The 208673-nt window shown below is 46.6% G+C and overlaps 3 protein-coding genes, 2 long non-coding RNA genes, 2 other non-coding genes and 2 pseudogenes across 8 annotated transcripts; 2 read left to right on the forward strand and 7 right to left on the reverse strand.

The window, feature by feature from the left end:
* Window positions 1-12016: 12016 nt before the first annotated feature.
* BSX (brain specific homeobox) lies at window positions 12017-16000 on the reverse strand. The gene is made up of 3 exons (XM_045483218.1): window positions 15491-16000; window positions 13305-13501; window positions 12017-12256 (listed from the first exon to the last, which is right to left on the reverse strand). The coding sequence occupies exons 1-3, from the start codon at window positions 15750-15752 to the stop codon at window positions 12017-12019; spliced, it is 699 nt and encodes a 232-aa protein (XP_045339174.1). The 5' UTR covers window positions 15753-16000.
* On the forward strand, window positions 12667-14698 carry LOC123600825. Its single transcript, XR_006713840.1, has 2 exons — window positions 12667-12806; window positions 13100-14698. It is a non-coding gene; the product is annotated as an uncharacterized LOC123600825 (long non-coding RNA).
* A 17078-nt stretch (window positions 16001-33078) lies between the features above and the next one.
* LOC123600826 lies at window positions 33079-33275 on the forward strand (annotated as a pseudogene).
* Window positions 33276-90415: 57140 nt separating this feature from the next.
* Window positions 90416-95359, reverse strand: HSPA8 (heat shock protein family A (Hsp70) member 8). Of its 2 annotated transcripts, none has more exons than XM_045483220.1 (9): window positions 95236-95359; window positions 94022-94231; window positions 93484-93689; window positions 93085-93237; window positions 92442-92997; window positions 92019-92221; window positions 91581-91779; window positions 91143-91375; window positions 90416-90836 (listed from the first exon to the last, which is right to left on the reverse strand). In XM_045483220.1, the coding sequence occupies exons 1-9, from the start codon at window positions 95255-95257 to the stop codon at window positions 90651-90653; spliced, it is 1968 nt and encodes a 655-aa protein (XP_045339176.1). In that variant the 5' UTR covers window positions 95258-95359; the 3' UTR covers window positions 90416-90650. The 2 variants fall into 2 exon arrangements, with proteins under 2 accessions (XP_045339176.1, XP_045339177.1); XM_045483221.1 differs by lacking the exon at window positions 95236-95359 and adding an exon at window positions 94961-95091.
* Window positions 91864-91949, reverse strand: LOC123602868. Its single transcript, XR_006714623.1, has one exon. It is a non-coding gene; the product is annotated as a small nucleolar RNA SNORD14 (small nucleolar RNA).
* On the reverse strand, window positions 92291-92378 carry LOC123602867. Its single transcript, XR_006714622.1, has one exon. It is a non-coding gene; the product is annotated as a small nucleolar RNA SNORD14 (small nucleolar RNA).
* Window positions 95360-98092: 2733 nt separating the features above from the next.
* LOC123600828 (CXADR like membrane protein) lies at window positions 98093-199242 on the reverse strand. The gene is given in 9 exon segments (XM_045483222.1): window positions 98093-101100; window positions 101103-101347; window positions 101926-102067; window positions 103066-103188; window positions 103652-103819; window positions 104786-104987; window positions 122013-122170; window positions 198312-198628; window positions 199025-199242. Coding segments are annotated over 8 exon segments (1122 nt in total). The 5' UTR covers window positions 198343-198628; window positions 199025-199242; the 3' UTR covers window positions 98093-101047.
* LOC123600829 lies at window positions 115915-117049 on the reverse strand (annotated as a pseudogene).
* LOC123600830 lies at window positions 137126-142934 on the reverse strand. Its single transcript, XR_006713841.1, has 2 exons — window positions 142235-142934; window positions 137126-142106 (listed from the first exon to the last, which is right to left on the reverse strand). It is a non-coding gene; the product is annotated as an uncharacterized LOC123600830 (long non-coding RNA).
* Window positions 199243-208673: the final 9431 nt, after the last annotated feature.

Here is a 208673-nt window from a genome sequence, read left to right on the forward strand (position 1 = left end):
TGTCAATTAATTGGAGAGCAAGGAAGTTGGAACAACCCATTTCCTCCCCTTGAAATAAATGTCTGAGAAGATCCCGTAAAACTGTTTGGACCTTTCACAGACCAAGATTCTCAAGGACTGACTTCCAAAGCTCCCCGACTGGCGATCCCGCACCACTGGTACCGAATAGGAGGCAGGAGGGAAGAGCTATTATGCGTTTGGGCGACGAAGTCAGCCTTTTCGTCTGTTCTAATGAGAACAGAAGTCTCCCGAGCCTCTGTGAACACAGGTGCATAAAAGAAACGTCCGGTGAAAGATCAACACCTCCATCGCTCACTGTAAAAGCCAGAGTAAAACAACATGAAGTTCAGACGACAAGGCTTCTAGGTAAATACCTTGGACGGGACACACGAACACACGTACATCTCTGCACCGTTGGCAAACCCATGCTAAAATCACAGTAAAAGTGTTTAGAAGGTATAAGCATACAAGAACAGGACGAGAGACCATAGTAATAAAAGTTGGAAAGCAGGAAAGCCGATAAAAGAGTTGGGGGAAAAAAAAATTCTAAGCTAGCAAATGGGAAACCCAAGAATCAGTCTGATCTACGCTCCAGAATATCCAAAATGCTCAGGAACGGATGGCATGGATTACCTCTTAAAGCAGAGAATACGGGTGCGGCGGGGAGGCTAAGTGAAGGACTACTGCCCCTTCGCTACCCCCCAAAAAGATGGCTCTCCTCTCCCCAGAGGGTAGCGCAGTACCTCCAAAGGGAGGGACGAGTGGCTCTGCCGGGAGACACAGGAAGGAAAGCCGAGTCGATGGTGAACTTCTTCTCAACTCAGAGACCTCTGGTCTTCTTCTGCCGCCTGGCTCCCAGAACACTGAGCCCTCATCCTACGAGCAGGAGTTTGGAAAAATCCTTCCCTGATTGGGGTGTTTGGGTGGCTCAGTCTGTTGAGCATCCAACTCTTGACCTTGGCTCAGGTCATGATCCCAGGATCGTGGGATCGAGCCCCACGTCAGGCTCTAGCATGGACCCCACGTGAGATTCTCTCTCTCTTCTCTCCCTCTGCCCCTCTTCCCCACTCTCACGCTCTCTAAAATAATAAGAAAAGGAGGGCCACCTGGGTGGCTCAGTCAGTTGAGTGTCCGACTTCAGCTCAGGTCATGATCTCGTGATTCAGGAGTTCAAGCCTTGCATCGGGCTCTGTGCTGACAGTGCAGAGCCTGCTTGGGATTCTCTCTCTGCCCCTACCCTGTTTGCTCACTTGCTCGCTCTCTCAAAATAAACAAACTTAAAATTTAAAATTTAAAAAAAAAAAAAAGGAAAAGGAAAAGAAAAAGAAAAGAAAATCCTTCCCTGGAGAATCTGACCACCCTAAAGAGACTTCAAAACTCTGACTTCAGGGGCGCCTGGGTGGCGCAGTCGGTTGAGTGTCCAACTCGATTTCGGCTCCGGTCATGGTCTCACGGTTCGTGAATTCAAGCCCCCATGTCGGGCTCTGTGCTGACAGCTCAGAGCCTGGAGCCTGCTTCGGATTCTGCATCTCCCTTTCTCTCTGTTCCTCCCCTGCTTGTGCTCAGTCTCTGTCTCTCAAAAATAAATAAATGTCGGGGCGCCTGGGTGGCGCAGTCGGTTGGGCGTCCGACTTCAGCCAGGTCACGATCTCGTGGTCCGTTGAGTTCGAGCCCCGCGTCGGGCTCTGGGCTGATGGCTCAGAGCCTGGAGCCTGCTTCGGATTCTGCATCTCCCTTTCTCTCTGTTCCTCCCCTGCTTGTGCTCAGTCTCTGTCTCTCAAAAATAAATAAATGTCGGGGCGCCTGGGTGGCGCAGTCGGTTGGGCGTCCGACTTCAGCCAGGTCACCAGCTCGCGGTCCGTGAGTTCGAGCCCCGCGTCGGGCTCTGGGCTGATGGCTCAGAGCCTGGAGCCTGTTTCCAATTCTGTGTCTCCCTCTCTCTCTCTGCCCCTCCCCCGTTCATGCTCTGTCTCTCTCTGTCCCAAAAATAAATAAACGTTGAAAAAAAAAATTAAAAAAAAAAAAATAAATAAATGTTAAAAAAAATTTTTTTTTAAGTTCTGACTTCAGAGGCTCTGCAGCTGAAGAATTCAACCACATTATCGGAAAGCTCATAGTCAAAAGCATACCCCACTCCCCACAACATCCCACTGTGTATTCATTGCTTCCTATTAGCCTTTTTCTCATATTTAAACATGAGCAGAAAACTGACCATCTCTACATGTCTGAGGATACCATACAGGAAAGCCAATAGAAAGGCAAAGAAGGAAATTAAGAGATCTTGGAAGTTAGAAATAGGATAGCAGAAATTTAACATTTTAACAGTTAGAACATTGAAGAATTTTCCCAGAAAGCAGAGCAAAAAGATAAAAATAGAGAAAATGGGAGAGAAAAACAACAAATTTAGAGCATAAATCCAGGAGGCAAAAAAAAAAAAAAAAAAAAAAAAAAATCCACATAATAGGAGTTCCATAAAAAACACAAAGAAGAGAAATTCTCTTAGAGTTAATTCCAGAAAGTTTCCTGTAACTGAAGGAGTTTTCAGGCTGAAAGGACCTACTGAGGATCCAGAACAACAGGTGGAAACAGACCTCCAGCCAAGGCACACATCTGTAAGATTTCAGTCCATTGGCTACAAAGAAAAGTGTCCCAGAAGCTCCCAAAAAGGAAAACAAATGAATCAACAGGACAAAGAATCAACAATCGAAATGGCTTTCCACGTATACAGCAGCAACTGGAAGTTAATGAAAAAGAAATCAAATGCTGCTTTTAAAATTACTCAAAAGTATTCAAAAATAATTTCCAACATAGAATTCTACGCTGAGTCAAAATACTAATAAAGCCTGTGACTAGAATATTCTTTAGAGGAGGAGGAGCTCAACACATTTACCTTCCACCCATCGATCAGGAAACTACAGGAGACTGTGTTCCCCCAAAATGAGAGAATAAACCAAGAAAAAGGAAAACACTGGATACAAGAGTAAACTGAAAGGAATCCCAGAATGAAGGGGAAGAGAGACACATCGACATAAAATCCAGAGGGGAGCTCTGGGAGAGATTTGTTCAGGAAATTGAAATCTTCCCAAGACTATCTTGAGAATCAGGTATGGACAAGCAGTCAAGAGTCTGGAGTTAAACCGGTCACAAGTACATTAAAGATTAACAAGGCAGGGGCGCCTGGGTGGCGCAGTCGGGTTAAGCGTCCGACTTCAGCCAGGTCACGATCTCGCGGTCCGTGAGTTCGAGCCCCGCGTCGGGCTCTGGGCTGATGGCTCAGAGCCTGGAGCCTGTTTCCGATTCTGTGTCTCCCTCTCTCTCTGCCCCTCCCCCGTTCATGCTCTGTCTCTCTCTGTCCCAAAAATAAATAAACGTTGAAAAAAAAAATTAAAAAAAAAAAAAGATTAACAAGGCAAATATTAAGTCCAAGAAACAACAAAGTCTCGCGCAAAAAAAAAAAAAAAAAAAAAAAATCCGAGTTGATTACCTGGCTTAGCTGAGAGTCAGATATGCATATCCTAGAAAGCACCTAACCAGGGGCACCTGGGTGGCTCAGTTGGTTAAGCATCCAACTTCCGCTCAGGTCATGATCTCACGGTTCATGGGTTTGAGCCCTGCATCGGGCTCTGTACTAACTGCTCAGAGCCTGGAGCCCGCTTCAGATTCTGTACCTCTCTCTGCCCCTCCCCCACTCAAGCCGTGTGTGTGTGTGTGTGTGTGTGTGTGTGTGTGTGTGTGTGTGTGTGTGTGTCTTTCAAAAATAAACATTAAAAATATTTTTAAAAAAATCAAAATTAAAAAAAAAAAAAAAAGGACCTAACCAAAATCAAAACCCAGAGAGAAGGGACGAACAGGGTGCACAGATAGGGTGGGAACAGGGAAGAAAGAACTCAATTTTCATCTTTTATAGCAGGAAATACTAGATAGTGCCTAAAGGGAAAATACCTAGAAAGCGGTGGTGCAGCAGGAACTTAGAAACACGAAGAGAAATACAAAAAGACTCACCCAGTACTAGAAATTGATTGCCTCTGTAGTAAAGAAAACAGGGAAGGGGTCAGGGGACTGCTGCTTCTTTAAACAATCCTTGTAGAACCATTTGACTCTAGAAACAATGTGCATGGGTAAATGATGAAACTCAAATCTTTAATAAATTCGGAGAACTTGGGAATTGAAAAAGAAAAATACCCGGGGAAAAGAGAACAAGCTTAAAGTACCAGTACTTTGTCTTTAGCTTATAAATTATCTCCATTTGAAATTCAGGATAAAAAGCCACCCTTCTACCCTTGTTTCCATTGCTTTCTACAGTCTATTTCCCATTCAATGTCAAGCTCGGAGGAAGAATAAAGACTATTTGGCCATTCGTTAACTTCTGGCTAGAATATTGACAAATGCACCAGAGTTATACCATTATCTGCAGCCATGGAGGCAGGGAGCGAATGGATGTTACAAATATTCAGATAATACCCAAGAATTTCACTAGTCAACATTTTTAAGCAACTCTTATTCTTGTCACAGAGATACATTCATAAGGCAGGTCTTTTTTAAACTAAAAAAGAGAACAGGTCTTAAAGGCTTTGGGGGGAAAAAAAAAAGCTTGGATTTCCCTGGTATATAGCTTTTACTGGAAACAGGCAACTCAATCTCTTACCAGGGCTCCCACAGATTTGAATTATACCGTCCTTCTCTCCCTATATAGCATTTATGTCTGCCAGGAAGAATAGAAACCCTGGGGCGGGATGGGGGTGGGATAGGAAAGGGGGAGAGAAGGAACATTCTAAATGAAGGATCCTCAGTGCAACTGAGTGGCCCTGTGTGGCCCTATTTCATCCAGGGCAACCATGTCCTCTCTTAGTTCACACATGACAAAGAAATAAGTGATTTTAAAAATTCCTTAGAAATGGACAGAATAACTCCTCATAATGATAGTGATGGCACACACCTTTTAATTAACCATGTCACTACTGCAGTTTTTAAGTTTTTTTTTAATGTTTATTTATTTTTGAGAGAGAGAGAGAGAGAGAGAGAGAGAGAGAGAGAGAAAGCGAGCATGAGCAGGGAAGGGGCAGAAAGAAAGAGGAGAAACAGAGAATTGGAAGCAGCTCCAGGCTCTGAGCTGTCAGTACAGAGCCCGACGCGGGGCTCAAGCCCATAAACCGTGAGATCATCACCTGAGCCAAAGTCGGTCGCTTGACCGACTGAGCCACCCAGGGGCCCCATTACTACTGCAGTCTTATACAGACCTACCTACAGTGTGATATCGAGAACCAACCTGGTATGTTCAGATCCGTACTGTAATTCATTGTCTTCCCCTAGCACTTTTCATCCAAGATCTCACAGTAGGTACTTTAATTTTTTAAATATTTATTTTTGAGAAAGAGAGAGAGAGCGAGCAGGGGAGGTGCAGAGAGCGAGGAAGACACAGGATCCGAAGCAGGCTCCAGGCTCTGAGCTGTCAGCACAGAGCCCGACGCGGGGCTCGAACCCACGAATCATGAAATCATGACCTGAGCTGAAGTTGGACACTCAACTGACTGAGTCACCCAGGCACCCCTCAGAGGAGTAGTTTCATACGTCTTAGATCACATCTTCTCGCCATTTGTAACTTGTAAGACACTCTCGTGTTTCTGAGGTCACGTGAGGGAAGTAACGTAATTCTTGCAAGAGGAAGATTAGAATTTAAGTCTCCAAGCCAAGCCGTCTAGCCAGTGGCCATGATGCCAAATCCAAACGCAGCTACACAATATTGTAAAGAGGGTAAGAAGAGAAGGCCCACAGAATTATAAATGAAATCGTGGAGGAAAGGTTAACTGGCATATAGAGAATTCTGAGCGGGAAGGAGTAAATAAAAAAGAAAGGAATCTTCGGGAGGGGGAATTAAAACCAGAAAATACAAGCGAGAGAATCTGGACAGAAAACAGAAGCCTCATACCCATTTTTTTTTTTTTTTACCTCACTCTACATATTTATTGGACTGCTCTCTGAACTCTACATGTCTTAATTCTGTAACCTGCCAGATTAATCGGCTATAAGACACTGAACACGTCAATCTCTTTCTCAGTCACCTTATCCATAAGGATTAGGGCAAAATTTTTAGTTTCATCTTTCATCCTACTCGATGTGTCAACCTCTCCAAAAACATTCCAGCAAGTTGTTATTCAACTTTGGCTTGAATGTAAAGGGCTAAGGAGGGCAGTACCTCCTCGGAAAGCCAAACTTAAATTTCAGATTGCCCTTAATCAAATATTTTCCATACATTGATCGAAGATCTTACTAGATAATGCCCAGCTCATTTTTTTTAATTTTTTAATTAAAAACTTTTTAATTTTTGAGTTTTTAATTTTTAAAATTTTTTAAATTTTTTAAAAATCTAATGTGCCTGGGTGGCACAGCTGGTTAAGCATCTGGCTTCGGCCCAGGTCATGATGTTGAAGTTTGTGGGTTTGAGCCCTGCATCGGGCTCTGTGCTGACAGCTCAGAGCCTGGAGCCTGGTTGGGATTCTGTGTCTCCCTTCCTCTCTGACCCTCCCCTGCTCACGCTCTCTCAAAAATAAACAAACATTAAAAAATTAAATATAATTAAATATAATTTTTACATCCAAAATCACTATGGGAGATCCTTCTACATAATGCAATGACACCAACCCCCTGACACTTTAAAGTGGGATCATTAAAACTGGCTTCTAGTCTTAATTCTGCCGTCTACTTAACATTGACAATACATTCATTATAGCTGGATCCCAATTTCCTCACTTCTAAAATGAAGGCCTTAGATTTTGTCAGATGTCTCTAACGCGGACAGTTCTTTCCTGAATATACATTTGTCCTTAATTGCATGGATCATCACCTTATTTTTGCTTCCTTTCTCAAATGAGGTGTTGGGGACTTCTTCAATGAATAAAAGACCTTTTCCTTCTTTTTCCTGTTTCTTTTAATTCTTCTAATTGTTATGGATATATTTAGAGTACGTGAACTGAAATCTTAATGAGAGGACAATAACTTTAATAAGCTGGAATTTATACTTCCTTGCCTACAAAAAAAAAAAAAAAAAAAAAAAAAAAAAAAAAAGACAGGATACTAGGTCCTTAAGCGTTAGAAAGAACCAACCGAGGGGCACCTGGGTGGCGCAGTCGGTTAAGCGTCCGACTTCAGCCAGGTCACGATCTCGCGGTCCGTGAGTTCGAGCCCCGCGTCAGGCTCTGGGCTGAGGGCTCAGAGCCTGGAGCCTGTTTCCGATTCTGTGTCCCCCTCTCTCTCTGCCCCTCCCCCGTTCATGCTCTGTCTGTCCCCCAAAAAAATAAACGTTGAAAAAAAAAATTAAAAAAAAAAAAGAAAGAACCAACCGAGTTTGACTTCCCACTAACAAAGAATCAAAACAGAGCCTTCCAGCTTCTGCTCCGACCGACTTTTCTAGAGAAAGGTGCTTAGTGTCTTCTGGACTTAGCCTGTCCTGTTAACGGACAGCACAGTACCTGGCCCACAGGAGGTACGCAAATGCTGTTCCCAAATCTGTTTCCCTGGAAATCACCCATTGGTTCTGGTTCTGCCTTCTTTAGCATAGCCCCATAGATATACCCCTTGATACGAGGAGCCCTACAACCATCCAAACTACCATAGCTAATCCCCTCTCCTGCCCCCCTCCACGACTCTGCTCCTCCAAGCCCTAAAGCTCACACTCCTTTATTCGTTGTTTTCCACACCTTGACTATCCACGTTGCTGTATACCGGATGGATTTTAGCTTGTCAACACCCTCTTTAAAATGTGACGCTAAGGGGGCGCCTGGGTGGCGCAGTCGGTTAAGCGTCCGACTTCAGCCAGGTCACGATCTCGCGGTCCGTGAGTTCGAGCCCCGCGTCAGGCTCTGGGCTGATGGCTCAGAGCCTGGAGCCTGTTTCCGATTCTGTGTCTCCCTCTCTCTCTGCCCCTCCCCCGTTCATGCTCTGTCTCTCTCTGTCCCAAAAATAAATAAACGTTGAAAAAAAAAATTAAAAAAAAAAAAAAAGATTGGTTTAAAAAAAAATGTGACGCTAAGAACATAAATATTGCAGTCACCTCATTAGGTCTGCACCAAGCCAGCTCAAGACGACCAGAGAGTTACTGCTTCGACTAAACAAGTTTATTGCAGGATTCTCCTAGCACCAAGAAGCATTCTGCTTGCTCTGTGCCCTCACAGATCTTTATCTCTAGTCATCAAACACTCGGAGCCCATCTTCTACCTTCTGAAGTGGGATCATGAGTTCCAACTAATTCTTAGTGGAGTACTCTCAGCTAGTACTGGGCAGAATGGGGTGTTGTCCATTTCTTGTGTCACGTGAGCAGAAATAGCGTCAAGAGTCCATCTCTGAGAATCTACGAAGTCCGTCGCCAACAGCATCGAGAACAAACCCGGAACAAAGTATTTACTACACTTGGGATTCCCGGTAGGCCACCTCGGCTAGTTTAAGATGTTTTTTGCCCCTTCAGAACCAGCCCTGGGTCTTTAATCCATCCTAATGAATGCGGTTTTGTCAGATCTTCACCACCAAGGGAAACGGCGTCGAGGCAAAAGCCTAGGTAATTCAGACAAAGTACCTCTTCAGCCTACGGAGGCTTTGATCGGTCTTGAAAGCCAAAACCAGTGCCATCGTGTTACATTAAACTGAAACTTAACTGGGTCTGTCCTCTACTATCATCGCCCCTGTGTGTGGAAAAAGAAAAGAAAAACCAGGAGAACTGTGCTGTTGGATTGTTTGCCAACAATTTCAGGGAACGCTGCCTGATGAGAAAACCGTGCCTCAGTCAGTGTGGCAGGTGCTACAGGGGTGAGCTCTTCCCTTCCCACTTACTCTAGGCAGAAAACAGCCACATAAGGCGGCCACGATAAGGCAGAACAAACTTCTTTCCGCATGTAATGCTCATGAATCAAAGACAAGGCCACTCCCTGGCTCCGGGATTCACTCTTCCTCTGATCAGGCAGAACGGTGCCCACACTAACAATGTTTCCTATCTACTCGCCTTTTCAAAAGTTCAGGAGACATGCCTCACCTGCTTCTGTCAGAGCCAAAATAGACCCTAGCATCTTCCTGTGAAGACAGGAGGAGAAAGATCTAAATGTCTGGGGCTTTGGGGTTTGTGTTAACCATCCGATTCAAAATTTTTTAAATGTCTTTCCAAAACATAGTATTTCTGGGTGCCTGGGTGGCTCAGTCTTTTAAGCATCCGACTCTTGGTTTCAGCTCAGGTCATGATCTCCCTGTTCTGGAGATGGGGCCTCACACTGGGCTCTGCACTGACAGCACAGAGCCTTGCTTGGGATTCTCTCCCCACCCTCTGCCCCTCCCTGGCTCATGCTCTCGCTTTCAAAATAAAATTAAAAAAAAAAAAAAAAAAAGTATTTCTACTCACTTTAAAGATTCTTCCCAAATTCCTTTTGGTAGCTCTTCTTTCTAGTATTCAAAGAATCTGATATTCTCCGGAATGCCTGGGTGGTTCAGTCCGTTAACGTCCGTCTTCGGCTCAGGTCATGATCTTGTGGTTCATGGGTTCAAGCCCAGCATCAGGCTCTGTGCTGACAGCTCAGAGCCTGGAGCCTGCTTTGGATTCTGTGTCTCCCTCTCCCCCTCTTGTGCTCTGTCTGTCTGTCTCTCTCTCGCTCGCTCTCAAAAATAAACATTAAAAAAGAAGAAGAATCTGAGATTCTCCCCGTGGTGGAATAGTATCTACTTTACCTTCCAAGTTACTGGGAACATTCTTATTCACAAATCACTTCCCCTCCCCACCCCACCCCCATAACCAAGCCTTTTGTCTTTAATTGTAGAGCACCTGCCAAAACACCCCCCCCACCCCGCCTTAAGAAGGTATTGTCATCATCTGAACAGGGAGAGAGGAGAAATCTGAGTGTAAATTTGTTTTTAATAGCGCACATCCACACATTCTAACTCAAGCAGAGAGGTGTTCACATAAAGTGATAGAGGCAAAACGCCAACCGGTACGTTGTTACAAGAAAACAATGTACTGAACAAAGACATGAACAAGGAATCAGAAGATTTTTTGGGTCCTGCTTTGGCTGTTAGCTAGTCCTGATTTCATGGGTAGATCCTTCCTCCAAGCCTCAATTTTGTTAACTAAGGAAGGGAAAACTAATCCTTGTCATGACTCACAAGTTCTCGATTGGTAAATAGCACTTTGGGAAATCCAAACACCTATACAACCCTTACGTTTTTAAAGCAATAGCTTTGCATCCTAAATGATGCAGATTGGATAGAGGTCTCACCCTGACACTTATCTTTGCTTAAATTGAGGTTTCCTGGAACAAACCTGTTAGAGAGAAGAGAAAGGGAAAAGAAAGAAAAGAATTCCTATGGCTACATTCACAGAATCATAGAACTTAGACCTACAAGGATATTTAGTATTTAGGATTGGCCTCTTATTAGCGAAACACGGAAACAAAAAGATTAAATGTAACCCAAGCTCACACCGCCATGGCGTATAGAATTATTATTCATCCTTAGAACCCAAGGGTCAGGATTCCACGTAGCCACACGCCCTTTTGCAGCCTTTCTGGGCTCCCTACCTAACTACACAGCCAGGGCCAAAGGAAGATCGCAAGCTGAGGTCGCCTCTAGCTGGCCGCTGCATTTCTAAGTGTACTGGGGGCGTAGCATCGACATACCATTTGGTAGTAGAATTTCAAACTCCAAATACCGAGTAATCTCTGTCCCTTCGGTATTTCAGAGTCAAAAAAAACTCCATCTGCGGTGACCTTTTCCGTGTAGGTGAAACTCACGACTATACCAAACGAGTAAAAACAGGAAACTCGGGGTGGCTGTGAGGGGGTCGGCCACGGAAAGCTTTTTAGCCCCGTTCACTCCGGTCGAGCACAGGAAACCACCCAGAGCCGAGGGGAGGGGGCGTGCTCGGAGGAGGACGCGGTAACAAAACGATTCCCGGAAACTCGTGTTCGTTCCCAGTTTTGCCCGGCGAGCCCTTTATTATCTAAAGAGACTGCAAGCCCGGGGAGAGAATAGGAGACCTCGTAGGGGAAAAGGAGAGGGGAGAGGGGCGACGCGCTGGGCCGGACTCCCGCCCCACCTCAATAGTCCACAAACAGGTGCCCGCCCCCCAGGAGATGCGTCTCCCCCTTGAGCTTTCATCTCGCTAAAACTCCGCATCCCTAAAACGCAAGGAGAATGGGCATTTCCACCCGCAAGCCAAGGAACGCTCCTTTTCAAAGTATCTGGAGCCCATGGGACGTGTAAGCGTTGCAGGACAGGTGCGGCAAGGTCAGGAGGCAGACGTCGCCCGGGGGTGTTTTCTCTGCCCAAGTTTCTCGCCGCGGGTGGGCGCGCCGCTCAGGACGGGGGCGAGGCGGCGTCAAGAGCAGGGGTACCCGGGGGCCACAAACCAGGGGTGCCAGGGTTGCGAACCGCAAGCTCGGGAGGGAACCGCGACGGGAGAGGATGGGAAGCGCCGCCCGGAGGAGGGGGCGTCGCTTTCGCTTTTGAGTTAGAGACGGGGGACCCGAGGGCGAGGTCAGTGGCAAGCAGCGCGCGAGTCGGTCGGGCACCGGCGTCTTGAGCATCTGGTTGTGGCTCAACCTGGCTCCCCGCAGAGCGGAAGGCGCCCACCCGGTCCCTTACCTGCGGCCAATCGGTCTACCCAAGGAAGGGCAAAGGGTCCCGGTGGAGAGGTCGCGGAGCCTGCACAACGGAGCTGGGGGCAGGTGGCGGAGAGGTGAGGGCCGAGAGGGTCTGCGATCGCGGCGGAGTTAAGAGAACCGCCAGCCCGGGGTCCAGCTTGCGCCACTTAAGACGCGGGGCGCGGGAATGAGCTAACGCAGGTGAGCGCTCGCCCGGCAGGGCCTCGGCGGGCCGCAGGGGGAGGAGGGCGCGAGCACGGGGCCCCCGCACGGCTTCGAGGGTTGACAGGTGTGTCTTGTTTGTCTCCGAGGCCCGCCCCCGGCCCCGAGTCCGAGTGTTCCGGATCCCGGAGGGCCCCGCGCCCCGCCCCGCCGCGTCCTCCCCGCCTCCCCCGCCACGCGGCTCAGAGCACGTGCGGCCCCGAGCCGAGCTCCCCCTCGTCCCCGATGTCCACCTCGTCCTCGGGCTCGGTCAGCACGAAGGGGCCGGCGGGCAGGCCCAGCCGAGCCTCGGCGGATGCGGCCTCTGGGCCGCGAGGGCTGCCCTCGGGGCTCTCGAGCCCATCGGGCGCTTTGGGCTCATCCTGACTTTTCCTCAGCTGCTTTTTATGCTTCATCCGCCGGTTCTGGAACCACGTTTTCACCTGATTGCAGGGAGGAAAAAAAAAAAAAAATGTACAACCGCGTCATCCCTTCAGACCCATAGTTACTAAGATCTCAGAGGCTGCTGGGGGCTAGGAAAATGGACCGCGACCCATTCACGAATTAGCCAGGAGCTGTGACCATCTCTTCCTTGGGTTAAGTCACACCTGAACTGCTCGCAAGTTACCGTCTTAGGCTGAATGAGAACCAGACATCCTAAGGCTCCTGGAAGTCATTATCCAAAACAATAGTAAAGGTCAAACGGGTGTGGTTAGTTAATACTGGTTAATACTAATATCTAATTCATGTTATTAATTAGAATGGCCAGTAGTAAGTGCTACGTGGGCGAATCTCCTTCGTGTTTACCTTACGTTCTCCTGATTATGACCTCTAAACACCCGGTCCAGCAAGACTCCCGGACGGGAGGGGGAGAATCAACCTTGCTGGTTCTCATCAGAAAGAAAAACCATTGGCGCCTGGCGGGGCTCCCGGGTACAGAGAATAGGAGAGAGAGAGAGAGGGGCAGTGGAGGAAGGAGTTTGAAGGTTGCAGGTGAACAGCATCTGGGAGATGGAAAAAAACGGTTCTTCCACTCAGGACAGGGCAGTAAGGAGGAGGGGAGTGGGGAGGCTGGATTCGCAGGCGGGAGAGAGATTAAAATAGTAAGGAAAGAATTTTCCTCCGTGCGCGCTTCTCTCGGGGCAAGAGCCGGCCTAGTCTCTGATTTTTACGTCCGACCAGGGTTACCGCCCGGCTCGGAGAGGAGTGGGGGCGGCACAGGAATGAGCGGTCCTCGGACACACAGACAGTGGACATCAGGATCACCAAAGGTGTTTCTCTTCCAGGTCTAGCGCTCGAGAGAGAGAGATGAGATCAGGTCTCGGGAAGTCTGACCCGAGGTTGGAGGTGTCGGTACCTTTACTAGGGTGGTAAAGGAGAAGCCTAGAATAACGGGGAGAGGGGCCACTCCCGCTCCAGAACTCCGCGGCGGCGGGAGCTACCGGGAGAGGAAAGCGGGGCGGGGATCGGATCTGCCCCTCCCCGGCCCACCTGCGTCTCGGACAGGCTGAGGGCCGTGGCCAGCTCCACCCGCTCTGGCGTGGACAGGTAGCGCTGGATCTCGAATCTCTTCTCCAGGCCGGAAAGCTGCGAGTCCGAGAAAACCGTGCGAGCTTTGCGGCGGCGGCAGTGCTTCCCCGGCAGCTCGCTGTGCTGGGGATGCGGGAACAGCGCCGGCACCGGCACCCCTGCAAGAGACGAAAGCAACCGAGTGGGTCGAGCCCTGACACCCGGGAGCCGCCGCCGCCGCGCTCCCCTGGTCCCCAGCGCCTCCCGCCGCCTCGTGCGTGCCTCCGCTGGTCCCCTCGCCGCCCCAGACCTTCTCCAGCCCTTCTCCCAGGAACCTCAGGGCAGGGGAAAGAACACATCACAAGAATAGAGCTGGAAGGTCTTTATCGGGAAGGCCGTCTAGACACGCAAACAATCAACGGTGAAGTAAAACGGGAAAGAAATTGTTTTTAATCGGGGCCTTAAAAAATGTCTCTTGAAAGACTTCCATAACGCCTGCCAGCTCCCAGTCCTCTGTGGCGCCTCCCGAAGTTTTCTTGCGATCGCCCGCTGGTCCAGTAGCTGTTCTGACCACCCGCCGCCCTTCTACACCCCTGACGACATTCAGCATTGCTCTTGGGCTACTAGAGGCGCGACTGTGGCCTCGCCTCCCCACCTCACTAAAAAAAAACACCTTTCTCTTTCCCGAGCTGCCCCCATTCTCCCGCCTGCGGCCAAGGAAACAGATAAAAACTCATCGGGAGAAGCTCAAGGGCCAGAAGGGAGGGGCAGTGCCCGCCTTGCACGTTCCGGAAGGAGGAGGCCCGCTGGGGACCCAGACCTGTAATCCGGCCCTCATTCTTTTTCTCGGACCCTAGGCAGAAGGACTGAAGTGCTTTCCCCACGCCCTCCACGTCTGGGGAGACTTATCTTGTCTTTCCTGACCTTCACAGGCATTACAGGGTCTGAGATGCCCCCAAGTAAACCGCCACAGACATCCGTTTCTGCCAATCCCAGGGAAAAACCAAAAACAAAACAAGCAGTTCTGTCATCACGGGCTTTGGCCACTGCTGTTTGGGGGGAACCCAGAAGAGACTGTCATTGGCCAGGCAGTGAAGACAATACCAAAATGCAGGCTTCCACATAGCTTTTGTAATTGCCCTTCCCACCTCGTGCCTCAGAATCGGGGTTTTACCGCGTCACAAAAACTTCTAGCTCTCGCCGTAGATCCCAGAGCCCACATTTCGCAAACTGCCTCATGTGTTTCCACGGCTCTCCCCCAGACCAGGGTTGTTTTTTCGGCCGTGCTCTGCACCTGCGTGCAGTGAACTATTATGTTTTAACTGGAATGAAAATGCCAGAGAAGAAAGCGTGAATGTGGCCTTTCAGAGAGCAGGGAAAAAAAAAAAAAAAAAAAAAAATCTGGGTATTTCCTCACCTCTCCCTGTCCCAACCACACTTTGCTGCCCCTCCCCCCAGTCCTGGTCATTCACGGAAAATCAAGATACTTTGGCGTAGGGCTCCAGCTCAGCCAGCAACCAGGGCAGAGGAGGGCAGCCAAGCCCAAGATTGTGAGTTAGACTTCTGGAGTAAGGAGAGTTCAAGAGGAGCAGCGTCCCTCCTCCTGTGCCCCGGTTCATTATTCCCCTATTCCGGCCACGTCAAACCTTCAGTCCTCCGAATATCCCAAACCTTCTTTCACTTCTAAGCCCTTTCAGCATCCGTGAATGCTCAGTGCCTGAGAGGAGAGAGCTGGCCCGCCCGGAGCCTTTGGAACTAATGAGCTGGAAAGTTGAGCTGTGTTCCATGGGGTGGTCAGGAGTCTCCTTTAGAATGAGGAGAGGCAGAGAATCAGGATTGAGAGCTGGACCAAAGTGGCCAGGCAGACCACAAGGAAGGAGACCGAGCATGGTCTACCAAGACTATCATCAAAACCCTCCAGTCGCCTCTTGGATAGGAACGTTTCCTCCATTGTAAAGAATGCAGAGTGACCATGAGTGCTCCCCATGGGTTGGCATGCCTCAAGGGAGCTCAGCCATATCCCCAACCTTCCACTGTCACTTAGGGAAGGAAGCCGCCAAGCCAGGCCGAACCAGCTCTGGCCTTTCCTCAGCTCCATCACAGACTTAGGGCTGGTAGTGGGAGGCCTGCTCTTCCGCTCCCCAAACCTTGAGGCCCCTGTTACTTACCCGAGGTGGTGAGGAAATAAGGGTGGTGGTGGTCTCCCTTATGCAGAGGGTGATGAGGGTGAGGAGCCAGGAGGGTGGGTGTGGGCATGAGGGGGTAGCCATAGTCTAGGAGAGGCACCCGGGAGGCCAGAGAGCTGGCGAAGTGATCAGGGGCCATCTCCCTTAGCGGCTTGGGCTTGTGCAGCAGGATGTCCTCAATGAAGAAGGACGTGGGCCTCTGAGAAGACGCCGGGTGCAGAGGGGAGGTGAAGTTGAGATTCATCTTGAGCCAAGCGCCTGCCACAGGGCGAGGGCCGGAGACGAAGTGTAGGAAGCAGGCAGCGACTCAGCAAGCCTAGTTGAGAGCCGACAACCACCCTCCGAGGCTCAGAAACCCTCGAGGCTCTCTCCCTGGCCTGGGCTACCCTGGGCGCTGGAGAGGCGAGAAGACAAGCTCCTGGGTAGGTTGGGTCTATGTGTAGAATCGGCAGCTTCGAGAAGGGGAGGTGGGAGAGCCAATGGCAAAGCTGCCAGCCGCGGAGGGGAGGGTGCGGTGGGCTCGGGGCGGGGCGGGGAGCTGTCCGCGGTGCTGAATACAACCGGCCAGGCCCGGGGGGAGCGGAGCGGACAGGGTTCTCGCTTCTCTACCAGGTTGGTTTCTCGATCTCAATTTGAGCTGCTTTGCTTTCAGCCATTTAAAAAGAAAGCTATAAATAAAAAGTCTCTGTCTTTCGACAGACTCCTCTTTAGAGAGCAAAAGGCATTTAAACGACCCCAAAGCAATAGGGATAAGGCACTTATTTTGGCAGTTGGGCCTAGGTTTTAAAACTTTAGAGAGATGATAGCCAAGGAGAAAGGGAGACGTGAGGAGAAAAAGTCCATATCCGCTACACCGAACTTAAACTGATGGCTGAGGCGTGGAAGGACTGTCGAGGTAAATAAATAAAATGTTGATGATCATAACATTCTTTCCCTCAGTTATGGAGAGTGGTGTGACTTTTATCTACATTAGTCAAGTAATTTGTTCTGTGTGAGTATGTCCAGACCTACTTCTTAATGCCAGTCTCCATCTCTTCTCAGATTTCCATTACTTCCTCCTCATTCCACTCACACAGCTTCCTAGTTCTGCTATTCTACCCCTTTCCATGCTAGCCGCCCTCCCCCCCCCCCAAATAATTGTCCTCGGTTTTTGTGTCCTGTTCTATTTCCCAGCCTTTCTTTTCACTTCCCTCACTCCCAATCCTTCTGGTTTGGGTTTTTTAAATTTTTTGTTTTGTTTTGTTTTGTTTTTCTGTTTGTCTCTTTCTAATCTGTCCCATTTATTTCCCTGGAGTCAATTTGCTAAAATTAAGGTGATCATCTACAGCACAGCAGGGGTAATTTCAGCTCGCATCTCCGAAAATTGCTCTAATTATTGATGTTAAACTCGGGGAAATTAAAAGAAGCCACTTCTCTTCCATCTCCCCATTTTTAAGCTCTAATTTGTTGAAATATAGTCGTCCTCACAATTCCAATCACCACCGCTAATAGTAAAAGTGTTTTAATAGAGACTGAGTCCTCACAACCCATGCTATTAGATAATTAGAGGAGGTGTTAGAAAGCCAAGTGCTAATCCTTGGGCGCGCGGGTAGGATTTCCATCTGATCCAGCAGGTAGAACAAATTAATTACCAGAATCAATTAGGCCCCAAACTACGGTGCTCCACAAAGTGGGAGCGTCGTATTCCATACGGATGAACTGGTAAATGGTAAATAGATGAGGAGTGAGATGAAGGGGGGAAGAGGGGGAGAAATAACTTTAAGATAAGATCTCGGCAAGTAGGCCATCCAAACAAAATCAGAATGCTTTGTCCTGGAGTCTGAACTGTGATTCATTTTCTTTCTTTCTTTCTTCTTTCTTTCAACTGATTATAATGATAACTGAAAACTCGAGAGCAGGCATCCACAGAGAAGGAAAAGAGTGGACTTTCAGGAGTCCTTCCTCATATGTAGCCCTGGTCTGTTTATCTTCCGCAGGGCTAGAGGGAAACCGAAACCGAGGAGACTTGGGGAGTGGCGCTGAGGGTGACAGTCCACACTTTACCCATGCTCACTTCTCTCAGTGAGACCCTACACAGCAAGTGAAAGCCAAGCCATCCTGTCTCCTAAGACCCTAAAGGCTAAGTTGAGTGGCTACTGAAGGCGTGGCGGGTGTACAACCAGACACTGGCCTCAGTAAAGACCCTGAACGCACCCTGCACTCCATCCCTACGTATTTGCACCCAGCCTTGCGGGGGCGGGGGGGGGGTGGTATTTCAGCCTCATTTCTGGGCTTGGAGACTAACTTGAGCCTGGGAAACAGAAATAAGGAGACTAGTGAATGTCCCTTTGGGAGCAGGAGCACTTAAAAATGTGTTTAGGTGACAGTTACTTTTGAGTCAAGGCACTGCAACCCTTTGTCAGAATTTAGCCTTACTCAAGAACCAGGGTGTTCTGGGGGCGGGACGGGGAGGGGGGGAGGGATCCGAGAAGGGGAGGGGAGGGATAGGCTGCCTGCTGGATCCTTACCCTCCCCCTTGTTCCACATCAGCAGGACTCAGCTCCCCGCTCTCCCCCAGAACTCTCCAGGCCCCCCCTCCCCCCCCCCCCCCCCCCCCCCCCCCGCTCTCTGGCAGACACGCTCCCCTTTTTCTAGTTCTGCTCAAGTTGGGACTCGCTTTCTTGAGCCAAGCGCTGAGCGCCACCGAGGGAGAGTTGAAGGCATTTCCCTGGGGAATCCAGTTATACTGCCTTTGCCTAGGCCCCAGCAGGAACCTACCACGACTAAAGAGGAAGGGAGGAAACTGGATAGCTATGGAAAGAAGTAGGACCTCGAAGACTGCGGGAGTTTTCCTTCCTCCTTCGCCTCCGCCTCCGCCTCCGCCTCCCCTTTCTGTACCGAAAGGAAACAAAGCTCTGTAGCTGAGAGTGCCAGCAGCCCACTCCAAAGCAGGCCCGGGACGCCGAGGCGGAACTAGGATCGGAAGTGGAGGCGGAGACAGGGATTCCTCGGTCACCACCCTTTTCCATGAGGGCGAACCCCCCCTCCCAGGGTGCTCCAATAATCACAGCTGGGGCTTATCTTGAGAGCTCTAGGGGGTGAGCCCTGCCTGCCAATAGGCAGGCCGTGCAGGGAAACCTTGTGCTGGAAACGTGCCTGTTGAGTCCTGGCCTCAGACTCCTTCTAGAGCTGTGGCCCACACCCTTGGGGGAAATTGAAAAGTCAAGAAAGCTGGGAAGTTTCTGTTTGGTGGTGGGGCTACTGAGCAGAAGCTGAGTTTCTAGTGTATTCTAGTGTAGAAGTGCTAGGGTTACCAGAACCCATTCCCTACCTTCCCCCCAAGGCTCTGGCCTGGCCCATCCTACTTCTGCTTTGGGGTGAAGGAGGCCCCCAAGATGTCCAGCCTCCTTTTGACGTTCCATTCTGGTCTGTCCTACCAAAGGAGGAAGAGACACTCCAGAGCTTATAGGCCTTCCCCTGCCACCTGGCCTGATCCTTTTAGGGCCAATCTACCTAAAGGGTAAAAGTTATATATTTATTTATTTTTTAAAAACTTATTTATTGGGGCACTTGGGTGGCTCAGTCAGTTAAGCGTAGGACTTCGGCTCAGGTCATGATCTCTCCGCTAGTGAGTTTGAGCCCCCCATCGGGCTCTGTGCTGACAGCTCAGGTCCTGGAGCCTGCTTCAGTTTCTGTGTCTCCCTCTCTCTGCCCCTGTCCCACTCGCGCTCTGTCTCTCAAAAAATAAATTCAACAATGTTAAATTTTTTAAAGCTTATTTATTTGTTTTGAGAGAAGGGGGGGGGAGGGCACAGAGAGACGGAGAGAGAGCGAGAATCCCAAGCAGGCTCTGCGCTGTCAGCACAGAGCCAGACGCACTCGATCCCACAAACCGTGAGATCATGACCTAAGGCAAAATCAAGAGCCACAGGCTTAACCAACTGGGCCACCCAGGTGCCCCAAAGTTATATTTTTAGGTAGTTTATAAACAATTCGCCCCTTAAAAGCAGAGATGTTTCATTGCCTGGATTATCTCTAAAGGATAGCCCAGCACTGTCCAATAATGTGAGCCACATAGGTAGTTTTAAATTTTCTACTAGTCACCTGTAAAAAGTAGGAAGAAACGGGTGAAACATTAATGTATTTCATTTAGCCCCAATATACCAAGAATACCATTCAACATCCAATCAATATAAATAGATTAATTTCTTCGTGTTTTTTAATACTAAATCTCCAAAATCCAGCGTGTATTTTATAGTAACTGCACATCTCAGCTTTTACTAGCCATATTTCAAGTGCTCAGTAACCACATGCACGTGGCTACTGGTTAAACTATTAGTTACCTATTGGGAAGCACATGGCTAGTTCATTGTCATAATCCCTTTTACCCCTTTCCAGTGTAGGTAGACATACACAGAAAAACGGGAAGCAGTGGCTGAAGCCACCCTAGCACTTTCGTAGGCCTGCCTTTTACCCAGGCATTATATACGGTTATTGTGAGTATTCACCAAACATAGACTATATGCCAGGCTACTCAGTACACACCTTCCCGAGCTTTCCCCAAGGTTTAGGGCATTAGATAAATGGACTCACATTTATTGATTCTCGTTTGACTAAAATCTGTCACCCAGATCCAGCAGGCTGGAGCTATATGATAGGCTGACATATAAACAGGATTGCACACTGCCCTGAGCAAAAAATAAATAAAGATCAAATGCATTTCCCCCCACCCAACCCACAAGAGCTGATAGAGCTCCCGCTTATGGTTTCAACTGAAGAATTACGAATTCCAAGAGAGAAAAGACATATTTTTCGGGGAGCAAATAATTAAACAATCCTTCTCTCTTTCATGTCTGCCTCATCTAAAACTGTCATCTGAGCTGGGACTTGGTTTCCCAAAAAGATAATTCTATTGATGATCAAAGGAAGAGACTGGTGCCATTAGCCACGTTGCCTATACAGTGGCCTTCAAAATAAGGGGGGAAATGTATTTTAGAAGGATCCAAGTAACACGCTTTACTCATAACATTTTGTCTTATATTGCTTTTTGTCGGGTTCAGCTCACTTTCTGAGTACTTTATTTTAAGCACTATCAAAGTGGATGATATGTCTAGAGAAAGAACAGGAGTCACTGAATGCTTCCTGCAAATGCATCTTCAAATAATGCCCTTACCCCCAGAAATTAGGATGTGAACTCCCATGAGAACACATTCAAGATATTCAAATGACAGTATTCCTCAGGTAAGGACCATCCAGTTTGCTCATTCAGGACAATGTCAGTCTATAGGGTCAAAACCTTTCATTTCTCAGGGCACGTGGGTGGCTCAGCCGGTTGAGCATCCAACTTCGGCTCGGGTCATGAACTAATGGTCCACTCTCTTAGTGCAGAGCCTGCTTGGGATTCTCTCTCTCTCTCTCTCTCTCTCTCTCTCTCTGCCCCTCCCCCACTCATGCTTTTTATTTCTCTGTCTCAAAATAAATAAATAAACTTTAAAAAAGACTCTCATTTCCCAAAAATAAATAAAAAATAAAATCAAATTTAAAAAACGTTCATTTCTCTTTCAAAGTTTTCTGTGCTGCCCTTAACACCTTGATTTAAAACATGCTTCATAAAGCGATAGAAAGACCTGGAGTTTGACATACTTAATCCTCTAAAAGATCTATAGTGAAATGAGAATATCCCCACCATTTTCCTCATCAAGTCCCAAAAAAGTAACCAAACGTATTACCGGAGAAAAAGCAATAAGCTAATCAAAATGCCTTGTAAATATCCTTTTCTTCCATTCTAAACCATCCAAATTCTATTCGCAGATTTAAAATTTGGTACCTATTGATACAATGTACTTCAAACAAGAACACCAAATTAGTATGCATAGCTTTGAAAATTATGGGGCAGAAAATGCTACCATTATGAACTGCGAATTTCTGATGTTAGAGATTGTAAAACCTTTTCAAACGCTATTAGGAGGCATAGAGATGAGTTTGTAAACATTTCCCAAGAGGACTTTGTGCATGGAACTAAATACTTGGTATATTTTTGTGAAAATGGTGGATCGGCTCTATTTGTTTGGGAATACTGTTCTCAAAGACGAATTGATTTTTGCTCTTCCGACTTTCGTTGATAATGCAATCAAGTTAGTGGACCAACAGAAATAGAAAGTACAAATGTTTGCACTACAAGAGGACAGCATTGAAGTGGTTTTAACAATGACCAAGATGGTAGTTAATCTTAAAAGGAAACAGCAGAAAAACTATTGGGGAGGTTGTTGTTTTTTTTAATGTTTATTTATTTTGAGAGAGAGAAAAAGAGCAAGACCATGCGTGGGGGGAGGGACAGAGAGAGAGAGGAGGAGGGGGAGAGAGAGAATCCCAAGCTGACGGTGCAGAGCCGGATGCGGGGCTTGATCTCAGAAACCATGAGATCATGACCTGAACCAAAATAAAGAGCCTAACCGGCTGAGACACCCAGGTGTCCCTGAGAGGTTTTCTTGAATAAACAGAAAATAAGAAAAGTCATTCTATGTATAACTTAAAACCTGGGAGCCAAAGAAGAAAATGCTGATAAAATTAACTGTATTAACTTTCCACAATTCTGTATGCCAAAAATTATCAAAAGCAAAGGAAAACGACAAACAACAAAACGGATAGAAAGTATTTGTGACTCATATCCCAGACACAGGGATAATTTGTTATATATAAAAAGTTCCTACAAATCAATAAGGAAAAAGGCCAAGAGAACAATTTAAAAATCAGCAAAAGATACGAAGAAACAGTTCACAAAAAAAGAAAATATAAATGGTTATTAAACATTTTATTTTTTTTAATGTTTATTTATTTTTGAGAGAGAGAGAGAGAGAGAGAAAGAGCATGAGTGGGGGAGGGGTAGAGAGAGAGGGAAATACAGAATCTGAAGCAGGCTCCAGGCTCTGAGCTGTCAGCACAGAGCCTGATGCAGGGCTCGAACTCACAAGCCACGAGATCGTGACCTGAGCTGAAGTCAGTCACCCAACTGACCGAGCCACCCATGCACCCGTGGCTATTAAACATTTTAAAGAGGCTAATCATAATGCTAAAAAGAAGCCTAATGAAAGATCAGCTACACTGAGACAGCATCATTAATATATGGAATTAAGAAATAAAAAAATCTAATTGCCCACTCCTGTTGGCAAAACTGTGGGGGAAATAATCAGTCTCACACTTTGATGCAATTCCTACATGCCCTTTTGCACCTTTTGAATGGGAATCATATGAATGTGGTGTTATTAAAAACTCAATCGTGGGGGCGCCTGGGTGGCGCAGTCGGTTAAGCGTCCGACTTCAGCCAGGTCACGATCTCGTGGTCCGTGAGTTTGAGCCCCGCGTCGGGCTCTGGGCTGATGGCTCAGAGCCTGGAGCCTGTTTCCGATTCTGTGTCTCCCTCTCTCTCTGCCCCTCCCCCGTTCATGCTCTGTCTCTCTCTGTCCCCAAAATAAATAAACGTTGAAAAAAAAAAAATTAAAAAAAAAAAAAAAAAAACTCAATCGTGTTAAAATTAAAACCTAAAGGAAAAAGGAATTCTTTCACTTCAACCCCAAAATGTCCAAATCAGAATTCACTACATTACATTATGATTTTAGCCCTTTTCCCTAAGTTACTGAACCCAAATTAGTATAAAGTTGTGTTTCACAGACATTTGCCTATAAAGGACATTAAAGTTTTATTCCTTAGTAAAGGTCCTGCAATGCTTTTTCCTATATTTATGATTTTCAAAAAGTTGATCACACACCCCACTCTCATCCAGAAATTAGGGATAATACCTATGTAATCACTTAAAGAAAGGGCTTTGAAGAATACTTTTTGACTATTTCAATGATGGTGATATGGACATTTCTCGTATTTACATTATATATCACATGCTTTGTGCTGCTTTCTGACTTGAAGATCGCACCTCTTTTGTTTTTACATATAAAGACATGGAGTACCCCTTCGGTAGAGTCATGAACTCGAGATCACTCGGCTCTGTATGTCAGGATATGAACTCAGATTTCTCTGACCCCAGCGTCCATAGTCTGTTCATTTCAACCACATTATCTTTGTAAAATAAACAAGTAAAGCTATCACAGATGCTGTTTATTTCTCATCTGGAGGAAAACCTAAAACGATAGCCCTTGATTTAAGACACCCATCTTCCCAGTCCTCCTTGGAGGATTTATAAATTCATACCTTCGATACCTAGAATCTCAAATACCAGAAAGGATATTTCAAGGTTTTAACTTTGGAATATGAATACACACACACACACACACACACACACACACACTTCTCATCATCACTTCAAGGTGAACGTTGCTAATGGTAAACAGAAAAGGGCTTGGAGGTTACAATCTGGCTCCGTCATCGCTGCATGCTAGCTCTAAGAACTTGGAATGTTATTTAACCCCTCTAAGCCCTACTTCATAGGACAGCTTAGGGGAGTAATTCAGAGAATGTATACACCCTCAACATAGCCAATGTTTTAGGTCAATTATACCTCAATTTTTAAAAGGTAATATATGTAAAGCATTTTGCTCGGTGCCTGGCATACAGCTAGATCTCAATAAGTAATCCTATGACCACTGCTCATGCTGTTGGTGATGGTGATCTCAGGGATAGTGGAGACTGATGGTGGCCTGACCAATATAAGCAAGACCATAGGATCGATTCTGGAACCCTGGGACTACTATTGACATGGGTGATTAACACATCCAACATCGTATCATTATATAAAAGGAGCTTATATAACCCCAGAAAGAGTTTCTTGTCAACAACAAAAAGGAAGGTATTGGGAAGGAGACAGTGCCTAAATAGTACTCTCCTGCATACAAATGGGAACAAGTGGGGGAATATCTATTTAGTTCTAGAAGACACCTTGAAGAAGATTTTAAGGAAAAAGGCAGCCTCTGGGGCTCCTGGGGGCTTAGTCCGTTGAACATCCAACTCTTGACTTTTGGCTGAGGTCACGATCCCAGGGTCATGGGACCAAGCCCTGCGTCAGGCTCCATGCTGAGTGTGGAGCCTGCTTGGGACTCTCTCCTTCTCTCTCTCTCTCTCCCTCTCCCTCTGCCCCTCTCCCCCTCTTGTGCTCTCTAAAACAAAAATTTAAAAAAAAAGATTTATGAAAAAAATTGAAGATGGCATCATCTAACTTTCCCCCGCCAGAGTTCAAAAACATTAAACTAGAAAATACTGTAAGATCAACACCAAGTCTGGTGGTGTTCTCTACCAGAAGAGAACAATCTGGCAAAGAGCATTTATTGTCTACCAAGTATCCTAGCTTTGCTAGGCTCTGTATGATGTAGTTTGGAGAGATAGGGTAGTGAAGTACAGGAAACAAAGAAAAGTAGAAGGCTTACGTCTGCTTCAAATACACACACACACACACACACACACACACACACACACACAACACATGTAACTCGAAACATGCAAAACAAACAAAACTAACCAAGAGCTTCTGTGTGTATTTTGCTTCATTAGGAAAACATCACTAAGATGATATAGACTCAATTGTAATTAGAATAAAAAATAATAGTGAGAGACAGTAAGGCCAAAAACTCTGTGATTTATTCAGTTTTCATCTGCAAACATTTATTGAACATGTACCTTGGAAAAAGGTGGGTATGCATTTGGAGACTTTTTCTCATAGGTGTATATTTTGCTTCCACTTTTAAGCCAAGGATTTAATTTTATCTACTATGTCTTTAATATTTTCCACTGCACAGGGGACTTTCCCAAAATTGACACGAAAATACTTCTATGATTGATTGCAGTATTATTTGACAGTTGCCAGGTAAAATAATTGAGTCCTGGTTACCAGATCCCTCCCCATTGAATGAAAGGCAGGCAGCTCCTTAAGGTGTGGTGACGCCATATCTTTTTTTTTTTTTTTTAATGCCATATGGTTTGGTGGGGGGAAGAGATATGGACTGGTGAATTTGGGGAAGTCTCTTCAAACCGAACTAAAATAGAACCTCTGGGGTGCCTGGGTGGCTCAGTCGGTTAAGTGCCCGACTTCGGCTCAGGTCATAATCTCAGAGCTTGTGAGTTTGAGCCCCGCGTTGGGCTCTGTGTTGACAGCTCAGAGCTTGGAGCCTGCTTTGGTTTCTGTGTTTCCCTCTCTCTCTGCCTCTCCCCCACTCATGCTCCGTCTCTGTCCCTCAAAAATAAATAAGCATTTAAAAAAATTTTTTTAATAGAACCTCTGCTTTGCACGCTGAGGTCTTAGCCTCACCTAACTCAATTAGTAAAAATTGCTTTCGTCTGTCTTTCTGGAAGGATCATCCTTCTCAGCTCCCATCTACATAGGTAATTTCCATCCAAATCTACACCTAGATCATTCCCTTCTCCATCAGAAAACCACTCCTCCTTGGTATTGAATCACCATAGTATTGGCAGACATGCCCCTCACTTTTGAAATAGGCTAAATATTATATTGACGCGGTTTATCTCTTTTCATTGCCATGTTCTGTCTTCCAACTAGATCATTTTTTATAGGCTGTCTATTCGAATAATTCCAAAGTCAAAAATTAGAAAAAGTTATGCATTGAAACATCTCCCCTTTACCTCTCTTGGCCAATTCTCTCTTTGGAGCCCATTGCTGTTACTGCTTTCTAAGTATCCTTCCAGACATATTTTAAGCGTATACAGATTATATATGTACATACACACACACGTATATATGAACAAACATATCTGTGAATAAATAAATGTATGGGTGAAATCTATATGTATATACATTCCTCACACAGACATACCCCGTCTCCCTCTTTTTAAACAAAGGGAGAAGGATAGCCTCCTACATACTTTCTACACCTTGATTTTTTACTTAACTCTTTTTTGGTTGCACGTTATAACATGTACGGATGTGCCACGGTTATTTAACCGGTTTCTTTCTATGAGACCCAGGATGATTCCTTAAGATATTTAGGATGTTTTAAATCTTGTGCTGTTACAAACAATGCTGCACTAAATACATGCAATAAATAACCATATACACATATTATTTTACACATGGGCATTCATAGACGATGAATTGCTGGATTGGGTGTGTAATTGTTTTTTCAATTTTATTTATTTTTGAGAGAGAGAGAGAGAGAGAGAGAAAAGCATGTGTGGGGGAGGGGCAGAGAGAGCGGGAAAGAGAGAAAATCCCAAACAGGCTCCACACTGTGAACACGGAGCCCGATGTGGGGCTCGAACCCACAAACCGTGAGACCATGACCTGAGCCAAAGTCAGACGCTTAACCGACCGGGCCATTGAGGCGCCCCTCGAGTTTGTAATTTTGACTCTCTTTGCCAAACTGTACTCCATAAATGGAGTACCAATTTATATTCTCATCCGTGGCACATGAAAGAAGCCCAGGTGATTCACGTGCAAATGATGTCAGGTACAAAACCCTGGTTTTTAGGTCACTTAACCCTTGAGAGCTTCAGTTATCCTACCCGCCAAGTGGGTACAATGCCACCTACCTCAGAGACCTATTGTAGGGACTATTTTGTGAGGAAAATTGGCAAAAGAGCTTTAAAAACTGTCCAGCAAGAGGAAAATGTTAATTACTATTAAGGGTAACAGCTTCTAGCGCTTAAACCATGATAGGCATTGTATTACATGCTTAAATATATTCTCTCTATACTGCAAAGTGAGCATAATTGCTTTGGACTTCTATTTCAAGAAACTGAAGCTCAGAGACAGGACTTAGACTTAACAGGCCACACATCTGGTAAGGACAGAAGAGGGATTGAAACCCAGGTCTGCACGGGTTCAAAGACTGGGCTCTTTCCACTGGGCTTCACTTTGACTCATAATTTGTTTCCATTCAATTACTATCTATTTATTTATTTATTTTCATCCAGTGTAATTAACATACAGTGTTGTATCAATTTCAGGTACACCATATAATGATTGGGCATTTGACTTATGATTTAAATAAATACAGTATTACTGCTTTAATTTTTATAAAATGTCATTTAAATCTATCAAACATAATGAAAGAGTAAGGGTCTCATGCAAGACACAACCAGGGACCGTGAAGAATTGGCAGAATTTGGGGGGAAGGAGGTGAGGACACTGTTCCCATAGAGGAGAATAGCAAATACGAGTATTCAGAGGGAGAGGGTAGAACCAAGTGTATTTTCGGGATCCTGAGACCATCATAACTGGAGTGGAGACTGGGAGCGGGATTTGGAAATGTGGTTTGGGCCTTATTAATGGGTACTTTGGAAGATAGTTCAGAAGACTTTATTCTTAATTTGGAGGGCGGTGGGGTGAGGGTAGTGGCCAATAAAGATTTTCCGAAAAGAGCTGTAACTGTGGATGATAACGTGGTAGGACATTTTATGTCAAGTCTTTATGCGTGAGGAGTTAGAGGAGAGGCACTCAGAAGTGCGAAAAGTATCGATGTTTCCAGACGGGTCCATGCAGCCATTCAGTCAAAAAACAACCATCCGTTCATTCAACAGATATTTATTAGGCCCTTTCTCTGGATGTCAGACATGGTAAGAGTAGCTCAGAAGATATAAATACAGGGGCGCCTGGGGGGCTCAGTCGGTTAAGCCTCTGACTTCTGCTCAGGTCATGATCTCACGGGTTGGTGGGTTCAAGCCCCACATCAGGCTCCGTGCTGACAGTGTGGACAGCCTGCTTGGGATTCTCTCTCTCCTTCTCTGTCTCTGCCCCTCCCCTGCTGGCACATGTGCTCACTCTCGCTCTCGCTCTCACAATAAATAAACTTAAAAAAAAAAAAAAAGAAAATATAACTATAAATACCACATGGTCTCTGCTATTCAGACTTTCAAACCTCATGATAATGGCACGATCTTAATTGCTAACAGCTTTCATCGCTCCTTCTAATCCTTTCTTCGGGAGCCAGAATGTTGATTCAAAAGTGCAAATCTGATTATATTAGTCCATAGTCCGCACTTAAAATCCTTTGGTAGCATGTTTTGTTACCTTCCCCGCCAGCAACATGTGTTGCTGTAACCATCTCTCCAACCCTGGCTTTCACTCCTCGACAGGTCTCAGAACAAATCGCTTCCTCCCAGGGGTGCCTGGGGGGCTCAGTCGGTTAAGCCTCTGACTTCCGCCCAGGTCATGATCTTGCGGTCCCTGAGTTTGAGCCCTGGGTCGGGCTCTGTGCTGACAGCTCAGAGCCTGGAGCCCGTTTCAGATTCTGTGTCTCCCTCTCTCTCTGACCCTCCCCCGTTCATGCTCTGTCTCTCCCTGTCTCAAAAATAAATAAACGTTAAAAAAAAAATTCTTTTTAAAAAAAAAAAAAAAAAAATTGCTTCCTCCCAGAAGTCTTCCCGGATGCCCCCAGGGTGTGAGGGGTGCCCTGCCCCGTGTGCTACCACGCACTTCTGATATCATCATATTTTTCTCACTGTATCACAACTGCCTCTTCAGTCGTTTATCTCCTTCCCTGAACTGTAATGTGAATAACTAAATAAGCACATAGGTGAAGGCCCCTCGGATGATCCAGCCGGAGAGATTCGACTTTACATGGGAAAGAAGCAAGTGTTTTCTGTTGTTCACAGAGTGGCACGAAGGCTAATCCTCCCTGGTCACCTCTCTGATTCAGTAGCAAATGGGGCCGAGATTGTAGGTGGCGGTGGAGTTGGAATGGCTGGTTAGCAGATAACAAGTCAGGAGGAGGGTGGTTGCTATGACAACCTGTAAGCTTATCAAATACCACAAGCCCGTCGTGCCCTGGAAAAACCCAGATTCGAATGGGTGTAAGATCTGCAGGTCCCAACTACCTGGCCCAAATAGTTCTTTGTGTTTTTTTGTTTTTTGTTTTTTTAGAACTCTAGAATGCTAAGGCTGGTAGAACTTTAGAGATTTTTTTTCCTTTTTGCACTCCTTGTTGTACAAATAAATTCCAGAGAAGGTCAGTGGTCTGTCCAGTCACACATAGCAAATTATTGGAAGAGCCGAGGTAGGAAAAAAAAAAAAAGAGTCTTTCTACACCCCCTGAAGTGTTACCATTTCGTGATTCCAAAAGATGTTGGATTCTTTCACCGATACGTCAGTCACCGTGGGTTTGCACACTTTCTCAGTATGTTCAATTTTTCATTCTACTCCCTCAAAACCTCACGCATCCATCCACTCATCCATTCACTCCTTCAACCAGTCGGTCTCGGGGAATGTTACTCCATATCTCATCCTCCTAAGCGGTACAGAAAATAGGAAACTCTCTAAAGCTGCGTTCTTTGGCCCTCATTTGATTTTGCTATGAAATGGGGAAAATTGGATTTTTTGCCGGTACCAAAGTATCCCCCTACAGGTTACTTGCTGTTTACAAACAGGCAAGTGTAACTGTATGTGATGTGATCAGGCTGTCACTACGTCGACCCAGGGATCAATCTGACCAGCCGTCACAGTGGGACAACCAGACATGCATCGCAGGTGCCCTGTGATGATGCTAAATGATAAATAAATTTATGATCATTAAATACACCATCACCTACAAAATATTCCTGCCAAATATTTTAACCTGAGCCCAATCAGGTTTAGACCCTGCCTGAAGCTATGGAAAGTACAGAGGATAGAAGACAAGCTACACTATACCATGTGGAAGCATTCAGAAATACCCAGGAGGTCCAACATTGTATGGACTGCTCCCCATTTCCTTCGGCAAAGGCAATGCCCTGAGGAAAATAAGAATAAAGTGAGGACTGAAGACTTAAGACATACCGTGCGCGGTCCTTGACTGGATGCTGCTCTGAACATACCAACCATAAAAAAAAAAAAAAAAAAAAATACTTTTAGAGAAATAGAGACATTTGAATATAGACGAGGTATTCAAATATTAAGGAATTGTTAATTTTGTTAGAGGTGATTATGGCATTGTGGTTATATAGGAAAATATCTTTTTAAATTTTTTTAATGTTTCTTTATTTTGAGAGAGAGAGAGAGAGAGAGAGGGAGGGAGAGAGAGAGACAGAGTGCGAGCAGGCTCCAGCCTCTGAACTGTCAGCACAGAGCCCGATGCAGGGCTTGAACCCACGAACCGTGAGATCATGCCCTGAGCCAAAGTGGGAGGTTTAACTGACTGAGCCACCCTGGCCGCCCCTCCTTCTAATTTTTTTAAAGGTGTATTTTTAAGTAATTTAGGTGAAACATATTGTCTGAATATATTTTAAGAAAACTTCAGGGGTGGGGTAGAGATGAAATGAATATGACAATACGTTAATAACTGCTACGTTTTCGGGGTGCCTGGGTGGCTCAGTCGGTTAAGCGCCCGACTTTAGCTCGGGTCACCATCTCACAGCTCGCCAAGAGTTCGAGCCCTGCGTTGGGCTTGCTGCTATCAGCGAGGAGCCCGCTGGGATCCTCTGGCCCCCCCTCTCTCTGCCCCTCCCCTGCTCAAGCTCTCTCTCTCTCCCTCAAAAATAAACAAACATTAAAAAAAATAAATTTTAGTGATCAGTACACGGAAGTTCCTTATACTATTTTGTGTATCTGTCAGAAATTTTCCATAATAAAAAGAAAAAGCAAAAATATTATTCAACCATTAAAAAAAGGTCAGACGTGGTGTGTTAAGTCAGGGTACGCTCAGTACCCAGCGTCCAGAAGGCAGCCCAGGAACAGACCAACAGCTTTCTAGGAGTCTGGAGAAGAAAGCGGTCTTGGCCTGGGGAGGGACTTGGTGAACGCAACAGAAAGGTGCATGGGCAGAAAGAACGGAGGGTCTGAGCAGAGCCTGGACAATTGTCAGTTTAAAGGCACACTCACCTCCACGCTTCTCCCACGTGGGCTGCAGGAGAGATGCTGGTGAGTCTGACACTCAAAGGTGCCCGAGCCTCATTGCCTAATTTGATATTAAAAGTCCACTCCCAGTTGGTCCAGAGAGTGAACCCAGAGCCTGACCTCCCACGGTGCACGGTGCACCGCGTGAGCTCCCAGCCGCCTCCGAATAATCAAAGCTAATTACAAACACAAAGGGACGCTCATTTGCAAAGAAATGACCCACAGCTACTTGTTGCACCGTCAGAGGTCAACTCAGTCCAACCCAATTAGTACTTTCCCCAAGAGATTCCTGACCTCCAAGCCCATCCCAACAGCAGGCTCTAGCTGGAGCCAGCGCAAAGCCACCCAGAAGCCTTTGAAAGCCAGAGGAGTATGTTTTTCTCTCAAGCTCAATGTTGACCTTTTTTTTTTTTTTTAACCCGGCCCTTATCCCTTCAGAACAAATTCAGTGGGTCCACATCAAACAAAACAACAGCAGAATGGATGATGTTGCCATTTATCTGCTCTGACTAATGCAGTTCCTGATTTCCCTTCCAAATTAAATGCGTTTCGCTTAGTACGTTTTCAACAGACGTTACTCATCTGCTCGATTAATGAGTTTGCGGTGAAAGCGTACTTTGGTAGCAATTTGAAACAAAAGCACCTTAACGTGCCTGAGGCTTTGCTTTTTCCTTGTCTCTCTATATCTTAGCCTCCCTTCCTCCCTCTCCCTCCCAAGGGCAAATGCATCACAGTAGTGAGGATGGGGAAGCTGGAATTGGCTGAGGGTTCTCTTCTGTGTCACTACACTACATTAGGAATAAAACCTTCCACTTAAACACTTAAATGAAAACATCGAGAAACTAATTTACTATTTGCAATCACATGATTTAAGCCGAAGCTGCCTTAATTTCCTTCCCATTTTGCTTCATATTCAATGTAAGCACACACTAGATTGGTCTATGAAAAGGCTGTCTTCGCATCACAACACTTAAGACCTCTTTCATTTTCTTTTTGATTAAATAATTGAAATTCCTGTCAGGGCCTGCACTTTACTGACGCACAGATTTGGTGTGTGAGGATAAAGACCACTTTTTGTCTGCTGCCTGGGTCTTAAAAGCCAGCGGGCTTTCCTTCACTGAGGGGCTGGACCCACGCTATTCACCCATTTCGCAGAAACGTTCTGGGCCCATTATGTGATTGTTCGAGACAAATTATGGAAAGCGGCTCCTCTCATTTAACCATCCCTATTCATCTGGAGGCTTCTGCTAGGCTGAAAAGAGCTGAGCTAACTTCATCCACTAGGAAATTAAAAAAAAAGAAAACCCACGTGCACAGCTACACACAGACGCAAAGCACGCAAATATCAAAAAGAAGTAAGTCACAGAAAACTTCATTGGTTTCAACTAAAGAAACCTGAGGCTATTTACATCCCGTGACGGGCTGTGGCAGGGGCCCAGCATGGCCACGGGCCTCTGGCATCCTTAAGGGTGCGGTAAGTGGATCATAAAGACAAAGTCACCCCCTCTTTATTCCCATCATCTGACGAGCCGGTGACTGAACTGCACAGAAGCAGGTGTTTACGTCTAACTACTGATTCCTGTTCTGACCTCCGGAATCACATGGAAAACTCTGCTACAGAGAAGCTTTTCCAACATTAAAACACAAACAATAACAACAACAACAACAACAAAGACAAACATTGTAAAAGCTCTACTGTTGGCTCTGAGTATTCTCTTACCCAGAACCTGCACAGCCCCTCCTAACATAGGCTTTTTAGACCCTCTTACAATTTGGGGGTTCTCAACTTTAAAGGGTACCTGCCTTGGAGGACGTGGGAGGCACCGGAAGCAAGATGACGGCAGTGGTCGATGAGGTGTTCCCTGAGGGCGCTGGGCTCTACGTGGACCTGGAAGAAGCAGGAGGCAGCACCGGGCTCCTGATGAACTTGGCAGCCAGTGAAAAGGCAGTTCATGCAGACTTTTTTTTTTTTTTTTTTTTAATGATTTTGAAGATCTCTTTGATGATGATGGTATCCAGTGAGGTATGGTCCAGCGATGCGTGTGGTCATGACTCTGTCACATATTGGTGTGGTGGATCTCCTCAAAGGACAATTTCAGGGCGCTCGGGTGGCTCAATCAGTTGAACATCCAACTTCGGCTTAGGTCATGATCTCACAGTTCATGGGTTTGAACCCTACATTGGGCTCTGTGCTGACAGCTCAGAGCCTGGAGCCTGCTTCGGATTCTGTGTTTCCCTCTCTCTCTGCCCCTCCCCTACTTGCGCTCTGTCTCTGTCTCTCTCTCTCTTTCCCTCTCTCTCAAAAAATAAACAAACATTAAAAAATTTTTTTTTAAAAAAGAACAATTTCAAATGGTTCTAAAGAACTTGTGGACATTACTTGAAATTAAGAGATGGTTAACCAAGAAAGAGAAGGATGGTTTTAACTCTCTGTGTCTCACTAGTCTCCAAATGTGACCAACTTTTGTCCTTCAATTAAAAAAAAAAAAAAAATGATGGTATCATTTGCCGGATAAAAATAAGACAGACAAACAAATAAATAAAATTAAAAAAAATAAAGGGCGCCTGCCTCAACTACACATAAAAGTCCAAATGTGGTCTGATAATGTTGGATAGATATACATATTGCATTTCATTCATTGATTAACTAATTAATCCAACATTTATTGCCAGCAGAAACTAAGCTAGTCACATAGATGGATATACATATTAAATACTTTAATAAATGCTATATATACAAGATTTCCTTTCCAGGATTGTGACTATAGATAATGATATTGCACTGTACATTTGCAAGTTGCAAAGAGAGAGTAAATCCTTTTTTAAATTTTTTTAAGCTTTTAATTTTAATTCCAATATAGTTAACATACAGTGTTATATTAGTTTCAAGCATACAGTATAGTGATTCAACAATTCTATACATTACTCAGCACTCATTAAGATACGTGTGCTCGGGGCGCCTGGGTGGCGCAGTTGGTTAAGCGTCTGACTTCAGCCAGGTCACGATCTCGCGGTCCGTGAGTTCGAGCCCCGCGTCGGGCTCTGGGCTGATGGCTCAGAGCCTGGAGCCTGTTTCCGATTCTGTGTCTCCCTCTCTCTCTGCCCCTCCCCCGTTCATGCTCTGTCTCTCTCTGTCCCAAAAAAAAAATAAAAATAAAAACGTTGAAAAAAAAAAAAGATACATGTGCTCACGTATCTTATTAAAGGTAAGATTTATTTAAAGATATTAATTAAAGATATTTATTAAAATAAATAAATTTATTTTTTCTAATTTATTTTAAGAGAGAGAGAGAGCACACCCACTCCAGCAGAGGGGCAGAGAGAGAGAGAGAATCCTAAGCCCCCTGATGTGGGCCTCGATCTCATGAACCATGGGATCATGACCTGAGCCGAAATCAACAGTCAGATGCTTAACCCACTGAACCACCCAAGTACCCTAATATGTATGCTCTTAATTCCCTTCACCTATTTTACCCATCCCCGCCCACACCTCCCTTCTGGCAACCACCAGTTTGTTCTCCATAGTTAGAAGTCCACCGGGGCTCCTGGCTGGCCCAGTCAGTAAAGCATGGCACTCTTGATCTTGGGGCTGTAAGGTTAAGCCCCACACTGGGTGTAGAGATTCCTAAAAGAAATTAATAAATACTTTTTTAAAAAAAAGAGTCTTTCTTGGTTTGTCTCTTTCCCTAAGAGAGAAGGTCTTAAAAGTTCTCATCACCAGGGGCGCCTGGGTGGCGCAGTCGGTTAAGCGTCCGACTTCAGCCAGGTCATGATCTCGCGGTCCGTGAGTTCGAGCCCCGCGTCGGGCTCTGGGCTGATGGCTCAGAGCCTGGAGCCTGTTTCCGATTCTGTGTCTCCCTCTCTCTCTGCCCCTCCCCCGTTCATGCTCTGTCTCTCTCTGTCTCAAAAATAAATAAAATGTTAAAAAAAATAAAATAAAAAAAGTTCTCATCACCAGAAAAAAAAAAAAATCTGTAATTACATGTGGTGATGGATTATAACTAAATTCATCGTGGCGATCATTTTGCAGTATCTACAAATAGCGAATCACCATGTCAAACACCTGAAACTAGAATGTTGCATGATCGTTATATCTCAAAACGAAATAATAAAATAAATATTCTCCAGAAAAATGACCTCTTAATGGTGCATGTTGAAGATTATCTGTGACCAAGCACTAATTCCAAGGACGTTGCTCTCAATCCAACCATGCTTCCTGGGATTCTCCCTTTGGCTTTCAGTTGTTACGGGCTCAGAGACCACACATTCATTTGTTAGCCTTGGCCTAAAGAATAAAAGAGAAAGAGGAGCGTCTCCCTCACAAAGTTACTTCATACTTCTCAAGGCCAAAGAGAGAGATCTTGGTAAGCCACCAGGAATAATGCAAACTCAGCCCTGCTTGGAGGCCAAAGGAGAGACATGATGTCACCCAAAGATCCCAGCCAGCCAGGATTCCCTTTCCCAAGAACAAAACCAACCACGCTCACGCAGAGTAGGGGAAGCTTGGTATTTATTTCCCAACCGTCAAGCAAGGACAAAGATCCTGGCCTTCTCGTTTCCACATGTAGGATTTTGGTGGCACCGGGGAGCTAACTGAACAAGCTTCCAGTTTCAGACTTTCGGGTCTGCGTCTCCCCCCTCTTGTTGCTGTCTTTTCATGACGCTCTCTCTCTGGTATAATTTTCAGTGTTTGAATCGCTGCCATCTCGGAGCCTGCTGGACAGCTCAGCAAGGAAGAGATATTAGCCGTGCAAACTCATTGCCCTGAACTCCCAGGTCACTGCTTGGGACAGAGTAGGAAGGGGGATTTTGAAGAGGTGGAACCCAAACAATTAAGGAGAGAAAACAAACCAGGTTGCTGTCACAGAGACCTGGGGAATATGTTTCCAGCCTTTTCTATTCCGAACAGAGAGGACTCTCTGACTTGTTCCCGGAGTAGATCCCGGGATTGGTTCTAAAGCCATTCCAGCCTCACCAGATGGTCTCCTCCTGGGGTTCAGTTTCCCTAAGCGTGAAATGAACTTAGCCTCCCAGGGCTGCTGAGAAGCAGCGGTGAACTGAGACGCAGAAAGTTGCCTAGGATGTTTTGGAGGATTTCCAAACTTCCTATCGAGGGTGTAGACAAGGCAGACAAAGTAAGGTCAGGCGGAAAATGCCACTTTACTGGTTTCACCAAAGCGCCAAGTGTTGTGAGCACAGATATCTGGTTCACACTACCCCATGGCGCCCATATCGCCTGCCATCTCCCACCTGAGCCATGAACCCTGAGCCCTGTGAGAACCCAGACTACATCTAAATTTTGTTCTGATTTCCTTCCATACGGGATAACTTAGGGATCTGTCCCTGGAAGCAGACAAAAGCAGCAGATCCAGAGTTCCCAGAGGCTGGTCTATGGACCATGTGACACGTAATGAGGTTTTTATTGATTAAGATAAAACGAGTTCAATAAAGACACCGTAATGAATCTTTCATACAGCTCAATTTCTCTTGAAGAGTTGTCTTTTAAGATTCTTTTTCGTGTTTACTTTTATTTTTGAGAGAGAGAGAGAAACAGAGTGTGTAAGTAGAGGAGGGGCAGAGAGAGAGGGAGACGCAGAATCCAAAGCAGGCTCCAGGCTCTGAGCCATCAGCACGGAGCCCGATGCGGAGCTTCGAACTCACGAACCATGAGATCATGACTGAGCTGAAGTTGAACACTCAACCGATTGAGCCACCCAGGTGCCCGAGCTGTCTTTTTTTTTTCTTAATGTTTATTTATCTATTTTGTGAGAGAGAGAGAGAGAGAACGAGAAAGTTCAAAAGCAGGAAAGGGGCAGAGAGAGAGGGAGAGAGAGAGAATCCAAAGCAGTCTCCACCTGATGTCAGCACAGAGCCTGATGCAGGGCTTGAACTCACTCGTGACATGAGCAGAAATCAAGAGTCAGACACTTAACCAATTCTCTCTCTCTCTCTGTCTCTAAAAACAAAAACAAACAAACAAAAACATTGAAGACAGAATTGAAGACAGAGCAACATTTGCTTCTAATTTGGGCATGTTCTTCAGTATAAGGGGAAACTAGAGCAAATCCTAATGTGATGAATTGAGAAAAATGAGGATTTTTTAAAAAGTTAAACATATTTTTTTTTAATTTTTTTTTCAATGTTTATTTATTTTTGGGACAGAGAGAGACAGAGCATGAACGGGGGAGGGGCAGAGAGAGAGGGAGACACAGAATCGGAAACAGGCTCCAGGCTCTGAGCCATCAGCCCAGAGCCTGACGCGGGGCTCGAACTCACGGACCGCGAGATCGTGACCTGGCTGAAGTCGGACGCTTAACCGACTGCGCCACCCAGGCGCCCCAAAAGTTAAACATATTTTTATGGGGTGCCTGGGTGGCTCAGTCGGTTAAGCGGCCGACTTCGGCTCAGGTCACGATCTCGCGGTCCGTGAGTTCGAGCCCCGCGTCGGGCTCTGTGCTGACCGCTCAGAGCCTGGAGCCTGTTTCCGATTCTGTGTCTCCCTCTCTCTGACCCTCCCTCGTTCATGCTCTGTCTCTCTCTGTCTAAAAATAAATAAACGTTAAAAAAAATTTAAAAAAAATAAAGTTAAACATATTTTTAAATTTATTTTTCTTTCTTTTTTAAGATTTCATCATTTTTAAGTACTCTCTACACCCAATGTGGGGCTTGAACCCATGACCCCTGAGATCAAGAGTCACGTGCTCCAGTGACTGAGCCAGTGAGGCACCCCTAAATGCGTTTTATTTAAAGCATTGTTCTTTATGATGTCTTTGGTGTCTTTAAGCTTTTTATTCTGCTATTATATCATGATAATAGTAGACAGTAGTCGTTTCTTTTTTCATTTTAGAGATAGCGCACAAGCGGGGGAGAGAAGCAGAGGGAGAAAGAGAATCTCAAGCAGGTTCCATGCTGTTAGTGCAGAGCCCAACGTGGGGCTCGATCGCACAACCCTCAGATCATGACCTGAGCCGAAATCAAGAACGAGATGCTCAATGACTGAGCCAACCAGGCGCCCTGGTAGTTGTTTCTTTTTAAAGTCAGGAATTCACAAAATTTTGATTTTGTCCAAAATTAAAAAAAAAACCTGAGAATCCGCATCACTGTTTCAAACTGACCTAAGACAACGTGGTTATGCACAGCTACGCGGCTCTTTTTGATGGACGTTGATAACCTCCACTAACTAGTTGACATAGAAAAAAGATCTAAGTGGGGACTCAGTCTGGGTGGCTCAGTCGGTTGGTTGAGTGGCCGACTCTCGTTTTTGGCTTGGGTCATGGTCTCACAGTTTGTGAGTTTGAGCCCCACATTGGGCTCTGTGCTGACAGTGTGGAGCCTGCTTGGATTCCTCTCCCTCTCTCTCTGTCCCTCCCTGCATCCCCCCGCAAATAAATAAAATTAAAAAAAGGAAAAGAAAAAAGCTTTATGTTTCCCTCCTACAATTTCACCATCAGGTTGTATGTTACTAAGAGAGCCACAGACCAAATTCCGTTATGATAGGGAAAGATAGGATAAAATAGGCAGAGTGGGAAAGGTTAGGACCTTAGGTCCCTGGGTGGGGAAAAACACATATTTTATTTATTCTTTATTTTCTTAATGTTTGTTTATTTTTGAGAGAGAAAGAGAGAGCGCACCAGCAGGGGAGGGGCAGAGAGAGCTGGAGACACAGAATCCAAAGCAGGCTCCAGGCTCTGAGCTGTCAGCACAGAGCCCGACGAGGGGCTTGAACCCCCAGACTTCAAAATCATGACCTGGGCTGAAGTCAGACACTTAACCGACGGAGTCACCCAGGCGCCTGGAAAAACACACATTTTAAAACAACGCTAGGAGCATCCGGCCACAGCAAACCCCCTGGGGCTTAAGGTTCCTCTTAAGACTGGAACAGGCTCCACCTACCCTCCCTCAGGTTCCTCTCAGGAGTCTGACGATCAAGCTACCTAATAAGTAAACCATAACACTTACGCTATACGAGGGACAGCATGGCCATAGTCTGACTCCTCACCCAGCAGAATCGAGCCAATCAGGAACGGACAACCCAGCACCCGGAGTTATCAAGCCAATAAAGGTAGGACTTGAGAAGGACCAAGGGGGAAGGGGAGGGGGGGGAAGACCAAAACTCTGTAAAACAAAGTCCCTTGCCTATAGTCGGGGGTATTCACCTTTGAATGTCCCCTCTCTGTAAAGAGAGCTTTCATACTATTCTTACTTTCTGATCTTATTGTTAATACACTTTCGGCGGCTGCTCATTTTGTGCCCACCTCTTCATTCTTCGAAGCAGCGAGGCGACAAATCCCAGGTCTTGAGGCAAAAAATCCTGCAACACTGTCACACGTACAAACATTAGCAATTAGATATAGAAACAGCCACACAGGGGTGTCTGGGTGGCTCAGTCGGTTAAGCATCCGACTCTTGAATGCCATTCAGGGCATGATCTCACAGGTCGGTGGGTTCAAGCCTTACATCAGGCTCCGTGCTAAGAGTGCAGAGCCTGCTTCGGATTCTCTCTCCCTCTCTCTGTGTCTCTCTGCCCTCCCCCACCTCCCCCAACATAAATAAATAAAGTTTAAAAAAAAATTGTTTTTTGTAACAGCCATACAGCCAATTCTGTGAGCTCAGTGAAGTTGGAACTCTCCATCCTTTTCCAAAATTTCTTGCCACTATTGACAGTCAGGGTTAGGTCATTCTTGGAGGAGGGGGCTGTCCTGGGCAGCATCTCTGGCCAATATCCATTAGACACCAGTAGCAACCCTCACACACAACACACACGCACAATTGCGACAACAAAAACGTCTCCAGACATTGCAAATGCTTTTCTGCCTCATCCTCCTCACCCCTACCTCCCCTGGTGGGGGAGGGGCAAAATTGTCCCCAGCTGAGAATCCTCACTCCAAAACAAGGCATCTTGCAAGCAAGGTTCGCTCATGGTAGACTCATATATTAATTCTTAATCAGAGCCAGGCGACCAGATCCTGTCCAAGCTTCCTAGAGTATAACCAGGGACCTTTCTGGAGCTAGGCAGTGTTCCAAAGGGTGTAGGCTACCGGGCACACTTGCAGCACGTTCCCTGTACGTCCCTGAGAGGAAAGTGCCAGATCGATATTTCTAACCAATCCACGTATCTTGAACACCACTCATTCCGCCAGTAAAAAACCTTTTCTGACACCAGTTGTTCATATTAGCAAACGCTGGTGTGAACAGCGGGTGAAGTTCATCGAGGTGGCCGTAGCAGTCACTTGAGAGGTACGGACTTTTGATTAGAGACTTTCAAATGCTAACTCTTCATACGGAAGCAATTTTAAATAAAGGCAATATAATAAGTCACTCTAACAGCTATTTAGATACCCCAAATCTTAGGGGACCTGGGTGGCTCAGTTGGTGGAGCATCTGACTTTGGTTCAGGTCATGATCTCATGGTGCAGGAGTTCGAGCCCCACGTTGGGCTCACGGCTGTCAGCCTGTCAGCACAGAGCCCACTTCAGATCCTCTGTCCTTCTCTCTCTGTGTCTCCCCTGCTTGCGCTCTCCCCAAAACTAAATATTTTTTTAAAAATAAATGTCTCAAATCTTTTATTATTACCATTATCATTATCATTATCATTATTGGGATGTAATTGATCCCCGAAATCCAAAAGGCTGAAAAACCATCACCGCATATCAAACTGCTTCTTTGTGAAAAGCTATTCAGGTAGAAACTAGTCCCTCCGAAGGGACTCTCACACTCAAACTGTTCCTGCATGTGATTTGTAGCCAAATTTTAATGAAAACCAATGTCCCCAGCCACTTTTCCCAACTGACGGAAAAGACGGTTTCGAACAGAAGTCAGCCTAGGGTCCATCTTAGGGGTGAATTGCATGATTGCCAACCAGAGTTTGTTTCTCAGGGAGTTTGTGTGTATAAGAATGCACAAGTTGCAATTAATTCCCAGCGAAGTCACTCCTCAAGTTAATTAGAAATGCAAAGTGTGAGTCTAAATGTTATGAGATTATAAAATGGCTTAATAATGGGAACAATGAGATTGAAGCATATGCATTCTGGCCATGTAAATATTTCATAACAGTGCCAATCTGATTTCATTTGCCTAATCATGCCATTGATATGCAGCCACCAGCCTGCAAATAGAAAGGCTGAATTGCAACAGATCACCCTTCTAATGTCATAATTATTAATATTGGAGGAAAATGGAGCTGCTCTACTCCCATGCAGACTGCTGGGCCTTTGGAATTGAGATGGGGACGGCACTGCAGTGGGAAGAGGAGGAAGGTGATAGGTACACCAGCCCCAACGTCCCTATCCCGCCTGTGGGCCAGAAGTATTTAGGTAAGTAGGCAGCTCAGCAGAGCAGAGTGATAGGAGCAAGCTGGAGAGCAGAGTTGTTGCAGGACGTGAATTACCCAGCCCTTGGTCAAAATCACAATGAAACACACATGGAACTGGAGAAGAGGAAAGAGGAGAGAGTTTTGTGGCAATACAGGATTCTGTGTGTGAGACTTCAGCCGGGGGCCGGGTAGGGCTGCGGGGCTGGGCGGGGCAGTAGCCTCTGTCCTCTTTGGCTTCTTCTATTGGGTATCTTCCATATGCTTTGTGCACAAATCTTTGATGTGCACAGAATCTGACCTCCCCCCCCCCCCCCCATCGACATTTGAGAGCTGCTTTCCCTCCATTTCCAGTTGAACTGCTTTGGGACACTTCTGTCATCAACTCTTTTTCCGGGTGTATCCTGCCTGTCCACTTTAACCATAAGGGGTAAAGGATACTCTGGATACTCTCTGATTCCTCTGTGGCATTTAGTACAGTGGGGAGGGTATAGCGACTGGATGGACTCCAGTAGCAGTGTCATGAACTTGTTTAGGCAGCACCGCCTACGGAAAGAATGCTACATAGTAACTAGTGAGATGCAGGTTTGAATCCCAGCCCTGCACTTAACTTGGGTAAATCACCTAACCTCTCCTCCCCAGTCTCAGTTTCCCCATTTGTAAAATGGGGGGTCATGGGGTACCCGAGTGGCTCAGTCGGCGAAGTGTCCAACTTTGGTTAGGCCATGATCTCACGGTTCGTGGGCTCGAGCCCCACGTCGGGCTCTGTGCTGACAGCTCGGAGCCTGGAGCCTGCTTCAGATTCTGTGTCTCCCTCTCTCTCTGCCCCTCCCCTGCTTGCGCTCGGTCTTTCTCTCTCAAAAATAAATAAACATTAAAATTTTTTTAAATGAGGATCATGATGCCTGGCTCCCAGTTCTGTTGTGGAGGGTTGTTCAAGAAAAAGAATGTGACAACACTATGTGTGTAGGTACATAATACCTTGTTTTAAAAAGGATCTGCAGGGGCGCCTGGGTGGCGCAGTCGGTTGGGCGTCCGACTTCAGCCAGGTCACGATCTCGCGGTCCGTGAGTTCGAGCCCCGCGTCAGGCTCTGGGCTGATGGCTCGGAGCCTGGAGCCTGTTTCCGATTCTGTGTCTCCCTCTCTCTCTGCCCCTCCCCCGTTCATGCTCTGTCTCTCTCTGTCCCAAAAATAAATAAACGTTGAAAAAAAAAATTAAAAAAAAAAAAATAAAAAGGATCTGCAGCAGCCATACGATGTCAAATGCTACGCAGAAGTTCAAAATGAACATTCTCAGCCTTAAGTTTCTCTGCTTCCTTCTGCTCCAAGCAGGTGTCTCAGGTCTAGGCACACAGGTCATTCCCTGGAAACAGGCACCAGACAAGCTTCCTTCTAGAAAGTGGTCCTTACCCCGCCCCCCCAGCACTTCTTGTCCATAAGATTCGCAGACATTGGCAGAGGAGTCTACTAAATCTAGGCAGCACATTTTGGGGGTGCTTTTTAAAAACTGAGCAAATTACTGAACTTCTCAAAACCTCAGTAACTTCATCTGTGAAATGGAGAAAGTAATAGCTCTCGCCACACGGGCTTACCGTGAAGATCGAGAGAACACCAACGGAAAGCATTTAGCGTGCTGCCCAACTCACAGAAAGCACTCTGTGTAATCTATTACCATGCTTACCTTTTATTTTATTATTATATAATAAATAATAATTATATTATATAATTATAAATACGTAATACTAACAGTATTGCTAATTATTTATCACTGTTAATTGTAATAAGTAGAGATGTAACCGTGGGCTCTAAGAAACCCAGAAAGCTAGAGATGTTGCCACAAATATAACTCTTGATTACCTCCTTTCTGGCAGGCTGCTTAAAGAACTGTAGATTATTGCTATACGTGCACAGCATGCAGGACCTGTGAAACGTGTGCTGTGGACATAGTTGTTGGGGCACCTGGGTGGCTTAAGTCAGTTACGTGTCTGGCCCTTGATTTCAGCTCAGGTGATGGTCTCAAGGTTCGTGAGATTGAGCCCTGCATTGGGCTCCACGCTGGGCATGCAGCCTCTTTTAGATTCTCCCTCTCCCTCTGTTCTTCCCCTGCTCTTAATCTCTCTCTCAAAAAAGGAACAAAGGAAGGAAGGAAGGAAGGAAGGAAGGAAGGAAGGAAGGAAGGAAGGAAAAGAAAGAGAGGGAGGAAGGGAGAAAGAAAGAAAAAGAGAGAAAGAAAAAGAAAGAAAGAAAGAAAGAAAGAAAGAAAGAAAGAAAGAAAGAAAGAAAGAAAGATGAAGGAAGGAAGAAAGAAATGAAGGAAGAGAGAAAGTTGGCACTAAATGTGTGCCAGGGGTGGGAGGGAGGGGAGGGTGGGTGATGCGCATTGAGGAGGGCACCTTTTGGGAGGAGCACTGGGTGTTGTATGGAAACCAATTTGACAATAAACTTCGTATATTGAAAAAAGAAAAACAAAATGTGTGCCAGACACTGGCTAAGCACTTTACATATAACTCACTTAGTTCATACGATAGCTCTCATGAAGTGGTACTTAACATTCTCCCCATCTTACAGATGAAGAAACTGAGGCAAAGGAAGGCGTACAACTTGTCCGAGAGTCACGGAGACAATAAACCGCAGAGCTGGCATCAAAACCACGCCATTGGCTTCAGCACCCATGCATGCCTTTACAGTGTGGACGAACCGCTGTGCTGTTTCCTTACCATAAAGGAATCCACAGGAAAGGAGAAATTCCGGGTCCGCTCCTCCCGCCTTGGGAGCTAAGAGCCTACAGTGATGGACCCGGAGGGTTTGCCTGCTACACACCCAGTGGTTTTTTATCGTTTTACCCTGAATGCCTTTAGGCAGAAACGTGTGCTCTTCCGGCTGAGACAGGCTGGGCCGCTCACTAGTGGATTGTACCTCTGTTATTTGTTGGTTTGACCTGCCTGGCCCACGTGGGCATTTGAGCATGCAGCCCTGTGCTCTAGGAAACAGAACGACTGGAATCTGACATTTGGATTCATACCCAAGCAGTTTTACTCCAGCGAGAGACGTGTCGGGCTTTGCCAGTAGGGTTGACATGAGAAGAAGCTGTATTAGAGGAAAACAATCTCTTCTTCTCAGTCCCCATTCAAGGCAGCACCCTGAGACGGGGAGGTTGCCAGAAGCCACAGAGTGAGGGGCCCGCTCGCCTTACTCGGGGGTTTGGGCTTTGGGTCTCAAACCGTCGCCTTCGCTGATCTTGACTCTTTGTGCATCCGGCTTCCCCATTAGACCAGGGCTCCCTAGAAAGACGCTGCTTCTCTTGCCTCGGCACCTCCTCTGCAGCCAGGTCAGCGCTCTGCATTCAGGGACCTGCCCATACCTGATGCTCATCAAGGCTCTCCCAGCAGACCACTAGGAGCTCACGAAGATGGAGGCTTGGTTATGTCTCAGCGGCAGCGGCTGGAACCAGAGTCTTTGCTCCAACGGCGCACCTGACGACCGGGCTCGCCCAGGACAGCAGCGGGCCAGCCGAGGCGAGAAACAGCAGCAGAGTGGCCGTGAGCACAGAAGCAGGAGCAGGAACGTCAAGGCCCAAATCTTGGTTTCCCTTCCAACCAGTTGCGTGACTCGGGCAGGTACGTAACCTCTTGGTGCCTCTGTTTTCCTCAATGTCAAGTGGAAACGAATGAGAACACTTAACTTACAGAGTGGTGATGATTACATCTGTTGATCCATACAACGCATTTACGATAGTGCCTGGTGCATAGTAAGCGCTCAAGAAAGAGTCTTTTCATTCTTCGTCACTGAATATAAACCAGCCACCTAGGTATCTAGATGGCTCCTGTGTGGCTGACCTCTGACCCCTTGGTCCCATCACCCTGTCTCTCAGTTGCCGCCTCCTAGGCTGGAGATAAAGGAAGCACAGAGCCCCGTCCCTCCCACCCTCCCTCCCTCTCTCCTCTGGGGGCTACGATCAACAAATGATCACAGCACAGGTTCAACCCAATTAGGACAAGACCCCCAAAGCAGATGCTGCTTATGTACAGAAGAGAGAGTAAAAGAATGGACTCCAGAAGGCTTGGGACCCACTCATAGAGGATGCTAATTGGTTTCTTGCTGGTAATTTTTCACCCCTTAGTGAACAAGAAAGAAGGCATCTCAGAGGCTCATCTGCTTTGCAGGTGATCAGGCAAATGAATATCTGTGTCCGAGGAGAGTTGAAGATTATCTTTTTTTTCCCCTCTCTCCAAAGGGAACATAATCTCATTTGTCCCAAGCAAAGATTTAATTCCTGGCAGGTCTGCTGAGCTGGCAAGGGATAAAGGTCATCTCCAAAACTGCCTCCAGGCTCTGACTCTTGCAGAATCTTGGGAAGTCCTAGCGCCATAGGGCTTGGGTCGAGTTAATAAGTCATTTTATCATCAAGGAGTTTGCAGAGAAGAATGAGGATGACACAGTAGCTTCAGGGACTATGAAGAGCTTGGCTGTCAGGGGGAGGGATGGGGCTGAGCAAGAGACAAGTATCTATAAGAATCATTTCCCTCGAGGGGCGCCTGGTGGCTCAGGCAGTTAAGCGTCCAGCTCTCGATTTCAGCTCAGGTCATGATCTCATGGTGAGATCAAGCCCTGCATCGGGCTCCATTCTGTCAACAGGGAGCCTGCTTGGGATTCTCTCTACCTCTCTCTCTGCCCCCTGCTCGCTCACTCTCTCTCTCTCTCAAAAATACATAAATAGGGGCACCTGGGTGGTCGGTCGGTTGAGCGTCCGACTTTGGCTCAGGTCATGATCTCTGAGTTCGTGAGTTCAAGCCCCACATCAGGCTCGCTTTGTCAGCGCAGAGCCCGCTTTGGATCCTTTGCCCCCTGTCTCTGCCCCTGCCCTGCTTGCATGCTCTCTCTCTCCCTCTCTCAAAAACAAATAAAACATTTTTGAAAATGTTTAAAAATAAATAAATAAACGTGAAACAAAACAGAATCACTTCCTTTTCGAACACTTTCTGTGCCTTGCATGTATGTCTATTATTGCAATGTCTTGATGGACTGGATGAACCCAATGACATGACCGTGACCTTGAGGGGAGTGGCTTAGTCTCAAACAAACACCAGTCACTTACTGTATGTCAGGCACTGTGCTATTTGCTTAACCTGCATTAACTCATCAACTCCTCAGGCAGGGGTTGCATACGGATGGAACTAGGAAGCCTGATAGAGTCCCGCATATCTGTTCTCCTGGAATCTCCAAACCCTAACACCGTATGGCCTTAAGGTATTCCATTGACCTAAACCCACGTTGCAAAGAAAACTGCTGGTGGTGCCATGAGCGTATAATACTAAGTGCCCCATAAACATCTGCTCTCTCGAATTGACTAGCCAGGGGCACCCGGGTGGCTCAGTCAGTTGAGCGTCCGACTTCGGCTCAGGTCACGATCTCGCAGTTCGTGGGTTCGAGCCCCGCGTCGGGCTCAGTGCGGACAGCTCAGAGCCTGGAGCCTGCTTCGGATTCTGTGTCTCCCTCTCTCTCAGCTCCTCCCCCACTCACACACACACACACACACACACACACACACACACACACACTGTCTCTCTCTCTCTCTCTCTATCAAAAAAAAAATGATAAACATAAAAAGTAAAAAGAATCGGCTAGTCATACATTCGGCCAAGACGACTAGCGTGAAGCTGTGCTCCTGAAACAGAGGCTGTTACCCACCTGGAGATAACTCTAAGGAGTGGGAGAAAACCATCCACACTAGCTGCCTCACCCGCTGCAAATTGATCTCCAAGCTTTATCCTGGGACAGCTGAGTCTACTCCAACATCATCCCTCCTGTCCATTCTTGTTACTGCCTCCGTTCCTTTACTGGGTACCTCTCCCCCAGTCGGCAAATCAATGACACTTGTCACCTCCCACCTTTCTAAAATCCAAACCACTGTTACATCCTGTGAATCTTTCCAAAATACAATTTCAATCAAACTGAAAACCTGCATTACCCAGTGCCTTCCAAATCGGTCACATCCTCAGCCTTCTGGGCCCTCCATGCTGCCTTGCCCCATTCCTTGTTTCCCTCTGCCCGGCATGCTGACTACTCCCCCTGCTCAAACAGTCTGTTGCATATTCACGTCCTAGCTCAGAGCTGTCCAGCCTACCGTGCCTGGCTGTAGGCATATCTGCGGCTCAGAAGAACAGAACAGGAGGAGTCAAACACATCTGAGACTTAAACTCCTGTCCTGTCACTGATGTTTGCATGAACTTGACCAACGTATTCAGTCTCTCTGTCTTGGATGCCTCATCAGTAAAAGAAAAATAATTCCAACCACGTTGCAGGGTTGTTGAGAGATAAGAGTTAACTCACTTGGCCAGTTCGGCTAGTATTTGTTGACCACCCATACATGGCAGGCATCACTGTGGGTCCCGGAGATACAGCAATGGACAAAATACGGAGCTTGCCTCCAACAGAAGGTGGAAAGGACACATGAATAAAAAAAAAAAACCGAATGCATGTAAAGTGCTCAAGGCGTGCCTAGCACACAGCTGTCTCTCAATAAATAGTAACCGTTTTCCTTTTCTTTTCTTTTGTTAATATATTTTTTTGAAGTTTATTTATTGTTTTGAAAGAGATAAAGAGTGAGCAGAGGAGGGGCAGAGAGGGAGAGGGAGAGAGAGAGTGCGGAGCTCGAACTCACAAACCGTGAGATCATGACCTGAGCTGAAACCGGGAGTCGGGCACTTAACCGACTGAGCCACCCAGGCGCCCTGGTACCGGCTTTTCTTTTCAAATATTTCAAAAGGCCTGATAACAGATGTACATTTTTCTACCCGACATCACGCAGGATTTCAACTGTTAAACTCAGAGACTTCCCTGAAGGAAGGGCAGTATCTTATCTATCAATCTACTGTGAATGTATTCCAAGTACCCAGCACACAAAGAGCGTGCTAAATATTGGCTTGTTGAATAAACGTTGGCTAATTTGTGATGATCAGGAGCTTTAATCGGCAGTTTTGTGGGGGTTTTTTTATACTAAACGTTTATTTATTTTTGAGGGAGAAAAAAGAGAGTGAGCACGAGCTGAGGAGGGGCCGAGAGAGGGGGGACAATGGATTCGAAGCGGGCTCTGCGCTGTCAGTCTGACGTGGGGCTCAAACTCATGAACCAGGAGATCATGACCTGAGCCGAAGTTGGACCCTTAACCAACCGAGTCACCCAGGCGCCCCTTAATCGACAGTTTTGTTGACTTTAATTATAAATAGGAAAATGTATTACTCGGTAAGTCCACTTGGAGAGGCAAAATCTTTCAAGTGTGGGGCCATTGCCAAGAGGAAAGGTGTAGGCCTCACAAGCAGAGCCCCCTGAAAGCCCTTCTCAGCTACCTTCATTTACTGATATCCTCTCCTCCCTTCAAGACCCTTTCCTCCTTATCCATGACGCTTTTTCAGATTCCATCCACCATATGCTCCCCGTGATGAACCTCCAAAGCTCACTGCACCTCTCTTCAACACACAAGCCTCACAGCAGGATCATCTGAGGGTTAGTTTTGTGCACCTCCATGGAGACCACAAACTCTTTGAAGACCTCTAACAGGGGCGCCTGGGTGGCGCAGTCGGTTAAGCCTCCGACTTCAGCCAGGTCACGATCTCGCGGTCCGTGAGTTCGAGCCCCGCGTCGGGCTCTGGGCTGATGGCTCAGAGCCTGGAGCCTGTTTCCGATTCTGTGTCTCCCTCTCTCTCTGCCCCTCCCCCGTTCATGCTCTGTCTCTCTCTGTCCCAAAAATAAATAAACGTTGAAAAAAAAAAAAAAAAAAAGACCTCTAACAGCTTTCACCCCAAAGCGACTAGAAAAATATCTTGCTTTTAAAAGATACACTGTCAGGGAGCCTGGGTAGCTCAGTCGGTTGGGCGTCCGACTTCGGCTCAGGTCATGATCTCGCAGTCCATGAGTTCAAGCCCCGCATCTGGCTCTGTGCTGACAGCTCGAAGCCTGGAGCCTGCTTCGGATTCTGTGTCTCCCTCTCTCTCTGCCCCTCCCCTGCTCGCACTCTGTCTCTCTCTCTCAAAAATAAAATAAAAACATAAAAAAAAAAAAGATACACTGTCATTGTCACATGGTCCTGATTGGCCCAATCTCTTCTCTACCTCCAAGGCGCTCCCCCTCCCCCTCCTCCAGCCCAGAGCTTTCTCCTCTTGCAGAACCAGACTAGCCAGACCGCACAGAACAGTCTTAATGCTTCAACAAAGGGGGCAACCGCTCAGGCAAAGTACCTGCAAAATAATACGTCGTTCAGGATGTGGCTACTGAGTCAGACTAACAAGGTTCCGACGTTAACTCCAAAGGCATCTCTCACCGTGATCTTGAGCAATTTACTTTACTTCTCTGGGCCTCGGTGTCTCCACCTGTAAAATGGGAAGAAGAAACAGTAGCCTTTATTTTATTGGGTGGTTTGAAGGAGTAAAGGAGATCACACGTAAACTTCTTACCAGGCACGGTGCCTGGTATATTGTAAGCACTCAAGAAATGTTAGCTGTAACTCAAGAGCATCAAAAAAAAAAAAAAAGCCACAAGTGTCATTCACCACCCAGCTTGCTGGTACCTAAACTACATGGTCAAGAGTGGGAGCTGAGAGCCAGGCTACTTTGGTTCCAAACCTGCTCCGCCACTTACCAGTAGCGAAGCTTTGGGTGAGTCCCTAAAGCTGAGATTCTATTTCCTCATCTTCAAAACGGGGATGATGCTGATTATGTCATTTCCTCTTCAGGACATTGTGACGAGCAAGTAAGCGAATGCAACCGAAACTGTTTCGGATGGTTCTGCCATGCCGTAAATGCTCAATAAAGATTAGCATTACTGGTACAGGGGCGCCTGGGTGGTTCAGTCAGTTGAGCGTCTGACCCTTGCTTTCCACTCAGCTCATGATCTCAAGGTTCCTGAGTTCGAGCCCCGCGTCGGGCTCAGGGCTGCTGGTGCAGAGCCTGCTTGGGATTCTCTCTCTCTCCCTCTCTCTCTGCACCGCCTCCCCCCGCCCCGAATAAATAAATAAACTTAAAAAAAAAAAAGAATTAATGGTAGAGCCACCCGTTCCGTCCCATTGCGGAAGTCTGTCCATTTGTCCACACCAAGGCAGAGACAACTGATTCGTTCCATTCTTCCATTTCATCCACTGTGAGGATGACTCTTGAATTCCACCCTGTGAGATACACGTGGCAGGAGACCGAGAGCAAAGGTGACTAAGGCCGAATTCCTGTCCTCCAGGAACACGTGATGTGACCACCACGGGTAATAATTCGGTAGCAACTTGGAGTTTGCCAAGCGCTCTCTTCATCTACCCTTCCGTGCTTGTTCACAACTCTGGAAGGTAGGGGTCGTGAGTCCATTTTGTCACTGAGGAAACCGGTTTGTTCAGGGTGAATGACTCACAAAGGTCACACAGCTAGAGGGTGGCTGAGCCAGGATTGGAACACGTGCCCTCCCCGTGTTTGCAGCCCCCAGAGGATGGACTTTGACAGGTGGCAGGGGACGAAGGACTTGGGATTCCTGTGGAAGCTCAGAGGCAGCTCAGAGAGGGGAGCAAGGGGACAACAGGATGCTGTCCCCTACTTGTCTGCCAGCAACGGGAGCTAAGTGACTGTTTACATACAAATGGCCTCCAGGCAGATGCTGGAGGAGCAGGGGGGAGAGGCCTTGCCCGGGGGACCCCCCTCCTTTGATTAGCCGCCTCCCCTCCTTCCCTTCCCCCCATTCCAGTTTTGTCAAAGGGCAATTAAGCCCCTCTCTCCTGTCTGAGGAGGCTGCCTTTGTCATTCGGGTCTGCATCCTCCTCCTTGTTTAGCAGCTAATGAGGCCTCCCCTAATTAGAGTTTTACAGTCACCTACAATTAGGCCCCTTTAATGCTTTTGAATAGGATACTTTTAACCTATTTCACTTTGTAACTGGGGCATCCATCCAGGTGTACGCACATTGGAAGCAGGCACCGGTGAGGGTAGAGGATAAAGGGACTAGGTCAAAGGCACATGATGCATATGCACATGTTCACATACATATACATACATATATACTCATATGCATGGACACATATACATACACACGCATATACACACATGCATGTACACACATACATATATAAACATATGCATATACATACACACAGACACGTGCACATACACGTATACACACATATGCATGTACACACATAAATATATACATATGCAAATATATACACGTAGACATGTATGCATATACACATATATACGTATGCATGTGTACACATATATACATACGCATGTGCACACATACATATATATGCATATAGATACACCTAGACACATATGCATATACATATATATGTACGCATGTGCACACATACAGAAGCACGTACACACATACATATATACACATATGCATGTACACACAGACACATGCGCATATACGCATACATACATGTATGCATGTACATACATATACATGCAAGCATGTATACATATAGACACATATGCATATACATATATACACGTATGCATGTACACACATACATATATAAACATATGCATATACATACAGACACGTGCACATACATGTATATACACATATGCATGTACACACATAAATATATACATATATGCAAATATATGCACATAGACATGTATGCATATACATATATATGCATGTGCACACATATATACGCATATGCATGTACATACATACATATATATGCATATAGATACACCTAGACACATATGCATATACATATATATGTATGCATGTGCACACATACATTTATACACGTGTGTACAAACACAGATACATGTGCATATACACATACATACATGTGTGCGTGTACATACACACATGCATATACATATAGATACATGTGCGTATATACATATACACGTATGCGTGTGCACACATATATACACATACGCACACACATATATACATACACGACCATGTCACACACAGGACTGCAGGCTGTCGGGTGTGTACATGGGGATGTCTGAGCACAGAGATGCACGGCTTCCCTTGTGAGCATACCAGGGCTCCGGGGTTGCAAGGGAGAACATTTGGCTGTGTGTTTACTGTTCAGAGTGTACATGTGGAAGGAAGGTGTGTGGGGGGGTGCAGAGAGTTCTAGCTGTGTGTGACTGTGTTAAGCGAAGGGAGTAGGAAAGCAGGAAATGGTTGGTGAGTGCCTACTATCTCTTTCCAAGAAAGGACTTTATTTTTAATAGATAATACATGTGCATGGATTCAAAAGGCACAAAAGATGAAAAGAGAGAGATCTCCCTCCCACCCTTGCCTCCAAAGAGCCAGTTCTCTTCCCAAAAGGCAATCTTCTACCAGAGACATGCTGCGCCTATACAGTATATATTTACAAATATCCTTTTTGTAACAGAGTAAGAGTTTAATATGCACATTGTTCTGAACCTTCCTCTTTCCATTTAAAAATAGATGTTGTCTGTTATTGTGATTCTGGGCAGTGTTCCCCATCTGTATAGAGGTTTTTTCTATAGATATATTTAATGACTATGTATTATCTTTTTTCATATCATTATCCTTTAATTAACAGTATTCTTGTGAAATAAATGTTTCTTCCCATTTTTTAAAAGTTTATTTATTTTGAGAGCGAGAGAGAGAGAGAGGGAGCAGGGGAGGGGCAGAGAGAGAAGGGGAGAGAGAATACCAATCAGACTCTGCACTGCCCGCAGAGAGCCCAGTGTGGGGCTCAACCTTGCAAACCATGAGATCATGACCTGAGCCGAAACCCAGAGTCAGACGCTTAACTGAATGAACCACCCAGGTGCCCCTTAGCATTTTATTCTTTAATTTTTTTCTAAATTTTTATTTAAATTCTAGTTAGTTAACATATAGTGTAATATTGGTTTCAGGAGTAGAATTCAGAGATTCATCACTTACATATAACACCCAGTACTCATCACAAGTATCCTCCTTAATGCCCATCACCCATTTAGCCCACCCCTCACCCACCTCCCTCCATCAACCCTCAGTTTGTTCTCTACCGTTAAGAGTCTTGGATGCCCCGGGGGTGCTTGGGTGGTTCAGTCGGTTAAGCGTCCGACTTCAGCTCAGGTCATGATCTCACGGTTCGTGGGTTTGAGCCCCGGGTCAGGCCCTGTGCTGACAGTTCAGAGCCTGGAGCCTGTTTCAGATTCTGTGTCTCCCTTTCTCTCTCTGCCCCTCCCTGGCTCACACTGTCTCTCAAAAATAAAGAAACATAAAAAAAAAAATTTTTTTTTCAAGAGTCTTGGGATGCCTGGGTGGCTCAGTCAGTTAAGCATACAACTTTGGCTAAGGTCGTGATCTCATGGCTCATGGGTTCGAGTCCTGCATCCGGCTCTGTGTTGACAGCTCAGAGACTATAGCCTGCTTCAGAGTCTGTGTCTCCCTCTCTCTCTACCCTTCCCCTGCTTGTGCTGTGCCTCGTTCTCCCAAAAATGAGTAAACATTAAAAAACTTTTTTTTTACAAAAAGAGTCTCTTATGGCTTGCCTCCCTCCCTCTCTTTTTCCCTTTCCATATATGCATCTATTTTGTTTCCTGAATTCCACAAATCATATGGTGTTTGTCCTTCTCTGACTTATTTTACTTAGCATAATACAGTCTAGCTCCACCCAGGTCATTGCAAACGGCGAGATTTCATTCTTTTTGATGGCTGAGTAATTTTCCATTGTATATGTATGCCACATCTTCTTTATCCATTCATCAGTCGTGGGATACCTGGGCTCTTTCTGTCGTTTGGCCATTGTTGATAATGTTCCATAAACGTTGGGGTGCACGTGCCCCTTCAAATCTGTATTTTTACATCCTTTGGGTAAATACCTAATAGCGCCATTGCTGGGTCATAGGGCGGTTCTATTTTTAACTTCTTGAGGAACCTCCACACCGTGCTGCAGAGCGGCTGCCCCAGTTTGCATTGCCACCAGCAGTGCCAAAGAGATCCTCTTTGCCCGCATCCTCGCCAACATCTGTTGTTGCCTGAGTCGTTCACGTTAGCCATTCTGACAGGTGTGAGGTGGTATCTCATTGTGGTTTTGATGTGTGTTTCCCTGAGGATGAGTGATGTGGAGCATCTTTTCATGTGTCGGTTGGCCACCTGGATTAGACATGGTTTTAGATGCTACTCTTAGCACATCATAGTAGGGGCTTGACCAGTGCCTGCTAAATGAATGGTATTAAACGGCCAACCAGAATAATGAAAAAGAAAAAGACATATAATACCAAGTGTTTGGGAGGATGGACAGCAATCTTCATATTCTGCTGGCCCCAATGACCTTTGCTCTCTACTGTCTTCCCATCATTATCTTAGGTTGCATGGCAAGAGGGCTTTTGTAGATGTAACTAAGGTTACTGACCAGTTGACCTTAAGATAGGGAGATGATCTGGGTGGGTCCCATTTAATCACATGAGTCCCTTTTTTTCTTTTTTGGAGAGAGAGAGAGTGGGGAAGGGACAGAGAGAGGGGGAGAGAGAGAGAATCCCAGGCAGGTTCCACACCAATCACAGAGCCGACTTGGGGCTCTATCTCGCAGACCGTGAGATCGTGACCCGAGCCAAAATCAAGAGTCAGATGCCCAACCTATTGAGCCACCCAGGTGCCTCGAATCATAGGCGTCCTTTAAAAGCAGAGAGCTTTTCTTCAGCTGGTGGCAGAAGGGGGCATCAGAGGGATTCAAAGCATGAGAAAGATGTGATGCACTGTTGTAACTTAGCTGGGCCTAAAAGTGGCCTCTAGAAACCGGGAAGCCGCCCTCAGCTGACAGCCAGTAAGCAAATGGGGAGCTCACTCCTATACGACTGCAAGGAACAATTCTCCCAACAACCTGAATGAGTCTGGAAGCAGATTCTTTCCCAGAGCTTCCAGAGAAGAGCCCAGACCCACTGATAGCTCGATTTTGGCCTTGTAAGACCTTAGGCAGAGAACCCAACTGAGCCTGCCTGGACTTTTTTATTACAGAACTGGGAGATAATAAATGGGTGCTGTCTGAAGCCACTAAGTGCTTGCATTTAAATATGCATTAAATATGCAGCATTAAAATACTAATATGGATGCTCAACCAGCACTGTGGAGAGCAATGAAGGCCTCCGGGTAAAAGCCTGTGCCAGCTGCCAACTGTGTGGGTGAAATCAGTTTAGAAGTACACCGGCCAGGGGCGCCTGGGTGGCGCAGTCGGTTAAGCATCTGACTTCAGCCAGGTCACGATCTCGCGGTCCGTGAGTTCGAGCCCCGCGTCGGGCTCTGGGCTGATGGCTCAGAGCCTGGAGCCTGTTTCCGATTCTGTGTCTCCCTCTCTCTCTGCCCCTCCCCGTTCATGCTCTGTCTCTCTCTGTCGCAAAAAAAATAAATAAAAACGTTGAAAAAAAATTAAAAAAAAAAAAAAAAAAAGAAGTACACCGGCCAGCCCCAGCCGAGCCTTCAGATGAGGCAGCCTGGGTCAGCATCCTGACTGCAGTCTCACAAGGCATCCTGAGCCCAAATGACCCAACCAAGCTGCTCCTGAATTCAGGGCAGATCCCCCGGGTCTCCTGTCCAACTCCTTTGCCCTCCCTTTGGAATTCCCACCTTGGACTCTCAGGGTCCACAGTTGCCCGAGTTGCTCTGGTGAGGATGCTTAAGAGCAAACGAAACTTCTTTAGGAGGAAGGTCAGAGAAAAATGGTTTTTTTTTCACACGCGAAGAGGGGCGCCTGGTTGGCTCAGTCAGTTAAGCATCCGACTCTTGATTTCAGCTCCGGTCATGATCCCACAGTTCATGAGATAGAGCCCTGTGTTGGGCTCTGCATTGAGAGCACAGAGCCTGTTTGGGATTCTCTTTCTCCCTCTCTCTCTGCCCCTCCCCAGGTCACTCTCTCTGTCTCCCTCTCAAAATAAATAAATAAACTTAAAATTAAAAATAAATAAAAGTTAAAACATTAAAAAAATACAAAATTTAAAAAATAAAATACTAAAAAAATAAAATAAAATAAAATAAAAACCATGTCTGGCACAGACTAGGCCCTCAGTAAATATTTGTTAGCTGATTTTCCAGATGGTGGAAATATAAAACTCAATAATAAGACATGAATTCAGCCCACAAGGAGATTAAAATGTATATAGCAAGTAAATAACTGTAACATAGTTTTAAAAAAAGCTATACTGTAAGAGCCATGAAGAAGGTAGTTTAAAATGCTAGAAGAACTCAGGGGAGAGGGAAAACGTTTTCCAGTTTGGAGAGAGATAAATCAAGGGAAACTTCCTGTAGTAGGTGGCATTTGAGTGGGTTTTGTAAAAGGAAATTAGGGATCAGTCATGCAGAGGTGATAAAAAGAAATTAGGGTTCAGTCATGCAGAGGTGATGGGGAATGATAGCAATGGCTAATACCACAAGCAGATAGAAGAAAATAAGCAGGAACGTCTGGGTGGCCCAGTCAGTTGAGCGTCAGACTCTTGGTTTCAGCTCAGATCGTGATCTTATGGTGCGTGGGATCGAGCCCCACATCGGGCTCTGTGCTGACAGCACAGAGCCTGCTCAGGATTCTCTTTCTCCCTCTTTGTGCTCTCCCCCCCCCTCCCCCGGTGTGCATGCACTCTCTCTGTCTCTGTCTCTCTCTCTCAAAATAAATAATTTTTTTTAAAAGAGGAAGAGCATAAACAAATTACTGAGTGTGTACAGAAACTCAGGCCTAGGAGAAACCATAGTGATAAAGATTCTCTAGCCCATGAACTGCAAACTAGCAGCTTTCTGGATGCATTTAGCACCCAGACGTACGTTACATGGTCTCCTCGATGTTTTCTAAAAGTTGAAATGTGAGGGGTGCCTGGGCGGCTCAGTCGGTTGAGCATCCGACTTCAGCTCAGGTCATGATCTCGCAGTTCATGAGTTCGAGCCCCGCGTCGGGCTCTGTGCTGACAGCTCGGAGCCTGGAGCCTGCTTCGGATTATGTCTCCCTCTCTGCCCCTTCCCCGCTCGTGCTCTGTCTGTCTCTCTGTGTCTCTCAAAAATGAATGTTAAAAAAATTTTTTTTAATTAAAAAAAGTTTAAATTTGAAAGCATTTCAGCAGGGTGTGCACTTTCCAATTCTACTTTAGTCAACCCAGCTTCCTGTTGTCTTAAACCACTCTTCAGCCTCTTCGTAGATTTCCATTATCCCGCCCTAGCTTCTGAGGGATTTGTGTTTGAGACCAGGGAGTTCAATAATCTTTTTATTTTACATGTAAGGACATCAAATTCCAGGAAAGGCTAAGTGGCCCCCCCAAGCAGGCATGGATAGTGGTGGACTTTTCTGCACGATTTCCAGCTTCCTGATGCCCTACCTAAGCTGCTTCTGCGGAGAGCCTGACCAACCAAGCAGCTCGGTGACACTTACTGTGAAGCATCCCCTGGCAGGTAACTGCATTATGGCTGTCAGCGAAGGTATGTTTGTTTTTCCTCGGAGCAGGTTTTAAGGAAAAGGCAAGGAGCCCAAGGTTTCTAGGTAGAGCTGAAGACACAGGCTACAGTGTGCTTCCTTTGTTATTTGGCTGAAAGCTGAGCTGAAGACCTAAATGGCAAAAAAAAAAAAAAAAAAAAAAAATGTCTTAACTATATTAAAAATGCAACTAGAATGTCTCTTCCCCCTTCAGGAATGCATTCGCTTCCTGGAGCAAAGCCTAAGCACGGGAGAAGCAGACTTTTCTTTAAAGCAGAACTGCAGTCGACTCTGAGGCGCCACCTGGTGGCCACTTACAGCGCAAGCAAAAGGAAAAGGGGTTGAATTCAGGGGTTTGATCAGGTAGGCCTGATCCTTGGTATAGAAAATTAAATTCCCTACGGAAGAACGTGGTATTCCAGGTTTCAAAAGGTTTTACTTGGGGGCCAAAGCAGCAGAGAGTTCAGTGGAGGTGGGTGGATTGAAATGGAGGCCTTTGAAAGCACTTGTGAGAATTTCTTCCCAGGGCACTGAAGAAATAGGCGATACAGGAGCAGAGAAGGCTACTGGCGAAAGGAATAGGGTGGGAAGAGATAGGGTTCAAACCTCCCTACAGGCTCTGGAGGACCCAGCTTGAGAATATTTCTCCAAATCTTCTGTGTTATGCGAGGAAGAAACAGTCCCCTATACGTGGGGCTTTTCAAAATCTTTTTCCAAATAGTATCCTCTTTTAAAAACACGTATGGGGGGGCGCCTGGGTGGCGCAGTCGGTTAAGCGTCCGACTTCAGCCAGGTCACGATCTCGCGGTCCGTGGGTTCGAGCCCCGCGTCGGGCTCTGGGCTGATGGCTCAGAGCCTGGAGCCTGTTTCCGATTCTGTGTCTCCCTCTCTCTCTGCCCCTCCCCCGTTCATGCTCTGTCTCTCTCTGTCCCAAAAATAAATAAACATTAAAAAAAAAAAACAAAAAAAAAACACGTATGGGGCCGCCTGGGTGGCCCAGTTGGTTAAGTGTCCAACTTCGGCTCAGGTCATGATCTCACAGTTCGTGAGTTGGAGCCTCACGTCGAGCTCTGTGCTGACAGCTCGGAGCTTGCAGCCTGTTTCAGATTCTGTGTCTCCCTCTCTCTCTGACCCTCCCCCATTCATGCTGTCTCTCTCTCTCTCTCTCTCTCTGTCAAAAATAAATAAACATAAAAACAATTTTTTTAATAAAAAATAAAAACATGTATGGACTTTAATAGAAATTAACAACATAACCACAGTAAAGGGTGTGAATGAAAAAAGAATCTACCCAAGAACCTTTGGACAGTAATATAAACTGTATGCACTGAGACTAACAAGTACACAGTATTGTACCCCAGTTAATAAATCTGTTTTTCAAATAGGTTGTAGATTAGCAACTCTGAAGCTGCTTTACATGTATTCTAAGGTTGAGCAAATAAGTAAATATATTGTTAATAATAAGCAGCAGAATTTTTACTGTCAGAGAAAGGAATCTGAATAAGAAAGGGAAAGGATAGAACGTACCCAGTGTTGGATGGAATCGGAGGGATCAGTATCCAGTTATGGTTTTTAATAGACAGATAGACAACCAGATGTGGAAATTAGTACAGATGGGTTTGTGTGTCACACATACATATATTTCCTAGCTCTGCCCACTGAGTGAAGAGATAATGACACTCCAGTGGCAATGAACCTATAGCGTGCAGACCTCTGTTTCTAAACACTATGCTCCTATAAAGAGGAACCAGGCATACTCAAATAGACAACTGATTACGTAGCTGGGGCAGAGAAAGTACAGGGTGAACTTGGAACATCTTGTGGTACCAGCAGGTAAGGATGCACTCAAAAACATAAGAACCTTTTGAGATGATGCAAGCGAACTTGATAGGGATCCAAATTCTGGGACAATTTGGGCCAAAAATAAGAAATGACAATTATGAATTATAATCCACAGAACAAAACAAGTTTTCAAATAGATGATTGATTGAATGAATAAACAGATCGTAAGTGGAGAGAAAGGGAACGTTCTTTCTTATTGCATTGCAATTAATAAACATAGAAGTGATGGAGAAAACAGAAAATCATTGATGGCAAACACCACCACAATAATTGTTTCAAGAAAGTATCATCAACGGATGCTAAAACTTACGGATGAGGGCCGCCTGGGTGGCCCTGTCGGTTGAGCATTGGACTTCGGCTCAGGTCGTGATCTCACATTTCGTGAGTTCGAGCCCCGTGAGTTCTGGCTGGCTGCTGTCAGCACGGAACCTGCTTCAGGTCCTCTGTCTTCCTCTCTCTGCCCCTCCCCCACTCCCGCTCATGCACTCACTCTTTCTCAAACATAAAAATAAACATTTCAATAAATAAACAAACAAATAAATAAAAGTTGTGGATGAACATGTGACCAGAAACAGGATATTTACAGAGTCTCAAGGTCTCTCTCTACGAGATCCTTGTTAGTTACAGGGAGAAATATAACAACTTCACAGGGAAAAGACCTGGCAGATATCTCCTTAACCAAGCGATCAAAGTTGATGTCACCAGTAAAGAAGCATAGACACCTGGGAATGCAAGCTGGTGCAGTCACTCTGGAAAACAGTATGGAGGTTCCTCAAAAAACTGAAAACAGAACTACCCTACGACCCAGCAATTGCACTACTAGGCATTTATCCACGGGATACAGGTGTGCTGTTTTGAAGGGACACATGCACCCCATGTTTATAGCAGCACTATCAACAATAGCCAAGTATGGAAAGAGCCCAAATGTCCATCGATGGATGAATGGATAAAGAAGATGTGGGATATATATGCAATGGAGTATTATTTGGCAATCCAAAAGAATGAAATCTTGCCATTTGCAACTACGTGGATGGAACTGGAGGGTATTATGCTAAGTGAAATTAGTCAGAGAAAGACAAAAATCATATGACTTCTCTCATATGAGGACTTTAAGAGACAAAACAGATGAACATAAGGGAAGGGAAATAAAAATAATATAAAAACAGGGAGGGGGGACAAACCATAAGAGACTCTTAAATATGGAGAACAAACTGAGGGTTGCTGGAGGGGGTGTGGGAAGGGGGATGGGCTACAGGGGTAAGGGGCACTAAGGAATCTACTCCTGAAATCACTGTTGCACTATATGCTAATTTGGATGTAAATTTAAAAAAATAAAATTAAGTTTTATGTTGAAAAATAAATAAATAAATAAATAAATAAGCCTGGAGTAAAAATAAATGCTTTACTCTCTTTGGAGGAAAATGCTAAATAAATAAAATGGGGTTCACTTTGAAAAAAAAAAAAAAAGCATAGACACTATGTGCCTCCTGATATGATGTGCTAAGAAGGATACTGCATCCTTGCCGTGGTGTCCTAACCAAAATATATAACCAAATTTAAGCATGAGGAAACTCAGGGCACCTGGGTGGCTCAGTCAGTTGAGCCTGAGTGTTCGACTTCGATTCAGGTCATGATCTCGCAGTTCAGGAGTTCAAGCCCCACATCAGGTTCTCTGCTGTCAGCGCACACAGCCCGTTTCGGGTCCTCTGTCCCCCTCTCTCTCTGCCCCTCCCCCACTTGTGCTTTCTCAAAAATAAATAAACATTAAAAAAATAAAATAAACATGAGGCAACTCAGGCAAACCCCAAACTGAGGGACAGTCTACAATCCAAGCAGCCAATGCTATTCAAAACTGTCAAGGACATGAAAGCTGGACACAAATCAAGGCACTGTCTCAGGGTGTTCTTGGTTTTTTTTAAGTTTTCATTTTATTTTTGAGAGAGAGACAGAGCGAGCAGGGGAGGGGCAGAGAGAGAGGGAGACACAGAATCCGAAGCAGGCTCCAGGCTCCGAGCTGTCAGCACAGAGCCCATCGCGGGGCTGGAACTCACAAACTGTGAGATCACGACCTGAGCCGAGGTCGGACACCCAACCCACTGAGCCACGCAGGCGCCCCTGGACACTGTCTCAGTTTTAAAAAGACCAAGGGGACATGACGAATAAATACAATGTGTAATTGTGGATTGGACCTTGGACCATAAACAGGACATTAGTGGAACAGTTTATGGTATATTGGCAATAGTGATTTCCTGGCTTTATTATCGTACGGTGGTTATACAATGTGTTAACGTTTGGGAAAGTTGGGTGAGGAGCGCATAGGAATTCTCTGTACTATTTTCGTAATGTTTTGCAAATCTTACAAACTCTTTTCTTGTACGTCTCACATATCTGTATCTTAACTAATTGCTTTGTTCATGCAATGATTTTTCTTTTAATTAAAGGACTGTAGTCTAAGCCTCATACTGGGAACACAACAATAAATAGGCCTGACATAATCCTTACTTTCAGGGAACCAAAGGTCCCGTGGAGATATAACTAGTCAATTACAACGTACTATGCGAAGTGCTTGATGTGTTAAGCAATTGCAGGCAGCATGACGTCATAGCACAAACTCTGGAGCTCTATTGTCTGGATTCAATTCCAGGCACTACCACTAGCTGTGTGACTTTGGGAAAAATCACTGAGACTCTCTGTGCTTCCATTTTTCTCATCCGCACAATGACTGCATGTACATTCTAGGGTTATTACGAAAATTCAATGAGTTAATCTCATAAAGCACTCAGAATGGTGCCTGGTGCACAATAAGCAGTATAAAATAAATAAGAACACACGAAGAGGGGAGCATCTAACCCGAAGGTGTGGAGAAGGGGAGTATTTAAAAATATTCCAGAGCAAGTGACATGTAAGCTGGGACCCAAAAGGTGGAATGATCAGCCTTTGCAAAGGTCCGGAAACAAGATAAGGCAAAGAGATTCACAAACAGAAAGAAGATGTGGATGTCTGGAGGGGTGAGCCGTGATCGGTCAGGTGTGGGAAACGAGATTAAGGAACTAAGCAAGCAAGGGGAAGATCACACAGGGCCTTTGAAACTGGATTAAGGAGTCTGGTCTTGGGGGCGCCCGGGTGGCTCAGTTGGTTAAGTGTCTGACTTCAGCTCAGGTCACGATCTCATGGTCCACGACTTCGAACCCCACGTCGGGCTCTATGCTGACAGCTCAGAGCCTGGAGCCTGCTTCAGATTCTCTCTCAAAAACAAATAAACATTTAAAAAAAATTTTTAAATTTTTAAAAAACACGGGGAAAAGACCTGAATAGACATTTCTTCAAAGAAGACATACAAATGGCCAAGAAGCACATGAGAAGTTGCTCGACACCATTAGCCGTCAGGAAGATGCCATTCCAAACCACAAGATATCATTTCATACTGACGAGGATGTTGAAACATTAGAACTCTCGTATACCACTGGTGTGTGGGTAAAATGGTGCAGCCATTTTGGAAAACAGTCTGGCCGCTCTTCCAAAAGCTAAACAGAGGCTTACCATATAACTTAGGAAGTCCACTCCTACTCAGATACCTAAGAGAAATGAAGACATCCGTCTACACAAAAACTTGTACATGCGTGTTCCTAGCAGCGTTCTTCATAATAGCTCCAAAAAGTCAACAACACAAATGTCTGTCAACTGCTAAATGGATGAACAAAATATGGTATATCCATACAATGGAATGTTCAGCCATAAAAAGGAATGAAACACGGGTATGTGCTAAAACATAGGCGAATTTCGACCACAGCGTGCTAAGTAAAAGAGGCCAGTCACAGCAAACCACGTGTTTTATAATCCTGTTTGTCTGAACTGTCCAGAACAGGCAAATCCAGAGAGCAGACTGGTGGTTGCATAGAGTTGTGCGGTAGGGAGTTTGGGGAGAAATGTGGAGGGAGTGCTAATGAGTGTGGGCTTTGTTTTGGAGTGACAAAAATGTTCTAAAATTGCTTGTGGTGATAGTTGCACTTACCTGTGAATATACTAAAAGTCATCGGCTTGGACACTTTAAAGGGGTGAATTGTATGTGAATTATGTCTCCACGAAGGTGTTAAAACAAATTCTCCTCGCACAGTGCTTTCACCTTCGTGAATGGTCACTTCACTCAGCCTTCAAATCTGTCCACTTCTCTCTGTCCAGCCTGCCATCATCCATTTGGGTCACCACAGAAGCCTTCTAACTGACCATGCTGCCTCCATTCTGCTGGCTTGGAGGTCTTTCTGAAGGGCAAATTGGTCACCTCACCTCTAGCCTCAATCTCGTCATGGCTTCCCACAACCGTAAAGCTAAAGACCAAACTCCCTTTTTTTAAGATATATATATTTTTTTAATTTTTGAGAGACAGAGCACGAGCGGGGGAGGGGCAGAGAGCGAGAAGGAGACACAGAATGTGAAGCAGGCTCCAGGCTCTGAGCTGTCACCACAGGGCACGATGCAGGGTGGGCTCGAACTCACAAGCTGTGAGTGAGATCCTGAGCCGAGCCGATGTTGGACACTCAACCGACTGAGCCACCCAGGCGCCCCAGATCTTTCCCCCATGTTTAAATTGGGTTATTTTTCTTTTTATTATTGAATTGTAAGAGTTCTTTATGTATTCTTGATACAAATCTCTTACCATATACATGGTTTGCATTATTTGTCTCCCATTCTTTTGGTTATCTTTCACTTTTTTTTAATGTTTATTTATTTTGAGAGAGAGATTGCGCATGTGAGCGGGGGGAAGGGCAGAGAGAGGGGGGGGGGGCGGAGAGAATCCCAAGCAGGCTCTGCGCTGACAGCACAGAGGTCAATCTCATGAATGGTGAGATCCTGACCTGAGCCGAAATCAAGAGTTGGATGCCCAACCGACTGCACACAGGCTCCCCTCTTTCACTTTCTTGGCGATATCTTTTGTCACGAAGAGGTTTTAATGTTGATGATGTCGTGTTTACATTTTCTCTCGCCGTTTTTGTTTTGTTTTCTCTTGCTGTTTTGTTACATCCAAGAAGCCACTGACCAAAGCCAAGGTCACAAAGATTTACGCCCATGTTTTGTGGTAAGAGTTTTATAGTTTTAGAATTGCCTTTAGGGCTTTGATCAATTTCGAGTTACTTTTTGTATATGGTGTGTTGTAGGGGTCTAAATTCATTACTTTGCATGTGCAAATCTAGTTGCTCACCTTGATGAAATTTGGAGAGGAAATATATTGAAATTGCTCCCAAGAAGAGTGAGGAGGGGAACCCAGGAAAGCACCCGGGAAACACGCTTAGTTAAGGAACAGCAGAGAAATGCTATGAGGCCAAAGAGTTTAGGAAGGGGTGGATAGAATAGAAAAAATCCAGGGGCTCCTGGGTGGCTCAGTTGGTTGAATGTCTGACTTCAGCTCAGGTCATGATCTCACAGTTCGTGAGTTCGAGCCCCGCATCAGGCTCTGTGCTGATAGCTTGGAGGCTGGAGCCTGCCTCAGATTCCGTGTCTCCCTCTCTCTCTCTGCCCCTCCCCTGCTCATGTTCTGTGTCTTTCTCTCAAAAATAAATAAACATTTAAGAATTAAAAAAAAAAAAAAAAGAAAAGGGTGAAGCTAGCAATGTCAAAATTCTCAAAGAGTTCAAGCAGAATAAGAACTGGGTGTATCCACTGAATTTAGTGACTGTGTTGTCACTGGTAATAGGGAGAGAGCAGTGTCCGTGGATAGATGGGGGTTCTCATCAGAGTCAAGAGTGAAGCAGATGAAGTAGAAATGGCAGTGTAGACAAGGCTCTGAAGTGGTTTGACTATTATGGATGTAATGCAAGCCTGAACCAGAGCAGCTAATACTTATCAGGCATCCACCTGGAGCCTCAAGCTTTCATAAATATTCGGTCATTTAGTCTCTTTGACCGCCATATTACTTCCTGTGTCACACCCTCCTAGACTTCCGATGACTAGAGCACTTTCCTGTTTGATGCTAGTCAGAGTGGAAATGATACTTCATTCTCAGCGACCATCTTTCAAAGGCTCCCCAAATGTTTCTTCCCATAATTTATTCTAGAACTCTGCCGTCATCAATTTCAAGATGATTGGTTTACACCCCCCGGAATTTACCTCTCCCCTTCCGTATTTACCTGTGTCTTGTTTCCTGATGCCAATTTTTTTTTCAGAATTCTTTAGCCAGGACTGACACTCTTGCCATGATTCGGGCGTATGTTTCGGAAATACACAAGACTTTGACCAAATACCCCTGTGTCCTTCCTTCTTTGTTCCCCTCTCTGTAACTACCCCGCCAGCTCAAAGAACATAAGTGTCACTTCACAGACATCTCTTGCAGAGACCTCCCAACGTCTCCCTCCTAACATGAAACACACCTTGACCTCAAGCCCAAACCAAGAAAAACCGGGCAAATTTTGCTACTCCGCTTTAGCCGCTGCCCACGTCCCCATTTCCTTGAGGCTCGCTGCCTGGTTTCTAAATGGGGCCACCTCTGATTATTTTTAGGCCTGTGGGGCCAAGACTGCTTTTCTGAACTTGCTTTCGGCACAATAAGGCCTTCTCGGTTCAAACAACAACAAAAACCCTTCGTGCTTTCTTCACCTGCTCAAAGATGCAGCCCTACCTTCCACATCTCCCTAAAAGCTTTCTGAAGCCCACTAAAAATATCCAATGTTGACAGATACAAGCTATCAATACAGAGACTCAAGATCCCAGGGTGAGAAGTGGCCAGAGGCAAAGTCTTGATAAACAGCTCAAATTGGCTCTTACTCCACAGGTGACGCCTAGTTTATCTGGGTAATTGTAAAGGGCATTTTACAGCAAATCAATTAAATGAAAATCTTTTAAACCCTTTTTAAACGGGGGGAAGGGAGGGGAGGGTGAAAAGAGCCAACCTTTGTAAGCTAACAGGTGATTTTAATTGGAACCAGCAGTGTTATACCATGTTTTTGACCCATTCGGTAAAGGCAGAAAAAGAAATCAATAAATTTCCATCAGCATTTGCCCTCCTGGAGTCTTATAAGTAGAATGGAGACACGAACCCCAGTTAATGGCTTCATCAAGCACCTCACTGATTCTCTAACAGAATTAAATAGGTTGCAGGCCACTCACTGTCGTGCTCCACCACGGAGATGCAAAATGCCCCAGTGTGCTGGGTGCCTCTAGGTGACACACGGGGCAGGTCCTTCTCCTTACGAGCACAGGCCCCCCTGCCCTCCCGCAGGGCCACTCATGACAGAACCTCCTGCAGCGGTCCCGGGTCAGAGATGTGAATCCACGCACTGATCCTGTATTAAAAGCAAAACACCTAAGCTCCACGTTTCACTCCTGGAAATAGATCCACAGAGAATCCACAGGGCCTAAGTCAGGCAACTTGACCTCGGCCGCATATTAGCTGTGTAGCCTTGGGTAAATTACTTAACCCCTCTAATTGGCCGTTTTCTCATTTTTATAAGGAGGAGGACTGATACCAACCCACTACCTCATTGGGTTGCTGTGAGATGAAAGGTTGTTTTATGTCAATATCATACGTAGCTATTTTTCTGTCGCCTCTTCCCCCGGTGATGGGAAATGTTCCAAGAGGCGACGGGAGCTGTATCTTGACAGCTGTTTATCACTTCTGCTACTTTCCGTTGGTCAGAGAACATCACCAGGACATCCCAAATTCTAGGGCTGAGGAACCAGACCCCGCCTCTTACTGGGAAAGGCCACAGATAATTTGTGCATCATCAATCAGCTAAGTCTATCTTCAGACCACAATTATCCACAGGTCCTCCCATCAGGTAATGGAGTCCACGTCTCCACCCCGTGATTCCGGACTGGTCTCGCAATGCATACTGAATGGTAGAAGACGTGGGGTCTTCTAGAAGGCCTTCCCCGGTAGAAGAGCGGGGAAGACCGTGCGGCAGTGTCCAGACACAGTCCTGCCCTTTGCCTTCTGGAACACGGTCTTTGCCCGGTGAAGAAGCCTGGCCTAGACTGCCCGGGGATGCAGGTCCGTGTGAAAAGAAGCCACGCCAGGCTCCCAGCTGGGCTCAGTTCCCAGTCAATCTGCCACCGGAATGCAGCCACATGGGTGGGCCTGGATGAAGAACCACCCGAACACATTAACAGAATCCTGAGAAATAACTAATTGTTGTCTTAAGCCTCTCCATTTGGGGGGCAGTTTGTTACGCAGCGATAGATAACTGCTACATGGGCCCTCCGCAGTAGGAGTTGTGCAAATCTGTCCGAGTTGTCATTAACGTGACTATTCCAAAGTCTGGCGTCCACGCCTCTTGGCTCCAAGTCTGAGCCAGGAGTCTACGTCTGAATCACTCAGCTGTGGCAGGGAGGCGAGGCCACCTCCTAGCACAGACAGGGGACCCAGGGGGTCACCCAAGTTGGTATCTCCCGTCACACGCACACGTTGACCCAAGGAGTTTGCTCTGTCTGCTTTTAACCTTCAAATCCAAGCCCAGGGAGGATGGATGGTTTTCCTTCCTCGCTTCCCTCTAACAGCTGAAAAATGGGGAAACTTAAAAAAGAAAAATTGCCAGAACTTCAAGAGGAACCAAAGAGACCAAAATGAAGAGAAATAAGAGGAATTCAATAATCTAAGTAACAGGGCTTCTGATGAGTGCTAACTACCCAGTGATGGCAGGCATGATGAATTCTATCGGCCCTTACCTCATATGCTGAGAATAATTTTGTCCCTATCACAGATCCAATAATATACCAACATCCCGACCATGCGGTACACATATATACTGAACACGGTCTGTCCTGGGAACTTTCCGTTCATAAATTCCACTAGGAGAAGTTTTTCTATGGGGAGAGAGTACTGCACAGGGTTTAATATTATGAATCAAAGAGACAGACTAATCTCCTCATTGGTAACATGGAAATAGAATTATCTGCACCATTTAGGAGTAAGATAATGGTGCAGATTAAATTTAAAAAGCACGTATAGGGGCGCCTGGGTGGCTCAGTCAGTTTGATCTGACTTTGGCTCCGGTCATGATCTCGCGGTCCGTGAGCTCGAACCCCACGTCAGGCTGACAGCTCAGAGACTGGAGCCTGCTTCAAATTCTGTGTCTCCCTCTCTCTATGCCCCTTCCCTGCTCACGCTCTGTCTCTCAAAAATAAATTAACATAAAACAACTTTATTAACAAAAGCATGTATAATATTTAGCATACTTGGCAAATAGTAAGTACTCAATAAATATTTATTTTTAATAAACTGAGAAAAGCTTTGAGCACAGGGGCATCGCTCATTCATCTATGTACCCTCAGAATCTGCCACACTGCCTAGCATATATTAGGGGTTCAGTAAACGTTCACTGAGTGAGTCACTATCTCCGGGGCTCGGGAACATGAGGACACCCAGCAACGAAGTCATTTGCCCAAGGTCACCGTGCCCCCTGCCACTTTAAAGCAGAGCTTGTAAATCTCTATAGGGTGGGTTTCCCTTTAAGCTTCTTGCTTCCTACGTGTTTAGGTTGTACCTGACTGAGCATAAGTCTTGTGGAGAGAGATTCAATCAAAGTTCCAAGTCTGATTCTATTCCAGCCAGAGCTGCGTGAGTGTCTGTCTCTCCTTCTCCCTGGGTCTGTCACAATCTCAACAAATAGGCTTTTAAATTAAGTAGTGATTTGGAATGTAAGTGAGTGCATTTAAGATGATAAGAGACAGAGAGATCCTAATGGCTGAAATATTTGTCATATCACAAGTAAACGGAGTGTTTCAGGGAGTCACTAATATAACTAATTTTTTCCAAATCCTCCTCTGCTCTGTGTGCGAAGATGAGGTCAGCGCGGGTTGAGTCAGCCGGCAGTGAGCAGCTGTCGGGGGACTGAAGAGAATACTGATGGATGGCAGAGGCACCCAGACTGTTTTCCTCGGGAACCCAGAGCCCAATTGTTCAAATTAAGCTGGAGCTGCCCAACCACCGGCGACAGGCTGCTGCTAATGAAACCGTGGGGAGCTGAATGCGTGGCCCAGACTGCCTCTCCCCACAGCACACAGATGTGCTGACGGTTTGGGCTGGGCCCTGCACTGGGGCTCCGAAGGGAAGTCGGAAATAATCGAACGCCACTCCCCCTCCTCCTCGCTCCCAACTGCCCATTCCTGAATCTCCTCTGCAGCAAACCCAGACGATGGCCGTCAAACCTCTTCTTGACTGCCCTCCAGAGCCTGGGATCTCACTACCTGCAAAGCAACCTGTTTCAATTAGCGTGCTCGGGAGAACCCAGATACCTTCTCTTCACGCTAACATTTATTTACTTACTTAGAGAGCAAGAGTTGGGGGGGGGGGTGCAGAGAGAGAGAGAGAGAGAGAGAGAGAGAGAATCCCAAGCAGGTTCCATGCTCCGCACAGGGCCCAACATGGGGCTCGATCCCACGAACCGTGAGCTCTGATGATCGGAGGTGAAATCGAAAGTCCAATGCTCAGGGGCGCCTGAGTGGCGCAGTCGGTTAAGCGTCCGACTTCAGCCAGGTCACGATCTCGCGGTCCGTGAGTTCGAGCCCCGCGTCGGGCTCTGGGCTGATGGCTCAGAGCCTGGAGCCTGTTTCCGATTCTGTGTCTCCCTCTCTCTCTGCCCCTCCCCCGTTCATGCTCTGTCTCTCTCTGTCCCAAAAATAAATAAACGTTGAAAAAAAAAAAAAAAAAAAAAGAAAGTCCAATGCTCAACCGACTGAGCCACCCACACTAACATTCTTGAACTGAAAAGGGTGGGCAGCACCGGTCAGCTGGGCTCGGTGCTTGCTGTGTTCAGAGTTCAAGTCTTGATCCCCACCACCAATGTGCGGTTATATTTTTACCTGGGAACAATACTTGCTGGGACACTTCTGGTCTGTAAAACTGAGGGGATGATGCCTCCCTTTTCCTAAAGTGGAAGCGATGGTGGAGAGGGAGAAATGGTCCTTTTACCCGGACTTTGCATTTACTGAACGTCTCACATTTAGATTTTGACATCATCTCAAAACAAATATACATTCAGCCACAGAGAAACACAGCCTTGGAAGGAGGTGTTCGCCACCCGATTTGAAACTTAAGTGACATTTTGGGCCACACCTGCAGCACACTCTAAGGAATTTTTAAAATAAATATTTTCTGGGACAAGTGCACGGCATTACATTCTGAAGACATTCATTCATTCAGGGTAAAATTTTTAATGTACCACAACTTTTGTAATATCAATTTGGTATTTCTTTATATTTTGAGAGCCTAAAAAATTGGAAATGGACCAGGCCTCCAAGAGTCCTGCCTGCTTGTGAGATTATTGTTGTAATCAGGGGTGCCTGTTCGGCTTAGTGGGTAGAGCCCCTTCTGCAACACTTGATTTGGGGGTTGTGAGTTCGAGCCCCATGTTGGGTGCAGAGATTACTTAACAACAAAAAAGATTATAGGGGCGCCTGGGTGGCTCAGTTGGTTAAGCATCCTGCTTCGGCTCAAGTCATGATCTTGCAGTCCGTGAGCTTGAGCCCCACGTCAGGCTCTGTGCTGACAGCTCAGAGCCTGGAGCCTGCTTCAGGTTCTGTGTCTCCCTCTCTCTGCCCCTCCCCCACTCAGGCTCTGTCTCTCTCTCTCTCTCAAAAATAAACATTAAAAAAAATTTTTTTTAAGATTATTGTTGTAATCAAATAATATTAAGAATGTAAAGTTGGTTTTTTAGAAAAAGGTTTTGTAAACCTTTTATATGAGGTATCTAGAGTAGTCAGTTTTCTAGAAACTGAAAGTAGAATGATAGTTGTCAATGAGGGGGGGTGGGGAATGGGGAGTGATTTCATGGGTACAGAATATCAATTTTGTAAGAGGGAAAAGTTCTGGGGATTGATTGCACGACAACGTAAATATTCTTAACACTGTTCTGTATATTTAAAAATGGTGAAGATGGGAACATTTGCTACATGTATTTCACCACTGGCAAAAAAAAAAACATCTTAGGGGCATCTGGTTGACTCAGCCAGTTAAGTGCCCAACTCTTGATTTCAGCTCAGATCATGCTCTCATGATTCACGGGTTCAAGCCCCACACTGGGCTCTATGCTGCTCCTGTGGAGCCTGCTTGGGATTCTCTCTCTCCCTCTCTCTCTCAAGATAAATAAACATTAAAAAAAATTAAAAACAGAAAAAAAAAACAGACAAGACATTTTAAATCATAAAATTGGGGCACCTGGGGTAGCTTGATTGGTTGAGCATCCGACTCTTGATTTCGGCTCAGGTCATGATCCCAGGGTGGTGAGATTGAGCCCTGCGTTGGGCTCCACGCTGAGTGTGGAGCCTGCTTAAGATTCTCTCTCTCCCCTTCTGCCACTCTTCCTCTCTTTCCCTCTCTCTCTCTGAAATTAAAAAAAAAAGTAAAAAAAAAAAAACCTTAAACTTAAATTTAAGTGTTGCTGCTACTAATAACATGAACAGGGATTATATCAGAGTATATCAGACTGTTATCAGACTCTAACAGAGTATCCATTCTGCCAGACACTGCAAGGCTCTAAAGGACTTTTAAGTGTAGGTGCTGAATAAAAAGAACATAGAATTTCTTGAGGTGGGTAACCGGAAGTGTATAAAAATGTGATAGAAATTAGCGTCAGTGTGTTGGAGGGCTCAAATGGTCTGCAGGGGCCATCTGCCCTACCCTCAGTGGGGCAGTAGGAGAATGCTAGAATGGGAGTGAGCCACCCCAGACTGCAGTCTGAGCACCGGTGCTGTGAGTTAACAGCAACACAGAGAAAAGAGTTTCTTAATGGTAGGAGCTCAAGCCAGAAGGCTTGGGTCCAAATCTCAGCTCTGCAATTTACTATCTGTGTGACGTTGGGTAAGTTACGTAACTTCTCTGGATCTCGGAAAAGAGGAAGGAGTAATAGTACCAACCCAAGAACGTTGTTATGGCTTAAAGGAACTGTCTAAACTGCCTCACATATAGTAAGCGCTGTATATAAGTATTAAATGAAATAGCGTACTTTTCAGTGAGCCAGTTAATTTTCTGGGCTTCCATAAATTAACGAGGTGCAATACATAATTCGTAAGGAGGCTTCGAGGTCTACCAATTCCGTGATTCCATGCTTTCAGAAATGAAGAGTTAACTGGTAGAATAGGTCGTAGCAAAAGCTTTCTTGATAATAATTAGGTCAGGGTCCAGGGTAAGAAACCAGAAACTAGGGGCGCCTGGGTGGCTCAGTCGGTTAAGCATCCGACTTCGGCTCGGGTCATGATCTCACGGTTTGTGGGTTTGAGCCCCACATCGGGCTGTTTGCTGTCAGCAGAGTCCGCTTTGGATCCTCCGTCCCCCTCTCTCTCTCCGCCACTCCCCGTTTGCACGCACATGCACGTGCATGCGCACTGTCTCTCTCTCAAAAATAAACATTTAAAATTAAAAAAAAAAAAAAGAATGGTTTTGGAACCAGAGGCAATAACTTAAGAATTGGCACATTAGCTCCCAAACTGCTTCCTGTTACTTCAAGTCAACCACGGAAGCCGGTCCTGACCTCCAGAGTAATATCAGTACGTTCATACTCTCCAACTAGGCAAAAACAGCCATCCCAGCCTCCCCATGCTTTCCTTTTCCAGCCTAACAGAGCCTCTGTGTTGATTTCTCCACGGTGGCCTCCTTAGGACAGGGAGTCTGGGAGACTCATTTCTGCGCCCCTCTGGAGTCAGCCTAACACCATGACCACACCAGGGGCTTTCTCAGAGTTGATGTGAATTGTCGGATTGTTCTACACGTTCAGAAATTGATCTTTGGGGGCGCCTGGGTGGCTCAGTTGGTTAAGCGTCCGACTTCGGCTCAGGTCATGATCTCGCAGCTTGTGAGTTCAAGCCCTGCGTTGGGCTCTGTGCTGACAGCTCAGAGCCTGGAGCCTGCTTTGGATTCTGTGTCTCCCTCTCTCACTACCTCCCCCACCCCCCAAAAAATAAAAACATTAAAAACAAAAAACAAAAAAAGAAATTGGTCTTTGTATTGAGCCCAAATCAGCCTGTCCTCAAAGCAAGTGACTTATCCAATTCGGCAAACCACCTCACCCATCCCAGGCCTCAGTTTCCCTGGTCTGATTACAGTTCAGTCCCACAATCAAGGGAGTGGGTTGAGAGAAAAACACAGAAGGGACTGGTGGGATAATTTGCATGCCCTCTGCACCCTTCCCTCGCTCCTCAGACTCCTCAGTATTCTAGAGAGTCGGCCAGTAGAGATCCTTTATAAGAGTTGTGGGCTGGGAGGGTGGAGGGAAGATGGCGGCGTAGGAGGACGCTGGGCTCACCGCGTGTCCTGCTGATCACTTAGATTCCACCTACATCTGCCTAAATAACCCAGAAAACCGCCAGAGGATTAGCAGAACGGAGTCGCCGGAGCCAAGCGCAGACGAGAGGCCCACGGAAGAGGGTAGGAAGGGCGGCGAGGCGGTGCATGCTCCACGGACTGGCGGGAGGGAGCCGGGGCGGAGGGGCGGCTCGCCGGCCAAGCAGAGCCCCGGAGTCTGGCTGGCAAAAGCGGAGGGGCCTGACGGACTGTGTTCCGACAGCAAGCGCGACTTAGCGTCTGGGAGGTCATAAGTTAACAGCTCTGCTCGGAAAGCGGGAAGGCTGGAGGACAAAGGGAGGGAGAGCTGCTGAGCCCCCGGACGACAGAGCTCAGTTTGGTGGGGAACAAAGGTGCTCGCCAGCGCCATCTCCCCCGCCCATCCCCCAGCCAAAATCCCAAAGAGAACCAGTTCCTGCCAGGGAACTTGCTCGCTCCACGCAAACACCCAACTCTGTGCTTCTGCGGAGCCAAACCTCTGGCAGCGGATCTGACTCCCTTCCGCTGCCACAGGGCCCCTCCTGAAGTGAATCACCTAAGGAGAAGCGAGCTAAGCCTGCCCCTCCTGCCCCTGTGCACCTTGCCTACCCACCCCAGCTAATACGCCAGATCCCCAGCATCACAAGCCTGGCAGTGTGCAAGTAGCCCAGACGGGCCACGCCACCCCACAGTGAATCCCGCCCCTAGGAGAGGGGAAGAGAAGGCACACACCAGTCTGACTGTGGCCCCAGCGGTGGGCTGGGGGCAGACATCAGGACTGACTGCGGCCCCGCCCACCAACTCCAGTTATACACCACAGCACAGGGGAAGTGCCCTGCAGGTCCTCACCACGCCAGGGACTATCCAAAATGACCAAGCGGAAGAATTCCCCTCAGAAGAATCTCCAGGAAATAACAACAGCTAATGAGCTGATCAAAAAGGATTTAAATAATATAACAGAAAGTGAATTTAGAATAATAGTCATAAAATTAATCGCTGGGCTTGAAAACAGTATAGAGGACAGCAGAGAATCTCTTGCTACAGAGATCAAGGGACTAAGGAACAGTCACGAGGAGCTGAAAAACGCTTTAAATGAAATGCAAAACAAAATGGAAACCACCACGGCTCGGATTGAAGAGGCAGAGGAGAGAATAGGTGAACTAGAAGATAAAGTTATGGAAAAAGAGGAAGCTGAGAAAAAGAGAGATAAAAAAATCCAGGAGTATGAGGGGAAAATTAGAGAACTAAGTGATACACTAAAAAGAAATAATATACGCATAATTGGTATCCCAGAGGAGGAAGAGAGAGGGAAAGGTGCTGAAGGGGTACTTGAAGAAATAATAGCTGAGAACTTCCCTGAACTGGGGAAAGAAAAAGGCACTGAAATCCAAGAGGCACAGAGAACTCCCTTCAGACGTAACTTGAATCGATCTTCTGCACGACATATCATAGTGAAACTGGCAAAATACAAGGATAAAGAGAAAATTCTGAAAGCAGCAAGGGGTAAATGTGCCCTCACATATAAAGGGAGACCTATAAGACTCGTGACTGATCTCTCTTTTGAAACTTGGCAGGCCAGAAAGAATTGGCACGAGATTTTCAGTGTGCTAGACAGAAAAAATATGCAGCCGAGAATCCTTTATCCAGCAAGTCTGTCATTTAGAATAGAAGGAGAGATAAAGGTCTTCCCAAACAAACAAAAACTGAAGGAATTTGTCACCACTAAACCAGCCCTACAAGAGATCCTAAGGGGGACCCTGTGAGACAAAGTACCAGAGACATCACTACAAGCATAAAACATACAGACATCACAATGACTCTAAACCCGTATCTTTCTATAATAACACTGAATGTAAATGGATTAAATGCGCCAACCAAAAGACATAGGGTATCAGAATGGATAAAAAAACAAGACCCATCTATTTGCTGTCTACAAGAGACTCATTTTAGACCTGAGGACACCTTTAGATTGAGAGTGAGGGGATGGAGAACTATTTATCATGCTACTGGAAGCCAAAAGAAAGCTGGAGTAGCCATACTTATATCAGACAAACTAGACTTTAAATTAAAGGCTGTAACAAGAGATGAAGAAGGACATTATATAATAGTTACAGGGTCTATCCATCAGGAAGAGCTAACAATTATAAATGTCTATGCGCCGAATACCGGAGCCCCCAAATATATAAAACAACTACTCATAAACATAAGCAACCTTATTGATAAGAATGTGGTAATTGCAGGGGACTTTAACACCCCACTTACAGAAATGGATAGATCATCTAGACACACGATCAATAAAGAAACAAGGGCCCTGAATGAGACATTGGATCAGATGGACTTGACAGATATATTTAGAACTCTGCATCCCAAAGCAACAGAATATACTTTCTTCTCGAGTGCACATGGAACATTCTCCAAGATAGATCATATACTGGGTCACAAAACAGCCCTTCATAAGTTTATCAGAATTGAAATTATACCATGCATACTTTCAGACCACAATGCTATGAAGCTTGAAAGCAATCACAGAAAAAAGTCTGGAAAACCTCCAAAAGCATGGAGGTTAAAGAACACCCTACTAATGAATGAGTGGGTCAACCAGGCAATTAGAGAAGAAATTAAAAAATATATGGAAACAAACGAAAATGAAAATACAACAATCCAAACGCTTTGGGACGCAGCGAAGGCAGTCCTGAGAGGAAAATACATTGCAATCCAGGCCTATCTCAAGAAACAAGAAAAATCCAGGGGCGCCTGGGTGGCGCAGTCGGTTGAGCGTCCGACTTCAGCCAGGTCACGATCTCGCGGTCCGTGAGTTCGAGCCCCGCGTCGGGCTCTGGGCTGATGGCTCAGAGCCTGGAGCCTGTTTCTGATTCTGTGTCTCCCTCTCTCTCTGCCCCTCCCCCGTTCATGCTCTGTCTCTCTCTGTCCCAAAAATAAATAAACGTTGAAAAAAAAAAAAAAAAATTTAAAAAAGAAACAAGAAAAATCCCAAATACAAAATCTAACAGCACACCTAAAGGAAATAGAAGCAGAACAGCAAAGGCAGCCTAAACCCAGCAGAAGAAGAGAAATAATAAAGATCAGAGCAGAAATAAACAATATAGAGTCTAAAAAAACTGTAGAGCAGATCAACAAAACCAAGAGTTGGTTTTTTGAAAAAATAAACAAAATTGACAAACCTCTAGCCAGGCTTCTCAAAAAGAAAAGGGAGATGACCCAAATAGATAAAATCATGAATGAAAATGGAATTATTACAACCAATCCCTCAGAGATACAAACAATTATCAGGGAATACTATGAAAAAATATATACCAACAAATTGGACAACCTGGAAGAAATGGACAAATTCCTGAACACCCACACTCTTCCAAAACTCAATCAGGAGGAAATAGAAAGCTTGAACAGACCCATAACCAGCGAAGAAATTGAATCGGTTATCAAAAATCTCCCAACAAATAAGAGTCCAGGACCAGATGGCTTCCCAGGGGAGTTCTACCAGACATTTAAAGCAGAGATAATACCTATCCTTCTCAAGCTATTCCAAGAAATAGAAAGGGAAGGAAAACTTCCAGACTCATTCTATGAAGCCAGTATTACTTTGATTCCTAAACCAGACAGAGACCCAGTAAAAAAAGAGAACTACCGGCCAATATCCCTGATGAATATGGATGCAAAAATTCTCAATAAGATACTAGCAAATCGAATTCAACGGCATATAAAAAGACTTATCCACCATGATCAAGTGGGATTCATTCCTGGGATGCAGGGCTGGTTCAACATTCGCAAATCAATCAACGTGATACATCACATTAACAAAAAAAAAGAGAAGAACCATATGATCCTGTCAATCGATGCAGAAAAGGCCTTTGACAAAATCCAGCACCCTTTCTTAATAAAAACCCTTGAGAAAGTCGGGATAGAAGGAGCATACTTAAAGATCATAAGAGCCATTTATGAAAAGCCCACAGCTAACATCATCCTCAACGGGGAAAAACTGAGAGCTTTTTCCCTGAGATCAGGAACACGACAGGGATGCCCACTCTCACCGCTGTTGTTTAACATAGTGCTGGAAGTTCTAGCATCAGCAATCAGACAACAAAAGGAAATCAAAGGCATCAAAATTGGCAAAGATGAAGTCAAGCTTTCACTTTTTGCAGATGACATGATATTATACATGGAAAATCCGATAGACTCCACCAAAAGTCTGCTAGAATTGATACATGAATTCAGCAAAGTTGCAGGATACAAAATCAATGTACAGAAATCAGTTGCATTCTTATACACTAACAATGAAGCAACAGAAAGACAAATAAAGAAACTGATCCCATTCACAATTGCACCAAGAAGCATAAAATACCTAGGAATAAATCTAACCAAAGATGTAAAGGATCTGTATGCTGAAAACTATAGAAAGCTTATGAAGGAAATTGAAGAAGATTTAAAGAAATGGAAAGACATTCCCTGCTCATGGATTGGAAAAATAAATATTGTCAAAATGTCAATACTACCCAAAGCTATCTACACATTCAATGCAATCCCAATCAAAATTGCACCAGCATTCTTCTCGGAACTAGAACAAGCAATCCTAAAATTCATATGGAACCACAAAAGGCCCCGAATAGCCAAAGGAATTTTGAAGAAGAAGACCAAAGCAGGAGGCATCACAATCCCAGACTTTAGCCTCTAGTACAAAGCTGTCATCATCAAGACAGCATGGTATTGGCACAAAAACAGACACATAGACCAATGGAATAGAATAGAAACCCCAGAACTAGACCCACAAACGTATGGCCAACTCATCTTTGACAAAGCACGAAAGAACATCCAATGGAAAAAAGACAGCCTCTTTAACAAATGGTGCTGGGAGAACTGGACAGCAACATGCAGAAGGTTGAAACTAGACCACTTTCTCACACCATTCACAAAAATTAACTCAAAATGGATAAAGGACCTGAATGTGAGACAGGAAACCATCAAAACCTTAGAGGAGAAAGCAGGAAAAGACCTCTCTGACCTCAGCCATAGCAATCTCTTACTCGACACATCCCCAAAGGCAAGGGAATTAAAAGCAAAAGTGAATTACTGGGACCTTATGAAGATAAAAAGCTTCTGCACAGCAAAGGAAACAACCAACAAAACTAAAAGGCAACCAACGGAATGGGAAAAGATATTTGCAAATGACATATCAGACAAAGGGTTAGTATCCAAAATCTATAAAGAGCTCACCAAACTCCACACCCGAAAAACAAATAACCCAGTGAAGAAATGGGCAGAAAACATGAATAGACACTTCTCTAAAGAAGACATCCGGATGGCCAACAGGCACATGAAAAGATGTTCAGCGTCGCTCCTTATCAGGGAAATACAAATCAAAACCACATTCAGGTATCACCTCACGCCAGTCAGAGTGGCCAAAATGACCAAATCAGGAGACTATAGATGCTGGAGAGGATGTGGAGAAACAGGAACCCTCTTGCACTGTTGGTGGGAATGCAAATTGGTGCAGCTGCTCTGGAAAGCAGTGTGGAGGTTCCTCAGAAAATTAAAAATAGACCTACCCTATGACCCAGCAATAGCACTGCTGGGAATTTATCCAAGGGATACAGGAGTACTGATGCATAGGGGCACTTGTACCCCAATGTTCATAGCAGCACTCTCAACAATAGCCAAATTATGGAAAGAGCCTAAATGTCCATCAACTGATGAATGGATAAAGAAATTGTGGTTTATATACACAATGGAATACTACGTGGCAATGAGAAAAAATGAAATTTGGCCTTTTGTAGCAACGTGGATGGAACTGGAGAGTGTGGTGCTAAGTGAAATAAGCCATACAGAGAAAGACAGATACCAAATGGTTTCACTCTTATGTGGATCCTGAGAAACTTAACAGGAACCCATGGGGGAGGGGGAGGAAAAAAGAAAAAAAAAAAAAAAAGAGGTTAGAGTGGGAGAGAGCCAAAGCATAAGAGACTGTTAAAAACTGAGAACAAACTGAGGGTTGATGGGGGGTGGGAGGGAGGAGAGGGTGGGTGATGGGTATTGAGGAGGGCACGTTTTGGGATGACGCTGGGTGTTGTATGGAAACCAATTTGACAATAAATTTCATATATTAAAAAAATAAAATAAAATAAAATAAAATAAAAGAGTTGTGGGCTGGGGCGCCTGGGTGGCTCAGTCGGTTAAGCATTCAACTCTTGATTTCAGCTCAGGCCATGATCTCATGGTTTCACGAGTTGGAGCCCCACATTGAGCTCCGGGCTGACAGCGTGGAACCTGCCTGGGATTCTCTGTCTCCCTCTCTCTCTCTGCCTCCCCCATTCACTCTCTGTCTCTCTCAAAATAAACTTTAAAAAAAAGAGTAGTGGGCTCTGAAGAGGGGTTAACCCTTGGCAAGCTACAGGGGTAGTCTTCTTGTACTGTTTGCAACAGAGCTGGCATAATGCAAGGGAGGGAGGTAACCAAACAGGGTCGGGAGTCAGACTGCATGTCACTTCCTGTGTGACCTTGGCCCAAGTAACTTGGGCCTCGCTTACCCAACTGAAAATTAGAGTAAATAATGAACGCAAAGGATTGTTGCTATTCGTGACAAATAATCAATGCTCGGTATGTATTAGCTATTTCCGAGTGCTAGGTACTTGACACGGTGCTAAATGTCATTTTACTACCCTGTCATTTAAACCTTTACACACCTTGTGACTGGATACATCACACACCCCCACTTTTAGAGGTGAAGAAACTGTAAGTCAAGGGGCCACGCAGACAAAAAAAGGCAGTGCCAGGGTTTTTGAACCGAAGGCCAACTCCAGAATCTGGGCTCAGGGTGGTTCTGCCCCGCACAGGGCACTTGGGAAATCTGTGGGAACACTGTTGATTGTTGCCACGATTGGAGGCTCCACTGGCTTTTAGCGCGTGGAAGAGAGGGGTGCCTAGCATCTTGCAACATTCAAGTCAGTTTTATACATGGAAGAAATGTCTGCATCCCAAGTGATTCCTGAATGTTTTCCAAATATTCATATAGGTGAAAACAAATGTTCCAGAATTAACTATGTATACAACAATAACATGAAGGATTTTTTGCAGTTTTTTACAATTCTTAACGTTTATTTACCTTTGAGAGACAGAATGTGAGCAGGCAAGGGGCAGAGAGAGAGAGAGAGAGGGAGACGCAGAATCCGAAGCAGGCTCCAGGCTCCGAGGTGTCCGCACAGAGCCCAACGCGGGGCTCGAACTCAGGAACCGCGAGATCATGACCTGAGCCGAAGTCGGACGCTTAACCAATCAAGTCACACAGGTGCACTGATACCTGAGCCATCAACGCACTGGCCTGAATCCGTGTGGATTTGTAACTTGCTTTCACAAAGTTTCTGCAGGACTGAGCATCTCACTTAGTCCTTTGCGCCCTCCAGCTTATCTGAACTTGAGCATGAATCTATCGAAACACGGTATCTTATTGCAAGTTGTTTTTAACTCTCCTTCAGATTTACAATTACCACAGAACGTGTTGGTTATCTGTGAATAGTAGATATGAATCTATGTATCTATGAATACTATCCATGATGGTAAAGAGGATATTACAAAATCTTCCTTATAAAAACAGAGGTGCGAGCTCTAATAGGGTTGGGAACCCCGCTGCATTGTGAATACACTTTCTAAAGATGGGTAGGATTTAATTAACCAAGTTTCCATTGAAACCAGGGATCATGCAAGATTGTGCCTTTGTTCATCTCTAGGCCACACCTCTGTTCTAAAACAAAACTGTGTCCCTTCATTCAACAAATAGGCAGTGCCAGAAAAAAAGCAGGTAGCAACTACCTCTAAGAGTAGTGTTATTATTCTCTTTTTATTTTAAAGAGTATTTATATATTTAAAAGTATTTTGAGAGGGAAACTTGTTTGAGGCTTTCACAGCTGGGGAAATATGGTATGCAAACCCCAGAGCTCCAATTCTGCCCCATGATTCCAAGAGAGGCAGGGTCGATAGGAGCGGCATATATGAAAATAAAGAAGCCACCATTCCGACCTCAGAGGCTCTCCCTATCCAGGGGGAAGCCAGCCAGGCTTGCAAAACATCTCCCAAATGTGTGAAAAAGGCTATACTAAAGGTGCAATGCATACAGGGAATTCTGGGTGGGGAAGTCACCAGCCTCGCCTAGAATTCCAGAAAGAGAATATCTCATCTGGCTTTTGAAAAGTGAATAGATCACCAGGTAGAGAAGAAGAAAGAAGCCATTCTAAGCCCCCAAGTCCTGCTCGGAGGATGTGATTCTCTCTTGGCTCTACCAGTCTCCATTCTTTCTGGGGAGCCACATCTTACAACACTCCTTGCTACTTCCAGTCATTTCCTTTAAATGGGGAGATCTATGTTTACTTACGTTAGCCCTCTTCCTCCATCCCGTCCCTGCAGACGGTTTTGTCATGGATAGACTGCCATGCTCAACAAATTTACCCTTAATATAAGCATAATGCCCAAACCCACTCTGTTAAATCCAAAGTTGACATCACACTTAATGGTGGAATATTAAATGCTTTGTCCTAAGATCAGAAACAAAGCAAGGATGTCTTCTGTCAATGTCATTCTACTCAACATTTTACTGGAGTCCTAATCAAAGCAATAAGGAAAGAAATAGAAGTAAAAGGCATACAGACTGGAAAGGAAGAAATAAACCATCTTTCCTCACAGATAACATGATTGCTTCTGGAAAAAATAATAAAGAACTCCACAAAACCATTACTAGAATAAGTGAATTTAGCAAGTCACACAATACATGGTTAATATTTTAGTTCAATCACATTCCTACAAAGTAGGAGTGATTAATTGGAAAATGAAATTTAAAAACAGTTCTGTTTTGGAGTACCTGGGTGGCTCAGTCGGTTAAGCGTCCGACTTCAGCTCAGGTCATGATCTCGTGGTTCGTCGGTTTGAACCCCGCATCGGACTCTGTGCTGACAGCTCAGAGCCTGGAGTCTGCTTCGGATTCGGTGTCTTCTTCTCTCTCTACCTCTCCCCCTGCTCGTGCTCTGTCTCTGTCTCTCAAAAATAAATAAATGTTAAAAAAAAAAAAAAAAACAGTTCTGTTTACAGAATTTAAAAATGTAATAAGGAAAATCTAACAAAAGATGGCAACGTTCTTCATTCTAAAATTATAAAACACTGCTGACAGAAACTTAAAAAGACTTAAATAAATATCACACTTGGGGATTGGTGCTCAATATTGTTAAGAGGTCAACTTTACCCAACGTAATCTGTAGTGTCATTAAAATCCCAATTATAATTCAAGCTACATTTATGGTAGAAAATGAGTTTGTTCTTAAAAATTTACATGAAAAAGCAAAAGATCTAGAAGGGTCAAAACAAAGTTGGGGGACTCATACATCCTACCTGATTTTAAGACTAACCATAAAGCTATAGTAATCAGACTTAATCAAATACAAACTTAATCAAACCTCACTGTTCCAATTATCTATCACTGTGTAACAAAGCATCCCGAAATAGTGGCTTAAAACAGTAACAATCATTTACTTTGGTCATGAACCTGGGGATTGACTGGGCTCTGAGTAAAGATGGAGTCCGTTGATGGCCGGGGCTGGATCATATTCAAGCCTTTGTCACTCACGTGCTTGGGGTGCAGACCAGGACCGCTCAACAGCGGGGGCTCTTCTTCCTATGGGTCTTTCTACTCATGGGCCTCACGGGGGGCGGGACTTCCTGAGGAGTAACTGAAGATTCCTACAGTGAGGGGTGACAGCGGCATGGATTTCACAATCTAGACTCGGAAGTTACCCTGAGTTACTTTCTCCGCTTTCTATCTGTTGGAAGCCAGTCCCCAAAGCCAGCCCATATCCACAAGAAGAGGAATTAGATTCCATACCCTCATGGCAAGGAATGTCAAAAAAAAGTTGCAAGAAAAAAAAATTGCAGACATGTTTTAAAGCCACCACATGGGGGCGCCTGGGTGGCTCAGTCGGTTAAGCGGCCGACTTCGGCTCAGGTCATGATCTCACAGTCTGTGAGTTCGAGCCCCGCGTCACGCTGTGTGCTGACAGCTCAGAGCCTGAAGCCTGTTTCAGATTCTGTGTCTCCATCTCTCTGACCCTCCCCCGTTCATGCTCTCTCTCTGTCTCAAAAATAAATAAACGTTAAAAACAATTTTTTTTTAATTAAAAAATAAAATAAATAAATAAATAAAGCCACCGCATGAACCAAACAAGTGAAGAACCTGACATAAAACTCACTTTGGGCCTAAAGAAAAGCATGGTAGAAACAAGAAAGCTTCTGATTAAATGGGAAATGCCACCTAAGACTCAGAGCTTTCCTGAGACTTCTATGGGATTAATCAACAACGGCAAGTGGGTAAAGACAAGAAAGCAGACTGGGGGTGGGGGGGACTTTTCCCCACCTCATACAAAGTGCTGACCTTACTCACCTAGGGGAGGTCCCCAAAATTTCACGTGCCTTCTCTCTTTCACATCCAATCCTTTTATTTATTTATTAAGTTTATTTGTTTACTTTTAGAGAGGTGGGTAGGGGCAGAGAAAGGCGGGGGGAGACAGAGAGAATCCCAAGCAGGCTCCACACAGTCAGTGCAGAGCCCAACGCGTAGCTCGAACCCACAAACCATGAGATCATGACCTGAGCCGAAATCAAGAGTCAGAGGCTTCACTGACTGAGCCACCCAGGCAACCCACTTCCGGGCCTTTTAAACATGCTGTTCCCACTGATTGGTATGCCCTTCCTCCTTCCTCTATCTCCTAGTCCTTCTTAGGTTTAGTGTAGCATTTGCCCCTCCGGGAAGCCCTCGTTAACCCCCAAGCCTGGGTCAAGGCCCCTTCCGTGGGGTCCCATAATTCCCTGTACTTCGCCCTTTCTCAAGGCCCATTAGTGTCTTGCTGCCTGTTTGGTTATTGGTCCCTTTACTGCAGTTGAAGCTCCCTGAGGGCACAAGGCACGATTTTGTACACCTGCGTATTCACAGCACCCCTGGTAAGGTAGACTACCGACTTTCAGGGAGGGTGTGGCAGATTTCTGAGCTACAACAGGACTCAAAGCCACACAAGGAGGTGGCTGCGGGATCTCTCGCTTTATCCCAAGGTACGGTTCATCACCTCCCTGCACAGGCAAACTAGCAGTGGGCAGAGCAGATCTAACAGCACGATTAGCCAGTCCCTTGGTGTGAACAGCCAACACTACGATCTGCTCAACCGTGGCCTCCCCTCCAGCCTCCCCAAATCAGCCAACTCCCCTTCGCAGCTCCTCTCCGAGAGCAGATCGACCTGCTTCCCACTAAAACCACAGACGCGATAATAGGAGGGAAAAAAAAAGGGTCGAGGTAGGGGGGGGGGGCCCAACTGGTGGCAAGGACACGAGCATAGATTAATGATGCAGACCTCGCCCTGGCCGCCCCGGCCTGGGCTGGGGAAAGTTCATAGTTGATACCCATTAAAGGGCTTAATGAAATAATTATAATTCGCACCCCAGAGCATCAAAGAAATCAATACGGGGGAACTCTGGAGCACTCTGGGGGTGGCACCTCCCTGGCTTCGCAGTTCAGCGCAGCAGGCAGAGCTGGTGGAAGTAAATGCAGTCCACATGGAAACTGCATTAAAAGAGGGCAGTAATAGATTAAAAGCTGCCGGGATCCTGGCGACAATCGTCGATATCCTTTATTCCCTACCTCGCTCCAATTCTGCCCCCTCCAGGCACTATTAGCCCAAATCAATGGGCTGTCAATTGACATCACCAGCTCCAGCATTAATGCGAGCTCACAAAAGCAGCCCGGCCCTATATTATCACTTCTCTCGCTTCCAAATTACCACATAATGCAGGCCACCGGCAGCCTGTGACATGTTAACACTACACACGATTTGTGCGGATTGGACTAAACGTTTCCCGGCTAAAGATTTCATCAGAGACTTGATGACAGAAATAAACTGCTGCCCACGGGGGAAATCACTGGCAAGAATAGAATTAGGCATTGTTTGGGAATCCGCAGGGATGATGGGCTGGTAAAGGGATTCGAACCCACGACCTGTGAGATCATGACCTGAGCTGAAGTTCGGAGGCTTAACCGATGAACCATCCGGGCACCCCTAAATATATTTTAAAGATCTTCTGGATACCAGTCCTTTATTAGATACATGGTTTGCAAATACTGTCTCCAACTCTGTGGGCTTTTTTCACTTCCTTGATGGTATCCTTTATGGAAGTTAATTTTCAGGTAGTCTTTTTGTGGCTTGCGCTTTTGGGGTCGTGTCTAAGAAAACTCTTGCCTAACCCAAGTCAAGATTTGGAGCTCTGGGGCTGGCTGCATCCTCTGAATGCCCTGATCTGTGGCCCAGCTCCTTAGAATAGGCCCTATTCCCTCCAAGTTGTGCTGTCCTCTCATATGGCAAAGACTAGTTGTGCCTCCTCTGCTCACCCAGCCCACCCCACATACTGCCCCAACTGCAGGGCAACCTAAAGACATCAGGGGGTCCATTAGGCCAAAGGTTCCGACAGTCCTGTTGCCGCCAACTTTCATTTGGCTAGACCTATTCCAGGCTTGACTGATCATTTCCTCCTCTCACCAACTCTAATCCTGGCTCCCAAATTCTGCAAGGAGCCGATCTGTCAGGGGCCTGAGATCAGCCAGCCAGCCAGCCAGCCACTCACCACTCCAAGACCCATGACCGTGACCACACCCTCAGAAAGCTCAAAGGGAGTACATTCTACCACCAACCCGTTGGGTGCCTGTTCTACTCCTTTTTCTTTCACTTGTGCCAAACACTAGAAATATAGGAGTGTGTGAATACTCTTGCATTCTTGGGTTTGAGTCTGGGAGTAGGTGGGAATTCAAGCCTTTCATACAAATAGGATTCTCAGGAGAAGTTCAAAATAACACAGGGGCTTAAACTGGGGACGGTGTATCCACTAAGACTACTCTAACCACAGAGATTTAACCCTTTTTCTCCTCTATGGTTTTGTTTTTTTTTTTGTTTTTTGTTTGTTTGTTTGTTTTTTTGAGAGAAAGTGGGGGAAGGGCAGAGAGGCAGAGAATCCCAAGCAGGTTCTGCCAGCACTGAGCCTGATGCGGGGCCGGATCTCAAGAACTTGCAATCCTGACCTGAGCAGAAATCAAAGAGTCAAACACTTTCCCGATGGAGCCACCCAGGCGCCCCTCCCTCCCTCCCAAGTTTCAAAGTTCTAGATCTAACCACCACCTCCAAACCCCAAGCACTCGGAGACCTCTACTCAAAGCTATAACCCCAACCAGGAAATGCTTTACCTAGAACACGAATGTGAATACACGGGGCTTTCTTCCTCAGCACTTGCTATGCTTCGGGTTAGGCAAAACCTGTACTTGCCTCACCTACCCTTTGCGGTTGCTTTCTAAATAGCTACTGCCATCTAGTGGGAAAAGAGGCCCTTACACCCATATGCAGACCCCACCCCGCCAATGGAAATTCTGAACTTTTTTCCTATTTATGTTCCACCATCACTCCACGCTACCTTACCAGAATCCAAAAAGGCTATTTTTCCTATGAAAGTAGAGGACCTGAAAAATTATATGCCCTCCATAAATATTGTTTGAGCAAAGGACTGTTTGCAAGTATTACCATGCTATTTTGCACTACGTTTTAAGTATATAAATATTAATGCTGTTGAAAGTAAATGTCTTGCTGTGGCTTTACAGATAAAAACTACGCCCCGGGGTAGCTTAACAATTACTGTTGACTAAAAACTTAAGCTATTGCCAAATACATTTAGCTGAAACCAACACTAACTCATAAAAAGGTGGAGATGGGAGGAACAGTGCATTTTTGGCTCCCTCTCCCCAGTCCAGTGGGATCCTGTGCAAAATTTAGGAACCAGCCATCAAGCACCATGATGTTACCGCTTATAACCACAACCCCAAATCACCGTTAGTAAAATTGCCTTTGCCACCCTATATAGATTTACGAGTGCACAGCTGACCATCCACCCATCCTTCCCCTAGAAGGTTGTTCAAAAAAAAGTAGGAAAAGTGGAAGCTACCTGTTAACTCTAAACTGAATGTAAGTGGTAAACACTACTGTTCCTTCCTTAGGGCCACCTTCTCTCCATCTTCTAAGCATTCTTCTTGCCAGAGTTTTCCTGCAAGCATGCCATTTTATACTTTGTTACTTCGGAGTTACCAGTTTATCTTCAGTCACTCTCTCCTGCTATCCTATAGACACATAAGGCTGAAACACATTTTTACCAGGTTTTGTATCTATACCCACAAACCAGGTTTCTCGCACAGCAGGAACCTAATTAATCACAAAAACAAAAGTTGATTTGAATCACTGTGCTTCTCAAATGCCCAGACTGCTGACTGCCGCTTGCCAAAGACGAATCTCCAACTGAATACCCAAAGCATTGGGGGGGAAAAAAAACGTTGACCATGAACTCAAATAAATGCTCAGATGAAGGCGCCTGGGTGCTCAGTCGGTTGAGCGTCTGATTTCAGCTCAGGTCACGATCTCACAGTCTGTGGGTTCAGGCCCTGTGTCAGGCTCTGTGCTGACAGTTCAGAGCTTGGAGCCTGGAGTCTGCTTCAGATTCTGTCACCCTCTCTCTGCCCCTCCCCCGCTCATGCTGTCTCTGTCAAAAATAAAAAGAATTTTTTCAAAAAATGCTGATGAATATTGGGACCAAGTTACTAAGTACACAATTGCATGTGTTTTGAGGACCAAGATTATGAAACTCCTTTAAGAAAATATTCTTTCCAGTATGAATCCCAGATGCTCTCTGTTGAAAGGAGCCAGAGTTTCAGAATTCACCATGGTAATGAAGGAGCAAAAAATACAGGTTTTGGAATAAAGCCGATCATTATTTGAATATTTCGATCTGCTCTCCTACCGTGCAATTTGCAATCAATGCAGCTCAATCTGTGTCAACTGTAAACACCACCTTATGCAGATTAATTTTAATTCTAGCAGAGTTAATTTCCACCTTCTTGACAAAGCCCGTTATTTGCCCTAGCACAGATATGGCTTCTCCCATTTGCATAAAGGGACTGCCACCACTTTTCAATTTGTTTGTTCCACTGATTATACTACTGTTCCTTTTTGAGATCTCAAGCCAGAGTTTTGTTCCAGTTCATAAAGAATGCAGTGACAAAAAGGGACTATAAAACAAGTCAGATTAAGAAAACAAATTATATAAATACTCCACCCTAGGCCTTTCCCAAGATCATGCATTGCTTTCAAATTTTGGATAAGCTAAGGGAAAATATAAATCACATATGGTACCCCAAGTATCCTGTAGACTCCAAGCACTACATGGGCATGGCCATGGCCATAAATCACTATGTAGTGAAGTCCATGTAGTAATAACCTCATTTAAAAATGAGAAAAACTGATGACTTCTAAACATCTTCACTATACTCACTGAACTAAACAAAGATCATTCTGCAACTACCACTGAAATCCTAATATTAACTGTCATAACAGGGGTCACCCAGGAACCAACAATTCTATAAAGGCAGGAAAAGATTCCAAGCAGATCTTAAAGTTGGACTGTTCCACTGGGAGCATTAAGACCTCGCCAACACACAGCAGGTTTCTCCTAAACTGACCACCAGATGGCAGGTATGTCACCAGGCACTGTGGGTAACACTCCCTTAGCCGGGTTTCCTTACTTGAGGGTTCCCAGGACAGAGCTATACGCTGCACACAAGGACATTCTGGGACTGAAATTCCGTGGCAGCACTTTTTGTGTAGCCCAACACCTTGGCTAACATTCCTCAAGAACCAAGGCCACGAATGTACAGCTCTGCTCCAAAACCAGGATCACATAAAGGCAATCCAGTTAAGTGGATTTAAGTGGAAATGGAGCAAATGTTTGTTCAACAAAGTCCCTGAAGGTTAATCGGTGTTTAGATAGTAAAGTCAGAATTAGATGCTCATGGTCTGATTCTATGGGTAAATAAACCCTACCTTCCTCAAACTCCATTGCCACCCCCACCTTGAAGTTCCCACCCAACCAAGTTGAGAAAAAGGAACAGAACTGTTATCAAACGTGCTGGCGCAGGGCTTTACAGTTCCACACGTGGGTCAGTTTCACATGCTTAATGCTACTTCCATGGACTGGCTATTTCACTGTTCAAACTGACCATCCAAGCACAAAAACCCCTTCTGGTATTTTTAATACTTCCTTCCCATCAACAGTTCTCACAACACTGAAAAATCTGCAAATTCAAAGTTCACTTCACTATTAATCTCCAACCCCAAGTACAACATTAACATGAATTCATTAACCCGAGGCCTCTTTTGAAAGATATAACTACCCAAATACTATTTTGTGTGATTTGCAGTTAGCCAAATAAATATCCATCCAGCCCCAAACCAAAAATGCCTGCTGCCCTTGTATAGACTCAAGACAATCATATGGTGCCAATTTTAAATACAGTTTTATTTAAGACATTGCATTTTCCACTTAACAATACAGTGCTTATAAAGTGCAATGTTGTATTTCCTTTCCTTGTGCACATATTCCATATTCAAGTATCAAGAATGCCCAGTTTATTAACTATAGCAGCTCAACTTCACTGCCATGGGATTTGCTACAAATTTGGGTCCTTCAAATGTTTTGTGTGGAACAATGCTAGACCTATTCTCAGGTTGGCTTAATCAACCTCTTCAATGGTGGGCCCAGAGGAGGCGCCACCAGAGGGGGGAGCTCCACCACCAGGGAAGCCTCCAGGCATTCCTCCAGGCATGCCTCCTGCACTCTGGTACAGCTTCGTAATGATGGGATTGCAGACCTTCTCCAGCTCTTTCTGCTGATGTTCGAATTCTTCTTTTTCTGCAGTCTGAAGAAGGAAAAACAAAATTCTTTACTACAGGTTCCTCAAAGGAGGGAACTTCCTACACCAAGTCAACCTGATGTTCCTAAAATGCAAAGACCTACCACCACATAGGAGTCTTAATTACCAACGAACTCTTGGGTCACTCAGACATCCAAGGAAGGAATCTAAGTTGCCAACATCTGAAGTTCTGGTGGAAACCGCGAATGTATGGACCATTCATCATTGTGACCGATTTGTATCATAAAATCCCATCTAATCTTGCTGAAACCCCATACCCTCTCCACTCTCAATTTATTAGAAATTACAAACCTGGTTCTTGTCCAGCCAGTTGATGATCTCATTACACTTGTCCAGAATCTTCTGTTTGTCCTCATCGTTGATTTTACCCTGAAGCTTTTCATCTTCAACAGTTGCTTTCATGTTGAAAGCATAAGATTCAAGGGAATTCTTGGAGGACACCTTGTCTCGCTGCTTCTCATCTTCAGCTTTGTACTTCTCAGCTTCCTGGACCATGCGCTCAATGTCTTCCTTGCTCAAGCGACCTGTGGAAGTTAACTGGTCTTTTAGACAGGACTTTTGACATTGAACCTTCAGTTATCCTGCCAACCTTAACCGCTAATGCTCCAAAGCCCATTAGAAGCGAGCCCTTGGGTTCAATGCCCTTAGACATTTTACAAGATCTATGGTCCCTATGACCCCAGACCAGATCTGTTAAGACAAAGAAAAAAGTGCCAAAGTTGTGCCTACCTTTGTCGTTTGTGATGGTGATCTTATTCTCTTTTCCTGTGCTCTTATCCACAGCAGAGACATTGAGAATGCCATTAGCATCAATATCAAAGGTGACCTCAATCTGAGGAACGCCACGGGGGGCAGGAGGTATGCCTGTGAGTTCAAACTTGCCCAGTAGGTTGTTATCCTTGGTCATGGCACGCTCACCTTCATAAACCTTGGTAGGAAATGAGAATTACTAAGGAGTTGCAAGCATCACAGCATACCAGTTTACAGACGTTCAGGTCAACCAGGAAAGACCTCGCTCAGACATCCAAGGAAGGAATTGGCCAACACAAGACTTCTGGTGGAAACTACGAATGGTTTTGGAATCAATCATCATAGCAGGACAAGTCTTCCCAAAATCTCATAGGACCTGAAGCGTAACTGAATCAGTACCAATACAGTAAAACATACCTGAATGAGCACACCAGGCTGGTTGTCAGAGTAGGTAGTGAAGGTTTGGGTCTGTTTGGTAGGAATGGTAGTATTGCGCTTGATGAGAACAGTCATGACTCCACCAGCAGTTTCAATGCCGAGAGAAAGGGGAGTGACATCCAACAGCAGCAAATCTTGAACATTTTCAGATTTGTCTCCAGAAAGGATGGCTGCCTGCACAGCTAAAACAAAAACATTTAGTTAAAAAAAAAAGTAAAATAAAAACAACCTCGTTACCTAACAAACACCTATCGCTCAGACATCCAAGGAAGTTAGACCATCATCAGCTTAAGCTTTTGGTGGAAACTACGAATGTTTAAGAATCACTCATCATAGCGAGTCAGCGTGGGGCTCTCAAGACCACCTGTTAGAACCATTTAATTCGAATAGTGGGATTATTACCTGCACCATAAGCGACAGCCTCATCAGGGTTGATGCTCTTATTCAGCTCCTTCCCGTTGAAAAAGTCTTGTAGAAGTTTCTGAATCTTGGGGATACGCGTAGAGCCACCCACCAAGACAATATCGTGGATCTGAGACTTGTCTAGCTTGGCATCCCGAAGGGCTTTCTCTACAGGGTCCAGCGTGCCACGGAACAGGTCGGCGTTTAATTCTTCAAACCGGGCACGAGTAATAGAGGTATAGAAGTCGATTCCTTCATATAGAGAATCAATCTCAATACTGGCCTGGGTGCTGGAAGAAAGCGTACGCTTGGCGCGCTCGCAAGCGGTACGGAGGCGACGGACCGCCCTCTTGTTCTCGCTGATGTCCTTCTTGTGTTTGCGCTTGAACTCCGCAATGAAATGGTTTACCATTCGGTTGTCAAAGTCTTCTCCACCTAAGTGGGTGTCTCCAGCAGTAGATTTGACCTCAAAGATCCCGTCTTCAATAGTGAGGATTGACACATCAAAAGTGCCACCTCCCAAGTCAAAGATCAGCACATTCCTCTCGGCTCCAACCTGCAATTAGAATACAGGTGATTACTCATCCAAATCTCCAATGGCTCAAGTCAGTCGTTAAATGAATCCCAGCTCCACAAAGCATACCTTTTTGTCTAAGCCGTAAGCGATAGCAGCAGCTGTTGGCTCATTGATGATTCGAAGTACATTAAGACCAGCAATAGTTCCAGCATCTTTGGTAGCCTGACGCTGAGAATCGTTAAAATAGGCAGGTACTGTGACTACAGCATTAGTAACAGTCTAGAAGTATAGAAAAAACAAAACCGTGTTAGAAATCGGTTCATAAATCTGGCAATATTCCCATCTCCGTCTACTTCTGCGTGTACTGAAGATAGCAATCACGTGCTTTCTCAAGATAAGGTAGTCAGATTACTAACGTGTATCCTTCAATCAAAACCCCATGCATGAATTCATCAGGGAGTCTAGTTCATAATGCTGCAACTTTCAGCCCAGCCACGTGGCCTCTAGGATTAGCAGGCTACTCACCTTCCCAAGGTAAGCCTCTGCGATTTCCTTCATCTTTGTCAAAACCATAGAAGATACCTCCTCTGGATAGAAACTTTTGGTCTCTCCCTTGTATTCTACTTGGACCTTGGGCCTGCCAGCATCATTCACCACCATGAAGGGCCAATGCTTCATATCAGATTGGACAACAGCGTCGTCGAATCTACGTCCAATCAGGCGTTTGGCATCTACAGAAGTTTATCAGGTCAAGTGTTACATTGCATCTACCAAGTAAGAACCCTAGTACACCATTACTGAAATGTGAAGATCAGAGACCTAGCAACCAAACTCCAGATTAGTCAAATGGACTCAAGTTCTCTCTGGCAGAATTGCTCAGATTTCCTAATCTGATACCCTATTTTTAGCATTTAGGAGTACAAAATTACCAAGTAAATTTTTAAAAAGACTTTTCCTATTTTCAAAACTTTCATGGCTACCTTACATTGATAAACTTTGAACTTTCTCATTCAGTCTACACCACTTAAAACTCAAGGCATGTTGCGCAAAATTAACAGCTTACCAAAAACTGTGTTGGTGGGGTTCATTGCAACTTGATTCTTTGCAGCATCACCGATCAATCGTTCGGTGTCAGTAAAGGCGACATAACTTGGGGTGGTTCGGTTTCCCTGATCATTGGCAATTATTTCCACTTTCCCGTGCTGGAAAACACCCACACAGGAGTAGGTGGTGCCAAGATCAATGCCAACTGCAGGTCCCTTAGACATAGTTGCTGGAAGAAAAAAAAAGCCCAGGGTTTGGAAAAAAACAAAAAAACACCAGCACTTGGAAACGCTTCCTGCTCAAGCTATCAGGTATGGACACTTTGGTAAGAAGATTACACTCAGCACCTCCCCCCAGAAACACTGCCCTTGTCGGAGGAAACCACGCGGGAGTGCCAGAGCGAAAAATGCTGCAATCGGGGTGTTACCGTGCCAACCGCGGGCGAGTCCGGCCCTGAATCAAGCACCTGCCCGGAGGGTCTGCGACAGGAGCACGTGGCCTCGACTCAGCGCAACCTTCTCCAACCCCACCCCCCACCCCGTGCTCCGGAGCCAACACAATACGGCCTGCGTGGCGTGCTCAGAAGCCCCCTCCCCCCACGTTGGGCCCGTGCCAAAAGCGGCTTCCTCTTTCCGAGAGCCTAGGGAAGGGTCCGCTCCAGGGGGCCGGCTGGACTTCCCGTGCCCCGAAAACGGATGCGGCCCACGCCCAGCCCTCCCCGCGGGCACCGCCCTGACCCCGCGGCGACCATCACGGCCTGCAGCCCACGTCAGCTTGCCCACAAGGCCGGGTCTGCCGCCTCCCCGTAAGGAGCGCGCCCCAGGTGGGCAGGGGCCTGGGGGGCCCCCCACCTGCAAGAAAATGATCAGAAGCCTCTGGGCCTCTGCAATCCCGACCAGCCCGGTGGTAGGTTGCACGTTTCTTAGAAACTCCCAAAAGCTCAGAAGACAGGCCTTACCTTCAGTATGGGCCCGGCCCCGCTTGCCAAAGAAACAGCTACCCGGAGAGCTAACGCCGCGTTGAATGAGGCCGGTTTCCGCCCGCCACCCTGTCTCTTATACCCTGCCTCAGAACCTTCCAGAAGGGGCCCACCCCTGCCGGCTGCCCATCATGACTTCCTCGACCAATGGGCACGCGGCCATCTCTGTGCGCCCCAATGACTAAGCCAGCTCTACCCTCGGGCCTCGCCCACTCCCGCCCCCATCCCACCCCACCTCGCGATGACGCACTCACCGCAGCGTTCTGGAACTTTCATTCTCGCCCCCGCTCTCCGAACGGCCCCGGGGAAAGGGAGGGTGGAGCCGTGAGAGCCCGCGCGCGGGAGTCCTCAGTCACCCCAGGCGCGGGACGCCGGGCCGAGTTGGGGGGGGGGGAAATCCGCTTCTGCGCATGCGCTCCCCGTCAGCGCGGGCGGGAGCGGACGGAAGGAGGTGGAGGAAGAGGGGCGGGCAATTTTGGAACCAGCCAATGACAGCAGCACTAGCCGCAATCTGGATCGACGTGCAACCGGGGTTAGACGAGCGCAGGGCCTGAAGGGAGGGGTCCGGACCCGGCAGCCTGGGAGCGAAGACGGAAGTGGAGCGAGGACAAAATGGCCGCGAAGGTTGTTGCGCCCCTCCCCCTCCCCTCCGTCCTCGTTCTGTTTTCCCCACCCCCCACTTCGGCGTTGTAGAGGCTCATTTAGGCCCTCCCGGATTCCACGTTCCTATGTTTCGTATCTAGGGTGCCTTTGGGCTAAGTCGGCCTTCTAGGAACCGGGAGGAATGTTCCCACCCCTGAGCGCTACTAGGGTGTCTTGCCCAGGGACACACAGATCCGTGGCTGGAGGGAGCCGCCTGGCCCCACTTGGGTGTAGGAAGAGACAGGTTAGCCAGGCCAAGCCTCCAGAACCTTCAGTCACCGTGGCACCTGGAGGCCGGCAGCCCTCGAGGCCGAGGTTGGAGGGGCTCCGGCTTTTCAGAGCCTTTAAGGCCGGATGCTGTGCCTGGACCCTCGACAAAATAAGTGGCCAAAGCCGCTTCCCTGACCCCAGACAACTCCGCCACTCCCCACCTCCCGCCAAGAACAGGTTTGGCGTCTCGGCTCTGCCTCTGCATTTGCCCAAGTCCCGCACCTCTCAGTTATTTGTGAAAAAGAAAAGCTTAGCCAGATTTTTTCGTGGAGGAGAATCAGGCATTAGGAACCTGGGTTCCGGTAGCCCCGTGTCCTTGATTTAGACTCTCGGAGCTGCTTTTATTTTCGGTAACATGATGTAATGTCTTTCCTGCCTTGACTTATAAAAAACTAAGCGACAGATCGTTCAGAGGCATCTTGAAAACATTACTAATCGAGTCCACGAAACAGTACTACTTAGAATTAAATTGTGGTGCATGGTGGCAGGTATTTAGGCCTTGTCATTCTAAGAGCCTTTCTCAGTACCTGGAAATGTTTTCCAGTGTGTTCTTTCAAACAGGCAGGGCAGCTGATACTCTTATTTGATAGATAAAGGGGCAGATAGATGAAAAGATTTTTTTAACACTATCTGACACAGTGGTGTGGCCGGAATTAGAAAGACCTTCCAGACAGTGCCTCCAGAAAGGGTGTCACAAGAGTGAGGACACCTTGTCCTTGTCAAAGCCAGTAAAGCCTACAGACGGATTCAAACATACGAAGGAGACATTTTCTTTTCACATTTGCTTTTTCCGGGGCAATGTTGGCTTGAGTACGTGGAGGTATATACTTAATTTCTTCCCACCTCCCCAAATATTAATTTTATATGGTGTTTTCGCAGCATATAAAGTGCTTTCATTTGTTATACCATTCAATCATCAAAACAGTTTTCTGAGATGTACATCCGGTATGAGGAGAAAAATGAGGTTCAGAGATGTTACTTGTGGAAGGATTAACAGCTAGCTGAGCTCAAATGGAACTTAGCTCTTTTGATTCCAGAATCTTTGGTCTGTGTTTGTTTTGTTTTTTTATTTTTTTTAATGTTTATTTATTATTCAGAGACGGAGCGTGAGTGGGGAGGGGCAGAGAGAGAGAGAGGGAGACACAGAATCTGAAACAGGCTCCAGGCTCTGAGCGGTCAGCACAGAGCCTGATGAGGGGCTCGAACTCACAAACCGCAAGATGGTGAGCTGAGCCGAAGTCGGAGGCTTAATGGACTGAGCCACCCAGGTGCCCCTGGTCTGTTTTTTGGTTACACTACAGTGTAATTTTCTTTCTAGAAACACCTATAACTTCAACTCCAGAAAGTGGAAGATGTGTGCTGTGGGAGGCTCCTTTCAATTTTCTTTGGTATCTACAGTCTTCTCCCACTCAACCTATCAAGGACAGTCTCTGAACTATGCCCTACATATCACAGTTTTTAAGTAACCTCTGAACTACCCACATTTTAACTCCTGAACCATTGGAAAATGGAACAAGGACCAAACCACCTAACAGCAGTGATTAAAGTAGAGTAGATAACCAGTTTCCAGTCATTCAAAAGTACATTGTAGGACTTGAACTATGCTCTTATTACATAGAATGATTCAGAGTTTGTGGATTTAAAGGTCAATAAGATGACTGTCCTGTCTCCACCGCTTTAAATGCACAAGGTTTCAAACACATTCAGGATGGAAAATTAAAGTTTGGGGGCATAGGAACTGCAGTGAAGAAGTCTGAGGGCTTGGGTTTCTGACTGGGGAATGGAGTCCTTCACATATCTGAGCCTGTCACATGTTCTAAGTGCGCTGTGTATATCACCTCCTCTAATTCTGTGAACTTTGTTTCAGATTCATTTGAATCTCTTGTATTTACTTCTTTTGAGATTTATTTGAACCCCCAAGTGTGGAGTTCTGTTGGCACTTGACCTTGGCATAAAATATTTGCTTAAGAAATACTATTTATTTTGGTAAAGTCTTTTAGAGCAGGAACTCTGCATTAACTTGGTATCTCCAGTACTGCTTAGCATCTTGCCTTGTGAGAAAATAGTACTTGGTATATTTGGGACTGAAATCAATAAATAATAGATCCTATGTAGGCTGAGTTCTTCCATTCCTCTTTTGTCAGCAAGCTAATGAACAAATTTCCAGTGCAGGTTATACGAGCTTCACCTTCTACAGTATCACCTTTACTTATTTATTTTTTAATTGCTGATACAGATGCATCTGTAATAAATATTTGGTTTTTGTGATCAAATACAGTCTCAATTACAAGGCAACTTAGAAGTTAAAATATGAACAGTTTAACACCAGAAATGAAGCAAAATTCTCCATCTTTTTGCATGAGCCATTCAGAAAATATTTTTACACAGTGTAACAGCAAGGGCATCAACTTCATTATTTTCCAAATTTCAGTTTGGTTTATATGTTTTATTGAAATGGTTATTCTCTAAACATTCACACCATTCCATCGTTATCTTCTTCCACAAACATTTTTTCCTTCTACCTTTTAGTTATTTTACCATTTTGTTTGTTTCCCATTAAAGGATCAAATGTATTTGACTTGCAGTGTTAATGGAAATATGGCTTGAAACCTGTAGTGTCTCAAAACTGTATCTTAAGCCCAGAATTTGCCATGTCTGAACCCAAAAGCCAGACTCCAAGAGAAGTGCACTATCATTGCTAAGACTTGAACATCTTATCTCAGAATTTTCAATTCCTTAGAATGTCTCAGATTTTAGGTAGTTATCTGTGATTTTTTTTTTTTTTTTTTTTTGTAGATTTCCACTATGAATAGATTTCCAAAATAATCTGGATATCCAACTGGTATTTGTCTTTTAATAACTAACAGGCTTAAATAATCTAAATCTCCATATCATGCAAAGGGGACTGATTCCTGCTTTCAAAGGCATAGGCAGGAAGCCTTAGGTTCAAAGGTAGAAATAATGATAAGAACAAATTGCTTGTGATGGTACAGCCACAGCCTCCGTAGTGTACTTGTTTGGCTCAGGTACTGTAGGAAAAAGAATTCTCAGAATCACATAGCAGAAGTGATATGTTATCACACTACCAGAAGAATAAAAAAGTAGAGTAAGGAAGGGAGTTAATATCTTACAATGAGGCAGTGTTAGTATAAGAAGCATTCCAAATATGCCAGCCTTCTTAAGTTAATAGACATTCTTTACATTACTTCCTCAATGTCTCCTATTTCCCACCTTTTTTTAAAGAGGAAGATAAAACTCAGATTACAATTTTCACCCAGGGATCAACCCCTGTTTCTTAAAGAACCTTAGAAGGAAATGCGTTTGCAGTATCAGAGGGCTCTATTGTGAGAAACACAGGTGTGAAAAAACAGAGAAATGGAGCAAAATCTCAGATCCACCATTTCTCTTTAAGCATCTGATTCCCATTTTAGAAACCATGCTGTCCTCTCCAAATTCCGCATGATTTTTTTTCTTCCCTGCAACCTGCTGCCCTTTTAATAATAAATATTTTGCAATACCAACGGTGATCTGGTGACATCTGCACTGGGGTCCTTGCAAGGCGGTTTCAGGTCTACCATTCTTGCCACATGATCAGACTAACAGAATAGTTGGTCCGTTTTGATTAACAGAACAGTCAAAAGGATTAAAAAGGCAAGTTCTTGTATTGGAGGCTGCCGCTTCCTTTTTATTTTTCACACACCTTTTTTTCTCCCCCATGAATCAACTCTTCTGATGGTTATCCTGGTGAATCATTTCTGTTGTTTCCAGGATGGTAACAGTTCAAATGTTAGCAGTCACTAATCCAGCCCTGTCCTGCCACCCACTAATTATCCTCACCAGCTCTTCCTTAAATATAATTCCCTTTCCTTCCAGCCCACACCTGGACTTCCTCAGAGGCTAGGCTGGGAAATTACCGAAATTCTGTGTCACCCTCTCAGGAGAGAATGGTAATGATGTACTTGCAATGCCATTAGGAAACGGTAATCCCTGATCTTTTTGATAATTTAAGGCTTAGAATTATCAAAAGTCCCAGGTTCACGTCCTTGTCCTAAAATGAAAAGAAATGGAGGAAGCTCCAAGTTTGGTATAATAGTAAACTTCTTTATACCGCTCCTGGACAGGTTACGGAATATGAAGAGAAAACCGATCTAAGCTCCCTTTCTAGTCATAGTCAGTCTTGAAATTCTGATTTCATATGTTCTCAGAAGAGAATGCAAGGATATGTCAGATGATCTTTCAGCACCTCTGAACAAGCTCTTTTTCTCTAGAAGACTTCTGAGAACATTGTCAAATGACACATAGTGAATGTTTTCTTGCTCCAGAGATATCCAGCAGGAAAGTCCTTAGAGACCTCAGATTTGAGGGAAAGTCCACAATTGTTCCAGTATAGATTTCTGATATCTGTCAGTGACCCTCTGAACATGATTAAGGTGGAAAGTTTTTTGCAGTCCCTGGTCACACGTTTTGGATTCCTCTTAGTTCTCTTACTGTTCACTAGAAGTAGGGAGATTAGTAGTGGATAGAGTGGGAAAACTGGCACCGCCCGCTAGTTCAGCGCCTTGTGAAATTAACATCCAAACCTTATGGTAAATGAAGTCAGGTCAGAAGAAACGTTACTTCCTTCTTTGAAATTTCTCAGAAGTGATATGCCCAGTACCTGGTGCAGCTAGGTGTAATATAAGGCTGTGGGTTCCCCTTGACTCTGAATAATCACAATAATCCAGTAGATTGCAGAAATGCATAGAAAATTTATGAACACCACCTCATTTCCCCTTGACTATGGTGAATCAAAGTATTGATACAAAACATTTCCGGTGAGAAGTTTTAAGTGTGTTCAGTTCCCCTTTCCCCAACTTTTTCCACCACAGGTCCTGGCCAACAAACACACGGAGTTGGACCCCCGCTTTTCCCCATTCTGGTCTCAAGGCACCACGAGATGCCTTTTTGGAGATGAGCAGTTTACATCCTTTTTCTTGTTCAGTGTCCTAGAAAGAAAGCGCTCATTTCGATCCATTCCACGCAATGCTCACCGCTACTTAAATGACCGGTCATCTGGTTCCAGGGGGTTGTGTGGCTGGTGACTGAGCTTCAATGACTAGAAGAGTCCTAAGATCCTGACTCCTAGGAAAGCATGGGAGTCAAGTCCACTCTAATTCAGACGGTTTGCAAGGCTCTGCTCTGGCTGGGGATCATGCCGGGTGTGGTTCTGCTTTGGTCAGGGTAGCATGGTGGACTTTCTTTGGTTCAGAACCTCTCCCCGCTGGCCCCACCAGGCTGTATGCATGGGTGGCCAGCCCCGGCTGGGGTGCTGCTTCCGTCGACAGCGTCCGCTGGCTGCGTGAGGCACTATTTGCTGTGGAGCGAGTGGAGGAAGAACCAGAGCGTGAGCTTCGAGAGCCTGAGGAAGAGGAGCTAGGTTTCACCAGGCGGGCTTTCGGGGCTTCCGCATCTTCTCTGAGGAGGAAAAAAACCAGCAAAGGTAAACTTTAACACCGGCAAGACTATGATACACCTTCCACTACGGTTGCTTCCTTCTGAGGCTTCCCAATAAATTCCTGAAGCCGTAAACTTCACATTATACCACTGGAAGGCAGCCATTTAGGGGAAGAGGGACTTCCCCAGTCGCTGAGACTTAGCGGTTGACTTAGGCAAATGGATGTTTTGTTAGCCCTGAAGTCAACTCTATTACTCTGGGAGAGTACACGCTTACCATTGAGATTGATCTGGGGTTTGTCTACGCAAACCCTTTCACGGCCCATCGGTTATGCCCATTCCTTATTGTAGGCCCTTCATAAGTGGACACGAATCAGAAGTAATGTAAAGTTGATCTTTTAATTACCAGTTGAGGATAGACAGTTTCACGATAAAGGCAAGGGAAACCAGACTTTCTGTCCCTAGGCTGGAACTCCTTGCCTACCAGAATAATCCTTTTAACAGATTCACGGTTAAGAGCAAATGGGACATTTATGTTCACTGGTCACTACGGAGCTGGAAAGGAAGCCTAGGACAAGGGATTTTGGAGGGAGGTTTACCGAATTTCATTAGGTCTCTCTTCTTCCTCATATCTCTCTTTGTCTTTCCTTCGGATTAGCAGCCATACCAGGAGGAATGTCAGCAGGGCTCCAGCCACCATGCCTGTCACCGCTCCTGCAATCATGCCGATGCTTTGTACATCTATTTTCTCAGAAACAAAAGCAGAAGTAAAACCAAACATAAGCTAGGGAACGCATGAACTTAAAAACATAAGCCCTGGGGGCGCCTAGCTGGCTTACTCTTGATTTGAGGACTCTTGATCTTGGGCTCGTGAGTTTCAGCCCCATATAGGGGGTAGAGTTTACTTAAACAAATAAACAAACAAACAAAAAAATCCCATAAGCCCTGGATGGATGGGTGTTTCCAGATCTTTCTATCTTTTGGAGTTTCCCATTTACCCTTGATGTATTGACTGTCCTTCTTGGTATTGAAAGGTGGCAGAATATGCCACCCCAAAATATGCCTCTTTGCCATTAGGACTGTTTTAACCCAATTTTTTTTCTTAATGTTTATTTTTGAGAGCGAGAGTACAAGTGGGGGAGGGGCAGAGGCAGAGGGAGACACGGAATCCGAAGCAGGCTCCAGGCTCAGCACAGAGCCGGTCGCGGGGCTCAAACTCACCAACCACAAGACCATGACCTGAGCCAAAATCGGACACTTAACCGACTGAGCCATCCAGGTGCCCCTAAGCTGATTTTTTTTAAGTAGGCGCCACACCCAGCGTGGTGCTTGAACTCACAACCCTGAGATCAAGAGTCAAGTCCTATGCTCTACTAACTGAGCCAGCCAGATGCCCCCTTAATCTGATTATTTTTGAGAAACAGCAGACACAGGAGAAGTTCTAAAAACAAAGCACAAGTTCCCCTTTTATAAGGGAAATCTACATTTATAAAGGAAATCTCCCTCCGGTCCCCTCCCGGACATAACACATTTCTTTAGGGAGCTGACAGATTCACACGTTTGTAAATACAGCTAGCTGCACCGGTTGAATGGTCCCTGCAACCACCGAATTTATTTTCACGGTCACCACGTTCTCCCGGAAAGAAAGATTTTGGCCTTGACCTTACTCTTACTTGCGATGAGAGGTGCTGTACGCCGAACCACGGCGCGACCACAGGAATAAACCGTTGGATACTTACGCTGTACTGTCACTCGCACCACACAGCTTTCCTTCCCGGCCTCGTTGCCTGCTGTGCACTGGTAGAGCCCAGAGGAGGACATGGTGAGATTCTGCAGCAGAACGCGTCCAGGGTTATTGTAGTCTACATAAGCAGAAGGAACGACTGTAATCCCCTGAGTGACAGGGCCTCTGTAGTGTTTGCTTCAGTGCATCATTGACCTAAGATTCTCTAACACAATTTGGTGAGGAGGAGATGGCAGATTTCTTGGAAGACGGAAAAGGCAAACATTCTTTTAACGTGTGCGTCCGCCAAGAGTTACAAAAGACTGTGAACGTGTAAGGGACACCAAACACGATCATTTAGATACAATGGCTACGCAGTATATTTCTTCCTCATTTCTTCTGCCACTTTTAGGTGCCATTTGAGGAGGGAAAGGATGGATTTTTCTCTTTTCCTGTCCCGGTTGACGGATGAAAAGTAGGAGCTCAGGGAGATTTGGCCGTGCATTCAAGGTCACGTGGTGAGTTGCCGACAAACCGGATTTAGGATTCATGGCTAGAGTACCATTCTGTGGTCTCAGCAGACTGATGGGAAGGTGACTTACCAATCCTGGACCTGGGAGGGAGATGCTCATCCTCTCCCTCCTTCTCCCGAACTCGCTGCCAGTCATACACGATGGGCTTTGTGCCAGAGGCTGACTCACACTGCAGAGTCAGGTCACTTCCTTCCGTCAGCTCTCCTTCCAACTCACACTTGGGCTTTGATGGCCTCACTGGCAAAAAGAAAGAAGCTTCAAAGATGGCCACACACCAGACTCCATGGAAGAACTATGTCCTGTTGAGTTGTTTCTCTAGCTGGCCATCATCTGGTCAACTTTTGGGTGGGGATTCAGTAGCCTTTTGCTACCTAACTATGCTTTACACCACCCCCAGAAATACACGCCCCCTCCATCCCCTGTGTGTGCGTGTGCACACACACACACACACACACAATTCTGGCTGCTTCCAGTGGTGCTGTTGTAATTTCCAGAGGCTCCCTCAGAAACCTCCTCATCACTTCTCAAAGAGGACACTGTTCTTTAATTAGAAATTTTAGGGGTGTCTGGGTGGCTCAGTCGGTTGAGCGTCTGGCTTCAGCTCAGGTCATGATCTCACGGTTTTTGACTTCGAGCTCTGCGTCGGGCTCTGTGCTGACAGCTCAGAGCCTGGAGCCTGTTTTAGATTCTGTGTCTCCCTCTCTCTCTGTTCCTCCCCTGCTCATGGTCTGTCTGTCTCTCTCTCTCTCAAATAAACATTAAAAAATTTTTTAAATAAAAAAAATAAAGAAATTTTAGGAAAGTTGAGTGTGATTTTACTAATACTAAAACAGGGACAGAAGTCTGTTAACTCGGAAGCAATTAAATGGAACTCAGCAGCTCTTGCTGTCAGAAACCAGAAAGGGAGTTGAATCGTACCTGCAAGATTTAAGTTAAATACAAGAACACCACTTACACGTCAAAGGAGATTTAAATTTTGTAATGCACTACCAGGGAAAATTGTGATTCTTCTTCTTTTATTACGTCTAAAATATAGAACATAAACTATAGAACATACACACTTCTTTCCGGAAACTGGACTAGCTGATCTCTGCATGCATGACGCAGGGTATTGAAAAGTTTCATACCCCCATGATGCATTTGGCTATTCCTCACAGAGACCTTATTACTAAGATACAGGCGTTTACCTTGGTGCTGTCTTACCTAAGACTTTTAAGGTGACGTGGCTCCACACATAGCGCCCTGAATTCTTCACCTTGCAGGTGTACCGGCCCTCATCACTGGGCTTCAGAGGCTCAATCTGTAGGGAAGCATCTCCTGCCAGGAAATTGGAAGCAAAGGCCACTCGGCCCTTCTGTTCCTCAGTCAAGTTACTGTAGACATGATGACTGGAGTAAGTGATCACCTGTGGGACAGATCAAGGCAGGGTCAAGCAATGTGGCCCTCAGCCTTCCTCTCTTGCTGATGTCAAGATGAGGGATGAGAACACTCCTAATGGAACAATGCAGCCAAGGCTGGGGCTGATTCTAAGGGTCCAAAAGACCTCTGTTCTAAATGAAGTTAAAAGCACAATATGTTTCTCTAGGCCTTTCTCCTCCTTCCCAAAATAGCAACACTTCATATTTGTGCACGTTTTAATTACAGAGTAGCAACTGTTTCACTAAATTCTCAGAACCATTTCATTTAATTTTTTTTTTTTAAGGTTTCTTTCTTTCTGAGACAGAGGGAGGGAGACAGAGCAGGAGTGGGGGAGGGGCAGCGAGAGAGGAAGACACAGAATCGGAAGCAGGCTCCAGGCTCTGAGCCGTCAGCACAGAGGCCGACGCGGGGCTCGAACTCACGAACTGTGAGATAGGACCTGAGCCGAAGCTGGCCGCTCAAGCGACTGAGCCACCCAGGTGCCCCAGAACCATTTCATTTCATAGGTAAGGAATTTTAAACTTGAGTTACTTGTGTAATCATGACCACACAGCTAAGGCAAGGAAGGAAGCTGATGCACAATAAATGTATCAAGAGCTGGCTGTGAGGAGAACTGGCAGAATGGCATGGGAAGGAGACTTTCTAACTTTTGCATTTCCTACGAACTGCATGTGAGCTGTTCAAAATACACAACACTCAGGGCAGCTGGGTGGCTCAGTCAGTTAAGGTCTGACCTCGGCTCAGGTCATGATCTCGCAGTTCGTGGGTTTGAGCCCCGTGTCGGGCTCTGTGCTGACGGCTCAGAGCCTGGAGCCTGCTCCGGATTCTGCGTGTCTCTCTCTCTCTGCTCCTCTCCCACTCACACACACACACACACACACACACACACACACACACACTCTCTCTCTCTCTCTCTCTCTCTGCCCCTCCCTCACTTGTGCTGTGTCTCTCTCTCTCAAAAATAAACAAACATTAAAACATTTTTTTAAAAAAATACACAACACTCCTTGTTCTGGGTGCTTTTACATCTAGCTTATTTCTCACATGATTTTTGCAAGTTAAGTAGTCCTCCTCCTGCCTTATCTGTGGTTTCACTTTCCGTGGTGTCAGTTACCCAAGGTCTGGGAGCAGATGATTGTCCTTCTGACATATTGTCAGAAGGTCAATAGTAGCCTAACACTGTATCACAACGCCTGTGTCGTCCTCCTTGTCTGCCTCATCACAGAGGCACTCTATCATCTCACATCATCACAAGAAGAAGGGTGAGTATGGTTCAATAAGATTTTGAGAGGGAGAGAAAAACTATGGTCGTATAACTTTTAAGTCGTTTTATTATTAGTTATTTTATTAATGATTGTTAATTTCTTACTCTGCCTTACTTATCAATTAAATGTTATCACGATATGTATGTACAGGAAGAAACACAGTGCAGATAGGATTTGGCGTTATTCACGATTTCAGGCATCCAGTGGGGGTTTTGGAACACACCCCTCGTGGGTAAGAGGAGGACAGTGTATTCATGATCTCCATTTCACAGACAAGTAGCAGAACTCGGATTTGAACATCACCGTCTAAGGCCATTTAGTTCGTTGTCCCGGTATACCACTTATCTCTCAGCCACTTCCGGTGGCCATCTCCATTCATTTCACTGCTCATTAACTGCTTTTCTAGAAAGTTTGGAAGTGAAGGAGGAAAAGCAACACTATCAAATCAATCTGTTTTGTTCTTACAAAAGTTTAGAGTCCAGGGGTTCCTGGTTGGCTCAGTCGGTTAAGTGTACAACTCTTGATTTCGGCTCAGGTCATGATCTCACAGTTTGTGAGTTCGAGTCCCACATTGGGCTCTCTGCTGTTAGCACGGAGCCTGCTTGGGATCCTCTGTCCCCCCTGCTTCTCTCTGTCCTACCCCTGGTCACTCTCTCTCTCAAAAATAAATAAACGTTAAAAAAAAAAAAAATCAAAAGTTTAGAGGCCAGCCAAAGGGTTTGGAGGAGTTAAAGAGTAGGAGTCAATGCTTAAAATTCAAGTCTAATACTGAGGACTTCATTGTTTGGCTTTCCTTTGTGGGGGGTGTCACTGACAATTAGTAAAGGGAAGTCGGGTGGAAAAAAAATGACATCCCTTCCTTCCATAAAATACATGTGAGCCATCATGCCTTTGTTTTTCAAGGCAGGGAAACCAAAGTTTAGATCTCCCTAGCAAAAAAAAAAAAAAAAAGAGTTTTTGTGAAGTTTCATCTGCCTGCATCACAGCCCATAGTTCTCGAATCCTTCCTGGGTTCTGTTCCTCCTTTGTCTCACCCGTTAGTCACAAAAACCATACTGATCTAGTCCACCAAGACCTCAAACTATATAACTTCAGCTTTGCCCTTCCTACCACTCATCAATCATATTCTTAAATTCATTTGATTTTAAATGCCAGCAAACATTTTTTTGGAATGACTGCTTCCCATCAGGTCCGGGGGAGGCTATTCAGATGACTAAAACCCTCTTCCTGTGTTCAAGTGATTTAAAATCTAATGGGATTAACAAGGAGAGAAGTATAAACATAGAAAAAGGATTAATTAACTTGAAATAGTATCAGAGAGAATGTCCCAGAAAAGTTGGAAGCATTCGAGTTAGGCTTTGAAAGATAAGTAGATGAAATAAGAGATAACAGAGGCAGGGTGAAGCCGGCTGCAGGGAGCATTCCAGATACACAGAAGGCACTAAAAACAGGCTTGCAGGCATAGGGGAGTCTCCCAGGCACATTTCTGGCTGCAGCTGTTCAAATTGTTTCGCTCCGCTCAAGCCCTGAACCCCGTCCTCCATCACAGGATGCTCTACAATGCATCAAATGCTTTCCTGAAAAGATTTGAAGCCATCCAAGAAAACGTCCATCTGTTCTCTCTCCATTATGTCAAAACCCTTCAGTGGCATCCATGTTACCTTCGCCATCTTTCTGAGAAACGAGTTTTCTCCTTTCTCTGCGTACTCTTTTTCATCAGCAAACATGTATTGCATTCGCATGGCAGGGTACAGGGCCGGGTGCCGGAAAACAAGCAGGAATAAGACACCAGAGCCTACCCTGAGGACCTCACACTCTTGTGGGCGACACGTTGGGGAGAAGAAAGTAAGAGAAAAGTAAAGGTAGACCCTGCAACCGATACTAAACTTAAGACATTTTCGGGGTGCCTGGGTGGTTCGGTTGGTTGAGCGTCCGACTCTTGATTTCAGCTCTGGTCATGATCCCAGGGTCATGGGATGGAGCCCTGTGTTGCGCTCCACGCTGAGTGTGGAACGTGCTTAGGATTCTCTCTCTCTCTCTCTCTCCTCTACGCCTCCCCCCCACTCACAAGCGCTGTCTCTCTCTCTCTCTCGAAAATAAAAATAAAAAATAAATAGACTTAAGACATGTTTAGTATTCAATTCCGCCCACTCGTTTCAACCAGCACTACTGTTGTGATCATTCTCATCTCTCTGTGCCAGCACAGTTTGGGGCCCCAGTTTCATATTTCCAGCTGCGTGGCTGCGTCTGTATTTCTGCCCTCTGCAGCCTGTAACATTGTAAATCGGATGCCAAGTTAATACCAATGTAAAACTCACAGGGGCTCTTTTCCAGCTCAAAAGCCTTCAGTGGCTCCCGGCCACCTCTGAATGATGACCAGATTCGGTCTAGAGTCCTCACAGTGACCTCTGCTTTACCTTCCCAATCTCAGCTCCTATTGGCCACCTCCCCTACCTGCATACTGTCAGGTAACCTCATCTCCCTTCCCTTCCGTTAATACAGGTTATGCTTTCTTTGTACTCCATGCCTTTGCCTGCTGCATTTTCCCACACAAACTCCCTTTTCTCCATCTCTCCACATAAAGAATTCCCAATCATTCTCTTAAATCCCAAATCAACGTTAACTTCGCGTGACACATTCCCTGTTAATGACACTCAGATTAATGGTCTCTTCTCTTTGCTCTCACCTGTAGCGTTTTTTTTTTGTGTTTTGTTTTGTTTTGCAGCATTTTTATGTGAGGAGAAATCGTGAAAGACTTTGGTCTCATAGGTTGCTGGATCCCCTTCCTGTAAGTCTGGGTGTCGTCCAGGAGAGCGTTGAGGGCATTCGGGTTTTATGTGTCTGTTGCCCTGAATGGTCTTTGGCTAGGCTGTTTTGCAACTCGGCAGTCCTTTCGTGAATACACAGTCCCTGAAAACAGACTCTGTGCTTGGCACTGTGCTAGAGAGGATACCAATTCAGAGAAAATTGTTTTATGAATGTGTTGAGGACCAGGACGTGCCAAAATACACCACTTTGCACGTGCCTAAGAATTCATTTCAAATGCTGAAGGTGTTTGAGTTCCTGAAGTTCCTTATCAGACCTAAAAGCAGAGCCTCTCAAAAGAATTTGTCCTAAATCCCCTCCTGAGAGCAACTCTAATCTCTTCGAGGAGACCAGAAATCTGGCACCACACCCCCCACCCGGACAGACAAGGTCACAGACTAGCAGATCTCCCATCTGTTCTTCTGAGGGCCCATTTCTTTTCCTCAGAAGTCATTTGCTTTTCCCTAACTGCCCTCTCTCCTCTTCCTTTCCCCCCGCTAAGTTAGGCAGACAGCCGAATTCTAGCCACCACTTGAGGTTACTCATCTGTGGGTATTCGCTGCATGCTACATAAATGGTACACAGAAGTTATAAACTTGTTTGTCAGTTTCCTGTTAATCTGTCCCTTGAAATATAAGGGTTGTACATCTGAAATATAAGGGTATGTGTCAATTGCATCTCAGTAAAAAATTTCACACTTTTTAAAGAGAGACAACAAACCAACAAAAAAATCTTTTGTCAGTCCAATTTATAGTGCCCCAGCTGGAGATCCTAGGAAGAGAAAGGGGAAAAGATATTCTTTTCCCTCTCCTGCAGTTTTAAAAGACAACTTAGAAAAGAAAAGGGTAAAGCCACCTGGGTGGCTCAGTTGGTTAAGCGTCTGGCCTTTGGCTCAGGTCATGATCTCGCAGTTCGTGAGTTCGAACTCCGTGTCAGGCTGGAGCCCGCTTCCAGCTCTGTGTCTCCCTCTCTCTGCCCCTCCACCACCCCTGCTCACACTCTGTCTCTCTCTCTCCCCAAAATAAATATTAAAAATAAGGGGAAAATTATGACCCTCATATACATAGAAATAGGCCCATGTCAAAGATTTTATTGCACTCACTAATAAATGATGGAACCAGAAAGATTTTGCAACAGGTTCAAATGAGAATTGGACTAAGATTCATAGTCTCCTTCGGACAAATTTAATTTGCATTTCTACAAACAGGAAGCACAGCTATGAGATGGGTAGGAAACAGGGAAATCGCTATGGGCATTCCACGAGTTAATTTCTACTTCCACAGAAATTAATACGTGAGGAAAATTAGACCCTAATTCATCTCTGGAAAATATGGAGTCTAAGCATGAAGATGATGTCTGGGAGGGACCTTGTATGTGGGAGGTGGAAGCAAGTGTTCCTATTGGGGTAGGGGGGGAGCCTCGAAGGGTTAGATTCCTTGAAGACCACTCCCCTCTGCCCTGCCCCTACTCCCCGACAGCCTCCTCTGTCAGCAGGTGGCTTCACGGTTCAACTCTGCAAATTGAATAAGGTGGTCAAAGTAGACCTTATTGGAAGGAGACAGGACAGTCAATACTTGAGATGTGGAACTAACCTTGGAGCTTTCTAGGAGAAAGAGAGTTCTAAGTGGAGGAAAAAGCCAGTGCAGAGACCCTAAGGCAGAAGAGTGCCTTGACATACTTGACCAGCAGAGAGGTCAGGTAACTGGAGTAAGCCAGGGGAATTGTAAACGACGAAGTCAGGCAGTGGGACCAGATCCTGCGGGGGCGGGGCTCTGGTCCATTATAAAGATGATGATGGCTTTCATTTTGTGGAAGTGGGGGGCTATTATAGGATCTTGAGCAGAATAGCATCATGATATGATTTATTTTGAGAATAGGCTGTAGGAGGCCAAGAGTGGAAATGGGAAAACCAGTCAAGAGGCTATTCTAGTAAAGATCCAGGCAATAGATGCACAGCCTCTACGGTGGTAACAGTGGAAGAGACAAGAAGTGATCAGATTCAAAGTGTACTTTGAAGATGAAACCAACTGGATCTCCCAATAAACCAACACCCTTCTTTAAGCATTTTTTTAATGTTTATTTTATTTTTGAGACAGAGAGAGACAGAGCATGAGCGGGGGAGGGGCAGAGAGAGAGACACACACAGAATCCGAAGCAGGCTCCAGGCTCTGAGCTGTCAGCACAGAGCCCGACGCGGGGCTCGAACTCACGAACCGCGAGATCATAACCTGAGCCGAAGTCGGATGCTTAACCGACTTAGCCACCCAGGCGTCCCATGACCACCTTATTTAAATGTATATTTGTGGCATGAGAAAAAGAGAGGAGACCAGGACCACGCTCAGGTGTTTGGCATGAGCCTCTGAAAAGAGAGAACAGCTACTAACCATGAGAAGAAAGCCAGGGAGAGGAGGTTTGGGGTCAGAGTGTGCACAGTGAGGGGAATCGGGAGTTTGGTTTTCAGATACTTGTTAGACTTCCAGAGGAGGCATAGAGTAAGTAAGCAGTTGCATAAAAATGAGTCAGATATTGGGGGGGGGGGGTAGTCCTGGAGATATACATTTGGGAATTCTAAGCTTGTGGATAGTATTTAAGGCCGTGAGACTGGATAAGATCCAGGAGGGCACGAATCTACAGATTAAGAAAAGAAGGCATAAGGAGGCTATCCAAACGGTGGATATCTAAACACAAAGGTTAAAACTCATTAAAATACCACGGGGTGGGGGTGGGGGGGCGCCTGGGTGGCTCAGTTGGTTAAGCGTCCGACTCTTGATTTTGGCTCCGGTCATGATCTTGAGGTTTGTGGCAAGGAACCCCATTGTCGGGCTCTGTGCTGACAGCGCGGAGCCCGCTTGGGATTCCTTCTGTCTTCTTCTCTGCCCCTCCCTCATTCACACTTTCTCTCTCTCAAAAATAAACATTTAAAAATAAATAAACAAACAAACTTAAAATACCAATCTCAGAGTAAAATTGATAATGCCATCTCGGATCTCTTTCGCTGACTATTCAAGTCCAGCCTTTGCTCACCATTTCCAGCCTCACCCCTGGATGAGACTGCCTCTGCCTCCTACCCTCTCTTTCCCAGAGACTCAGTGAGTTGAATCCTGAAACCACATGCTGAGGCAGGAGGCAGTAGGGGAGTAGGGGCAGGGGGAGCAGCCTCGAAGGGCTTCATTACACTCATTATCATACAAATAAAAGACCTCCCCCTACCCCAGCCTGAACACCTGCCCACAGCCTCCCACAGACACCACAGGGAGGTCACTCCTGAACTTCATCTTCATGCAGGGGAATATTCTGGAAAGTACAGGAAATGCATGACTTCAATCAAATGTGCAGTGTTTACTTCCGGACAAAAGTTTTACCTTGAAGTTCTGCATTCTTTTCAACAGGGAGCTGTAAATTACGGGGGCGGCGACAGAGGGAGAGAAAGGGATTTAGCTTCAGGAATTTGGGCTTTAGATCCTAGCTCTGAAATCTGTCTTGGGCAAGGGGCTTCACCTTTTAAAGTCTAAAAGGTATGAAGCCCCGCACGGTCCAGGAGTCCGAGCCCCGTGTCGGGTTCTGTGCTGACCGCTCAGAGCCTGGCGCCTGCTTCAGATTCTGTGTCTCCCTCTCTCTCTGCCCCTCCCCATGCCACCCTCTGTTTCTCTCTCTCTGAATAAACCTTAAAAATGAATGAATGAATGAATGAATGAATGAATAAATAAATAAATAAACAAATAAATAAAAAGAAGGTTTGAAGCCCAAGTTTTCTGGAGAAGAATTAAGGTCTAATTTTCTTCACGTATTAAAAGAAAATTACAAAAACAATTCTTAGCTCCACAAGCTTATAGTACTAATTTTAAGAGCAGATATCTGTGGAAGGACCTCGTTCCTTTGCTCACTGACCATTCAGTGACTACACTGTGACAAATTCAGCACTCGGCCCCGGAGTTAGGAAAATATGCATCAGGCCTAGAAACGAAAATCCATCAACACGACGCAATACGTTCGGCCAGGGGCTTGTGTTTTTATTTAACAAACACGTATGTGGTGTTTATTTTGTGCTAGGCACTGTCCTAAATACTTTACAAGTATTAACTCCTCTCATTAAAGAGAAAACCTTGGCAGTGAAACGTTCACGAGATTAAGGAGATTAAGGAAGTGAGTCTCTGAGACAAACTGCTTAGACTTAAGGCCGTTCTTTTGTTTCATAAATACTTAGAGAAGGCCTTCAACGAAGTGGGTACATATATCCCAATCTAAAATGGGGCAGCTGCAGTCTGGTCCTACTCAAGTGGGGCTGTTTTTGTGGGCCCTTGTTAGTTAATGTTCACTAACTCATTACTGCATTCCCATGGAGACTGGGCATCCCAGCAAGGAGTTCTTAGGGCCAGGCAGAGGTTTCTTTCCTATTCTTATCCCTTAAAATGTGACCAACCTTGTGTGCCAGGCTACAGCCAGTAATGTGGAGAAGAAAGGCAAAAGAAATATAGATAAAATTAAATTTCCCTACAACTTGCAGCTCATTGGGGCATCTTGGTGGCTCAGTTGGTTAAGCACCCGATTTTGGCTCAGGTCACGATCTCACCGTTCAGGAGTTCGAGCCCCGCGTTGGGCTCTGTGCTAAGAGCCTGGAGACTGCTTCGGATTCTGTTTCTCCCTCTCTCTCTCTCTCTCTCTGCCCCTCCCCCTCTTGCACCCTGTCTCTCTCTGTCTCTCTCTCTCAAAAATAAATAAACATTGGGGCACTTGGGTGGCTCAACCGGTTAAGTGCCCGACTTTGGCTCAGGTCATGATCTCACCGTTTATGAGTTCAAGCCCCACATTGGGCTCTGTGCTGACAGCTCAGAGCCTGGAGCCTGCCTCAGACTCTGTGTCTCCTCTCTCTCTGCCCCTCCCCTGCTCACGCTATGTTTATCTCTCTCAAAAGTAAATAAATATAAAAAGATTTTTTTTAATAAATAAAAAAAAGAGAATCATATATTTTTTTTTTTTAAAAAAGAAAGGATAGGTTTCTTGGGGGCTAGTGGAAGGAGTGACCATAGAAATGCCAAATCGCTGAGACAATAGCAAGAGGAGGAAGTAAGTTAGTGATAGGAAAAAACCTGGAAGGCTGAGATCTTATCTCCTAAGACTGAAAGTTGGGGGCTGATGTTTGGAGTAAGATGGGAATGCCTAACAGGTGCTCAATTAATGTCCCTTTCTTTCTGACTTCTTCCTATTACCTCGTAGGTGCATAATCACTACGAGGAAGTTAGTTTGTACTTCCTAGGAAGAATGAAGAGATTCTAAACCTAGAAACCGGTAAAGCGCTGGGTAATTTTTTTTCTTTTCTTTTCTTTTTATTTATTTTTGAGAGAGAGAGAGAAAGAGAGAGAGAGAGAGAGAGAGAGCAGGAGCTCAAGCACGAGCAGGGGAGGAGCAGGGAGAGACAGAATCCCAGGTGCTGTCAGCGTGGAGCCCGAAGTGGTCTCCAACTCGTGAGATCATGAGCCGAAATTGAGAGTCAGATGCTTAACCAACTGAGCCAGCCAGGCATCCCAAGAGCTGGGTAATTTTTATGCATTTTGGGGTTTTGTGGGCTTTGGGAAGTTGGTGAACCTTTACACATAGCAGGTACATACAACCGAAGCGTAAGTTTCATGAAATAGCTTTTCCAGTCTGCTCACTTAGAATCCACTACAGGGCCTTGATTTTGAAAACCTTAGCCCCAGGGCTGCACCAGGGCACAGTGATTGAGAGTGAGCTGGCTGGAAAGTCCACCGGTTTACATTCAAATGGGAGCCCCACCACTTAGAGCTGTGTGATGAGAGTCAGTTAATCAACCTTTCCAAACCTTTAGTTCCTCAGTTGTAAAACAGGAATAAGCTACTTCATCGGGTTTTTGTGGCAATGAGAGAATAAGCACTCACAATTACTTTCATTAGTCTGATTCCGGGTTTACGGTTTACGAAAGCCCCTAAGGTTTCCAAAATTGTCCAGCCCAGTACCCAAACAACATTAGTCATTCCATACATTTGTATATTAAAGCTTCCCTAGCTGAAAGCCTCCATTTGTTTTCTATCACCTGTGTGTCCTATGGACCAAAGCTTAGCCCTCTGAATGTGGCACCTAAGGCCAGTACAGCCTGGACTCCACCTCATCTTTGGTTGGTCCCTGTCCTCACCTCTCTGAAGAGCCTAGTCCCCAAATTCGATGTCCCTTGATTCTGGAAGAACACCCTCAGATGTGTCTTTGTCTCAGATCATGCAGTCTTCTTCTTTTGAAATGCTTCTCTTTTATTTTTGCCTACACAACACCTACAGGCCTCAAGATCAAGCTCAAGGGCCAGCTTCTCTGTATTCTAGCCTTTCCTGGCTCCCTGTGTAGAATCACTGACTTCCTCCAGCAAGCCTCAGCCCTTTGGGCAAATCTCCACCATAGCACTTAATACATTCAGGTAGGGCTGACTCCTGAGAACTTTTCTCTCCTTTCCCCCAAACCCTGCCCCCTATTATTATTATTATTATTATTATTATTATTATTTTAGAAGATTTTATTTTTAAGTAATCTCTACACCCAACATGGGACTTGAACTCACAACCCCAAGATCAAGAGTCACATGCTCTACCGACTAAGCCAGCCAGGAGCGCCTCCCCCCCCCCCCCCCCCCCCCGTCCCATTAATTAATGGAAAGAAAAAAGAGCGGGGGGAGACAACCAAGGTAAGTAGTTAACATCTTTGGAAAGCAGACATTATACAACTCCATAATAATCTGACTATAATTAAATAACCATGACCTACTATAAGCATTTTACACTCATTTATGACACAGGTTGGGGATCAGTTACAGCCTTGCAGTTTGTCTCCATTTTTTCAGACACACATTTAATCTTAGATACTTGTGTCTCTTTGTTTTGTTGTGTGATTTTTTTTTTTTTTTAGTTTAAAATAGTTTTATAAGGATATGTTATAACATACGACTGTTCACGCCACCAAATTTTGATCATAGAGCTTATTTTGTTTGGCAGCAGCGGGCAGGTTTTCCAAATAGTCATCATTTCTCTCTGGTCTGCACAGACGTCTTCTCATTAGCTGCCTTCTGCTTTTGTTGCATTATCTCAGACTCCCTCGGCTTTCCCTGAGAGATAGTCAAGCTATCCTCTTTTTGATGAGGGAGCCTAAGGCCAGCTGACACCCCGCAACCCCCTTCCCCCGCCCCAGGTGGGACCTGTGTGACATTCCTCAGGCACTCCAGGCAGCCCAAGAACAAAGGAAAGAGAAAAACCAATGGTTGACTGATAGAGATCACAGTTAGCCAGGATAGGAGTCTCCCATCACTTTACAGAAGTCTTAGTAAATTACAAGAAAAAAAGCAATCTTATCAATAGCCTAATCTCCAGAAACCCATAGACTCAGTTTCCCGGAGCCCCAACATCACCCTCCCCTCCATAGTGCCGCAGGGAACAAAGGCAAGAAAAAAATGGTAAATAAAATTAAGTTTCTTTAGAACCTGCAGCCCACTGACAAATACTTGAGACAGGCAGAGTAAAACATTCCTCCAGGAACTCTCAGTCTTAATGTTAATGCCTTACTGGAGGGAAAATAACTTTAGTTCAACAATAACAAGGCCTCCGCAGTCCTCTTTAGCATATGAAAGTCATTTTGGGAACCTCCCTTTGGCCTTTACCTCCCCCGACTCCACGGGTCCTGTCCCCGTGCTTTAATAAAACCACCTTCTCGCCCCAAAGACCTCTCAGGAGTTCTTTCCTGGCCATCGGCACCAGACCACCGCCCACCACTCCAAAACCACATCATTTTCTTTTTCCCTTGCTAATTTCCTGAGGTTTCTTCATGTTTTTCTGGCGGGCAAGTTCTCGCTAATTTCCGAGGGCCATGCAGACCCCGGACCGAGACCGGAAGAGAGATACTGGGGAGAGAGCAGCGGCCTCCCAGCTCGCTCCGCGAGGCTGTCGGTCATGCCCACCCGCAGCTCTTGAAGGCTAAGCCCCTACGGGCGCCCTCTGCAGGGCAGACACCTCTGCTCCTCCCACAGCCCCGCCCGCCGAGGCCCAGCTTTGTTGTGGTTTTAATTCTAGGAAACCCAGAGCTGAGGCTAAGTCCTTGTTCCAGGTGTGACGGGAGAACAGTGCACATACATTCAATCCTTTTGCAAACAGACAACAAATGAAGTACATGAATTGCAGCTGCTGTGGGGCTGTTTGTCTTCTGACATTCCTGGTGGACCCGTTCCCAGCGCATTTTTGAGAGGAGGAGGACGGTTTGTTAGGACCTGATGGAACAGATGGAGCAGCTCAGCTTTCTAGCAGGGGCTCTGCTGCGCCAGGGCCCCGCGCAGTAATCGTGCAACTGCCTTGAACGGAAATGGACGTAGGCCCCTCTCTGTGGTTTTGATGAGGGTTTTTCCTGTTCGGTATCAAAGAAAAGGGGCAAAGGGAGAAAGGATGTGCCAGAGAGGTCTGGCGGGGGAATGAGAACATCCCTGTCCTAATTTCTTCGTCTGAAAAATAGAAGGGAAAGGTCTCCATTGTGTGTCCATTGTGTGTGGGGGGGGAGGTGGTCACTCCGACTTTGGAAATTAACTATGTGCCCATCCCTAGAACCAGGAGGAAAGCTCCAGAGTTCTAGCGGCCATGCTACCCACCTGGACTGAAATTCAAATATTCCCCAAACTGCCTACCCACCCCCAAGCGTTTCCGGCACCTCTGAGCATTCTAGACAAAAGGGGTGGAGCCAATTCTGATCAGATTGAAACGCAAAGCTAAACTTGGGGTCTAGGTCATTGGCTAGCCTACCTTAGGCACCACCTCCCTTCCAGCCCCTCCCGGACTTTTTTTCCCACCCTCACTCTCATTCCGGACCAAATTCTCATTCCGGTGCCAAATTTACCCACTACATTTTTATTATGCCCATCGTGATATTCCAACTACCCATGGCTACAGTTTAAGCCCTTATTGTATAGCTTGAAATTGTTCAACTGACCTTGCTTCCATTCGAGTCTGCTTTAAATCAGTGCGGCGCTGCGCGGGGCCGGAGTGATCATCTGAGATGCATATATGTCCCTTTCACTCCCAAAATCCTTCAAGAAACTCCATGACATCATAGAAAGGGATCTGAGCTCCCTAGCATCGTACACAAGACCTTTTTCACGTTCTGGTCCTGCAACCTCTGCGTGCTTACGTTTTGAGCTCCGCCTGTGCTAGGGGCTTACGTTACCATTTCCCAGAATATTGCAGCCTTTGCGTCTGTGCTCTTGGGAGATCCTCAGGGCAGTGCCTTCTATCAACAGTCAGATCAGCTGTGACTTCTTATAGGGAGATGCCCTTGGCCTTTCCCCCTCCTCCAACTAATTCTGGCCAGTGGCTCCTCCTTTATGTTCATCTAGAACGCTCTGTTTCTATCATGATCTATGTCAAATTGTCTCTTTACACATTTATCTCTTCAACCACCTCCTTCATGACAGAGTACGTGTATAGTGGGAATCCAGGGTTTATTCAATTTAACCTAAATTGCTTTTTGAACTTTTAGAACGTTCAACAGTGCCAGGCTTGTTCCAGCATTAATTAGGGCCCTGGCATAATTCGTTCTGTCTGGAACAATTTTCTTCCCACGTTCTCCTGATTTCCCACATAGCACGTATTATAACCTCAAATTATTTATGAAGGGAACATAGCTAGCAGTTAACAGCCCAGGTACTGACATCACAGTGCCTCATTTCAAACTGCAAAATGGGTGAACTTCTGCATTTTTCTCACTGTGTGTGTGTATGTGCACATGCTGTATGTGGTTCCTTTCTTTTTTGCAAAATAGGACTAGTAATCCTGGTTACGAGGATTAAGTTAAATGAGATCATATGTGCTAAACAGACTTGAACCTGGCAAGTAGCTAATAGTGCTCTCTGCTTAAAAAAATTGTTTTTGTTTGTTTTAAATCACGGAATGGCTGCATTGTAAGCCCCATGAAGGCAGGGACTTGGACATCTTCTTCAGTATTGTAACCCAGTGTCTACCATGGCATACAGTAGGTGCTAAATAAATGCATGTAATCTGAATGACTGAATAAATCATTGATTCTTACTTTGGAGTATGATAGGAAAAGATAGGATTCAGTAGGCAGAGAGGGAAAGGATAGGACCTGAGGTCCCTGGGGGGCTGGGGGTGGGGGGGAAGCACATATTTTGGAACACCGCTGAGAGTGTCTGACCACAGCAAACTCCCCTGGGCCTAAAGTTCCTCTTAAGACTATAACTCACACCAGGGCGCCTGGGTGGCCCAGTCGGTTAAGCGTCCGACTTTGGCTCAGGTCATGATCTCGAGGTGTGTGAGTTCGAGCCCCGCGTCGGGCTCTGTGCTGACAGCTTAGAGCCTGGAACCTGCTTCCGATTCTGTGTCTCCCTCTCTCTCTGTTCTTCCCCTGCTCATGCTCTGTCTCTCTCCCAGAAATAAACATTAAAAAATAAAAAAATTAAAACAAAAAAAAAAAAGAACGTAAGAGACACCACCTACCCCCCTCAGGATTCCCTCAGGAATTTGATAAAAGACCTAACTAAAATAAGTAGTCATAAAACATATGACCCACAAGGAATGATATGGCCATAGACCACCCCTCATACAGTGCAGTGGTGGCCATCGGGAATGGACAACCCAACACCTAGGGCTTATTGAGCCAGAAAGGGCGTGACCTGAGAGGGAACGAGAGGGGGATGGGAAGGGGAGTGGCAACCAGGACCCTATAAAACAAGGACCCTTGTCTATCGTGGCAGGCATTCACACTTTGAAATGCCCCCTCTCTGGAAAGAGAGCTTCCATACTATTCTTACTCTCTGATTTTCCACTCTAATAAACTTCTGCCTGCTGCTCATTCTGCCTCCACCTCTTCATTCTTCCAAGTGGTGAGACAACGAATCCCGGGTATTGAGGGGAAAAAAATCCTGCGACAGGAGTATGAATTGAAGACAAGTAGGGAACTGTCCCTGCTTCAAACGTCTCTGAAAGGCCTGCTTTAGTCAACAATTAACTTCTCAGCCTTATATTCGCTTGGCTACATAAGCATGCAACCTTTCTTTTTCTTTAAATGAAAACTCGTGGCTAAAAAGTTAGATGAGCAGAGTTTTTTATTTTTTTAATTTTTATTAGCAGACATGGCTCTTATTCGCTTCATGCAGAACTGAGACTATCATGTCTATGATTGACTAAGACCCTGTTGGAATCAATATGCTCAGGTTAAGGTGACCTTGCTCTCCAGAGAACAGAGAGTCTCAGGACAATGTACTATGAGAACAAAATGACAAAGTTATGTAGGAGCTAAAATCCAACAGTTACCTTGGATTTTTTTTTTTTTTTTTTTTTTTTTTTTTTTAGTGAAAATCTTAGCTTTGGGGCACCTGGGTGGCTCAGTCAGTTGAGCATCAAACTCTTGATTTCAGCTCAGATTATGATCCCAGGGTCACGGAATCGAGTCCCATGTGGGACTCTGTGCTGAGTGCTCCCTCTGCCCTTCTCCCCTGCTTGCGTGCTTTCTCTCTCTCTAAAAAAAAAAATAATAATAATAATTTCTTTAAGAGTGCCTGGGTGGCTCAGTAGGTTAAGCGTCCGGCTTATGCTCAGGTCATGATCTCATGGCTCCTGTGTTTGAGCCCAGGGTCGGGCCAGTGCGGACAGCTCAGAGCCTGGAGTCTGCTTTGGATTCTGTGTCTCCCTCTCTCTGCCCCTCCCCCACTCTCACGTGTTTGTGTGTGTGTGTGTGTGTGTGTGTGTGTGTGTGTGCGCGCGCGCACGCGCGCACGCACTCTCTCTCTCTCAAAAATAAACATTAAAAACATTAAAAAAATTTATAAAAAATAATAAAAACCTTAGCTTCCTCCAGCACAAACCATGGTATGAAATCGGCGGTATAGACAGAGGAGAAGAAAGGACACCTTTCACTTTTTAGTAGGACAAGAGGTAAAGTTCTGAAAAGGACAAAAAGTCTAAAAAGTCAGCTTCCCTGGTATTCTGTGTGATGTTTTTAAATCACAAAACTTTCGACCAACAGATTTTTATTTATTTATTTATTCTAGATTTTGTTTTTTAAGCAATCTTTACACCCAATGCGGGGCTCCGTGTCACAACCCCGAGATCAAGAGTTGCACACTTCACCAATGGAGCCAGCCCAGGTGGCCCTCAACCCAAAGAATTTTTAAAAGTCAGTGGGTAAATGGAATAGGAAGAGTTACGCTAGGAAAGCCAGGTGGAGGAAAGGTACAGAGGCTGAATGCAGCCAAGTCAGACAGGATAATACAGTAGCTAACTTAGTTCTCGCTCGGTAGAGACCAGCCCAGCGGATCATTGGGAGCAAAGCACTCACTACAAGCTCTGTTGACACTGCCCCAAAAGCACAGAAACACCAACGGACCTCCCATCCTGAGCACCGAAGACCCAGGGTCAGTTCCTTCATTTTTCCAACTCCAGAACCCATATCAATTCTTCTGCTGGCCAATTATTGAAGCGTTAACATTTTCAGTCCCGTCCTGCATTGTATGTGGTTTGTCGTATTATATACAATCTCCGAGCTTGCGAGTCATGGCTTTGTGCAAAACTTACATGTAGGCAGGTGGTAATGGTTTCAGAGGATGGGGAGGAGCGGGCTTCCTAGTATAGATTTGGGGTTCTGGCCACTTGGCTAGGGAGTCAAGCTACTGTATCTTAGCTCCCTTCTTAGGAAAGACGCGAATACTGCAGATGCCCTCCTCGGGCAAATGATAGGTGGCTTCCTAGGAGTGTTTGCTTGCCCAAAGAGCACAGACTCTCTTATCTTTAAGACCCAAATACCTTTTCTTATTTAAAATGTTTGTATCTGGAGTCTTTCAACTATAAGCCAGATGGAAGAAACAGAAAACTGGAGGACTGAGGGAAGGCGACTGTAGGAGGGTGGGGAGGGGAGCTGGGGGAGGCGAGGGGTCTGGCCAGTTGTACACTCACCACTTTTTGGTTCCCTTCGTTGTCGGTGAGCAGCCATTCGATATCCAGCGTGTCTTTTTCCGGAAGCCCCAGTTGATGGTGACAGGGCAAGGTGACCCTTTCCTCTGCCACTCTCTTGATCTCAGTGTGAGTCCCCAAGGTTCCAACATAGTAGGACACTGGAAAAGAAGAGCCTCTAGTGAGTAATGCAGAAACTGGGTAGCAACGTATAGGAAGCAAATATTACAAATAATAGTTATTGGATGTTCCTGCAGGCAAGGGGCAAATCAAGGTGTCACAAGAACCCTAGACCAGAAGCACCGGAAGTCCTGAAATCGCACAGTGGTTCCTCCATTAACTGAATTCATTGTATCTTCCATGGCCCCCCAGATTACACTCTTACCTACCTTATTGGTTTTTTATGAGTGATGAAATGACTCAGGTCAACAACTGTGTGATCTGGACCTTCTCTCCCTTACTAGCAGAGGCTTCCTTAAGAACAGAGACCGAAGGAGAAAGGCAGGGGTTGGCATCCTCCCCAGAACAGGCTCTAGGTGCCATTTTCACTCCTTGAGCCATCTTAGAGACAGGTGATCCCCCCACAGACCTACAGGGAGTGCAGGATGCCTCAGAGAATAAGTAGGCTCTTATAGGCAGTTACTACTTCCTTTAGGGACACGCATTCTCTTAACCCCAACTTCTATCTTCCATTCTTTATAGTTTCACACCACATGGCTTCAAAATATAGAGGCAACCCTTCCTATCCAAAGTGAAATTCCAAGTTCCCACATTTGGATCCCGTCCCTCCACCCATCCAGTATCCCTTTGGCCACTGGGATTTCGGTTCCATTTTTGACTTTCTTTACCTCTAATTTTCATCTTTTTAAAAATATTTTTTAAGTGTTTATTTATTTTTGAGAGAGACAGAACGTGAGCGGGGAAGGGGCAGAGAGAGAGGGAGACACAGAGTCCAAAGCAGGCTCCAGGCTCTGAGCTGTCAGCCCAGAGTCCGATGCGGGGCTTGAACTCATGAGCTGTGAGATTATGACCTGAGCCGAGGTTGGACGTCTAACCGACCGAGCCACCCAGGCGCCCCTAATTTTCATCTTGTTCCAGGAACGGTATTCCGTCAGCAACTCCGGGCTCCAAAGCTCACCTTCTCTCCTTCCTATTAATCTCAGACATTGTTGGCCATTAAATCCACAGAATTAAAGAACTTCCCCTGGACTCTAGGTATGATGTGTCTGGCGTTAAGGTGGGCTGTAAGGTCCTCCTTTGTCTCCTTACACAGTGACCAAGAAGCTCAGCGTGAAAATGGTCTCTTTCTCTTTCTAGTCACTTACAACGTCCCCATGCCTCATTCACAATGTAGCAGAATCATACAACCTCCGAGTTGCAATAGCCCCCAGCGTCAGGGTTTCTACGAAGTCCCCTTTCCCGGGGAGAACTCACTCTGCCAGTTCAGAGAGTTTTAAGCACGAAGCATCAAGGATCATGACTAACGGGAGCATGTAAGCTACCTTTTTTATTCTGTGTTCATTTCCCAAGATAGATTAGCAGTAACTCTGTGGGAAGGAAAAGAGCCTGAAAGAAGGAAGAAGGGGGCAGGAGAGACTGGAGTTCCCTCTCCGGGGAGGCAGACTGGTTTGACGTTGCAGGGCGGGACCCCCAGAGGCATCCACCCTAGAGAAGCAGCAGACAGATTCCCAAGCTCCGAGGCAAAGAAAGGAGACCACAGAAACCCGTTGGGCCTAAGAAGGGGCCTTCAGAACCAACGGGATAAGCCCCTTCCGGAGTCTTACTGACGCTCCCAGTAAGGTTTCTGTTCTTTCTGTTTAGAACTTAAACCGCGTTGAGAGTGGCCGCCCTTTGTGTGCCTTGGCTGAACGCTGAGCCCTCAACCCCATGAAGAAAGCGTTGTTATCCGCATCTAGGGATGAAACAGGAAGAGGAGCTCAGCACTTTGCTCAAGGTCACGCCGCTAAAGGTGCCAGATCGGGGGCTCAACCCCAGATCCGTCCCGCGGCAAAGCTCACGCCCTGACGGCCATTCTGTGCCGCGTCCGCCCTGTGTCGTATGCGGCTTCCCGGACACCCGGTTCTCCCATTAGCCTCTCTCTAGGCTCCTTGAGGTTAGGTACCATCCATCTCTACGTTCTCCATGCACGCGGCTCAGGGTCTCTCACATCGCAGGTGCTCGCTAAATAGTTGTTGGACTGACTCAAATTTAACCCGTGTACTCCTTTCACCCTGAGCGAACTGAGGCCCAGGGATAAAGGAGTCGCCCTGAGGTCCTACAAATCACTTAAAGGCAGAAATAGCCCATCCAAAACCCATCCTCCCTCGGTCCCGGGAAAGCACACTTCCTATAGAGCAGCAGGGACATTAGCCCAAGAAGGAGTTCCGCCTTCTACCCCTGCTCACTTTCCCCTGGACACAACAGTGATCAAATGAAACCAGCATCCCACACCCCTGGCAAAGCGAGAGAACCCAGCACCGATCTGGTGCATACAGTAGGCACTATACGTTAAATACAGGCCAAGAAACAACCAGGCAAGTTGCCGATTGGAGCCACTAGAGGGACTCAAAGGCTCAGATTTGGTTGCTGTCCCCAAAGGAAAGGAACAAAGCGGAAGGTGGTGTATTTTACCAGAGTGCCAAGTTCTATTTATACCATATCCAGAATTAAATACAGCAGGGCAGGGAGGGGGCCAGCCAGCGAATACAAACGACTCCACCAAGGCAGGGAATCTCAGACTTCAGGGGTTCGCTGGGATCCCTGCAAATTTCTCAAATTGCTCCTTCTGTGCTCCCCCCACCCCTCCCCTGTGGCCGATGGCCTGAACACACAGGTGCCTGGGCTCTATTTGTAATTCTCAGGCTTGGCAGTGTGTAAGGGGACGGCCAAGCATGTGTCTGTCCACTGCCTGGTGGGTGAGTGGGAAAAGCCAGCCGTGGGCTCCCGGGCATCGAAGGTTTCATCTTCATCGAGAAAGACCGTAGGAGGGGCGCCTGGGTGGCTCAGTCGGTTAAGCGTCTGACTTCAGCTCTGGTCATGATCTTGCGGTTCGTGAGCTCGAGCCCCGCGTCAGGCTCTGTGCTGACAGCTCAGAGCCTGGAGCCTGTTTCGGATTCTGTGTCTCCCTCTCTCTCTCTCTGTCCCTCCCCTGCTCACACTTTGTGTGTGTGTGTCTCTCTCTCAAAAATAAACATTAAGGGGCGCCTGGGTGGCTCAGTCGGTTGAGCGTCCGACTTCAGCTCAGGTCACAATCTCACGGTCCGTGGGTTCGAGCCCCGCATCAGGCTCTGGGCTGATGGCTCAGACCCTGGAGCCTGCTTCCGATTCTGTGTCTCCCTCTCTCTCTGCCCCTCCCCCATTCATGCTCTGTCTCTCTCTCTGTCTCAAAAATAAACATTAAAAAAATTAAAAAAAAAAATAAACATTAAGAAAAAATGATAAGTCTTAAAAAAAAAAAAAAAAAAAAAGAAAGAAAGACCTTAAGAGATCATCAAAACTTAACTTAGGAGGAAACCACAACCCAGAGAATTGAAATGTTAAGTCACAGAGTTAGCGGCAGAACTGGTAGTAGGAAGATACAGCTGATCTGGAACAAAGCAGGGTTAGGGACACCGGTGCCCCTCGCAGTCCAAAATCCACGTATAACTTTTGCCTCCCCCAAAACTTAACCGCTAGCCGCCTACCGTTGACGGAAATCTTTACCGACAACACAATCATTTGACACATAGTCTACATGTTATACGTATTATACGCTATATTCTTGCAATAAAGTCAGCTGGGGAAAAAGAAAATACTAAGAAAATCACAGAGAAAACAGTTGCACACTACTGTACTGTCAGAAATCCACATATAAGTGGATCCACACGATCCGAACCGGTGTTGTTCAAGGGTCAACGGAAGTCTCCACTGGGTGTCTGGGACGCTCGTGGTAGTTGGTGGCGGGGAGGTGCTGGCAGGTAGCAGGGGTGCAAATCTTCTCTGTGTGCCCATGCAAGAGGCAGTCATGGAAGCCTTGGGCTCTCCCTGAGGGAAGGCTTCGGCGTGCAACTCAGGCACTTAACACAGGACCTTTGGGAGCCTGAGCTTGGGAGAATTAGCCTCTCTGAACCTCAGTGTTCTCATCTGCAAAATGGGAATTAACCAAGACACTGGAGGTAAGGCACCCAGCAGTGTGATGGCACGTGGGAGTCTCCCCCCCCCCCAAAAAAACGTCAGTTCCCTTCCCCTGCTTTCCTCTACTAGAAGGAGGATTTTTGTTTTCTCTTTGTTTTTAATGTTTATTTATTTTTGAGAGAGAGGGCACAAGCGGGAGAGGGGTAGAGAGACAGAGAGGGAGACAGAGAATCCAAAGCAGGCTCCAGGCTCTGAACTGTTAGCACAGAGCCCGACGTGGGGCTCGAACTCACAAACCATGAGATCACGACCTGAGCTGAAGTCGGATACTTAACCGACTGCGCCACCCAGGCGCCCCCTAAAGATTCTCTTGAACCTCCTTTAAAGAGATGGGGCAGGGGGCGCCTGGGTGGCGCAGTCGGTTAAGCGTCCGACTTCAGCCAGGTCACGATCTCGCGGTTCGTGAGTTCGAGCCCCGCGTCGGGCTCTGGGCTGATGGCTCAGAGCCTGGAGCCTGTTTCCGATTCTGTGTCTCCCTCTCTCTCTGCCCCTCCCCTGTTCATGCTCTGTCTCTCTCTGTCCCAAAAATAAATAAACGTTGGGAAAAAAAAATTAAAAAAAATAAATAAATAAAGAGATGGGGCAGGGGTAACGTTTGGTTTTTCAGCATAAATACTTTTATATAACTGAGGGACATAAGGTATCTGTTTTGAAGGTGAATCCGCTGAGGAGATAATAGTACATTTTAAAAAGGAGGTTTCTATAACCGGTTGACTGTTCCATTCACACGAAAACAGACAGAATCTGAGCCTTTAACCACTTTTATGCTCAGAGAGCATCGTTTCTGCTGTCAGGTAGACAGATGTCTTGGACGACCCATTCAAGCAGGTTCACGCAGTCCAACCACACGAAGCCTCTATTCCTCACACGCTTGTGTCCCATCACATATGGAGGCCATATTTCTGGATCAAACCAATGACGTACAGACAATTCTGTCAGCTTGGGCAGACGCGGCAAGAGCAAGAACTTGGCGAACTTTCTCGAAGGGCTCCTCTAGAGCTGCTGGTACCCATCTTGCTCTCGCGGATTCAAGGAGGCAAAAGACCAGGAGAGCTTTTCACAGCAACCAGGATGCTGCATTTAAAATATCTACTTCTCTCTTATTTCCCTAACGGAGAATTCTTCAGTTTCTCAAGGACTCCCTGATGCCCACGGGGTGCAAGGTGCCCTAGGACCTCATGGTTAAGTCTGCATGCTCACTCCCCGCCAAGGATGGACCCTCCAGCACTTGTCATCGACACAGGCACCCAATGCTCCCTGGCGCCTCCACCTAGGAGAGGCCACAGTGATTGGTGCACAGGTCAACGATAGATAGGTGCTTTTTTTTGTAAGACTTGAGCTATTTCCCAGGCTGTGTAGACACGCAGTTTGCAAGTAGCAAAGTTAGAGAGCGGCAGTTAGAGTCACTACCTGATGTCGGGTACAGGAGCTGTGACCTCACCCCGTTCCATGTACAGTGGGGCCCCCACCAATGGGCTTCTGGGGTGGGTAATGCCTCCTTCCACTAGGGATCGTATTTTTCTCAATGGGCCTGTTCGCTTACCTGAATGGGAAGAAAATTTTCTTGTGTTTCCCCTCACATGTTCCAGAAAGCCTCATGAGAATCAAAATCATCAAATGTCCGTCAGGAAAGTAAAAAGGACTTGGGATATTTTTAAATCAATTTCTCTTGTGTTATAGATCCAGAAACTGAGGCTCAGAGAGAAGTTACTCACCCAAAGGCCTCCTGATTTCTAGACTAATGACATACATACAATTCTGTGTGTGTGTGTGTGTGTGTGTGTGTGTGTGTGCACGTGTGTGTTTGCAGGCATGCGCCTTCCTGGCTGTTTCTGGAACACTATGTACAATTCAAGAGACCGCATGATGTAATAGAAAGAGCATAAACTTTGGAGTCAGATCAACAGGGACTTAAACAGTACCCATAAGTCCAATTAATTTCCTGACCACTCTAGGTCATTTTTCCTCCCTGCGAAACGAGAAGAAAAACAACAACCCGGAAAGACTGTTGTAGGATTATATATGATGTATGTAAATTGCCTAGCACAGATACACGGTATACAGTAACCAGTCACACATGGTAATTATTATTCATAATTCTACAACTGTACTTCAAAAGGCAAGAAAAACCAGAAGAACATGCTGAGGAGATAAAGCAGGATGGTGAGGAGTTTGGAAGTCATTTTGCTGGATAACTGTTAGTATCTGGCCGTATTTGCTTTGTCTCTCTCTCTATATATGTATATTTTTTGCTGCCCTGGTTGGAAGTAAGTCGCAGATAGCAGAACATTTAACCTCTAAATGTTTCAGCAAGCACCTCTGAAAACTAAGGGCATTCTCGGGGCGCCTAGGTGGCTCAGTTGGTTAAGCGTCCGGCTCTTGATTTCGGCTCAGGTCGTGATCTCATGGTTTGTGAGTTCAAGCCCCGAGTCAGGTGCTGCACTGCCATCATGGAGCCTGCTTGGGATTCTCTCTCTCTCTCTCTCTGCCCCTCCCCAGCTTGCGCACGCACTCACTCTCAAAATAAATAAACATGAAAAAAAAAAAACAACAAACCAACAAAGGGCATTCTTCTACACAGCCATAATATCACACCTAAGAAAGTTAATAATATTATATGGGAGCTCATTTATTTTTTTTTTAGGTTTTTCATTTTTAAGTAATCTCTTCTACACCCAACATGGGGCTCAAACTTACAACCCCGCGATGAAGTCACGTGCTCTGCTGATTGCGCCAGCCAGGCGCCCCTGGAAGATCGTTTCTGACAAGAGTGGGTGAAGGAGGCTCCGGTGATAAGTGGGATTGAGATAGTTCTGGAAAGACAGACATGCTTCTCCTGCGCAGCCCAGAGATGGTGTAGGGGCAACTTGAACAGAAGGCAGCACGGTCTTCTCCTGTCCCCTCCTTCAAGCTCCCTCACTGACAACTAGAAAAGTCTCCCTTCTATATATTTTGCCTTCCCAACCTACTCCCAGTTCCACCCCAGAATCTCTCGGGCCAGTTCCCTTTATGAGGTCTTCGGAAAAGGAAAACCACATTCACTGTGACCTAGTAAGCACCTGATATGCTCTCATGTCTTCTCAAACACAAACATATATTCGATATTTAGAGAAAGCCTACAGCCAACTCAGCGAGGCTTGTGGGTCATCAGTGGAATTTCGGGCATCTGAAAGTGCGGGTGACTTCTTACTTGTGTCCCCCCCCGAGGCGACTGTTTGTTCTTGAAGTCCCTAAAATTCGTGGTGTGTGTGTGTGTGTGTACGCGCAAGGACCCAGGTGGCAGCCTGAGAGGTGGGCTCGGGTCAGGGGGCCAGATATTGAACTTCCTCCCCCTCTCCCGTCTGTGGGTTGGTTTGGGGGATGAAAAGAGAGAAAGGGAGAAGGAAGAGGAAGGAAGAGGGAACAGGAAGATGGAGTGGGGGCGGGGTGAGTGGACAAGGAGCCTAAGAGCCTGAGCTAGTGGGGGAAGGTCAGAGGAAGAGGGGAACGGAGAGCCTCACACTACAGAAGGCAATTGAAGACATCTTCAGACTAAACACAGATGGGTTAAAAGTGATCACCTCCCTTGGGGCGCCTGGGTGGCTCAGTCGGTTGAACGTCCGACTCTTGATTTCAGCTCAGGTCATGATCCCAGGGTTGTGGGATCCAGCCCCACACTGGGCTCCACACTGAGTGTAAAGCCTGCTTAAGATTTTCTCTTTCTTCCTCTGCCCCTCTCCCCTGCTCATGTGCTTTCTCTCTCTCTAAAATAAAATATAAAATAAAAAGATATATAATTATCTTGGGGCACCTGGGTGGCTCAGTCGGTTAAGCGTCTGGCTCTTGGTTTTGGCTCAGGTCATGATCTCATGGCCGTGAGCCTGCTTGAGATTCTCTCTCTCTCTCTCTCTCTCTCTCTCTCTCGTGCATGTGTGCTCGGCACCCGCTCCCCTGCTCCGCGCTCTCTCTCTCAAATAATAAATTAAAAAAAATTTTTTTTTTCAACGTTTATTTATTTTTGGGACAGAGAGAGACAGAGCATGAACGGGGGAGGGGCAGAGAGAGAGGGAGACACAGAATCGGAAACAGGCTCCAGGCTCTGAGCCATCAGCCCTGAGCCTGACGCGGGGCTCGAACTCCCGGACCGCGAGATCGTGACCTGGCTAAAGTCGGACGCTTAACCGACTGCGCCACCCAGGCGCCCCACAAATAATAAATTTTAAAAAAGATATATAATTATCTTGCTAGCTGGGATCCTGAGCCAAAAGTGAGATGACATTTAATAGAGACAAATGGTAGAAGTTACAGCTAGACGCAAGCCCAGAGCAGGAAGGCCAGGGGACCTGGGCAGCTACAAGATTTATAGTGACCACCAGTGTGATATGGCTGCGGAGAAAACTGACAAGAGTCTGGGCTGCATTAACAGAGGTCTGAGGTCCCAAATATGGGGTGGCACACTTCCATCGTATTCGATGCTAGCCAGAGGAGGGGGTCTGAAAAACATATCCGATGAGTAAGGGTTGACACAATTATAGGGGAAAACTTAGGAAGATGGGAGGCTAAGGGGCCGCACAGTACCTACCTTCCAACATTTAAAAGGCTTCAAAACAAGTATTGTTACTTGTAGGGTGTTCTTCTAGAAGGTAGGATTGGGTCCAGATGGCATAATAGCTCGGACCATAAAATGATAGACTGGGAGATCTCCAACACCTCTTTCCAGTTCTCAAATGATATAGTTTTCTTACAAAAGACTTATTCCATTTCAGCTTCCTATGTTGACAGACTTTCTAACAGTCCTGTCTGACAGGAGAATGAGCTGTATCATTTGTTTGTTTGTTTGTTTGTTTGTTTACTTATGTGTTTATTTATTTTTTGAGAGACAGAGAGAGCAAGTGGGGGCGGGGCAGAGAGAGAGAGAGAGAGACAGAGAGAGAGAGAATTCCAAGCAGGCTCTGCACTGTCAGCACAGAGCCAGATGCAGGCTCAAACTCACTAACCATGAGATGGCGACCTGAGCCAAAACCAAGAGTCAGACGATTCACCAACTGAGCCCCCCAGGCACCCCCCTTATTTCGTGGATTTTCCATTACCGGCATCATTCAAGTTGGGGATGCGTCAGGGGCTCTAAGAGGGATCCTTATACATGGATGTTGAATCAACATCAAAGTCCTTTCTAACTATAATATTGTATGAAGTATTAATTGATATATTAATATCCAAGGCATTGTCCTAGCTGAATGGGATGCAAAGTATAAGATAAAATGTATTCTATTGTCAGTATAGTGTGTTTTGTCACCATCAATCATCTCTTATGCAATTTACACAAATGATCTAGTTTGGTTTCATTGTTACCATTGCTTTTAAAGATTGTTGAGGTGCTTTTTGAAAGAATTCAAGGGAACTGATCCGGGCAGTTACATTTCTTTCCTATCTGTGGACGTTTAAATCCACAAGGGGGCAGAATTTACTTAGAGAGGCTTAGCCATGCCTCCTGTTTAATGCAGTTCTTACATTAGTAAGAAGGATGATAATTGACAAAGAATTATAGATGACCTTGGATTTAAGCCTGATAAGCACTTTGTTGCCACTTGTGATTATATACTAAATTTCAAACGATGCACATTTAGTTTTCAAGGGCAACAGGAATCAGAAAATATGGTCAGACGTTTGAGAGGAACCTTATCAAGGAAAGAGAAGCATATACTATTTTAGTAGCTTAAGTTCACGATTTTAACTTTTTCCAACTGAAATGGATGTTTACCTTGAGATCAAAAACCTTATTTTACTTGTAGAATTTATTATGAAGCAAATCGATTACTCAGGCACTGTGAAGTATTGTTTTAGCAGAGAGTCAATAAGAAAAGACAAAGGGAAGGAACAAAAATCCATCACAGATGGCTTAGAAGGACGGAGGAATCAGCAAAAGAAATCTCAAGGTCTTTTCAGTCTTGAAGTATAGTCTTTGTTCTAGGCCGGCATCGTACTGAATTCCAAAATCCTGGAATGTCCTGGTTATACGTAATCCACAATCTCAAGTTTGGGAAGGGCTGCAGAAGGTCATTGTCTTGCCTTCCGGACAATTTCATATTTAAAACCAGTCTGCTGAAACGTATCAAATAGTTCATGTTCTCTTATTATCATTGAGAATCTGAAATCGTAGCAAAACTGTTCCAAGATATTGATATCTGTTAGGATCGAATTTTTTAGTATTGTACAATCAGGAGATGCTTAGGGATATTGACTTCTATGTCGTAGGATAATCCGGGATACTGACTTCTATGGAATGTCCTTAAACAAGCACCTTATCCTCAATGCTTCAGATTCTGGGTGCCACAAAAAGAAACACTGACAAAATGGTGGGTAACCAGAGGGGAGTAACTCGAAGTGCACCTTTGTTGGACGAATATGAGTGGCATTCCTGCTACCCTACTAGATGCTGCTGGAAACAAAGATCAATGACATTGTCTTTTGTCTATAAAGAGATCGCAATAATAAAGAAACAAAACAGGTATTCAACAAACCCAGTTCAGGACGGTGTGTGATCAATATCAACGTGAGGGTCAGGAAGTGGTAAGGGAATTAAGAAGAGGAAGATCACCAAGGTGATCAGGGATGGCTTCATAGAAGAGGAAGTATTTCACCTGGGCCTTGAAGGATTATTAGTGAATGTGCTGCCGAAGGGAGCACTGGACCCTGAAGAACAGATTGGAATTTTAGCAGTGATAACTGAGGGGAGGGCATTCCAAAGACTGAAAATGGCAGCCTGACTGCTTAGGAAACCAGTTGCAAAGCCGACCTCAGTACTTGACAGATCGGAACATCACCGTGGACCCTTGGTCTTGACAAGTTCCCACGGAATGGGCAGTAATATCACATAAACGGCATGAGAGCTGTGTCACAGTCCTACAGACTGGGGGTTGACTTTGTTGACTGTGCAAGAGTTTTATCCTGATACCTCTAGTAACAATTGTCAGAGAAAGGATACTGACCTGGTCCAGCAGGGGATCAATCACCCTGCTGCTCAGAAATACACTTGTTATCCCTCGGAATTCTGTTCTTGGAAACATGCTAGTACATTTTCCATACACGTATTCGTTTTTATACATGTAGGAAAACCTGTGCAGAGAACCCTACAAGCATGTCTGTGTCCGTACACAGATCAGACAAGAATGTGAGCCTTTGGATTCTGAGACTCTGAGAACTAGATCCCTCACTAACCTATTTCATCGACATGTCTATTTATAGCCTCTGTCTCATTTCAAATGCTAAGTCTCTTTCTAAATCTAAATCTTTTATTACCTTCGGCAGAGATTTGAACAGAGGGAGGAAGTTAAAAACACAGTCTTACACTTGAGAACGCGATAGTCCGTTGTTAGGGATTCATGGCAATAGAAAATTGAGATTACGCTGATAAAAATCCACTGATAAATTAAAGCAGCAATTCAGCCATTATCTATCCCATTTACCTTCCTATAAAAACTAATAACAAAGAGAAGATGATCTTCAGAGAGAAGATCTCTTTCTCCCTCAGTCACCTTCTCTAGGGATAGAGAGGAGAGTCATGAAACTTTGAAAATGAATAAAGAAAAAATGTCCACCAAAATGGAGTTGGGAAGTTCTGAAGGGACGTGCTTATGCAGGTACCACTCCTCAAAACTTACTTTACATACCCCAGCAGGAAGAAGGAAGGTTTTCTTTTTGCCCGGCAACAACTCAGCTAATGAGAACCACTGCAATTCAGCCAACGAGAAGTCACCATAACCCCAAATTCTTGCTCTGGTCCAATAGACTTTCATTTAAAACAGCCCCTCCCAACTTCCTTCTTTCCTCTCCTTTGGTGTCTGGACTTGCCTATGGTTCACCATGCTTTGCATCTCCCAAATTGCAATTCCTCTGCTATTCCTTGATTAACTCATCTTGCTGATAAACTCACTGGTTATTTTCTTTTCAAGGTTCACAAAACAAACAAAAAGAATCAAGGAAGCTGTATTTTCTACTCACAGGCAAATCATTTCCTACATGAGACAAAATGACAGATAATACACATTCGCCATCCAGTATATTTTAAAACCCCTCTATGGAAACATTTCTTAACAATAGCTAGCAATTTTTGAATGCTTATTATGGGCAAGGCATTGTGCTACTTGATTTCTATTCATTTCCATTTAAAAAAAAATTGTAATGTTTATTCATTTTTGAGAGAGAGAGAGACAGAGACAGAGCACGAGCGGGGGAGGGACAGAGAGAAAGGGAGACACAGAATCCTAAGCAGGCTCCAGGCTCTGAGCTGTCAGCACAGAGCCCGGCACGGGGCTTGAACCCACGGACTGTGAGATCATGACCCGAGCCGAAGTCAGACGCTTAACTGACTGAGCCACCCAGGCACCCCTATTCATTTCCATTTTTAATCTTCTCAACAATCCTGTAAGGTAAGCACTATTATTACCCACACTCTACAGACAAAGACACTGAAATGCAGAGAGATGAATTTGTCCAAGATCACAAAGTTAGTAAGGACTGGTGCCACAGTTCAAACCCAGCCATTTTAACTCTAACATCCGTACCCTTAATGGTATATTATACTGCCTCCCAGGATACATATGTAACAAAAATTTTATTGATCGAGTGTCACGCTAGCATTCTTATGAGTTCCCTCAAAGTTTTTCTTCATCTTTTCTGCTCTTGGCCACATACAGAATTGCTTCTCAATATCTCTCTACTTATGCTCCCATTTTTTGCATATATAAAAATTCACACTCTTCTTTACTGTTATTTGGAATAGATTAAATACTGTGATTACACAATGGCAGCTTAGAGAACATTTTTAAGAAACTAGATATGAATATAATGCTGATTAAAAGAAGACAGACACAAAACATTACGTACTACGTCATTCTATTTACGTAACGTACAAAGACAGAAAGAATTAGTCTATACTGTCGGAATTCCAAAGAGTGGTTACTCAGAGGAAGAGATGATGAGTAGAAGGGAACGTAGGGAGGCTTCTAAGGTGCTGACTATGTTCTATTTCTTTTCTTTTTTTTTTTTAGTTTATTTATTTATTTTGAGAGAGAGAGAGAGAGAGAGAGAGAGCATGCGTGCATAACTGGGGGAAGGGCAGAGAGAGCGAATCCCAAACAGGCTCTGGGCCATTAGTGTGGAGCCCTATCTGGGGCTCAAACTCACAAACAGTGAGATCACGACTTGAGCCAAAATCAAGAGTTGGACCCTTAACCAACTGAGCCTCCCAGGTGCCCCTGTTCTATTTCTTGATTTGGGTGCCTGTTGGGCCATGTTCATTTTGTGAAATTTGTCAAGCTGTACACTTACGGGTTGTGCATTTTATGTATTACACTTTTCACTAATCATCTATTGCTGCATAACAAACTCTTCTAAACTCTGCAGCTCAAAACAACCAACATATCTTATCTCGGAGTGTCTGGGAGGCAGGAATCCGGGCATAGCTCAGCCGGGCAGCTGTGGACTCTCATAAGGTGGAATCAAACTGCTGGATGGGGCTGTGGTCTGATCTCAAGGCTCACCTGAGGCACGGAGAATCCACCTGTCAGCTTACAATGTGGTTGGTGGCAGGTCTCAGCCACCACGTGGGCCTCTCCACAGGGCTATATCACCACATGGCAGCTGGCTTCCCTCGGCATGAGGGATCCAAGAGGGAGCACAAAACAGTGCCTAAGATGGAAACTCAGAGGAGACATCTGTTGCCATATTCTATTTGTTATAAGCAATCAAATCATTCCAGCCCACATTCAAGGAGAGGGGGCCAGCAGGAGGCAGGAATCATTAGGGACAATCTTAGAGGCTGTCTACTACCCAACTTAATAAAAGCTTTAAAGATTATACAATAACTTCCTCTACCTCTCCACTCACAATGATAATCATTGTCTTATAGACTTAAAAAGTGCTTTAACCATTCATTAATGTTTTGGTAATCACAACATCCCTTAAGAGTAGGTGATGACATGAATTTTTCATTCTGTTTTATGGAAATGCAATAATAAGTTTGATATTACCACTTTTATATTTGCATAGCACTGTTCAGATTTCACAGTTCTTCCCCACATGTATTTTCAGTTTTGCTATGCAGAATAAGTGGGAATTATAGTTTAGTGTTAGTTTATGTGAAAGTACTATGAAAATTACAAAAACGTTTTATAATATTAATAATAACTAGCATTTATTGAGCGCTTACTATATACCAGTTACTGTATGCTAAGGAATATTTACGTATGTATACATATGGTGTGTGTGTGTGTGTGTGTGTGTGTGTGTGTATACTTAATCATTCACTTAATCATTTAACCCTATGAGGCAGGGTTTTGCCTCATTTTACAGAACAAAACTGGAGACTCAGAAAGGCTACTAATTTGCTAAGACTCCAGAGCTAATAATATCTAGAGCCAAAATTCCAACCTAAAGATTCTGATGTCAGACTTCCTATGCTCTACAAAGAAGGTAAACTATAATCTTCATATCACTCTGATAATACATTTTCCTGGAATTATGTCATGGGAATTTTTTTTTTTTTTAGATAGAGAGAGTGAGTGAGCAAGGGGCAGAGAGAGGGAGAGAGAGAGAGAATTCCAGGAGGGGCAGGGAGAGAGAGAGAGAGAGAGTGAGAGAGAGAAGTGGAGCTCACCCCAAGCAGGGCTCGTGCTCATCCCACGTGGGACTCGAACTCATGAACCATGAGATTATGACCTGAGCCAATCTCATGAACCATGAGATTATGACCATGAACCATGAGATTATGACCATGAGATTATGACCAGATGCTTAACTGACTGGGCCACATAGGTGCCCCTATCATGGGAAAATTTTTATAAAAGCTGTGCCATCCTGATCTTGGTGTGTGTTTGGGGGCGGGGGGGGGGGGCGGGCAGAACTGTCTTCAGAGATTATGGCAGGTAGAATGTGAAAGACAGTAATTCCCCGTATGGTGTTTGTATCCAACATTAAAGACTATTTTAATCTTTCTCCGAGAGGCTGATGCTACCGAGCTGTGATCATTCAGGTAAAGTGCTTGGAATACATTCTTACTAACATATTTGTAAAAAGTTGACCATATTCATCATACTGTTCACTTAACACCAACTCTTTTTAAAGGGCTTAAAAATAATTAGTGTATTAGATAAGCTCTTAAGGACTGCAGTGAGCTTTAATATTCTTCTTACATCAAGTGTATGAGCAGAATTGTAATCAGGTATAGCTCACGCTTCACAGGAAACATAGAGTTTCTCTTCTCCCAGAGACAGATAATGGCAATTAAAAATCGGGACGTTGATCTGTATGCTACTTAATGATGGTATGCAGATAAATCAGCTACAGCAGACGGCAGCTTCTCACATTAAGGTGGCAAGAATAGATCCAGAATTGCGATCTGGCTCCCTGCACTCAGGATATATCCCTGGAGAACATGTCAGTTCTCTGCAAGGGAGGATTCGTAATGCCAAGTAATTTCCCCTAACTTTGCTCTCTTCCTGTTACTCACCCACACCCAGATGACTCACATGGCTGTTTCTTGCTCATTTATTCATTCCTTCCCTCATGGATTTATTCAAATGGCCTAATGATGAGTCTTGGCTTTGGCGCGCCCAAGAATTGTCTTCCAGATGATCTTCGCCATCAGCAGTGCAAACAGGTTCCGGTTGACCTCCCTTTCCCCCCGCCCCCTGACCAGGTGTATTTCACGCTTACGGGAGAGGACTGGTGAAGAACAAGACATCACCCAAGTGCTTTGTAACTTAAGATGGGCGCCTTCCAAATCCAGGTCATTATTAGGACCACGTAAAAAAGCTTTTAAAAAACTTATTGGGATAATATAATATAAGCGTATGGTAAACAAACAGAACAAAATGGCATATGGTGAAGAGTCAGCCTCTTGCCCGCACCCGGGTCTCAGTTTCCCTCCTACAGGTAACACTTGTTAGTTCCTGTGCATTCTGTGTCTCACGCTTGATTCACGGTTCGGCTGGGTATAGAATGTTAGGCTGGATAGGATTCTCACTCAAATTTCAGAAGGCATGGCTCCATGGACTTCCAGCTTTCCAGGGTTACTGTTGAGAAATCTGATGCCAAATTTAATTCCCATCTTTTGTAAGTGACCTCTTTTTTCTGAAAGTTTTTAGGGTCTTATCTTCATTCCCAGAATGAAGATGGGTGCCCAGATGGGTTTTTGTTTGCAAGTCTCTTGTTCTGTTCATTTCAGTCTGAAAGCCTATTTTATTTACATGTCAGGAAATGTTATTATACTATTTAAAAATAATTCCTTCCAGAGCGCTGGGTAGCTCGGTCAGCTGGGCATCCGACTCTTGATTTCAACTCAGGTCATGATCTCATGGTTCGTGGGCCCGAGCCCTGCATTGGGCTCCATGCTGACATCCTACGGAGACTGCTTGGGATTCTGTCTCTCTCCCGCTCTCTCTGCCCCCTCCCTCTCCCCCCGCATGTGCCCGTGCTCTCTCTTTCGAAGATAGATAAATAAATAAACAAATAAATAAAGAATAATTCCTTTCATTTTATTTTCTTCCCATTTGTATATATATGTGTTATATTGATCCTGGATTGATCCTCTATTTTTCATGTTTTTCTCATGGTTTTTGATTGAGTTTTTCCAAGAATTTTTTTCAAAGGCTCTCTCGGGGGACGTTATAAATACGGTAGTTGTTAAAATCAGGGATTCAATATATTTAGTATACACGCCTTTCTAGGTGTATGACCTTTGACACTTCCCTTACCTCAGCTGTCTCATGTATAAAATGGAGGGGAAATAATGGTACCCAACTCATAGGCATTAAATGAGGAGTAAAGGAATGCTGTGCTGGTAAAGTTAGCTTTCATACAAGCCTGGTACACAGTAAATTTTCAATAAAAACTGCTATTATTATTATTATTATTATTATTATTATTAATAATCTGTTCCTTTTGCAAAACATCGTACAATATCTTCCCTTATGTCTCCGAGGATATTAATCACAGGGTTCCCTGCAAAATCTGTTTCTATTTGTTTTCCTCTTACTTTTCGCAAATGGCTTTGTACGGTGGGTTTCTCTGTAGCTTTTTTTTTTTCACGGTGGCCTTCCCAAATGTCAGCGTCTGTAGGCTTCTTCTCGGAAGCTGTTCTCTTTCTCCGGAGGAGAATTCTTAAATCACCCATCTGTCAGTGGGAGGTGGGCAGTGGCCCATGATCTCCGAGCTGGGTGAGTAAAGGGGTTGGGGAGTCCAATTTGAAATGCAAATCAAACAGCCTCAGAGAGAAGGCCTCTCAAACTCCCTTCTCCTGTGGGATGGGGGAGGAGCTGGGCCGTTCCATGGAACGTCCAGCAGGAGAACCTGAGATCTTTTTTAAACAGATTTTCATCTGACTCCCCAGCTTTAAGACCAGGTCTCTGCTCCGCGTTTTGCTGTATCTGTGGCGCCTCCAGTTCCTGAGACTTTTCGCGAACTGGCTCCCCATCCATAAGCAATCCGGGCTCAGCTTTACTAGATTTAGAATACTCTGTCTTTAACCTGGTCGATACCGCATTCGGGGGAAAAAATATTCATTTTTTGAGATGGGACACAAGAAAAAGATCACTCTTGAGGTTCCACCTTGAAAAGAAAAAGCGAGTGTTTGCACACAGCCGCAAGACAGCCCCGTTTTTGTGCAGCTCACCCGCACACAGTGGGCGTGCATACACACGCACAGACACGGTTCACCGCGTCCGTTTTGACGTTAAGAACCGGGGCTTGTTCAAGTCACAGGTACCCCCACGTTACGCAAGGAGGCGGATGAATTGCGCGTGCACCGCGAGAAAGTGAAAATAAACAAGGAAACGAATATGGCAAGCTCCATGTCGGGTGTGGAGATTCCTTAAAAATCAAATTAAAAAAAAAAAAGCAGCCTTAAAAAAAAAAAAAGAAACAAATACAGCAAATATACGTGCTTGGCATTCAGAACTCGGCCCAAAACTAACACTTAGGAATTGTCATTAAAGGGGTTTTCACTCCTTACAAAAAGGCCCTCGTTGCATATTTTAAAATTTCAAGATCCCAGAGAATTTGGCAAGTCGATTGTCTCTCCTGCATCTGCTTCGCTTCACCCAAACATTTGTCAGCCTTTCTTTCTCCTTTGTTTCCTCCCTCATATCTTGTCCTTGTGGATTTATATCCATTTTACTCCTTCCCTTTCATCTCAATGGGATTCGGGGAGCAGAGAAACACAACGGTGTTCCATCGACCACATGACCTCAAACATCAATAAGTGATTTGGGTGGGGGCAGGTATCGTCTTCGATACTGCCCTGATTTTATTTTTTTTATTTTTTATTTTTTTAAATTTTTTTTTTTTTTCAACGTTTATTTATTTTTGGGACAGAGAGAGACAGAGCATGAACGGGGGAGGGGCAGAGAGAGAGGGAGACACAGAATCGGAAACAGGCTCCAGGCTCTGAGCCATCAGCCCAGAGCCTGACGTGGGGCTCGAACTCCCGGACCACGAGATCGTGACCTGGCTGAAGTCGGACGCTTAACCGACTGCGCCACCCAGGCGCCCCGATACTGCCCTGATTTTAACTTTTTTTTTTTTTTTTTAATTATAGTTTTTGGGAGAGAGAGAGGGGGAGAGACAGAGCGTGAGTGGGGGAGGGGCAGAGAGAGAGGGCGACACAGGGTCGGAAGCAGGCTCCAGGCTCTGAGCTGTCAGCACAGAGCCTGATGGGGGGCTCGGACTCACGAGCCGTGAGATCATGATCTGAGTTGAAGTGGGACGCTTAACCGACAGAGCCACCCGGGCGCCCCTATTGTCTTCAATACTGTAGACACTTTCTTTTCACCATTTTTGAGAATCACTCAAGGCTTGATAGTGTCTGTGGCCTTTTACCCTCCCTCTTCCTCTGTCCAACAGGCAGTCATCTTGGCAGGGCTATGTCCCTCCTCTGGGATCCTGCCATGGAACCCTGTGCCCTTTGGGGTCGTTCTTTGGGAACAGAAGTGCTTATCCTTGCACTTGGGATGTGCGCATCGGGACAGGGTGGTCACGCTCCTGCCAGAAAGCATTTCTGCTGGAACAGCCTTTGCTCAGCATGATAGAAGAGGGAAAGGAAGCTGCTGCTTCCCAGCGCATTCTGTCTCTTCTCCATAAGATCTTGCCTGAGAGAAGGGCACAGAAAAATGTGAAAGCAAGTCTCGTCTGGAATGAGAAAACCGTGAGTCCTTTTGCTAATCTTGATTTAGGAAATGCACAGAGAAAAGGCGTGCGGGAATTTTGTGAATGTCTTCCTTTCCTTTCCTTTCCTTTCCTTTCCTTCCCTTCCCTACACTTTCCTTTTCCTTCCTTCCTTCCTTCCCTCCCCCCTTCCTTCCTTCCTTCCTTCCTTCCTTCCTTCCTTCCTTCCTTCCTTCCCTTCTCCCTCCCTTCTCTTCTGTTCACCAGGCATGTTGCATTTAAGCTATTTTGGTCAGACTGGGGGAAAACGCGCCAAGGTTCTCAGACCACATGAAGGCAGTGCAGAAATCCTGGGGACGAAGTCACCATGCTCAGCATAAATGAAACCCTGTTCTGCCAGACAGAGTTCCTGCCTGTACCCTCCTCTCTTCTGCTGTGTCTGCAACTTGGAAACCCTACCAGAGACGGAGGCCTTCTCAGGACACATGTGTGTTGAACTCTTTCGTTTTCTCTGTGGTCTTTAAAAGCCACTGTGGTTTTTAGTCCTGGAATCAGCTTTTCTGGTGGGCATGATACGTTGGCCTCCAGCTGTGACCTTTCTGGGGCCATGAACTCTAACAGGACTCTAGCAGAGATCTGAAGATTCTCGTTAATGAGTGGGTGGCAAACCCCGTGAGGAGCTGCGGGGGACGGGCAGGCAGACTTCGGTGACTACCAGCTCCTGTAGCGACCAGTGACCCAACCACGTGCCCAGGTACCCCTTCCCAGCCTTGCACGGGAATGCTGTGGAAGACAACGTGAGTAGGGTTAACACGGGAGTTCCGGTCCCGTCCTCACGGAGCGTCCAGTAAAGTGCTAAGTTAGACGAAAGAATCAAAGAATATCAGAAGACAGCACAAAATTGGTACAACCTGGAAAGCCACAGGAACTCAGAGGAGATGGCAGCCTGTGGATGATGAAATCAGTGAGGGATATGAAACTTCCGGTGTGAAAGATCCGAGCATTTCACTGGGTGGGGTGGGTGACAGGGTGAAGGGATTTGGCCAAGCCAGAGAGGCAGGAATGAGTGCTGGACGTTCGAGCAGGAGTGGATTCATCACTCAAGGTTGCAGAGAGGAAGGAGTGAGTCATCTGAAGTGAGATTTACGAGAGGGAAGCTTCTAGAAAAACACTGTTTGAATTGGCCCCTCGAGAACAGCTCTAATTTGTTGTTGTTGTTATTTTTAGTTGAACAACTGTCTCTGTTTTTATGTACAATTTTCCCAGCTCACTGGTTAACCACTGTTTGGGATTAAATCAGAGGCAAGTAGAGACTTATTTTTGCCACCCCCCCCCCCCCCCAACTTTCTTAAATTCCCACGCTTTGGGTGGACTGTGCTGTCCAGGTAAGTGAATGGAGATGAAAAGGGACAAGGCTCTCTCTCGAAAACTCAGCAGACAGGTCTATGTGGCAGCAGAGGACTGAAATGCCAATATGACTGGGCTGTGTCTCTGAAATAATCCCACAGCCACCTGTCCACATCACCTTTTAAAATATCTGGTCAGGGGGCACCTGGGTGGTTCAGTCAGTTGGGTGTCCAGCTCTTGATTTTGGCTCAGGTCATGATCTCTTGGTTCGTGAGACTGAGCCCTGCCTCGGGCTCTTCACTGAGCATGGATCCTGCTTGGAATTCTCTCTTTCCCTCTCTCTCTCTGCCCCTCTCCTGCTTACGCTCTCCACCCACCCGCCTCAAAAAACAAAACAAAACCAAACAAAAAACCATTTACAGTATCTGGTCAGGGGGCGCCTGGGTGGCTCAGTCAGTTAAGCTCCCGACTCTTGATATCAGCTCAGGTCATGATCTCATGGTTCATGAGATCAAGCCTCAGGTTGGGCTCTGTGTTGACAATGCAGAGCCTGCTTGGGATTCTCTGTCTCTCTCCCTCTCTCCCTGCCCCTCCCCTACTTGTGAGTGTGCACACTATCTCTCTCTCTTTCTCTCTCTCAAAATAAATTAACATTAAAAACATTCAGGGCATCTGGGCAGCTCAGTGGTTAAGCATCTGACTTCAGCTCAGGTCATGATCTCCCAGTTCGTGGGTTCGAGCCCCACATCAGACTCTGTGCTGACAGCTCAGAGCCTGGAGCCTGCTTCGGATTCTGTGACCCCCTCTCTCTCTCTGCCCCTCCCCTACGCGTGCTCTGTCTCTGTCTCTCTCTCTCTCAAAAATAAATAAACTTTAAAAAAATAAAATAAAAACATTAAAAAAAGAATATCTGGTCAGATTATATCATTTCATGGCCATCATTCATTCATTTATTTTTTTATATGAAATTGATTGTCAAATTGGTTTCCATACAACACCCAGTGCTCATCCCAACAGATGCCCTCCTCAGTGCCCATCACCCACTTTCCCCTCTCCCCCAGCCCCGCATCAACCCTCAGTTTATTCTCAGTTTTTTTTTTTTAATTTTTTTTTTCAACGTTTATTTATTTTTGGGACAGAGAGAGACAGAGCATGAACGGGGGAGGGGCAGAGAGAGAGGGAGACACAGAATTGGAAACAGGCTCCAGGCTCTGAGCCATCAGCCCAGAGCCCGACGCGGGGCTCAAACTCACGGACCGCGAGATCGTGACCTGGCTGAAGTCGGACGCTTAACCGACTGCGCCACCCAGGCGCCCCTATTCTCAGTTTTTAAGAGTCTCTTATGGTTTGCCTCCTTCCCTCTCTAACTTTTTTTTTTCCTTCCCCTTCCCCATGGTCTTCTGTTATGTTTCTCAGGATCCACATAAGAGTGAAAACATATGGTATCTGTCTTCCTCTGTATGGCTTATTTCACTTAGCATCACATTCTCCAGTTCCATCCACGTTGCTACAAAAGGCCATATTTCATTCTTTTTCATTGCCAAGTAGTATTCCATTGTGTATACAGACCACAATTTCTTTATCCATTCATCAGTTGATGGACATTTAGGCTCTTTCCATCATTTGACTATTGTTGAGAGTGCTGCTATAAACATTGGGGTACCCGTGCCCCTATGCATCAGCACTCCTGTATCCCTTGGGTAAATTTCATTTAATAAACACTTCCTGAGCATCTGCTAAGTGTCAGACACTGAGGTTGCTGGGGATATAGCAGTGAGAAAAATGGGTGTTCTCCTTATTTTGTACTTCTCAAACAAATATGCTCATCTCCCTGGGGGACATGGGCAGAATGACAGGGCCACAAAAGCTGTAGAATAATCATGTAATCAGTATTTTCGGGGAAGCTTGTGGTGAGTAATTGAAAACAAGGACCTGTATTTTTTTAAAAATATGAGAACACAAAATTCATATGCAGTTTTAAGCTACAGCAAGACTTTAAAGAAATGCCCTTGTGGCAGGTTATTCTGGGCTGTGTTCCCAAGTCCCCCGGGGTACACATGCATGCTCCTTCCTCTGCCTTTAGGCGTACTTGGGGGGAAGTCTGCAAAGCATTGCCTTCCTTAACTGCCTCCGATGGCCTCACCTTGGTCTACAGGATCAAGGGGAAACTCCTTTGTGAGCATTCAACGTTCTCTATCTGGAAGAGTGGTCCTGAGCCACTTTGCTGAGAACTCACTCTCCCTGCTTCCTAGACCCCCCTCCCACGTCAGGAGTGAGCACGCCCTAAACAGACAATTACTGAGCACCTATTCAGTACCCACCAGCCTCTGTAAAAGTATTAATGAGTTTATTCCTTATCTATCCAGTCATGAATTAAATATTTACCAGTTTTCTACTACTGAGCCAGGTTTATGAAGATAATAGTAAGGAAAACAGAGTTAGTCTCTCCCCTAGTGAAGCTTATAATTGTCTAAAGAAGACTCACAAGAATAAAAGAAAAATAATGATAAGTATCTAATTATGTTTAATGTGATAAAGTAATATGATTAAGTAATTAGATCAAATCTGTAAATGTGATAAATGTTATAAAGGAAAAGCATGGGAAGCTATAAACCTATACTTTCATCATGAAACATATTTGATTTCGTAATATCCTACACAGCTAAATAATTTTTGAGTACAGTAGAATTCTTCCTTTTTAAACTTTTCCTTCACCTATTCAAGCTCTTTTTGAACCGTATTGTTAGACTTTTCCACCTTTTGAGATAATGACTTCTTTTCCGTATTGGTAATTAAGACTGCTTGGACAGGGAGGGGGGTACTAAGGGGACAATCTCTTTCACATTTAAAAACCAGAGATCGGGGCACCTGGCTGGCTCAGTCGGTAGAGCATGTGACTCTTGATCTTGGGGTTGCAGGTTCGAGCCCCACGTTGGGTGTAGAGAGTACTTAAAAATAAAATCTCTAAAAAACCCCAAACAAACAGAGATAGCTCTTCTGGAGGAATGACAGCAATTCTACACAAAATCTTTCAGAAACCAGAGAAGGAAGGAAGACTTCCCACCACATTTTATCAATATTACTCTGATTCCAAAACCCAGATAAAGATATCACACACACACACACACACACACACACACACACACACAAATCTCACACACAAAAACCACGGACCATGTGAACATGTATGCGATCATTTCTTAACAAAATCAGATCAAGTAACAAATACAAAAAATAATGAATCAGACCAAGTAGGTTTTATCCTCAGAATGTAAGGTTAGTTCAACATTAAAAAAAAAAAAAAAAAAAAAAAATCATTGTGGGTTGCCTGGGCAGTTCAGTCAGTTAAGCATCCAACTTCAACTCGAGTCATGGTCTCATGGTTGGGTTGGTGAGATCACTTTGGATCCTCTGTCTCCCTCTCTCTGCCCCTCTCACACACACACACACACACACACACACACACACACACACGCTCTCTCTCCCTCTCTCTCTCTCAAAAATAAACATTTTTTAAAAATTTTTTTTTTTTAACGTTTATTTATTTTTGGGACAGAGAGAGACAGAGCATGAACGGGGGAGGGGCAGAGAGAGGGGGAGACACAGACTCGGAAACAGGCTCCAGGCTCTGAGCCATCAGCCCAGAGCCTGACGCGGGGCTCGAACTCACGGACCGCGAGATCGTGACCTGGCTGAAGTCGGACGCTTAACCGACTGCGCCACCCAGGCGCCCCAAAAATAAACATTTTTAAAAAATCATTGTAATTACCCATATTTATAGAAAGAGAGAGAAGCAATATCATTTAAGCAGATCAAGAAAAAGAACACAATAAATTCAACACCCATTCGTGAATTAAAAAAAAAAATTCTCAGCAAACCTGGAAGAAGAGGAACTTAAAAAACAAAACTGAAATAGAACTCCCAGTAAAAAAAAATTGGAAGACTAATTTAAAATGTAATCATCAGCGATCTTTTTATTTTTTAATTATTTTTTTTAACGTTTATTTATTTTTGAGACAGAGAGAGACAGAGCATGAACAGGGGAGGGGCAGAGAGAGGGAGACACAGAATCTGAAACAGGCTCCGGGCTCTGAGCTGTCAGCACAGAGCCCGACGCGAGGCTCGAACTCATGGACCGCGAGATCATGACCTGAGCCGAAGTCGGACGCTTAACCGACCAAACCACCCAGGCGCCCCATCAGTGATCTTTTTAAAAATCAAGTCATAAACTGTATAGATGTGGGAAGAACCCTGTGGAGCCCCTATGCTCATCATAAAAGTTGTACCTATTTTATAGAGTGGCTGTAAGTATAAAAAGATAGTGCTCACTGAGCTAATTTTATTGAGCACTTGCTAAGCGCTCAGTGAACACTATCCTTTTATACTTACAGCCACCCTATAGAATAGGTACAACTTTTATTCTAATTTTACGGACAATGAAACCGAGGCTTGGAGAAATCAGGTAAATTCCTAAGGAAATATGACTCACAAATGGCACAGCCGGTACTTGAAACTAAGCACTGTGGGCTTAACCACTGTCCTCACAACGTCTAGCCACTTTGCCTTACAGAGTAGGTGACTGAATGTCAGGTCACACCGATGCAAGTTAATGGCAAGACTGGGACAGGAACCCGGGCCTTCTGACTTCCGGGGCGCTGTTTTTTCCAGAAACTATGTGCCCCTTTCACATCGAATCCTTCCCCCCTCACTCCTCCTTTTCACCAAAACACACATTCTTCCTCCACGGAAGCTCTAGGCCCAAAATACTAGAGAAATAAATATAATTTAGAGAACCAAGGATTGAATTTCATCTCCTACTCTGTTTGCAGTGGAAACCACTAAGCCACAGACAGGAAGCCGCCCACATTCAGAAAAGAACAGGCTGAGGCAGGATCGGGTGGGAGCCTCCCTTCCTAGGAATGGACACGGTGAGAAAGCACATGTGTTAGAAAGAAAAGGAAGTTAAGAAAGTTAGAGGCGGGGATAGAGAATACTGGATGGTATTTACCTTCTAGAAATGTGAAGCTCTGGGGCCCGAACAGGGAAACCCCAAATGTGTAAGTGCCTCAAGAGGCCTGGGACTGGCCCTTTGGTGACAAAGATCAGTTCCCATCCCAGCGACTTACTCACATGTTACCTAGAACAGCCTGAGAGGTGCTGGGAAGTGACCCCCCGGGGCAAAGAGGCTCAGGTGTTTTGACCTGCGCTCTGGAAAGCTTTGGCAGTGTTACAAAGGAAGAAAAACATCCTTGCAATCCGAGCACTGAGAGTCAAGAAGAACAACGGTGTGGGCTGGATGGTGTCTGAGCAGATCAGGAGGGAAAGAACAAGGTCAGCACACTTTCTTTTACACACGGTGGAAAGCCCCTAAGTGACACTCTCACCTTCCCTGGCAGGCACCCAATGTGACCAACGTCATACCCGTGTCTTCTGCACGAGCCGGGAATGTACAGCGAGCATTCTGAAGGAGGAGGGTTGAGCTTCTGAAAATGGTTGGGGGGTAGAAAAGTAGGTCACGAGTCAGAAAACAGCTCAAAGATCTAAAACGTGGTTGAGCGGCCCCCCGGGTGGCTCTGACGGTTAAGCCGTCTGACTCCTGGTTTCAGCTCGGGTCATGATCTCGCGGTTTGTGGGTTCGAGCCCAGTGCTGACCTCTGTGCTGGCAGTGCGGAGCCTGCTGGGATCCTCTCTCTCTCCTTCCTCTCTGCCCCTCCGCCCCCCTCAAAATAAATAAATAAACTTAAAAAATGTTTAAAAACTAAAACTTGGTTGGAAGTTGCTTCTTCTAAACACCATCATGGTCTCTCCATGGGGGTATGATATTCACACCCAACTAAAAAGGTGTGCTAAGACCCCAAAACTCTTTGTTTTTCTTCCCTAAATGGATTTCAAAAATAATAGACATCATTCCAAAATGGGATCTAGATGATTGTTTTTCCTTCCCTCAAACCGCATTTGGTTCGAGTTCTTTGTTCTCCTCCCTCAGATATAAAGGGTACAGAAGAAATTTCACTTGCCCTGTCAGTTCCATTAACAAATATTTCCTGGTAGCCACAGAGGTTAGGCAACAAACAGGGAAAAGAATATTTGGAGTCTTGGAGGGAATGCTGCACTCCTCTTAGCTTAATTTTATGTATTTAAGATTACGAGCAAAGCAAAACAAACAGACGATAACAACAAAATAAGCCCCAAATTTACTTCTCCAAAGTCTCAAAATAGTAGGTTTAAAGACAGCATGGAGAACGGTCACCTAAGTGGGCTTGGGTCCAAAAGGAGTCCTTAAGTAAGATCCCCTCCCCCCCCCCTTTTTTTCCCCTTACGTAGATCCTTAACTTTAATAAACCTGGTTTTATTATCCATAAATTCCCTAACAATAGTCCTGATTTCGCTGGTCTATTGTAAGGATTAATCACAGGAAAGCTGGGTTTAAAGCACACAGTATGAAATCTACCTTAGCTATTATAACAAGGAGTACAAAAGTGGAAAGAAAGGAATAATCCTAGTGAGAGGGAGGACATAGAGGCAAGAAACCTCTCAGGAAGCAGCAGAACCAACCCTAAAGACGGAAACAGGGTCTCTAGTTTCCCGACCAAACTGCAGAAGGACAGGATTTCCATCTTCCTTCAGGCTGACTGAGCCGCACACAGACACAGGCCAGTAAGTGCGCAGCAGCCCTTATTCAGGCATTTGGGAAAGGAATGATTGCTTTGGGGAACTGTCAAAGACAATTACTGTATGATCCCACTTAAGTGTGGAACAGGGGAAGCCGTTTGGAGGGTGGATGTGGAGAAAACGATTTCTTTAATAAGTCACCACAGTGCTTCCTATTTCTCTGCACTATGACATTGTAATTGCACCCAGAGGAATTCCAGAGTTGTTGGATGACCCGGAGAAATGCTCAGGGAAAGATGAGAAATTTCCAGGGACTTTAGTAGAGAATTGACAGGAGCTAGGGACTGGAAATTAACTGGAAAAGTAGATGGGGCCAGACCAGGAAGAGTTTGCGCGACATGCTAAGGAGATGAGAATTTCTCCTTGAAGCATGGGCAACCGGGGGCCAGAGGAATTGCAGGCAGGGGTGTCTCGTTGACACTCTAGCATGACAGCTCTGTTCGCAGCGTGACAAATTAACTGCAAAGAAGGGGCCTGGATCACGGAGGCCAACTGCAATAAATCTGAGAGCAGCAATAAACGAACGAACTGTTTTTGATCCTGGGAAAATTTTCCCTTTTCCTTATTCACCTCAAGAATAACAACATGTTGGGCGCCTGGCTGGCTCAGTCCAAAGAGCATGCAAAACTTGATCTCAGGGTCGTGAGTTCAAGCCCCACATTGGGCGTGGAGCCTACTTAAAAAAAAAAGAGAGAGAGAGAGAGAGAGAGAGAAGCATACCAAAATACTCAAGAAAGGTGCCAAACATGATTGCAATGTTCGTGCTGATGTTCTGAGAAAGTGAGGTAGTTCTGTGAAAATGGCAATCCTGATTTGTGGAGTGCAAACGATAGGTACGAATGGCCAAGGCTAAGGGGAGACAGGTTTTTGTTTTCTTAATGTGTTTTTATTTTTGAGAGAGAAGACCGAGCGTTAGCGGGGGAGGGGCAGAGAGAGAGGGAGACACAGAATCCAAAGCAGGCTCCAGGCTCTGAGCGGTCAGTACACAGCCTGATGAGGGGTTTGAACCCACGAACCTTGAGATCGTGACCTGAGCCGCAGACAGACGCTTAATGACTGAGTCACCCAGTAGCCCCTAGATCATTACTTTTAAGCAACACTTCTGAAATCTAGGCCCAAAGTGTAACTTTCTCATAACCTGCCTTAAGTGGAATCTCACGTATGGGCTGGCCAACAGCCCTCAGTTTTAGGAATGGCAAGCTGCCCACACCGACTGACAGGGTCTGTCCGAATTCCAAACTGGGCGAGAGCAAACCTCCCCTGTCCAGTTCCTGGAATCCCACAGAGGTTTCCATGCAGCCCTTCTTGTCTAGAAACCAAATTAATCTTCCACCTTTGAAAGCTTGAATTTCCCCTACAAACCCCTTTCAAATTCAGAAGAAACCGGTTTGCAGCAGGGGAGTGGGCGGGTGGAGGGAGTGAGAGGAGAAAAGGCCCGTGAAGCCTGCGGGGTCCCAGAGGGGAGATGGCCATCTCCCTAAGAATGAACCGTGTCACCAGAAGCTGCGCTGGGGACGTGTGCTTGCTGTTTGCTTTGGCCAGCGCTGGCTGAGAGGTCGCAGGGTTACTTCTCCCCAGGGACCCTGAGCAGGGCCCCAGGCAGCCCCAGCTCCCCCAGCACGCTGCCTGCAGCCTGCAGCCCTCGCCTGGGGCTGCCCTACCATTTCCGGAATGTCCTAGAAAGGGGAAGCCAGCCAGCCCCGAGGGGCCCAGCTCTGAGCAAACAAAGAACTCAGAGGGCCTCCCGAGCTGCTGGGCTTTACAGGGGTGGGCTGGGCGGAAGGCGCAGGGCTGGGGATTGAAACCACATGGGCTGGAGGGTTCGAGAATGCCTCAGACCCCACCAGGCTTTGGGGCCGAGGAGGTGGCAGGCTGTGAGGCCTTTTCCGACTCCCGTCTCCCTCTGGAGGGCCCTGGACCACCGGTGTCCCCGCAGAAAAAGCACTATTGTAGCTGGCTTTTTCTTTTCTCTTGTCCCCCTTAATTTAGTGAAAGGTCATTCCTCGCCTCCCACCCCCGAATAACAGAAAATGACCAGAAACCCCAAGGCCTGGGGCGTTTGACTCCGAGCCCCGTCTCCTGGATTTTTCTACTTATAGGAGGTTTCCCAACTCCCTCCGGTAAGACAGCAAGAAGGGCCGGATTTGGGGGTGAAGGTCCCAGGCCGGTATGTATATCAAAGTAGTGTAAGAGACACATTAACCCTTTTTCAAAGTAAAACTTCACAGGCGCCTGGGTGGCTCAGTCAGTTGAGCGTCCGACTTCAGCTCAGGTCATGATCTCGCGGTCCGTGAGTTCGAGCCCTGCGTCGGGCTCTGGGTTGATGGCTCAGAGCCTGGAGCCTGTTTCCGATTCTGTGTCTCCCTCTCTCTCTGCCCCTCCCCCGTTCATGCTCTGTCTCTCTCTGTCTCAAAAATAAATAAACATTAAAAAAAAAATTAAAAAAAAACTTTGAAGAATTACAAGACTAATACAGAAATATATTCTCTCATTCTCCTCAACCCTCCTCCCCTCCCCCATGTAATTCCTGGTGGCAATTTTATAAATGCTCTTCTAAAGTTTCCTCTCTGTAGTTATACGTACATGCATGTGTACATATACATAGAAAACTCCGTTTCACATAGAACAAAATGAGATTCGTGTTGCGTGTATGGTTTGCCACTTATTTTCACTAGGCTTTGAAAGTTGTTTCATGCCAGACTATAGAGAGCAAACTTTTGTTCCCAAATTGGATTTATAATTATAAAAAGTGGGGAACAAGCAAGAGAGAGGGATTAGCTATAGTAACTTATCAGCAGTTTTTTTTTTTTAACTTAAAAAAAATTTTTTTTTTACCTTTATTTATTTTTAAGAGACACAGCACAAGTGGGGAGGGGCAGAGAGAGAAGGAGACACAAAGCAGGCTCCAGGCTGCGAGCTGTCAGCACAGAGCCCGACGTGGGGCTCGAACCCACAGACAGAGAGATCATGACCTGAGCCAAAGTCGGACGCTCAACCACCTGAGCCACCCAGGTGGCCCTCAGCAGTTGTGACCTATAGGCCAAATCTAGTAACGCTTTTCCTGTCCCTGCCCCTGCCCCCCCTTCTGTGTGACCCGGAATTAAAAATTAAGAATGGTTTAGGACATCTAGGTGGCTCAGTTGGTTAAGCGTCAGACTTTTGGTTTCAACTCAGTTCACAATCTCACAGTTGGGGCCCTGAAACAGGCTTAGCGCTGACAGCGGGGAGCCTGCCTGGGATCCTCTCTCTCTCTCTCTCTCTCTCTCTGCCCCTCCCCCGCTCACACACACTCTCTCTTAAAATAAATAAACTTTTTAAAAAGTTAAAAAAAAGTTAAAGAATTTGTTTTTCCACTTTTAAATGGCGGAAATACAAAAAAAGAATAATGTTCTTTGTCACACGAGAATGATACGAAGTTTAACTTCAGTGTCCATAAATCCAGTTCATTGGAACACAGAGCTACACGCATTCGTGTCTGCATCACCCGCGGCTGCCTTCACGCTACAGCGGCACAGCTGAGTATTTGCAACAGAAATTGCAGGGCCTACAAAGCTTAAAATGTTTACTCTCTGGTCCTTCACGGAAATACGTGGCAAACTTCTGAGCTGTAGAACAGTTTTCAACTTAGGAGGAACCACCTTGGCTGGGAGATTTCAAAAGGCTATTGTATTCTTAGAAATCAAAAAAAGGGGTGCCTGGCTGGCTCAGTCGGTGGAGTATGCGACTCTGAATCTCGGGGTCGTGAGTTCGAGCCCCCGTGTGGGGGGCGGACCCTTTAAAAATAAAATCTTAAAACAAAATCAAACAGACAACGGAAGAAAGAGGACTGGGCTGGGCGCTAGGGGCCTGGGTTTGAGAGCCGGTGATGTTGTCCTACCTGCAGGAAGGAACTCAGTTTTGTCTCTTTATGGCTGAGTGTCCATATCTGTAATACTGAGGGGTCAGACTGGATCTCGAAGCACCCTTTCAGTGATAACACTTTAAGATTCTAACTCAGTAATTCTTACATTCGCTGCGGCTGGCCAGCCATATGTCAGAAGATGGGCTGTCATTAGTTGGAGAGAGAGAACCCTCTAGATTAGCCTGTGGGGCGGTGGTTGGTGCCTCCACCGTCCCTCCATCTGTTGCTTCGCTACCCTGCTGCCCCGCCTCCCCCAACCTTTGCTAAAAGGCTTCCTCTCGGACAAGTCTAGACCAGAGTTTTTCAACTTTGGTTTGGTTTCGCTTTTTCCAACAAGTCAGCACTGTTGCCTTTTTGGGCCAGAAAATTCTTTGTTGTGGGAGCTGCCCTGTGCTTTATGAGATATATAGCAGCATCCCTGGCCTCTGTGCACTCACTCTATAACCCCTCCTCCCCCATCAAGTTGCAACAATCGGAAGTGTCTTCAGACGTGGCCAGATGGTTCCCGGCAAACAAAACGGCCCCCGTTTGAGAATCACCGCTCTCTAGGGTCTCTTTCTAAGCCTGGCTCAAGCTACCAGATTCTGGTTCACAGTGGGCTCTTCCATCTGTGCATCGGTAAGGCATTTACCCTGTATTGTAATTCAGCACTTAAGCAGAAAAAATTAATTACTGAGTTAATTTAAATAGTTTTTCATAAAGTGGCTCATATTGGTTTGGGTGCTGATTTCACCCCCCAAAGCGTAATGAATGTGTTCGGTAAGACAGGGACGGTGTTTTGTAACTTCGATTTCGCATGAGTGCCCACAAAGACTTCAATAGTACTTATTCACACAAATATCCTCTCCACTGCGGCCCAGCAGGACAGCTCTCTGTCAGAGCCAGAGAGAATTAAGTGGATCTGGTCAAAGTTCTTTAGGTGGGATCTTGATCCTGGAGGTCAGGGGTGGGATAAGGGAGGCAATGGGAGATCCAAATGTCTAGGTGCTTCCCTTACGGGTACTCAGACGATCTTAAAGTTGAAATGTGAGCCGAAGATTAAAGAGCAATCTTTAGGGAAGTTTCCATGACACCTGGCAGAGGAGACAAAGGAACCTATAGTAAGTGGCTTTGACCTCTGAATCCCACAGGCAAAACACTAAGTGGGAGAAGGGGGAAATGAAAGTTGTGGGGTTTCTGTTGTAAAATCACCTAGGAAAAGTTGTGGTTGAGGCTCCTGCGTGGATAGGATTTCTGAAAATAGTCAGTCTGCTGCTGGACATGAGTTCACGATTTCTTAGCTCCAAGCCAAAGTCCTACCTCTCATCTCTGATGTCTCTTGGGTACGTCCAGGGAGGGACACATCAAGAACCCAGTGAAGGCTCCTGACAACCTATTCCCTGGGCCAATCCTCTCCTGTGTGATGGCACTCCAGAGTTCTGGGGGGTCCTATTTCTAGCCCTACTCCCCAAATTTTTAGCAAGCTGCTTAAGGGCAGGATCCTTATCACTGTCCCTATTTGGTGGAAGGAACAGTGGCCAATGGAATCAGAACACATGGACCTTTGTCCCCTACAAGCTGAGTGACTACTGCTGATCATTTTCCCTGACCCTCACTGCTCATCTCTGATAAGCAGGGATATTGCCATTGTGGTGGATAGACCCTAAGGGGGCCCCCCTAATCCCTACCTCCTGGTATTCATGCTTTTGTGTAATCACTGGCCCTTGAATGTGGGTGGGACCTATAGCTAGCTTCTAACCAATAGAACATGGCCAAGGAGATGGGCTGTCACTCCCATGATCACATCAAATTATAGGCTCCCACCTAGCAGACTGGAGTTAGAAGCACTCCTGCTGGCCTTGAAGAAGCAAGCTGCCATGTTGTCTGCCTATGGAAAGTGCCACACGACAGGGAACTATAGGTGGTCACTGACAGCAAGCTAGCAAAAGACAGAAACTCTCAGTCCTACAACCACAAGAAACCGAATGCTGCCAGCCGCCATGTGAATGGAGAAGCCCCATCCTTCCTCAGTTGAGCCCCCAGATGAGAACCCAGCCCTGGCCAACACCTTGACTGTAGCCTTGAGAGGCTCTAAGCAGAGGATTTAGTTAAACCACGTCTGGACTCCTGGCCCACAGAAATTGTGATAATAAATGTGTGTTGTTTTCAGCTGCTAAATTTGTGGTACTTTGTTACATAGCAATAGGTAATTAATACACCTGCCCCTTTGGTCCGTGTGTAAAGGATCTGTAATCTGCAGGGTACGACATACTCACAGCCCAACATCTAGCATAGGGTCAGACACATCACACTCTCGATAGCTCTTTGTGGGTGATGATATTCTTGGTCAAATAAGTTTAAAATGGGCATCAAAGTGAGGAAGGATTTTGATGCCTAGGATTCTTCCCTTGGACAGTGGGGATCTTTACCCCCAGAATTCAGACCTTCTAAGAGATGAACAGATCATGCCTCGAAGGACTCCAAGTCTAAACGCTAGATCCCCGAAACCTTCCGCCCTCGCCCTATCTGTATCTCCCTGGCATTTACAGTGGGAAGAGAGTCAACTGGTGTGGTTCTGGTCAGGACTAAACATTTTTTTTTTTTTTAATTTTTTTTTTCGACATTTTATTTATTTTTGGGACAGAGAGAGACAGAGCATGAACGGGGGAGGGGCAGAGAGAGAGAGGGAGACTCAGAACCAGAAACAGGCTCCAGGCTCTGAGCCATCAGCCCAGAGCCTGACGCGGGGCTCGAACTCACGGACCGCGAGATCGTGACCTGGCTGAAGTCGGACGCTTAACCGACTGCGCCACCCAGGCGCCCCAGTACTAAACATTTTTTAAATTAGCAAGACTTGTCCTTCACTAACTCACTGCCTCTGTTCTGTTGCATAGAGGCTGAGGTCTAGGGTGTCCGCCTGATGTCTTGGCTTCTTGTTGAAACATGAGTAGCACGTTAAGGGCTACTTCTACCCTATCGTGGCTGTAACCACTGCTTTGAAAGGCAAGGGTTATATTCTGTTTCCTGTATAATCAACGCATGTGCTCAAGCAACGGGAATTGGGCTAGGATGTGGTGATGGATGGGCCAGATATCAGGGGCAGGTGCCTAGATGATCACCAGAAGACATGGCTGTGAAGAATATGCCACAGCATGTGGCTCTGAAAAAGCCCACCGAGCCTTGGTGAGAAGGCATTGTTGTTGTTGTTGTTTAATTTTTTTTTTAATGTTTATTTCTGAGAGACAGAGAGAGAGAGAGAGAGAGAGAGCGGGGGAGGGGCAGAGAGAGAAGGAGACACAAAATCCGAAGCAGGCTCCAGGCCCTGAGCTGTCAGCACAGAGCCCGACGTGGGGCTCGACCTCATGAACTGTGAGATCATGACGTGAGCCAACGTCGGACGCTTAACCGACTGGGCCACCCAGGGGCCCCATGTTGTTGCTTTCTTGTTTGTTTTATAATGTTTATTTATTTATTTTGAGACAGGGAAAAAGCGAGAGAGAGCATGCGTGCGATTGGGGTAAGGGCAGAGAGAGGGAGAGAGAATCCCAAGCAGGCTCCATGCTGCCAGTGCAGAGCCCGACACGGGGCTTGACCTTATGAACCAGGAGATTATGACCGGAGCCGAAACCAAGAGTTGGACACTCAACAGGGGTGCCTGGGTGGCGCAGTCGGTTGAGCGTCCGACTTCAGCCAGGTCACAATCTCGCGGTCCGTGGGTTCGAGCCCCGCGTCAGGCTCTGGGCTGATGGCTCAGAGCCTGGAGCCTGTTTCCGATTCTGTGTCTCCCTCTCTCTCTGCCCCTCCCCCGTTCATGCTCTGTCTCTCTCTGTCCCCCCAAAAATAAATAAACGTTGAAAAAAAAATTAAAAAAAAAAAAAAAAAGAGTTGGACACTCAACCAACTGAGCCACCCAGGTGCCCCAGGAAGGTGTCGTTTCACATCTGGAAATGTTAGCGTTTGCTTTGGCGGCATGTCGAGGAACTTCTGGAAATCTTAGCACTTCTGCCGCATGCACGAGAATGGGATTTGCTCAGGGTAGTAAGAGCGTAGGAGAAACTCAACACGAATCAGCAAGACGTCGCTCTTCCACAAAGAGAACAGATTCCTGGGAGGCAGGGCGGTCTGGTGCCCGCCTTGGTAGTTTTCACAAAACTTGCTTATTGAAAACAAAGTGACTTAGGAGCCCCGGATCACGGTCATATCCTAAGGGGAAGAAAAGAACAGCAGGCCCACCGATTCCAGCCCATGCAGGCTTCTTGATAAACACGCTGAGAGGAGAGCGAGTTGCTCTGATGTATTGGGGTCCTTCCACCTGATCTCACCACGTTTCTTTCACAGCCAGACTTGTCCACTCAGCAGGGGGCCTTCCACGTGCCACGCAGACACACGGCGTGGGGACGGCAGCAGGAAGCAGGACAGGAGAGCATCCGGGAGCTTAGGGGAAAGGACCTCTCCGGCACTAATGGGGAAGGCCATGGAGAAGAAACCACTGGGTTCTGCCTAGAAACCTGTTCCATGAAATCAGTTATTTCGTGTCGTGTGTCCCACTTCCCCAGCGATTCTGTGCGATCGAGTCCACAAGCTTTATGAGGTCCACTCCGTGCGTAAGAAAGCAGGCTAATTCTGTACAAGAAAGGCCACGGCTGCCTGCAGTGACCCGGTGGTCAAAACCACTTACTTGAAGTTTCTTGGGCTTTGTAGAGTTCTCTCTTAGGTTGGATTTACCTGCCTGCATATGAGGCTGTCCTGGGGACACCTGTGAAGTCTCCAACCCTTGTCCTCAAGGTCTTTCCCCTCTGCTTTATATGTTCTTTTCCTCCCCTATGCTCATGTCCCACTTACTCTCGCTCATTCATCCATTCATTCATTCACTCAACAGGTGTTTACTGAGCTTCTAACCCCTGAAGAATTTTACTAGGTACTGGATATACAACGATGGAGAAAAGACTGTCACCTCCCTGGAGGAACTCACAGTCTGGGAGGGGACAGATATATGCACACACAGTTACGGTACAACATACCAAGGGTCTGTAAGGGGCACGTGCGGACATACCTGCGCTTTTGTTCTCCCTGCTCCTATGTCCAAAGCCGGGAAAGAATCCAAAAGATTAAGTCGTGCCGAGATCCTGGAGTCCGATGAGACCCAAATACGCTAACCCCTCCCAGAGGCATTTTTTGCTTATTTCCCAGCGTTTTCATTTCTCGCCCGTTTACTGATCAAAACCAGCACAGTATGTCTGTCTAAAGTGTTCCGGGTCTAGTACCGCTCCTCTAACTCGGGCTGTCACCACCGCACTCCTCTTCTTTCTAATAACTCCCAGCCCCCTGCTCCCCGTCTGCAAGGGGCTCCTCACACACAGCCTGTCAGACTAACTCGCTTGGAGTGAATTCTGATCGCGGCCCTCTCATCTGCTGGTCAAGCAATTTAAACTCCCTCCACCTCGATCTCCGAAATGTATACAATGGTTATGATGATGCCCTGCTGATCCTGTTACGTATTTGTGGGGAAGAAATGGGACGACGTTTGTGAAAAATCTTAACGGGTGTAAGGAGAGATCCCGCGTATAGTATTCTTGTTGTCATTTTACCAGCCAAGTTCAGGGCCCTGCATGGGAGAGAGTCTATGCACAGCCCAACCCTTCACTCTCAAGTTGCAGGCCACTGTCTCAGGCTCGTCCCTCCTCATGTCTAACAAAATGAATGCTCCAATCTTACAGCATTGGTCTAATCCACATCGCCCGTGTGCGTCTTCTTAGCACCCCATCTGCACCATTTTCCAGGCGATTCCTTCTGCCTGAAATGTCCTCTCCTCCTCCCCTGTTAACCCCCACTCTACCCTCATCCGAATCGTATCTCCTTTCCTTTTTAGCTGGTTCAGTTTTCACGCTTCAGGATAGGCTCCTTTCAAACCACACTGGCTCATGGCAATTTCCCCATCCCCTGAGCTCCTTCCCATAATACCACACACCTGGCAGGTAGCACGGCAGCCACATGGATAGACTTGTATCACTTTTCAATGGGTGTGAATAGTTTCCTCCTCTAAACACCCCTTGCATGGGTTGAGTTATGTCCACCCTCCCTCCCCCCCCCCCCAACTTACGAATGTTGAAATCCTAACCCACAGTACCTCAGAATGTGAAGGTATTTGGAAATAAGGTCTTTAAAGGGGAATTAAGTTAAAAGGAGATCATTAATGTGGGTCCTAAGCCAATCTGACCAATGTCTTTACAGAGGAGATGAGGACACAAACAGGTACAGAAGGAAGACTATAGGAAGACACCAGAAGACAACCGTCCACATCCCTGCGGACACCGTGACCTTGGACTTCCAACCTTCAGCATGGTGAGAATGAATTTCTGTGGTTTAAGTCACCCAATCTGTGGTACTTTGTTATGATGGCAAAGTGATACCACGCTGAAAGGCCGCCATTTTCTAATTTTCTCCAGAGCTCAAATAAGGGAAACATTTGCCAAGGACCTTGTCATTTTTTTTCTCACTTGGCTCCGTATCCCCGACCCCCCCCCAACCCATATCTTTTCATATGGTGTATCATATACGTCCCACGCAGGCTGTAAATTACTAAAAGTCAGGGCCATGTCATCTATTACACATACTCAGTAGAGCCCAGTAAGGGACTTTGAGCACAGAGGTTGTATAAGAAATGCCTGAAGGGGGAAGCATGTTGGAAAAGCGTTTCAGCCACTGGGCTGATACAGACTGCCCTCAAAGGAAGTTCGTTGAGGACACTCGTTCTTTTTTCTAAAGGTTTTTCTCCAGGAAATGAACTCTCGTGATGAAACGCATCTGGCTGAGAGCGTACAGAGCAATGACATTAAATGTAATTGACATTAAAGCATCTCCCTGGACTTCGGTTGACGGAGCTCCCAGGCTTCAGGGCTCGGGTTGCACCAAGCACTGACATTCAAGCTTGCCCATCGTCTGGAACACTGAATTCTTCTCCTTTCCCCAGGCACAGAACGGCCTCCAGGGGGTTGAGCAAATAAGAGCTTCAGCTACTTTCTCTTTATGGAGAAAGGTGCAGCTCAAAACTTTTATCTGATCGAGTTCCTTTTTTCTCCTGCCAGCTTCTCCTTTGAGTCCTGTTGCCTGGACCACATAAATCCCCAGAGATGTACCTCCCCCAATTAAGATTTTGGCAGAAGTATGGAAAATACAAACCCTGTTTTCGTGCCCTTGAATAAAGCAGAGGCAGGCTGGAACATTCAAAAGGAACCCGACTAGGGACTAACAGGGAAGGGGGCAATAGACACGGACACGGAGCAGAACAACATTTACAAACATTTGTTCTTAAACAATCGGCCCAATTAGCTTGCTCACAGGCACCGTTCTTTCCACCTCTAGGCTGAGTAAATTCCTCTTTAATTCTTTGGCTTTTCTTCCTTTGGTTTTTTGTTTGTTTGTTTGTTTGTTTTGGTTTCTTTTCAGAGAACACGTTGGGATTAGACATCTGTCATATACTGACCTTCTGACCAAATGGTGGGTTGATGGCCTGCCCCGGGGTGAATACAGAGCCCCCGTAATTCTCAGCTCTCATTCTCCATGGCAGCAAGGCAGAGCATGGCTGAATCATGCTGTCACCCCCTGCCCCATGCAGGTAGCGTCAAAGATGATCTCCTTGTCCCCTCTCCTGACTTGACTTCTATTTGTTAGTGAGAAGCTAGTTTCTCTTTGGGATTGGAGTGTGGGCCAGCGAACTTGAAGACACAGAACTAGCTCCTTACCTTAAAGCTCTAAATAGCTCTAGAACTTATCGACACATCAGCTAATGGGACAGCCCTTTAAGGAGGCCACATGGGCAATGGCCTATTCTATGATACTTATGGGCCTCTCTCCATTTGGGGGGTTGGGGGGTCTTGCCCATTTGTGCTATCCATGCAGCTGGGGCCTTACAAAGGTGGATGTTTTATTCCAGAGTTCTGTAATGTCAGACTGAGGGAGACCTTGGATCTCTTATTATGTCCAACATCATGAAATATGGCACAGCACATGAAATGGATAGGGTGACTATTGAGAGTTCAGGGATGGTCACTGGCTTGGAATCAGGAGGTCCAGGTTTGAGCCCTAGATCTATTACTAACTAATCTGAATGAACTTGGATAAATTCCTTCATCTTTCTAAGCCTCTAAAGTAACGATTGCTTTGATTTTCACTGAAATTATCCCAACTCAAGGTGGAAGCACGGATGGTCTTTCACTGATCAGAAGTTCTGATGAGCAGTTATATAGGCTTTAATGAATATACCGGGAAATGAAACATGCAGTTAATGACATTTGTTTGGGGATCAAAGATCTACCTTCCTTCCTTCCTTCCTCCTTCCCCCGTCTTTCTTTCTCTTTTCTTTTTTCCTTTCCTTTCTTTTCTTTTCTTTTTTTATCTCTTTTTCTCTCTGTCTCTCTTTCTTTCTCTCTCTACACCCAACGTGGGACTCCAACTTACAACCCTGAGCTCAAGAGTCGCATGCTCTACCGACTGAGCCAGGCAGGTGCCCCTGGGATCAAAAGTATTTCAAAATATAGGGCTCATTGAGAGAAAAATCAGAAGAGCCTTGGGGGTTAAAAAAGTGGGGACTGTTCGACTAGATGCTACGGAAATCCCGCTAGTTGTGACAATTTGGAATTCTTGTCTTGTGTTGTCATCCTATAGAAGTTGTCATTGTACAGACTGGAGAAGGTTGGGGAGGGAAGGAGTATTTACCTGATGAGCACTACTTGTGACACAGCACGTCTGTTCTGTCATTTAACACAACCATCCTGGGAAGGTGTAATTATCCTATTGGTGGAGAAACAGACGCAGAGAGGTTTAGCGTGTGCACAGCTTACAACTTGGACTGCACTCTTTAGGGGACACCAGGCATCAGGGCATGAGGACCATAAAGCAATACGTGGGAGAGACCCCCATGGGGAGGAACCAAGGCCTCCTGCCCACAGCCAGCACCCTCTAAATACGCCACCTTGGAAGCTGTCGTAGATTGAATGTGTCTCCTCCATTATCATCATGTTGATGCCCTAACCCCCAACGTGGCTCCACTGAAAGATGCGGCCTCCGAGAAAAACAAGTATCATATGACTTCACTCATCTGTGCAATTTAAGAAACACAACAGATGACCAGAGGGGAAGGGAAGGAAAAAGAAGATAAAAACGGAGAGGGAGGCAAACCATAAGAGAGTCTTCAATACAGAGAACAAACTGGTGGTTGCTGGAGGGGCGGTGGGTGGGGGATGGGCTAACTGGGGGATGGGCATGAAGGAGGGCACTCGTTGGGATGAGCACTGGATGTCACATGGAAGTGATGAATCACCGGGTTCTACTCCTGAAGACGAGGCTATATACTGTATACTGTACTGAATTAAAATAAATAAATAAATACATTTAATTAAAAAAAAAAAAAAAGATGGGGCCTCTAAGGAAGTAACTGAGGTTAAATGAGGTCAAAAGGGTGGGGCCCTAATCTGGTAGGATTATTGTCCTTATACAAAGAGACACCAGGGACAGTGCCTCCCCTCCCCTCCCCCGCCGTGCTGGCCCCTGCACCCGTCCACCGAGAAAAGGCCACGTAAGAACACAGTGAGAAGGTAGCTGTCCACAAGGAAGAGAGTCCCCTAAGAAACCGAATTTGCCAACACCTTGATCGTGGGCTTTTAGCCACCAGACCTGTGAGAACACCACCGCTGGCAAAGCTCCCCGGCCCGTGATCTTTTTCTTACGGCAGGCCAGTCAGACTACTACGGACAACCAGATCCTTCGGCCCTGCCGAGGCTGCAGATGACCAGCCCCAGCCTGACTGCAGACTTGGGAGCAATCGCGGGCCAGAGCCGTCTAGCTAACCTCTTCTGAATCCCTGCCCCACAGAGACGGTGAAACAATCAGCGTTTGTAGTTTTAAGCCCCTAACGTGGGGAGTGGGTCACTGGTTTCGCAGCGAGAGATACTTGACGCCAGGGGACAGGGAGGGGGCCCTATTTATCCCCAGGGCGTTTTGCATAGCAGCAGGAAGGAAGCTGCAGTCGTGGATGGGGCTTTACTTGTGGGATGGGGCCCAGCTCTGCTCTGTCCTGCAGGCAAAAAGCTCATACGATGCTTCCTTCTTTCAGCTCTGCAAAATGGTGGAGAGAGGCTTAGCTGTGCTCGGGCCCGCAGAGTAACATCTCCCTAATGATGCTTCCTTCTCCCTAAAAAGATTTGCTGAGCATTCCTCAGCCCTGCTTGTGGCTCCAGGGACTGCCCACCCCCCCCCCCCCCCCGCCGCCAAGAATATCACCGATTGGATGCTTTCTTTCCAGAACTCTTTTACCTTGCTAATAAATTGGTTAATGTTTCTATTGAACGCTGAGGCTTATGACCACAGTAACGTCTAACAGTTTGAGAAGCGGCAACACTGAGGGGTATACATTCAGTCCTGGGAGAATGGAGGAATCGTGGGGGTTAAACACCTGGGACCCACTTATCGGCGGGCTCCGAGAAGAACTGGGAGAGGTGACTGCCACCATTGCAGAATTTTCCGAGTGGGTTTAGGACGTCAGGCCCAACCTTAAACGATCCCCGTTTAGAATGTCAGAGCTACAGTACCTTAGACATCACCAGTACCTTAGAAATCAACTTCTTTCTTTATGTCGCAAGTAAAGAAGAAACGAAGGCCCAGGGGCTCAGTGCCCTGCCCACGTGTCAAGTGCCGTGCAGGGAGATGATTCGCCAGGGGCTGGAGCTCTGGCCTCGGCATTTGAAGTGCAGGCTGTTCTAAGTGCCTCCAGGGCTCCCTCCAGAGGAGAGTGTGGAACTATCACCTTCTCCTGTACCAGCACTGTATACCACACCCCTCTCTGTGGTCACGCATTTTCTCCCTGCTCCTTCCTACCTGGTCCCGTCTGCACAAACCCCAGAAGCTTGGTCACACTGATCACTCAACCCCCCCTTTCAAAAGGAATCCATGCTGCTCTGTTCAAACTCTGGCGGCCAGCAAGCCTTTGTTAGGGCAGGAAGATGGTGTAAGAGCTAGAAGATGGTGGAGAACGTAGGCACGGTGGAAGGCTTGAGTGCCAATCTCTACCGCTAGAAATCAGACTTGGGGACTCCATGGACAGCACGACCATGGCCTGCTGGCTTTGGGCGGGCCCGTTAACCTAGCCGGGCCCCACCATCTCCCTCTCTAAAAGGCACGGCTCGGGGCACCGAGGTGGCTCAGGCGGTCAAGCGTCCAACTTCGGCTCAGGTCACGATCTTGTGGTCCGTGGGTTCGAGCCCCGTGTCGGGCTCTGTGCTGACAGCTCAGAGTCTGGAGCCTGCTTGGGATACTGTGCCTCCTTCTCTCTCTGCCCCTCCCTTGCTTGTGTTTTCTCTCTCTCTCTCTCTCAAAACTAAACATAAAAAAAGGCACTCCTAGTTATTTTCTCATATAAGTTCTGCTGTTGGGTATATCATTTTAGTTGCGCAAAAAACCCACAAAGCCAGTAGACTACCCCAATATTTACAGTCCGTGTGATCAAAGTTTGTTCAACTGTTGACCTCACATTGTGTTGTGGTAAATACGGGGGCTCTGGAGCTAGATGGACCTGGATTTAAAATCTGCATTATCCCTTCTGGGCGATGGACCTGGCCAAGTTACTTGGCCCCTCTGAGCCCCGGGTTGTTTTCATTTACCAAATATGGTGGTTGTTAGTGCCCAGGTCGCAGGTGGTTATGAGGGTATTAAATAAGATCATCCCATAAAGGACTTCTCAGTGTGGCGCAGAGAAAATGTTCAGTGGATATTAGCTATACTTTTTCTATCTTGTATCTAATTCCTTAGCCCCCTTTATGTGCCAGGAATTGTGCTAGGCACTGGGGATTCCAATATAAGAGACAATAATTTTCTCAAGAGGTTCAGGAAGTAGTTCCTATCTAGGCTTGGCTCTAAGACCTTTGGAAAATGTGGGAAAGACCAATGATCTGTCAAAACACTAAAGAAACGAAGGTATTTAAATATGGATGTGTGTGTGTTATTTTTAAAAATGATTAAGACAGTGTCTGAAAAGCTCAGCAAAAAGCCAGTATCTCCTGGGAGCCATTTAACAGCTATTTTCAGTGAGAAGATAAATATCAGGCTGTGAACTTTCCAGAACGTGCTCATTCACGATTACCTGCAGGCCACTATGAAGACAGAGCTGCTGTCCCCACCCTGGGCGAGCCTGGGCATGAAGGGAAGGAGGGGGGAGAAACAGATCCAGTGGGTGAGAAGGGTGAGCACTGTCCCCTAGGGTCTGTTCAGGTTCCCCAGGCACCTACAGGCAACAAGTGATGCCCCAGGCAGGTGTGGGAATCATCTGAGTATGCGTAACGTCTGAACGAGAACATGAGAATACTTGGCTTGCTGAACGGAGTCAATCGATGTTGAAAAGCTGTGTGCTGCATGGGTTATAATTTCTGTTAGCTTTACTGCTTCGGTCTTAACTATCTCACACTTAACAGAATAGGGATGGTCAACTGACTTTTGGAAGGCAGTGAGGTAAGTGCTGTTCTGGTGGAGACGCCAAGCTGTGCCGGGGGCCACATGGGGGAGGGAGTGGCACCCTGGACCTGATGAAGTGTGGGAACACCCACAGGACAGCTGTGATGCCCTGCGTCTACAAGGAATGGCGTTTTCCATAATTCTCTGCAAATACTGTCAGTTGAGTCATAACTGTTGCTTACTGAAGTTCTTTTTAGGGCACCTGGGTGGCTCAGTTGGTTAAGCGTCCGACTCTTGATCTTGGCTCAGGTCATGATCTCACAGTTTGTGAGTCTGAGCCCCATGTCAGGCTCTGCACTGACAGGGCGGAGCCTGCTTGGGATTCTCTCTTTCTCTCTCTGCCCTTCCCCCACTCATGCATGTGTCGGCTGTCTCTCTCAAAATAAATAAATAAATAAACTAAGGGGCGCCTGCGTGGCTCAGTCAGTTGAACATCCCACTTCAGCTCACGTCATGATCTCACGGTTCATGAGTTCGAGCCCCGTATTAGGCTCTTTGCTGTCAGCGTGGAGCCTGCTTTGGATCCTCTGTCCCACCTTCCTCTCTGCCCCTCCCTTGCTCACACATGTTCTCGCTCTTTCTCTCTCAAAAATAAACATGAAGAAATCTTGCCATTTGCGACTATGTGGACGGAACTGGAGGGTATTATGCTAAGCGAAATTAGTCAGAGAAACACAAATATCATATGACTTCGCTCATATGAGGACTTTAAGACAGAGAACAGATGAACATAAGGAAGGGAAGCAAAAATAATATAAAAACAGGGAGGGGGACAAAACACAAGAGACTCTTGGGGCGCCTGGGTGGCGCAGTCGGTTAAGCGGCCGACTTCAGCCAGGTCACGATCTCGCGGTCCGTGAGTTCGAGCCCCGCGTCAGGCTCTGGGCTGATGGCTCAGAGCCTGGAGCCTGTTTCCGATTCTGTGTTTCCCTCTCTCTCTGCCCCTCCCCCGTTCATGCTCTGTCTCTCTCTGTCCCGAAAATAAATAAACGTTGAAAAAAAAAAAAAAAACAACACAAGAGACTCTTTAAATATGGAGAACAAACAGAGGGTTGCTGGAGGGGTTGTGGGAGGGGGGAGGGGCTAAGTGGGTAGGGGGCATTAAGGAATCTACTCCTGAAATCATTGTTGCACTAGATGCTAACTAACTTGGATGTCAATTAAAAAAAAATAAATTAAATTTAAAAATAAAATAAAATAAAATATATAAACATCCAAAAAAATTAAATAAGTAAATAAATAAATGAACTTTAAAAACCGATCTCTTCCGTTTCTAGTCCAAAAGGGAAGAAACGAGGAACTCCGTGCCCAGCCCTGGGCTCTGCCTGATGGAATTTGCCGGAGAAGTAGTCTAATAAGACTTGGTCTCCAAGTGCAAGTGACTTATAATCCATGTGGGGAGGGAGAGCTAAGATAGATGGAGCAAATAATTTTACCCATTAAGTATTTCTCAAGCCCCTGCTGTGCCTGCCTGAGCTGTGATTTCTCTTCCTCACAGCCAGAACCTCACCTCCAGGGCAGTGGTCCTCCAAGAGCCATTTTCAAACAGCGTCAGCATCATCCGCCAACCTGTTACAAATGCAAATTGTCGGTCCCCTCCCGCAGTCCCTGGGGTGGGGCAGGTGCTCTGTGTGTCAACAAGCCCTCAGGTGCATATGACGCAGGCGTGCAGGCAGTCAAGTTTGGGAACCATCGGATTCAACAGGCCTGGTTGGTGTGGCAGGCCAGAGAACTGCTTGTCCGGGGGCAGCTCCTGGAAGGGCTCGAGCTCACCCTGCATCCTGAAGCTGAGCAGGACCCCAAAGAGCCGTGGGAGGACCTCTGAGGGGACAGACGAGCCAAAGGGCCGGAAACAGGAAGGCATGGAAAGCGTAAAGCCAGTAACGTGCTCTTGACTCAGCCCTGAAGAAGGCATCCCTCTAGCCACTGCACAAACGATTCCTGAGTGTCTACCCTTGCGGCTGATTATTTATGATTGGTAACTCGCCAATTTCCAAAAAGGATTCAAGGGGATTTACAGTGTCGCAACACGTCTAACACAGGGGCATAGATAATGCAAGGAGAACAGAGTCCCACTAAAAGAACTGGGAAATAGATCTTTCAGGCACCGGGGGTGGATTAACTGAGGGCTTGCTGGGAGCAAGGCCCTGCGAGAGATGCTGTGGGGTTTGCGGAGAGATGAAGGAACGCACAAGGGGAAAGGCACACAAATAACCGTATTTGGGCAAAGAGCTGTGCGGGTTTGAGATGTTTCCAGCTGCGGAAGAGGGTGCCCAGGCCTTGAAGGAAGGAGAGGGTTTGGGTGCTGAGATTAGGGCCACGGTTGGGCCTGGGAAGGAGCATCAGCGGAAAGAACAGTGTCCACAAAGTCCCCAAGGCAAGAAGCAACAGAGGTCACGGGTAGGGTAAACCAATGGGAACCATGGGATCTCTCACACCGAAAAAGCTGAGGCTCACTCTTACAGGATCTCAACTTCCGTTAGAGACATTTGCGTCCAGTGTGCTGGTCAGTGGGGAGTCACCGGAGGCGTTACAGCAGGAGAGTAACGTGAAGGAAGTTGCATTTTAGGAAGCTGAATTTAGCAGAAGTGTGTAGGATGGGGCGGAAGCAGGGAGTCCAGGAAGGGAGGTCACTGAGGAGCTGGGGTCTCAGCTGTAGAGGAGGAAGGATGGCCTGAGCTGGGGCAGCAGGAGCGTGAGGAAGAGAGGGAGTTGAAAGAAAGGCTTTGGAGTTATAATGGACAGCTTGCTACTCAAAGTGTGGTCCTGGGACCAGCAGCACCAGCATCGACTGGGAGCTTATTAGAAATGTGGGGCCTTAGGCCCCACCCAGATCCTTACTGAGTCAGAATCTGCATTAAAATTTTTTTTTTTTTAATTTTTTTTTTTTCAACGTTTATTTATTTTTTTTGGGACAGAGAGAGACAGAGCATGAACGGGGGAGGGGCAGAGAGAGAGGGAGACACAGAATCGGAAACAGGCTCCAGGCTCTGAGCCATCAGCCCAGAGCCTGACGCGGGGCTCAAACTCACGGGTCGCGAGATCGTGACCTGGCTGAAGTCGGACGCTTAACCGACTGCGCCACCCAGGCGCCCCAAAATTTTTTTATGTTTACTTATTTATTTATTTATTTTGAGAGAGGTGGGGGGGGGGAGAGAGAGAGAGAGAGAGAGAGACAGAACGCCAAGCAGGCTCCACACTGTCAGCACAGAGCCCAATATGGGGTTCAGATTCACAACCCATGAGATCATGACCTGAGCCAAAACCAAGAGTCGGATGCTTAACCGACTGAGTCACCCAGGCGCCCCCAGAATCTGTCCCAGAATTTTAACAAGAACCCTGGGCGGTCTATATTCACAGTAAAGTCAGAGAAGCATTGTTCCTCAGCCCAGACAGCTTACTGACTAAAAGTAGGGAGTAGAGAAAGGAGAGTCTAAGGTAGTGTCAGATGTTTTGAGGGTTAGATCATAAAGAGTAGGGGGTAGAGTCAGAATAAGTTTGCGCTGAGGCGGAGAAGACCCGACTGATGGCCAGCTTGTGGGTTCAGAAGCCTATAGTAAGAGGGATATGCTGGGAGCCAGAATGTTCGTTTTAATTTTTGTATCTTTACTTCGAGTCCAAACTGTATGGTGTAGCCACTTAAATCATATTATGTACAACTGCTTCTGTAAAATGGAAAAATGTCGATATTACCCAGATTTTATAGGGGAAAAAATCCAAATTAAGTCACCAAACATTTGCCAACAATAATGATAATAGTGTTGATAACAACAACATTATTACCGTTTGTTGAGTGCTTGCTCTGTTCTAGATAAAGTACTAAATAATTTACTTCTATGTAAATCCGTAAGAACAGGCCTGCCCAAAACTGCCTTTTTTGTTGTAAATTTTTGTACCATATAGTTTATCTACTTATTTGTCTATCTCCCCCCCACCCACCCAAAAAAAAACCTCTTTGGTTTCCCAGTACTAAATATAAGGTCTTACACTAAACTTGATTTTTTGGGTTTTGTTTCAATGAATGGAAAACCAATGGAGGGAGAGTAACTACCTGTACAGTGCTTTAGACATCATGCTGTTTGCGCACACATGATGTTTTGTTTATGTATCTGCCTCACATAGGCAGAGACACCTTTCATCATTCTGTTCCCAGTAGTGAACCCAGCATCAGGCATATAGTAAGTGCTTAATAAATTTGGACGAATGAATGATCTTGTAGTTTGCACTCAAAGGTTTTCGAAATGTGATAATCGACTCCTAAAGTTAGTAAAAGGGACCCCGGAATCCCCAGGACTGAAACAACCAAAGAATGTTGTAACATAATCAAGTATGTTTTCATTTGGCCAAAGAACGGATGTCATAACCGAAGAGTCGCGATCTCTATGAAGTTCTAGACAAAGGAAACAGAAAAATGAGGTTTGGACGGTGTCATTCTACCCTGTGCAGGGAACAGCCTTTTAATGAAAACAGACACCTCTTCAAGCTGGGGACGGCTTGTCCAGTTACACCATCCGGATGGAAGGATCCTTCTAGTTACCACAGCATCCCCTGATCTGTAATCTGCCCTCCTGAGGACCTGTAACCACCCCTGGCCCCGTGGGAGTGTTCTAAACAAGTAACCAATCTTGGTATAGGCTGCTAAAACCAGCCTGACAGAGTAGAAAGAAGTTTGGATCCCAGCGCCATCACTGCCAAGTCTAAAACCTTGAGCAAGTTCCCTGACTTCCATGAGTGTTCGTTTCTTCATCTGTAAAAGAAGAATGAAACTAACTTCCCAAGGTTATAAACGTTAAGAAACAAAACAGTGTAGGGGCGCCTGAGTGGCTCAGTCGTTGAGCGTCTGACTTCGGCTGAGGTCATGATCTTGCAGTTGACGAGATCGAGCCCCACGTGGGGCTCTGTGCTGACAGCTCAGAGCCTGGAGCCTGCTTCGGATCCTGTGTCTCCCTCTCTCTCTCTGGCCCTCCCCTGCTCATGCTCTGTCTCTGTCTCTCAAAAATAAATAAACCTTAGAAAAAAAAAATTTTTTAAAACAGTGTAGATAAAACCCAGTGTCTAGAACCTAACAAAATAACCATCAATGCTCCCGTCCATCCCTGCTTCTGATCATCCTCCTCCCATCCCCACCCTCGGATATCCCTCTGATGGTTAACAGGGACATATTATTATTCTGCATTCCTGCAGGTGGACGCAGGCCCATGGTGACCACCATGGCCTCAGCAGCAGCAAGCCTGTCTTCATACCCTTATTTGCAGTTTCCGGACTTCCTAGCAATTCCTCCCGCTGACTTTAGGGCCAGTGTTCTTCTCGCCCAACCCCAAGTCTGTAGGACCAGTTCCAGACCCTCTTTTTTACCCTTTCATCCTCCTGGGCACCTAAAGAGCACGAGGTCTACCTAGAACACGTGGAATCTAGTGCGCTCTCCCCAAGCAGAGACCACGGAAGTCCCGACGATGCCAAGGGCAGAACTTGCGACAGGTCAACAACCAGACTGGACTGTGGGTGCCGTAAGCCACCTTTCCCTTTTCCAAGCTCTGTGAAAGGTCTGCTACTTCCAATGTGCAGAAAAGGGTCTTGAGGTAATCTCAAGGGAACGAACAAAAGAAAAATTCAGGATTCAGGAACGGAATCCCCCACCACCACAAGGCCATATGGGCTTGTCTTACATTAAAAGTCCACTAAAACCTCTTTTGATTGGTGGCCCTGATCTTTCCATTCCTTCCGCCTTCCAACCTCCCTCTGGCACTCACTGGCTTGTTCTTACCCCGCGAGCCTGAAGGGGGAGCCGCCGAGCCCAAATTCTGGGAAATCAGTGGTGTTCGGAGGTAGGGAAGTTTCTAGTAGTTACGGCCTGCCTCCCCTGTGCCAGGTGCCTTTCCTCCAACTTCATCACTTTTGCCCAACCCCAGGGCTACACCCTCTTGAGAAGGATTGACTATAAATGGTCATCAGGGGGAAGCGGCCAGAATGCCAAGAGCTATAAGCCCGACAGAGCTTGTGTATCAGCCTGACAGCTTCAATAGCCCAGAGTCTGCATGGAATCCCAAACAGCCCTTGTTTCTTCCTCCCCAACCACAGGCTGCCTGCCTGCCTCCTTGGCCTTGTTTAAACAAGAGACAGCAGGCTGCGTTTGGACGAGAAGGCTGGTGACCGTTCCTCAGTGCTGGAGAGCAGGTCAGCAAGTCACTGCTCAGACTGAACATGAATTGCTTTCCTGCTTTGGGGGTCTTCCCGGATTCTAGAAAGTGGGGGGGGGGAGGAGTTTTATCATTTGAGAAGTCTGCTGCCAGAGGTGAGGCATGACCGTGAGCAGGGTCAATTGCCAGGGACTGCACGTACTAATAATTACAGCAAACGTGATTGTATGCCAGGCCTGGCATTAGGCCACAGAGTGCTCGCCTGGCCCTTGGCACGTAGTAAGTACTCAGTAAGTGACAGCCATTACCAGCAACCATCTTGTGGACCATCCTACAAAAAGATCACCTTTCTTTCTCCTTTGTTTTTTGGCAGCTCAGGATGCAGACACTCAGAGAAGTTCAAAGACTTATTCACGGCCCGCAAGTCAGAAAGATGGAGTACGGAGCCAGGCTGGTTTGGTTGCAGAGATCATTCTGTGCCCCCTATGTGGCAAGGAGATGACCACGGATTATGGTCCCAGCTCTGATTATTCCCTCCCCATGCCCCTCCTACATCCTCATTCTGGGCTTGTAGTAGGAGTTGAAATCAGTGACCTCCGAGGATCCTTCCGATATGACGTGCCGTGACTTCGGATTGCCAGTCTCGGGGAAAGGGGGAGCTCCTCCCTGGCTAAGAAATCTGCCTCCTTCCCTAAGAGAAAGCTGTCACAGATGAGGACAGATGATGGAGTTCCCCGAGAAGAAATGAAGAGCTTGGGCTCTCTTATCAGGCCCTAGGGAAGACAGGCTACCTGGGGTGAAGGACGCTGCGGAGAGCAGAATGCCTGTTCTTGAGCTGACTGAGGCCGCCAGGCCACCAAGGTGGCCAAAGGAAGTGGGACCGGAGAAACCTTTTCCAAACAACCGGAGCTGGAAATCTACATTTGGAAATCTACCGCGGTCATTCCCTCTTTCCACTTTATCCACTGCCCTCCCCTGGTCCACTGAGGGATCCATGGCTTTCCATCACAGAGGAGCTGCAGAGGGCGGGGTCATGTATCTGGCCAGGGCAGTGCTGTGGCATTGCACCCCAAAGCCGGGGCCAGGGTACTCCAGCTTCGGCCAGAAGCACCAGAGGACGGCCACCCACACCAGACTCTCCCCCCCATACGTCGGGATTCAACTGGCTTCGTTTTGTGGCTTTTCTCTGAAAGTCCTTTCCTTCCAGTCTTGGAAACAACTGTGGTAGCGGGCTAGTTACTGGGAGTCTGAGGACCCTTGGGGCTGCTTTACTCCCCACCACTTCGACTGTGCTGCAGTGCCCCCCCGTGAGGGGGATGGGCAGCCAGTCAGTACCCTTCCCAACTCCGCCCTTCCCCAGTCGAAATTCACCTCCTCCGAAAGCCCTCTGAGACTTCAGCACTGTATCCAGCAGCACAGCTTTCTGTCCCCACCCCCTCTGCGGAATTTACAAGGTTCACATGCTATTGATTATGTTCTCATGTATATTTCTCTGAGGTTGGTGCTGTGTCTCAGGTTTCTAATTTTTGTTTCCTTCTCTATTTTGTCGACCCATTAGATCAGGAGGACTTTAGGAACAAAAAGCCCTGAGTCTCCTCACCTCCCTCCGTCCTGAGTTTTGCAGCATCCAATCTGGGCTCCGCACAGGGCTCTGCCGTGCGGGTTCATGCAGGGTATGTGGGTACCATGCAGCGGGTTCACTCTACCCTCATGTCTCCAGGATCGGGGCATAGGAGAGGGCAGTGGGGAAATATCTGATCTTTAGAGACCCTGGCCCAACATAAGGGGGGGGGGGAGGAGGAGGGGCAGAACAGGGCTGGTTCTCCCAAAGCCCAAATGGCCAAGCGTCTATTGTTGCCCTCCTGAAAATGGGCTGTCGGGCCCCTGCTGGGGAATAGCCTCACGGAGCTGGGCTTCCCAGAGGCAGCTGGGCTCAGAGGGTCCAGGAGGAGGTGCAAAGAGGGAGAGATTCTGCCTTGGCTGTGAGGGCCTCCGGGACTCCCAGGGGAATCCACAGTCCTCATATATATTTATGTGACTGCAGATGCTAATGAGGGCTGTGGAGCCAAAGCCCTACTGGGCTTCGGGAGCAAACGCCTTACTCGCAACAGTCTTCTTTGTCTGCGGGGCGTTAGGTTCAAATTGCAGATCTGGGTTTGGAAGTGCAGCTGAACGTGGAAAACTGCCCAGGCCTAGAGCTGAATCATGGTGGGCCCTGGGAGAAAGCAGAGTTTCCGACTGCGTTGCCTTGGACGATACACTGAAACCCAGGTCCGGCTGAGGTCACCTTGTCTACCTTCCGGGCTCCCAGAAGGGCAGTGCCCAACTCCTCTTAGGGAGATCTTCACCCCATTCTGAAGGCATCACCCCACCCCACCCCCCATCCCTCGTCTAGTCCAGTGACAGCAACCTATGGAAGTTCCTCCTTTTGGCTAACTTAAATCTGGCTGCAATGAAGCCTGCTTTTTCTTGCTGCTTCCAGGGAGGTCAGGCCACAGCCATCTTATAGAGACTACCTACTTGGCCTGGGAACTCCCTGCTGCTTCGTCTGTCCCAGCTCAACCACCAGATTTGGTTTTGTTTTTTACCTACTCATCCCTGGGCACCTAGAGAAAAATGAGTCTCAGACTCCATTCTCCCAGTCGTATGGTCCTATGTGGGGAGAGAGGCAGGGGGGGAGGGAGCAAGAGACATAAAGATGCATTTATTACAACAAATTGTATTTGCGCAAATGGCGCTATGGGCAAAGTCTCTGGGAGCAGAGCCAACAGCAACCAGTTCTGCTTGGAACTGAGGGTTAAGATTTCGCAAAGGGGCTCACCTCTGATCTTGGCTATAAAGGTCAAGTAAGACTTTCCCAGGTAAAAAAGGAAGGGAAACGGTGTTTGTTTGTTTGTTTGTTTAGAGAGAGCGCTAGAGAGAGAGTGAGCGTGCGTGGGGGAGTGGGGCAGAGGGAAAGAGACAGAGAGAGAGAGAGAGAGAGAGAGACAGAGAGAGAGAGAGAGAGAATCTCAAACAGGTTCCATGCTTAGCATGGAGCTCTACTTGGGACTCAATCCCACGACCCTGGGATTACAGCCTGAGTGGAAATCAAGAGTCGGACTCTCACCCGACTGAGCCACCCAGGTGCCCCAGGAGGGGAAAGGGTGTTGTAAGCAGAGGGAAGACCGTGCATGAAGACTGGAAGATCTAAAAGGGTCTGCCCCATGCGGAACAGGAAATCACACAAAGGAGCTTGAACCCTGTCTTCTACTCTAGAGGCAACAGGCAACTGAAGCCTGTGCTAAGCCAAGGGGTATTAACCCTGGTCAGCTTTGTGTCATAGAAGGGAACCCTGGAGACAGTACAGGCTGGGCTGGGGAGGGAGCAGGAGAGGAGGAAGGGCCCCTGGGAGCCTCCTGTCTTTTTCCAGCAAAAGAGAAAGCCATTTAAGGAGGGGTGGCCCTTAGATATTTAAGCCATTATTGAAGCAACATTTAAAAATAAAAGTTATACCTACTTATTATATAAAACTTGGCCAATAAGGACAAAATAATGAAGAAAATAACTATCACCAGTAAAACTTCCTTACAGCCTTTTTTCGGTGCCTTTACATGAGCGCAGAGTAGCGACTGTACCGTATGTCCCGTTCTGTTATGTTTTCATCAGTCAACATGATATCGTAAGCGTTACCCAAGTCATGAAAATTCTTTGTTATGTCTTGCTAACAGCATTCTATTCGATTGTACAGATTCACGAACATAATTTACTTAGCCATGATCCTATCTGGGGACACTTAGTTTGTGCTAGTGTTTTTACTGCAGTAAACATTTTTGGACATAAACTTGGTACATTCTGTTTATCTCTTCAGCACAGGTTCCCAACAATGGCCAAGACTATGAGTATTTTTAAAATTCCTGAGGCAGAGGCGCCTGGCTGCCTCAGTTGGCTGAGCGTGCAACTCTTGATCTCGGGGGTGTGAGTTCGAGCCTCACGTTGGGTGGAGAGGTTACTTAAAAAAAAAAAAATCTTAAAATTCCTGAAGCAGACTTCGAAACTATTCCTTAAAGTAGTTTGTGCTACATGTACCCCAATGTTTATAGCGGCACTTTCAACAACAGCCAAATTATGAAAGGAGCCTAAATGCCCAGCAAGTGATGGATGGATAAAGATGTGGTTTGTATATACCATGGAATACTACTTGGCAAGGAGAAAGAATGAAATCCTGCCATTTGCAGCAACGTGGAGGGAACTGGAAGGTATTATGCTGAGTGAAATAAGTCACGCAGAGAAGGACAGATATCATATGTTTTCACTCATATGTGGATCTTGAGAAACTTAACAGAAGACCATGGGGGAAGGGAAGGGGAAAAAAATAGTTACAAAGAGAGAGGGAGGGAGGCAAACCACAAGAGACTCTTAATGACAGAGAACAAACTGAGGGTGGATGGGGGGTTTGGGGGAGAGGGGAAAAGGGGTGACGGGCATTGAGGAGGATGCTTATTGGGATGAGCACTGGGTGTTGTATGTATGCGATGAATCACGGGAATCTAACCCCCAAACCAAGAGCTCACTGTATACACCATATGTTAGCCAACTTGACAATAAATGATATTAAAATAAATAAATAAATAAATAAATAAATAAATAAATAAATGAATAAAATGACAAAAATAAATAAATTTCAATTTTTGGTTAAAAATAAATAAAATAGTTTGTGCTAACTGTACCCCACTAATCGTAGATGAGCCTTCCTGGAGGGACCTTCTGAAAGCATCATACTCTTCCTCTTCACCGTTCTGATGACACCTTTTCAGGGTGCAGAACATGTCACCCCTGAATACCCTTGGGTCCAGACCAGGAGCCTCTCTCTCCTCTTTATCATTGCCTCAAAGCTAACACCCTCTTTCCCAGATTCCCCAGAATAATGGCCAGTAACAGCAGATATGGTTTGCCTTGATCTCTTAGAAAGAACTCATTTCTGGGGCGCCTGGATGGCTCAGCTGGTTGGGTGTCCAGCTCTTGATTTCAGCTCAGGTCATGATCCCAGGGTCTTGGGATCGAGACCCACATTGGGCTCCACACTGAGCATGAAACTGGCTTAAGATTCTCTCTCTCTCTTTCTCTCTCTCTCTCTCCCTCTCTCTCCCCTCTGCCCCTCTCCCCTACTCGCATGCACTCTTTCTTTCTTTCTCTAAAATAAAAATTTTTTTATTTTTCTTAATTTTCTTTCTTAATTTTTATTTTAGAGAAAGAAAGAAAGAAAGAAAGAAAGAAAGAAAGAAAGAAAGAAAGAAAAGAAAAGAAAAGAAAAGAAAAGAAAAGAAAAGAAAAGAAAAGAAAAGAAAAGAAACTAACTCATTTCTGGGATGGGACAGCAGGTCCAGGATTATCCCAAAGTGAGCCACGTGTCACGAATGCTCGAAAGATCAGCGCTGGCATTAGTCAGAGCATAGAACTGCTTTTCATGTGGCTGAAGCCACTGCAGAGCCTGATTTCTGGGAGATTCCCTGGTTCTGTCTTGTTACTGCTAAAGTATTTTTATGCTAGTCAGACCACAAACTTGCTCATGTTTGCAAAGCAGTCTTGGATGAATATATTCATGGACGCATGCAGATGTGAGCTGACACGTCTCTTTGTGCATGCCAGATGGAAGTCTGTGCCTAATAACCACAAGGGAATGACTGCACAGTGCCTGGCTCCCGACAGACATTTTAATGTATATGATCTCATCTCGAGAGTTGGTGTGGTTAGGGAAAAGAGCACAGGCTTTGCAACAAGATATGTAGAGGGTGGTGACTTTGGCCAAGTTCCTCCGTCTCTAAGCGCCTTGCCTTCCTCCTTTGTGAAATGGGAGTTGTGTCCCCATTTGGCAGATAAGGAAACTGAGCCTCAGTGACAAGTGACATAGCTGATAGAAAAATGGAGCTCTCTGGGGCTCCCTACCTCCCTATCGATCTTAAAATTCCAGCTCCCTACGTCTAAACTTCTGCGAACCTTAAGCTTTCTACCTGATGGAGAGGCCAGAACTTACCTTCTTTCACTTACTTAAATGCGTTTCTTACTACGATATGCTTCCTCATATCACCCTCCAAATCCAGTTCTTTGGGAACAGGAGAGAATTTGAACATTTTTTTTTTTTTCCATGTGTAATAGGAAGTTCTGACTATGGCCTTCTTTCTTATTCAGGGAAACAAGATGGTCCAGAGGAAGGGACAACACAAGCAAGGGTCATCTGGACTTAAATCATCCTGAATTCTGGCTCCTCTCCCACCTGGATACTAAGGCTCTGTCTCCCGAAATGCAATATTTCTCAGCTAAGCCTGACATTGGGTCTCCTTGAGCTGATTTATTAAGCTTTGGAAAAATAAATAACAGAGTCTCCCACTTGCTTCCTTCTTTTGAAGACGTGTTTGGTCTCTGGGGAGGCTTTGCAGTGGATGACCCCGCTGGCCTGTTCATTTTCTGAAGAAGGCCCTTCTGTCTAGAGGCAGCCTCCTATCCTAACATGCTTTATCTTCTCTTTCTATTTCAGGCCCCATGGATTTCCTTTAATCTCGAAATTAAGAAACACTTCGGTTGTTTTTTTTTTTTTTTTTTTTTTAATGGTTGTTTAGGGTTATTTAATTCATACCCTGTGACTCAATCCAGCATTCTTTCCTCTGGCCAAAGCCATCTGGTTTGTGTTCATTGTGAAACATGATAATGGGATATTAAGTTTTTGAAAGTTCAGGCAGGAAAAGGGAGTGGGGGAGGCTCTATCTTACAAAAGTGGTAGCATTTCCTTCGTTGTTCAAGACCCGCAAATGTAGTTGGAAGTACGTTAGCTTTGGCTGGATTGTGATTCACTTGGGCCGTTGCATTTGTCAATGAAGACTGCAAACTCGCGAGTCTCAGTTGCAAGTGGAATCGGAACTCGGGGTGTCCCTCTAGCAAAGACACTTCGGAGGAAGATGTTGGTCACCTGGATCCTGCATAAGAAGCTGGTCTGAAGGATCACAGCCTGGCCTCCAGATCAGGTGCAAACTTTAAAGTTCATAGAAAGTTTGATTCCTAGGGCTGTGAGTTACCTCAAAGAAGTTTTCTCACCTGGTGATTTTTTTTTCCCTTTCCTTTCCTTTACAAAAAAAAAAGTTTACGTATTTATTTATTTAAGTAATCTCTACACCCAATGTGGGGCTCGAACCCTCGACCCCAAGATCGAGAGTTACACATTTCTCCAACGGAGCCGGCCAGGCGCCCCTCATTGATTTTCTAAGTCTGGGGTATAAACTAGCACGCTGGAACATGAAGACATTTTCATAGCTTCCTAGAGAAGAAAAAATATACATGATGGAATATGAATGGCGTAAAATGAAATAAGAGTAAAACTCCTAAATCGGCGCCCAGCATAGAGTTAGCACTCAGTCCGTGTTAGTTGTTGTAAACAGAGGGCTGTTCTCGTGTGGTTGTCTTTTTGCCTTTTTGCTATTATTGTTGTTGAAATGCCATTTCCGGGGCGCCTGGGTGGCGCAGTCGGTTAAACATCTGACTTCAGCCAGGTCACGATCTCGCGGTCCGTGAGTTCGAGCCCCGCGTCGGGCTCTGGGCTGATGGCTCAGAGCCTGGAGCCTGTTTCCGATTCTGTGTCTCCCTCTCTCTCTGCCCCTCCCCCGTTCATGCTCTGTCTCTCTCTGTCCCAAAAATAAATAAACGTTGAAAAAAAAAAAATGAAAAAAAAAAAAAAAGAAATGCCATTTCCTTTTAGGAATAATTTTAACAGCATGCCGGTAGTTTGTATTTTCGTTTAATATCTGTAGTCAGCAATATTTGAAAAGTGGGCCCCACATGTATTTGGTCCCTGAAACCTAAAAGTCCGAGAAATACTGATTTAGGCATGCCTATACTTCAGATCAAATTTTGTCTAACCCATAAATGAATTCCTTTTCGAGTGACCTAACGGAAACTCAACTGCTCGGGCCCTTCCACATTGGCCCACAAGGAATGGATATCTCTGGACAAGGAATTAGAACGGTGATCCGTGAACTCTACTGCTCTATAGACTTCCTTCCAAGGTTGAGATTGAGCAAATGGGACCCCAGTTGCTGAGCCCCACACCCCCTTGCTGAGAACCGTTCTCTACCCTTCTACTACCTCTTCTCCTGGGTCACTAGCACCTGTTGGAACCACTGGAGGCAGGAGCTGTGTCTCCCGCAAGAGATAGCCTCACTTGGGGCGCCTGGGTGGCGCAGTCGGTTAAGCGGCCGACTTCAGCCAGGTCACGATCTCGCGGTCTGGGAGTTCGAGCCCCGCATCAGGCTCTGGGCTGATGGCTCAGAGCCTGGAGCCTGTTTCCGATTCTGTGTCTCCCTCTCTCTCTGCCCCTCCCCCGTTCGTGCTCTGTCTCTCTCTGTCCCAAAAATAAAAAATAAAAAAACATTGAAAAAAAAAAAAAAAAAAAGAGATAGCCTCACCAGTGACAGCAGTCAATTTCCTTCTGTGAGCCAAGCCCGTCAGGCCAAGCCTCACCTTTGCTTAGAATTAACAGTGTATGTGAAGAAGACAGAGCATGTATCTCCTTGGCTCTATTTATATCGCACGAGTGAGAATCCTCATCTTGGGTGTAATACTTCATGTGTGACATCTGGTGTGAGAGGCACCAAGGTAACGTTCGTTCAGCTCTGAGTCCTAGACAAGCCCACTGCAGAGCAGTACCGCCGTTCCTGGAGGTTTAGGACAGGTGCATCATTCATTCATTTGTTCAACAAGTATGGTTGTGTACCATGGGTCAGACACCACAGGGGATGCGAAAACAATCAAACCAGGATCATGCCTTCAGAGAGCTTACAGTGAAAGAAGATGTGCGTGTGAACAATTACGTTTCAGAAGGTAGAAGGTGCTTTCTGACATAATGGAAAGTTGATGGCAGTTTAGAGCAGACAGAGATGACCTTGACTGGGGAGAATGAGAGCGCTCTTCAGATAAAGATGGTATTCAGGCCATTTCAGTCATTCTAGAGTAAGCCCTTTCCATTCAGAGCCCTTCACTGGGAATCCTCACTACTTAGGGTATTTTGCTCCCTTTGATGCAGTATGTATTGGGGGTGGGGGTTCAGGAGACAAGGACATAGGCTGGGAAGATGGGAGGTGGACACTGAGCCTGTGGCTCCTGTCTTCTGGGTGTCCTCTTGGAGATTCCGGTGGGTCATCTCATTCTTGCTGAATTGAGAACCCTGAAATTTGAGGCTTTATCTGGAAGACCAGCCCCACTGGATTCCATTTTACTGAATTCTTCAACCCCAAGAACTTGATGGTTAACTTATTCTTGAACCCAAGTGGAAAGTACATGGGAATCTGGAGAAGCCAAACTGGGCTGCACATGTGAGTCTAGATCAAAATAAATCAGAAAACTACAAGGTAGCATGGAAATCTAAGAGGCTAAAGGGTCCTACCCCACCATCAGGATCATCTGGGTCAACACCTTCCCCAAGGCTTTCTAGGGACTGGAGATGGGTTTTCATCTTCCCTGGGTCCTTCTCCTGCCCACCCTCACAGTGATGATCAGAATCTCAAAAATTCATTACTAGGGCTGTTATCCTTTTGGATTTGTGACATATATTTAAAATATCTTGATTATGGGGGCACTTGGGTGGCTTAGTCGGTTGAGCATCTGACTCTTGATTTCGGCCCAGGTCATGATCTCACGGTTCCTGGGATTTAGCCCGCATTGGGCTCTGTGCTGACAGAGTGGAGCTTGCTTGGGATTCTCTTTCAAAATAATGTGTGTGTGTGTGTGTGTGTGTGTGTGTGTGTGTGTGTGTGTATTATGGTGGCAGTTTAATGGTCATATACATACATACATATATATATATTGATTATATTGATTATGGTGGCAGTTTAATGGTCATATACACAAAATTAAATAAATAAATAAATAAATAAATAAATAAATAAATAAATATCTTGGTTATGGTAATAGTTTCATGGACATACATCCACGCCAAAACATAATAAACCATACATTTTAAATATGCATGGTATGTTGTATTTCGGTTATATCGCCATCATTGATGCTGTTTTTTTTTTAAGTACTTAGAATTGATGTTAAATAACCTCCCCAGGCCAATGCCTTCAATAACTCAAGACCCCACCCCCCCTGCATAGATCAGGCTCCCCTGTTTTGTGCGAAGTCTGTCCGTAGGGGAGGCCATGCATGCCAACACGATACAGAAAGTTACAATGGGAGGGCAGCCAGATTTGTGTCATTTCCCACTCGGATCCCCGCTGTCCTCATTCCATCCAGCGTTCTCCCTCATGTTCACAGTCCAGGAGACCCACGCTCAAATCCTGGCTTGCCGTCACTTACTAATTGAGTGACACTGAACAAGTTACTTCTCTGGGTTTCAGCATTCCGTCCATCTATAACATGGAGACCTCTTAGGGCTCCTACGGAGATTAATTCAGTCTACATATTGTGTGCCTGGCACATCTCATGGCTTCAGTCAATGATGGTGAGCCCGACTATTATGAAAACTAGGGGAAACCGTTCAAGGAAACTGGAGGGTTTGGTTCCAAAAGAGAAGAGCAGGATGGGAGACATACATGAAAGCAACTTCCCTCATTTATTCACAGGGCTTTGGGGGCAGAAAGAAGATATGTGGGGATACTGTGGTAGAAAGGACATTGTCCGTGTAGCCTATTGGCTGTGCATCTTGGGACGAGTTGCTTAACCTCCTCCCTCCGAGCCTCAGTTTCTGTATTTGTAAAATGGGGATTGAGACTACATACTTCAAGGCGTGGTTATTGGCCTGAGGTGACACACATATGAAAATATCTAGCACAGCACCCATCATAAAGTGGAGGATCCTTGGGACCCCGGGTGGCTCAGTAGGGTAAGTGTCCGGCTGTTGCTTTTGGCTCGGGTCATGACCTCACGGTTCGTGAGTCCGAGCTTCGCGTCAGGCTCTGTGCTGACAGTGCAGAGCTTGCTTGGGATCCTCTCTCTCCCTCTCTCTCTGCCCCTCCCGCCCCTCTCAAAATAAATAAATGAGCATTTTTTTTTTTAATGGAGGGTCCTTTACTTGCAAGGCAACTGTGGCAACTAATCTTTGTAGCCTCGGCTGGGGGCAGTTCCCAGGAAGGGTGACTCCAGCTCAGAGTAGAATGTCCTTCCTGGTAGTAAGAGCCGTCTCAGAGTGGAAGCATTTGTAAGTACTGACTTCCTGTTGTTTGCTCCAATGGAGGACACAGGATCATCTTTGCAATCTCTAATTCAGGTGGCTATATTCCTGCAAAGAGTCTTTATTTTTTTTTTATTTAAAAAAATTTTTTTTAACGTTTATTTATTTTTGAGACAGAGAGAGACAGAGCATAAACGGGGGAGGGTCAGAAGGAGAGGGAGACAGAGAATTTGAAACAGGCTCCAGGCTCTGAGCGGTCAGCACGGAGCCCGACACGGGGCTCGAACTCACAGACCGTGAGATCATGACCTGAGCCGAAGTCGGACGCTTAACCGACTGAGCCACCCAGGTGCCCCATCAAAAACAGTCTTTAAAGATGCGTGCATGCTTCCAAATCCCTGAGGTTGTGAGCCATTGGAAGGGCCTGGAGCTAGAAATAGGGACACTGGGCTGGAGTCCCTGCTCTGCTACTAACTATCCCTATGATCTAAAGAAAGCCACCTAACCTTGTAAGCCTCAGTTTCTCTCCCTCCATCTCTCCTCTCCTCCCTGAGCGTTATTTTCCACAGACCAGCAGCACTGGCTGGGAACGTGGAAGCAGAATCTGAGCCCCGTCTCCCGCCCCAGATCTACCAAATCAGAGTTGCATTTTAACAAGATCCCCAGGTGATTCAAAAGCACCCTAAACTCTGAGAAACACTGGCTTAGAGGACTTGAGTAGTACTTGAATTTATGGCATCAGCTCTGTGGTCAAACTGCCTGGGTCCAAATCCTAACTTCATGCCTTACCAGCTTTTCAGTCTTCAGCAAGGGCTCAACCTCTGTAGTGTTCCACGTTCGCCTCCGTAAAATGGGATCCTGGCGGTAGCTACTCAGTAGAGTGGCCGTGGAGATGGAATGAAATCATGGGGATGATGATCTTTGCATATAATTGGACCCATAAATGACTTTTGTCATCTATAAACTTTCTCTGTCGCTATGCATATCACACAGGAAAGAGCACACGTGTTTATTCGTCACACCTTTACTGAGCCTCTAGCTCTCTGCCAGGCACTGTTCTTAGCACTGAGGACACAGAAGTCAATGACGCAGGCAAAGTCCAGACTCTCATAGCAAGGAACAATAGAAAAGTGCATGAATGGGGGGAAAACGAGTATTTCCGACTGTGATAAATATTAGGGAGAAAATAGAACAGGGTAAGGTGAGCGTGGGCAGGTAGAACTCTGGTTAGACCAGGGAGGGTGGGTGGAGCCCAGGAAAAGGCCTCACTGAGGCAATAGTTGCACTGAAACCTGGAAGGCAAGGAGCCAGCTTTGCAAAAATCAGGGGGAAAGAGCATTCCTGGGGGAGGGAAAAACAATGCAAAGACCTTGAGCCTGGAGGGACTTTGGCCTCTTGGGGACAGAAGCCTGGGCAGGATCAGACTGTGTGGGGTCCATTCCAGTGCCAGGGAAAGCAGTGGGGGCCCAGCCCGAGCAGCAGCAGGGAGCCTGGGGGTGCGGAGCTGAGGGGCAGGTGAGAACCCCAGGAGTGGCTTGGGGCTCTGGCCTCCCACAAAGGAATACCGCAGAGCCCTCCATCTGCAGAGCCAGAAGGATCTAGAAATTCTCTGTTAAAATCTCCCCTCTTGCATGGTGAAAACCCAGGCCCAAAGAGTGAGGTGCCCAAGGTCACTTCTCAACACCGTCTGAGGAAGGCCCCCAAAGGGGCCTGTAAACTGAATGAGTGTTATTTCTAGAGTCAGATGGAACAACTATTTCACATGGTCTCTGGCCCCACATCTCGTGCCCTTTCCCCCTCTCTTCCTCTGCTCCGGGCTCTGCCTCTCTGGCTTCCTGCCCCTCCCTGGCCCCAGATGAAATGCCTTCAAGTCATTCTGTAGTCACCTCACATTCCTGTTCCACCATTGGCTGAAGGAAGCCCTCGCACCTCGATGACTACCCTTTCCCAAAACTCCTAGCCACTTCCTGTCCGTACCAAACACTTGGGCATTTTATGACAGTCTGTCCAACATCTTTCACCATTTCCTTCTCCTCGGCCGGTCTGGTCCCCCCACCAGACTTTGATGCGTGGGGTCTTGGGTCACGAACGGGTCCTTCTCTACCCTCGGAACCAAGCACGGAGGGCTGCTTCACGATGGAAATCGGTTATCCTCTTTTAAAATCCACCCACACCCAAGCCCTTCGAGATCCCAGGGAAAACGACGAGCCGAGAAGAAACTGTTACAAAACCGACCGACCTGGGTCACAGGCATCTCCCTTTATTACCACAGAGGTGACGGTTTGATTTCTTGGTGTCAGGGTGGGACGAGTATCACGGCAGAAATCAGCTTTGCCCAAAACCGCTCTCACTGAACGGATGAACACATTCATCTCCCCGCCTGCCTGTCAACTCTGTCCCTGGGGCGGCCCTTATTTCAGAGTCCCTACTGGCCGTGTGACTTGGAAGAGAGAGGAAGTTGACAAATGTGGGTTATGCTTCTTTTAGTCCGAGGCCGCGCTGCCAGCCCAGAAATACGAATGTCTTTTCCTACCTTGCCCGGTGCCTGCGATTTTAACGTCTTGACGGTCAGGCTGCAGGGCCCGCAGATGAGCAGAAGACAATGGGCCAGCACCGTCACGGAAAGGCCTGGGACCAAGGCTTTGACCCCGGTTTGCTTTGAGAAGAGCCAAGGTCTAGAGAAGCTGTTGGGACCTAGCAGGAGCTGGCAACCGTGTCCTCTCCCGGAGTACAGGTTCAATCACTTCTTGTTTGCAAAGCTGGGTTCAGCTCTTGTGACAAGGAGCCAGGCACCAAACGGGGGAAAAAAAGGCATGGGTTCGGAATACCGCTTTACAGCCTCATTATTCCTTCAATAACTGACCACCGAGGGTGGGTCTGCTCTTTGCCACGCGTAGCTCTGTTGTATGTTAAGTGGCCCCCTGTGCTTTCATTTCAGGTGTTTGAGGCCCCGGCCCCGGGGGGGAGGAGCTTAGCCCGCTGCCACCATTGCATGAAGTCTGGGTAATTGGCTGCTCACTACGGACAGTGCCAGCCTCTCCCGAGTCAAAGGGAGGGTGAGTCCAAGGAACTTCAGAGCCTTAATGAGAACATCATCGTTTCACAGACGGAGAAGCTGAACCCTGGATCATGTCATGCCGAGACAGCATCAAGACACTCTCCCACTTTGCACGCACCCCAGTTGGGTCACACATGGGACCCCTGACTTCTTTCTTCCTCAGCCTATAAGCCTTGTGTGTCTAACGCACATCAGCTGAGGTCATGGCCAAGCTTTTCCCAGGTCAGACAATTCAGGTCCGAATCTGCCATTTCCCCAACTCCTGTCAAAGGTGTCTTAGATCCTGCTCTATGTAGCTTCTCAGATGTTTCTTTTCTTTCTTTCTTTTTCTTTCTTTCTTTCTTCTTTCTTTCTTTTTTTTAACGTTTATTTATTTTTGAGACAGAGAGAGACAGAGCATGAGCAGGGGAGGGGCAGAGAGAGAGGAAGACACAGAATCCGAAGCAGGCTCCAGGCTCCGAGCTGTCAGCACAGAGCCCGACGCGGGGCTCGAACTCACGAGCCGCGAGATCATCACCTGAGCCGAAGTCGGACGCTCAACCGACGGGGCCACCCAGGCGCCCCATTTCTCAGATGTTTCTTATGTTCAGTGGGGATCCCGCACAGACCTTGCAGCGTCTGGTTCAGTGGGGCCTGAGATTCTGCCTGTCTAACCAGCTCCCTGTGATACTGCTGCTGCTGATGTGAGGACCACACTTTGAGTAGCCAGATGGTTGACCAGCAGAACGGTTTTCCCGGGACGGTTGTGGTTTCAGCGCTGAAAATCCTGTGTGTCCACATCCTGAGAAACCCCGCGATCCTGGGCAAATCAGCGTGGTCCGTCACCGCACATACGAGATCTCAAACCTCCCCAGAGAGGAGAGCAGCCATACCGGGCAAGGATCTTTCATTCAGCACACACTCAGCGAGCTTCCGGGACAACAGACGACAGGGTGGGGGCAGGGAAGAGGCCAGCTCAGGCCCGTGGCATGCTGCTGCTGCCACTCCTAAGGGGGCTCCAGCTCGTGTGGAGAAGTGGCACAAGCAATGATCCGGGGGCCAGGAGAAATGGCTTCTCGTTCTGGCTCTGCTACTAACTGGGGGACGTCCCTTAACCTCTCTGATCCCTCTTCTGTAAAATGGAAGCTTCCACTACCTGCCTCACCATGCTGTCATGAAGCGCTAATGTATGCAGAAAAGCACTCAGCCTGGAAATAAAATAAAATAAAATGTAAAAATATCGCTAAAATCCCACCCCTGTTTTCGGTGTTCGTCGGCCGATGAGCGTTTCTTCTGCTCGCCCTGCCTCGGTGACACTGCGCTAGTTAGTGAGGTGCAGGGTAAATCCGCCAAGGCAGAGGAGAAAGGAAGAGAAAGAGGACTTTTAACTCCGTGTGCCCAAGGACGAGCCATTCACCCCCAGGGGGCCAGGGAATGAGTCGGTCAGCATGGCTGGGCTGGCCTTCTCCACTAATGAGGCTAAAAGTTCAGATTACGCCCGAAGGGAAAGCCTCAGGTTTCCCAAGTTATTACAGTACATGGAACATGGAAAATAAGTCCCCAACGTATAAAAGGGCTGACGACTATAGGCTCCCCACCACCGGGAGGAAAGCAGAGGGTTTTCAGGGTGTCTGGCCACTTCCCACCTATGCACCTGCTCTCTGCACAGCCCTGACCATCCCCTTACAAAGAGAGGGTGTAGTCCTGTTCCAGGACCGACCAACGGTGGTTGGCCTGCTGGGGGGTAGGGTTTCCAGGCATGCTGGACGGGCTGCTCTATCTGGAAATCTTTCCATCATCTTCTGTTTTGTGCCTAAGATCACCATTTCCTCCTCGGGGTCTTTCTGATGATGAAGAATCCTCATTAAAGATACTCTAGGAAGGGACACCTGGGTGACTCAGTCGATGAAGCATCTGACTCCTGATTTTTGGCTCGGGGCATGATTTCGCAGTTCGTGAGTTCCAGCCCCGCATCGGGCTCTGCTGCTGACAGTTATCGAGCCAGCTTGGGATTCTCTCTCCCTCTCTCTCTGCCCCTCCCCTGCTCACCCTCTCCCGGACCCCTCTGTCTCAAAATAAATAAACTTAAAAAAAAAAAAAAAGATGCTCTAGGAAGAGATCAGCTTTTTATTTTTGTAAGCTTATACTTTATATTCATCAACTTTTTATTTATTTTTTATTTAACTATTCAACTATTATTTATTATTATACTTTTATTCAACTATTTATTTATTTTTAAATGTTTATTTTAAGAGAGACAGCGTACCAGTGGGGGAGGAGCAGAGGGAGAGGGAAACAATCCAAAGCAGGCGCCAGGCTCTGAACTGTCAGCACAGAGCCCAACGCGGGGCTCGAGCCCATGAACAGTGAGATCATGACCTGAGCTGAAATCAAGAGCTGGAGGTTTAACCGACTAAGCCACCCAGGCTCCCCACTCTGTTTTCTTTTTGTCTCTCTCTCTCTCTCTCTCTCTCTCTCTGTGTCTCTGCCTCTGTGCATGTGTCTGTTTCTGTCTCTCCCTGTGTATCTCATCTCTCTCTGTGTGTTTCTGTGACAGCAGGGCATACTGGGCCCAATGACAGAACCAAAGAGCGAGGAGAAGGTCAGGTTAACGTGGCAGGCGTGTGAGGGACTGGATTCCTCAGGGCTGGGAAGCGGCAGGACTCCGGGAACAGGGAGGCAGAGGCAGTGGAGCGGAGAGGGTGGCTGTGGAGAGGTGGCCCCGTTTCTGCCTCTTCTCCTTTGAGGGGAGAGAGGGTAAGGCGGGAGCCTGTTGCGCTTGGCCGTTGGCCGCAGCAGCCTGGGGGGATGAAACTCCACCAGAGGGAAGCAGATGGAGAGCAGGCCTCGGCTGGACACCCAGACCCTACCTGCCTGGCCCAAGGATGCATTCGGAGTGGGAATTCTAGGTCTGCAGAAATCTGGGACGCTCTGCTTAGCCCCGTTCAGTGGAGAGGGCTGTCACACTCTCTGTTGTTCAGATCAGTGGAAAAAACAGACATTTTCCTTCTCACCTTGAGGTTTTCCTGTCCTCCCAAATTTAAAAAGGAAATATAACTCAACACATCTTGAATGTGGGTGCTGGGCGTGCTGCAGTCTAATTCCGGTCAGGACAAAAGACAGCCTGGAAAGTGGGTGAACGAAGGGCTGACACTTCCTTCGGAGGCCACATCCTCAAAGGCCAGGCACACCTTGGTCCCCGAGCGGCCTCCCGTCTGGGCGTCACTACACGGAGGTTACCCACCTGTCTCTTTACTCCCGTCTTCCCTGGATCATTGCTGAAGCAGGAGGCAAACCCAGCTCCAGTCCTTACGACAGAACACCTGACCCCTTGTCTCACTTTGCTGACCTGTAAAATGGGATACTGGGGGCACCTGGGTGGCCCAGTCGGTTAAGAGTCTGTCTCTTGATTTCAGCTCAGGTCATGATCTCATGGCTCATGAATCCGAGCCCTGTGTCGGGCTCTGTACTGGCAGTGTGGAGCCTCCTTGGGAGTCTCTCTTTTTCTCTTTCTCTCTCTCTTTCTGCCCCTCCCTTGCTCACATACTCTCTCTGTCAAACTAAAAACTAAACATTAAAAAATAAGAATAATAAAATGGGGATAATAACATCTGCCTCACAGCTTGTTAGGAGGATCCAAGAAACCACTCATAGGGAAGTCCCTAGCACAATGCCTACTACGTAGTTGATGCTCAATAAAACACTACCTGACGGCGAATGCAGAAATGAGGCACCCAGTGTCTGCCCGGCGGGGGCAGCCCACATTGGCACAGGCATTCGGGAGCACGTAGGGGCGAGGACAGAGCCTGGGGAAAGAGGGGCTTCACGCTGAGCTACTGTCTCAGCAACCTGCACACAGGGTGCCAGGTGGGGTAAGGAAGGGCACCTCTTGCCCAGGGCTACGTGACGCAAACATTACTCTCCCAGGGCGGCTGCACACAGTTAGCGGGGGGGGGGGGGGGGGGGGGGGGGGGGGGGGGGGGCGGGGCCACAGATGGGGTCTGTGCACCTGTTGGGGTCCCGGAGCAGGGAGACATTCCCCAGAGGACATCTGGGGACTTGTCTGCATGGGGGAGGAGCAGCAGTGGCCGGAGCTCCACAGGCTGGCCCTGCCGGCCCGGTGTCAGCTGACTTCAAGCAGAATATCCCCACATCGGCCAAATCCCCATGGGCCGACCCTCCCCCAGCAAGGACAGTCACGGTCATCACCACGGCCATTGGATTCCTTTGTCCCAAGCAGGGCGCTGAGATTCTTTATATGCACGACCTCGGGTAACTGTCGCTACAAACCTGTGACATCGTCACTAGGTGCGGTGGCCGGGGAGAAAAGTAAGGGCAGAGGTGAGGGTCACGTGATGGGGAGGTGGCCGAGCAGGGCTTCAAAGCTGGGGTCTGAGGAGCCGGGGGCCCTGGCTCTTACTGAAGTCGCTGCACTGCTGGTCCTTCCATGCTTCCCCCGCTCTTCCCTTGAAGAGTGATTGGAAATAATTGGAACTGTCACTGGAAGTAATGAGAAGTGACAGAGGCTGGGTTAGAGGCTTACTGCTCCCAGTCTGAACGATCCCGACAAAGCCCAGCCTAAATTTAAACAATGAAGTCACAAGGCAATTTCCCCCCCTCTGAGATCTGATTGCCCCGCCCTCCAACCAGAAAAGTAAGACTATGACGGGGCCGAGTCTCTGCTCGATACAATGGATTTCTCTTGGAACAAAAAGTCCTTCTTGGCTTGATCCTATGTGCTTTCCGTGTGGACAAATACCAATTACAGCCGTGGGTGAACAGACCTCTGCTCTTAATCACGAGATCCAAATTCATCGATGTATTTCTTTCTCTTTTTCTTTCTTTTTTTTTTTTCTAACATCCCCCGAAGGATGAGGCAATAGAGGTAGCTAGGGAGCTGGCAGGCTGTGATGAAGGATGAGACCATAATCTTCAATAGGCAAGGACATCAGGAGGTTCAATCCCTCCAGGAAGCACCTGGCCGAATGCCAAGGACACACACCACTTAAATATCCTTTCTGATGATGATGGGGGGAGGATCCATCACACCCCCCACCCACCCCCGAGCTACTTAGCACCAACCTCAGGATGTGTTAGTGCTGAGAAGGATAGAAGGACAGCTGGCCCAGTCCCTGAAGACCTACACAAGAAGGAATACCCTATTTCCACAAGACAGCTCATAATAAAGTTCCTTTCCTCCTTGGGACTCCTAGAAATCTTGGTACTTTCCTCGACGAGAGTGCTTTCATATATCGGTAATTCCTCGTTTATGCCTATTTCACCCCCGCTGGCCTGAGTTCTTAGGCGGTAGAAACCGTGGCTTTCTCATATCCCGGGGTCTGAGAGCCTACTACGGGACCTGAATCCACGAGGCGCCTCCCTTCTACCTCCCTCACTGTGTCACTTCAGAAAAACCTCCAAAATCCCCCCACTGACTGGGGAGCCATTCTGAAGATGGTTGCCCATTTTCTCTTCCCCGCTTCCCCGTGGGCGCGAGGGAGACCGCCTTCTCCCCTGCCTTCTACTGAAACAAAGCCGCTTTCAGTCTTCTCACTCCCCGACTCTGGCTGATGCTGGACACACAGGGATCCAACGGACGGTCACTAACAAAATAAAGGTTGTTTGATTTCAGCATTCCTTCCCATTGTGATCTAGATGGTGCCAAAGGAAATAAGCTTTTGTTTTTCTGGAATCCAGATACTTAGGAAGTTCAGATAACCAGATTTTTTGTTTGTTTGTTTTTTGGTACAGTCTGCATTCTTTTTTGGAAGGGGAGGCAAAGAAGTCAAAACTGCTGAAAACAGGGATTTAACTAGAAAAGCCACATATAGGGGCGCCTGGGTGGCGCAGTCGGTTGGGCGTCCGACTTCAGCCAGGTCACGATCTCGCGGTCCGGGAGTTCGAGCCCCGCGTCGGGCTCTGGGCTGATGGCTCGGAGCCTGGAGCCTGTTTCCGATTCTGTGTCTCCCTCTCTCTCTGCCCCTCCCCCGTTCATGCTCTGTCTCTCTCTGTCCCAAAAATGAATAAACGTTGAAAAAAAAAATTTTTAGAAAAGCCACATATAGGGCAAGTCATACCCAATCATACACCTTCGCCACCCATAGCCACAGGACTGTGTGCTAAAGACGATAGTTCACGAATCTGACCCCGAAGCAGGGCAAGGTCTCTTGAACACTAATACTACCTCGATATTAATTTGAATAACCTTGGATAACTAACTACAAGAGTCTTCTGCTTAATCAGAAGAGCTAGTAATCCATGTGAGACATACACAGGAATTCTAAATCATAAACAATAGTCATATTAACCCAACCCACACAAGCCAGATTAACCACTTGAATGGAATAGGGGAAGGGGGTAAGTGATAAATGTCCTAACTGTATTTTCCACCATAGGGTTTATCCTCTGGCATCCTGTAAATGAAGCCTCTGCTTCTTGGTAATATATTCTTGATTCTAGAATATTTCTGTCCCTCCTGGTAAATGAAAAGCAAATGGTCTTTGGAATCTGAAGTGCTGGGTTGCTATTCTGGCTCAACTATTTACTAACAGGGTAAGCTTGAGAAACTTACTTGAATTCTCTAAGCCTCAGTTTATTTATCTGTAAAATGGCATGATAATGACATTTGCCCTCAAAGAGTGATTTAGGGATGAGGTAAAGTATGTTAATAAACTTTGTAAATTGCTCAACCTTGTACGATTGTTAGACATGAATTCTACTGTCACGATAGCCCTACCCATATAATCCTCTCAGGTACTACAAGTAACCTAATCATATACAATTCATATCTCGAAACCTAACCACAAGTTCAAAGCCGTGCAAGGAACCCGTTAAGCCACATACTTAATAGATCACTTTATTATATGTGAATACACCTTATTTTTAATGCTTAATGCTTGCAAATAGTTTCACACAATAGACCCTCTATGCAGAAGTTTACTCTGGTGTCCACGCCGGGGGCTGTTTTGTAGGTAACTCTGCTTAGGATGAGGTCATTTAGGTGAGTATTTCAGTTACTAACCTTCTGGGGCATAGGATTCTAACCACCCATCCTGACCTTGAATGATCTACCCTCCCTCGTAACAGTGCCACAGTGCACTTCCATGGTGAAGTCTCTGCTCTCTTCGCATTAGGCAGAATGCCCTTCTGGATTTATAATCATATGCAACCAACTGCCATGAGTGGACAGTGCGTGAAAAAAATCAGAAACGCATGCCAACCCCTATGTGTTCCTAAACCCCAACCGCGTTCAGACCAGCCAGCAAATTCTCAGAATTAAAAAAAAAAAGAGAGAATGTTAACGATGTACAGAAACTTAGAGATAACCTTAGTCTAATGATCTCACATCACAGAAGAAGAAACTGAGGTTCAAAGTGGTAGAATTCACCCAGAATAACCCGGCAAAATTATGAAGGCGCCAGAGCTACTGGTTTTCCAATCTATTCCTTGTAAACACACGCACGCGCGCACACACGCACGCGCGCACACACGCACACACACACACACACACACACACACACACCCTCTTTGGGACTATGGGTATAATTCTCTTTTTCTGAACACACCAGACATTCTACAAGGCACTGCAGAAGTTTCCAGGATTTCCACTTATGATGGCTAAATTGGAATGTTACGACATCTGCCCTATTTTTCAGGCAATTTCTCAACACAAAAACCAATGCCAATTAATCAGCATGTAGCACATTTCACTGAAGCACAGTTGTGATCTTGGAGCTTAACTACACGAGCTGAAAAGGAAGGAGAGACCTTTTCTATTTCAAGAATGTGTGACAGAACAGATTATGGAATCAGGACTCCAGTCTTGGCCTTTCTATGAAGCTAGCTGTTTGACTTCAGCTGAGTCTTTCTGAACTTTGGTTCCTTCCTCACCATAAGAAAAGGAGTAGGTTTAGATCAAGGATTTACTCGGTCCCCCGAGGAAGGGCCATTAGGACGTCCATGAATCCCTAGAGGTTACAGGCAAAATTCAATGTATATATGCCTTTTTCTAAGAAATGGTTTCATGGGTTTCACCCGATTCTCAGTGGGGTCTGCAATTCCACAATTCTGTGTATATTTTTTTTTTCAAGTGGTACTAGTCCCATTTGCATTAATGGACAAGAAAGCACAAAGGCAAGCTGAGTTAAAACTGGGCTCCTCACAATTGTGTCATTCCCCAGTCAGAGTGACAATCCTCCAATCTTTCACCTCTCTTGACCTTAAATGTTCCAAAAATCCAACTATCTTAACAAACGGTCCACAGCTTTTAGTCTACGCAAAGTACTGAAAGTGGTACATGGATAAAGGAGACGCTGACCTGCCTGCACGGAGCTTACGCTCTCACCGGGGGCAAAGACAAGCCTCCGGATCACTATCATGCCAAGCAGCCTCACAGACAGACTACTGTGATTCAAAAGAAGGAAAGTGTATCCTGTTGGGGAAATCATGGGAGGGCATATGGAGGAAGCGGTATTGGGGGTGAGATGTGCAGGGTGAACAAGGTTTTGATCTGCTGGGGTAGGGGGAGAATAAGGGGGCATCTTTGGTGGAGGGATTCTCATAGGCCAAAAGAATAGAAACAGAAAGAAGCATGGGGCTTGTGTAAGGCACAGGAAATAATCCAGATTCCCTGTAGAGCTGCCTGGGGTGGGAGGAGAGGAGTTGTGAATGACATTGTGTAAAATCTTTGAATGAGAATGGTGTTGGTACTCAGTGTTATAAGCAATGGAGACTTCCAAAGGTTTATGGACGAAGGGAGTAAAATCATAGAATTATAGAAATTCTGAATTAAAGATCTCTTTACCCCTGTTTTAGGGACAAGAGAGTCAGAACAAGAACCCAGAGAGCTTGCCAGATTCCTAAGTCCAAATTCTTTGCATTATACCAGCTGCCTCACGAGGTCCCTCTGGTAGCAGTGTGTAGGGTGGAGAAGAAGAGTTCAGGCAGGAGACCAATATGGCAGCCATTACAGGAGTCCAAGTGAGAATTTAAGGTGGAATAAAGAGAAACTGAGCATCAGGGGAGGGAGGCAGTCAGAGGAGGGGCTGGGGCTGGGGGAGGCCATGAAATATCCCTTTTATCTCCTCCATGAAGCTCAGAGCATTACGTGTTCATTCACATCAGAGGGGTGTGGCATTTGATTTCACTCACCGGCAGGTCCAGAGTCAACCGGTCCATCCTTGCTCAGCTTATGAACTCTTAGCCCTCCCAACTCCCCTTCAGTACTGTGCACTCTCTAGAGAAAAGAGGCCAGAAATCACGCCGGCAGTGATCATAAGCAGCCCTGGAACTGTTCCTTTAAGGGACCGGTAGATGATTTTAGGATTCAGGCAACTCTGAGGGTTTTCTTTCTGGCTTTGCTAGAGTGCCAGGCATACCATGGCTCAAAACCACTTAGCAAATGAGGTTCATCCAGCCCACAGGAGTGCTTCCCTGGGGGCTTCTGACCCATGCAGGAATGTCTGGCATAGAGGGGTCCCTTCCAGTGTTTTTCCCTTCAGTGGCCGGTCTCTGGATCACCAGCATCACCTCAGGTCTCTTGCTTTGTCCCTTGTCCGGACCTGTCAGCTCATCAACTCTGTGACTGGCTCATCTTTCTTGAACTGGGATGTCAGGAGTCTGAGTATGTCTGACCAAGAACATAGGTGTGACAAAAGCTGGATAGTGTGAATGGCAAACATCCAGTTGTGCAGAATGCTAAGTCTATAGTCTATTTTTTCCCTTCTACGTTGGCCTTTCGTTTGTGCCAGTTTTATAAAGACAGAACCAACAAGGGAATCATGAGAAGCAGCTTCTAGGAGAAAGAAAGTATCAACCCAACAGATCATTTTCTTGCCAGAGGAATGGCCACACGTAACAGGCATGCAGTAAAGAGGGGACAGTGAATCAGTGACATCTTTTTGATGCTTGTCTTATCAGTTCCTCTTTCTCATGAACCAAGAGGATGACGATCATCGAGGCCAGCCAGTTGATTTCAACGGACCACGTGGGACAGTCACTTTTCACTTTCCACCGTAAACTGTGCCCAAACAGTGCTGGTATGGAGCAGGTGTTCAGACAGGCTTAGCTTAGTTTTGTCTCCCTTCCCCAGACCCCTCACTGGCAGATTCGCTCTGACACCTCAGGCTTCATGACGAGGACGAAACCGGATTTCGCTACAAACAACACCTTCAAGTCCTTCTGTCGTGAAAGAAGTCTGTACTCACTGCGGTTTAGCAAGCCATCTCTTGAGGCAAACAACCTACATTCAAGTCCCATCTCCGGTTCACTACGAGCTTACAGCCTCAAGCAAGTTCTCTGACCTCTTTACACCTTGATTTCCATTAAAACGGGGATAATGACAGCGGGTAGCCAATAAGATTGGTGTGAAGGGTAAATGAGTTAACAAGGTGGTGCATTTCAAGCACGCGGGGTAAGTACTTAAAGAACTCCAGCTGCTTTTCATAAGGGAGCTCTGAAGTTTGAGTCTACTGAACATCTGGTGATTCATAGCTTCGGGCTAGGGGCCAGTAAAGGGGACCAAGGTGCCGTCCAGATACACCAGCTGTGCACCGAAGCAGCACTGCAAGACTCGCCAAGTATCAAGGACAACACAGTGGTTCCCCACCTGCCCTACTTGAGCAATAGTTTAGGCTAATCCACCTTCTTTATTCCTCTAACCTGGACGATTATTGGCCCGAGGCTGGCCTCCAAAGGCCTGCACGTGGCCTCCTCGGTTTGTACGTTTAAAAACAAAAGAGAGGGGCGCCTGGGTGGCTCAGTCCGTGCAGTGTCTGACTTCGGCTCAGGTCATGATCTCAGTCCATGAGTTCGAGCCCCGCGTCGGGCTCTGTGCTGACGGCTCAGAGCCCGGAGCCTTCTTTGGATTCTGTGTCTCCCTCTCTCTCTGCCCCTCCCCTGCTCATGCTCTGTCTCTGTCTCAAAAATAAACAAAAACATTAAAAAAAATTTCTAAAGCAAAAGAGAGACAGAGAGCTCTAGCCATCTGAGTCAGGGTGGCTATTTTGTGCCTCTTCACTTCGATTTGGGTTTGGTTTTTCTATTTCTAGACATCAGGCCCTGTAGCCCTCCCGGTGTTTCGGGCCGTCGGAGCTACGTGGGGATTTAGGAACCATCTAATGTGCTTGTTTTGGAGCCAAGGAAACCGAAGCCCTGGGTAGTGAGTAAAGTTGCTCGAGATCACCCAGCTAGCTCAGCTCAAAGTCAGGACTCGTTCTGTCGGGAGGGAGGTCCGGTGTCCCAGGCCGTGCGCGCTCTACCAAACCCAGCTGGGTTCGGTTTCCTGAACCCTGGCTAACTTTTCTGTCCTGTCCCCAGGGAGCCCCCACCTTCCCTGGTGCACACCACGACTTTTCTTCAGCTCAGCTCCTGCCTGCCCCTGGCGCCTCAGACACTCCTGGTCTTCCTGTCCGCTCTTGCCCACACACATCCTTGATGGGAACTGTCCTGCCCTGTCCTGCAAACCCGACTGCTTCCAGCCCAAGTGCGTCTGCGCCTTAGGGCCTGTGAGGTTTCAGGAGCCCGGCCTGGGTGACATCCAGATGGACACCGGGAAAGCTCTTCTTTGCCCCAGAACCTGTTCCTCTCTGTTCTTCTCTTCCCACTCCATTTTCCTCTGTCTTCCCGACTCTCTGTTGCTCAATCTCCCTCAGTCTTCCTCCTCTGCTTCCTATCCCCCGTTCTCCTCTTTTCTCTCCAGCTCCCAGCCCGGTCCCCTTGTCCCTCTTCTCTCCCTCCGTCCTCACTTTCCCGTTCCTGGTCCCGCCTGCGCTCTGCCCCTTTCCCTCTCCTCCTTTTCGTCCCCCCACCCTCCCCCGTCTCTTCCTCCACTCCCTTCCTCTCACCCTTCCACACATCTGTTTCTAATCTGAGCCCTCGAGGCGCCCGTTTGAAACAAAAAAGCTCCCCCCACCCTCAGGAACCTGGCACAAAAATTCCTGAATAAACCTTCCTCCCTCCTCCGATCCTCCCGCTTCCCCAGATACTCCTGAAACTGACCACCAGCCCTCCCCGCCCCCCAACCCTCAGCATCAGACGGTTCACGCCCAAAGTCCCCCCGGAGACGCGCCCCCCCCCCCGCCCTCCGCCCCCGGCCCCCAGCCCGCTCCCGGGCCCAGATGTGCGAGCCGCTGGCGATGGCCGACCGGGCGGGTCTCCGCGGCCAGATGTGTGCCCCCGCCCCCCAACCCCGCGCGGCGAGCGGGGACCCGGGCGCCCGCGCTCCCCGGGGGCCGCGGGGACGGCCTTGCGGAGCTGGCCCGCGCTCGCGAGCACTCACCTAGCCAGAGGAGGAGGAGGAGGAGGCTCATCCCGACGCCCCGGGCGCGGGCGCTCCCCCGCTCAGCCGCTGCTGGGCTCCGGGCCGGCGGGGCGCAGCCGACGGACCTCGGGCGAGCCGGGCGCGGCGCCTCGGGGTGCGCGCGGGGCGGCCGCAGCCATGTGCCGGCGCGGGAGCCGTCCCCGCGCCCGGTCCCCGCGCCCCCCGCCACCCCCCCGGCGCCGAGGGGCAGCTCGCGCCCGGACGGGAGCGGGGACCAGGGTCGGGGAGGACAGGGCCAGGCGGGAAGACGCTACCGCTCCGCGGAACACTTTTCCCTGTTAGGAAAGAAAAAAGAAGTGAAGAAAGAGAGGGGGGGGAGAAAAGAGTGAGCTGGAACCACATGGTCGCCTCCCACCGGCAGCCCCTCCCTCGCCCCCCCCCCCCCCCGCGCCCGCCCTCGCGCAGCCGGGCCCGCCGCCGGGGCCGGGAGGGCAGGGGGCCGGGCCGCACCGACCCGCGCGGGGGATCGGCTGAGGCCTGGCCGCGCGTCTCCGGCTCCGTTCTCACTTTGTGCCTCTCTCCACTTCTCCCTGGCATCTCGTTTTCTCGCCCCCACTCACCCTCTGTGCTTCCAACTCTCTCCCTCATCTGCCCTCCCTCCCGCCACCGTCTCTCTCTCTCTCTCTTTCTTTTCTCGCCCATTTACATTCTTCTGGCCGCTCCCCTCTCACCTCCTCCCTCCTCTCCCTTCTTCCCTCGCTCCTTCTCTCCTCTGCTCGACCCTCCCTGTCTGGCTGCGTCGTAGGAAAGCGCAGGCTGACCATAAGGACGGTTAGGCGTGGAAGGGACTGCGACGGGCCGGCAGCCCTCCGCTGGCTGCTCCCTGCCTGCTTGGGAACCCCAGCCACCCTTCGCCTGGCCCTCCCCTGGCCTTTCGCATTCGCTCGCGCTCTCTCTCTCTCTCTTTCTGCTGTCAGTATTTACAGCAGCCCATCCTCGGATCCCCCGGGGAGTGGGCTGTCCAGACCTCAGTGGAACTGGTCCATTAGGAAGCACTGCACGTGGCTCTGGCCCAAGTATGCATCACTCCCTTCCAGAAAGAAAAGGCAGAAGGCGTGCAATTCCCTCCTCGCCAGGGCCGCACTCCTGGGCCCCAGGGACCCGCCTGCCGGCCAGTGGCACAGGTGGGAGCTGGCCTAAGGGAGGGAGAGGTCTGCCCTAGAGGGCCCTGGAGCACAGAGGCTAGAGGATACTAGAGGAAAGGGCAGTAGGGGCCGTGCTCGGGTCTCCACTGCCTGGAGCACGACGTGTGGCACACACGCCTCCTGGGCTCTGGGAAACCTTGGAGCTGTGCTCTCTGGTCCCCAGACTCTGGATGTTCCTGGAGCGGCGACTTCTCTTTCAGCCACATTGAGGCATGAGGACCCGCTCGTCTTCAGCCTCACCGGTGTCTATGAGTGAGAGCTGCCCCCCCCCGCCGCGCGCTGAGAAGTTGGGGATGCTTTCCAAGAGATGAACCCCTCCAGGCCTGTTAGGCTTGCCTGATCGCACATTTGCCCCATTTTTCCAGGCCTCTCTCTAGGAGTCTTAGATCCCAGGAGCCGTATAGTACCCTCTGGTCCTCAGGAAAACCAACCCATTTCATAGATGAGGAAAGCAGAGGCTTGGAGAGGTAGGGGACTCTCACCACGTCGCTCAGAAGGGAGGGTCAAGGCAGGGGCTGTCGTGGTGGCTTTGGGATCAGCTGTAAGTTCCTTTAGAATGCCAACGTTTATCCATGTTGTGTCTGCTTCTTCAGTAACGATTTATTCATCTACTGTGCACCAGGTGCTTTTCTTAGGGTGAGGACACAAAGCGAGTAGAACTTGGTTATTGACATTTTTTCAATATTTGGAACTAATATGGCAGGGCACCGACTACAGACCAGGAATTATGTTAATTATTTAACATTTGTCTTTGCATTTAATTCTTAGAGCAATGCTAAGGGATAAGCGTTTTTTAAAAAAAATGTTTATTGGGGCGCCTGGGTGGCGCAGTCGGTTAAGCGTCCGACTTCAGCCAGGTCGCGATCTCGCGGTCCGTGAGTTCGAGCCCCGCGTCAGGCTCTGGGCTGATGGCTCAGAGCCTGGAGCCTGTTTCCGATTCTGTGTCTCCCTCTCTCTCTGCCCCTCCCCCGTTCATGCTCTGTCTCTCTCTGTCCCAAAAAAATAAATAAACGTTGAAAAAAAAATGTTTATTTACTTTTGAGAGAGAGAGCAAGTGTGAGTGGGGAAGGGGTGGAGAGACAGAGAGAGAGAGAGAGAGAGAGAGAGAGAGAATCCTAAGCAGGCTCCATGCCATCAGTGCAGAGCCCCACGGGGGGCTTGATCTCGCGAATGAGATCATGACCTGAGGGGAAAGCAAGAGTTGGACACTTACCCGACTGAGCCACCCAGGTGCCAGGAAGAGGCATTTTTAACTCCATCTTAAATGATGAGGAAACCAGAAACTAGAGAGATTAATATTATGCCTCATATCACAAAATATTAAAACCTCTCTCTTTTATTAATATTCTAACTTAATATTCTTTTTTTTTTAAATGTTTGTTTATTTTTGAGAGAGATAGAGACAGAGCCTGAGAGGGGGAGGGGCAGAGGGAGAGGGAGACCAGAATCCAAAGCAGGCTCCAGGCTCCGGGCTGTCAGCACAGAGCCCAACGCGGGGCCCGAACTCACAAACTGCGAGATCGTGACCTGAACGGAAGTCGGATGCTCAACCGACTGAGCCACCCAGGCGCCCCTCTAATTTAATAATCTAAAATATTATTATTTTATATTATAAAAGATTTAAAAGCTCTCTGACTCTGAGTAGTTTTATCTTCCATTTTGAACCATTTCTGGTTCAATAGGAGAAATCGAAATATTCACAACTATAATTCACATGGGAATGTGTTGAAACAAGGTTTATTCTTAAAGGCTGACAAAGGTGAGAGGGAAAATAGAGAAGGCGGCTTTTTGTTATTTCCGCTTTAAAATTTTATTTAGTATTTGGAATAATTTCAGGCTTACAGAAAAGTTGCGAGAACAGTATAAAGAATTCTTGGGTACCCTTCACCCAGATTCCTCCTTTTTCTTTCTTTCTAAGGGAGATATTTTTGCAAAGGTTTTAAAGCCCCATTTCTAATCCCCCTACCACTGTGGCCTTTCTCCTGAACCTTGTGACACCATTTATTGCTTAAGGGCTGGTGTGCACAGGACAGATGTGTGTGGGTGTAAGCATGCGTGCGTTTAAACCTACATTGCTCAAGCTGGAAGGTAACAAGACTTCACTCCAAGACATGAGTCATCAGCAAAGGAAATGGATCGCCTGGGCTGAGATTAGGTCATAAACACTCGGTTTTCCCAGGTCCAAAGTCTTATAACCAGTAGATATCTGGCATATGTTCCTTGGAAAGAGGCTTTGTGTCCCTGAAGATGACTGTCCTTTACCTGAAGCCTCTTGTCTACTATCCCGCATCTGTGGGCCCCGAGTGGACAGTGCCTTGGGACGGTTCATAACTCAGCAGCCCATTGCGTACCTACACCATAGCCCATGCTGACCCAGCTGGGTGCCACGGGAATCCAAAGAGCTATGTGGCAGTCCTTACCCTAAATGGACCTCTCCGTCCCGTGGGAGAGGAAAAGTCAACATGTGAACTGTTTCAGCCACAATATGAGAAAGCTATGTAGTTAAGTGCCTGAATAAATTATCCTGACAGTAGGAAACACTGGGCATTCCAAGAAAGGAGGGAGCACTGTAGGCTGGGTGGTGGCGAAGTTTCCCTGGGAGAACAAGGCTGGAGTCAAGCCTCGGGGGATGATGAATAGAATAGAATTTCATTAGATGAGAAGACCTGAGGAGGACCACTGGGGGGGGGGGGGCATTTCTAGACAATGACGCAGAGGTAGAGTTTGGCGTACTGGGGGGTATTGAATGAAATGAAATACATGAAAGGAAAAACCGATGGACAAGCGAAGTCCCCTGGAACGGATAGCCTGAAGCAAAAATGGTGGAGTCCTGAATGCGAGGCAAAGGATTCTGGAAACGATTCTGTGGCTTCTCCAGGCTCACTGACAAAACTTTTAGCAGAGGGGACTTTGATGAGAACCATATTTTAGGAAACAGAAATTGGCAGCTTTTGCCCAGAGGTGATCCCAATGACGGCCAAGGGTGGAGGGTTTCTGCACCCCTTTCCTATCCATCAGGCTCCCTCCCCCATGCATTATGGTGACAGCTAACATTTTCTCAGTGTTTTCTTCTTTTTTTTTTTTTTAATGTCTATTTATTTATTTTGAGAGAGAGAGAGAGAGTCAGGGAGTGGGGAAGGGCCAGAGAGAGGGAGAGAGAGAATCCCAAGCAGGCTCCGTGCTGTCAGCACAGACCGGATGTGGGGCTCGAACCCACGAACCAAGAGATCAGGACCTGAGCTGAACACAAGAGTCGGATGCTTAACCGACTGAGCCACCCAGGTGCCCAGCTCAGTGTCTTCTAAAGTGATAACACATGCAGTTTCAAGACAAGTCCCTTATCCTCCCCACTCAATGGGGGAGCCAAGAGCACCACCCTACATTTCTTTTGTACAGGAATTTTAATTTTTTTTAAAGCTTATTTATTTATTTTGAGAGAGAGAGTGCGCGCGCACAAGCATGCATGTGGGAAGGGCAGAGAAAGAGGGAAAGAATCCCAAGCAGCCTCCCTCCGAGTTATCAGTGCCCGACACCAGGCTCAAACTCGGATCCACTCAGGAACTGAACCATGAGATCATGATTTGGGTCTGAAATAAAGAGTCGGATGCTTGACGGACTGAGCCACCCAGGGGCCCCTGTACGGGAATTTTAGAACCACCACAGGGTGCATGAAAACATTAAACGAAAAACCTGAAGCAGAGAAACTGATCAGGACTTGTTGCATCACATGGGGAGATCACATGAGGGTTGTGAAACAAGCAAGGAAGATACTTGGAAGAGAGATTACACAGGTCATAGCCAATGGTCATCGTAGTGGGGGGGATGACACCAAAAATAAGTGATCTCATATATTGTTATATATGCTAAGATTAATAACATTTATTTACTGACCTCCTAGTCAATTCCAGGGCTTAGAAACATCATCAATAAGCCCCACAATACCATATTATAATGAGGACACTAAGGTTCGGAGAGATTAAATCAATTGCTTATAGTTCTATGTAAACAACTGAGGCAGGACGTAAAGTCAGAAGACTGAAAGCCCTTATACCTCACTGTCTTTTGATGATACCACTAACAAACTAGGGAAGTCAAGTAAGTTAACTTATCAGGAAGGGAAAGATACATTTGAGACATGGTAACTTTCAGGGGATGGTAAACCATCATTTGTCATCCATCTATCCATCCATCCATCCATCCATTTTTTTCTATTTTTTTCTTTCAATCAGCAATTCAGTGGAAAATCAATGGAAATTCAGTGGAAAATCAATGGTGAACAAAGCCAAAGTCACCCTTGCCCTCCAGATGTTTATGGTGAGTTAAGGAGGATGGATAATTTAAGCAGTCACGATGGGCAATGAGAAGTAATCTGAACGGGAAAGTGCAGAGCACCATGGGGCTGATGGCAGGACCCTGCACCCAGTGGAGGAGCCATCCAGGGAGACCTCCCCCGGGGCGGGAGAAAGCCCTGTAAACATAGGGGGCGGGGAACAAAGTGACGAAGCCCTTCGTGGCTTCGAGTAGGTCATCTGGCTTCACCGAGCCTTCCTTTCCTCTTTCCCCAACACTGTTCCGAGGAAGAAATGAGATTCTGAAGAAAGTGCCTACCACAGTGTAACCCACAGGAGACTCAGTAAATATTTGTTCCGACAAGATAAGTTGAGTTCATAGGCTCCCATTCCCCGCAGTAAAAAGGAGCCAACTTCTGTCTCATTTCCTTTTTCTACTAAAACAAGGTTATCTTTTAATGTTCTTTCCTGTCTCGCAAGGATGCTTCTTGACCTGGCTCTTCAGTGTGCTGGTTCTTTGGCTGAACAGTACGAGGCCACGGCTGGCTTGCAGGGTCATGACTGGAGGCTGTGTCTAGGGATCCCTGTGAGCTAATGGGGGCCAAGGAATAAGGAGTTCTTCCAAAGGTAGAGAGAGCAGCTCTTTTCCACCCAGAGGGCCGGGGAGTGGGGGAGAAGTGCCAATTGCCGGGCCCTGCTCTGTCCCACCCTGTGAGAGGACAGTCCCCAACTTTGATCCGTGTGGCCAGCTGAGAAGGCAGGATGCACAGACCTGTCCCTCGACCCCATTGGGGTCTGGAGGGGGCCAGTGGGAGAATCAAGAGCCAAGATGAAACACAGAGGTGTATGTAGCTGCTGAGCCGAAGGATGTACAGTCAGAATCTTTACTGCCCCTTCTTCCCAGAGGTCAGCAAGATCTGGGGGTCCCTGGCTTTTCCCTACATCCTACTTTCAATTTCTGCTAAACTCACACCCTCGGAGAGGCGGTTTAGACTTTGGAGGAAGACCGGCTGATTTTATTTTTCAGGGTGCCTGGGTGGCTCAGCCGGTTAAGTGTCCACCTCTTGGTTTCAGCTCAGGTCATGATCTCACAGTTCATGGGTTCAAGCCCCCCATCGGGCTCTGTGCTGACAGTGCAGAGCCTGCTTGGGAGTCTCTCTCTCTCCCTCTCTCTCTGTCCCTCTTACACTTGTGCTGTCTTTGTCTCTCTCAAAGTAAATAAATAAACTTAAATTAAAAAAAAATACGGTTTCATTTTTAAGTAATCTCTCCACCCAACACGGGGCTCGAACTTAGAACCCTGAGATACAAGAGTCACACGCTCTACCGACTAAGCTAGCCAGGAGCCAAAGGCAGGCCGGTTTGAGATTCTCGCTAGTCTCCTTACTGTGGCCAACTTGGGCAAGTTTCCTAACCTCTCTCAGCCTCCCCTATTTCAGCTGTAAGATGTCTCTTGGGGTTGATCAGAAGATCATGTGAAAGCACCTAACACAGGGCACATGGGTGGTCGGTAAGAGTTGAGCTCCCTTCTCTGTTCTCTCTTTATTTTTTATTTTTTTAATTTTTTTTTTCAACGTTTATTTATTTTTGGGACAGAGAGAGACACAGCATGAACGGGGGAGGGGCAGAGAGAGAGGGAGACACAGAATCGGAAACAGGCTCCAGGCTCTGAGCCATCAGCCCAGAGCCCGATGCGGGGCTCGAACTCACGGACCGCGAGATCGTGACCTGGCTGAAGTCGGACGCTTAACCGACTGCGCCACCCAGGCGCCCCAATGTTTATTTACTTTTGAGAGACAGAAGGAGAGAGGGAGAGGGAGAGAGAGAGGGAGAGAGAGAGAGAGAGAACACGAGTAGTGGAGGGGCAGAGAGAGAGGGAGAATCTGAGGCAGGCTCCAGGCTCTGAGCTGTTAGTACAGAGCCCAATGCAGGACCCAAACCCATGAACCGTGAGATCATGACCTGAGCTGAAGTTGGATACTTAACCGACTGCGCCACCCAGGCGCCCCTGTTCTCTCTTTATTAATGCAACGGCAAGCCCCCTGACGCCAGTCTACGTGGTGACTGGATCTCTGCATGCTCCTTTCACCCCTCGGAGACTGGGAGGACAGAATCTCCTCCCTTGCAGGGTGAAGTCTTATAGCTTCCCTAGAAACACACAGCAAAAGGAGAAGCAAAAGCACCGGTAGCTTTCTCCCTCACCTCATTCCCCACCTCTGAGTTGAGATCGACGCCAGAAGGTTTTTCTTTGGTTAATGATACTCAGAATTAGGGGCACCTGGGTGGCTCGGCTGGTTAAGTGTCCGACTCTTGATTTCCGCTCCGGTAACGATCTCACGGTTCGTGGATTCAAGCCCCACAAGGAGCTTCATGCTAGCAGCGTGGAGCCTGCTTGGGATTTGAGATTCTCGCTCTCCTTGTCTCTCTCTGCCCTTCTTCTGCTTGTGCTCTCTCTCTCTCAAAATAAGTAAATAAAAACTTAAAAAATGTTTAATATTTATTTTAGAGAGAGAGATTGAGAGAGAGAGACAGCGTGAGCAGGGGAGGGGCAGAGAGAGAGAGAGAGGAAGGCACAGAATCCAAAGCAGGCTCCAAGCTCCGAGCTGTCAGCACAGCGCCCGGCGCGGGGCTCAAACTCATGAACCGTGAGATCATGACCTGATTGGTTAAACCCAGCCGCTTAACCGGTTGAGCCACCCAGGCGCTCCGACAAATAAAAACTTTAAAAAAATAATAATACTCAGAATTACCCACAAGACCAACTGTCCTAAGGAAACCAAACGGGAGAAGAATAAGATTAAGCACTAAATTTCAGATCGTCGGATCTAAAGGAGTATTAGGGGCCACTCATCAAACTTGATTATTTTACAGAAAGGACACAAGCTCAGAGAGGAACAGCACCTCGTCTAGAGCCACACAGCTAAGTTGGTGGCATGGCAGTTATGAGAGCCCCAGTCTGATTCCTAGTCCAGCGTCTCATGCAGGCCTGCTGTGGTCCCCTGGGTAATAAGACCCATGCCTGGCTTCATCCTGCAGCCCAACAGAGACCTGGGTGATTTTTCCGAGAACCCTCCAGCATGTTTCCCTCTGTGACATGTAAACACATCGCAGAGAATGCAAACTGCCCAACCAGAAGACAGAAATAATTCATATCTTTCCGGCTGGGGACCAGTGACTTGCTGTCCCCAGCTAGCACGAACTCTCGTGTCCTTTTCATTCATTCAGGCCTGAAAGCCGCGTTCCAGCCTGAAAGCCTGCATTAGTTCCCCCTCTGGGCAGCTGCTGTCTCCACTATCAAGCTGGATGGGTCCTTCGAGTTCCTTTCAGTTGAACTTCCTCATTTTGCAGACTTAGCCCCAGACAGGGCATGTGCTGTCTCGGGGGTCACAACTCAAGTTAGAGGCAGAGCCAAGTTTGAGACCAGTTACCTAGCGACCAGCCCCCTTCTCCTTCCAGCTGTGTGCAAATTAGCTTACAGCCTCTTCCTGAACAGTCAGGAATGAGAACAGAAAAATCCATGGTGGCAGAAACAGGTGTGATAGGGCTCAGGGAGGAGCTGGGACACTTTTCTTTCTTTTTCTTTCTTTCTTGCTTGCTTTCTTGCTTTCTCCCTCTCTCTTTTCTTTCTCTTTCTTTCTTTCTTTCTTTCTTTCTTTCTTTTCTTCTTTCTTCCTACAAATGGATGAGGCTGTCAAAACCACAGCATAAAACTCAAGACAACATATGCAAAGCCTGAACAGGCCACTAGGGTCCTGTGGGGAACGCGTATTTTTGCGGGCTGAGATGCTGAGAGCTGTCAACAGCTGCTTGCAGCTGCTCTGTGGCAAGACTCATGTGTGTGGTGGCCAGGCCGAGGAGACAGGAGGGGAGGAGAAACATTTCCCACCTTCCCAGCTACCACGCATGACACCAACTTGGGTCGTGGTCATGCAGCCTCTTGCGTTGTCTGGCATCTGTCCCGACTATACTATTCCCAGGAGCAGGGGTGAGGAACAGGCCAGCTGCGGTCTGAAACCGCTGTGTGAGAGGCAGTGGAGGGTAGGGGATGGAGCCCGACGAGTGACATCAGGAGAGCAGGATTGTATACTACCCGGCACTGGCACTCACCGAGTTACCTTGAGCGAATTGTTTAACCTCAGGCTTCTGTCTGAAGAACACAGGGATGCTAGTGCTTTGCGAACTCTCAAGTTCTTTACGGATGCGAGGTAAGGATTGTTAAGAGTGTAAATTGCAGGAAATGGAATGACCTAAGTTGAGTTGGTCATTCTTCTCTGGGCCCCCTCTTTCTCAGCTGGAGCAGAGAATCGATCAGTCCAGGGGTGTTTAGTGTCTACCCGTGATAGACACAGAAGCAGCAGAACCCAGGCTTGGGACTCAGGGTAGCTCTTCCCCTCTGGCTTCCCCGAGGATGTGCTGAGCACAAAGACGAGTTTGGGTGAGTCTGGTCCCTGGATCGCCCAGCCCCAGTCTCAACACAACTCTACCATAGAGAGAACTGAAAAAAACCCTGAAACCTTTCCAGGGCCTGCCTTGCTCCGGGGCAGTCCATGTGACATCGTTCTGGCCAATGTGTCAGGAGTAAGAGAAGTTTGCTAAGGAGTTTTTGGTAAATATTTGCTTTATGCTATGTGTAAGCCAGAAATGGATTTTGCCTGTAAAGAACATCCAGTTTTTTTTTTTTTTTATAATTTTTTTTCAACGTTTATTTATTTTGGGGACAGAGAGAGACAGAGCATGAATGGGGGAGGGGCAGAGAGAGAGGGAGACACAGAATCAGAAACAGGCTCCAGGCTCTGAGCCATCAGCCCAGAGCCTGACGCGGGGCTTGAACTCACGGACCGCGAGATCGTGACCTGGCTGAAGTCGGACGCTTAACGACTGCGCCA

This window comes from Leopardus geoffroyi, chromosome D1 (genome assembly GCF_018350155.1).
Source record: "Leopardus geoffroyi isolate Oge1 chromosome D1, O.geoffroyi_Oge1_pat1.0, whole genome shotgun sequence".
In the NCBI taxonomy this organism is placed as follows: Eukaryota; Metazoa; Chordata; class Mammalia; order Carnivora; family Felidae; genus Leopardus; species Leopardus geoffroyi.

Bases quoted from the DNA above. Each gene is read 5' to 3' on its own strand.
- BSX (XM_045483218.1), bottom strand. From the start codon at position 15,752: ATGAATCTCAACTTCACCTCCCCTCTGCACCCGGCGTCTTCTCAGAGG. The intron at 13,502-15,490 runs GTAAGTAACAGG...CGTCTCTTGCAG, and splicing joins TTATTTCCTCACCACCTCGG to GGGTGCCGGTGCCGGCGCTG. The intron at 12,257-13,304 runs GTGGGCCGGGGA...CCCTGCAATCAG, and splicing joins TCAGCCTGTCCGAGACGCAG to GTGAAAACGTGGTTCCAGAA.
- HSPA8 (XM_045483220.1), bottom strand. From the start codon at position 95,257: ATGAAAGTTCCAGAACGCTGCG. The intron at 92,998-93,084 runs GTATGCTTTGTG...TTCTAATTGCAG, and splicing joins CTTACGGCTTAGACAAAAAG to GTTGGAGCCGAGAGGAATGT. The intron at 91,780-92,018 runs GTATGTTTTACT...TTTCCTACCAAG, and splicing joins AGCCTGGTGTGCTCATTCAG to GTTTATGAAGGTGAGCGTGC.